Here is a 286604-nt window from a genome sequence, read left to right on the forward strand (position 1 = left end):
CTCACATCCTCAACCCCATCACATTAGGTGTGAACATGTTCAAAGTCGGAAGCCTGTAATTAAATAGTTGTCGTTTATTGTTGGTTAATAAATTGTTTTTGTAACTGTTTTGTTCTATTGCACCACTGTCACAAGTTTAGAGTAAGTGCCCGCTAACATTCTCTATATGCCTGTCCCAAGTCAACAGTCTGTTCTCCAGCAGTTGCCATTTGTTGTTCTATACACATGGAAAAAAAGTATTACAACACCAAATTGAAATTCAAATTAAAATTAAAACTCTATTTTTTTGTGATATAATTTGTTGAAATAGAACTAGTTAAATATTATTTAAACATCACCTGAGTTTAATCAATAAGTAATTTTTATCCGCATTGTTTTCAACACTTTAAATAATTAAATTTATAAAGTTATGTGATTCACACCTTGTAATTGGTCATCCACAACTAATAACTGCAGCAAGATGGCAGATAATCAACATGAGAGAAGCAGGTATGTCGCAGTGACAATTGCACGTCTTGTTGGATCCCCATTCCACTATAAGTCGTTTTGAGAAAAATCAGGCAACAAATGATGTTAAAGACCCTCCGAGATCAAGTATAACATCTGCTAGGGAAAATCAAGCATAATGAAGGTTGGTCAGAAGGAAACCCATTGCAAGCAATACCATCCTTAAAAAAGAGTGATGAAATACAGGAGCCTTTAAACAAGAACTGTTCGAGATCGGCTCATCGTTACTGGTTATCGTGCAATAAAACCATTTTGGGGACCTTTGCCTACGAACAGACACACAGTTGCCCGTATCCAATATAGTGCAGAGCTCGCCAAAGTTGAAAATTAGCATCGTGGAGGAAGATCGGTTCATCTTCCTTGGCCCAATCATAGCCCGAATTTGAACCATATCGAGCATACTTGGGACACTGATGGGCGTAAAATGCACCAAAGGACACACCAGTTCAAACTCGTCATTAAATAAATAATATCCTTCGTCAGGAATGGTTGCTGCTACCTTAGCAACAAATTAGTGGACTTATGGCAGGAATCAGAAGACGTTAATATGCGGTTATCCGGTTTGAATGGAGGCTGCGCACAAAGTTCTAATTCTTTGGCGTATAACGATCAACCATGATGTGAACAATTATCTAAAGATTAATTTTGAAATGTCTAACATTGTAAAGTTCGACTAGGCCATAATAAATGATAGGTTTGTTTGCCCAAACCCTACCTACCCAGAAAAAAGCTGCCTACTCAAATTCTTTTATTGTCCTGATTTGAAGAAGTTTTTTATTAATCAAATAGGCATGGAGACTAATAAACAAATGATAAACATATCTGATACTTTAATTTCTTTTTTTGAAAAAAAGAAAAGAAAATGCCTACCTACCTACCCACTGTTTCAACCTTTGAGTAGGGTTTGGGCAAACCAAAATATTTTTAAGTGTGGCCCTACAGTAAAAGTTGTTAAATGCATTTTTTTGGTACAAAACACACTTCATTTTGTTATCTATAAAAGAGACTAAGAAGGCATTTGATTCAGCGATGTAGTATATTCAATATACAAATTATTCATAAAAATGTTGATTTTATAAAAACAATTGTCACCATTATACATAATTAAGTTTAAACATGCAACTATATGTTTGAAGTACTCTTGCTATTATAACTATGAGTTTTGTAATCGATTAAATATATACTATTTAATAAAGTTCACTTCAATTCTTTAATGCATGCAAGTACTACCTAGCTTTAGGCTCAATATACAGTTAAGATATATTCTTTTTTATTTCTTTAATAATACCGGTATATTTGTATATAGATATAGGAAGATGTGGTATGAGTGCCAATGCGACAACTATCCATCCAAATAAAAGTTTATAAAAGGAAATCATTATAGTTCAATATACGGCCTTCAACACAGAGCTTTGGCTTACACCGAACAAGCTGTAAAGGGCCCCAAAATTACTATTGTAAAACCATTCAAATGGGAAAACCAACGGTCTAATCTATATTAAAAAATAACGAGAAACGAGAAACACGTATAAATTACATAAACAAACGACAACAACTGTACATCAGATTCCTGACTTAGGATAGGTGCAAATATTTGCAGCGGGATTAAACGTTTTAATGGTATCAAACCTTCTCCCTTCTCCTGAAACAATAGTATAACATCACAAGAGAGAAAACAAACGCTAAAATATCAATTGGAAGGCTTAACTCAATCAAAAAACGTAAATTAACAAACCATGAACGAATAAATTTGATCTTCGACACCCGAATGCAAACACGCAGTAAACAAAATTATTAGGGACAAACATTCAAGCCCAAATAAAGCCATGGCAAGACACCACCGCGAAATATCCAACAACCCTTGGAAAATAATGTATATGATTATATTTGAGTATGAAAGCCTCTTTCAAAATTAAAATTCCTTAAATGACAGATAAGTTTGCAATTATTCTGTCAATGGTTGTATGTATATGAACAGAGCTTTCTTTATTTTAGATTTTGATATGTGAAACGCATCTACACACATGACATTGGCATATAGGTATTACTACTGCAAGTTGGCTGCTACCACGCAGCAAAAAAAGAAAACGATATTTCAAGTTTGCAGCAAATCTAATTTGCATAATTGTGTTTGCTACAATCATGCCAAAGGTACTTAAGGTGGCTAGGGCGTCTTAATTAAAACTGACAGAATTTTTTGATAACTTGTCAAGATAAAGCTTTTATCATGCTTTTTTCAAAACTGTATTAAAAAGTATGGGTCACCGGACTTTTTTTCACGCTACAGGTTGCGCAAAATTGTCAGATTTTGTATAGATTATGCAAGGAAAATCAAATTTTGTGTGATAAAAAGAAGACCTTCTACTAAAACTTGAAGATAAAATGTCAGAAGATTGCTCTTATAACATGCTTTCAGATAAGAAAAAGAAATACTGGGGTTACATAACTTGTTTTCTTGCTACATATCAAAATAGGTAATTTAATAACACTTTCTGGTATAAATATTACTTTATCTGAGTTCATGGAGTTATCTTCCCTTATTTGGCAATGTTGAAAAAAATCTAATCAAACACAAACAAGTTGTTTCTGGGAAATTACAGCTGCATTATGATAAAACACACAATTTTCCATATTTATATCAAAAGTATTTTACATAAATTGCATACATCTCTCAAATACTTGCACATTTCATCAAATATCTAGACCAACAAATTTTTCTGCTTCTTCAAAATCCAGGATGGAGGAATACACCCGCAGCCACCTTAGAGTAACACTCATCTCTTACTTATACAGGCGCGGATCCAGAGGGGGGGTTCCGGGGGTTGGAACCACCCCCTATTTTGGACGATCAATGCATTTGAATGGGGACATGTAATTGGACCCCCCCCCCCCCTTTTGTCCTGGGTTAGGAACCCCCTTTTTAAAATGGCTGTGTCCGCCCTTGTTATATAAATATCTCGTTTCAACCCATGGAAACAATTAAGCTACACTGAAACATGAGTAAACATGATATATAAATCACTTCCTGTTGCAAATCTGCTCAGTACGTCTCACCAAAATTTGAACTTATTTTTGAAGTTCAATAAATATTAAGTGCGGTTAAAATATAAGTACATACAATTGTAAAAAAGTGTTGCTAATATAGGTTGTTAAAGATGATAGAAACTACATAAACATATAAATTACCTATACGATTGTGCACACAGACAGAAAATCAAAGTTCAAAGTCTAATTCCTAAACGATATAAATAGAAATAGATCAATTTCAGGGACTTTCTCAAAATGTTAACGTTTACTTTAATATGTTTACTTTGTTTATGAAAAAATGCTAATCTTTCATAATGAAGAACACGAAACACGCGAAAGGAAAGTGTGATTTATTGTTAAAATACTAATAAGTTCTCAATCTAATACTTGATGGTCGGATAATTTAGTGCGGTGACTGAAGGTAGATATTTTATAATTTAATCTCCCCACCGAACACACACCTATATAATATATCATTGAAAAGAGGAAATCGTGTACTATAATAATATGCCTGTCGTCAGGACTTAGTATGGTCACATTTTTTTTAAATTGAGGTCAAAGGTCATATGTGAAAATCTGTGAAAATTTGGGAGGGTTTCATTTTTGACATTTTTTTCTATTTTTAAACTCTACATAAATACAAAAGATACTGTTTTGGCTTTATTAATGTTTGTTATTATACATAAACCTCAATCATTAAGATTTTTTTTATCAAAAAAATCCTAAAACGACGTTTTATAAACAAAACTTCAAAAATTAAGTTTTCAACCTATAAAATGTTTAGAGCACCTTTACCTTTTGAAAAGTTTCAATTTCAGGTAAAAATCAAGTGTCATGCAGGACAATACTTTAAAATTATTTTTTAAACTATCATATTGGGTGAGGTATTAAATCAAAGCAATAGAACACTACAGTCAAATATGACCTTAAATTGAATCGCGAATAATTCAGGTTTTATTAAAGACTATTCGTTGCTTTTGGGTTTTTTCACAATTATTACTGCTTCCATATATAGTATTATCTGTGGTTGTGTATTTTACGCTGGTTAATATCTATTACATTATAAGTTTTATACCTATATCCCCCCTTTTTTCCCTTGCAACGTACCACAAACTTCAAAAGTATTCCATATAAAAAAAGAAGATATGATATGATTGCAAATGAGGCAACCCTCCAAATGAGACATACATTACCAATACGTCCCGTACGGGCTTCAACAATGAGTAAAATTTATACTGCAAAGTCTTCAATTCACGAAATGAATATTGTAAAACAAACGAAAAATATCTCGACCTGATTAATGTACAAAATGAATAAGAAACAAAAAAATATAGTATATAGAAACATACGACAAACACTGCATTACCGTCTCGTGACTTGAAACAGACACAAACAGAATGTGGCGGTGTTTGACTTTTTTAAGGGCACGCCAACACTCCCAAAACCCGGTGGCTGGGACCGTGTGTATCAGTTCAACAAGTTCTATACCTAATCAACCGTTATCTCCATCATCTTCATTTTCACCAACCGTCACAAGACATGTTTTTAATATTTCTATACATTTCACTCATGGCCACAGGTATGCACATGAAAGGTTCTGCTCAAAGCAAACACGTTATTTTGAGTTTTTCTTTACAAGTACAGACAAGGTATTGCAGGAAGTCCGAAGACATTTGTTCCTAAAGATATACCAGCTTTAAACCATCCTTTTCAATTCATCCAAGATTTAACAGAGATCTAAAATGGGGTTAAGATGACATCCATATTCTTGTCTGCAAAGATGACGGGGAAACATTATGCAGGAGACGTACACACTATCTTGATTTCGCTCAATTTCATGGTTGGCAACACATTAGATATCGTCGCACTCTACTTTAAGAAGCATACAATCCATTGGCATTCAATACTTCAACAAGGTGTTTCGAACCAAACTCATGGTTCATTTGTAAAGCCAATCTTAAATGAAAAGGAGTTAAAAAAAAATGGCCACACAAACGGTTGACGCAACAATTGCTTAAGCAATTACGCAATTTCTGTGATGCCATTTTCTGAGAATAGTCTTGGCTATGCAGTGTCATTGAGTTACCATGAAATGAATTGCAATAAAGACGAAGGCATTGACTGAATTGAAGAGGAAAGAGACAATTCTTCAGAAGTTGGGCATACTTCTGTAGAGTTTGTAGAGATGTCTTTTCTATTGTATACTTGCAGCGGAATGACATACATGTCCGTTATTTGTGTCTATCACATTTGACATTAAAATTTTGAGTTCAGTTTTCAATTGACTAGCAGCTGATATGGCATCTCAAATAGTTATTTTGCTACAAAATATTGTAACATTTGCCTTGAACTTGTTGAAGTTGTTTGACAACTGAATTTCTATAGAAATCAATGAGTTTAGACTGCATTTTACAAGTAGAATATTTTAAATTAGAATCAAATGGAAGAAAAGATATACTTCTAAGTAGTATATTTATCTAGTAACGGTGTCATGAGGAATGACCATTACATCGTTGTCAATAGCCAAAATAAAATTAGTAAAAACAGTATCGTGATATGAGATATCTGCTTTTTTTTTCTCGTTTTTAGCAAATAATTTGTAATGCAACCAAAATGACAGAGTGCTTGAAGTTTAAAAGATGGACGGGAAACTATTTCAACTTTAACTTTATCTGACACGGTTAAAACATTCTTAATACGTTCATCTGATTCAAACTTGAGTAGTTTTTGATCTTTCTAAAATGTTTTGTTGCAACAAAATATACAAGCGCTCCAGTTGAACGACTGCATTCTAGAACGCGGTATACCCGAAACTGAGGGTCAACAGTCCGATAATTGTATGTCGTCATTAAATATCAGATTAGAAGCTTCCTCGCTCTAAAAGGGGGAACAAATATGTTTACTTGTGTAACTTTTGTAGCATGAACAATGATAAACAGCCTCACGGACTTCTGTAAATTAACAGCTTTCGCATGAAACATATTGATGTTCACCTCATCTAATCTTTTATTCAATGCAGATACAAAAATCGACTTTCCTATACTGGTAAATCGTCTAAATTCAGTCTATTTTTTTCTTTTCTTTGCATATAAAAGCACTGCATAAAATTTAACAACTTTTGTCTTTTCTTTGGACTTAATGGAGCAAGTTGCAACGGACTTGACATATCACTGAATATTTACCGAAACAGTCCGTCAATTATTTTGATTTTACAATTAGACTTTTCTGACAAAGTATATTTAGTGTTTTATAACCAAAAAACATAGAATATAAACACATACAAACAAAGAATGTAGTAATATCAGTGCAAATATGTGTATATAATAGCGAAAAGGTAGATAATATCATATAGGTGGCACGGTAGTATTTGCTTTCCAGAATTTAGGTTGCTCTTTTGTGTACCCTACTTAGGTAAATGTATCTAAACAGTGTGATTGGACAAAAAATACAGTATCAACTGAACATACTTTCCCAAACTGAGTGATGAATCAGGTGTAGAAAAATATGAAATAATTTTATATACAGATGAAAATGAATTTTTGAGAATTTTTTTAAATTTTGCATTCACTGCACCATAAAAGACCTAAAAGTACTAGTGGCCTTAGGATTTTAAAAATAGCAAAAAAAGTAAACGGTCATGGTACATATCCAAATTCATTTCTGAATGGTAAAATGAAAATACTTCAGTTAACTGTGAATGTAGAATTTTTTGCAGTGTTAGAAAGTGGTGCAAATTCTAAAAAGGCTATCATTATCCCTTATGGCCAGGAAATACTACCGTGCCACCTATATCAGTTGAGAGCAAATTATTGACTAATACACAAAATGTGACGGAAGGCAAGTGATTAAGTTCCGTGATGAAATTGAAGTTTTTTATTCCATTATTTTTCCATTGATTTCTTAAGTTTGTTTTCATATTTTGGTTCCGAAATTTTTATCACTGATTAGTTTTATGGAATACTATATGCTAAAAATATTATGGGATAATTTTTATTACTACTTTGAAGAAGAAACTAAGGTTTGAGTCTGAATTTGCAATTAAAATTACCTCAATTTTTAACAGTCTAAACTTCGCAAATTTTATAGATTATAAGAAAATGAAATACTAAATAGAATATTTCGATATATGAAAATAGCTTCAGGAAAAACTATTTCAGTTAAATGTAAGCAAACATATACAATTTTTCATTTTGAAAAAGGGGGGTTGAAACTCTCCAATATACTACTAGTCATTAAAACGACTTTTTAGAAAAATGTGACCGTACGAAATTCTGACGACAGGGCAAAAACTAAAGAAGACATATTTGTCTTTAAGTTAAGACCATTTTTAGCCGTGTGTTATTTGGGGAGATTAAACTCGCGATCTAGACGACTTTTTACACTTCTGTCACCGCACTAATTGTCTGTCAATCGTATTTATCGTTAATGGAGGATTATTGCAAAGAGACAACAACCCGACCAAATAAAAAAAACAACAGCAGAAGGTCACCAACAGGTCTTCAATGTAGCGAGAAATTCCCGCACCCGGAGGCCGTCCTTCAGCTGGCCCCTAAACAAATATATACTCGTTCAGTGATAATGAACGCCATACTAATTACCAAATTGTAAACAAGAAACTAAAATTAAAATAATACAAGACTAACAAAGGCCAGAGGCTCCTGACTTGGGACAGGCGCAAAAATGCGGCGGGGTTAAACATGTTTGTGAGATCTCAACCCTCCCCCTATACCTCTAACCAATGTAGAAAAGTAAACGCATAACAATACGCACATTAAAATTCAGTTCAAGAGAAGTCCGAGTCTGATGTCAGAAGATGTAACCAAAGAAAATAAACAAAATGACAATAATACATAAATAACAACAGACTACTAGCAGTTAACTGACATGCCAGCTCCAGACTTCAATTAAACTGACTGAAATATTATGATTTCATCATATGAACATCAGGCATACTCCTTCCCGTTAGGGGTTTAGTATCATACCATCATAACATATATGAGAAGAACATAACCCGTTTCATGCCAACAACTGTTTTTAGAATAAATGTGTTTAGTTCCGACGCAACCTTGTTATATGGCTACTTTAACCTCTCACTTAATTCACAAAACAGACTTAATAGGTATAAATGTCAAAATAGGGGAGTCAACGTTGTATAATGATCTTAATCACAATAAAAACAAACAAATATGTCAACAAAGAAAAGCAAAAAATGCATATAGACAAAGCAAATAAGCAAAATAAAACAAAAGACAAAAAATCACAAATTTACCATAGTATAATAATACAATGACGTATAAAAGGTAAAATAACAAAAATACCGAGCTCCGAGGATTCTAAACCGGAAGTCCCTAAGCAAATGGCAAAATCAAAAGCTCAAACACGTCAAACGAAGGCATAAGAACTGACATATTCCTGACTTGGTACATGCATTTTCTTATGTAGAAAATGTTGGATTGAACCTGGTTCTATAGCTAGTTATTTCTCTCACTTGTATGACAGTCGCATTAGATTTCATTATATTAATAACAATGTTCAAACAAAGCAAAGACATGATAGGTTATATCAAAACATTGTGCTATAATCTGAATCGCTATATAAACCCAAACAAATATGTCAACAAAGAAAAAAAAGGAATATAGACAAAGCAAATTAGCCATACGAAAGACAACAATACAAAAATTTACCATAGCACAATAACACAATGACGGGATGTTTAAAATACCGAGCTACAACAACGATAATAAACAACGTCAGTACCTATAATCAATACGTAAAGATCATCGTGTATATTTGTGAATTTGATTCGGAATATTTATTAGCAAGGTCTTGGTACCTTCCGATTAACTATTTTAGAAAAAGGGTGAGGCATTCCTTGATACACCCCATGTTCATCAACTATCTGCTCAGACACAAGTGACGGTTTACAAAGTTTGATTATCAGCTACAAGCTCTTGAATACAGAAGAAATAAAAAGTATATCCCATGTATGTATCTGAAGTTGGTATATTGCTACTAGTGGGTAAGTCCGTACATGTTGAATAAAATAAAAGCAAAGCAAATAAGATAAAGCAAAGGAATTATGAACATTGTTTCTTTTGGTATCTAGCATGTTAAGTATGAACTGGTAATGAGGTTAATATCTCGGTTTTACACAAAAAAAAGATAAAATAACAAAAAAGTAGAGTGTGAGTAAAGGACAATTAACATCTACTTTTATGTTTGATTGCGTCTCTAAACCGTTTATGATGTCGTATGTTACATTCATATAGATCAACTCAAGGAGATGAGGAAAGGCAAAACAAAACTAAATCTGTTGGCATAATACCAATCAGACCGAGGTACTACGATCAGGCGTCATTGTTTTGAAGTATGGACAGTTTAAGTTTGAATCCAGCTGAGTAAACGATATATATTGACAGTGCTAACATTGAAAACTACATATGAGCGAATGAAAAACACAAGCTATGAATAAGAAAAAAATATATGGGATAAACGTCAATGAAACAGCAAAATATACAGTGTCCTTGCAACATTTATTTTTGCATCTATACCATTTTTAGGACGACATACCAAGATGTCACAGTACATTGTAGTCATTATAAATGTCCTTAAATAATTCACGCACTTGCACTTGCACGCGCGTCTTGTGCAAATAATAAAATCCAAAATCCTGGTATTTATTTACAAAACCAGCTTCAACCCACCATTTTTTTTTCATAAAATGCCCTGTACCAAATCAGGAAAATTGCCATTGTTACATTATAGTTCGTTTCTGTATGTGTTACGTTTCGGTGTTGTGTCGTAGTTCTCTTATATTTTATACGTTCCCTCAGTTTTAGTTTGTAACCCGGAATTTTTTTTTCTCTATCGATTTATGAATTTTGAACAGCGGTATACTACTGTTGCCTTTATTCATGATGAGTTTATGGATCGCTTGGATTAGCAGAATGTCATTTTTGAAAATAACAACAGTATCGATGTATTTCGCACATAGATAAGAATTAAATACCAATAATACAAACAAAAAACACCTACTATTTGTAAACAAGCGAAATTGAGATTGTACGTCACATTAATGAAACTTATAGTCTGGTTTGTCGAGGTTAAGGACAATGTATTGTAAATATATTGACAAGGCATGAAGGCCATGTAAATTATGCCTAACCTATGTACATGTATCATGATACCCAATTCACAAATTTTAAAGTAAATGTATTTTAACACCCAGTCTGGTTTTTGACCGTTCTACAGGCAATCATTAAAATTGTCTTTGTCACTGTTGATCATGGTCAATGTCCTGCATGGTGTTCACTGTTCAGTATTAAATACAATAACTTTTGTTCATGTATTTTTTGCAGCTCAGTGTATCTTTAAATTTGTTCCTTTGTTTTCCTCTTATAGTAGATGTGTTTCCCTAAGTTTAGTTTGTAACGCGGATTTGTTTTCATCTAATCGATTTATTACCAAAGAACATCGGTAGCTGTATAAGGCAAAACTTGAGGAATTTTGGTTCTCAATGCTCTTCAACTTCGTACTTTATTTGGCATTTTCGAGGGTCACTGATGAGTCTTTTGTAGACGAAATGCGCGTCTGGTGTATATACAAAATTTAGTCCTGGTATCTATGATGAGTTTATATATACTACTGTACGTAGCCTTTATTTTGAACCTAATATCGAGTACTCTTTTAAAATTTTGTCCATTGCTCTCTATTCTTTATACTTTAGCCTCCAATTATTTCTTATTCTTTCTTATTTTTTATTTTGGATTTTTTTTTTAAATCTATAAACCCCATCTAGAGCCTTAATTATTGTCAACTATCTTGCCATCTAAACTTGTCTAGCCATCTGAAATAAGTGTGTCCTCTTAAACGTACATCTTGTGAAATTCTTTCATCATTTCAAAATCATATTCACTGCATAGATGAAACGAACAGGATTATAAAATAAGGACACTAGTACAGAAATGTCACACGTGATATATTATTATGGTGGCTTTAACATGTACACATGAACTGTTATTTTCATGTAATTTGTTTACATTTTTTCCACCAGTTTTCCAACTTGAAGCTCTTAATTCGCCATGTTTATGAAATGCCGGGGATTTTTTTAAGAACTTATATAACGATAATAATCTTATGCATTGCATATCTAAACAGCTGAAAAATATGAATGACAATAAACGTAAATGCTGAGAAAAACGCAGGAGAACACAAATATTGAAACAAAGTTGAAGTGCACAGTTATTCTATACATTGTTTTGTCGTGTATGATATTTGACCGACGCGAACTGTTCACTTAAAAAATAGGTGAACCATCAAATAAAACCAAGGTCTTAGATGTTGGAGGCTAACATAATAAAAAGACATGTAATTTAAATTGAAGTCTGAATTGTATGTCTCTCTCCTAGATTGATCTCGTTTGACTATTGTTGTGGTTAGGTTTCTGTCTCATGGGCAATGTATCTCGTTTCATCCAAAAGCCAATCCATTAGAAGAGCTCGGTTAAATGCAAACAAATAAAACAAGAGTTTCAAAGTACAGTAAACTCTTTAGCTATTATCATACAAATTTACAGGAAAGGCTAAGAAAGGCAACTCTTATATTTTTAAACAGAAAATACGCCAAGTGATTTGAATTATCATATATATGAAGAGGATCTTTTTCTTAAGTAAGGACCCCAAAATAAAACAAAAGAGGAACCCGTAGTGAAACCAACAGCAACAATAATCTTTGCCGTTTGCCATATAAATTCTATTTAACACCTGTCTAGGAATATTTGAAATAGTACATAACAATTTAATAAAAACATGAAACAATTTATAACAGTTAAATGCTTTCAAAAATATCACAGATGAGAGACATGTAAATTCGAATCAAGGCAAAGTCAAATGCTTAATATATATAAGATAAAAATGCAATAATTCTAAATTTGAATATAAAATTCATCTGGTAGTCTGATCCTACATTTTTTAACAAACTGAATGCATGAATTCAGTTTTAAAAAATAAATGTAAAAATTATTAAACTTTTTCGACATAGCACTTAAAAGTACATATGAAGGTTAAAATCTTTAAACGGTTGTTTCTGTCTTTAGTCTGTTCGTATCCAAAAAATATTGGACTGATTTCCAGTCAGCCTCATAGGCAACACGGTTGAGGATATCACTTTACTTTTGTCTTCAAATTTCTCTTCTTTTGTAAGAAAGGACAATCACTTTTAAAGAAAACGGGGGGAAAACAACTAATTTGGAATTGTCAGTCCATCTTTATCAAATTTTGGAGTCGGCGTCCTGCGCTTACTAGATCCAGGACGTGTTATGTGACAATAACATGACCTGAACCGGAAAATTTTGACACAATGGGGTCCAGAAATACTAAATTCTGTCACAATCAAGTGACCTTCCTCGCCTATTGCGCATGTCTGTACAGGACCGGCTGCATCAGCAGGACAAATAGCTTGTTTCAGTAACGCTCCTCGTTCAGAATAAACATTGACGGTATGGTTAAGAGCGTCTGTAACAATAAGATCACCGGTTCTGTCGATGCATATTCCAGATGGAACCATTGATAACCCTTCTCCCGTAGGTTGGGGTGTAAATCTATACAAGAGTCTGCCGTCATATGTAAAATATTTAATTAAACATTCAATCGTATCACACACTATAACTTCAGACTTATTGTTCACACATATTTGGCAGCCTGCTTTAGTCTTTTCGAATCCCCCGAGTGGAAAATTGTGCAAAAGTTTTCCTCCTCTTCTATAGATTTCTATCGTTCTAGCACATGTACACACGACTATATTGAAACTTTTATCACAAGAAATACTAAACGGTTCGTGTGAAGTCGCAAATTGGTATTTAAAATTCCCTTTCGAAGAAAAAACCTGTATCCGTCTGTTGTTTTTATCGGCCACTGCAATGTCGCAGTTCGGTAATTCAGTTACTCCGGTTGGTTCGTTGAACTGTCCCTCTTTAAAACCGCGCTTACCGAAAGTCCGCATTAATACGCCAAACTGGTTTAAAACTTGAACTCTGTGATTCTTTGTGTCTGCTATCAAAATAGCGGAGTCAATGGTTGCTGCTAAGCCTCTTGGGTAGTGAAAATCTCCTTCGGCTCTGCCTCGTAACCCAATGTTGAACAATAATTTATTTGGCCTGCAAATAAAAGGAACCAATTAGAAAACAAAATTAAGTTAAAATGGACACTTCTGTTTCCTCCATTTACTTGAACGTTTGACGTCGAATTGATTGTTGGCTATATATTCATAGAATTGAGTCTCGTAGTCGTTAAACATTTTTTAGGTATTATATATATTGTTTTTTGGCATTTTAAATCAAATTTTCATGTGCTTTATTTCAAATTCAATTGATATAAAAAACGGGTTTCTACATTTCACATTTTCCCAATTCAGTGTATGTAAATTAGAATAAGACCATGTTAAATAAGTATGAACCTTTTCTAAAACTTAACATGCTCGGAACTCACATTTTAACTTGGTTCTTCACATTGTAACTTATAAATATCGAGATGTGCAGAAAATACCAGTTTTTAAACTAGTAATATAAGGGACCTGGGTCAAAACTCTATATCCTATATTACTCGTATACATAATGGTTGCTAATTTTGTAATTTTGAGATTATAAGAAGAATGTTTTAATTTAAATAATCATGAACTATGATTGCTTATACCTATGTTATTTAACTATATATATGTGGATACTTGTCTCATTGGCATTCATACTACATCTCCATATTTGTATAATAAAAAATTACGCGAAGGATTTTAAGTTTACTTTTTAATGCCATCCTTATTTTTCTCTATTTTCTTCACTCTTAAGCTGTCGGTACTTTTCCTAGTTTCAGCTAATCCTTTAGCTAATACCCATGCTTCCCATTCCCGACGATCTCGCAAATCTTTCATGGATTCTTGTCGACAGTCATGCGCTAAAAAAGATTGTAATAAAACATTTTATAAACAAACATGAACAAAACAGTCACAAGCACAAATACAACATGTAATACTCCTGTACCGATACAATATAATAGATGATTATTAACAAAATAAGTATTGAAAGGTCATGTTAGGCAGCAACAATTTGATTTTCGGGGGGGGGGGGGGGGGGGGGGGGGAAGGGGGCTATGGTTTTTTTTGGAAAAAAAAGTTTGTTTCCAGGTTTTGGTGAAAAAAAATAATTTGTTTTGGTTTGTCGCTAAAAAATAGATTGTTCTTCGCCGAAGGCGAAAAACAAAGTTTGCACAAAAAAAACCCATACCCCCCCCCCCCCCCCCCCCCCCGAAAATCAAATGGTTGCTGCCTTAATGCATTGAAATACTATATGAAATAGATAAGTAAAAAAAAAATAATAACGTAATGTTACTGAATTACACAAATATTTAGTAACATATTAAAATATTTACTTCGTCAATGTTTCTTTCTTAATCTTTTTATAGATATATATTAAGAGGCAAAATGCCTGTAAAACTTTAAATGCATAAGGCATTTTTTTAGAAACGAATCTAACATCATTATCTTATCTATCCTTAAGCAAATGTGCACACTGAATTATATAATCCGCGTAGCCTTAAAATTGAATTCTTAATTTCGTTTTTAAGGAGTAAATCATGAAAAAAACACGTTTCTGACGTTACGGTCACATAAAAAAAAAGTAATGATGTATATGAGCTGATAGACAAAACATAACAAGACGCGTTCAATCCAAAATCAAATTATTTGTATTTTTATTTGGTATCAGATCGAACAACAATTCGACTTTACTGTGCCAGGGGAACATGAAGAAGCATGTGGTTATTTTTCTGGCATTCTAACCCAAAAGAACCATGCATTCGATAACTGTTGAAAGGTCCAAAAGTAATTCATTGAGGGAAAAATGTTTGCCCCTTCTCAACGTATCCCTTTTCCAGTGGCAATCTAAACAAGTTATGTGCATTCTTCCTATTGGTCAACTTTTTTTTGCAGACGTTTGTCATTTCACAATCAGATTGCGGATTAAATCGTTTTAAAATCGGCTTTCAATATTTTAGGCCATAACCTGTTTTCTAGCTGTTCTTCCTTTCCTTTTTTTTTTTAGATCCGAACCTGGCATCTTATTGGATTCATTCATCTTAATTTTGATTTTACTACTGTCCCCTGGATACCCGAAACATTCGCCCTTGGACATTAAGCAAACAGTGGTCAATCAAAAAAGTTCCTGATGTAGTTTTCTGAATAAGTCAAACCAAATTCCTGTCCTCCATTCATTGTATATGTCAAGTCATTGTAAGATTTGTCACCGGATATGAATATCAACAAACTCTATCTACCTTTGCATTAACAACACCACGAGTTGCACTAGTTAAATAGAACCCGAACATATAATTCAAGTGTAACCACTGCTTGCTGAAAGTTGTTTTGCTGGACCAATGCTTTCGTGTATAGTATTTATGGGGTGTATTTGGTTTTTTTTTTGTCCTCTTAGAATTTGTTTTCTCTGTTTTGGTGGTGGGACTTTTCTCTCGACCTTTATTGGGATTAATTATAACAAATATCTAGCTAAACTATAACACCACCTTCGCCTACGTAAGACGGTATACTTGAGTTAAGCGGCTAAAAAGAGTTGCTTTCATCTGGCAAATATTGTTATCTTGCTTTCCGTTTATTTAAACATCCATTTACCTCAAACATAATGTTTACTACAATATAAACTTCTCTGTAATATCTAGATTAAGCTTAAGACAATTATGATTGTAGCAACTAAGATATGTAAATCATATAAATTAATAATCTAGCAAATTCAATCACCATTAAGAATCATACTTTCCCATACGGTTTCTGCTGAAAGAAAACATAATGATTTGACCTATACTATGACCTTAAATTAATATTGATATTTTTTTGAAACTATGGCTTTAATATTAGTGAAAGACTGTGTATTTTGAGTGTTTCAATATCTGAGATCTTATGTATTTTCTCCGAATTGCTTTTTTTCCTTGAATACTTTCAAATGACATGCTAATACATATTTTGAAATAAAAAAAAGTCGGACATGATATGAGGCAAATTAGTCAGGAAAAAAAGTGGTTGGAAAGATTTTAAACACAATGTTAGTTTGTTTAGGACTGTGTGGATACTGTTGCTGGTCACAGTGACTGTCAGACCAGTTTCAAATTCTTATCAAATTGATCCATGGTTAAATACTGCGTGACACATGTACATTCGTATATAACCTTAAAATCTACTGGTCCTGTTCATACAAGGAACTTACCCTTTGGCCTTCGGTTAAATATATACGGTGATCGGTCGTGATACAGCTCCTTTAACGATGGCACACTAGAACGGATATCCGGGGAAGTGTATCCATGGCCGTATAGTCTGTAACGGGACAGATAGTCCACCATGATGGCCTTCTGGAAACAGATATTACAATTTAAATATAATAATGCCGCTTTAAAAATATTCTTAAATGATTCCATTTTATTCCCACCCCTCTGAACTTTATACGATATCACCATATCGTAAATGTAGTTTGCACATTTATGTAGGCCTTCCTTTAGCCAATGTTATTAAAAGAGATGTGGACACAGACACATGTCTCTGGTGTGTGTAATATGTTAATGTGACAGAAATCTGTGTTTATAAAACTCTATCATGACAATTCTGCATATATCATATATGGAGACAATTGTTTATAAAAAGGGGAAAGATAATAAAAGAAAGTTTTTAGAATCTCAATTTATCCATTTTTCTTCTTGTGTGGTTGATGTTGATCAGACGATTTACCAGCAGCGGGAGGAGTTATTGTTTTACATAATGAAGTTCTTCTAAAATTTCTAAAAGTGTATATAAATGTCAAAACACCCCAACACAACTATAAAGAGTGTCTGGATAAGGGTTGTAAGGATAATGAACAAAACTATTAAAGAAAACAAAATAAGCGATTGCTAAAATATAAAGAATAGATAAAAATGGTATAAATAATCAAAGAATTATACTATAATAAAGGACCCTCGCACATCCATGACACGGTTAATTTCTAATGTTTCTATAAAATTCTAATGTTTCTATAAAATTCTAATGTTTCTATAAAATTCTAATGTTTGTATAAAATCAAACACCGTTCCTATATCATGGTATAAATTCATAGATATGAAACTTATAATCAATATCATTATCTTTGTATGATTTCACACAAATAGGGATTTAACATGGATATATAGTGTCTGAAAATTTCCATTAACAAATCATTATTCTTATATGATGGTGTTTCCATGTACTTAAATGTTCGCCAATTGCGTTGTTCATTTCTATGACGAAGTTTACACAGGACAACTTTGTAAAGCATCTATAGAAAGAGCACTTTTACAATTTCAAAGGAATATTGAATGTTTAACAAAAATCAATTAATCTCCAATATTGATGATTGATTAGTTTGTTTTTTAAATGTCAAAGATAAACAAATAGAAAATGTCGTTTAGAAAATCTGATCACTAGCTCGTGTAATCGACATGCTCAATTATGTATGGCATAAAAAGGGGGAGGGATACAACTCACGAACTGAAATATAATTCATATTTAAATATTTTTCAATATAAAACTCAGACATTTAAAATTAAATGACTTAAATTTTATTCAATGGCATGTATAAAGAAAGATACAACAAAATCACCTAAGGAATTTAACTTTTAGACAGGTTTAATTGATTTTCAGTGCAAAGATAAGATACAAATCGTAATTATTAAAAAGTATGATATCTGAATTATATATTTAATAACTGTCAAAAATATAAATAAAATCCTTATGAATCTTAAATAAACAAAGATCCTATAAAACTAATAAAACAAAATATTCCAATTGTTAAAATTTGATCCTTGGTAGATCTCAATCTAGACGTGAAGTAATTTGGCACGGATCGGGATCAAAAAGTCCTAATGAAATCGACATAAATATAAGTAAATAATTAAAATTTCATACCTGACTATATTTGAAAGGAAATGTGTGATATTTTACATGTCTCCAGATAAACGTTAACGGCCTTGTCGGATATCGGGTAGCTTCGCTAGCAACGGAAGTCCCGAAACAAGCTCTAACACGCAGGACACCCGATATAGAAATGTATATGTTTACGTTTTAAATGAAAACCACTGGAGGTAGACTAAACTTGTCATTCAAAGTTCGATAACAAAACGTCGATATGATCTATATCAAGGCTATTATAATATATGTCTATATCATTATTTAATGGGTATTAAGTATTAATTATCTGTTATTTATTTCGCTTCACATGTCAAAAATTGTACGCGGGGTCAGTGGCTCGCGAAGGACAGAATGTGGATTTTTTAAATAATAATTGAAAAATTAATAGGAATTCAAAAATGAAAAATAAACAAATCCGATCAGATTTATTGTCATAACATATGTGTATTGATATACCAAGAGTACAGAATAATAAAAAAAAATCTATATAATACAATAGTACTAAAATATGTAATTAAATATGTAAGTACAACTTAAAAAAAAATGGGACGTCACTGAATACTATTTAAGAACGAAAACAAATGATAAAAATAGTATCAACTTAATCTGTTAAATAAATTTGTAATATTTTAAATGTCAAAGATTAATAAAACAACACAACAGTAAGTCTACTAAAACCCAGTGACGGATTACAGTGAGGCTTCTTATGTAACAGTAAATTTGGTCCGGTAGTAAAATCTGTCCGCCAGACTTTTTTTCCTAGGAAATCAAGTCCATGATCATTATTTTACTAGGAATGTATGTCCCAGGACAATTTTTCCTAGGAAAATAAGTCTATAGGTAGTAAAATATGTCTGGCACATATTTTCCTAGGAGAAATTGTCCTAACACATTATACTAGTAATTTTCATTATATTATAACAATTATTGAAAATTAAAACAGAATCATATTTTTTGTTAGAATTTGTGAGTTTCATTATTTTTTCCCATTAAAAATAAAGGAAAGTGATGTTGTAACCTAGGAATGTTAATGACATGGACATGATTCCCTAGGAAAATTAGTCTGGGAACATACATTCTATTAGAATTATTTCCATTGTTTAAACTTAAATGATTTAATTCATTAATATTTTTTCCAATAAAGAGAACAAGGACGTTTTTACCTAGGAATATTAATGACATGGACTAGAATTCCTAGGAAAATTAGTCTGGGGCCATAAATTACTAGCATCGGACAAAAAATACTAGTAAATTTTGTAACCATGGACTTTTTCTACTAGTTATATGTGTCCGCCCAGACATATTTTACCAGGACAAATTTATCTCTTACATATACAGACCTCACTTTGATAAATCGTTTGGTTTTGCTCTTATATCTTTCTTAAAAAGAAAGTGTAAAGCCTCGTGTTTAAAATTAAGAAAAGTTGTAACTGTCTCTAGTGGAGAAATATCGTATTGTATCCACTCTATTCAAATTCAAATTCAAATATTTTATTGGACAAAGCACATATGATACAATGCGTATTCCAAGATATAAACACATTAAACATGATAATTTATGCAAATACAACATAAAGAAAACATTTGAAGTACCAATTATATATATAATATCACAGTATTACATAGTATATATAGCGACAGAATTTAGCCACACCGAACTAGTTGATGAAGTTCCAATTTATGATTATTTCTTATTTTTCAAGATCCTTCAAGACACAAAGTTGAAACAGTGCATTAACACATTAGACAAAAACTGAAGTCTGCGACGATAGAGATAGGTTGAAACTCCCAATTAATCATAAAATTTTGACAACCTTGAAACCTGATAATTGTCCCAAGTAAAGGACATAATTATGATAAATGTACACTATACTTATAGCGTACACTTATAAGATATGTCTTATCTACGTAAGTACCATTATTACAGAATGTTACTTATATGGATAGCGGTTCTTCTAATCATCGGCCATGTTGGATCTTCACCATTCGGTCCCGTCTATCCAATTACTGCTGCTGTTTTTAGGAATAGATACTCTGATGCCGAATGGAATGAAACGCTTGGTCGATTTAAGAATGTAGGAGGTGATACCGTTATTTTCCGAGCACCTGCTTTGGAAGTTCGGACAAAAGCTAGCCTTGACAACGACCCGGATTATGCTTCTTGTGGATCTTCGTTTGGAGAGTCAAGTTGTTACGACACTGCTACTCAAGATTTGACTGGAAATGGATTAAACGTCACTGCCATTATAACCTACAGTAACGACGAAAACTACGGAGCGTCCATTCTCAGTTGTCCTGGGTATGACAAACGTCTGAACAGTGCAACCAACAAAATATACAACAGAATAGTTCTACCTTTACTTCCAGTGAGGTACGAATATACATGTAGTTCTTTAAGAATAAAAGCCTTATTTTAGCATTTCTAATTTGCAACAGAAAATATTAAAAACAAATACAAATGTATATCACCATCAAGATTTGCGTATGTCCTTTTTATACCAAAAAAATAAAATAACAGATCTTTATGATTATGTCATCTTTTTTTGTTAAAGATAAAAGCAACATGTAGTTTACTGCTGTTCTAAAGTCACAAATCGATTGAAGAAAACAAATCTGGCTTACAAACTAAAAACCGATGGAAACACATCAATGTATGACCACTGAATACTCATTAAATTTCAAATCAATGCTCCATGACATAAGTGTTCTTTGTCTTTATTTCACAGTGGCAACTGTTCTTTCCCAAAAGGCAGTAAAGTTGTGGTATTGCTGTCAGTGTTCTCAGGAGGGGATCCGCATGAAGTAATACTCAAAAGTGCTGCCAGTCGGAACATCTCGGTTTTATTAGGACTTCCTGCCATACCGGTAAAGACGTCAATTTCAGCACTTAATCTCATGCCAGCATACATAGCTTGGATAGAACGTGTTTTGAATGACCATAAAATAAGATATGCTCCGTCTATGAACAAAACAATTGTTGGTTATTATTCCCGTGATGAAATTCTTCTCAGTGAAATCGAATTACCTTTGATTCAGTTTTATAAGTTAATAGCTAGTACCGTTCATGGCTTTGGGAAGAAGATTCTCGTCTCGGCGAACATTGATCTTAGTCGCCTTACTCTAAACAAGACTGTTGAAGACCATGTACAAGGATTTTCTAAATTGTCTGACCGAAAATCTGCAAATATTGACTTCATTGCTGTACACGAAGGTCGAGGTTATGGTCGAGGTGGATTATATTGGCCGACGCAAGTAGATCAACCAATAAACGCTTCGGATACAAAACTTATGCAAATCTTACAACGACGTCATCCAATGGTAAAACCAAATGTGACATTCGGCGAAGTATTCACTGGAAGCATACAAGAGGTAAGACTATTACATTTTAAAAATAAGGTCTCCATAAAATTATCAATATATGTTTTACATACCATTATCAATATATGTTTTGCATACCATTATCAATATATGTTCTGCATACCATTATCGATATATGTTCTGCATACATACCATTATCGATATATGGTCTCCATAAAATTATCAATATATGTTTTACATACCATTATCAATATATGTTCTGCATACCATCATCAATATATGTTCCGCATACCATTATCAATATATGTTCCGCATACCATTTTCAATATATGCTCCGCATACCATTATCAATATGTTCTGCATACCATTATCAATATATGTTCTGCATACCATTGTGAGTATATGTATGTTCTGCATACCATTATCAATATATGTTCTGCGTACCATTATCAATATAGTTTATGTTCTGCATACCGGCATTATCAATATATTTTCGGCATAACATTATCAATATATGTTCTTCATAAAATTATCAAAATAGGGTATTCATTCAATTGATTTCAGAAAAAGGTGACGGTTTGGTTCAATTTAAACGTTTGAACCCGCTGCAATTGTTTGCACCTGTCCAAAGTCAAAAATCTGATGTTCAGTAGTTGTCGTTTGCTGATGTGGTTCATAAGTGTTTCTCGTTTCTCGTTTTTTAAAAAGATTATACCGTTGGTTTTTCTGTTTGAATGGTTTTACACTAGTAATTTTGGGGGGTCTTTATAGCTTGCTGTTCAGTGTGAGCCAAGGCTCCGTGTTCAAACCGGTACTTTGACCTATAATAGATTACTTTTATATAATGGAGAGTTGTCACAATGGCACTCATACCACATCTTCTTATATCCATATATCAAATAATTAATTATGGTCTTCATTATAAAACATTATAACTACTATCGTATTTGGGGGCATAAAAAATTTAATAAATAACACTCATAATGCTCAGTTTGGTTGTCATCGTGCAACACAGTTAATAACACCATATAGGAAAAACATAGAACTCATTTTGTCATAAGACACTGTCAAACATCCATACATACTATCCACACTCATCTGTGTCCACACTTGTAAAACATTATAAAAATACTTATTTTGAAGTAAGATTGTAAAGATGTGATTTATGTGAACGGACATTTGAAAATGCGGTACAACAAAATATGAGAACTTGAGGTGAAACGTAATTATTTGCATTTACAATATACAATTTACATTTCCCGGTACAGCTATTCCAAGATCTGAACAACTACAGAGTTCTTAACAAGAATACATCTGATTTGTGGCTGTTACTGGAAGCAGAGGAAGATTTGATTGACGATGTTTGTCTCCCAGTGGATACCAAAGCGTCTGGTAATTCTGATATCATCGACAGAACCAGTAAATCTAGAATTGATCGTTCCCTGTCTGCTACCGGTGCAGCAGTGCAGAAGGTTATGGCGTTTGCTTACGATCCAGAGTTTACGTGTACAACAAAGAGCCAAACGATCCCATTAGTTGAGGAGATATCAACAGATTCTGGTCGACCAATAATAAGCAAATGCTCTTTCCATTCGTCTGCTAATAGATCCGTAGTGGTGATTGGGTACAATCTTGATGGTGAAACACAAGGGTTTCAGGTAATATCTGTTCTTCATGTAGCTATACATACATGAATGTCATTAAACGATAAGGTAAAACTAGTTTTCCATCGATCTAAAGGGTGTTTTCATGCAAAAATTGCAACGCTCGCAGTTGAATACGCGCCCTCTGATATGAACTTACCAGACTGTGTTTTTTTTATTGATAATTCTCTTAGAATTTCTTTACAAAGGAATTCAAAACTCACATTTAACCATTACTTTCATAAAAATAACGATCTATAGAAAATATATGGTCAAATATTTTGGTAGAAATAAAAAATATATAGTACGATAATTTAATGGTACAATCATAAGTAAGTCAACAAAAATACACAAGGGCAAAATTCAAGGAAAATCCATAACGGACCAAACCCGGCTTTATTCCAAATTAGTCCATACAATGCATACAGCCGAAAAAGTTAACCATAAAATTGAGAATGGAAATAGGGAATGTGCCAAAGAGACAACAACCCGACCATAGAGCAGACAACAGCAGAAGGGTACAAACAGGTCTTCTATGCAACGAAATTCCCGCACCCGGAGGCGTCCTTCAGCTGGCCCCTAAACAAATATATACTAGACATTGACCATTGATCTGTTCGTTTCTGTAGGTTTTATATGATTCTATCAAAATAATGTTTCCAGTATATTCATGGGCTTCCCTTCTGTTTGATCTTGAGTGAATATGATAGGGTAATACTTAGATAATGTAAAGCAGTATTATTTGCTTTAAATCAAATATGTCAAGTATTAAAATTTGACCGGGAAATAACACCGGTATAAGCGTAATTTTATCTTTGTTCTCTGAGCTCTTTCCTTGTCTTCGGGTCTTTTGAACAAAGTTCTAGCCATGGCTCTGACATTCATTACTAGTAATAAGTCTGCAGATTTAAAAAAATCATAATTTTTTGTTTTCGTTTTATATTTTAGGTCGATTGGCCAGATCGGGACGGCAAACAACACCATGACCATGTAAATGGATATTATTTTGAATTAGACTATGGTGAGCAGCATGGACTGATTCCGTCTCTGGAGTATACACAACTATATGACCCGTATGACGTGATAACATTGGCTGTCCACGGATACGTTAATGTTAAAGCAATTGGAAGTTACCATGGTTGCAGTTTTGTTTTTGACTATCGACAAAACAGTCAGAGTGACAATGACACTTCAGAAATACTTTGAAAATAAAATTACTTGTTTAAGACTTAGGTATATAAAGCGTATTAGGTTATAAGCCACTAACTGAGCCTCCTGGCAGAATGTCCTTTCCATTTCGAACACACAAAAGTTCATCTCAGGATTTTGTTGGGTTCCTGTCAATATATTTGTTTTGTGTTTCGTGCATGTTTTTGTATGATCGTCCTTTTTTTTACATTTGTAAAATGTTACATTTGATATTATTAACTGGAGAGAAAAAACAACCGACGATACGGCGAATAATAAAAATTAAGATAGTTAGCCAGGAAATTGTTTTTATGATATACTTGATGAATCTTGTTGTGGGTAAATTAAAGGCGGATTCTCGTGACCATGTAGACATGATATATAACCACCCTCCATTAGCTGGAATACCTATATTTACCTCTCATCCAAGGGATAAGTGATCGTTTTATTGCATGCGATACACAAATTATAGTAAAACGACTATATACTATCACTTGAATTACTCGTTTTAAGAGCAAAATGGATAGAACCGTATGAGAATTGCGAAACTTGGAGCAAAAGAGGTAGGGCCAATTTCCCCTGATTTTTTTCACAAAAGGGCCAATTTCAAAAAGTGCTGAAAGAATAAAATTGACCATTAAAACAAAAAATGGAAACGCTTTTTAATCAATATCTCGCTTTTTCATATATCATAATACGTGTGATAAATTATAGAATTATAGTTAATTTACCCCCCCCCCCCTCGATAAAGGATGACAGTGCGGAATATAGTTTTTTTAGATGGGAAAACAGGGAATCCCCCTCAAAACGAAATTGGTTTGGTGTGTCCTTCAAACCCCAAAAACAACTTTTTAATGAAAAAAGTGGCACATCGCTTATTTGTACCTTCAATAAAAATAGCTCCTTAAAAAATCATTTTCAAACATCGCCGTGGCTCCATCAGCAGAGCATAGAACTGACACGAAAGATTTTTTTGAAGTTGGCTTTTGCATTTTTTGTGTTGAATATTAAATTTTAACGTCAAATCATATTTTTTTCGGCTGTTTGTTTAATTTATAGTCATTATGGATCAATTTTCACTATTATATCATTTCATTTAATAAAAAAAAAAAATATGTCGCTCATTGTGTGCATTCCTATAACTAACAATACTCTTAGACTTACTTTCTATTCCTGTGTTTACATTTATTATATATATGTAAAGAACAGTTGCCGTCAAACTGAAGTAGATGCCTGTACATAACCAATAACACGAGAATTGATTATATAGCAATGAAGCCCAAATGTTGCGTGTGTAATATACACATAACTAAAAAAAAGGTCATTTTAGAAAGTTTAAAAACAACACAAACGTTTTTTCGAAACAAGAACATTTTTTAACATGGTATTATATGTAAGAAATGCAGACACCAATTTTGTCGCCAAATCGCCAACTGTGTAGATACTAGTACAGACATTTTTACCACCGTCTCTGCGCCGGTACCCAAGTCATCATATAACAAAACAACACCACAATATCAGGGCCGTAGCGTAATGGAGGCAAATGAGGCAAATGCCTCACTTTTGAAACGACGACCAAACTTTTAAAGTGTCATTTTTTTTTAATTATATATTTTACATTATCAATATGCGAGTTTCGCGTTTCAAATTATCTACCAGCACACTACTACATTCAATATGTCCAATATGCAGCAGCAATTGCAGCTTTTACCATAGCAATGACGGTAAAAAAAAATAAGTGTTCCGAATACAAACCAAAATAAAAATTGAAACAAATCTTAATGTCGTTACACAACTGGTTGAAGATGGGTTCTTTAAAGAGAAAAAAATATGAAAAAGGTAACTCATGAGTAAGCTGGCTTATTACTTTCCTTGGTTTATTTATATATATAGCTATAGTTATTAATCTTTACACTAAAATAATTCATTGGCCAAAAATATAATAATTATTCATAAATAATTTAAACAAAATCATGAAGCGCCTTTTCTATGGAAGTCTTTAATGTATAAGGAAATTCTTGATTTTTATTTATCTTTAATAAAAGTATGAAATATATTTTTGGTATTGTTTGAAAATAATTTTTTTTTGAGTTTCTTTTTCTGTTAATGATCAAGATTCAAGATTCAAGATACTTTATTTCTTATAAAACCAAGTTAATGGTACAAAGAAAGATATTTTTACATATATAATAACATACAGATTTTGCGCGTGACAAGTTTGCACAAAAACGAGCAACAAGAATGAGAGATTGGTGATCAACCTGGAGAGCATACTTCTATATTATAATTGATAATTCTAATTAATTTACACAAATTTTTCAATACACGAATATTTTTTGAAATAAATAAAGTGCCGAATTTCAAAACATTTACTCGGCTTACATAGTAAGGTTTACGAAAAGCTCTTCTACTTTCTGTTAGAGCTGTACAGTTTAAAATATAGTGAAATTCATCACCTATCTCATGAGAGTTACAAAGTCCACAGTACCTTTCCTGTCTAATAATTCTACGCCCTTTACCGGTTTTTTTATACAAATCAACCATTCGAAAGTAAATCCACCATCTAAGTTAAGTTTATATATATATATTTATATAGAATATTTGTCATTTTACTATCGGAACTGTTTACAATATTAGACCAAAAAGATACCATACGGTGTTCCACATATACTGACATAGGATATGCGCCTAGCTCTCCATATACCATAAAGCTTGGGGTTGATTTTTTCAAGTTTAACAAAAGTTTACAAAACTTCAAATGCACTCTTTCTTTTTCATCAGTATTACTAAATCCCCAAATTTCACAACCATATAGCAATATAGGCCTTACAATTTTATCAAAAAGATCGTACTGACATTTAACTGTCAGGTTATGTAAGCGGCCTTTTTTTTTAGGAACTTCATACATAGCTTTGGTGGCTTTACTAATGAGTTGATTTTTATCACTTTTAAAACTACCCGTTTTGGAAAAAATAATGCCTAAATATGAAATATCCTTGACAATTTCTAAATCATTACCAGCAATTGTAAAATTTAATTTGTTTGTCAATCTACCATTAACAAAAATAACAATTTTGTTTTGGTTGGATTAACTTTCAGTTTCCATATATCACAGTATTCATCAAATGTATTTAGCTGCTGTTGAAGATCTTGTGCAGTTTGAGAAAATAAAACAGTATCGTCTGCATAAAGTAATACATAAAGTTTCAAGTAAATAATAATTTGTTCTTCTATTTCATTTGTCACCGTGTTTAGACCTATTACATCATTTCTATGACAAAAATCTTCCAAGTCATTCAGATACAAAGAAAAAAGAAAAGGAGATAAATTTTCTCCTTGTCTAACACCTATATTATCATATTATGATCAGCATTGTCTGGTTGTATGCAAGCGTGTTCCATTGATTCTAGTGCGGTAGGTCGTGGGTTTTAACCCCGGTAGGTCAAACCAATGACTTTAAAATTGATAGAATAATTTGTCCAGGTATAGGTCTTCCAACAGAATAATGTGTCCAGGTATGTCTTCCAGTGGAATGTTTACAGATAACTTGTGATCACTTGTGACATTAGAACGTCAAAAATCCGGTTAAGTAATAATGTTGGTCTATTTTTCTATGTACCTATTCTTATGGTTAATGATTATGTATAATACATATATTATTATCGATGCTCGTCTTTTAGAAGCTTATAACTTGCTGTTGGACATACATATATATATATATACATACATAAGAACGTGTGTTGAAGCTTTTCGATAGTACAGGTCACAGGAGAATCGGAAAGTTTTAGTTGACCAACAGAGATTAAAAAAGAAGATGTAATATGATTGTCAATGAGACAGCTATCCACAAAAGACCAAAATGACATAAACATTAACAACTATAGGTCACCGTACGGCCTTCAACAATGAGCAAACTTTAATATTGAAACTTGATTTGTTACTTACTAGGCTAGTTAATGCAAAAAACCGCATTTCTGTTACATTTTTTATTTTTTTATTATAGATTGTAATGCTGGAAAAAGCTTCTCCCGTTTCAGGCACCCGAACCACCCTAAAAAAAAAGCCCAAAAATTACATTTAGAGCAAATGGGTAAAACAAATACCAAGTCTAGACCGATCTGCACTGAAATTTTCAGATCAATCGGACAACTGGTTGTTGGGTTGCTTTTCCCTAATTGGTAATGTTAAGGAAATTTTGCCGTTTTTATGCCCCGTTTATGGGCATTATGTTTTCTGGTCTGTGCGTCCGTTCGGACGTCCAATTAACTTGAAACTTAGAACACATGTTCCCTGTGATATGTTCTTTATGATCTTAATGCCAAATTAGAGATTTCCCCCCATTCTCACGGTCCATAAAACATATAAAATGATAGTGCCGATGGGGCATCCGTGTACAATTGACACATTCGTGTTGTTTATGTTATAGATAGAGATAAACTGTTAACAACAATAATGTTCAGCAAAGTCAGATCTACAAATAAGTCAAATGACCAAACTGGGCAGTTGACCCCTTCATGAGTAATTGTCCTTTGTAGTCAATTTTACCATTTTTTGTCCTGTTGAATTATTTGTAGATCTTACTTTACTGAACATTATTGCTGTTTACGGTTTATCTCTATCTATAATAACATACAAGATAATAATCAAAAATGGCAACAACAAAAATACCAATTCAGGGGCAGCAACCCAACAATGGGTTGTCTTATTTGTCTGAATTTTAAGGCTTGACCTGATGAACATGTTAACCCCTTTGTCAGATTTGCTCTAAATGTTTTGGTTTCAGAGATATATGCCAAAATCTACATTTTACCCCTTTTTCATTTTTAGTCATAGCAGCCATCTTGGTTGGCAGGCCAGGTCATCAGACGTATTTTTTTTTAACAAGATGCCCCAACAAGGACCTTTGGTTAACTTTTGCTTAGTAATTGTAGAGAACATGTTAGTTCACAAGGTGAAAATCCGAATGGAAATGTGTCATCATATCCCAGAGTCAATATTTCGACTCCAAGCACTAGTTTTAGCTGTTTTTCTTTCTTATCATGCTTAATGCAGTATACTTAGCGTACTAATCAGTATATACAAATTTAAGAGTCTAGTTCCACTTTGCTGTGCTTGAAACACTGACAGGACCACAAAGGCTGTTTTCAAATAGTTTAAAAGAGGCTTGGATATAAAACGATGTATGACAATAAAGAGTGTCATAGGGACCCATTTTGTATTTTGTTAGTAACTGGTAAAATAAAACACATATTTAAATACAGACTTGATTGGACTGTTGGAAATTAACCATTAAATGTTAGATACATACACCCTGCACACATTAATACTGCATTCTAAGACTGATAAAAACCACATGAGAATAATCTACAAACTTGACAGCAAAGATACAGAAGAAACATTAGACCAACAAATTTATAAAAATTAAGACTTGAAAGCAAATTTTCTCAGAATGAAAGAAACATTAATTAAGTGTAAGTGTGTTGATCACTGCAATTATAACTAAGTTAATGCTGTTAAAATTGATGAAAAGCTGCAACCCTATCTAGTCACTGAGAAGTGCTACAATGTTTATATATAAGCAGCACATAATCAGTAACAAGAAAGGCTGTTAACTTGTTAATTTTTGACAGCAGTACTTTTAGAAGTTAAAATGTTTACTCCAGATTTTTGAAGAAAATAAGAACTACACAAAAGGAAAAAGAAAACTGCACTTCCATTAGACCAGTACATCAAGCCCTTATAAAGAAATTAACATTCTCTCCCCAACTACTTTACATACAACTCTCAATATAACCCTCATCTACTCAATTTTTTCCTTTTTCTCCCTATAGAACATATATCCATACATACCACTCGCATTATTTACCCTCATCCTCCCTCCATTTCTTTCTTATCCATATCAACCTTAACCACCTATATTGGCCTACTCTGTGTGTTAAATATCCCAATGAAAGTGTTAGTTAATGAAAAGATTTTAATCATGAAGTACCAGGCATGGAAGAATGAAAAATTTCAATACTGAAAAGAAGATCTAAACTTTTCATGTTTTTTTTAATATTGAGCTAATTTTGAGTTGTAGTTTTTATTTCAATATCAAATGGTTATCATTATTTTCAAAATTAAGGTAACAGCCAAAGTTACAATAAGCCAAAATGTGTGATGTAAATTTCATTTAAAGAAATTATCCTTGGATAACCATTTTGCAGCCAAAATATATATTTAATTGAAAGGTGTAAAAAATATTTAAAAATGAAAAAAAATAGTCTAATTGAAAGCAAAAATTGCCAAAAGTGATAAAAATGCCAAATGGTACAAAAGTACCTGTCTGCTAATGTACTAGCCAGCTGACCTGAGGGTTATCTGGACTTTAAGGTGCTAGTTCACCGAAACAAATGGCCGCAGTGACCACCCGTCTCTTCCTTTCGGAGTACCAATTTTAGAGTCTCTGATTTGACAAAAGCATGACTTATACAGCCAATATGAAAAACCTGACCCATTTTACAAATTAAAAAAAACCATCCCCAATTAAAATTTCAATAAAAAGTTAAAAACACCCCCAATTAAAATTTGAATAAAAGATAAAAACATTCCCAATTAAAATTTAGATAAAAAATTAAAAACATTCCCAATTAAAATTTGAATAAAAGATAAAAACATCCCCAATTAAAATTTAGATAAAAAATTAAAAACATCCCCAATTAAAATTTGAATAAAAGATAAAAACATCCCCAATTAAAATATGGATAAAAATTAAAACATCCCCAATTAAAATTTAAATAAAAGATAAAAACATCCCCAATTAAAATATGGATAAAAATTAAAACATCCCCAATTAAAATTTAAATAAAAGATAAAAACATCCCCAATTAAAATATGGATAAAACCCAATAAAAATTTGAATAAAAGATAAAATAAATCCCCAATAAAAATTGGATTAAAAGATAAAAACATCTCCAATTAAAATATGGATAAAAAGATAAAAACTTCCCCAAATTAAATTTTGGATAAAAATTAAAAACATCCCCAGTTAAAATATGGATAAAAAGATAAAAACTTCCCCCAATTAAAATTTGGATAAAAACATATTGACATAGCCACGGGGCTCTGCCAAACTTGTACCAGTAAAGGCGATACATGGTACACAGTCTGACCAAGTCGCCCTTGGTCACGGTCCAACTGAGTGATCGATCTCACTCAGTTTATGCATGGTACAAAGAAAAGGTTAAGACCACGACTCGGTCGCAGTCTGACCAAGTCACCCTTGGTCTGACGGTCAGGGTCCAACTGAGTGATCTATCTCCCTCTGTTCATACCAGTACTAGCAGATACTTGATATGTATGGTGGGGACGTTACTATACCTAAATGGGAGGTATAGTATCTGTGAACCCTAAACATAGATGGCGACTTAACTTCCCATACATGTAATCAAGTATCCAATGCTATTACTGATAAGTTATATTATGTTTATAAAATAACCAATGAAAAACTGTAACCACAATAATAAGATAAAAAACATTTGCATCAAAGTTTCCTGTGGTAAGAAGTGAAATATTTCTTTTATACAAGTTCAAATGTACTAAGTAGTCCAGTTATAGTTGGTTTCCTTGAAGGCTTTCAAAATGCTCAAAGAAGATGTCGACTTTTGAATAAATACAATGTGACAGTAACTCAACAATAGAGTAAAAAAAAAAAAAAAAAGCTATGAAAATCTCAAAGTACAGTCTTTCCCAATAAACGATAATTACTAAAGGTATCTTTTTATTTTTGCCTTGCAAGTCTTTGCATGAAAAATGTCACATTTATGTCATACAAATGCTAGTCAGATTACCTCCACATAGCTTTGAAATAACAATCAAATGTTGATTATTGTCTTAAGACAATGTACCTTCATTTTAAAGTTATATATTGTGCACAAAACAACAGGTCATGATATTCTTGATCCGAGGTTACACAAGGGTCAAATGACAGACAATGTTATTACTATATACTAATAGTACAAATTAGTAGGTACATCTTTCATGCTGTAGGTGTTAACAAAACATGATACAATTTCAAATGCAGAAACCATTATGGCCTGATCTATGTAAAAAAAAAAGCGAAAAAAACCCACTTCGAAATGATTACCATTGAATTAAAAGTGAACCTCAAAATCAACAGGAATCACCATACCCCTAAACAAAATTCAGCAGATGGAGAGTTGTCTCATTGGCACTCATAACACATCTTCTCATAGTCTTATTGGCACTCATACCACATCTTCTCATATCTATGGAATGACTTTACCATAAAGGGATAAATATAACTTGAAATATTATTACAAGTAAATACCAGCTTTCAGTCATGTGTGGTCTGACCCAGCCAGGGATTTAAGGAAGCTGGCTTGTCATGTTTTGGACTTTTTGTCAGATTTTCGGAATCCTCTGGTTTTATCCATTTAAATGCCTTGAAAAAATTTGTCCGGTGACCCCCATTTTTCTTTTTGAAATTCTTTAACATGTATAATGATAAGCCATCTGTAAAGTTCTTATAAAATTTTAATTACTTTTAACAGTTTTGTAGAACTTTAACTTGTCAATGATAAAGCTATAAAAAGTCAAGAGAGAATATTTTCCCGCCAAAATTTCAATGGCTCATATCTCGAAAACAAGCACGGTGACCTATATATTTTTTTTGCTTTTTGGATTCCTTTATTAATTCCTTATCAATATAAACTAGTGTTTTGAAAAGTTAATTACTTTGAAACTGAGAAGCGAGCTCCCTTAAACTCAAAACTCTTCCTCTCAAAATAACTGAAACACTTAGATTATTTCTAAAAAGCGGAACAAAATATTATTTTAATAATATTTTAAAGAAACATAAAAAAGTTCCAACTAAATATGTTATTTATTAAAATGAGTAATGATTCATGTAGCAATCACCTAATATAATACTGTTACTTAAGACATATGAATATGGCAATATTGAAAAAAAATACATCCTGCTTTAAAAAAAACCTCATACATTGTAGGGAAGAATCATAGGTGTTTAATTGTTACAGAAATTTCAACTTTACAATCGTTATAAACTAGCAAGCAGGGAAATTAGTTCATTTTATTCCACTTGATAATAGTAAATAGTAAAACAAATAATATATGACATTTTTTGTGACTACTAAACATACAAGTAAAACAATACTAGCATTCTATAAAATATACCATTCCTTCTAATGCAAATATGAAATACTATTTGACATTGGTTTTAAACTATTGCAAAAGAATTCACTTACAAAAATCAAGAGGAGCAATGTTCAATTTCATAGACAGGGTGTTAAATATTTTAAATCTAAAAAAATTTGAAGTCACAGGATTTACCATTAAATTTTAAAACAAGTTAAATCTTCTTTTCTACAAAAAACAAGAGTTGTCTCCTATTTGTTTTAGCCTTATGAAAAACTGTTACCAAACTGAAAGATCCTACAAATATGGGAGATAACTCATTAAACTTAAGGTGAAGTCATAATTGGGAGGAAGGGGTGTTTAATATTAGATAATATTGAGAATGGAAGCACTTTTGTAGATGATAACGACGTAAATATAGTTTGAAATCCCAATGTCAGACCAAACCACTTAATGCATTATCTAGACCTGTTTACAAGCCAATTTTTTTACAGAACTACAATACTGTCATCTTACTTTATTTACATCTTATATAGCATATCTAACAACAAATATATAACAAATATATATAAAACTAATACATTCCAATTTATTGCAGGCCTTCCATACAGTTAACAAAACTAGCTCATATGAAGAGATACAAAAGTGTATTCCCTCCCCTTTACCCTAAAACTCGGCCTGCTAGTTTCCATTCCTCACAACTTATGCTCAGTTTGTTAAATTCAAAAACAAGTTAAATCTTCTATTTGCATTAGCCTTATCATGAACTATCAAAATATCAAAAGTACCTACAAATATGGGAGATAACTCATTAAACTCAAGGAGTAGTTATCTATACTACATGTAAATTGGATGAGAGTTGTCTCATTGTCACCAATTTCACATCTTCTTATATCTATATACCTATAAAAGGATAGTAGAGCGTAAGGACAGGAGTAAAACAACCCCCCCCCCCCCCCCCCCCCCCCCCCAAACTGAAAGGGCATAAAAATAGATTTAAACCAATGGTAGCTGATTGTTCTCAAACGTCACATCAAAGTCTTACATTAAACACCTAGCAATCAAAGTCTTACATTAAACACCTAGTACATGTATTAACTAAGACCATATAGGGGGAACTGTAGGCCTATGAAATTCGAATGTAATCAACATATCTGGTTTAAAAGAATAAATCTTTACAACTGGCTCTCACCCTCTTTCTTTCTATCTCTCTCTTTTATTTGTATTATACATGTACTACATATTTGTTTGTCAATTAGTGTTTCCAAGTTCCTCAGATCAACAGAATCCATTCTTCCTCTGCTTCAGATGATTTTTAAATTAACAAGCACGCTTTGTCTACAAATAGAAAATAACATTTCATTCAAAACATAAACTAAAATTCACAAAATAATATAAAAATGTTGATGTCAGAAGATATTTACATTTTATCCATATATGGGGTAACCAGGAGATAGAGGCTATAGAAATTCTTCATATAAAGCAGTTCAGAATTGTATTAAATCTTATTGCATCTTAAGTATGAAATGCCGCCATTGTACTTATATTTTACTTCAGATTTGTTTAAAATAAACATGTCAATTTTTTCAGGCACCATTGGATTGAAATTTTTCATTCAACCAAAGATTTGATGGATATGGACAATATGCCTTCAAGCTAGTTTAATCCTGCCACACTCTGTATGTGCCTGTAATTCAGTGGTTAATGTTTGTTGCTGTGTTTTGTTCATTATTTTGGACATGAATAAGGCAGTTTGTTTTCGATTTTTTTTTAATTTTTTTGTACAATTTTCATTTTTTAGCCCATTTATAGCTGACTATGTGGTATGGGTTTTACTCATTTTTGAAGGCAGAATTGTGACCTATAGCTGTTAATTTATATGTCATTTGGTTTCTTGTGGAGAGTTTTCAAAATTGCAATCATACCACATCTTCATATTTTTATATCTGTAATAAGGTATTGTATTATTATAGAAGTAATAAAATTGAATGTTCATTATCTTTAATATTACCTTGAAACAAGGATTTAATGTAACCGTCAACATACATACCTTAAGTTGGTATTATTTTACATCCAGGTCCTACTTTCCATCAATTTTCCTTCAGTAAATCATTTACGTATTTTTAAAATATCCAGGATAACTGAAGAAAAAAAATTGAATCCATAACTGTAATAGTTTTAAACACTTAATGAAGGCCGTATGTTGACCAATAGTTGTTAACTTATATATCTTTTAGTCTCTGGTGGAGTTAGTTGTCTCATTGGCAATTATACCAATCTTATTTCGATATCTATACATGTATATGGAATTTAGTCAATAAATTAACATCTAATCATAGCAGTTAAATAAGATACAATATTGCTAAAGTGACATATAGGTCCAATGGGCCAGGTGTAAATATCAAATTGCTATGTATATGTTCCAGACCATATGAGTATTTGGACTGTACGCGTACAGTCCGGACCGTATACATATACTCATACGGTCCGACCATACACGTTCGGTCGGACGGTATGCGTATACGCATACGGTCGAGTACGAGCTGACCATACATGTTATTTGATCATATGGGTTAAATTGAAACAATCTTTATTTTTAGTTTTACAAATTGTTATTGATAATTTATTACAATTAGATAGATAAAATGAACAAACGAACAATTGAAATTTGGTATTTGTTTAATTGTACACCTGAATCCTATTTTGGTACTCTCGCCCAAGGTGACACAATTCAAGAAACGTAATATTTTTAGCATTTTCATGTATGCAGTTTACATGGTTTATGCATGTTCTTTTGTATTTGTATTTTTTGGTAAAGTTGCTAAATATTCTAAAACAATCAATTGAACTCCCACTTTATGTTTACTTTCGATATCTTTAATTTCAGTGATCATAATACAATTTTAATGTATTACTGATTGACATGCTTAATACCAGAGATTAACATTTTTAATGAGAGTGAATTAAAAAAAGGTAAAATATAAAGTTTTTATTTCAATTACAATTGAACTTTTTTTATATTAATTTGATATTTAAGTTATGTTGATCTGCTATATGCATTTGTATCTAATAAACTTTGCTAACTTTTGAATATTAGTCAGACTGTACGCGTACGGTCCGACCGTATGAGTATTTTGAAAAAGTATGCATACAGTCCAGACCCATACGGTCTGGAACATATATACATGTAATTGTTTAGATGTATGTTATGATTCACATGTCACTATAATAAATTATAACTTATAACTTACTAATACATAACATTTTATCTAATAAATATACATGCATATTATCATGGCATAATAATAATATACTTCTTAATTTACTAGGCTAATTCTTGTGAATTTTTATAGTTTTTTATTTTTAGTTTATGCATGATTTTTTTTTTCCACCTATGAATTCTTATTTGTAATACATATTTTGGTCATAACTGTTAATTGTGACCTGTGGAGCAGGAACAGTGTACCCTTCCTATTCTTTCAGGAGCACCATTGTTAAAATTCTACATTTTGTTGGGTTGATATTATATAAAGGGGTCATCAATAATTGTCAACCATTTTCCAAAGTGTACAAAACAGGGTATACATATACACTTTTTCAGACCCCCTACCCTCCCTTAAAAAGTATACATCAACCATTTTCAGATTTCAAGACAAGATTCAATCATTCTTAAAAAAAAATTAAGATCAAGTCTATTATAGTTAAGTTTAATATAGAAACTTGCATTGAAAATAACTGAAACATATCAGACTGTTTTATTTGATAAATAAAAAAATGCATACTTTAAAGATGTTGAAATTTTTTTTACCACCCTCCCTGGTTAGGGTTAGATTGCTCCCTTAGAAAGGAGTAGGTCCGGTAAGGACCAATTTTGGCCTCAAATTTCAGGTTCATCTGAAGAAAGATTTTGACCACTTTTTAAACACTTAAGGTGGTACCCAACACTTTCACTAAAATTAATTTGGCTCGTTTAATTTTCATAAAATTTTGTCAAAGTATTTACTTTGACACTTTAACAAAAATATAAAAATTTATAAAATTTTGAACCAACGGTCTTGTCAGAAAAATTGCACTGGTTATATAGCAATTTGACCATCACCACTTTTGATCATTGAGAAGCTTAATATTCCTTTTACAACACAACGTAATTAAAACATTTAGCTGACTTTACAGAGTTATCTCCCTGTAGTGTTAGGTACCACCTTAAGTGTCTATTTCATTTGATTCAAATAGTAAATGTGAAAGATTTTAATTGATTTAGTCATTAAAAACGATCCGATTTGAAAAATCTACCAAATATGCCGAAAAAATGTCACTTTTCAAATGGTTTTTGTCAAAAATGAAAGTGGCCGCATCCGTGTTCATCCTCAACCTTTATATATGTTATGTATTATCATAAAATACAACTTGCATTTCAATATTAAGGATGAACACGAATGGGGCCACTTCCGTTTAACACGAAAACCGTCTAAAATTTAACTAAAATGCTAGAATTATGAAAATTTCAGTAACTTAGCATGACTTAATGGTGATAGTACCCGATATATGTGCTTTGTATTGTCAAAAACAGCCAATATTTATGTGACTGTCCAATGAATAACTATAAGTTTACATTTTAACCATTTTGTAAAACTGCTATATTTTGGGGCCAAAAGGGGTCTTACTGGACCTACTCCTTTATCCCTTTTCTACCCTTAAACAGAATATCAATGAACTGTTTTGGTGCTCCATGTTAATTATCTTGTGGAATTATGTAATACTATATCCAAATGTGAATTTATACATCAAAATCATAACTTCTCAAATGAAATGATTTAAGACATCTGCTACATGTACCTTATGCATAATTTACCTTGTCTTTTGAATGTCAAAGCTTCATGCAGACCCAGTTGTGATGTTCCTCATATGGGAGATTAATCAGTATATAATCATTCTTCCCTTTTACAAGGATAGGTTGTTGACATATTTCTCAATCCCAAACCTGGAGAACCAGAGAATCTTTACTCAAGCTTTGTTTCCTTTAAATCAATTGAAGACCAAGGCTGACGAGTCATACGACCAAAAATTTCATATCAAGAGTTTTCTTCTCCTAGACATCCTTTCAAGGTTGATGACCATCATTCAGCCAGCTATTTAACCCATAACTGGGGCAAGGTTGATGAGTGCTAGTGATGTCCGCATGTCGATCGGCCTACACACTTCATCTCTAGGGTCCTTGCTACTCCGAGATCCTCTACAGTCAAGCCTAGGACACTAGATCCTAGTTACCGTGTGCTGTCACGGGGAGGCACTGTAGAAGCCTTGTTAGTGTAGAGGCTATGTACTAGAAGGAAAGACTTACGCACTCAGCTTTCTTTTCACCTATGAATATAAGCTATCCAGCGGCAGTGTCAGAGTCTTCGACTCCCAACCACACTAGACGCATACACAAACCTGTGGTAACACCACCAGCACACAAAAAAAGGGGTTATTATTTCAAATTTAGAAAAAAAGAAGGTTATTTATTTAAATTTGGAAAAAGAAATGATTATTAAATATTTATTCAAATTTAAAAAAAGAAATGGTTATTTATTCAAATTTAATTTAAAAAAACGAAGGTTTATTTATTTATAATTTTAAAAAAGGAAGGATTATTTATTTAAATTTTGAAATAGGAAGGTTTATTTATTTATAATTTAAAAAGGAAAAATTATTTGAGTTTTAAAAAAGGAAGAATTATTTATTTAAATTTAGAAGAAAGAATGGTTATTTATCTGAAAACTAGAAAAGGAATTATTTATTTAAAATCCAGAAAAGAAAGTGTTATTTCTTTAAATTCAGAAAAGGGAAGTGTTCATTATTTTGAAATTTATAATGCATTTCATCCAAAAGTACAGGGTTATTTGTACTTCACAATCTTTAAAGCAACTATACAGTATCAGAACAGTGTGAAATTACAACACCAACACATTACTTACTTCCCCTCCTTACCTAGCAACTTCTTCATCTCTATTACACTAGGCCGTGGGGTAGCCCTCCCTGACCTCCAAGACCTTATATACACTGGACTCTCATGGGTTAACCCTCCCTGACCCCACGCCCTTAAAACAAGTCCCTGGATTCCCATGGGGTAACCCTCCCTGGCCCCAAAACCCTTAAAAACAAGTCCCTGGACTCCCATTGGGTAACCCTACCCGACCCCCAATCCCTTAAAACAAGTACCTGGATTCCCATGGGGTAACCCTTCCCGACCCCCATCCATTAAAAACAAGTCCCTGGACTCACATGGTGGTAACCCTCTCTGACCCCCAATCCCTTAAAAACAAGTCCCTGGACTCCCATGGGGTAACCCTCCCAGACCCCATCCCTTTAAAAAAAACAGGATCCTGGACTCCCATGGGGTAATCCTCCCTGACCCCCAATCCCATAAAAACAAGTCCCTGGACTCCCATGGGGTAACCCTCACCAACCACCATCCCTTAAAAACAAGATCCTGGACTCCCATGCGGTAATCCTCCCCAACCCCCAATCCCATAAAAACAAGTCCCTGGACTCCCATGGGGTAACCCTCCCCAACCACCATCCCTAAAAACAAGATCCTGGACTCCCATGCAGTAATACTCCCCAACCCCCAATCCCATAAAAACAAGTCCCTGAACCCCCATGGGATAACCCTTCCGGAACCCCATGCCTTAAAAATAAGTCTTGGACTTGTTTTGGGTTAGCTATTCCCTACTCCCTTCCTTGCCCTTAAATACAAGTGCCTGGAGACTTACTCTCCCTTTCATCAGATCATAGTCTCCTCCAAGACCTCTGAGCTCTTAAAATTCCAGTTCCTGGACGTTGCCTCATTCCACCCAACCTGCTCCGAAGCTCAGTCCCAGGTCAACTATACATAGAGCTGTTGCTATGTGGGGCGAGGGGATAATTAAAGAAAGCCAAGAAGAAAACATTAGCAAGCCAGTATAAACTACCTTTTATTCTATACATACAGTGTTATATATATAATGGTTGTGGGTGTCATGCTAAGTGAATGTGCTTTGGTATTGTGATTGGGTATGGTGATGGGATATAGTGATGGGGTATGGTGATTGGGTATGGTGATGGGGTATAGTGATGGGGTATGGTAATTGGGTATCGTGATGGGATATAGTGATGGGGTATGGTGATTGGGTTCCATGTCTAGTTTATAGGTAATGTTCTACTGACTTGCTAGTGTTCAATTCTTAAACATTTTAAAAAAAAGTAAGTAACTTATTCATGTTGTAATCATACCCTATAATAATGCAGTATTGTTAAATTCAAGTTGTTGGAAGTCCAAATCTCAATGAAACACTGAAAATTAAAATTTTCATACTTATTTAGTTATTGTGAGCTAAATTATGATATCGAAATTTAGGAAATGGAATGCTTATATATTTATACAAATTAGGAAATAATGAACAGTTATTTATTTTAATTCAGAAAAAGAGAATTACTTAGATATGTCTTTAAAAAAGCATTTTTACTCTTTATGGACAATTACAGGGATATATTTTAATGCTTCTTGAATAAATTTTAGTGATTTGTTTGAAATTTAATAAAAAGAATTATTAAAAATTACCAAATTTTGTTTGAAATCTAACAAATTTTGTTTTTGTTGTTAAAATTTAATAAATTTTTGGTGATTTTTTTTAAAATTTAATAAATTTTGATGTTTTTATTCAAAATATGTAAATGGAAAGTTCCCGTGAAAATAATGTATCCATTACTTCTATCATGAAATAATTCAATTCCGCCTTCCCATGAAAATAATGTATCCTTTACTTCATCACAATATATATTTCAATTCCGCCTTCCCATGAAAATAATGTATCCATTACTTCATCACGATATATTTCAATTCTGCCTTCCCATGAAAATAATGTATCCATTACCTCCATCACGACATAATTCAATTCCGCCTTCCCATGAAAATAATGTATCCATTACTTCCATCACGACATAATTCAATTCGGCCTTCCCATGAAAATAATGTATCCATTACTTCATCACGACATAATTCAAATCCGCCTTCCCATGAAAATAATGTATCCATTACTTCATCACGATATATTTCAATTCCGCCTTCCCATGAAAATAATGTATCCATTACTTCCATCACGACATAATTCAATTCCGCCTTCCCATGAAAATAATGTATCCATTAGTTCCATCACGACATAACTCAATTCCGCCTTCCTATGAAAATAATGTATCCATTACTTCCATCACGACATAATTCAATTCCGCCTTCCCATGAAAATAATGTATCCATTACTTCATCATGACATAATTAAAATCCGCCTTCCCATGAAAATAATGTATCCATTACTTCATCACGATATATTTCAATTCCGCCTTCCCATGAAAATAATGTATCCATTACTTCATCACGATATATTTCAATTCCGCCTTCCCATGAAAATAATGTATCCATTACTTCATCACGATATATTTCAATTCCGCCTTCCCATAAAAATAATGTATCCTTTACTTCATCACAATATATATTTCAATTCCACCTTCCCATGAAAATAATGTATCCATAACTTCATCAAGATATATTTCAATTCTGCCTTCCCATGAAAATAATGTATCCATTACCTCCATCACGACATAATTCAATTCCGCCTTCCCATGAAAATAATGTATCCATTACCTCCATCACGACATAATTCAATTCGGCCTTCCCATGAAAATAATGTATCCATTACCTCCATCACGACATAATTCAATTCCGCCTTCCCATGAAAATAATGTATCCATTACTTCCATCACGACATAATTCAATTCGGCCTTCCCATGAAAATAATGTATCCATTACTTCATCACGACATAATTCAAATCCGCCTTCCCATGAAAATAATGTATCCATTACTTCATCACGATATATTTCAATTCTGCCTTCCCATGAAAATAATGTATCCATTACCTCCATCACGACATAATTCAATTCCGCCTTCCCATGAAAATAATGTATCCATTACTTCCATCACGACATAATTCAATTCGGCCTTCCCATGAAAATAATGTATCCATTACTTCATCACGACATAATTCAAATCCGCCTTCCCATGAAAATAATGTATCCATTACTTCATCAAGATATATTTCAATTCCACCTTTCCATGAAAATAATGTATCCTTTACTTCATCACAATATATATTTCAATTCCGCCTTCCCATGAAAATAATGTATCCATTACTTCATCACAATATTTTTCAATTCCGCCTTCCCATGAAAATAATGTTTCCATTACTTCATCACGATATATTTTAATTCCGCCTTCCCATGAAAATAATGTATCCATTACTTCATCACGATATAATTCAATTCCGCCTTCCCATGAAAATAATGTATCCATTACTTCATCACGATTTCATCAAGATCCCGAAGATCACGGGTTCTGTGTTTCTCAACCACTATCCAGTCTATCAGAAACATTCTGAAATTAAACTGAAGAAAGGATTAAAATACCTGAAAAAAATTTATTAATTATTATACATAGATATTACAGTGTATTTTTTTTTTTTTTTTTTTTTTTTTTTTTTTTATATAAAAGTAGAATGTTTGTCACCACCAAATTATCAGAGACCATCTTTCCAACACATTACTTCAAATTAAAATTAAATATATTGCAGGTTACTTTTGAAATTAATTAACATACATGAAATAATAAAAACGAATTTTATGTTATTTTTTATCACAAATCTGTAATGTTTTGTGTTTGAATGTGAGTGCCAATAAAATATCTCAATAAAATGTTACTTTAAACTTTCAGGGGAAAAACTACTGACCGAAATATTAAAAAAATATAGACTTTTGCATTAAATACCAAGTAATGTGAGGAAACCAATCGTATGCAGGAAAAGCTCAGTTGGTGACATATAAGTACTGAAACTGGTACTTACAAGAGATCTACAACTATAACCTTCACTGGACAATTGTGAGTTCTGAAATAAAACAAGTATGGACGTCATGCAGTCAGATAAAGCAGAGGTATCTACTGCGCCAACTGTAGGGAAAAAATATTTTTTGCAAGTGTATATGTCATTATGTTTTACTTTACTGTACTGTCAACTCCAAGATTTTTTTTTTGTTGGTGATTGTCATATTTCTTTGCTTCTGTGATTTTTTGTGTGAGAATTTTAGTGTGTGAATTCGTTGTGTGTGATTTCATTGTGTGTGAATTTTTAGTGTGTGAATTTTTTGTGTGTGAATTTTTATTAGTGTGTGAATTTTTAAGTCAGTTGTATTGTATGTTTACTCAATTTTGGCTCCTCCGTCGTAATTATTGCAATGTTAACCAATTATGTCAATAAAAAAACCCAAATAAAACAAATACCACTGGTTTTCAATTTGTTCAGGTTGTCATAATGGAGTGGACCATTTGACTTAACCAGGTTTTATAGATTCCCCCTTTTTGAATTTACCATGAAGTCTATGTAAATAGATATGACACTATATGGAATGATTTTTAAGGTCATATTCAAAGAGGAGACCCTCAAGGTTGATCAAGGATGTCAAGGTCAGAGTCATGCCCTTCAGAACGATGTTCATAATACAGCATCTATACTAAAATAAAAACCTTTAAATAACTGGTATGAAGAAAAAGTTATGAAAATTAAAAAAATAAAATTATGAAAGCTAAAGACAAAACAAAAATTGAATAAATTCATTAATATTGACTTTGAAATCTACTGGAACAGTTATACATTTAATCTGTCTCTAAATTTGACATTAACCAATTTGTCCTTAAATAGTATTTTTTTCCTAGCTCAGAAATACCAATCTGTTCTGAAAATTACTAGAATTATAAAATTCCTAAATAACTTCCCTCCACAGAACAGTACACAATACCCTTAAGATATCTGTCTCTCTGCTCTCTATTATTATCTCGTTCATTCATTCATTCATTCACACATCTTCCACTCTGGCAACCTATTTAGGAAGTATCATGTTAGTTATCCCACCCAGGTTAGTTCTTGATACTTTGTGAATAAAATGGTTTAATATTGATGTACTAAGACATGGAGGGTTGATTAAACAAGAAGTTTCATTTACCAGGTTTCCAGGTGTATGGTGCATTCAGAGCTAATTAAGAAAGGTGTTATTCTATTTTACATTTTACAAAATAGTTTAGAAAAAATCCAAATTAAAATAAGTCATGTTTATCAAAAAGAAAAAGATATTGTACGATGGCAACGAAAACTTGGAGAACATAAACATCTGATCGTGGGAATTTGATGTCCAAAATATGGCCCAAAAAAAGGTCATTAAAAGGGTAAAAACTCCAAAAAAAATGTTGACAGACAAGGTTGATGATCGGTACCAAAAGTCTTCTGTGTTTTTTTCTAAATCTGATCCATATCAAATTTGAAGGTGTGTGTTACTGATAAAGTTAGGTGTGTTGAGTTCAATGATGATGTCATGTGATAATTACAAGTTTTACCTTGGGCGAAATCCCGAATTCTCACCAAAATCACTAGTGATTCTGAATGTTTTTGCTGTACATTATTAATACTCTATTTCTATGACTACTGTACATATGAAGGTCTCTGATATCCTAATGATGATAACATGCTACAGCAACATTATACATCTACCTTTGGTAACATACAATGTCTGACTTAACTAAAAATTGTATAAAACAATCATGCTTTTATTTACACATATATACATATATATACAAAGAAAGTAAGGGTAGAGTACTTGGGTAAAAGGGGACTCAGGGAGTAAGACTAAGGGCAGGTTTACTTCTATCTTTTTATAGTTTTCATTTTTGCCAGAGAATTCCTAACCTGTTATGACCTATTAAAAGACCAAACCGTCAATGAAGTGTTCAAGATACAATCATCACTAAAATATCAACCAACCGATCAATCAATACCATCAGTCATTCATTACTTGTCAAGTAATCTGGGGGCAACTGGTCATAAGGGAAAAAAATTACAAAAATACAAATGTGAACCTACTCTTCTCAACGACACACAATACTAAGCTGAAACATCCGACACCTCAAACTGTACCCTCTAAAGGTCCTCCAAAAACCATTCAGACAATGACTCTTCATGAAATGCCTCCTGAACCAAACTCTCCTCATAGCTGCTCTGCCCTCCTCATCCCAAATCACAACTCTATCCTGCTCATCAGTAAAGACCTCGTCATCCTCTAGAGACAGCTCCTCCACATCACTTACACCTTCTTCTAAATCCAAAGGACCACAGCAAGGTAAAACCCTGGAGATTACATACTGCATCTGCAGATTTCGACCCTCACTTTCCAAGTTTGCGCCAAACATCTGCAGAGTCTCATCATCACTCTCCAACCTTTGTTTTACCTCACTATAATCCTCGGATAGGGCTTCCACCTCCTCTGAAACGTCAATAACCCTCCTTTCCAGATCATCCCACCACTCATCAGCCTGCTGCTGCTCCTGATCCCAGGTTGAGAAAAGGTCAGCATCATCTGTGTCGAAAACCAACTCATGTTCCTCTTCCTCCTCAAACACCGCTGTATCGTTTTCAACAGTGTCATCCAAAGTAGAAATGACTTCTACTTCAAATGGCATTGCTGAAAACAATGCAACACGGGGTGCTTCCACCAAACACTGCTCCGGGTCAGCAGCCCTTGGTAGCTCAGGAGACTCTACCACAGGGGAAGGAACATCAAGACACAAACCTTGAACCTGGGGTGACCTCTCTGGCTCAACACATGGTCTAACCGAAGAACCATACGGACACAGACCTACTAAGTCTACAAACTTTCTCACTATACGTAGTATACCAATCATTTTCTTGCTTTTCTTGTCGTTTTGTCTGAAAATACAGAAAAGTAAAATGATCTTAGTGATGTTTGTTAATTTTATAGACAACAATAAGTTCCCAGAGCCCAGCCTGATAAAACTGCAGTAGACAAACCCTGAACAGTTTGCAAGTTGGACAAAAATTCTTGAAAAATTTGTAAGGGTTCCGCGGAACACAGTGTCTCGCCTACTTTTGGTGTAAATAGCTGGCTAAAAAAAAATGAGGAAAAAAATCAATACAAATATTCCTCTTGATACTATCTTTTGATTGTAAGAAGCTTCTGTCCAAGTTTGGTAAAAATCTAGGATAGTTAATGAATCTAATAAATGTTTTGAAAACTTTAACTGCAGTCTGTATGTAATGTTAACTGGAAGAAAATCCAAGTTCATTTAAAAGTAAAATACAGAAAAAATGGAGTTATCTTTTTACAAAATTTACTTCTGGATACTATGATTATAAATAAGCTTCTGTCCAAGTTTGGTACAAACCCAGGATAGTTTAAGAAAGTTATTAAAATTTAAAAAACTTTAACCACAGAGTGAATATTTGTAGACGCCGCCGCCGACGGAAAGTAGGATTGCTTAGTCTAGCTTTTTCGACTATAGTCGAAGGCTCGACAAAAAGGGGTTGTGGTTGTGAGAGAACGGCGGGGAGCGGGGTAAGACTTGTAGTTTCAAAGGAGGTTTGATAAAAATGAAACATATCCCTATAATTACCAATAATGAAGGTAATAATCAAAATGTTCTTTCATTCCCCAAAACTGGGGAAGATTAGTTATTGATTGTGTGTTGAATTCACGTAAGGTCCAGGGAAAATGTTAGAGTTCAATATGCAAAAATAGAATTTTATGGGTGGGGGGGTATGTTTTCTATTCCTCTAAAAAGACATTATTATCCTCGGATGAATATTATTAATACTAACAGTAAATACTGGCATCCCTTAGGAGTCAATTTGACTTTTTTGTAGATCTTTCTTTGAAAAACATTCTTGCTGTTTACAGTGTTGTTTATTTATCAAATAATATTAAAGAAATCGATAATTTAGAACTTACATTTAAGACCAACTGTTAAAACTATTTTCTAACTGAACAGAATAAAGATGCACGAAACTAATGTATTTTTTCTTCTGCTACTGAATGCGTTTTATGTACTTATTCAATATTTAAGCTGCTATATTTAACTTGTATTTTATTTTGTATGTATTTGTCTGTTTTCTATTTGTATTAATATTTTTTTAAGGCCTCATGGAAGATTAACATGTAATTGTTAAATGTGTTACCTTCGTTAAATAAAGAATTTTATTATTATCATTATTATTATTACAGTATATTTCTATTTTTAATAATATTCAAGATAACCAAAAACTGCAAAATTTCTTTAAAATTACCAATTTGGGGTCAGTAACCCAACAACGAAGTGTCTGATTAAGCAGGGAGCATTGAACTGCTGCAAGTTTTGGTTATCTGACATTGATTTTTTACATATATCCATATTGGTCAATCAAATTTTCCCAAATAAAGTTAAGAGGGGGTGGGGGAGAGGGTCAGTAATCCATCATTGAACTTTTGATCTCGTCCCTTAGGGACTACCAATTGATTTTTAGGGGGGGTAGGGGGCTAGGATGAAAAATTGTGTCCTGCCTTTTTTTTTTACCTAAATTGTCTTCCTGGCTTTTTTTTGCAAGTGTCTCTCTCATCCTCCCTTTTTTTTTTACTCAAAACTCCTGTCCTGCCTATTTTTTTCAAATTTCATCCTAGCCCCCCCATAAAAATCAAATGGTAGCTCCCTTATATCTTGCCACTAATTTATGTTGTTGTATAGTTTGGAGTAGTTGCAGCTTTGAGGGTTTAAATTGAGGAAATTTAAATTACAAAAGAGAGCTGCTAAATTAATACCAGAAACAGACCCTTTTGCTCCTTCAAAAGGCCCTTATTCAAACACTAGATGACAATTGAGCAGAGCATAAAATATCACAAGTTTTTGATGACATTAAAATGAATCAAAAATAATGCCCCATTCATGTCTTATTACTTACAAATTCATTATGTTTCAGACAGAAGATCATATCCCTTGGCGAGTTGTTATTCAAGGAAACCTCAAACTTCCTAAACCAAAAATAGAATTGTTCTAAAATAAAATATCTTTTGTATATTCTGGACCATTCTTGTGGAACATATTGCCAATAGTCGGTATAGAACTATTACAAATGTTAATTCTTTCAAATACAAAATAACAGATCATTTATTGAAATCAACCTGTTGAAATATATTGAGAGCTTATTGTCATGTTTATTTTTTCATCACATTTTATCAAGCTTTATTGAACTTTTTATCATACTTGACTTTTATACCATAAATGTATGAAATATGCATATGTTTGCATTTTGTTTGAATTTTTATATCAGTTATATAGCTAACTGTGTATTGTTCTTGCGGTTGTTGCAGTAATTGGAAAAGTGTTAAAAAATTTGTAAAAGAATATCAAATATTGTAGAAAATTTTACAATCAAAATATAAATCCGACTCTATCAATTTTATACAAGTTTCCCCCATAAAAATGCAAAAAGGGTAAAAATCATCATTTAAAGGCAATAAAAGATGAGAAAGAATGAAACACATACATTTTACTGTGTAAAGAAAAAACAAAATATATATACACCCATTTCATCAAAATCAATCCAGTACATTAATCTTTGAAATGACTCCTTTGAATTAAATTTAAGCAAAAACTCGAAAAAGTTTAGTATCTTTATATTAAACTGAAGCATTTGGTTTTTGATTAAATATTCAAAGCAGTTGATAGTATAATTTGATCTAGAAAATATACAAGGGAGACAATTCTAATATCATTTCAATTAGATAGAGTTATCTTATTGTATTTCTACATGAACACTGGCTAAGTGGATTTCATGCAGAGCTCCAGTTAAAAATTTAACAATTAAGACTTTTTACTCATCATTTTTAATGTAATTGAGTGAAATATTTCTTCCTTTTGCATTATCTGTTAAAGTTCACCCTTCTAGTATATTCCTGAATGTATTTTATTTTCTCGTGGTTTTCAAATTGAGATATATTTACTGTTTGGGTAAAGTTGATTCATTGTTATGTGTATGATGGGACAGTATTATAGCTCTGTGAATGTGTTAAAACAATTTAACATCATTCATGGAAAGTTATTTTAATCACCCAATTTTAGTGACATAAACCAAATTATTGTCCATGTAAACATCATAACAGTCCCTATAAAATATATGATCACAATAATGGATGGTTATTTAATGACCAGTGCCATTGCACACAGAGATATTCCTTTCTTCATGAATGAATCAATAATATGGGTGTAAATTTCTATAATCCTCAGAATAAGTAACAGTTTTGAGACAATTTATATAACTATCTCTTTGGCTCAAGAGGTGATTTTCTATTCTGCTTAAATTAAAAGAAAATTTTATGAACTGTTGCAGATTTCTTATTGTTACAAATGATTTAAAAAAGATTCATATTTATTTGGACTTGACAGTTCTGCCATTTGTAATTTCTTGACCCATATTGTTACATTTTAACGTTAATGAAAGTGACCAAGAATGTCTAAGTAGTAAATGGCGCCTAGTAAATTACTATTGCTTTTTGATTGCTCACTTTTAATGACAAAAGTATCTTTCTTATAATTACAAATATAACAATAAATAAATAAATTAAGCAAAAATAATTCATTATTTAGGGTAAATAACGCACTTGACAGCGGCTAATATGGTTTAAAAGGCTGAGTTTTTATAAATTATTGGGTTCTCCTTCGAATGAATAGACCACTCTCGAGTTCATCCGTCACCAGAAAAAACTCGTTAATTATACGCGCCTTTATCACTGTCATTTATGCGTTTAGGGGCGTCATCACTTCTGTTCCAATGTTGAGCGAGTGGTTGGAAAACTATGATTCTATATTGTACGAATTATTCGGCAAATTAAATTCTCAAAATTAACAATCAACCTTGCTGTCATTAGGGAATTGTCATTAAGTACCTACAGAACAACCATTATTTCTAGTTTATCCTGCACAATGACGTTCACTAAGACGCTTGATGAAGGTAAATAGTGCAGGGATACAGGTGACCCCCTCTATCTGGTAAATGACGTCATAAAGGCGTGTATAATTGACGAGTTTTTTCTGGTGACGGATGAACTCGAAAGTGATCTATTGGGTTTTCAAACACTGAGGAAAATTGAACCATAGAGCAGAAAACAACATTCAGCCATTACCTTAGTACCTTCTCATATTTTATTTCAAATTCCATCTCAAAAAATTTATTTTATCCACAAAAAAGTGGTTCTTTAACAATCTACGCAAATTTAGGCAGTTTTGAATTTTATTAAATATTTAAAAAAAAAAAAAAAGCCGTCAGCAAATCTATCTTCAGGCAATGTCATATCCAGAAATCAACGCCACTTGTCTCGTTTGAATATTATACTAATGAAATCGGATACGGGTCACGGAAATTATATTGAAACTATATATAAATGATATGGATTTTTGAAAAAATTTCTATTTTAACTTTAATTTAAGTGATAGACAGGTTGCCAGGGCAGAAAATAAATATATTCAACAATCAAATCAAACACCATATTAACGATACATAATGACTGTCGTTGCAAAAATCAAGGTTCCTGAGCTATTTTGAAAATTGAAGCGAACTATGGTTGAAAATTGGCTAACAAGGTCATTAGAAAAACAAGTTGCTGGGGTGAAACTTGAAACTTGGATGTCCAAAGAATAAGCCAGTCCAAACCTTGTATGTGTAGTCGTTTAACTCTAGGTTCCCACTTAAAGTTGAAATGCCAATATTTTAAGAAGAATATACTCACGAGAACACGAAAAATACACTTAATTCGCGTTCATTGTTTTGATTTTGACCGCCTGACAACTTTGCGGAAATATGAGAGTGATTATAAACAAGGACTCTGTGACGGGCAACTTATAATATCCGTGTTTTAAAGATTTTAATGATATCAAGCCAGTCTAGTTCAAACTATAATCACGTGATACAATTCTCATTTACATATTACGAATATTAATGAGCAAAAGCACTACTAATTTCTGGCTATGTATCAGAAAATTCTATCTGAGTTAATATATACCAAATATTGACATTAAAAATGTTTTTTTTCAATAACTTCCACGAAAAGATAAATACTTTTTTAAAAAGAGCAATTCTAGATATTTTGTTAAAGTCATGTGTGTAGAATCTCTTTTCTTTAGAAGTGGTATTAAAATCCGGAATGCTATGTAAAAGGTGAATTAAAAAACATAATTTAACTCAACATGTTTGTTAAAGTGATGATAAATACATGTAATTCAAAAGAAACAACATTGATACATGCAAAGCCATAATTTGTACTGATTAAAGAGGGTATTTGAATTCAATTTTACATTAAATCAGAAATTTCAAGTTATTTTACAATGTACATGATGCATGTTGTTTCAAATATTTTTATTTTGTTTACAATTAAAGAACCTATATGTCAGCATTCTCACATACTCAAATTTGATTCTTTCTTTTCATTTTAACTGCTTTAAACCCATTTATCATTTTAAGTTTTCAAGGTTAAAACAAAGATGAGCTAGAGTCTGCTGGTGTTTCATGAACATACATTTTATATTTTTTTTGCAAAAATTTACTGGTATAAAAGATCATCAAGTAAACTTTAATTGATTTTGCCATGTTTAATATCAGTTTTTAATTTGTTGTCACAGCAAAGTTACCAATCACTGTTGATACTGACATTTACAGAATTGTTCTATTTTAGTCATGGCAACCATGTTGGTTAGCAGGCAGGGTGTCAAGACACAATATTCATGAAATTCTGTAGTTCAGATTCAAAAGAGTTACATGTACAATGACAAACAGCAGCAGTAGTATTAAGTAAATTTATGCAAAAATTCTTAGTTCCAATTAAGGGACATAACCCCAAGAAAAAAGTTGAATCAAAGTTGCCTGAAATTCTGTTAGTAGTTTTAGAGAAGTTGTGATGACAGGAAGAGGATTGACGAGTCAAAAACATTAAATTCAAAGTTAAGTTTGTTTTGTTGTTGTTTTTTTTTTTTGGGGGGGGGGGGGGGGGGGTTATATTAGATGGCATATAATGGAAATTTAGCTAACAGTTTACTTAAACCTAGCCATAGGATAAAAGAATCACCAGATTCACTGTCAATATCAAACAAAAAATACAATACATAAATTAAAAATCTGATGTGTCTATATCAGATTTTACTCAACTTAGCAAGTAATACCATTGCCCCTTAATTCAATATTAAGTTCTGAATATACACAAAATATTCGCCACTGGGCTTCTAGTGGGTTAGACCTAGCAGTGGCTGATCCATGAATTTTCATAAAGGGGGGGCACCAACTACTTAAGAGGGTTGCTTCATTTTATATTCAACCAAATTTTTCCCAGCAAATGTTTGGCAGGGGCGGGATCCCTGGCCTTTACCTATAATCCACCTCTGCTGTTGACTTGAAATATCAGATGAGTTTTTCTAGCATACTATTATTGTGTGGATCTGAATAATGATCAATAATGAATATTCTTGAATAATTCTTATATTTGTCAACAGGTCAAAATAAACATGTTTATTTAAATTTTATGGAAATTAAATGAGCCAAATCCATTTTAGTCAAGTTGGGTACCCTGCATAAAGAAAAACTCAAGCGCACCCAAATCATCTTTCATGCCAGTTTATTTTATTTGACTGATCTCCACATACATTGAAATTAGCTGTGAATCAAGGGCTTTATAGAAGTAAGATTTAAATGCCACCTTTGGTAACTTAAGCACGTTTAATTCGTATCAACAATTAAATATAAGATCCTTGTAATAGAGTCGGCCATTTCATATTTTCTGTCATTTGGATGTTTACGTTTATTGGATCATTTATCACTCAAGTATGTATTAATGTCTAGGGGTGATTACTTATTGCATATACAGAGATTGACATCGACAGCAGTATAAAATTCACAGGAAAAGTTGAAATACATAATTATACTCTTTAATCTCAGGCATTTGCATTGTACTCCAGATTATGATATTTTTACCCACTCATAACTTGTACTAAATTTAAATGATGGGTCTTTTTATGAACTGTTTAACTATTTCATTGTCAATTCAATGTTTGTATTTGCCATAAATTCTATCTTTTTAACTTCAAACTTAAAACACGTCTCACTTACTCAGTGTTTCTCGAATTAAGGGAAAGAGTTAAATTTGACATGCGTGACAAAATCATTTCATTAACCAATCAAATTGCGGCTCTAAGCAACGTAAAAATGCCCCGGGTATTTCTTTACGGTTGAGTATCCCCGAAACTTAAGGAGTTAAAAAAAAAAAGAACTAATAAGTGATCTTTTTTTATAAAATTCCAGATTTTAAAAATGCACACGGTGAAAAATTGTACATTTAATGTGGTGAGGACACCACAGGAAACACGAGAACAAGCCGAAACAAGGAGCGGAAACAAGAATCAATTTATAAACACGAAACAAAAATAGCGAAAACACCAAAAACATATATACATTTTTTGTACATTTGTTGTGAAATTGCCTGCACCCGCGATTTTGCTGCTACGTATATATGAGGGGGAGGACAGGGGGTACCCTTCTCCCATCCCTCTTCTCCTTTCCCCTACCCCTCTTATTCTTTCTCCTACCCATCTTCTACTTATTTTATTTTTTAATTTACCGGAAAAAAGAGAGATATTTTATTTTTTCTCCTTTCCGGGTCCCAGCCTTCATCTCCATTCTCCTACCCACTTTCTCCCTGTCTCCCTTACCCCAGTCCCCCCTCGTATATATTCTCTCATCTGCATTGATTTCAGTAAACGTAATTTCGAATTCTGAAAAAAATATTTAATTATATAACGAAACCGTCACTGTTAGCGATGGCTTGGACGTAACATGACGTTACTTAAAATTACGTATTATCAAAATCTGCCATATATATAGATTTGGAGAAACTGACAAAATCAAAACTGCCATAGATTTATGATTTGTTTGACGGTATCTCAGTAGCATGGGTTCGAATCCCAGCGAGGCGGAAGAACCAAAAATTTCTTTTTACAGATCTAACATTGTTGGGTTGATGTTTAGACGAGTTGTATATTACATATCCCGAGCCACCTGTACTGGCTTTCCGTAGGCCAAAAAGCCTTAAAGACCTGCTTGTGAGATCTGATTTATCCTCTCAAGTAGGCTCTTCATCTGTGGGCTCTTGCAAGGGTTGCGGAAACAAACGATGTCTGACTTTCAAACAAAAACTCACGGTATACCCAGACTTATAACAGTCACTCCACTGGTACAGAATACACCATATTTTGCAATGTTAATTGCAAGACTTCAAATGTTGTGTATCTCTTACAGTGTAAATGTGGTAAACAGTATGTTGGCGAGTCAGAACAGCCGTTTCAAAAACGAATGTACAGCCATCGTAACGACTACCAATGCAAGCCAGACCTCCCTCTCAGTCGACATTTGAGATCCCCTGGCCACACTAAGGCAGATTGCTATCTACTGAACAGTACAATCATTGACCACAACAGTGCTTGGTATAGGAAGGAAAGACTCACTCGGGAAAGATTTGCTTGAACAAGAAAATTAAATATTTTGGCACCGAATGGGATAAATGAAAAGAGGTAGTTTGAATTCGTGCAGTGATTTACAATTGGGGTATATTTTTAAAGCGTTGGATACATTGTAAAAACCGCAATTTTTATACGTGTGCATAAAAAACAAATTTCGTTGTAGAAGGGTCTAAATACAACACATACAAAAAATTTACAAAAGACCAAATCAGTAAAAAAGTATATTTTAACAAAACGCTTTTGACTAAGGGGACGACATTTGATATTCGGGGGGGGGGGGGGGGGGGGGGGGGGAGGAGGATTTTGAAAAATAACCCAGCCTTGATAATCACAAAAATAAATGGTTTGTTTTGTGTCAGTTTGTTTTGTGTCAGTTGAAAATAAATTACCTGACTTGGAATGTATTGAAAATAAATAACTCAGCAGGTCTAATCGAAGTATGAGATGGCACCAGATTCTTCATAAATTCATCTTTTTCCCCAAAAAAAATCGGGAAACACTTCCCAAATATTCTAATAATAAAAGTAAAAATATTATTTAAATATACTTGAAATGTCTGAAAATTGGTTTCATTTAACTTGAGGAATATTGTCTCAGGAACACTTACCTCACTTTTATTTCAATTGAACTTGATATCAAAGAATACAAAACTGGCTCTTTTTTGTAGATAAAACTAGATAGCTGACATGGTTTGAATTAACGTATAAGACCACCAATTTCCCGGTATCAAATCATTTGAAAAAAAACATCAATGTATCGCCCGATATGACCTTTTACATTGAAGGGTTAAACTTGCATTAAGTGGTGTTCAGACACTTTTTAAAACAGAAAATAAAGGAATATGGAGTAAACATGCACAGAACCTAATCGCACACAAAGTCAATACATAGAAATATACAAATGATCAATGGTCAAAGTTTTTATTCCTGTTCATCATCTTGATAGTTGCTGGAGGATTTTCAACAATAAAAGAATCATTAATACCGTAAAACAAGGTCAACTCCTTAGTGTCGACTTAAGCAATACTAGTACTTAAAGTATAATACTGTACTGTCACTATTTTAAAATCTAGTCATAAATAAAATCACCAAAGTCTAAGCACAATACAAGACAAGAACAGACAGACAGATCCGGTTTTAATGATTATGAGAATTATGATTTTGCTTTATTCTACATATCGGTCTATTAATGTTGTCCCTAATATCTAAAAGTCTTAAATTACAACGAATCTATGTTTTTGCTTTGAGACCAGAATATTGTAAAAAAAAAATAGCTAAACGAATTGCGTATCAACATAAGAAAGAGTCCGGAAAACGCTCAGAATGCACGATTTTGCGTTATTTTTCTTAGAGCTTCTGGGGGCATTGAGCGGCCCCAGACCCCTCGCCAAAAATATTTCGCCTCACTATTAAAAGAGGCTAGTTACGGCCCTGCACATAACAAATCAATTACACTATACAAATCGTGACTGTAGGTAAAACATCAAGAAACTGTTGCATCTGTATCCCAACGGAGGGCTGAAATGACAGAAAGTTCCATACAACATGTATTTGTATCACAAGGTGTTCTGTGACCAAATGATGTAAGATGTTGTCTGGTTAAAATATATCTTATCTTATAGACAATAAAACCTTTAAAGGACAAATACAGACATTCGTGTATTCAGAATGAGAGAAACAACATCCTATTTGAATTTGTCAGATATTATTTGGCTTCTTGTCAAACCAAGTGGCATGGTACCTAATACACATAAGGGGTGTTAACAATTAAAACAAAATCAATAGACTCGGACTTGTTTTTTGTAGGAATACCTGTTCAAGGTATGAAAATAAATGATGTGACGTGCACTAAAATTAGCATATATCGGGCTATTTAAAACATTATTTACCTATCTTATCGAATGAAAAGAACTCTGGGGAAAATGACCCTAGCCCTTTGATTGATTTGTCTTTACGTACCGTTCAGTGGCAATTATTTCATGCATATTCAGAACTATCAGTGACCAACAGACAAATGCATTACATACTTGTTTCATTTGGATAGAGTGAAAAATTGAACAAAATTAACCAAGGCATTCAAGAAAATTCTCAGTAAATTTTAGATTTGATCAGACATCACCGCATTTACCATGTGTCTGTCATACTTTTTGCCCATAGTGCATCCGACACTAGTAATATAAGAAACTGCATTATTTCGATTTAAATGTAAAAATTTCGTCATTCATTAACTCTGGTTTTCCTTTTTATAGCTTGTGTGGTTACTCAATTTGTAACTTTGCATATCCTGGACTTTCTAGGCAGACATGCTGATGACAGTATAATTCATACACATCAAAATCTGTATTTGTTTAATTATGATGATCAATCAATGCTTTTTTTCTTCCCCATGCAGCTATAGTAAATTGTTGTTTCTTATTCTTTTGTACCACATTTTCAGATGTATACACTTCATTCTAAAGGTTCACACATAACATGTTTATCACATGTATGATCATGAGCTATAAAAACTGTTTGAAATGGTTTGTGGCAAGGTACGTGTATGTAGAAATCAATTCCTGGGCCTATATATCTTTATTCTCATAAAGCCAATGCATTACATCGGTACAGAGATAACAAATACAACAATAAATATTTACAATATGTACAAAACAAGCGAGAGAGGTTACAAAAGTTACAAGCCAGGAGTACAAACACTAGTATTTATATTTTTTTTTATAAAAGAACAAAGCTTCTTCAGAACTGGTTTTCTTGTACTTGACATAATTTCAGAGAATTTAACTGTATTTTACCGTTTTGTAAAATATGCAGTTAAAAACTCTTTTCGTTTTTAATGGAAAAAATTGCATTCAAATTCTAAAATGATATTCGTCACCTATTTGTCGATTGTTACATAGACTGCAAAAGCGGTTTTCTCTGATCACGTTTTGCCATCTTCCTGTTTCAATCGGCAGCTTAGTATTAGTCGTTCTAAATCGACAAAAAACAATAGCGTCTTTGAAGTCCAAAATATTAAAATATTCTTCGAATTCCAAGTTTTTCTTAAAATTTTTGTAGTTTATACCTTTTGATGAATTTTGAATGAGGGAATTCCAGTTCTGAATATATTGAAGTAGCAATCTCTGCTTTATAACAGTTTTTAACCATTTTTTATTAACAAAATTTTGTGACTCCCATATGTATGAGAAACCACAATCTTGAAATATTTTTTGTATAAACAGGATCCATTTTATCTGGTTATTATGGTGATCGTTCATATGACGAGAAAGTTGATATAATATGAAGGAAAACTTTGCTTGTTTACCGGATATCAAATTTGCCCAGAATAGTACTGTTCGAACTTTAATATCTATTTCGATCGGATGACGACCTAGTAATCTTTTCACACTGGGCATGGAATACACTATTAACATCCGTGCATTGGATAAAGGATTTCTGACAAAGTTGCCGTGAAAATCCAGATAACAAAACGTTTCTCAAAGTATTTAACTGCAAAGCTTGCCTTGGTTGTTAAAAAGCTGCAGTACACAAAAACATAAAATGCTTCGCTGAGCGCAGCCTGATACGACCGCAGAGGTCGAACCGTTAACAGTTTGGGTCCATTTGGATACAATATTCCTGCATGATACTGTCTGAATTTTGTTTGTGATAATTTTTTTAATTTTTTTTTTTACATAAGACAGGTTTCTTTACACAAAATAAATGTGATCAAAGATCTTACAAATCTATTGCCCATTACTGTGGAATTGAAGATTTCTTCTTGAATCTTTTCTAAAATTTGGGAACCACCCAACTTTTGGAACCCCCCTTTGGAGCAATTACACCAAGACTCAATCCCATTCTTTCCTTTGTAGTATGGAACCTTGTTGTACAATTTCAGAGAGATCCATACACTTAAACACAAGTTATTATTGTTTGGAAACTAGAAAAATATAAAAAAAGATGTGGTATGATTGCCAATGAGACAACTCTCCACAAGAGACCAAAATCACACAGAAATTAACAACTATAGGTCACCATACTGCTTCCACAATGAGCAAAGCCTATACCACATGTTTTTGTTCCTTTTTTATCCCCTAATTCCTACATGTTTGGGACAACTACCCCCAAACGCAATCCCACACTTCCCTCTGTGATATGGAATATTGCGGTATAAGTTCAGAGAGATCAATACACTTACTCACAAGTTATTGCATGGAAACTACATTATTTTTGGTTTTGACCCCTTTTAGGCCCTTTATTCATAAACTTTTGACCCCTTAACCCCTAAAATGGATCCTATCCTTCTAATTTTGGTACAACTTCAGGGCAATTAAAATACTTATACACAAGTTATTATCCTGGAACTAGAAAAATGCTTGTTTTGGGCCCCTTTTGGGCCCCTTATTTCCTAAACAGTTGGGACCATCATCCCCAAAATCAATCCCAACCTTCCTTTTGTGGTATTGAACCATCTTAAAAAATTTCAGAGATCCATTCACTTAAACTAAGTTATTGTCTGGAAACCAATGTGTCTTCAGATGACAACACAGACGAAGCAGACAAAACACAGATGACAACATCATACCATTATAATATTCCAATTTTTTTTTAGGGTTGTATGATAAAACAAAAATACTTAAAACAGACAAACATTTTGGTTACTTGTGGAGAGTTGTCTCATTGGCAATCATACCACATCTTCTTTTTATATAAACAGTATGGTATGAACATGCATAAATTTCATTTAACGTTTTTTAAAAGGTCAGTTTTATGTCTATTACTTTACCCTCTTTAACATTGTAAAAGGTTTATGATGTAATACATGTATTTTAGGTATGGTTTATAAATATGAATATATCATGAATTTGAAATATTCCCAAGTTTTATATTGAGCAAGTGTTTTTGTAAAAAAGGCCTTGTAGCAAAAGTTTTTTTTTTTATTGAACTACTGTGGATTCATTTATTTTTGTGGGTATCAGCTTTCGTGGATATTTGATTTCGTGGTTTTCCAAAGTTTGCATACAAGCCAATACAAATTTTGTACTTCGTTGAACATTTAAATTCGTGGTTGACCTGTAACCATGAAATTCACGAAAATTGGTATCCCACTAATATTAATGAATCGACAGTATTTATTTCAACACTTTGAAAGATGTTCAATGATACAATTTAAACTCACAAAATTTTGTTTGTTTTGTTTACATATATTATTTCAAATTTCCTGAAAAGTTAACATTAAGTCCCAAATAGTATGCGTATTTTGCCTTCAAGCAAGATAGTCACATTATTTTTTTTTTCTCCATTGACCAAAAATTGAAACTGAGTGACTTGTGCAACTTTTCATCTGTTAGGCTTATGTAACTGAAAACCTTCCATCCTTTACGGGTAGATGTTACATAGATAAATAAAGTCGTATAGGATAAACAAAATCAGTATGTTAAATTTGATGTATGCCTTTTTGTGCTTCTTCATTTCATTTGTTGTTTTTATAGTGATTATATTTGATAATAACACAATATTGACTGCTGCACCCCTATTTTTGACATTTTTACTCTTTGAGTATGTTTGTTTTGTTTATGCATCATTGACAATGTAATGGAATTTGATGCGACTGTCAAACAAGTGAGAGGTTTAGCTAGCTATAAAACCCTTCTACATTAGAAAATGCCTGTACCAAGGCAGGAATATGACATTTGTTATCCATTCGTTTGATGTGTTTGGACTTTAGATTTTTCCTTTTGATTTTGGACTTTCCTTTTTGAATTTTCCTCGGAGTTGAGTATTTTTGTGTTTTTACTTTTTAAACCCATTTTCTTTTTGAACTCAGGGCAGTTTTGTCTGAGGCACTTGGAAACTAAAAACAAACACAGGATAAAAGACAAGACAGTTTTATTCACCAAAAGAGAAAAAGTTTCTACAGTAATACAGTGGAATGATAACTATGTGTGACCTTTATAGTTTAACCTTGACATGTCCATCAATCTACTGTCAAGGTCAGAGACAGTGAAACCTTTATCTAACCTTGACATTGTCAGATGTTAAATTTGTTCATCCATTCCTACATAAAAATGTTTAAATTTAAAAATTTGGTATATAGGTTAAAAATAGATTTTGAACATTTGAAAATTCTGCTAAACAGTTTCTAAATAAATGTAAGACCTTTTGCATTCTTTTTTCCTATCAAACAATATACTGAATAAACTTTGACATACATACTGACAGAAATTGATGGACAAACCTTTTTCTGCCAAATAAAATATCATGAAAATACTGTTTCCATAGTTTTTATGTAAATAAACAAACAATTTCTATAAATAAACAAAACACTGGTCCCATACAACCATGGAATTAAAACAATAATTCCCATAATTCTCAACTCAGTATACTATAAAAGAGTTGTCTCCCTTCCCCAACCCTGAGAATAACTCAAATTTATCCATGTATGGCCATTTTTAAATATTTTGTCACAATAGCTATTTCTTGTATCTGCAAAAGGAGTTTACAGAGTAAACTTTGAGTGTGATGCTGATTATTAGCAATACATTTGAAAAAGAAAGGCTGCTTATCTTCATGAACAATTTAGCTACATGTCTTCAATTATGTATTTGAAACTTTTAAAACTTTCCAGACAAGTTTTTAAAATGGTTGTAAATGTGAACTTGAACCTCATACACTCCATATATTATAACCTTAACTTGAGGCTCAAGATGTGTCGTAACCTTGGACTGCATTCAAGCTAGAAATAGCCAAAGGAACAAAATATTTTACGAATGGCCTAAGGAAATTTTATGGGTATGACGCTACAAATAAAAAGATTTTACATTTGTATACTACTGTTCACAACACAAAATCATCTTCTTTTTACATAATGTTACAACAAATTTTTGTTATATTTTTGAGAATAATTTGTATTTACAAGTGAAATTTATGAAACAAAATCAACATTTTTTCCCATACTTTTATCAGATTTTTAGTATTCTTAACCAGCTCAAAGAAAATAGAAAATAATCATTTCAGTATCATACCTCGTCTTGACTCGAGGAAATATGAATTTGGTGAATGGTAAAATCTTGCCTTAAAACTTAACAACATTTACAACCTCTTCCTGACACTAATGTATTTAAATTTAAAGTTTCCAGGAAACAGTGAATGGAATCACTCCTCAAATTGTTATTTGAGTCACATTTGCGTGTTTTTATAAATATTTGAATGGGCAAGCTTAACATAATCAATCTATTCTTTGATCACTTTTTAAAATCCTTAGATGTATAACTTTTTAATCATAAGATTAGAAATGGTTTGCAAATCTTTTTCTCTTTTGTCTTAAATGTACAGAAACTGAATGACTAAATAAAGAAAACTTAACTCTATCACAGAACAAAATCACCGCTATAGTACTCAAACTTTAAACTCCAACTTAACAAGCCAATATCTATTTATCTCAATTCTTTATTGATTACATTTCAAAACTCCAAAGAGAAAACTTTCAGCGTTCATCAATATCAGCTGTTCTCGTTCTTACAAAAGTTTTTATTTATCATAAATATACCATATTTGCCATATTAATTGTACATGGTGCTAATTTAGCAAATTATAACTATAAAAATGTCAGTAATCTAAGTGTTCATAATCTAATAAATTTTCCTCTTTATCTATTTGCTGAGCTTAACCAATCAGAAATGGTAATATATTTTGCCAAATTATGTATTCATTTTGCTCAGCCAATATGAATTGATGTTACATTTTCTTTTGCTCAGCCAATCAAGAATGGTGGTATATATGTCTTATCTAAATGAAGGAGCAGTTTTCCAATGTTTTTGCAAAGATGAACAATGAATACAGCAAATGCAGTATAAATATTTCAATAAGAATATCTATAAAAGAAGTTAATAAATGCTAGTCCAGCTAACATTCCAAATGTGTTGCACTTGGCATATATCTTAACCAGAACATGTATATTTCATTTTAATTAGAATAGTGGCCTTCTTAACTGGTCAATAAGATTAGACTTTTGGTCAATCTTTTTATCTGGTCCCTGGGAAACCAGTTTTATACTAAATAACCAGGTCATATTTTGTGTTTAACTCAGATTCTAAAAAAAATCAAAAACAAATGACAGAATTAGAATATTAATAATCAGGACCATTAAGTATTTAATATTAACCCATGAAATAAAAAAAATTGTATCACTTTAATATCCTTCATCATAACACTCTAATGTGTAAATTATTTAATATTCAAGTTCAATCTCAGCATGAAAATATTCAGAAAAAATGTTTTGAAATAGACTAAATTCCTGTATATTTTTTTTCAGTTCTTTTTTGTATCTTATATTTCAACAACACAAATAAAACAATATAACGAGTTCGTTTAACACATAATAACATCATATTCACGTAGCTTTGAAATATATTTGTGACAGTATATTTTGAATATGATTTTTACAATATTTTAGATTAAAACAATCTATTCCTTCACAAAGTAATCAAATTAGAGGACATTCTGGTATACATTTCTCAAAAGTTTCTATAGACAAGTTTTCAACAATGAAATGTTTAATACTTAAATCATGTTACATTTTTTTTACAAATCAACACTTCAATGTGAACTTCTTTACACCAAAAATTAACACTTCTTCACAAAATTGACCTACACCAGATCTTCCAATGAACTTTAACCTTGCTACAATGTGTGAAAAACACATAAAATTTACAGTGAGTTTTATGATTTTATATGAATAACAATAAAGACATGGATTTCTGTTGATTGCACAAGAAATTCTACAGATTCTTCTAAAGTTATCTCCCTTTAATTTTTCTCTGGTACTTCCTGTAGTGTGTGCCACTGGGCAATAGGTCGCCTTGGGTTGGCAAGCATGTCACTCCAGTGACGTAACTCTGTCCCACTTGAGTTACAACCTAGGTTAACTCGTCCAATGGGCTCAGATGTTCCTATTCTGTCATAATCTACAACAGTGACTATCAAGGAAACTTTCTGCAAATGAATAAAAGATAGAATTATAATTTGCTGATTTATACTAAAAATAACTGCAATTTCCACACATACAATATTAATTTTTCATTATTACAAGTTCATTTTTTAAGTTCTCTTTATAATAAAATTGTAGTAAAAAAAGTGGTGAATATGTCAAAGCGACAACCACCCGACCATAGAGCAGATAACAGCCGAAGGCAACCAATGGGTCTTCAATGTAGCGAGAATTCCCGCACCCGTAGGTGTCCTTCAGCTGGCCCCTAAAAATATGCATAATAGTACAGTGATAATGGACGTCATACTAAACTCCGAATTATACACAATGCTACAGACAAAGATATTTTTTATTTTTTTTCATATTTAAAAAATTTAAGTATGTTGCTGAATTGAAATAATGAACAAAACAATAAGAAAGATTAATCTTCAATTTTGTCATAGATTATTTGTTAATTATAACTTGTAGAGGAATTTTTCATTTTTCATGGTGAGAATTAAAAACATAAAATCTGCTAGCCTATGTGAGAAGAGTTAAATGCTCTCGACTGCACATTAACAAACACATGACAATAACTTTTTAATGAGTCTATCAATAATCTATTTTGGAAGAAACTCTTTGAACATTTTTTCTTATTATATTTTGTTTAATGCATCTTTTCCTGAAAATATTTTAAACATTGACACTAGACATTAGGCAAACAAAGATGATTTTATTTCTACAAATCATGATATTTACAATCTCAATGTTCATGTCAGATATCAATACCTATCAGTCAATTTAATATAATTACTTGGATAGTCCAAGAAAGATAAATCTAGTCTAACAATTCCAATGAAAAAATTGACAGTACTACATATTTGTTATTATTTCTTGAATACACATTTTTCTTAGATTTCATGGGTAAAGAACCACAAAGGACAACACAAGGTTGACTTTATGCCATATATGGCCTTGAATTTCAACTTTATCATAAAATTCAAAATGGCCGTAATTTGGTTAAATGGATCTATTTCAAAAGCCTTACTTCTTTGTTCAATAAATCTCATCATAAGAGTATATTATGTATAGTGGATATATTGACAAAATTGCCTTTTTCAGACCTGAAAGCTTGAGGAAACCCTTGGCCACACCTGGGACGAAAATCTTCTGTTACCAAGAGTTGACAATGGGGAAATGAAATCCCTTAACACAAAAACGCCTGTTGTATTCTAAGTCAAATTGGACCCAGTATAACATGAAACAAACTACTGATCATTGAATAAAAATGCATGTACTTTATAATTAGGGTTGCATAATTATAGACACAACAAGTACTACATGTATTTCATGCATACCTACCATTCTTAATAACACACAAGGTGATTCAATTTATTTATTAAAATGCCTTTTGGAGGTGAATTTTCACAGTGAATGCTAGTGATTGTGTAGAACTAGGATAATCTCAATTCACCAGCAATTCCTCTGATTCACATGAATCACTCAACACCAGCAAGAGTGATTTTTTTTGTTATTAAATTACCTTGTGATCACTGATAATAAACATTCTTACAACACAAATTTAATATGTACAGTAAGAGACCATCTCAAAGTTGTGGCTTTTTTCTAATTAAATATATTTTTATTTGGTTTGTCACTTTTACCAACAAATATGAAGTTCTATGAGAAGAACATAATCTTAAACACTAAATGGCCAGTGTATATTGGTGGTATAAACAACAAATGAAATTATATTTTTTCCAAAAAATGCCACACTTTGAGATAGTCTACCATAAAAACAGTTCAGTGACAGATATTTGACATGTAAATAGTCCTTAGAATCAAAGGTACAATTCGATGAGAGAATTCAAAAGTAAATAAATTTAAAAGAAGACAAGAAAACAATACTTTAATTTAGTAAGATGCTACAAATGAAGTGAAGAAATTAAGTTTGAATAATTTTAGAGAAAAAAACAAAACTATTTAGAGGTATTTTTTCAGAAAATAGACATGCCAGTACATTAAATTTGGAAAGTTTGAGGCAAATTTTTTTATCATGCTATGCATGAAGGTAACGTTAGATTCTGAAAAATTGTAAAACTGTCCATAAATTCAATAAAAGTACTTTTCTTTCCATCCAATTCCAAATACAATATTTCTAGAGAAGCTCTGACAGTTCACATAAAAGAATTTTAATTTTTATTCAGCAATGAAATTTTAAATGAATTTTGGTAATGGCAATAGAGCCAATACTGATAAATAAACCAAGTAGTCCCAGATGGCAGATACTATGAAATGATTCTAAGGACCTGTTCCTGTGCATTGTCAAACTAAAAAGGTGTTCACTCAAAATGTAATTTATTGAAGTGCAAGTTAAAGATTGAACTAAAATAGTGTTAAACAATACTTCTGTGCATTTAAAAAAATATAATTTTCTGCATTTACACAATTTTCAAAAAGTTAAAAAAAAAATCTAAAATGAAAAATTTGTCAATAAGGGGAGATAAGTCATTTTCAGTATAAGAGTGAAAAACACACTAGAAGGGAGCGTGCACGTTTGTGGTTGTTCAATAAAATGGATCTAATCTGAAACAAACCTATAAACTAGTTTAGTGTGTGAAGACAGTCCACTCCTTAAGGGAGCCAATCAGATTGAAAAGGGAGGTAATTTGATTGAGAATCACTGACTGTTGTATAATATTTGACATTCCAACTACTAATAATGCTTTTTAAGCTTTAACAACAAAAACAGCAAACAGCTGAGATATGATATTGTTAGATGCCATTAAACAATTCTGCTATCTTCTTCCACAATAGAAAAATAATAATTTAAACTTGAAGAAAAAGCATTTGATGAAAAGAAAAGAAAAGAAAAAGCAAAATGAAAATATTATTCTATCAAATTAAGCAGTAAACATTTACAGAACAAAAAACAAAGATGTAATTGAAAAGTTAAAGTTATAAAGATACAACGTATAAGGAAACTTTAATAAATTATTGTCTAATAATTAAAAATAATTAAAAAAAGAAGTACATGTAATAAAAAAAGGCTTATAAATGTATTTATAATTCTTACACTAAAATTGTTTTCTTATTTTATTTAATAGCCTTTTTACAAATTTTAAAGTTGCTGATAATTTGCTGGGAAGATGAAAGAAGATGAGCAGACGTTAGTTACTATGACAACATAGAATATATTGTGTTTGTTGTCACAGGGAGCTATGTTCTACAGTGCAGCTTCACTACTACGACTGGTACCTGAACTTGTTCAAAAGGAACCTCAAATGAGAAAGACTCATTATAGTACGGATTCAACGTGAACTTCTTTATCGTGGTTTTCTTCTTTTTCATACGTTTCCCGCCTAGCATCAAACTAAGTTTAACATATGGATCTGACAAGAAAAACAAGACAAAAAATAACAATATAAATAGAAAAATAAACAAACATGCTTGTATAACACCAATATCTTGCCATTTTGTGCAATGGCAAGAAAACATTAAAACCTGGGAGGCAAATACGAAATAATTAGAAGATCAAAAGGTCACAAGGTGTGAATGTACCTGTATCTGTTCAAATGGAACCTCGAAAGTGAATGACTCATTGAAGTAGGGATTCAAGGTACATTTCTTTATAGTCGTTTTCTTTTTCTTTAGACGCTTGTTTCCCTGATACAAAGCAATTTTCACATACGGATCTGGTAAACAAAATGAAACAAGATTAGTTTACGTGGTACATCATGAGTCATGCCATTTCCACAAAATATAAAAAGATGACAACTACTGTGTTTTCAAAATTAATATTACATAAAAAAAAACCCTGTATTTCAGACTTAATTCATGCTAAATCCATCTATTTCAAAAAATATATTAAAAGGCATGCATATTGATATAAAAGAAATTTAAGATTCTTTAAAGTGTTGACTTTCATTTCTGTGTTATTCTTGTTAATTACTGAAGACTTAACTATGATATAACTATGGTTAAATTAAAAATATTAGTTGTATTGTGAATATTTTGTGAAAAGATCTTCATTTAAATTTTCAATCTCTTTTTTAAAAGTAATATTTTAACATATTGGTTAAAAATTTTGATGTTTTTCATTTGCTATTTTGAACATTTCCTGCCGTCACCAGGTAGAGGAATTGCATAGATATAAGGCATGTGACTTCTGCCAGCATCTTTCAGAAGAATACAAAATTTCCTTCCTAATTTTCTTCATTTTTTCTATTTTAATATTATTAACAGAATTTTATATTGTCAAAAAATGATAAATCCTTCATAAAAACCTGGCTTGAAACCTAAATATTAAGTTCTAAATCAACTGTATATTGTAACTGTCAATTTTAGAAAAGCAGCTTATTACTGCCTTAATCTTTCACAATTTCTGTAGCTGTATAAACATTACAACATGATCAAGTAACATTACAATCTGAAATCTGCAAAGTGATAAGAAAAATGTCCATACAATAACTTTTTCCAAAAACTACTAGTAATCATAATTAAACAAATTTTACATAAATATATTATTTTAATGTTCAAAGTCTGAAGCACAATTAAAGTAAATAACTTATTCAGAAATGAGTTATATTTGTATCATTTATCTTTAGAAAACCTTTTTTTCAATGAAAAGACAATAACAATATTTATAACATTTGTTAAATTTTTGAAAAGGAAAGTTACAAAACAAGATTCATATGAAATCCATATAGCAGAATACAGTTACTATGGTTACCTGATAAACCACCAACATCCATCTTTTTAAGGTTTTTGGCTTCAAGTATAACTACAGTTAGTTTCCCTGCTGTGGGTACATATCTGAGGGAAAAACATATGTCACCCAATTTATTTTCCTGCAAAAGAAATGATTACAATTTAGATCATAGATTGATAGAGTTAATGGTGTTTATGTATAAATTTTCAGCACTTTTAGTTATTTCCTGATTGGAATTGAACAAAACTGTGTTGATGTGCTAGTGATACAGCAGACGAACTACTTCATTTGGTCTCTGGTGGAGAGTTGTCTCCCTGGCTATTTTACTTTCTCCATACAAGCTAAGGCTCATGTCTTACAATTATGACAATTCATTTGAAAATTTATGAAACAATTTTTAAAGAACAATTTAAATTTAAAAATTTTAAATGTATATATCTGAAATACAAGTACATGGACCTTTAGTTAATTCCATTTTTTATAATGTTGATGTACATGTATATTCAACATAAAAAAACAACATTGATGAAAATGTTGCTATTTTCAGGACAGATATCAAACATCCATTATATAAAATAATAGCTATAGAGTATTGTTACTGTGTATAAGGGATAGCCAGGAGTGCTCCTAATCAGGAGTAATAACACAGTAGTGGTACCAACTGTAATCCCTAGAAGTAATGCAATATAACGATTAAGTCTAATTTAGCTGTAATTGAGATTGATTTTTGTCCTCTGTTTTATAACACTGACGTCATCAATATCCAATATTCAGATTAAATATTCAATGGATATATTTATAGCTCAGCTAGGTGTTTGGAAATCTATGGTGCTGTTTGGAAGTGACATATGAAAACTTAAGGTTAATTAGTTATCGTTAGAATTATCTATAAATAGAACAATAGCCGGTAGTTCATGACAAGTGTCACTCTGTGATGGATTATGTTATATTAAGAAAAGCTACCTGAAAAACAATAGTAGTTAAATGGGTGACCTCTTTTTTTTCTTGGAAATCCTATCAGAGGACATTGTCCTAGAAAAGTTTTATTTAACACTAAGGTGAATTAAAAATTGAGATAACTGGCTGAAAATCTACAAAGCTGTACTAATCTTTACCCAGCTCAAGTTTTTCTGATACTGTTTCACATTTCACAGCGATATAATACTGTTACTTTTATTATTCATCCCTTATTTTATTAATTTTGTATTTACATTGTATCAAAGATCAAATTTATTCGTTAAGTGTATGTTCACTAGTCTTAATATGTCTTTTGATAAATTGAAGCCATCTCAATTGATATTTTATAGTGCATCTTTCTATGTTGTGATGTTACACTATTGTTTCAGATAAGGGTGAAGGTTTGGTACCATTAAAACATAACCACTGCAATTGTTTGCACTTGTCCTAATTAAGTCAGGAATCTGATGTTCAGTAGTTGTCGTTTGGTTCATAAGTGCTTCTCATTTCTTGTTTTCTGTATAGATTAGAAGGTTGGTTTTCCTGTTTGAATGGTTTCACATCAGTAATTATTAGGGCTCTATAACTTGCTGTTCAGTGTGAGCCAAGACTCTGTGTTGAAGACCGTACTTTGACTTATAATGGATTACTTTTATAAATTGTGACTTGAATGGACAGTTGTCTCATTGGCACTCATACCACATTTTCTTATATCTATCTAGAATGGGAACCATAATTTTTTAGACTAAAAAGAGCTAGTTTTTTGTTAAATAAAAAAAAAAAAACCCACAAAAATCGATTTTTTTCATTTAAAACTTTGTATCTTTAAAATATGTTTCAAAAGTCAATAAAGTTCTTGAATCATGCATTACTAGATCATACCTGCCTACTTTTCAAAATGCCCATGGGGGTTTCGCGTGCAAGATGGGTGCCATAGTCCTAAAAACCTTCAAGGGGGGCTTCAAACACATTTTAATGTTGTTTTTTGGCTTCTTCATACTTTAATAAGCCTACAGTCATTGTAAAATTAATTGTTTTGTTTAAAATTGTGGACAAAATTGCTCTTTCAAAATTTCAAATTGGGAGCCTCCATGGAAATCCCCAGCGAATAGTGACAGTTGGCAGGTATGCTAGATTTTTTCTTACCTTTTCAGAATCATTATCTGGACTAGCTACATCTCTCCATTCCTCTATCACTTGACAAAGGTCAACAGAGTTCAGAGGGACTTGTACTTGTCCTATTTGATCGTGTTTAGAAAATCTGTCGAAATCATAAATAGCAAACACCAGCGTCTTAGATCCTGTCTCAGCATAAGGTACATTCTAAAAAAATACAATCATAAAATTGAGAATGAAAAATAATTTGAGAATTGAAATAAATTGGATAAAGAAAATTGGAAATGTGTCAAAGAGACACCAACCAACCTTATGAAAGAGCAGAAAAAAGCTAAAGGACACCAAAGTGACCAAACATATTTTGACCAAATTCCAGCTATTATAAATACACATTTATGATGATGCAACAACATAGACAACATCTTGTAAACACCCATTCTCTTCAGAGGAGAGAAATAATCAGATGTATTTTTCCTGCAAAATACTTATATAAATTCAGAAATTATTGCATGCATCTATTATTGCAATTTTGTCATTTTAGACTGAAATGCGATTTTTATTTAAAATTTATGATTTTGATAAAAATCCTGTTTCATTTATTTAAAACATTTCAAAATGCGAGTTTGAATTATTGTGTTTACAATTCTGTCGCATTTTTCGCAATAATAAAAACCTCGCATTAATTTCTGATTTTACAGTAGTTTTTGTTTCACTCATTGAAATATATTTTTTTTTGGTTTATAGGGAAATATGGTATTTCAATGTGATCAATATATATAATAACATAATTACACATTTACAGACTAATTTGGCGTTCCACTTGACGCCCATCAGATTGGTTCCTAATAAAACATGGTACATAGTAAAAGTGCAATTACTCATGTACTTTAGTTAAATGTTATTATGTAGAAATTGACATCATGGTGTTAAACACTTGTCAATCATTAGGCAACTTACATAAATTATATGTAAATTGATCTGTTTCATTCTTTTTTAGAATGCATTTATCGTGAAAAACAATTCCAGCTTTAGAAAATGAGTCTGTGTGTGTGTCTGTAATGATTTCGTTTCTAAATGTGAAAGCAATTGAACATCAACGTAGGTGTTTATTCATCAATATAATTTACAAAATAAAATAAATAAATAAAAAGATGTGTCACTGCAGACTCATCAGTGATACTCAAATCAAAAAATTATTAAAAAGGCCTATTAAAGCAAAAAGCTGAAGAGCATTGAGGACCCAAAACTCAGACTCCTACTCCCAGTGTGACATACTAGTGTTTATCTACTGTTTTACAAATTCTTCAAAAGTAATTTTACTACATTACACCAAGGGCTTGCAAGCATGCAGTTAACATTCCTGTTGTGTAATCTACATAGTCTTTTAACAGGCAAAAACAATTGTAAAACCTAAATCAATAATGTTGTAAATTAAGCTGAAATAGTGTTGGGAAAACTATAGACTTAAATAATTTGATAATATTCTAACATGTTCATGTGCTTAAAATATTTCTATAAAAACTTTTTTCATCTGACATTTGCACATTTGAAAATAAAACTTCCTGCATCAGTTTTAACTATAATGTAACCAGCTGATATTTCCCATTCTAAATGATAGAGAACTGTGACCTTCAAATGTGACCTTTATGTAACATATTTACATCAAGCTGGTGCCTTAAGTCTGATTTAATTGGCTATTTTTCTTACATTATTTGTATGATGTTACTATTATTTGTTCTAACATTAGATATTTGTGTTTTTAATTATACACATGGGAGAAGTTACCTCCCCCTTACTATCCTAAATCAACAGTTATCTCCCATTGGGAACAAACTTATTGTACTGGAATACAATTCCTTTTATTCATATAAATGGAAAATTAAAATTCAATGATCTATGCAAAAGCGTGAATATTAAATTTAAAATTCTGTTTGTTTAACAAAAATAGTCAGTAAATAATGAATTGCCTTGAATACATTAATATATAATTAAGGTGACAAGTCTATCATGTTCAGCATACACAAATCTCTTGTTTCTATTTAATCCAGTATGTGATTCTGTTACATGCTTTCAAATCTAATGAATTAATCTTGCATTTTGGATTAAAATATTAAGGATTAGAAATACTTGCATGCATCAATTTCTAATTTTCTATATTGTGTTTATATATATATACTGTTACTTGTATTTGTCTGTTGGCAAATATTTAAACTTTTTGACATGGAATTGTCAGTTTTTTCAACTAAGTAGTTTGAATATCACTTTGCCTTGGATATCTTTTTCATTTCTCCTTAAATAAGAAACACAGCAAGGAAATAGTATCTAATATTCTTTCTTTTTTCTAGATGAATTTTTTTCATTTATCAAGTAGAAATACTTTCAATACCTTGAATATAAACGTTTCATTGAAGACAGGATTAAGTGTTTTTCTGTGGACTTTCGTCTCAAATTTCTTCTTTTTGTCAGGAAGCAGGTAGACTTTAACATAAGGATCTGATGTCCCAGACATGTCCATTCCAGGCAGATCAGCCGCTTGTATCACACCAACACTCAACTGAAAATATTAAAATTATATTAAATATTGAAAAAAAATGATCTTATGTCCCAAAAAGTAATAGAAATATTCAATATACTGGTCAGTGTGACTAAATTGTCCTTGGTAGTTACATCAATTAGGAAATTCACATTAACACTGAACTTTTTAATGATCCATACCTGCCAACTTTTCAAAATGCCCATGATGGTTTTAAGTGAAAGATGGTTTTTGTAGTCCTACAAAATCTCCAAGGGGGCCTTCAAATATATTCTAATGTGTTTTTTTTGGCTTCTTCATGCTTTAACAAGCTCATAGCCATTGTTAAATTTTTTTCTTTAAAATAGTGGACAAAATTGCTCTAACAAAATTTCCATTTGGGAGCCTCCATGGGGGAAAGCCCCTGCAATTAGTGAGAGTTGGCGGGTATGATGATCAAAGGTCATACTTGAATTTAGGTGAACAAAGACTTTAGAGCTATCTAGCTTTTAAGGAATTCATATTCCTACATTCAGTCAGAATAATTTATCTGGAGTGGGCTGACACCAATTTTCCTCGTATGTTAAGTATGGTACATGTTCATATCATAATCAGTATTCTCCCCAAGATTTTTGGATATTACTATACATGGTATAAATGGTATAAAGCCCTGCAACAAATTAGAGATAGATCATGAACAAATTAGTCTTCATTGCATAAGCAAGAAAGTAATGATTTCCATCTAACAAAGTCTTCAATATTTAATGAAACATTTACTGTATCCTCTATTCCTAGAACAGAAACCATGGACTAGAGAGAACACTGTAGCAATGACATATTTGAGGTCAGAATAATGGTTATTAAATTTACTCATAAATATTGTCTCCTCAAGTGTCATTTAATGGCTGGACATATTGTTTTAACATGTGTCTTTTGTTGATGACCTTCTGTTGACCTCTAAGTGTTTTTTTATTTGTTATTCTATGTCATTGGGCTGCTGTCTAATTTCCATAAGATCCAGATCTCCTTTTGTTAAATTTGACAAAAGACCTGTATGCTAAACATCCATCTATCGATTCAGTAACGATTTTCTTTTTTTTTAGACTGATTACTTGTTCTGGTACCAGCTTGAGAGAATAACCATGATAACAGCATAAAACAAAACTGTCTCAAATGGAACATCGTCTATAACACCCCGCTGACCAAAACGAATTTCAAATGTATTTGTTTGGAAGTTTATTGAGTAAAATCTATGCAAAACAAACACTGAAACCATCCCACAACAGCGATGGGTACGATTCCCTTCCCAATAAATATGGAAAAACCATCAGCCTGACTTGATCCATTAATTTTGATCTAAACTAAATTATACAATCAATGATATAAATGAATGGCGTTGGTCCATTTTCTCATCTGTTTCATACTATTTATAGATATAAATGGTGGCAGGAAATCAATTTCTATTTGAAATTAAATTTCACATATGAGTCTGTATTCCTATATCAATGCTAATTTTAAAATCTAATTTACGTACAATGTTTACCGGATTAAAATAGGACATTTATCAATAGAGATGCATTATTGAGAATAAAATAATTAATAGACAAAATGGAAATCTCGGTCTAGAATATCTTGTAAAATCAATTCATGATCATGCAAGCATATAGATCTTCATTTTAATCAAACACTATCATGAGAACTTATAAATAACTCAATAACTGCTGCTAGAGGCAGGTGCTTAAGTTAATAAGAATAAGGGTCAAAGGTTTAATACAATGAAGATGAGATAAAGGTCATTCACTAAGAAGTATGATTAAAGTTTTACATAGTGGGTCTCATTGGGGTCTAAGCATGATGTGGGATTGGCCTCTTTTTTTTCAAGAGTGACATGTGAAAGTTGAATAATTTAAAGCATGAAAATGGGAAACGAAGTCTGGCGAGACACATGAAATTACATGAGCAATTATGGCAATGATAAAGGGATACAGGATTCCCACTAAACAATAAGCAGGATCCAGGATAAGACCCCCAACCCCCAAATGAGACCCCCTTAATTATAAAATCTGTAATGAAACCTTATGGTGGTGTCAATGTATTTGAGTTCCTCGTCACTCCTGACTTTTCCCTGACTGGATTGATCTATCTTTATCAAACCTTAATTATAATATCAATAACATACATTACACATCAATAACATAAACGAACGGTATTAGTCCATTTCCTCTTTTGGTTTCTCAATATTTAATGATTTCTAAAATAGCAGACACAATTTTAAGGAGATGAAACATAAATAAGAGCCAAATAGTCCATTTCCTCTTTGGTTTCAAAATATTTAAGATATGATGATTTCTAAAATAGAAGACGCAATTTCTAAGAAATGTAAGAGTTTGGTTAAATTGAAGTTCTAATTCAACTGAGATCAAAAATAGAAAAGAAGGATTGATAGTTCGTGTTTCTTTGACAAACATCATCAAAAGGATATATGACATGGCAATCAAATAACATTCTATATATATGCAGAGAATAAGCTCTTAAAATGAAGTTAATATCATAATATCACTCAGTTTTCTAAAAACCTTGAGTAATTTATAGATACAATTATGAAGTAGGTGTCCTCTTTATATACCAACGAAATATGATCAAGGTCAATCAGTTCAGTAGCCCCTAATAATATATGCAAAGGGAGATCCAAAGGGGAAGGGGTGTGTGTGTGTGTGTGTGTGGGGGGGGGGGGGGGGTGTGTTTGGGCAGGCCCCTCCCTTTTGTTGGCAGAATTTGATTGATTCTATAGGGAATAACTGAAGCATGAATAGAGCAGACCCCATTTATAAAAATTTCTGGATCCTCCACCAACATGAAAAAAGGGGAATAAAGATATTTGTTGGACGGACGGACATCTTGGGAGTTCATTAATATAAAAGTTTGAATTCAGAAAACTATTCATATCAACAATGCAATGAAACTTAATAATGAGATGCTTCAAATTATCTCCCATTGCACTTTTAACCATGTTAACAATAATAAAACATTGAAAAAAAAATCAAAATCAATTTTCCATTTGTTTCATGTCTGCTTGCTATAAAACCACAATTGATCATCACCTAACAAACTCCCTATCTCCATGTAAAGTCGATAACACATATATTTTCCCGTATTTTTCTCATTTCTCCCGTAATATATTAAACCTTAGTTTGTTTTTATAGCAGAAAATCAATGAGTCTTTGCTTGAAGAAGTCCATAAACCTATTGCCTGATATTTGTTTTCACTTATGATGTACCATGGGAAATCGTAACTACCAACCACGGTAAAATCAATTTTCTGTTTTGTATTAGTAGGTGGACAGTATTCAATCGTAAATCGTATAAACGATTGTAACCAATGTTAAATACACATCAGAGTATGTAGTTAGAGAAAACATTAAACTAATCAAATTTTGTTTACAAGGAACAAATCTGTAAATAAGTGGTTTATTTACTGTCCAGTAGGTTTTATTTAAGTAATTTTCAAAAGACATTAAAAGTAAATACTTTCTGAAACATTATGAACAAACTCAATAATTTATGGACCTTGTGGTCCAGGGGTGATCGAGATAGATTTAATGGTCACTTCAGCCTATCATTGTTGCTACATTTGGACCAGTTTAATACCAAAATGGCAAGTCAGAGTTAGTGTGGTCAAGCCGAGAAAAATCTTGGACAACCAGTGACTTAGTTCTTTCTTACCATAGAACATGAGCAGCTCAGAATGCACATGTTTTTAGAAATTGCAAATTTAATTTCCCAAACATAGTAAGACAGGGGATTTCTCAAATAATTATTTCCCCCCCCTCCCACCCTCCCCCTAAAAAACAAACAAAAAACACTAAAAAAATATGAGGGAGTTTCTTCATATAAATATTACCATATAAATATTACCACACATTCTGTTTTTGGCAGTCACTAACTAGTCAGAAGTTAGTTTATATTAAAATTAAATTATATGTAAAGACAATTTATTTGTGATTAATAGATAATGAATCTTATCTTAATATGATCACTCATGTTGGCACTTTTTAATTAATTCTTTACCATTTATACAAAACTTGTATACAAATTATCCCTTATAATTACTTGAGTACTTAACCATCAATATTTTTTATTATATGATTACTTTCTACCAGATATCTATCAAGTATTTATGTATTTAGAGCCCTTTTCTAATATCCAAACAAGAATATTCCTGAATTCATCATGGCCGTATGTATCAATCAATTCTAAATGGAATTTCCAATATTTACATCTCAATTGAATGCGCCAGCTAGTTTTAGTTTTCCCTCGCCTCTACTCAAACCAACAATTATAATTAAGATATTCTGTACAATGAATAGCTTAGTATTCTGGAAAATTAATCATGTACATGTTTTATGATCACAAACTGGGAATAGAAAATGTTTAACATCACTATTAATTCATATATCATGTTTTAGAACTGCGTAATTTGACTGAATAAGGATCTAATTATTCAAAACTTGTAATTTTTAAATGATTGACATTTTCAAATTTAAATTTTATGTAAGTACAGTATTCAAGAAATGCTAATGACACTTTCTACATTATAAAAAACAGTAGAACACATTGATAGTTTACCGTACCTGCCACCTATTAAAAATAATCATTGGGTTTTAGTTTGTGACATTATTTTAAAGGGTTGCAATTTTTCACAGCATCATACTTTACATGTGTTTTGAAATGCATGCTTTCATCAGAAAAATTACACTTTCTGAGGTTATACAGAAGCGGAATAAGAAGTAAAAATAGATTATGAATTCATTCAATTTTTACATGCTTGCAAAAAAAAAAAAACACCCCAAAAAAGTGTAAACCCAGCCCAACTGACCCATCAATGTCATCACTTTCATCTTCATCATTAACCCAAACAATTCTTAATATCTTAAAACTTGTTAACCCAAATAAACATAAAATTTAATTTCCAATCTTTATCATAACAAAAAAAGAACTCATTATTTGTTTTAACTAAGAGCTAAGTATCATGTGAGTATAGGCTTTACCGTATGGTTAATGGATTTGGGCATAATTAAAACCTGAATTATGTCTTAAAAATATTTTTATCAATTTTCATTGTCTGCTTGCTGTCTTATCTAAAGTTATCTCCTTTCATCTATAATAATTTGTTTGAACCCATTTTGTCATTCATAGGACATATTGATTGAACATATTTATATTTTTCTATTTGTGATGACTTTCCTTTACTACACGACATTGACGTAAAAACTCAATACACATACACTAAATATCTTCCAGTTGACAGGGCCTCAAATCATACAAAATTTATCTATTGATTTCAAAATTTACTGATGTTTTTCATACGAGTTTTCACCAGTCAATCAATAAAACAGCAAACTCCAACAAAAATTTCATCTTTTCAGTCGATTGTTAAATGTAAATGAATTCGTGTTTTTCAACAGGGATTAATTCGTCTAAAGTTATCATCCAACTTAATCCATGGCAAATACATCCCAATTTTTTCTTTTCAGTCACATCTATTCTAATTCTCAAACTATTGCATCACGGAATAATTAACCAGATTCAATTCATTTCTCCTAAACAAATTACTCCTATTCATTACCTTAGGAAAGAGAAATTTAGATTAAAGAATGCAATAACCTAGAATTTTAACTAAATTATGTTTGGTCCCATAGATAATTGATTAACCCACTTATCATCAGTAGCCATTTTTTCTCTCCCCTATCTTTCTAACTGGATTTAAAACCGAATAAATTGAATCAAATTTGGGAATCCAATTTAGGAAACTGTTTGTATCTTAATTGACAATGAGAACGCTTAAATTACCAGGATGTAAAAATAAAAGTACAAAATCTATATTATGCCACATGTGGCAATTTTCTTATAACATCTGCAAACTTTAAAAACAGCATACTACTGTTGATTCATTTATTTTTGTGGATGCCAATTTTCGTTGATTGAGGGAAACTTACATGTTCGTGGATATATTTTAAATTTCAGGGTTTCGCCAAAGTCTGCATACAAGCATATAAAAAATTTGGTTTTGATGAACATTTAGTTTCATGGTTTACCTAGCTGTTATTGGTATCCATTAATACAATTGAATTCACAGTATAAGTTATTTTAAATTATAGGTACATTAAGGTGATCAAAGTGCTGTTAAGTGTCATAATCTAAAGCTATCTTGACCATGTATTGTTGCTAGGTGTTTGTTTGTCTTTCCCCCCCCCCCCCCCCCCCCCCGCATAGCCCAGTGTTAGTTAATTGTTGGTGAGATTTTTATGAGTGTAGTTTTGCCACTTATTTTTTGTGTTTCCTGTTGTCCATTTTTTGTGGGTGTATTATACCATAAATATGAAATTGAGAAGTTGTGGTATGATTTTCAATGAGACATATCTTAACAACAGACCAAGACAGTAGAAACTATAGGTAACTGAATGGCCTTCAACAATGACCATAATCCATAGCCTTAAGCAAGTTACATCTGTAGTGATTTCATAATATCTGTGCACATTAAGAACTGCAATTTCATGACATGCTTATTAAAGAATATATAAAAAAAATCCTAATCATAAAAAGACAAAATACAAAGGAAAAATTGCAACCGAATCATATAATTCCTTAACCATAAAAACAGTGCTACAAAATAAATAGAAACTCAGACAAGCAATGACCATGGCGTATACATGATCTATTTATAATTTAGTGTTTCTTAGACAACTGTTTGTCTACCAGATGCTACTAAATTTCAAAAAGCCTTTTAGATTCTGATATTATTCCAGTAAAGCCATTACTATAACTAAATTTACAGCAATGTTTTTCTGTGTTGTCCATTAAGACAGAAAAATTGTTCACTCTATATTAGAACCTAATTTGATACAAAAGTACAAATCCATATTGACACCGAAAAGTGGAATGAAATTAAAGAAAACAACGAAATCAATGTTACCGTGGCAATTAAATTAGAACAATGTTCTTATGCAACTTAATTGATGAAACAAGCACTTAAAATAGTTTGTGACTGAAATATACTTTTTTGGCTATCCAGGTCAAAATTATGGTATGACTTTTGTGAACAACTTTTGTGAACAAACTTTGCAGGTATATAAGTCATCATCAGGAAAATAAGATTTTGGCCATTTCAACACTTATATTATTATAGGAATTATCTCCCCTTAAAATCACCTCTCCTTTCTGGTAGTCATTATCTAACTGGAATTGTAACAATTATCTCTCTTTAGCTCACCTCTCCTTTCTGGAAGTCATAATCTAACTTGAATTGTAACAGTTATCTACCCTTACACTTACCTCTCCTTTCTGGAAGTCATAATCTAACTGGAATAGTAACAATTATCTGCCCTTATACTTACCTCTCCTTTCTGGAAGTCTACTAAATGAAATTGTATCAATTATCTCCCTTTCACTCACCTCTCCTTTCTGGAAATCATAATCTAACTGGAATTGTAACTTTCCAAGTTTGACTTCAGATTTTGTACTTTCTGCATCCTCATTGTCCTCCATGTTTTGTGTAAGATCTGCTACGTCAGGTTGTACCTAGAAGACATTATATCATACATAAGCTTTTTGTTTTGAATCTTGTCATTATTTCTCGTCTAATGATTTTTGATTGTCCCTATGGAGGCTTCTCTGATGATTTTGAGGCCTCATTAGCTCAAAGATGATGCATGCAATATACATGTAAGTGCTTGTGGAGATTTTGTGTCATGGATTTATAGACAAAATCTGTTTGTTTTGAAATATATGTAAAAGTTATAAAGGAAAATAGTGTGCATAGATTTTTTCATACATGTATTTAGGACATAATGGAACAGAAGACATTTATTGTAGAAATATGCATAGTGACCCATAGTTGTCTGTGTCATTTTGGTATTTTGTGGATAGTTGTCTCATTGGCAATCATACCACATCTTCTTTTTTATATAGTATTTGGTGTAGTAAAATTAGTACTGCTAATGTAATTATTTCAATTTTTAATTTATTTATTTAAATGTTGTTTTCATTCCTTTTAGCAGTAAACATTTGTAAATTGATTGCCTCATTTTATCCTCCTTACCTTTTCCTTGTAAGAATTTCCTAGCAAAGCAACATTTCGTAAATCAACGGCCCCTTTCAGTCCTTTTTTCCCTTCCTTCTTTTTCTTTTTCCGACAGATACATCTTTTACATATACAATAACAACAACAACTAAGCACTAATAACACACCAGCTCCAATCAAAATCAATGCCCATATTGGTACTGAAAAGATAAAAATATAAAATAATAAAAAAAATAGATGATGAATGTAGGACTATTTAAGCACAGACTGACTATTTTTCTTTCCATTAATTTTTAATCTCCATCCAAGTCACAGTTTGTAGAAGTAAACCATTATTGGCTCAAAGAACAGCCTTCAACAAGCAGCCTTGGCCAACACCCAACAGCAAGGCATAACGGGCCCTAAAAATGACTATAGTGTAAAACCATTCAAACAAGAAACACTTATGACCCATATGAACAATCAGTAACAACTGAACAACAGGTTCCAACATATATTTTGCTATAACTTTCATTGAAGCTGGTAAATTTGGGAAGCACAACTTCAAATTTACTTTTGACCAGTACCTTACCCAAAAGTACATGATTGATTGATTTTTTCTGTTTGAAGCTTCTTAGCTATGTCATGGAGACATTTTTTTATTTGGCGGAGGAAGCAGGAGTACCCTAGGTTCCATATATGCAAGATCCACCAGTCTTTGCACTCACAACCTCAGTGTTTATTTTCTGATTGTCTGCTACTTAGTGGTCACTGTTGATGTACTGCTTCCCTTATTTCTATTTCTTTTTCACTATATCGTACTAGACTTAGTGGTTGTAGTAACTGGTTGCTGATTGTTTTTTTTTGTATATATATAAGGCTCTTGGTTTAAAAATAAAATCACATTTAGCTATGTCCAGACCTCAGTTTATGGCTTATGTGACTATGTAACTCAGACTGTAGGGTATGAATTTTGATTTAATGCCCTATGGTGACCTATGATTTGCCATTTCAGAATCTAATGCATTGTGGGTGAAAAGTAAACCAAAATAATTTTATTGGTTTAGGAACAATCAATATAAAGTAATATGTCATTGGCCAAAAAATCGATTGTTCATTCACCAAAATTTCAAGAATATATCATTTTACCCATAGGCCATTAGTTTCTGAAACAATGAATTGCTTTATTGGCAATTATACCACATCTAGATCTCCATACTTTATTCTCAGACCATTGTAATTTTACAAAAGAGGCAGCCTCTCTTATAGATGATGATTCAAATAAAATGTTAAAACACAATTAACAGAAAATATAACTGTTATATCTCTTAATAAACATACATTGTTGTTTCACCATAAACATTGCTTCATTCCTTAGGTAAACTGTGGATTACCCTGGCAGGGTACACCCAAAGAATAAGATTAATATATCATCTATATATAATCTTCTGTATAGACTAATACATCTAATCTATTTTTATAATTTAGCCAAAAGTTGTAAACACATTTAAATGTGCTCTAATATAACATAATCCAAAACATTAGGTCCTGATGTTGTGTAATAAAGACCTGAACACTTTTCTTTCAAAAGTGAATACCCTTCAGACCATTTAGAGGCACAGATAAAATGTTTAAATATTGACTTTAATAACAGATCAAATCAAATTCACTCAAGCATATCAATTGAGAACTGAGTGAGTTTTGTTCTAATGGGATATGTTTTGTATATATAAATCAACATCAAAAATAGTTATGTCCCCCTATTCAAACAAATTTTAAGTAAACAAAATAAAAAAAAACATGTTAGTTTAATAAAATTTACTACAAATGTAAAAATTATTTAAGGAAGCTGGCATGTTATGTTTTGGTATTTTGGATAGATTTTCGGAATCCTCTGGTCTTATCCATTTGAATGCATTAACAAATTTTGCCCGGCGACCCCCATTTTTCATTTTATAATTCTTTTTCAGGTATAATTATAAGCTGTCTGTTAAAGTCTTTTAAAATTTTAATTACTTTTTAATAGTTTTTGAGGACTTTAGCTTGTCAATGATAAAGCTTTGAAAAGTCAAGAGAGATCATTTCCCCCCCAAAACTTCAATGGCTATAATATATCGAAAACAAGCACGGTGACCTATATATTTGTTTTGCTCTTTGGATTCCTTTATTAATCCCCTATTAATATAAACTAGTGTTTTGAAAAATTACTTTGAAACTGAGAAGCAAACTCCCTTAAGGTGGTATGGGAGTCTAAAATAAAAATGATAGAATTTGTTCATACTTTGCCAAAATGTAGTATCTATTGATACATGTTGAAAAATATTATAAAAATGATAGGTCACCGTGCATTTTTTCAAGCTACGGGTCGTGACAAAATGACACATTTTGTATGGATTATACAGGAAAAAACACCATTTTGTGAATAGAAACTAAACGAAATGATAGAATTGTAAAATAAAGTAGGAAAATATAGCTTTCAAACAATGCTTTGATAATATCAAAAGAAAAGATAGGGTCACCGTGCGTTTTTCCCGGCTAAAATACAAAGTAGGAAAATTCCATGAACAATCCAACAGAAAATGCACTATTTTAGAGTTACCTCCCCTTAAAATGACAATTTCAAAATATTTAAAAACAACCAAAAATAATCTACACTTGTACATATATTTATATTTATAAGTTATATTCTTATAAATTGGATCTTTTAAATGTAAAAACACATGAAAAATCTGCATACTTGCATCAAATTTTGCTAATTTGATAGAAAATATGGACCTTAGATTCTCTGTTTTTTACAATCCAAGATGGCGAAAGACACCCATACCACCTTAATGGTTAAGTTCTCTGCTCTCCTTAAAAACAATTTTCATCATCGTTTATTATAATCGATGTATATATTTTTTTTCATTTTAAGAATATAAATTACTAAAAATATAAGTTTGACTTCAACTAAAAAAATTTAACAAAGTAATTTTACAAAGCTTAAAGACCTATAATACATGTACATTGTTGAACCCCTGTCTTTTTTTTTTACCCATTAGGGTGCACCGACTTAAAGTCACATGCACTTTGAAAATTTTAATTGGATCAAGATTATAATGCCGGACTACTAGTCAATATAGCAAATTGTGGTATACTGTTACCCTGGTAATATTCTACATCTGGGATAAAATAAGGGAATAGGAGAAAACAATCATTTTATTTTCAAAAGTTTTATAGAAATGTAATAAAATGAACAAGAATGTGTCCTCTGAGTACATGAATGCCCCACTCCCACTATCATTTTCTATGTTCATTGGACCCTGAAATTGGAGTAAAATCTCTAATTTGGCATTAAAATTAGAAAGATCATATCATAGGGAACATGTGTACCAAGTTTGAAGTCGATTGGACTTCAACTTCATCAAAAACTACCTTGACCAAAAACTTTAACCTGAAGCGGGACAGACGGACAAACGGACAGACAGACGGACGGATGCACAGACCAGAAAACATAACGCCCCTCTACTTGTAGGTGGGGCATAAAAAGATGTAGGACATAAACACATACACAAATGAGACAGCAACTTGACAATACCAAGAAAACGTTTAAATAATGAGACATGACCTGTGTAATTGTTGTTAAACACCACTTTCAGAACTATTGGATGATACTGTGGCTGTTGGGCTTTATTGGTGAAGGCAGTCATAGTGCCCAGCGATTTTATCCCTCCTTTAGAAGGAAAACTGAAAATCCTAGTAAGTTGATAAAGATTTGAGGCGACTCCGAGGACCTGCCTAGAGCAAGGTTCCAACTCACCGCCTGTGTCGACAGGCTAATGATACAATAGTTGGACTATTTATACCACACACCCACCTATTACCCCAGTAATAAATTAAACAAATAAACTGACCTTCCTGTCCTAGTATTGTAGACATTGAAGTAATAATTCCTTTAAATTATATAAAATAAGCAACTACTTTAAATCATTATCAATGAATTCACAATTTCCATCTTAAACTATACTTTAAATCATATCATTGAATTCAGATTTTCCATCTTAAAACTTCTTAAAATCATATCAATGAATTTACATTTCCATCTTAAAACTTCTTTAAACTATATAACTTTATAAACATCCTCCATCTTTAGTAAGTTGCTAAAGCAATTTAAAAACATAAATAAGGATGTAACAAACTGAACTTAAAACGAACCTAAGTTACCTGAAAAGGTGTTTTAGTTTTCATCAATTAGAGTTAAATGCCTACAAACAATCATTTTGTAAATGGAGTCGATGCAACATTTCATGCACCATGAACCAAAAATATTTTAAAACTAGTATCTCAATTGTTTGTAAAACAATTGAAAGGTCTTTCCTGTAAAAGTGATGTTTTCGTAATGTTCTTTGTACGACCTTTCGTTCGATATACGACAAGCATACCTTCTGTAACTTTTCGCTTTTTACACTTAATGACCTCATTCGCCTACATTTTTTAGATCGGAAGTATGATATATGTAACACAGGGTAGATGAGCTTTCATTTGATATGCGACATCGCCATGTTTTAAAAAGTTTGATTTTTGCACTTAATAACCTCATCCAACCCATTTTTGGAGGTTGGGAATTTGATATTTCAAATGTATACATCATGACCTTTCATTTGATATACAACAACCCTATCGTAAAAGAAAATTTATTTTTTGCACTCAATGACCCCATCCAACCAATTTTTGGGGGACGTCAATTTGAAATTTGAAATATACGCTTTATGTTCTTTCATTTGATATGCGACAACCTTACCATCTGAGAAATTTGAATGTTTGCACTAAATGACCCCACCCTTCCCCCTGGGATGAAAAGGGTGTTTAAAATTTTCATTTTTTAAGTAGGGTTCATTAAGACCTTCAATTTGATATATCAGATGACCCCATTTGACAAAGTGCAAATAATGATGCAATATCAACTATATAAATAGAAGTTATGAAACTTACAAAGTCAATGCAAAACATGAAAATTTCAAATTGATTTTTTTTGGTGTTTTTTTCCATGGAATGTTTTTGGTATTTGGTCAAACACATAACTATGTCAACCTCTTCAATTTCTAAAACATTTTTCGTGGTAAGCTCTTGATGATTCAGAAATACATGCATCCGCTCGCAAAACTTCAAACTGCATTATCTCTAAAACGACAATAGATATCTCAAATCTGTTAAATTATAAATGATCTACAGTTGAAGGACAACATTATAGAAAAAGAATGTGGACAATTTCAAAGTTCACCAAGGTCACAATTAATCATCAAATATATGATGCAATACAAAACTTGAGAACCGGAAGTCTTAGAGACATGGGACTATCACCATTCAACTCAGGACCACTTGACCTTTCAAATATCACAAGGTCAAGGTCATAGTATAATGTGAAGGTCAAGGTGAAATTTCATCATGACCTGACATTGACCTCAAATTGAAGGTCTTGAACTACTGATCATCTTTGCAGTTTATTGTAGGTTGATATCTGTTACCTTTAAAAAGATATACACACAATACTATACTTTTAAGAATCATCCCGTCGTAACTTTTGAACAGACAGTCGGACTCTTTTGAGCTCAGTGTATCAAATGTAGAGCTCGTCGAGAGGAACATTTTATACACTGTAAGTATGCAGCAAACTCTTATCGTTTTCTTAATATGCAAGCTTGAAATTGCAGCGTAATTTTTTTTTGCACTTGGTGACCTTTGACCTTGGGTGCAAATTAAAGGTCACATGAACTTAAGATTATTGGTGTAGGTCCCAAGTCTTTACGACTTCCGGTTCTAGAGATACAATTTTTCAAAAATTGTGTATATTTTTTCAAGGGAAATAACTCCTTATAAGGGTTAACAACAAAATGATTGTATATGTTTATTATCATTGCCATTTGGTCTTGTACATGTTGCCGTTTTCAAATCGATTCTATCTTGAATACTTTTTGAGAAAAATGTAAAAGAAAGAAATTGCTTCAAGGGGACGTAACTCTCATAGGGAATGATGAAATCCTTAGCAGCCTCATATGGTAACACATCATGATGAGATCTAACTTTTGTCCAAATAAAGTCATGCTATCTTTTAAAACATTTAAGGGGGGCCATGTTGAAAAAAATCAATAAAAGGGAGATAACTTCTAAAGGGGATGATGAAATCCTACAAAAGTTCATCTGGTAAAAGTTCATGATGAGGTCTATCAATGATCCATATTTGGTCTTGATAACTTCAACAGAAAGGGGATGAGGCCTTGTCAAACAAATGTTGGAAGAAAAAAAAGAAAAAGAAAAAAAAACATTAGAAAAACAATAAGGTCTTTCCTCACGTAGGGGAAAGACCTTAATTAACATATCAAAATAAATAAAATCTAGGCCAAAATGTTACATTTACCATAAAGTTTTTGTATAATTTGTGTACGGCAATAATATACTTAAAGGGCACTGAACTTTAAAGTCATAAAAAGATGACATTTTTTTCTATTTTTTAGAACATGATCTATGTTCAGGCAAATACTGCATTTATATTAAAGTTTTAAACGAAGAAATCTTGGCAATTTTCAACTGCTCCTGAATCACATTAAAACTTAATGATAGGGTATAATTAAATCTTGAACTTTTATTTACGGAATCCTTTGTTTTTTCACTTTTCTGTTATAGAGCTTTTAGTGTAATTGGGTGCTTTAATTTAGGTATCTAAATCTGCATATCTTTTACTGAACAGTCAACTTGAATTCAATTAAAATCTCATTAAAAGATAGAATTACAGGAACTTAAATTAGAACTGCAACTGATACTATAGAACCTGTTACATTTGCATGCTTACAAAATGTCATAGAACAATATTATAAGTATATATCTAATAAAATATCTCCAAAGCAAATTGTATGTATTAACAGATCAGCAACAGAATTGAACATCCACGGTATATTGTAAACTTTCATCAACAAACATGCAGGTATGATTTATACAAAGCTAGTCTCTTATAAACAATTATTATGTGTGTGTCCCTAAAAGATTTTGTTTTATTGTTATTTGATTTCAGTTTTGAAGGTTTTTTTTAAAATCAACATAATTATACAGTGGATAAACTTTATTTATGATTTGATAAGAAGTTCAAAATACAGTTTAGTTCTAGTTTTTTGTAAGTAAAGAAATTTTGTCAACTTTGGCTTTTACTTTCAAACGCAGCTTAAGTGACTTCTTTTATAAATTTACACACAATTTTTGTCATTAAGGAGGTTTAATAGAAGAAGTTTTTATGAATCTTGATAATAAAGTATATGTCTTGCACATGCAAATGAGTATTTTAGTGCTTTTGTATACATTGCAAAAATAAAAAAAAACATTAAACCAACAAAAACACTTCTTTTGCAGAAATCTAGCACACAGTTTGTCAATCATTAAGACTTTACATTTTTGCGCCTGTCCCAAGTCAGGAGCCTCTGGCCTTTGTTAGTCTTGTATTATTTAAATTTTAGTTTCTTGTGTACATTTTGGAAATTAGTATGGCGTTCATTATCACTGAACTAGTATATATTTGTTTAGGGGCCAGCTGAAGAACGCTTCCGGGTCCGAGATTTTCTCGCTACATTGAAGACCTGCTGGTGACCTTCTGCTGTTGTTTTTTTTTTTTTCTACGGTCGGGTTGTTGTCTCTTTGACACATTCCCCATTTCCATTCTCAATTTTATTTACAAATATATATCTTATATTTTATGCTGTATATTGTCTTCAAAAATGGTTTATTCATTTCATACATATTTATTATATTGAAATGTATTGGTTATAATATAACTTTATTCAAAAATGCTCATAGGAAAAATGAATTTTCATCTTTTTCTACAGCTGGTCTTAATATTTATTTCTTTGATTGGACCATTCTTTTATTACTATGGACATGAAGTATCGGCTGCTGGAATTGTTGAATCTATTCAGTCAGATGTTCATAAAATTCTTGCAAGGTCTGGAGGGATAAAGTCTGATGTTAAAAAAATTCTAGAAAGATCTAGACAGGAAAAACCAGTTAATGGTAAGAAATGATATAATTTAAATTAAATTAAAAAACAATGCTCAAGCTATCATCCCATGCAGCTAGTCTTCTTACTTAACTAGTAAATTCTTCATGAATACATTTAAAAAACCAAAGGCAAACAGTAATTTTTAAGTCTATTTTGTTGCTTTAACAGAAAATGTAACCCTTTATTTTATATTGCAGGTCAAAATAAACTCAATCAACTTGAACAACTACAGCCTTTTATTTCCAAGAATTAACTTTTTTGAGAGTGATATTATCCTTCAAATATTTTTGACACTGCATACAATTTATTACAAAGATTGGCAATCATACCACATCTCTTTCATTATATATTATTCGTATATGTTAGAATATCATCGCTTAACTTTCATATTATTATTTTAGAGAAAAATAAGCCAGCCTTCCTTGCCAACTTGTCTATAACCTTAAGCAACCTTAAATCTGACCAGATAGTCAAGTTCAACACAGTAGTAACAAATATTGGTAAACATTACAGTCGAGACACAGGAAAATTTACAGCCCCTCGAGATGGAACATACACATTTTCTTGGACTTGTTTGACTCCCCCCGGAAGCAGATTTGAAACACGTCTTGCCATAAATAACCAGTACATTTCGGGTAATAGAGCAAATGCTCAAAACATCAACCAATATGTCCAAGCCACAAAGAATGTTGTAGTACAAATGAAGACAGGAGATGTCGCTACTGTTAGAGTGCTTGGAGATACTGGTTTATCATTACATGGAGGTGGTCATTACTTTTCATCTTTCTCTGGTTTTATGATTTAATATTACTTATATATTTCATCAGGAAAATAAAATGAATAAAAATAATGTCTTGTCCTTTTTTTCACATTGAATTTAAAATATGTACAACACTTTCTATGTCTATAGTTGACCTATTGCTTAAGCTTGTAGTTTCTAAGAAACAGAATTAACCAAGAAAACTAAACTTTAACCAATGAACCATGTAAATGAGATCAATGTCTAATGAACCATGCCAGGCAGACATGTACTGCTTACAATCCTTCCATTACAACATATAAAGTTGACCTATTGGCGAGTATTGCTTCTAGTTTAGGAAAAACAGCCCAAAACACAAAAACTTAACACTGAGCAATGAACCATGAAATCAAGGTTGTGTGTCAAATTAAACGTGCAAGACTGACACATATATCATAAAATATTTCCATGCACCAAATATAGTTGACCTATTGCATATAGTATTAGAAAAAAAGACCAAAACTCAAAAACTTAACTTTGACCACTAAATCATGAAAAGGAGGTCAATGTCATATGCCACCTACCAGCTGGACATGTAGATCTTACAATCCTTCGTAATACACCAAATACAGTAGACCTAATGCATACAGAACAAAAAACCCAAATCAAAACCCAAAAAAACTTAAACTCATAATAACCACTAAACCATGTAAATGAGGTCAACGTCAGATGACACCTGCCAGTTGCACATGTACATGTGCACCTTACAATACTTCCATACACCAAATATACTAGACCTATTGCTTATAGTATCTGAGATATGGACTTGACCACCAAAACTTAACATTGTTCACTGATCCATGAAATGAGGTCAAGGTCAAGTGAAAACTCTGTTGGGCATGGGTCACCTTCCCTATGTGGAGCTTTCTGCGACAAAAGTGGCAGGCTCAACAAAACTTAGACATTGATATATAAAGAGGTCTTGCAAGGGAAAATAACTCTAACAAGTTACCAAAATATGACAAATGATAGATTTTAAAGGGTTTTCAAGCATTTTTGTTAGTTTTGTAATTTTTTAGGTTAAGTTTAAAGAACTGAACTAACTAAAATAGAACTCCCATTTGTTTTCAATTATCAAGTCAGTGTGAATCTTCAGATAACTATACACCCTTTTGGGGATTTGCATATCAAAACAAATTATTCATTGTAAAGTAACATGCCCTCATATAGTTTTTTATAGATAAAATATATGTAAAAAAATGAAACTTCCTCGTAAATTACATAGAGAAATCTGGTATGTAAACGTGTAATTGAGACGAGATGAAGCCAGCTGTTCCCACTTGGTCAATACTTTACTTATATACATACATAGATTTATTTGTTAGTTTTTTTCCAGCCAATTTCACAAATTAGATTTGTCTGTACTTTTTATTTTTGTATTATGCCTGAAAGGAATTTATGACATCTTTTCATATTGAAGGAAACATTAATGGGGTCTCTGATACAATATCTGATGATAATCAGGCTGATAATGTTATTATCAAAGGGGATATATTATATTAAAAGAAAATAACTTCAGGGAATATGTTTCACAGGGATTAAAAGTTTGTTACGAAATGAATGAGTACCATCAGAATTAAAGATACAGCTTAATTCAAACATTTCAATTGAAGCTTAATATGCATCAAATCTAAATATATCAATCATGTCAATAAAAGGATATGTTTGATTCAGGGTCTTAATTTTTTTTTCAGAGAGCTAACTAATTATTAACTTTGTAGTCATAAATATTCAATCATCTAAAAGCCCTAAATAGTCATTGGTCTGCAGTTGAATTAAACAGTTATATCAACACCAAATTTCTTAAATGTCAAAATTCCTCATTTTAAGAATACAAAAAGATATCAGGGAACTAAAATTTTATGAAAGCTTCCAAACATTCACAGTTCAAATTTTTATGTCAAGTACACAACACATTTATTGACAATAAAATTAAGAATGGAAACGAGGAATGTGTCAATTAAAGACAACAACCCAACCAAAGAGCTGAAAATACATATGCTGTGACAAACCAAGGGGTTTTATAAGGACAACCATTGGTCAAATTGTAGTGTACCGTGAAGGATCTGAATGTACAAAGATAAACTCATCTGTGATGGCAGTAGTTGGAACCTGTTAGATTCTAAATGTTTCTTAAATCAATATCTAAGAATTTAAGAAAGCTATCTTCCAATTTAACATTCAATTCTTATACTTACAAGAGTTAATCTCATCCATAATTTTATTCTTTAGATTATCTATGGCTGATGGTTTGGCTGTGGAACCAGCCACATCAGTTGCCACGGTACCAGATCCTCCACTACCATTGCCAGCAGACGGCGATGTGGATTCACCCACATCACGACGATACCGATAAATTGAATCCATCATAGGCATGTTGGAAACCTCTGAAAAATAAATTAAATAAAAATAATAAATCTGATTTTTTTTGTGCTGCAGAAACAATACTAGATACTGCTACAGATTTTTTACTAAATTATGTGGAATTTTGTGGGTATAAGTGAAATACCAATTTAAGCATTCAGAGAAATGAAGAATGCCTTATAATAAGCGTATAAAATAAAACTGAGAATGGAAATGAGAAATATGAGCATAAAAGACAACATACCAGACCAAAGAGCAAAAAACAGCCCGAACCGCACACAATGAGAAAAATCATGCACTTGAGTTGGGCTTCAGCTGGACCCTAAATAATCATATGTACCGTAGCTCAGTGAATATTTATACATCCTTTCACTAAACCACAAAATCAAGCATTATTAAAAGCAATAGTTTTCCTCAATCCAAGAATATTTGAACCAAAAAATGTAAATGAATCCACAATGTTAACTTAGAAATTATCATTTTAAATTTTGCCATAACATTATAATTTAAAACAAGAATGTGTCCAAAGTACATGGATGCCCCAATAGCTATATCATTTTCCATGTTCAATGGACCATGAAATTGGATAAAAAATGTAATTAGGCATTAAAATTAGAAAGATAATATCATAGGGAACATGTATACTAAGTTTCAAGTTGATTGGACTTCAACTTCATCAAAAACTACCTTGACCAAAAACTTTAACCTGAAACATGCACTTTCATTTTCTATGTTCAGTGGACCGTGAAATTGGGGTCAAAAGTTTAATTTGGCTTTACAATTAGAAAGATCATATCATAAGGAACATGTGTACTAAAGTTTCAAGTTGATTGGACTTCAACTTCATCAAAAACTACCTTGACCAAAAACTTTAACCTGAAGCGGGACAGACGGACGAACGAACAGACAGACGAAAGGACGCACAGACCAGAAAACATATTGCCCTCCTACTATCGTAGGTGGGGCATAAAAAATAAACATGGAAGCAAATTATAATTGAATAGTATAAAAGTCCTGACAGTAAAGAGACTCTTTAGTATATGCTATGTATATCAAACCAGGTTTTACAGTTTGCCAACCCCCTCTCTGCTTGAAAGGCAGAATTATCCAAGTCAGTAAACCAACTGTAGCTTCAAAACAATGTCCAAAATTATTATAAGTGTTAGTAGGTTAAGAGTAGCTGCATTTAAAAATAAATGATTCACACAGCTAAATGGAGTTTGCTGTCACATGTCACAGTCAATGATTGAATGCCTTTTCTCCATAGCCACATCAGAGCTTATAGTATGCTCCTCATGAACTAAACTACAAATTTGTATTTTACACCTCAACAGATGCCTCTTTGGACTGTTATCAGAGTTGTTAAAGACAGTGTTTGATCTGAACAGAGGTCTTTTCCTGAGTATGACAGACAGTATCCTTATCAACAAGCTGCTCACTGAATTTAAATTTTTGTTCACACCTGTTTTAGACCATATCACGAAAAACAGATAATATTTTCACACATGTCAAATCTATGTAATCAAAACATAGATCACTGAACTCGGATTGAAAGCATGTACGTCATTTGAAGTAAAGGAGTAGGTCCGGTAAGACCACTTTTTGGCCCCAATATATAACAGTTTTACAAAATTGTTAAAATGTAAACTTTTAGTTATTTTTTGTACAGTTGAATGCTTTTGCTACAATATGGGCGGTTTTTTACAATGCATGCACAATGCACATATATCGGGTTGTAGCATCATTAAGTCATACTAATTAGACCGTTGGTTTTCCCGTTTGAATGGTTTTACACTAGTTATTTTGGGGCCCTTTATAGCTTGTTGTTCGGTGTGAGCCAAGGCTCCGTGTTGAAGGCCGTACTTTAACCTATAATGGTTTAATTTTTGAATTGTTGTTTGGATGGAGAGTTGTCTCATTGGCACTCACACCACATCTTCCTATATCTATAAATTACTGAAATCCTCAAAATTCTATCATTTTAGTTAAATTTAAGACGGTTTCTGTGTAAAACGAAAGTGGCCGCATTTGTGTTCATCCTTAATATTGAAATGTAAGTTGTATTTTATGATAATATATAACATATATAAAGGTTGTGGATGAACACTGATGCGGCCACTTTCATTTTTGACAAAAACTATCTGAAAAGTGACGTTTTTTGGCATATTTGAAGGAATATATTTGAGCTTGAATCGGATCGTTTTAATGACTAAATCAGTTAAAATCTTTCACATAAACTAATTGAATCAAGTGAAATAGACACTTAAGTGTTTAAAAAGTGGTCAAAATCTTTCGTCAGATGAATCTGAAATTTGAGGCCAAAATGACTCCTTACCGGACCTACTTCTTTAGTGTTGACACCTTATTTTGGAGTCCAAAAAATTTATAAAAATACAACAAAAGTCACAGGTCTACATAAAGTCACTGTTGATATTAAACTATTTTTGAAAGTACATAAAAGCTTCATTTTTGCCTAAATAAGATGATGTAGAAAAAATACAAACCACTAAGTTTCAATCCTGAAAATTTCATATGATATTTATGATTAAAACAAATACTTAGAGCACACTCAAAGTTATATATACTACAGGAATATTTCACTAATTTTGTAAATAATTCAAGTTCACATTTTACCTTAGAACCATATACAATTACAACATTTCTTTGAAAATTTTTCCCTCCTGTTGTGTATAGGTATTTTTGGTAGTTTAATATTGCTAAATTCTCAAATCAAATTTTTTTTTCTTGAGTTTATAATTATTTTTTTTTTCAATTTCAACGCAGTACTTCTGGCCAGTTTATATCTAATAAATGCATCTAAACTAATAATAGAATCCTTTTCACACAATTTTCACACTGTTTTATCCTTATGATGTCATTGATTAAAATTTCACACATAGATTTAATATAAGTTCTGTCAACAGTTTAACAGCCTTGATCATTTTTAATAAATCATAAGGTCATCAAATCGGGAAAAAGTTACAAAGAATCCAGTCTTAGATCATAATTTTAAAATTATTAAAATATTTTTTTATAAACCTCTGAGTCCATCCCTGAATTTGCTAATGAACATATAGAGTCTCCCCCTAAAAAGTTTCACAGAATATAATCAATTATAACTGATGTACTTAATCTTATTCTTACATAAAAAACAAGAAAGTTTCATAGTATATAATCAATTCTAAGGTTAAGGTTATTAAATGATATAAAACCATGAAATCGAAAGTCAGCTTTTAAGGAGAATTAATCTTACAAACTTCTGCTCTAGAAAATCACAAAATCGATGAAAAGAAAACCTAAATAACTTCTAGTAGCTGTAGTATGTAATTACTTCAGTACCAAAATCAATATCAATTTTGGGCTGTTTTTCTCCATTCAAACCATCCATTTATTATAACACCATGGTCAATAAATTCTAATTAAATGAATGCAACATTTTTCAATCGTTAAACCCTAGATAAAAGAGATGCAAATTCTCAAATGATTTTTTTCAAATTATTATTTAAACATAATATCATTCAAAGACTACTTTTTATAATAGTGAGCTCATTAAGATTGGGTGAAAATCAATCGTTACTTAACAACTGAAATTGACGTCAGTCATACATTTCAGAAATCCATTACCCACAGGATATGACTATTTCTACAATTTCAGCGTCGTAATAATCGTCAAAGTAAAAGCAGAAATGATTTCTCCAACTTCCTGGCACTGTACTGAGATGATATAATATTCCTCATGTTGTTATTGTCAGTAGAGTTATAATTTCATCGAGGTATTCCGAGACCTTGGTCCAAAATTAGAATTAACACAGAGCTCGTAACAATTTGTTTTCATTAAGTTTTTCATAATGAAATTTGTTTACGAGATACCATCATTCTATTTAAATTAATTTAGTGATTTATGTAGTGTTGTTGTTGAAAAACTCAGTACTTTTTGATTAATTCTTTAAGGGATCAGAGAGAGTTCACACATTTTTTAGCTAACTCTGGATTCAACGCTTAGTTTTACCGAGAATGAAAGATGGCACCACCTCAACATCCCCCACCATCAATCGTACATGTGGAGCACTACTTCTAGAATCTGCATTTAATGCTGTACCATTTAAGGCCGCTCACTGAAAAGTCCACATTCACTTCAATCTGCTAATGGCAATGTCTGAGTTTACACAAAAAACTTTTTAATCCAGAGGTCTCTTATCCAGGAATGGGTAAATTTTAAGGAAGTTTGGGGGGTAACCCTACATCAAAAAGAAATCTAGAATTCACATAGCCTTTTATGATGGACAATCTCTCATTATTATCCCTCATTTTTACATTATGGTTCATTTTAAACAAATTGTTAAATAATTTTTGACAGAAAATTGGAAAATGTGTCAATGTGTCATAGATGCAGTAGGATTTTTCTTGCTGGGTTGAAAACAAGTGGTGGATTCAGAAATTTTCATAACTGGCTGGCTAAGAGGGGGCCCACTATTGTAATGCTTAAGTAATTCCCTATGTAACCAACAAAAAAGTTTTCACAAAGGAGGAGGGGGGGGGGTGATACCCCGCTCTCCTAAATCTGCCTCTGGAAAACCCATTGGTCAGGTAATTGTCTCTTTGACAGTCTTTCCATGATTCTATTCTTTTTTCTATTGTCAATATTTCCAAACTATCAGTTATCTAGAATCTTTATCTTTAATCTTTAAATGCAATAAAAAATTACCAAAGACACAAGACCAATTAATTACAAAGTATTGGTTAGGGGTTACTAGTACCGATAGCCGTATTAATATTTGTTTTATGTCTGACTTTCCATAGATATTACATTAACCATACAGACTGCAGAGTCCAATAACGTAAAGCCTCCAATGTATATTTATCTTGCTTTATTACTTATTATGTAACAACCAACAAGCCATATGTTATTTTAGCTTCAATCAATGACAAGTCATTTCTATGGTAATTTCTTCAAGCTCAGAGAAATCATCATTTTATGCAAATTGCTGCATTATCGTTCTTTTACAGGACTGAAAAACTCTTATTATATGACAATGTATTAAAAATAGCATAATATCTTTGGTGCATATATTTTACTATTATACTTTATTGGAAAGCACTTTAAGTCCACTTCCATTGGCAAATTGCTTATGATAAAACTAATACAGATTGTTTCCCATTTTCTTGAATTGTCTATATGCCATTAAACAATAAATAACAGACTGAACAGGGTTGAAAAAATACAACAACAAAAAAAGGAAAAAAAAAGAGGGTTATTTCCCCTTAAAATTGAAAACTATATATTTAGAGAATGAAGCTGAAGTTGACTGATCTAAATGTGTGAAATTTTCATCAATGCTGACATCAATAGGATAAAAAAAAGCGTGAAAGTTGTGTGAAAAGGATCCTATATATGGATTAGACTTGCATTTGTTGGTTATTGACCAGCTAGTACTGGTCAGATGAAAATAAAAAAATAACAAAAATCCTTCCCTGTGAGAATCAAGTAATTGCCAACTGTGCGAGCCAAGTTAGTCAGTCAAGGTCATTAAACACTTCCAACATTATCAAGCAATTTACATAGAAGTGTACATCAGGAAAAAGTTTAAAGAATTTGGTAATAAAACCCGAACAAAGACTAAATAATAAAGCAATTCATACTGCCTTGCAATGGCATTTTAAGGTATCAATTTGATGACTGTTTGACAGATTCCAAATCCATAAGCTTCACCAAAACAGAGGCAAAGTTACCAAAGGTCATATAATTAAGGTCAAAATGGAGCAGTGTCTCTATTACCAAAACCTTCTAATAAGGATTTATTTTCTATTTTCTTAATTTGAAAGTCAAAATGGAGAAATCAGTAATAAGAAAAACATATCAGATTATTAATTATGTTTTATGTTTAAGCAAATATAAAATTAACATGATTAAGAAAATTGTACTTTGTCATTTAACAAACATTACTTTAATAAACTGAAAAATACCTTTATGGTCACACAGTTATCTTTATTTTGTGAATAATTTTAGGTTTTTTTTCAAATTATCAAAATTATCTCCCTGTATTCAATCTAGATAAGCCATAAAAAAAAGAAACCTTGAAAAGAAACTCTTTTAAAAGCAGGGGGTGCTATATGTATGTTAAGTGTTGCTAGTTCGAGGTGCCATGACTGAATACCCCCTCCCTCACACAGTGGTGATTTTGTCCAAATGATATCTGAATAAAACTAGATATTCCTGGAATCTGAACTTTCTTAAATCTATAATGAAATTAAAATACAATGTTCCAAGAAGAGAAAATGATGAAAACTTTACTCGCTTCAGACATGAAGGTGGGAAAGGTGGGAGAGAGAGAGAGAATGGAAAAGATACCAAAGCTTTAACTAGTCGAAAATAAACTCAGACTTTAACTATAATAACATCACAAATAAAAGAGATGCAAAAGATCAACAACAAACACAAGAAAACTAAAGATTTAAGGTAGTACCTAACACTACAGGGAGATAACTCTGTAAAGTCAGCTAAATGTTTTAATTTTGTTATGTTGTAAAAGGAATAAATTAAGCTTCTCAATAATCAAAATTGGTGTTTTTCAAATTGCTATATAACCATTGTAATTTTTCAGATAAAACGGTTGGTTCAAAATGTTTTTATATTTTTATGTTTTTGTTAAAGTGTCAAAGTAAATACTTTGACAAACTTTTATAAAAATTAAACGAGTCAAATTAATTTTAGTGAAAGTGTTGGGTACCACCTTGACTTAAAGCAACAATTTTAACGCAACAAAAAAACAGGGGTGATCTCAGGTGTTCTGGAAGGGCAAGCAGATCCTACTCAACATCATAGAGTGGAGAAAACTCAAATCACTTATGGTCAATGTTTCTATCCATGTTTAATTAAGGAAAATTTTCATTAAGCTAAATCGTTGACTGCAGGCAACTTATATTTTCTTCAATATAAAAAAAATCTCTTAAATGGTATACTTCAAATAATCAATTCTTTGAAGCAGAAGAGGTTTGGCTATACATTTGGTCCCTTTTGGTTAAGAATGTCAGCTCTCTATTTTGATTTGAATTTTTAACATTTTGGCCTCAAACATCAATCAAAGGACATAAATTGTTGAAAATGTGCATCTTGTTCGTTAAAATTGGTACTGTTTTATATTATTCTAAGAAATTTCAAAACAAATAAAATTAACATGGTTCATTGTTTATTTATAGATATGATGGTATATACTTCAGGATAGTATAGTTTAATTAAAATTGGGGTCAGGTAAAAAAAAAAACTCATGGAATCAAACAATATAAATTTTATGCTAATTAATGATTTCTAAGAAGTGTTTGTTTTAGTTATTAAAACATACAATATCTAAATTCATAACAGAAATGATTTGTTTAAGATAGAGATAATTGCTGAGTATATTTGATTAAATATATGAAATTATCATCTCTGACAAACAAAAAATCGCAAGATCAAAACTGTCATACAGATTTCTCTCTTCCAGAATTGTCAAAACAACTTTCTTCCATAAACCGACCAAAAATCAATAGTGGAAAATGGCGGAGTTTATAATCATTTTAATTTTAACATCCATTTTTTGTGCTTACATACATTCTCTCTTACCTGCCTGTTGTGGTCACTAATTTACAAATCTAATAAGTTTGATTAAAATCACAAAAATTTAATAATAATCCATGTCACATTTTGGAAATAGAGAAAAATTATCCATTTTCACATTGAAGACAAAATTTCCATGATAACAACACCAAAGCTAGATAGTATTGATTGATGCTGTGAACGTAATCAATAGAAACATTGCATTGTGGGATGTATTATTGATGAAGCCTCTGTTCCCGGTCTACCATAAGGCGATTGATGACCGTAGTCTATAATCAATACAAATTATGTATTATGACGTCTCCAGGGATTATGGATTTTATAATATATGAAACACTGTCACTTAATTATGAATCTGTCACTAAATTCACAAATATTAACCAATCATAAATTCAATATGGATCTAATTAATTATTGGTGATTTAACAGTATAATAGGCAGGTGGTATCTGTATAGGTTAATTACTAATTGTATGATTTACCTGTAATTAGCAACAGGTGACATAAAGAATAATGTTTAAATTCTGACAACTCATTAAAATTCCTCCCCCAGCCCCCATCCCCCACCCCCCCCAAAAAAAAAAGAAAAGAAAAGAAAAGAAAAAAACAACAAAAAAGAAAAACCCAAAACAATCAAATAAATAAATTTGGTTACATACATTAAAACTTTATATGCTTATTTTTGTTAAATTCACACTTTTAGATTATAAACTTTCAGGACATCTCTCTCATAATGTGAAAATGATTAAATTGTTTGAGTGACACTTAATGAACATTAATTTCAATTGAACAAATACAATAAAAAGTGATGTAATCTATTTGTTTAAGATACTGTCCAATAATCAAATAAAATGTTCAATGAGTAGAGATTTAAATAAGAAGCATCAAGTTTCTATACAGTTTGTGGTCTAGTATTATAGCACATGTATTTCCAATATTATCACAGGGTACATGAATAAACTTGTATTACTTAACAAATGTCAATACATTTAGGAAGCAGCATTGATTTCATTTATTAAAAAGAATATATCTGCATTTTTGCCTGCCTAAAGTTGTGTGTTTAATATACATCAGTAAATCAATTTAATTTTTGTGAGGGATGGAAGATGAGCAACCAACCTTGAAACAATCGTAAAACAAGTAGGACTGTACATAAATGTAAATAAGACAAAATCTATGAGGGTAAACCCAAACCACCTTAAGGTGGTACCTAACACTACAGGGAGATAACTCTATACTATCAGCTTAAAGTTTTATTCACATTGTGTTGTTAATGGAATATTTCAGCTTCCCATTGATAAAAAATTGTATTTGTCAAACTGCTATGTAACCAGTGTAAATTTTCCGATAAAATGGTTGGTTCAAATTTTTTGAAGTTTTTATATTTTTGTCAAAGGGTTAAAGTAAATACTTTATCAAAATTTTATGAAAATTAAACGAGCCAATTTAAAAGTGTTGGGTACGTGACCTTAACAATACCAAAGGTTCCTGGTTTCGGGATGAAAATTTCAGGAACTCAATTTTCGGCTCTCCCTTGACACAATTTGCGAGTATGGTCTTGAGGAAACGATGATAGTCCATCGGAAGGGGACGATAAATGGCTGACCCGTGTTAAGAGAGAGTCATATCTCTTGCACGTTAAAGACACCCTTGTAGATTTTGAAAAAGAGTAGGCTTATGGCGCTACAAGGCAGCACTAGCACCCGCAAAGTGGAAAAGGATTAATATAAGTTGCAAAATTTGTTTCCCAATCCACTATAAATAAATATGTTTAAACTAACAATACCAAAATGAGAGATGCTGAAATTGAAAATGTCTGAGAATTTACACATCTTGGAAGTGTAATCAGCACATCAGGAGGGACAGATGAAGACATCCAATCTAGAAAAAGAAAAGGACAAGACTTTGCAATCCTTTTACCAGTCTGTAGGAGCAAAGCACTCAGAACAAACATCAAATTCAGGATCTTCAACTCCAATGTAAAGTCTATACTTCTCTATGGGTCAGAAACTTGGAGACCAACAGCTGCATCTACCAAAACATTACAAGTTATCATGAACAGGTGTCTTAGAAAACATCATTGGAATCAAGTGGCCAAAAACAATCAGCAACAAAGAACTATGGAAAAGGACTAGACAAGAATTAACTAATAGAAGAACATTAATTACGACATGTAAATATGAATATGGGACATGTATTTTCCACTAGGAATCTGATGTACAGTGGTTGTTGTTTGTTTATGTAATTTATATGTGTTTTTCTTTTCTCTTTTTTTATATAGATTAGACCATTGGTTTTCCCGTTTGAATGGTTTTACACGTCTAGTAATTTTGTGGCCCTTTATAGCTTAATTGTTGTTCGGTGTGAGCCAAGGCTCCGTGTTGAAGGCCATACATTGACCTATAATGATTTACTTTTATAAATTGTGATTTGGATGGAGAGTTGTCTGACATTGGCACTCATACCACATCTTCCTTTATCTATGTAGATGGCCCGAAATGGCTTAAATACACTTTACATAAAAAAACAACACAAATGTAACTAGACATTAGACTGGAATCTGCAGGGCCATTGTAAAAGAGAGTGACCAAAATCCACCTGGCGCAGGGATCTAACATCTGATGATCTACAGAAAATTAGTAAAACATAGGGAGAAGCAAAGAAAATTAATAGCCGAGGACAGGAAAAGATGAAAAGCTGTAATTGTGGTCGCCCTTAATGTCACCCATAGGACGAAGTGGATTAAGTCAAGTCAACGTCAAGAAGATGAGTTGAAAAGTGCAATATCAAAATGGACTTAAATAATATGTTCTAATGCAGTATGTTTATGCATAGAATATATATATATAACGTTTTTGTGCTTTCCAGAAACTTAGCAAAACAAGTCCACTTTCCCCTTCAAATCCATCTTAGATGGTCTGTATTGACAAATGATTGATCTGCTTATAACAACGATATGAGCATGAACCATCAAGTAGTTTTTGAGTAGATCCTTGAAAAGTTAATGATGTACGTCCATAACGACAACAACAATAGATGCCTCTAACAATTGACTCCAATTAATGTCAGAAGCTCACTTTACCATTTTTCTAAAACAAATGAAAGTTAATCTAGAAACACTGGTGTCATGTGCTCATGGCACACCAAAATAGTTATCATTATCTTAATTGTTCGCATATATATGTTTTTTAATCTTATTTACAGGCTTTGTTTAAATATAGAAGTGATGACTGCCCACGTGAGAATCATCCCCATTACTACCAAAATTGACCAATTTACAAGTTTATATTAATTATAGCTTCAGCATATACATTTATTGTCATCTGACAAATATATATCTATATTTATTACATGTACTAAAATAAGACAGGTGCCATCCTTGAAAAGTCCTATAGTTGGAATTAGCAGCTATTTTAAAGATTATTAATATATGTATTTAGATTTTTCTCTATCTAATATGTTTGTTTTGCAGAAGTACATAACAGTTTGAAGTACTTAATGACTTTTTCAAAATTTCGACTCTCAACATGATGTGTGGAATTTTCTTCTTTATCATCTTAACTGTTTTTCTCAGGAATTAATTCACATTTATAAGCAAAATACAATAGAATTGATGGAAAAACATGAGTAGTCCATTTTTTTTTTATGTATATTGGACTGTGAAATTGGGGTCTAATTAGGCATTATAATTATAAGAACATTTAATAGGGAACATGAGTACTAAGTTTCAAGTTGATTGTGGACTTCAACTTCATCAAAATCAACCTTGACCATAAACTTAAACCTGAAGAGGGACAAACAAACGAACAAAAGGACAAATGAACAGACACATCAACAGAAACAAGGTTATGTCCCTGAGTGGGGCATAAAATATTAGATATTATTTGTTTCATAGACAATTCCCTGTAATCAGTACTTACTGAGGGTGGTAATGAAGTAGCAACCATGAAAATTGATATCAACTCTTTCGTTAAATATTAACCATGCATTAACATTTTTCGGTAAGTAGAAGCTGAAAAGTACAATCTGACATCCTATATGAGTGACAATCAGATTCAAGGTAAATAGGATACCAACAGTAGTGAAGAAGGCTTTTGATGCCGAAGTAAAAGGCTATTCCTACATAACTATATAAAACAGTGGCTTTGCCATATCAGCATTTCTAATTCATTCCATTTGACCCTCTGTGTTGCAACAATATTTGGCATGCATTATATTAAATCATTCTTGCCCTGAATATGGGACAGATATATTCCACTAGGCAGTAACACATGCCATTTCAGGTTGCTTTCCCATGTATTTTGCAACACACCTGTTTTTCATTGGTTTTGCTAAACTCAATCTTTTGTTTTTGGACTTACTTGTTGGTACAGTAGTTCTTTCTTCCATTGACATTGATTGTTTGTTGGTGTATTTGATTGCCCCTTCTTTTTTGTTTACCTAAAGGTTCCCAGATATTATTTCTTTGTCTCTGAGACACAATTTTGGAATTTTTACAGTATAAATAAAGTTTGATAACATTCTAATTAAAGAAGACTCAAAGGGGTAGTACATTACTTAAAATAAATATAGTGCATGTGAAATGTCCATTCAATGATATAATATCTTGACTTTGAAGTAAAAGTGGCACAGTTTCAGATGCAAAATAACTCTTCTGGGAAATTGCATTCACACATTGTCTATTATTATCTACAGAAGTTCAACCTATATATAGTGACTTGGTAAAATAAAACATCAGCTTTTTCTGATATATAATTAAAAAACTTAAATTAAATTTGGCATTAGGAAAGCAACAAATAATCTGTCATTCAGAGTGTGGTGTTTTTGTTGCTTTACTTTTTGCATGCTGACTCAGCAAGATTTACCATTATAAAAAATAACTATAGGCTCTTAAGAGCCTGTGTCCCTCACCTTGGCATATATATGTGAATTAAACAAAGGAAGCAGACAGTTCATGACAAAATTGTGTTTAGGTGATTGTGATGTATTTGTACATCTTCCTTTACTGAACATTCTTGCTGCTCACAATTATCTCTATCTATAATGAACTTGTCCGTGTAGTTTCAGTGGAAAATGTTAGTAAAAACTTATAAATTTTATGAAAATTGTTAAAATTGATTATAAAGGACAATAACTTCTTAGGGGGTCAATTGACCATTTTGGTCATTTTGACTTATTTTTGTGTCTTAAATTGCTGTACATTATTGCTGTTTACAGTTTATCTCTATCTATAATAATATTCAAGATAATAATCCAAAACAGCAAAATTTCCTTAAAATTACCAATTTAGGGGCAGCAACCTAACAATGAGTTGTCTGATTCATCTAAAAATTTCAGGGCAGATAGATATTGACCAGTTAAACAATTTAACCCCTTGTAAGATTTGCTCTAAATGCTTTGGTTTTTGAGTTATAAGCTAAAAACTGCATTTTACCCCTATGTTCTATTTTTAGCCGTAGCGGCCATCTTGGTTGGTTTGCCCGTTCACAAAACACAATTTTTAAACTAGATAGCCTAATAATGATTCTGGCTATGTTTGGTAAAATTTGACCCTGTAGTTTCAGAGGAGAAGATTTTTGTAAAAGTTAAGTAAGTTTTACGAACTATAGAGGCTCTAAAGAGCCTGTGTCGCTCACCTTTGTATATTTAAATTAAACAAAGGAAGCAGACACTTCATGACAAAATTGTGCTTAGGTGATTGTGATGTGTTTGAACATCTTACTTTAGTGAACATTCTTGCTGCTTACAATTATCTCTATCTATAATAATATTCAAGATAATAATCCAAAACAGCAAAATTTCCTTAAAATTACCAATTTAGGGGCAGCAACCTAACAATGAGTTGTCTGATTCATCTAAAAATTTCAGGGCAGATAGATATTGACCAGTTAAACAATTTAACCCCTTGTAAGATTTGCTCTAAATGCTTTGGTTTTTGAGTTATAAGCTAAAAACTGCATTTTACCCCTATGTTCTATTTTTAGCCGTAGCGGCCATCTTGGTTGGTTTGCCCGTTCACAAAACACAATTTTTAAACTAGATAGCCTAATAATGATTCTGGCTATGTTTGGTAAAATTTGACCCTGTAGTTTCAGAGGAGAAGATTTTTGTAAAAGTTAAGTAAGTTTTACGAACTATAGAGGCTCTAAAGAGCCTGTGTCGCTCACCTTTGTATATTTAAATTAAACAAAGGAAGCAGACACTTCATGACAAAATTGTGCTTAGGTGATTGTGATGTGTTTGAACATCTTACTTTAGTGAACATTCTTGCTGCTTACAATTATCTCTATCTATAATGAACTTGTCTGTGTAGTTTCAGTGGAAAATGTTAGTAAAAATTTACAAATTTTATGAAAACTGTTAAAAATTGATTATAAAGGACAATAACTTCTTAGGGGGTCAATTGACCATTTTGGTCGTTTTGACTTATTTTTGAGTCTTAAATTGCTGTACATTATTGCTGTTTACAGTTTATCTCTACCTATAATAAAACTCAAGATAATAACCAAAAACAGTAAAATTTCCTTAAAATTACCAATTTAGGGGCAGCAACCCAACAATGGGTTGTCTGATTCATCTGAAAATTTCAAGGCAAATAGATCTTGACCTGATAAACAATTCTACCCCCATGTCAGATTTTTTAGTTATAAGCCAAAAACTGCATTTTACCCCTATGTTCTAATTTTAGCCATGGCGGCCATCTTGGATGGTTGGCTGGGTCAAAAAACACAAACTTTTAACTAGATATATCAATGATGATTGTGGCCAAGTTTGGATTAATTTGGCCTAGTAGTTTCAGTGGAGAAGATTTTTGTAAAAGTTAATGACGACAGACCACAGATGCCGGACGCCGGACACCAAGTGATGAGAAAAGCTCACTTGGCTTTTTAGGCCAGGAGCTAAAAAGGAGAATAAAAAAATAAAAAACAATATCAACACATTCGCCCACTGACATCTGATCCACCTACATAGAAAGAATAATAATTACTTGTACAATAATCAGAATAATATAATACTTGTTGTTTACGTGAAAAGATAGACCTGTAATTGCTTACTACCACATCATTTTAACTCTGATGGAGAATTGTCTCACTAGCAATCATATAACTATATCTCATCATTTATATAGTATTAGGTTAAAATATCAAAAATGTATTCAAGCCAGGTGATCATAAACATTTGGAGCACAATTATCATGCTCAAACTTTAAGAAATCAACCAATCAAAACACTGGATTATGTGTTTCAAGCACAGTCATTTTGTACTCCAAAGTACTGAGTAAAGTTTAATAAACGTGCCCAGATCCTATAAATTTTGAAAATATAGAAAACAGTGTTTATAACTACAGGCAAAACAATTTCTTTTTTTCCCATTTTAATGAGGATATATCTATTGATCAGGTATTGATAAGAATTTAGCAATATTATATATGTTGGAAAATAAAATATTCAGGCATGGAGAAAAAAAATCAAAAAATCTTTCATTTCACAGCTTTAAATAAGAGATATGTTCATACCATTATGCAACATTACCTTGTAGGCATGGTTTTGATCATTACTAATGTTTTAGGATAATTGAAACATCATAATGACTTCTGTCACGAGAGCATCAAATGTAAGCAGTTAGTAAACTCATTATTCTTGACAATGAAGAACCCTGGGGAAAGAATTTCTAACAAGAACAGTCAGATTTATCAAGTTTTTAATGTCAGAAGCCAGATGACAATTTTCTGGCAGAAAAAAAGGTTTCCCTGTCCTGCAGAGTTCGTAGTCTGGAATTTCAAAAATAACAACAATATTTTTCTCAAGTTATATCTAAAAAGAAAAAAAATATATTTATGGATACTAATTTTGTGTTTCATAGGACCAAGTCTGTAGAAAATTACGTCTATGGTCCAAATATGTTACTAGAGATCTGTATTTGTTTTTGTCAAGGGAATCAGTCTTCACGATAAACTTTTAAATGTGCAGGCCTGGAGCTCAGCTTTTAGAAAACATGATGTGGGCTTGTAGTGATGACAAGCCCGGGCGCTGGGCCTGGGCTGGCACTGACTAGAGACTACTCTTAGCTATTGATTTTTGTTGCATTTTAGAGTGTTTTGTACCAGAGGTTTATCATAGATTAATTTTCCTACTTAGGAATTATCACAGACTGCAGTGTACTAGTTTGGGCACATAATAAACATCTCCTTTTCAGTGAAATATTTATAGGTCAAAATCCATCAAATGTTTGATTTTTCACAGAATCTGTCCACAGGAAAAATCATTATCAAATCAAAAACATTTATTTCACGGCTTCTTAGCAACCATGACGCAAGTTGCACCGATGTCCCATAATAGTTTACAATTACTGCTGGTCCATATATAAATACAGATAGAATGAGAACAAAGAAAGAGATAAAAGCAATTAAAATAACATCAAAAGATCCATTCATACAAATTAATATTGATTAATAATTGAATATAATTACATTTTATAAACAAACTCTTAATGACAGACGGCCAAGGTTAATAAACAGCTGCATTGGCAAAAGTATCAGCTATTTGTCAAATGTGACAATGAACAAACAGATAAAAGATTATTGACCAATCGTATCTCTTCAATCAAAATTGTTTATTGTCAAACTCAATAAAAAACTTCTACAAAACAACTGGCAATTCAACAACAAAATAATTAGATGAAATATTTTGCGTTTCATTTTTTCAAGATAATTATGCAATACATTCTAAACAATGTTCAAATCCCTTAAGTCAAGGTCATCATAGACAGACTTGGCTTTTTTTTTAGGCTTTATGGTTTGAATTCACCCATTTCCAGGTGTACATTAAGACATACTTTAAAAGGACAGCAACCATTAAACAGAAGCTAAAAAAAATATTTATAACTGAGTGGCTTCCAATACTATTGGAAATAACATTATTGACCTATTATTGTGAATGTTTCTGAAAGATTGCAAGACCTTGACATTCTTCCATACCCACAACAAGACTTTAACTATGACTATAGTTTTCTTGAATTGTTTTTCAGTGGTTGTCGTTTGTTTATGTGTTACATATTTGTTTTCGTTCATTTTTTTTACTTAAATAAGGCCGTTAGTTTTCTCGTTTGAATTGTTTTACATTGTCTTATCGGGGCCTTTTATAGCTGACTATGCGGTATGGGCTTTGCTCATTGTTGAAGGCCGTACAGTGACCTATAGTTGCTAATGTTTGTGTCATTTTGGTCTTTTGTGGATAGTTGTCTCATTGGCAATCATACCACATCTTCTTTTTTATAGGTTTTGTTTATTGTTGAAGGTCATCATTGTCAACTACTACATCATTTGGTCTCAGTGGAGAGTTGTCAATCATACCACATCTTCTTACTTAATATTCATTTGCACAGTTTATACAAGCTTTGGTATGGAAATTATATTCTTTCATTAGAATTCCCAGAGTATCAAGATGTCCGTCACATGAACACAAAGTGGATTAAAATGTTCTGTTATTGTCAGAATCAATGTAACTTACAAAGAAAACAGATCAGACTCGTATTTCACAGAAGTCAATATTCGGAAAACAATACACGTTTATTGGAAAACAAAAACATAATGTTTCTTTGTTGTCTAGATATCTGACATTTCTTTATGACAAACAAACATGGACAGATTCATATTCAACTGAAGTTTTAATATTACAATTCAAAACCATTTTCAGGATGTTGTTATGTCATCAAAATAATTCAGTTTCAAACGAAGGGGATCATACCAAATACACGAATCAAAATCAAGATAGACTGTTAAATTGTAAGCATTCCAAGTAAAAGAAAGGAACAAATTAACAGAAATTTTCAAAATCTTCATTTGTTTTTATTGCCATAAATGAACTACATAAAAGAAGAAGAATTTATCTAGGAATCTCTCAGTCACAAGCACAATAACTAAACAGAAAACAAGAGTATGAATTAAGTGTAAAAATAAATGGGGAAATGTGTACATGGGACACAGATGATGCTGTCGCTTACATATAACTCAAGAACTGTAAAAGTGACACTACCATAATTCCTACCTGACCTTTGTTTTGTAGTAATATGTTTGTATATAAGTTTCATAACATTTGTTGAGGATAACTTAAGTAAAAGAACAGAAATGAAAAATTCAGCAATTTTGCAATTTGCAAAGGAGTATAACTCTAGAAAAGTTGAAGTGACACAACCAAAATTCAAACTTGCCTGAGTTTTTTATTAACTGTTTGTGTATAAGTTCATGACATAATTTAGAGAATGGAAAACACTTTCAGGACATAGGGATTGACATGCAGACGGACTTGCTGCCCCCTCAGCTACAGCAGGAGCATGAAAATCAAATCTTTTTACTGTAAATTTGTAAATTTTGTGTAGTGATTTTTTGACAAGTGGAAAAAAAAATGTGAAATCAATTGTTGCAATTTTGGGTTAATGGCGCATATAAATAATACTTTCAGAACTTAAAACATTAAAGTAAGAATTTTTAATTTTGCAAAAGTTAAATAATCTAAATATTTTGCTATTAAAAGAAAAAAAGAATAAAATTATAAAATTATAATAACATTTTTGTACTACAAAGCTAGCTTTAAAAGGTGGGCAACATTTGGTCAATTGTACTTAAACTTAAGAACAATATTCCCATAAAATACCAGTAAATTGTAAATTTCCCCATGGAACGGCATCTGATATGAAACAGTCAACAAGATACGTTTTTTTTGTTTATCTATTCCCAGAGTGATGGTAACGTTAGTTAAGTTAACACACAATCAATACCAACAATTCATGTCTATTGTTTCCAACAAGTCCGATATCCATATTTTCTATTGGTAAAAAGCTACCAAAGTCAATACACTTTATTGATCTGATATCTGCTTCAAAGAATTAAAGACCATTATGTCACCATTGCACTATTTACCAGTTTTATTCACATGCAGAGATAACTAGTTCTTGCTGGCAATAAAATAAATAGTTTCTTTCAAATGGACTTGTTGTCCAGTGGTTGTTATTTGTTGATGTGGTTAATAATTGTATTTCATTTCTATAAGTTTTTAATATAGATCAGACTTAAGTGTTTTTTGGTGTGAGCCAAGGCTCCCTGTTGAAGGCTGTACTTTGACCTATAATTGTTTACTCTTTACACATTGTGACCTGGATGGAGAATTGTCTTATTTGCACTATAATACCATATCTCCTTATTTTTTTGATTTTTGTTTTGACAATATTAGTACAATCTTTTGAGTGAATCCATCATTTAACACAAGTAACTTAATAACAAAGAGGATTAGTTGATTGTTGGCGCTGCCACATTCAGTACATTCAGTACATTTGGCTATACCACGGCTGCCAGTTTCATTGATGGGGGAAGCTAGTGTAAATTGTGATCATTGCACATTTTGCAGGAAAACTTGTAATCCTAGACATGATATACCATAGTTTGGTGTTTCAGGCCACTCTCTCTGGCTCCCCCTGCCAATAAAAACTGACTGCCACAAAAAAAAAAAATAGTGTTGAAAGTGGGGTGTAACAACAATCAATCAATCATTTCTAGACATAAAATTAGTAAGATCATAGTCAAACACACCTTATAGTTGGGTTGAGGGTAGACATATAGGATAATGCTGGATTCAAACTTAGAAAGGAATGCCATACCTTCTTTTTAACTCAGATATGTTCATATATCATGTAATAATTTGCCTGCTTTAAGATAAGACTCCATTTTGTGAGTGATGATACACAAATAGACCCTCAAATGTGCACATATAGTCATTTTAGGCAAGAAAATTGTATTCATGCACAAAAACTACTGAGACTGCACTATTTGGGAAAAAAGTTGTCTTTTTGGTAATATTTTTAAGCCACTTTATCAAATTGGGATTCCTCTCCAGGGGAAAAAGCCTTTATTCTCAACTAATTTTTAAGGCAAACAATATCACTGGTAGTACAATATGATACATGTATCAGACTGCTGAATTTTATGTATTCCCTATCCTTCAAGTTTGTTGGATGGACAAAACTTGTCTCTAGATTTTAAGGCAAAAACTGAAATTCTATCAAATTGTGTGGCAGAATATCTTGGAAAATCTATTTTTTATGAGACTCATCCTGTCCCTCATTTAAAATTATTAAAAAAAAACAACATGAAATTGATTTGGTATCAAAAGTAATCAATTCAACTGGCATTGAAAATAATAAATATCCTGATATTGGAAAAACATTCAATGCTCTATCTTTTACCAACCATCTTAAGCGAATAACAACGAATATTAAAATCAATATCTATACACATGTACATACCCGAGCTATGATAAATCCATATTCTTTCTTGCACCTATAACACCTAATTAAAGTCGACAGGAATCAGGGGCACCTGAAAAATTGACCATATAAGCTTGTATTAACATACATTCCTTATTGCATACAATCAAAAATCAATGTCAATTCAACCAATCAGCCGGCATCTTTGACAAATTGAAATAACGACAATATTGGGAATAATAGCAGAATCTCTTACTTACATTTTAAAAACCAAAGAGCTCTCATTGTTATACACAGTTTTTAAGTATAAAACTGCCGCAATCGTATCTTATTTTATAATTTCTAAAACCTTACATAATTCTACATTTCCAAAGGTCTCAGGTATCATTTTCTGAAATCTTGCCATTTGCCATTCGAAATGACTTCAATGTAGTTATTTTGTTGAAATGTTTCATTTTAATGTCAGTTTTATACAATATAAAGGTCAGGTTGTCTTATTTAATCATTGTATAACAAAATCAGGACAATGAACTGGAAATAGCTAGAATTGAGTTTTAATAGTTCTACAGATATTTAACGGGGACATTAGAATATAGAATAGGTCTTTGATCATTTGTGACGAGTGGTTTATATGACAAGGACCAATGAAGAAATCAATACACTACACTATCTCAGGTTTCTCTTAATCAGATTCTCAATATAGCTAATATGTATAGCTCTATTCGAAGAAAATACCTAGAAAAAAAACAATGACTTTTTTTCTTAAAATCAAAGGTATAACCATATGCATGTTATTTCATAGAGCACATTTTTCCAAACATAAATATCAACGGAATTGACATCTGTTTAAGCATTTTTAAGAATACTCCTGTTAATGAGGCCAAAATAAATTATAAAATTTTGGATGTCAAAAAATTGTTGACACAGAGACACAGAAAGATGCTTCAAGTGATTTTGTATGCATATTTTTTTACCATGATTGTACTTTATGGTTGACAACAAATGACAGTATTTATATAAGAACAGATAACCCACTTTTCTGTAGTTTGGTTATAATCTGAAACTGGCCTGTCTGTCATTGGCTTGTAATGATGTCCTGATAAGATTCAAGTTCTATAGCATAGCAAATCCTAAATATGTATTTAATGTGGTGATAAACTTTTTTGCTGTTTTATCAGTAAAATGAGTCGACATTATTCAGGACTGCCAGTAACACGTTTCTTTTAGTCTGGTATCATGCAGAACAGCATGTGTCGGAATCTATTTGGAATCTATTGCATGTGTTATATCAATTATTTCCAACTTTGGGAAATGCATTATTTTGTCATGTTTCTTCCCTTTATCTAATTCAGTTGGTATTTTCATATCACTTTCATTAAGGGAACACTGTAAACATCGTACTTTTAACTATGCTGTAATCAATTTGACAACTTTCGAAGGAAAAATTTATTCAATAAACTCACTTTTACAAGATGGGTATAAATGTTAGAAATGAAATTTCACCATACAAATTGAAAGTGAGTTGATATGGCTCAAAACCAATAAAGTGAAAATTTGTAAGAATTAAATTCTCCATCGATCTGTCAGTTAAGTTAAAATTTCATTAAAATCACTTTCAAAAGAGAAGGAAATTTTCAATTAAGGAACTTGCGTTATAGAGGCAATAACATTATTATCAAATTTAAATGCCATATACAACCTCATAAACATATCAAGGAATTGTACAATGATCACTGACGAAAAATTCAAAATAACAACATTTTCATAAATGACATCTTTTGAAAAGAAAGTGTTTAACACACATTAATCTTAACATAAAATAAAGATTATGCTGAAGGGTGTGAGAGGTTTTCATGCCTGGTTTTGAGATTCATCCATTCTAGAAGAGGGACTTATTTCAGAGGTTTTTATGCTTGTATTTGCAATTCATCCATTCTAGTATGATGATCTAGAGGTTTTCATGCTTGCTTTCGAGATTCATACATTCTTAGTAAGTTGACCTATAGATGTTTTTCTCCTTATTTTTGAACCTTTTTTTTTTAATTCTTACAATTAAAGAATGAGGGTTGAAAAAAGATATCTTCATATTTTTCACCAAAAAAAACCCCAACATCACAGGATATAACAACCTTTTTTAATATACTGTTTATTATTTACTAAAATATTAAAGTATTGTCAGATCGAATTCAGCCTACAGATTTTGTTCTACACATATTGTTCAGTAAAGGGTTTTATTGTTTGCAAAGGGTTTGTCCTAAGACATTTTTTATTGTACATATTGTCGGTCTGAGTACAAATGGAGTATAGCCCCTAGTTTTTGGTAGGGTTCTAAATGTTGCTCATTCTTGGGTTTCTATGTTTTCTTTCAATGTTTTTTGTGTTTTTTTTTGCAATAGCATGGTAATTTTTTTTTTTATCTGGAATGATAATGAGTTTTTTAAATGTTCAGGTATCTGTTAAAAGTACTTTGCCTCTTTTTGCCAGCTTTGAGCATAAACTTTTTTGTGTGAAAATACATATATGAACATTTGTCTATTAATAATTTATTTTAGTTCAATTAATTTTGTCCACACCACTTAAATAACAATGTAATAATTTAAAATTACCAGATTTTTCTTTCTTCTCAATTTAAAACTGTACAAGTGTTACAACTGGTTTTCAACAATTCCTTGTTATTAATCCATTATGTCTAACTACAAAAGAAAACAATCTATGCTTTTAAATATACTGTATCAAAATAACACATTGTTCATTGTTGTTTGTTTATCCTTAAGGCAGTAAAAATGTGTTTGTTAATATGTTTTTCTTAAACATTAAATTATTGAACATTACGGGTGGTTTGTAATTCAGATGACAAGATAATAAGTATAATCAAAAGAAGATGTGGTGTAAATCAGAGGAAGACAGCTACCCAACAACATGACAAATTCATAAAGAAATTGACCAAAATTCTTTGACATTTTCACTGGTCTTCTCCTGCCCTCATGTTGAAGAGAAAAAATCATGTTTATGAAAAATTTCAGATGCCATTGATGGTCAAGATCTGCACTTTACCAAATTGTCACATCAAATCATTTAGTATTAGACCTAATCTATATAAGTCCAGAGGGTATTACTTAATTACCGCTGATGCAAAATATGAGATAAGTGTGATATTAGTAAAGTACAGATGTCTTTTGGTCTTAAGATGTTCTTATATAAAATGCCAAGGCTCTCTGGACTCCATTATATCTTGTATTCTTCCTATAATACATTCCTTTTTAATTTTGTATAAACATTTTCTGAATATGAAACAAAATCAAATAACTTTTTGCATTTCAGCGTTAGTTGTCCTGGATTTATTTAGATAAGTTGTGACAAGAACAGGTGACTTGTCTATTGGGTCTTTAGATGTTCATATTATATAAAATGCCAAAGCTCTCCAGACTCCATAACATCTAGTAATCTTCCTAATATTCTTTTTAATTTTGTATAAGCATTTTCTGTATATAAAAAAAATCAAAAAAACTTTTTGAATTCAGCAGTATCCTGGATTTTTTCAGATTAGGTGTGCAATGGAAAGTAAAGTATAGATGTCTTTTAGTCTTTGGATATTTGTATATAAAATGTCAAGGCTCTTTACGACTCCATTATATCTATTAATCTTCCTACATATTCCTTTATATATACTTTAATTATCTCCATCACCAGTATCATATTGATTATAAATATAAACTCCTCAAGCCTTTCTTGTCTGCGATGGCAGATATCTTAAAATGCAACTTTTCAAATGTTAATTATCTTGTTGAAGTTATAATTTCTGACAAATAATTGATCATTATCTGTGACAGACTGGGGTGACAGATCTTGCTCCTAGCCAATTTTGATTATAAAATCAAATTCTATAACAAACATGTCTTAAATGGAAAAATTTCAAAAACTTGACAAATTGGCACAAAGTTTATAATAGACATGTTGTTGATGAGAAAAATTCCCATAAATATGTCCAAAATTTAGGGACCAGATAATCTGAAATACTTCAAATCTTATTCACCTTATGTAGAGAAATATTTAAATGAAACTAGAGGCTCTAAAGAGCCTGTGTCGCTCACCTTGGTCTATGTGCATATTAAACAAAGGACACAAATGGATTCATGACAAAATTGTATTTTGGTGATGGTGATGTGTTTGAAGTTCTTACTTTACTGAACCATTTTGCTTCTTACAATTATATCTATCATGAACTTTGCCCATTAGTAACAGAGAACTATATTTGGTAAAAATTTACATAAATTTACCAAATTAACGAAAAATGGTTAAAAATTGACTATAAAGGGCAATAACTCCTAAACTGGTCAACTGACCATTTTGGTCATGCTGACTTATTTGTAAATCTTACTTTGCTGAACATTATTGCTGTTTACAGTTTATCTCTAACTATAATAATATTCAAGATAATAACCAAAAACAGCAAAATTTCTTCAAAATTACCAATTCAGGGGCAGCAACCCAACAACCTATTGACCGATTCATCTGAATATTTCAGGGCAGATAGATCTTGACCTGATAAACATTTTTACCCCCATGTCAGATTTGCTCTAAATGCTTTGGTTTTTGAGTTATAAGTTAAAAACTGCATTTTACCCCTATGTTCTATTTTTAGCCGTGGCGGCCATCTTGGTTGGTTGACCGGGTCACGCCACACATTTTTTAAACTAGATACCCCAATGATGATTGTGGCCAAGTTTGGTTTGATTTGGCCCAGTAGTTTCAGAGGAGAAGATTTTTGTAAAAGTTAACGACGACGACGACGACGGACGACGACGGACGACGGACGCCAAGTGATGAGAAAAGCTCACTTGGCCCTTCGGGCCAGGTGAGCTAAAAAGGGTGTAAAAAATGAAAAAAAATCAGTGTAACGTTAATTGATTGATTAATGGGTGTTTTAAGCACTTTCAGTAATATTGCATAGAAGCCTACTACGCAATATTGCTGAAAGTGCTTAAAACACCCATTAAGTAGTGGCAGTAATTTTTGATTGGTGAAGGAAGCTGGAGTGTCGGAGAGAAAATCAGTATTACAATGACAATTCCTGTCTCCTCTATGGGATAGTAAGCTTATTATCAACATTGCATCCAATGAGACAAAACATTACAAATGGACTGTAATTACAAATATATCAAAGGAAAAAGATATTATTGATGTTCTTCTCCTTCCAGCAGAATTGGTATTTGGTCAAATCTTTGTCTGATAAATGATCTTTTTGTCTGTAACGTCTGTCTACTACTTGATGTAAATAGATAATATGTAAGAAGATGCAGTATGAGTGCAAATGAGACAATTCTCTATCAAAGTTATGGAAATCTCCATCGAATGCATTTATAAGACACACAATTAACAGTATATCTATCACAGTTGTGGAAAATGCACAAGAATTGGAATTATATAAGAACTCATAAATCATGCATAATCGCCATTTTTGTCAGTTTCTGAAGCTCTGCATTCATAAGTACACGCATCACTAAATGAATCGTAGATACTAGATATTTCAAATCATTTTCATTCCTGAAGAATTTCTAAGTAGAAACAATACCATTGATTTGTTCAATCATAATAGTAGAAATTAATCCTTTTAATTTGACAGCTATCCAATTAACTGTCAGATTTTGAACTATAAACATAACCAAAAATAGCAGTACATATATTCTTAAGATTACAGGGCATAGAACTTTGTCCTTTGTTGGAGTTTGTCCATTGACTCTTCATTCTAGGAGATAATAATAGGTAGTATGTATAATATAGAGTATATGCACAGTTAATTGGCTGTCTCATTGATCAGACATTCAACCGTCAATGCAAGTTCAAAACACCACAACATCATTATATGAACACCTGCCTTTGTAAGATTTGAATAATAAAATAACTGAAATACATTTACAATGGGGAAAATATCCTAATATCTCATTTAGATTTTACTCTAGTGCAGGCTTTTGAGAGTTCAAATATATATCATACAGAAAACTATTTAAGTGGTGTGGTTCACTGTCCACTTTAAAATGAAATTATTTTTATTACCCAGGTAAATAGGTGAATTCTTTTGCAATATAAACACCGTCTCCAGATTTGGGATTTTCTCTCTGAATTCATGACCAATTGGTGGCCTTGTGCTGTTTCTGCTCTTTGGTTGGGTTATTATCTCTCTGACAAATCCTAGCTATTTCAATTCTCTATTATAATATGTTATCTTTTATATGATATGAATAGTCTGACTATTCTTGAGCAGCTTAACCTTAGTTTTTGGTTGGGTTCTTATTGCTCAGTATTCAGTTTTCTGAGTAAGATTTTGTAAATATTTTGTATGTCTTTTTTCGTTGACTCAATATAAATGCTTTTTTTATTTGTTTCTTAGTATTTTATACTTTCTCATTTAAAATTGAAATCTTCAGATTAGTTCTTAAGTCCTGTTTGGGTTCAAGGATCATTAAAGGTTTTGTATAACTAAACTTTATTTACAAAGGGAGATAATCATAATGTTTTATTAAATTTGCTTTATTACTGTAAGGAGATTTTCACTCCATAGCAGGAGATCTGTTAATTCTCATTGTGAGAAGACACAGGTATTCAGAGGGAGAATTCATAATTTCTGAACTAGAGGCTCCCATTTATATTATGATGGGTGACTCCTACATCTTATATTGTCTTGTCTGCACCCCCTTTTCATTTTTCATTTCAATTTGAATGTATTGTAAGATATAAAATGATTTTTTCTTGAATTATGTATCTCCACCAAATTACTTTTATATCAAAATATTAATTTAATACTATCACGACTATTGAGATATATTTATAAGAGCTACAACTGATCTTCTGAGTAAGTTTCATAATTTCTGAATTAGAGGCTACCATTTATATCATGAGGGTGCCTCCTACAGATGATATTGTCTTTTGTGCACGCCCTCTCCCAAATTTCTGTTCTTTTCTCTTTTCAAAGTATCCTAAGATAGATGATTATTGCCAAATTAGCTTTTCTCAAATTAGATGTGAAAATAGTAAGTTAATATACTAAATAGGAGCAAAAGTATTTACCTGTCCACATAGAAAACTATCCTTTACAGATGTACATTTCACATAGTAAATTACCCAATTTCTTATTTTTGTTTATAATCCTCTAAGTATAACTAATTATTTTCTAGACAACAAAAGCTACAGATGATAAAATAAACAAGATACGTGGAAAATATTTAGATTTTACCTGAGTTGAAAAACACACACCATGTTTAAAGATTTAAATTCAGTGACCATTAAGTATTTGTTCATCCATAAAGAATTTCCGTCTTTTGTATAAACTTCGTGATAGGCTTTCTATACCCCAGGTGAAAATAACACCTAGAGCTATGACGTGGATCTTTAAATTTCTTCTACGTCATATATCCCTTTATAAGTATTTTTGTTGGTGATAATAAATTCCTGTGTGAAGATCTATTCAAGTTTACTATTTAAACAATTTAAAGATAATTTTGTATTTATAAATACTATACTACATGGATACCTCCTTTGTGTAGTTCTTGTCCTTTTTTCCTTTCTTTTGTGCTTTAATAAAATGACCTTTTCTTCCTATCATGTAAGCTACTAGCTGAAATAGAAATTGAATAATGACAATTAACTTTTGACAGTCACAGTTTTTAACTGTTATGCACCCATAAAAAGACATCCACTTGGATGAACTAGCTCCTAGATGTTGTAATTGTACAAAAGAAATCCTAAAAGAAAATATACAAGTGATATTTGAAAGATGTCTCAATTAATTGTAGAAACTTTTAAGACAGAGAAAAATAGAAAAAATATGTTGACTTTTATCTATTCAACTCAAAATTTTGTCAGTTCTAAAATATAAACTTTGTTGAAGATGTCTTGTTGTGTCTTATAGAAAAATGAGAAGAAATAAAACAAAAAAATTGTTAATACAGGGGTTAAGAGTCGATACCAAAAATTGTTATTCTTAGAATCGGATCTCTTTGAATTTTAAAATTATTGCAAAATAAAAATCTTCATTATTTCTCTTTAATTTCATCTCAAATGATGCCAACCCAACTTCATTAATTATACGTACAAGATTTTCAGTTCAAAAATATATGAAAAAGACGAAAAACAAACAATATATAACTAAACACTGCTTATCTTAGTTAATCTCGAACTTGAGGCATATATAACAATTCATTTGTATTTTTGTTGCCAAAATAACCATTAAAGAAAATATTTAACAATCTTTATTGTTGAAATGTCTATTATTTTCCTTTAAATTTCACATACAATAGAATCTAAATAAAACAAATCATATAAGTAATCCTAAGTAAAGACCTATATCTTCACTTGAAAATAAAATAAAGTGTAAGACAATCATATATCTCCATTATGTTTTAAATTACCTATCAATACATATATACTGTATGAAAAAGACCCATATTTTCACCTGTTTTAGTTTTTGTTTGTGAGTTGTTTTTGTCCAGCACCCATCTTTTGGATAGGCCAATTGCACTTATTTTTACAGTTTGTACTGATGTTGTGCTGCTATAACATTGTGTTCAAGGTTAAGTAAAGGTTAACAGGTTTGACCCCGCCACATTCTTTATGTATCTGTCCCAAGTCAGGATCCTGTACTGTCCAATGGTAATTGTCTTTAGTTGATGTCTTTGATATTTGTTAATAGGTATAGTTATCAAACACATCAAGGGAATGGAAAACAACTGTCAAGTCTGTCATATTCCTGGCTTTGTACAGACATTTCCTTATGTAGACAAATTTCAACTGAGTCAGAATGTTCAACAATATGTGGAAAGAAACAGATACCAGTCACTTTAAAAGAATATTTACAAGAATTGTAGTTTGATGTAAGGATATACATCTGTTATAATGTCAAGTAATGTTGTCATTTTAGTGGTATTACTAACCATTCCATATAAGCCAGAGATTTGGCTAGCCATAAATTCAGGTTCAACCCACCATTTTTTCTTAAAATGTCCTGTACCATTAGTCAGGAATCAAATAGTCTGTTTCTATGTATTTTGGCGTTTGTTTTTGTTGCAGTTCATTGTTTCTGTAAAATATTCCGTTGTTTTCCTCTTATAGCATGTATAGTAGATGCATCTCCCTCGGTTATGGTTTGTGACCTGATTTTTTTTCGCTTGATCAATTCATGACTATTAAACAGCAATATACTATTGTTGCCTTTAGTAATTGCTGACATCGTTTTTGTCCATCCATTAAGTTTGTTTTATAATTTATTATGAGTCTCTCATGAGGGTGTTTTATTTTTCCTTTGAAAATTCCTGTTTTTGTAGCATTGTACAAAGAATATGGCAATTATCACCTCATATGTATCTACACTTCAATTATTAAAACCTATATGGCAAAAAAAAGCTTCCATAATTAAGTACAAAGCAAATTATTGACTGTGTTTATTATCAAACTGGGAAATTAATGCACAAATTTATACAGAAATAATAGGTGTCAAAAGAGATATGTTCCTATAGATCAGTTATAAATATATCTATAGTTAGAGGTAACCAATGTTTCACAACTCAAAAATATAATTCATATAAAAACACATTTTATATACAAAAAAATTGTAAAAAAAATTAAATTTAAACTGTTCAACTCATAAATGTGTACAGTTTTCAATGTTTTTTTATGAACTATTTTAATTACATGTCATTACTGAGAAATCTTAGTTAATTGTAAATCATTCAGATGTCGATCAGTATAGTATCAGGCTTGTTGTACATGTTGAACTTGCACAGAATAATATTCATTTCATCTGTTGTAGGAGGCCACATGTTGACCCAAATAGGTTGCTTGTTGGTCTTCAGTTTGTTGCTTTCGATTGCTGTTTCATTAACATATATTCCTCACATAACCTTTTATATTCATTTTAAAAAAATTATAAATGTCACAATTTATTTACAGACAAAGCTTAATTCAAAATTTTATTTCCAATCAATGCAAAGAACTAGGCTGTTGGTGCATATGCTTGTACAAAATTACAAATTTGTATTTACATAGACTTTTTCAACAAGGAATACGAACCTTAGCTTCATTAATTTTAAAGATCAAGTTGACATTTAACTGTTAAAGAAAAGTTTCTTTACGCCATGCAGCCACTTAGTCAATAAGTAAAAGCTGTATATTGATTTGATGTCTGTGTCATAAGAACGTTTTATGAAGCTTTATATTTCTTAGAACTTCCTGCAATGTACAACATATAATCAATATCTATGTCTTAATACTCAGCTTCTACCAACTATAAATTTATGATGTAAAAACAATAAAACTATTCATTTCCTTATTATGTCCCCAGCTAATTCGCTTTATCTTTTATGCCTTATTTTGCAATTTTTGAGACAATAACTTTCTGATTTCAAATAATCATGGATAAAAATTGTAATTATAATGCCAAAGATTTATCAATTATTTTTTGGCAATCAAAGGGAGATAATTCATGTTTTTGATAATTATTTTTCCACATAATTCTATTGCTAATTTGTGCTTTAGTTGTCCAACAGAAAAATAGCAGAAATTTCAGAATTTAAGCAGCACTACACCTAGTGTCTTTGATTAAAACATTTTTTTTTAATAAAATTATTTCTATTTTGGAATTATAATTGCAGTGAACTCCCCAAGTCATGCCAGTGAATGTCAAATTTATCACTGTCTATATCATACTGGTCAGTTGTTTCTTTTTTCTTTTTAAAACTGTGTATGACATCTTTGTGAGATGATTTAACCCTTTCCTACATTGAATTTTTTTTTTTGCATACTTGATTCGCATAGGATTTTTTTGATAAAATGCTGAACTTATGATTTGAAGTATTAAAGCATTGTGAAAAACAACTATTTCATCAAATAAATTTAAGTCAGATATTCCTATGATATTCCTTTTCATATTGGATACAAACTTTATTAAGTCAACTGCAGACACTTTGTAGTCGAAGTGTTTCAACTGAGGTACTACACAGGCGTCAAAAGGCGTCATTATGGAGTAAAGGGGGTGGCGTCAAAAGGCGTCATTATGGAGGAAAGGGTTAAAGCCGACTCAAGAGTCTAGTTAGAACTGACATTTGTTTAATAAAAATACAAGCTTTAAAAATATTGAGCTTAGTTTTTCAATCATCAAAAATACCACTATTAACATGTCAACAATACATTAATAACTTCACAAATAATCAGTTTTCACAATATTTTGTAAAAGATCAGTAAATTAACATATAAAATTGAGAGAAGTAAGATGTGGTACGAATGCCAATGACATATAACCCCCAAGAGACCAAATAAAGTAGATGTAAGCAACAACACTTTTCAGCTTGCTAATAGTTTTCTTTCATCTTTCATTCACTATATGTACATACAGGAAACCTAATGAGATCTAAAATCAAAGAAAATTTGCATTTGGGGGTGTGAAAAAAGCGTGGAAATTCCATTTATAAACTGTAAACAATAGAAAGATGTTACATCTTGCCTTGAGAACTGATACCCACGAGATTAAGCTAGCAATTATGAAATAACAAACATTCAATGATAATTTCTAAATCCCTTAAAAGCTACAAAAATACTTCTTTTACAAAAATAATTGACTTATATTTAGGTCTAACTTTGCTTTATGTGTTTTTAATGTTAAACATTTGTTTCAAATAAAGTACTATATATACTATACAATTTTACCATGAAAAAAAAACTACAAATCTACATTATAAAGAAAATAAATGTTTTCCATTTTTAAATGTTTTTTCTAAAATCACACAAAGTTCTTCTTCACGGATATGTGACAACCTGTCAGCATTGTCTGCAAGGGAGATAACTCTTTGCTCATTTTGCTCTTCAGCGTAATATGATTGCAGTAAAAGTCTATCTAATGGAACTACCTCTACTGCTCGCAACTGATTAAAAATGAAATCTTTAATATTGTTCAGGAAACTGAAATATGTGTTTGGAAAAGCTGTTATCCACTGATTAACTATATCCGCTGTACCATGGAAATTACATAGATGAATCTTTTGTTTCTTTTTACATCACAGTTTTACTATATTCAGCACATCTGTATAAGCCTTTTTACTACAAAGATCATCCTCTGTACCATGAACGTTTATCATGATGGGCTTCTGCACTTTAAATTTATATGTTTGTGATAAGCCCAACATGCGCTGAAATATAAGTTCCTGCTCCACCCAAGTAAGTCTGTGTTGTCGCCGGTCAAGTCCTATTTCACCAAGAGCACATACATTTTTTTTTCTAAACAGTCTCTTCAGTACAGAAAATTTTTCCTTTGTTATGAATGTAGCTTTTGTAGGGTGTATTCCAATAGCTATCTTCCATGGCAGATTGTCAGGAATTATAGTAGGATAAAAGTCTGGATCACATAAACACACAATTCCATGAGGAATAAACTCCTCTTGCTTCTCTCTTAGTTTAAGTTTGTAACCATGTTCAGACCATAATTCCCATTTATCTGATTCCCATTCAGTCTTGCTTGTTTTTAGATATGAATCCCAATCTATCCATCTTTCTTTTTCCAATACATGTGGGTTTATTCCAAAATTGTTATCAAATCTAGCAATTGAATGTGATTTTGAATCTGCTGTGGTATTTTTATGCCATTTTGTATGGTCATATGATTTTATACTCTCAACTGTGTTGATTTCACTACCATTCTGTTTTACATGGTTGTGTTGGTTAGCTTTCTGTTGTTCAATGCTCTTCCAGAGATAACAGATGTGCAAGTCCGGAGGCAGGTCAATATGATAGTGACAATCAAACGCTTCCATTTTATAGTAATTGCTATTTTTAGATCATTGATAAAGAGTAAGTTATTTAGAAGCTTACTTGGAGAAACTCATGTCATGTATAGTTTCATTTATCAGCTATAAGCGTATAATGGTAGAGCCTCTTTATTTTTGTTATTTACTTTTTTAAATAAATTTGTTTCACTCATTTAACATGGTTGAGATTTATAGTACATACAGACTAGTAGAGTGCTGGTATACATCATGTACATGTAATTTCCAGGTCACAAAACTCCATATATCAAAGGCCTTATAAATAATCCAACGCAGTACACATACATGTCATAATGCAGAGTACAGGGTTACTAAGAATTCCAATGATTATTTTGAAAAATTCTATCCACATCACATGCATTTCCAGTATATACTGTATACATACTAAATATATATATTTTAAAACACAAATGTCAACCTTTAAGAATGTCCCCAACAAACATGAACAAAGTTGTAATAAGACATTTATTTTACAGTAGACTATTGTACAAATTTGAAACCTCTAGCTACAATAATAATAAAATTCTCCACTTATTCATGTAACATTCCTCATTCATAAATCATTGTAAATAATCATACATTGCAAAAACATTTGCAAAACTTCACCAATACAATATATGTATAAAGAAAATTTTACATGCGATGGTGCAAGAGTCTAAGTTTAAATATAGAAATATGATTCTTAAGTTAAATAACTAATTTCTAAATATAGATTTATGCTTACCTTTCATTACCTGTGTTTTGTAATCATCTTCGGGGTTATTAATAATAATTTCTTTTGTAGCACCTGCAAAATAATCAGTAAATATTATATATATATATATAACATAAGTGTTGAAAAGTAAAATAACAAAAATAGTAAACTCTGAGGAAAATTTTAACAAATTTAAATGGCAACATCAAAAACTCAAAACATCAAATAAATGGATAACAACTGCCATATTGCTGACTTCAAACAGCAGTTCAACTCATGATTATCATATGGCAATGAAAAACTACCATAAAATTTTCTAACAATCTTATTAAACGATTAAGGGAACATACATGTATAAGATATATGACTTTTTCCTTGAACATGCTTAACATTAACATTGCATGAACTTATAATACAGCTACATGTACTTAACTGGCTGCCGGAGACTGGCTGCAGTACAAACTTTTTCACTTTTTTTTTTTTTAACTGTTTTCTTGTGATTTTTTGTGTATGTAAAAAATGGAAAAAAAATATCAATTTGTCATATCAGAGGCTTTATTGATTGTTCATAGCTTATAACATTGTATAAAGTTTAGTTTTGTTCAATTTTACTTATGGTTACTTTCATTCATGTCTTTTGGCTTTTGTGGCTTTTGTGGATAATTGTCAATCACAACTCATCCATGACATTTATAATCTTAAATTTTAATATACAGGTAGCTATAATGTATGTCTATGTATTGTCATAATCTTACAACCACAGTTGAAATCATTAAATCAAAGCGCTGTAAGCACTGTAGGCAGTTAACCAAAAACCAAGGCAAACATAATTATGAAAACTCTGGCAATGTTGCTTTAACCTTTTTTTTTAAAGATTTCAAAGAACAAACATTAAACATTCATATATAATTGTACATTTATGTTCATTTAATGAATTAATCATTAAGGCAAATAATTCATATTTTATCAAGGTTTTCAATAGCAACACACATGACCACGAATGGTCATGAGTCAGTAGTGGTACAAATTTGCAATGATTGAAGTTCTAGTTGATAGCAATTGTTCATATTAGTTGACTGTTAGTAGTTCAAGTTGACTTTAGTACAACTTGTAAAAGTATGAATGGACTTGCTTCCCTGGAAAGAAAACTGAGTTTGTGTTCTACAGTACAAAAGTTATGAGACACAAAGCAGACAAATGTTTACTACTACAGGGATCAATGGTGAGGTCTGACTGACCTGTCCATAGTAAATGTAAATGACTCCTACCTTCACCCCAAGTCCACAATGTCTAAGTTTGGAATAAAATGACAGGTGTTAGGGTCTAGCAAAGTGATATGCATATGTGTCGCGGCTGTCGCCTACGAGATTGACCTTGTATGTCATTCAATCTTTTTTGAAATGACAAACAGGAATGAATATGGTTTAGGCGTTGGTATCTTAATCTTTTACAAGTTCTCAAAACACACACAAGAGGATGTGGGGTGACCCTAGGGACTATCCCTATTTTTCATTTGATTTTTCCGACGTAGTCGGTATAGTTTCGGTTTGTGCACTTTGAACTTAAGGACGCTTCACTATGGCAACGGACTACGCATGCTCGAAATTCCTTTTTGTGATTGGACAAAATGCTGTCATAGTGGGTGATTTGGTTGTGTTTGAAAAAACGTCTCGAAAATAATATCGTGATGGAAAGCAAGTGAAAAACTATAATATTTGAACTAGATCTTACAAAGATTTATATCTTTATTAAAATAATTGTTTCTCCAATAGCTCTTTGCATCCATGACAGCTGTTTATTCGGGACAATTGTATAAATATATATTTTTAATGTAAACTTTGTTGTACGAACGTACATGACTTTTAGAACGCACCTACGCATGTGCAATTTCCGCGGGGTTTTGGTAAATATAAACAGAAAGATACTACTTATACTACCAATAGTTTCTCGCTTTGTTAACCATGAATTAAGTTTAATGTAAACAGTAGAAAATGTATATTTGTTTCTTTTTATTTGCACTAGATTTTTTGACAAATAAATATTTTAGGTGTCATCACAATATTCTTATATATTATTGCCTTTCTAATATAACCAGACTTAGTAAAGAATTTCTTGTAGTTACATTCAGATGGAGATTTTATTATAGAGGTCCTGCATCATTAAGTCATTGTGCTTCTGAAGGTTATTGAAATGATAGTTTTAAACATATACTCAAATTTAAATACGTTGGATATCTTTTTTAAAGATAATTCTTGTTTATATTGTCCCATACATAAATATATATATATGGTTTATGGGTGGGGATCTGGACCGTTATCAAGTTTTCAAACAGGAGGGGGTGGGGACCCCAGTGACTTCCCCTATATTTCATTTGATTTGTTATATTGTCCAATACATGAATATATATGGTTGAGGGGTGGGGATCTCATCTGTTTCTAAGTTATCAAACAGGAGTGGGTAGGTCGACCACAGGGACTTCCCCTATATTTCATTTGATTTGTTATATAGTCTTATACATGAGTATATATGGTTAAGGGGTGATGATCTCAAATTTTTCCAAGTTCTCAAACAGGAGGGTGTACAGTGACCATAGGGACCCCCTTATAACTCATTTGAATTATAATATTGTCCCATACATAAATATATATTGTTTAAGATTGTGGATCTCGACCGTTATAAATTCTCAAACAGAAAGGGGAGAGTGGCCCCACGAACGCCACCTTTATTTCATATGATTTGTTATATTGTCCTATACATGAAGATATATGGTTTAGGGGTGGGGATCTTCACCGTTACCAAGTTATGGTCATTTTGGTCTTTTGTGGATAGTTGTCTCATTGGCAATTGCATCATACCACATCTTTTTTTTATATAAGAAACTTCCTGCTATTTCAACTGACCTATAAAATTGAGAAGAAAAAATACCCCTTGACATTGCAGTAATATCTTTAACTTGAAAAGCATCTAACATGCATTTCCAACATTTATCACTGATAAAAAAAAATACTGTTACCAGGAACATATATATTGTTAGATAAACTGTTCCCAGCTGTCACATTGTATTGGATTTTGACATTGTGTACAAAATATTTTCTGCTTTTTCTTTCTTTTACATATATCTTTTGGTTTTCAATTCTAGTTTTTATATTTATTTACCATACATAGATGTATTTTGTCACCTGTCTGGATTTAAAAAAAAAAAGATAGCCAAACCGGGGATTACCATTATCCGCTTCTGTATTCGGATCCGATATTGTATTTTTATCGCGGCAGCCATTTTATTTTCAATGTTGTTTTTTTGACAGATTGAGTGAGGTACGATTTTACTAGGATTTAAACATTATTTGTCAGCGATTTTCTGAATAAATTTAGCGGTTGAACAAATTGAACATCGCTGTCATGGAAAGTAATGATGAAAATAAGTTTAAGATCGTTTATTTGAAAACTTTGGTAAAAATGTTTGGAAAGTTATTATTTATTTTCCTTCAAGGTCCTTCGGGCATGTCGGGCGTGGCTAGTAACAAAGTAGAAAGTCCGGCTGCAAAAGTGGAAGGTCGCAGACTTCGGACCACCGCTAATTTGAACCCCTGCATCCAAATTGAAAAGATACGAAATTTTGTTTTCTATAAATTCAAAATTGCCGCCAACAGCGTGATCAGTCGAACTTTTTTTAATAGACTACTGACGTAGTTGACTACGTATTGATGACAAACAATATTCCTACGACTTTTGCAATTTGGGAAATCTAAACTACTTGTCTTTAGAGATATTCGTCGATTAAATATAAAATTTCATACATTTGTTCTTTGACATCTTAGCCAAAAGCTCAGGGGATAATAAACTACATGAGGATTCCTAATGTGCTCTACTTCCTATGTGCAACTTCAAAACTTTTGGGAAAATCGACAATCATTTAAGGATTTTCTAGTCATATTTTTTGTAATCCAGAATGAAAAGTATGAAAAAACTGTCCAATAAGTTATAAATAACATAGTAGCCAGCTAGATGATAACAATGGCACATATTTCAGCATTTATTGGGTAGCACACAAATCCAGGGTTCTCGCATAAGGCAGCTTAACTGCCTAAAAAATAGCTATCACTGATAACAATGGATTATAATAAGAATGAATGCATAGCTTACCCCAACTTGTAATTAAAAATATCTAAAAACAGGAAGGATACGATGATCCGGAAAATAAAGTAATCCCCACTCTTTACATTGCTCAGTACTGTCAAGCTGCAGACTAAAATGAAAATTGTAAATTCAATAATACTGCAGACATGAGTAACAAAAATTAAGATTAAGTACATTAAACACATACATATATTGCATACCTGCCAACTTTTCAAAATGCCCATGAGGGTTTTGCATGCAAGATGACTGATATAGTTCTGTAAAACCTTCAAGGAGCCTGCAAATATATTTTGTTTTTTGGCCTCTTCATACTTTCATAATCCGAAAGTCACTCTGAAATTAATTGTTTTGTTTAAATTCAATGTGGACAAAATTGCTCTTTCAAAATTTCAATTTGGGAGCCTCCATGGGGGAAATCCCCTGCAAATAGTGACAGTTGGCAGGTATGATATTGAAAACTAGTTCTTGAAAAGTATTTGGCTATAACAGTAAAGATGGTGTAGTGACCATGAAGATGAAAAGTGATCACATTTCCTATTTCCAAAATATTTTCTGAATTTTATATGTTACTTGAAAACTCACTGCCAAGCCGTGAACAAGATATGAAGTCATGGTGACAGCAATATTTGTTGGTAGAATGGACATGATGGACACACCAATGGTTAGAACCCCCCCCCCCCCCCCCCCTTTTTTTTTTAAATGGCCCATGAAAGCATTAATCTTGGAAGTGAATTTACAAACAAAATCAACATTACATAAATTAGGCCATTTAAGTTTCCTCGTTTTTTAAATTGTTTTACATTGTCTTTTGATTTCGAGCCTTTGATAGCTGACTATACAATATGGACTTTGCTCATTGTTGAAGGCTGTACAGTGACCTATAGTTGTTAATTTCTGTGTCATTTTGGTCTCTTGTTGAGAGTTGTCTCATTGGCAATCATACCACATCTTCTTTTTTTATAAATATATCCTATAACACTGAGAAAATAAGAAAGAAAAAATTAGAAACATGAGAAAGAATAGCACTTTTGATAATTGAATGTAAATTTTATGAAATCCCTAACACAAGAAACATTAAAGGGTTAGCTGTGACAGGCATGACAGGACAAACTTTTATATTTTTATATTTTGGGGGGAAAAAATATAACAAGCACATGCAGTTTTGCTCTATAGAGAATTTCATTCTTAAACCACCGACAGATTATTAATATTATTAAAAAAAATCTAGTTTATCATGTTTATAGTTATTTCTTGATCTATATTATTTAATTTACAGGGCTGCCAAGTCTCAAGCATTTAGTGTGAGATTCACGCATGTTCATGCTTTTTTGGCAGCATTTTCTTTTGATCTATTGTATTTTCTCTTTGATCTTTTAAATTTTGGCCAAATCTCACGCATTTGGTTCATGAAAAGTTGGCAGAACTGTATCATGTATATTGTGAATATTTTTAAGGTTCATCATAACCTTTTGGGTAATATATGGCCGTATTTAAACTACAAATTTTACTCTGAGTACAGACAAACTTGTCCACCTGTGAAAGTTTTAAGGCATGGCTGGACCTAGATAATAAAATTTGAAATGCATTTTATGATTCAGAAAATTATAAACTTTTCTGGATTTTGAAATTCATTTTTTTTTATTCCTGCATCAATGTGCATAAGGTGCAAAAATAAACTAAGTTGAGAAAATGTTTGAGAAGTTCCCCTCGTATAATCAATGTTGTGAGTAGTATTGATTTGAATGGACAAAAGATGGACAATAGACACCTGTAAACAATAGGTGATTTAAACTGTGTAAATGAGTGGACCGTATCAAATGAAACTATGTGTGTTTGTTTATTTTTGCTATAGATAGATCTTCTGCAGACTGGAAAAAAATGCACATCAAAATCCAGGCAGGTAAGTTATCAATTTTCTGAAACATAGACTTCATATAACTTTTATATATTTAGGTCCTGCCATGCCTTAAAACTTTCCTGGATGCATCAGTTTGTCTGTACTAACGGACTAATAGTAAATGTTTGGGTGTAAAAACGGCCATATTTTTCAATTCCTTCAGATGAACCTTAAGCTATTTGAAATTTAACACAAAAATTTCCACGATCAAAGCACCATTGATTATTGGTTTAAAGGAGGTTCTTTCACTTGTTTTTTTATCTGTCAAAACAAAAAAAGAATTGCATGACCTGAAGGGTTTAGACAAAACAAATAAGGTTTATAAGGGGAAATAATAAAAAAAAAAATGTGCATGGCATGTCAAGACAACTGTTGAGTTCTTTTTAGCAGGTTGATCAGAATTATCCGCAGCAATACACCTAATCGCTATTTATTCCATTCCCGATAAGTTCTAAAATTACACAACTTTTTCATCCAGTTGAAGCTATCTGGGACCCTGTTTTATCAATTCGCCATGCAAAATACTTTTTAATGATACCTGTTTAAACTACCGTAAATACTTCAAACAAAATATTTTTTTACTTCAATTTTAATTTTGAAAAAAGTGGATCATATTATATCAAAGTTTCTCGATGATCACTTTCTAAAGTTTTTCCTCCCTCAGCTCACTGCTGATGACCTCCATATTCGGCCCGCGTGACCTAAACAGGAAGTTGTATAAATGACTGTTTTTCCAGGAATGGACTAAATAGCGATAAGGTGTATCCTGACAATGTATGTCATATCAGACCCCCCCCCCAAAAAAAAAAATAAATAAAAATCTCTCAGTCCAGACATTGAAAAAACCCATTAGAAAGTGTTATTGGAAATATTTATATAGTGAACTATCACAATTAACGAGTACTTATGACAATGCACATTATCGGTGTTTTCTATACCTTAAAAGGCATTTTTAACTGATACAGATGAGAAAACTGTAAATCGAGCGCACCTTTCCGACTTCTGTTGCTTTATCTTGGCAAGATTGAAGATATTGATTACGTATTACATTACTTTTTGGACATTCTGACTGTGCTTTGAAATAACAACTATGCTCTATGTCTCACAAAGAACCCGAAGAATATACATTTAACTATCGCGGCATTTTTCATTTGATTTCTGTATTCTGATTTTTTTGATTTTCCACAGCAACCAAAGGGAAGTAACTGAATCTTTCTTCTTTATTTGACAAAACGATTTTTAAAATAAAATTTATTATTTTTAGCGTATAGGTCTGCTTTAGAATATTAAATTCATTTAATGCTACTTAATTTTTAAACTGGTTATAATTTTGATGCCGGAAATATTTCATTCTGTAGATTTACCGGTCTCCGAAATCGCAGTTTCGTTTTGCAAAATTTCAGATTTCGAAATCATAGCAGAAGCTATTTTTACCTCTGACAATGTTTTGATACTTTTAGCTAATTCTGTTTAAAATGGAATTCCTCAAGGATTTGGCAAAGTCTCTGAGAAGTGCTAGAACTGTTGAACTTCCCGATGGTAACGAAACATTTTGTCTTGATAAATTAATTTGTCTTTTTCATACATAAGTTTCACAACAAATGACAAAAACATTATGTGAGGAAGTAATTAAATGTCATGAATATAGAATAGACATGCTTAGTTTGTAATATCTGTTGTTATTTTTAAGAAAGAAATACACAATGTATTACCCTTAAAAGAATAATAAGAGCAGATTGGCTCTTACATTTTTGGAAAATGACGCAGTCATTGTTCCATAACTGCCGACCTGATTTCTCTGCCTACCGCGCTTGGTTTCGTATTTACTAATTTCAATACAAACTGGAATGTGCTTGTGTTATCATTATGCATGAGCATTGTGTAGTAATCAGCCAGGAACCAGTTTACAAACTAACTGGTTTCTGTTTGTATTCCACTACAGTCGAACAAAGTGTTGTAGTTTGACAGGAACCAGTCCAGAATTTTGTAAACTACAAAACGTAATCGGTTATTATCATTCCCTTTTGGTGTTTCATACCGACTTATATGGTTTGAATAAGCTTAAGACCCTTCAAACTTTAATGTGATAGGTATATTTAAGACTGTTTTACAAAAGGATGAAACTGTTTTGCTTTAAAAGTCCATACATGTGATGGACTGTGAAACTCAGATCAGGAGATTTGGAAATTTTGGTCAGGAGATTAGGACTCAGATCAGGAGGTTTTTTTATCGACATAAATTTTGTCGTAAATGTAACCATATGAAGTAGAAATTGTGTTTTTTCTACAAATTGTAATATGTTTAAAGAGCCCTTATTGCCTTTCTATTTGAATAAAATAAAATATTAAGAAGAATCTGTTTCCTGTTTAGTTTTGTTTTGTTTTTGATAAATGATTGTTCACTGCTTGCAAATAAATCATTATATTTACATGTATCTATCTTATCTGTATAGATTTTTATTCATGTCTCCATCTCCTTATCATTGGTAAATGTATAGACAAATAAGAGAGAAATAGCTACATGTTTGTTTGCAACATCATAAATTAATTAAAAAAATAACAAACACTAACAGTAGTACTGCATGGGTTTTTTAAAAGCATTATGAAAGTCTTATTTGTAGAAAACCTAAAAAGACTTTAACATTGTAAAATGTTTTGCTATTCCTAGCTTACACAATAAAATCTTATAAATTCTAACATCTACAATTCTCAAACCCAAGGTTTTATAATCCCAATTAAACTAACTAGAAATTTATTAGTCTTAATGTACATATTGTATGTTCCAATCACATAATTGATAAACAGATTTACAATATAAACTTCAATTTAATCCTTGAAAGGAGGTCTAGATTGCTAAAATAATTTATAAATTTAAATATTTTTATTTGTCCCAAAACATTTAAGTTCATTTAATCAACATCCGTTTATGATTATTAGATTAAAATATTAATCATTAATAGTCTTTTTACAATTTACATTTTTAAAAGCAAAATAACTGAAAACAGGATAAAACAAAGGGAAGTAACAAAAATATATTTCAATATTCCCAATACACATCGTTTTTATAACACAACAACACAACGGCAGTTAGCCAGAGGTAAACATTGTTGATTACCAATATGTTTGACACCCCAGCTGTCAAGTGAAGCCAATTAATTATACATCTTCTTTGATGTACAGGTAAAATTTAACACAGGTGTCAATTACACCCGTACAGTTAGTTAGAAATGATCAAATATGGCGGCTGAAAATTTTCATTCATGAAATATTTCATACACGGGAGTTTTTTCTCCTGAACGGGAGGACGGGAGGAGACCCCTGAAAACGGGAGTTTTGTACTCCCGTCGGGAGGTTCACATGTATGAAAGTCGTACTATAGTGATATATGTTATGTACGGATTTCCACTCTCACCGGTTAATTTCTTCTTTTACACGTGCTTTTGAAACTTCCTGTTTAAATGTCGCAAGTTTTAAAATTGTTTTTTGAGTGAATTAAACTTATTTTAACAATCACGAAGCGTTCCGGAATCATTTCAAGCAGTTTCTTCTTCCTTTTGATGATGGAAAATAGGTTTTCTCAAGAAAATACTGCAAACGATCGCAGAAGAATTGAAACGTACAAGTCAAGTCGGCACCTGGTTAAATTGGCATCTAGTCAAATCGGCACCTATTTGACGTCAATTCGGCTTCCAATAATATTTATTATAATATTTTCTATTCAATTAATTAATAACTGTTACCAAGTACATAGTGAATATTAGGTAAACAACGAAACCAAAGTGAATATGTTGTTGTGTATAAAAGTAAACAACGAAGCTATTGTTTTAACCATTAGACAATTATTAAAATTAAATGGAAAACTATGAGTCCCTTTCAATAAATCAAACTTTCATGCCAAATAATTAGCAAATTTTAGGTGGTTTTTTTCAGTAATGTTTAAACAGCATTAAACAAACAATCCTGTAAAAGACTCAACTGGTTAAATAATGCATAAAAATATCCAATATCTCATGTATTAGTCCAAATAATAATGACGTCTGACAAGGCTATTTTATTTTTTTCTGGGACGCCTTCCTAAGACGTTCGTAGGAAGGCTTCCTAAGAAGGCGTCCCAGAAAAAAATAAACATAGCCTTGTGGTCATAGGAAGGTGTCCCAGAAAAAAATTTAAAAAGCCTTGCCAGACGTAATAATTATTTGGACTACTCATATGTATCATTAAAAATACACCAAAAAATTCATGTAGTTGAGAAAAATAAATACATACAAAATGTACATGAACATCCAAAAAAAGTGAAAGTTAGTATTAACTCTTTTTGCTTTAAAAATTTACAACTGCATTTAAGTATTGAATGCTTTTTTTTTGTAAATTCATTGAGGTGTAAAAGCGTTGACCGAAGTACTTTTTGTATGAAGCGCGTAAGCGTAAGCGCTTCATTCTAAAAATGTCGGTCAAAACACGGTCAACGCTTTTGCAACCCTATGAGGTTAATACAAAAAGAAACATTCAATACTTATAATTACTTTTTTTAGCTAGGATCATGAAAACATGAATTTTATTACTTTTTTATTCAATTCATCTGTGCACTTTATTGTGGGACCACGTGTTATCATGAATGAAAAGTTTTATTGAGTGATGCAATTGCTTGAGGAATAACATGTGATGTGCAGTTAGCCAATCAGAATAAAGTATTATAATGAAACATATATCAAATGTAATTATAACAAAATACATTATGTTGTAAGAGTTATCTCCCCAAACACTGTTTTTCTTGTGGCCACCTCTCCTTCGTAACCGTAAAAGATTTTATTTTACCAAATTGCTCGTTACATATTTAGGATAAGAATATTCGTTTGAACCATAGCTCTATGGGGACTCCATATGAGAGTTATTCCCCCTTTTTCATTTGATTCAAGCGATATGCATTTTCAACTGGTAAACCATAACTGATAGAGACCTAAGGTCTTCATGAGGTCATTGGTACTAAAAATGAAAATGAGGTCAATGTCAAAGGTCAAGGTCATATTATAAATTTTGATTTTGGCTTATTTTCACTTCTTTTCAAATACTGTATGACATTTTGACAAATAATTTTTCATAAATTATTAGTTGCGACATGTCCTTACTTGTATATTTTGGTTGAAAGGCTGCGCATACAATAAAAGGGAGTTTTTGTCCATCTTACATTTAAAATTACGCTTCAAGTGGTAGTACTCATTAACCAAACATATTAAAGACCTAGCTAGGATATTTTGATTCAAGGTCCATGGTTTGTGACCTTGAAATTGAGGTCAAGGTCATAGGTTAATAGGACGTCATAAAGCCATAGGAACTAACATTTTAAACTGATTTTTCATATTTCAATATAAAAATAGATCTTTTCTAGTGGAAAGACTTCAATTGTTCTCTGAACAATTTGTTTTTAATTTACTTCATATTTTTTGGGAGAAGGGGGTTCAGACTATGTGGTATCAGGTCTGTTTGCTCCAATACACTTTCGCACCTCGCACGTTCACACCCAAGGTTCGTTCGCACTCTACTCATTCGCGCCCAATTTTAATTCAAATTCAAGTTGAATAATTGGAAAATCATGATTGTTGTTTTAAATTGCTTTGGTGTAAATACTGAATGTATTAATAGCTTGGTATGAGTAAAACATTGAAGATTTTAAAGGAAAAACACAAAAGATAATTGTTTTTAAGCCCTTTGATCTGAAACAACGAAACAATAAAATATAGGAACCAAAATATAGCAATCCACTATTATAACCAAAACATGATAAAATTTATTCAACACACAGAAAAAAAAATAGTCAGAATCTCACTTCATTATGAAAGAGGTCAATGAAACAAAGTATAGCAATACACTAACCAAAACATGATTAAGAGTTATTCAACGCTAAATAAAACGTTGACAAAATACCACTTTATTTAGAAAGGATTATTATTATCTTTAACAATACGCTATCCAAAACATGATTAAGATTTATTCAACACAAAAAAAAAATGCTGTCTCACTTTATTTTGAGACAATGACAACAATTTTACTTATAAGAAAACACTTGCTTACAGAGTTATTAAATACAAAACCAATTAAGATTAGTTGCGAACATGTAGGGTGTGAAAGTGAAAGGGGGCGAACATGAGTTGGCGCAAACGTGAATGGGCGCGAATGGACCCGGATTCAGCCTATGTACCAGTGATAAATATAGAAGCCTTTCCAAGGGATTTATTTGTACAATTCAGGTAGTCTTGACCTATTCATTTGTCTTAAAAAAAAAACGAGCCAGTTGGCACCTTCACTTCACACACACACATATACGAATATCAATTATAATATGCTTACGAGACATGTTGGGCATTGTTGCATTGTTAAACAAATTACGGTATGTGAAAATCAAGACTTGCATAAAAACTATCCCAATATTAGAGACAGTGGCGTCATTTTTCTTCAGAGCTTTCAGCTCTTTGATTTAAATTAGTATTGTTTCCACAGCCATAGCCATGGCACAGGCACAGACTATTTCTCGATTTATGTTTTTTTCACTGTAAAACATTTTCAATTATGCACACCTTAGATATAAGTCACTCCTCTATAATGTTCTGTAAGTTATATATACATGTAAGTAATAATTTCCTGAACAACTGATTGGTGGGTGACCAGGTGGATATAAACAATTTAAGGCAACCATACAGCCTTCAACAATGAGAAAATAACCTTACCATAAGGCATATGGTCTGCTTTGAAAGACCCCGGCAGAAAAATACAAACAATTCACATTGAGAAAACTAATTATATGGTCTACAATAGTCTTTAGTCTTTAGTAAGTGTCCCAAATGACACTGTAAACACTTGTGTACGTTTCCTCTTTTGTAGTTTCTTCACATATGTAATGTTCACTCATGTACTTAATTGAAATGGTGGCTGGTGCTTAAAAATTTTTGACTTAATTTTGATTTAGATTTATAGTGTTTTTTGCTATATAGTGTTTTTGAATCTACCAGACTCTGTTAAATAATTTTCCAGATGGCAAAATATCTCATTACGATTGTCTCTATTAATGTCTTCTTCATCGATTCCTAGTAAGGTGTCTAAATCCATGTGTATATTTCCTGTAATAAAGTAAATAGATGTTCTCATCCTCTCTTTAGCCTCCTCATACATTGTCATAGTTAGAACAATGTAAAAGGTAGTGTTCTACAGTTTCTGGCTCTTCACAGGAACAGTTTTTGTCTGATGATGGTATGATTTTGGATTTATAATCATTTAGATCACCATAACCTGTTCTCAAACTAGTAATAATTGAAAACAACCATTTGGATGGTAAATCTTTTGATATTTTTTGACAATCTTTTTGATGATAGTTATAATAATTTCTGCCACGTTGACTTGATTCCCATTGGTTCTGCCATTTTCTTAAAACACTTTCTCTTGCTGCACGTTTAATATCCTGCCTGGTTACTTCTGATGGTTCTTCTATTTTTTCAGCTCCTTTTTTGGCCAGTGAATCAGCAATGTCATTCCCTTGGATATCAGCATGACCAGGTGTCCATTCAAATTCCAATTGAGGTCTGACTATCTGAAAAAAGTGTAATTGAGTCTGTGTTTTGTCTGTTTTCTGATATTAAGAAGTGGTCAACAACAAGTTTAATGGCAATCAGTTCTCCGAGTAGTATTGATCCTTTCTTGGATACAGCTTTACTAATTTCAATTTGTGTTTGATGGTCTAATTATTCATGTTATTTATTTAACAAACAGTTTACTAAGAAAATGAATATGACAGACATGAAGAAATGACAATCACTAAACTACTGGCTCCAGCCTCAGACTTTGGACAGGCACTTAAAGACTATGATATTGAAATATATTATATTTTACTGCTTTTTAGCTCACCTGGCCCGAAGGGCCAAGTGAGCTTTTCTCATCACTTTGCGTCTGTCGTCGTCCGTCGTCCTGCGTCCGGCGTTAACTTTTACAAAAATCTTCTCCTCTGAAACTACTGGGCCAAATTTAACCAAACTTGGCCACAATCATCGTTAGGGTATGTAGTTTAAAAATTGTGTCCGGTGACCACGCCAACCAACCAAGATGGCCGCCATGGCTATAAATAGAACATAGGGGTAAAATGCAGTTTTTGGCTTATAACTCAAAAACCAAAGCATTTAGGGCAAATCTGACATGGGGTAATATTGTTAATCAGGTTAATATCTATCTGCTCTGAAATTTTCAGATGAATCTGACATTCCATTGTTAGGTTGCTGCCCCTGAATTGGTAATTTTAAGGAAATTTTGTTGTTTTTGGTTATTATCTTGAATATTATTTTAGATAGAGATAAACTGTAAAAAGCAATAATGTTCAACAAAGTAAGATCTACAAATAAGTCAACATGACCAAAATGATCAGTTGACCACTTTAGGAGTTATTGCCTTTTATAGTCAATTTTTAACCATTTTTCGTAAATCTTAGTAATCTTTTAGAAAAATCTTCTCCTCTGAAACTGCTGTGCCAAATTATTTGAAACTTGGCCACAATCATCATTGGCGTATCTAGTTTAAAAATTGTGTCCGGTGACCCGCCAACTAACCAAGATGACTGCCATGGCTATAAATAGAACATAGGGGTAAAATGCAGTTTTTGGCTTATAACTCAAAAACCAAAGCATTTAGAGCAAATCTGACATTGGGTAAAATTGTTAATTAGGTGAAGATCTATCTGCCCTGAAATTTTCAGATGAATTGGACAACCTGTTTTTGGGTTGCGGCCCCTGAATTGGTAATTTTAAGGAAATTTTGCTGTTTTTGGTTATTATTAGCTCACCTGGCCCGAAGGGCCAAGTGAGCTTTTCCCATCACTTTGCGTCCGTCGTCGTTGTTAACTTTTACAAAAATCTTCTCCTCTGAAACTACTGCGCCAAATTGAACCAAACTTGGCCACAATCATCATTTGGGTATCTAGTTTAAAAAATGTGTGGCGTGACCCGGTCAACCAACCAAGATGGCCGCCACGGCTAAAAATAGAACATAGGGGTAAAATGCAGTTTTTGGCTTATAACTCAAAAACCAAAGGATTTAGAGGAAATCTGACATGGGGTAAAAATGTTTAATAGGTCAAGATCTATCTGCCTTGAAATTTTCAGATGAATCGGTCAACCTGTTGTTGGGTTGCTGCCCCTGAATTGGTAATTTTGTGGAAATTTTGCAGTTTTTGGTTATTATCTTGAATATTATTATAGATAGAGACTGATTATTAGAGATAAACTGCAAACAGCAATAATGTTCAGCAAAGTTAGATTTACAAATAAGTCATCATGGTCGAAATGGTCATTTGACCTGTTAAGGAGTTATTGTCCTTTATAGTCAATTTTTAACCATTTTTTTTAAATTAAAGTAATCTTTTACAAAAATCTTCTCCTCTGAAACTACTGGGCCAAATTCAATCAAACTTGGCCACAATTGTTATTGGGGTATCTAGTTCAAAAAATGTGTCCGGTGACCCGGTCCACCAAACAAAATGGCCGCCATGGCCAAAAATAGAACATAGGGGTAAAATAACGTTTTTGGCTTATAACTCAAAAATCAAAGCATTTAGAGCTAATTTGACATGGGGTACAATTGTTTATCAGATCAAGATCTATCTGCCCTGAAATTTCCATACGAATTAGACAACCCTTTGTTGGGTTGCTGCCCCTGAATTGGTAATTTAAAGGAAATTTTGCTGTTTTTGGTTATTATCTTGAATATTATTATAGATAGAGATAAACTGTAAACAGCAATAATGTTTAGCAAAGTAGGATTTTCAAATAAGTCAACATGACCGAAATGGTCAGTTGACCCCTTTAGGAGTTATTGCCCTTAATAGTCAATTTTTAACCATTTTTCGTAAATCTTAGTTATCTTTTACAAAAATCTTCTCCTATGAAACTACTAGGCCAAATTAATCCAGACTTGGCAACAATCATCTTTGGGGTATCTAGTTTTGAATATGTGTCCGGTGACCGGACTATCAAATCAAGATGGCCGCCACAGCTAAAAATAGAACATAGGGGAAAAATGCAGTTTTTGGCTTATAACTCAAAAACCAAAGCATTTAGAGCAAATCTGACATGGGGGTAAAATTGTTTATCAGATGAAGATCTATCTGCTCTATAATTTTCAGATAAATCTGACAACCCATTGTTGGGTTGCTGCCCCTTTTAAGGTAATTTTAAGGAAATTTTGCTGTTTTTGGTTATTATCTTGAATATTATTATAGAAAGAGATAAACTGTAAACAGCAATTATGTTCAGCAAAGTAAGATTTACAATTAAGTCAACATGACCGAAATGGTCAATTGACCCCCTAAGGAGTTATTGTCCTTAATATAGTCAATTTTTAACAATTTTCATAAAATTTGTAAATTTTTATTAACATTTTCCACTGAAACTACTGGGCCAAGTTCATTATAGATAGAGATAAATGTTAGCAGCAAGACTGTTTAGTAAAGTAAGATTTACAAACACATCACCATCACCAAAACACAATTTTGTCATGAATCCATCTGCTTCCTTTGTTTAATATTCACATAGACCAAGGTGAGCGACACAGGCTCTTTAGAGCCTCTAGTTTATGAACCAAATTTCTTGGTCATATATAATATTATTTTGTTCATGTTTCTTTCTTTTTCCAGACAAATCCTCTGCATATTACATGCTGATGTCTATGATCATTGGGAACCAGTACAGGTTTGAATTTAATATATTTTCACTGCTTCAGTATGCCAACTAATTACCTCCTAAAAACTTGTTTATATACATGTCTGACATTCATGTGGGCAGCAATTTTAAGAAGATTGCAAAAAAATGTATTTACATTGATATTTCAAGTATTTAGTTTCATGGTTTTGCTAAAGTCTGCATACAAGTCTAATAGAAAATTTGCATTCCCTTGAACACTTAAAATCATGGTTTGCGAAATCTTTGAAAGTCTGTATCTGATACAATATATTAATGTCTTTATGAACATATGATGAACAAATGAATAGTGATTTTCAATATATCTTTGAATAAAAAGTATTAACAATCCATTGCACCTGATTAAATTGACTATCAACAAACTGTAATGAGAGCCACCATTTGTAAAATACTTTATATAACCTTACAGTTTACATAGGAAGCTGCAGGAAAGAATTAATCAGACTGGGGGTAATCATGATGGAAATGTGACATAATGCTGGCCAAAAATGTGTTAGGGTTATAAATATAACTCACTTTTTGAAACTTTTAATATGATTTAAACATAATTTTAAATTATTAAAAAAAAAAAAAAATCACATTTTAGTCTAGACAAATGAGAAAATCGCAAAAATAAATGCACACAATAATTTCTGAATTTACCATGTTTACAGTATTAATGTTAATTTGCTCAAAGATTTTTTTTTATAGGTCTGTTTCAGATTTACTGTCAGGACCAAAATTTGATGTGAATTATGCCCATGGTAGACCAAACAGAAATCTCTTACATATTGCTGCTAAGTAAGTAATCAGAAAAATAAATTGATTCGAAAATAAAAAGAGAATTACAGAAGGGGAGGTAACTCAAATTGCAATTTTTTAAAAATATTTTATTTTCAGAATTAAATCTGTGGGATATGCATCAATGAGATATCTGAGAACAAATATATATCACGGGTCCAATGTAAATGTCAAAGTTTTGACACCTTCCCCCAATTTTTTTTATAACTTCCCCAGTTGTCAAATAAAAATGTTGTTTTTGTTGATATCTGGGGAAGTTTCATCAGCATTGTTCATTTTGAATTTTATATCTAAGAAGATTGTTGTTATTTGATTACCCATATTAAGTAATTAATTATATTGAAACTTTAAACTATTATTTGCAAACCATATGTTTTATACAAATGAATTAGTTCGTTTTATCTTTTAGTTGTGGCAGTTATGAGTGCCTTAATATTTTATTGAAGAAAGGAGCCAATGTAAACTTTCAGGATGCGTCAGGCTGTACTCCACTACACCTAGCTGCTAGAAATGGGTTAGTATTGTATACACAAATGCTTTGATGTTCTTATATCCTCACTTTTTTCTTAGACAGAGCAAAAAAAAGAGAATATTACAGAAAAGGGAAGTAACTCTTAATTTACTGTAAATTCAGAAAATATTGCAATGTTTTTATTATTGCAAAAAATGGGACATGGTTATAATCGCAATAATTTAATCTCCCATTTTGAAAATTTATACATAGATTAATGGGGATTTTTCTCAATATCGCAAAAGTTTAAATCGCATTTTCCTTTAAAATGACAAAATCACAAAAATATATGCACACAATAATTTCTGAATTTACAGTAATTGTATCCAAAAACCCAAAACTACCAAAATATGTAAAAGTATGGATACTTTATATCTATTCAAATCAGGAGGATTCAGTAATACTTGTTGGATACTAAATTTCATTGTACATTTTGTACAACTACTATAACAAGTGAACCACAAATTATAATGTTCAATTAATGACACCTGTTCTATAAGGTTGTATGCAAACTAGGAAAACTACAAAATTAATAATATCCATAAAAAGTTCAACTGAGTCCATGAAAATGGCACCCAAGAAAACAAAACATCAGTAGACAATATGGCATTAATGGTCTTGTGGTATATCTGGATGTCCTGCGTTCTATCCTTGACCAGGTAATACCAGAGACTTAAAAATTAATGTTTTCTGCTTCTCCTCTGAAGATTCAGCATTTAGCATTTTAGGTTCAGTATTAAGGTATATGATTAAAGACTACTTTGATCAGAGTCAAATAATCCTTTAAATTTATTACAGAGCAGGGATCATATTCAAACAAGAGAGTTAATTGGTACACGCACCAAATTTTGGGGCCAAAAATATGGAGGTTTTTGGTGTAAAAAAAAATGCAAAATATTATATAAACAATCTGTATGTTGAGTTGACTTTTTATCCTTAATTGCCAGAACTGGTCCAATCCAATTATTTATGATAATGCTATATAATATAACTTAATTGTGCAGTTGATGAATATACTTTAAGTGCAGTTGATGATATGGAATATAATCTAATTCATTTCAATCAAAACTTGATTTTGAAACTCGTGACTATTAAAGAAGGTTGCATCTACCAACAAAATATTTGTATTCCTAATCTCAGATATGGACTTAAAGGCAGCCTTTCACCTCATTTACTCATCAATGAATTTGATGTCAAGATGACATATTTTTAGGACCCTTGATTCTGACTATTACAGACGCATCTACTGACAAAATATTATTTCTCCACAAGTTATTTCTCAGATAGGACTCATATATGAAATGTAGGTCAAGATAACCTTATTTTTATCAGGACTCCTTGGTTTTTCAAGACGCATCTATGAACAAATCTCATGAACTATGACTTATACTTCCACAGATAGATGGAGAGCTGTAGTGTAGTAATTAGTGCATCGGACTACTAACACAAAGGTTCATGGTTCATTCCCCGTTCAGGGGAGAACATTTCAGGGATTGAACTTTCAGCTCTCCCTTCAAGACACTATTTGCAAGTGTGGTCTTGAGAAACGATGATAGTCCGTCAGAATAGTACGATAAATGGCTGACCCGTGGTAAGAGGGAGCCATATCTCTTGCACGTTAAAAACACCCTTGTAGATTTCAAAACAGAGAAGGATAATACCACTACAAGGCTGCTCTCACACCTGCAAAGTGGAAAGGGATTAATATAAGTTGCAATAACTTGTTTTCCAATCCACTATAAATAAATATGTTTAAACTAGATAGGTGGGACTTTAATTTGTGATGGACAGATGAAACACCATATCCCTTCCCCAACTTCGTTTGACAAAAGATATAAAAATCTTAAAGCAAACAAATATCAAATTATTCCTGTAAGTAAAGGTTGATAAATCCTAGACATTTATAATGTTTTCATTTCTATTCGGTTTTGGTGAAATTTAAAAGTATCAACAAACAGGCATCAAAATAGGAATGTAGCTTTGTAATATATTTAACTAGGAATTCTGCTCAAACCAATGTGAATGGTCAACTTGAACTTACTACTTTTTATGAAAAATATTGATCATTGTTGAACACCTAATGGTGGCTTGAAGTTGTAGGACAACAATGAAAACGTTCCATATTTGGGTTTTATCATGTATTGATATTAATATTGTCTCATGTACATTTACTGCATATCCCCTTCATATTTTCATTGGGTTTATGACAGACTGAAAAACTGCTTCATACTACAACTAAAAATCAGAAAGCTCCAGATAGTATAGCATATATGCAAATTATTCACTTCGTAACAATTGACAAATCCTTGACTAAAATTTTTATTTCAATCTGTTTGGTTGCAGTAAAATTGCAAAGTATTAACAAACACCAAGTGGTTATTTCAGAGTTTTGAAAATCACTTTCAGGTACTGAAAAATGTTACCTGTAAAAACTCCAGAGATTGTTTACGTTGAAAGTAAAGATATCTTTATTTTGATTATTTTTCTAAATGATGAAAACTGTATATATAATAATCAAAATAGAATATAAAATAACGCAAACTATAAATCATGTCCCATGTTCCAACGACGAGTTATTGTAAGAACATGGTACCTTGTTTTCATTTCTAAAAATAACCTGTGCATAATAAAACAATGAACATTCATTTTTAAAATATTTGGCATCTTCTTCTTATACAAAAATTAATTTAAAAAAATGTTCAATTACCTAATTTAAAAATCTTTAATTTTCATATACCGCAGAAAATAATAATGTAGATCTGCAGAAACGCATGTAACAATCTCAAACCCATATCATATAATGGACCGGCTTAGTGCCGGCCCATAATAACTTTAATCTGTTTCTGTTCTGATATATATGTAAAAGTTTCCATTTAACATGAAACTCCCTTACAATATTATCCTGAACATGCATGAAATATTTGCCACTGGACATTCTTAGCAACTAACAAACAATTAATCAATTATCATATTGAAAAAAGGCAAATAAACATTTTTTGTTTGATTTTTCAGCCAAAGAAAGTGTATTAATAAGTTGTTGGAACATAAAGCAGATGTGAACATCAGAAATAATGAAGGCTTGACCACTGTAAGTGTTTTTAAACTTAAGTGCTTCTTTACACTCTGATTAATTCTGGTGGTTAGAATAATTGACTATTCACAGTAAAAAAACGAAAGTTAAATTGCAATTTTAACATTAAGTCCGCCTTTTTATAAAAATCTTGAAAATCTAAAAAAGACCAACAGACCATAAAGGCAAATGGACAGTCTTTGTATGGTACTTCAGCTTGAGCAGATGAGGTACATTCAGGAGAAAAAAACAAATGAACGCAGGCCCCAACTTCCAACAATATAATCTTTAATACAATATTTGAGAATAACATAGGACAGTGGGAAATGTAAGCTAAAATTCTTAAGGTGGTACCTAACACTACAGGGAGATAACTCTGTAAAGTCAGCTAAATGTTTTAATTACGTTGTGTTGTAAAAGGAATATTTAGCTTCTCAATGATCAAAATTGGTGTTTGTCAAATTGCTATATAACCAGTGTAATTTTTCTGGCAAAACGGTTGGTTCAAAAAAATTTAAATTTTTATATTTTTGTTAAAGTGTCAAAGTAAATACTTTGACAAAATTTTATGAAAATTAAACGAGCCAAATTAATTTTAGTGAAAGTTTTGGGTACCACCTTAAGCTACTAGCCTACTAGTGTCAGATTGAATCGCCAACAATCACCAGCTTTATCTTTTAAAATTTAAAGCATCTTCTCATAGGTATCATGGGCATCTTTTACACATTGTTAGGTAAAAGGTTAACAGAATTTTATTGTTTTAAGAGTTAGCAAACATCCAAATTTTTAAGTAATATCAAAATCTAAATAAATGGGAAATAGTCAAAAAGATACACACTACTTATTATACAGTACACAAAGAAATAAGAAGATGTGGTATAATTGGTAATTAGACAATTTTCTGCCAGAGACCATATGACATAAGTAAGCAACTGTAGGTCACTGTACAACTTTCAGCAATTAGCAAAACTCATAATACATAGCAAGGTATAAAAGGCCCTGGAATGGCAAACAAGAAAACTTACCAACTAATTTGTGTACAATACAATAAACATTAACAAATTTGAAAAACAGCATTAAATGACAACCACTGAATTACAGTCTCCTGACTTTGGTGAAAACTTAAGTCAAACCTGCTATTAAGCAAAAACCTGTCTTCTTGTTGCTATGCATTTTGATAGTTATCAAAGGTACCAGGATTATAATTTAGTAGGCCAGACGCGTGTTTCGTCTACATAAGACTCATCAGTGACGCTCATATCAAAATATTTATAAAGCCAAACCTTAATTCAAAGGTCACCTCTAATATAAGTTCATTTTCATGTTGTACAGAGGTTGGCCTTTATATCCAGGTTTGAAATTACACAGCAAACAAACCTCATTAAAAACAACAGGTAAACAATCGTAATAATTAATAATATAACAAAGATACCAAAATATGGAATACAAAAATTTGACAATCTATGTTTAACTGTATTTATAAATACATATATTTGAAATATTTTTACCAGGCATGTGCTGGAAAGTAAACACCAGTATGTTGATGGTTTTATGTAACTGAAGAAGGAACATTTCTGCTCCCTGTGTAGCACCTGTTATGTAGTCATGAATTGTTACATAATTTGTTAACATGATAGACATTTGTTTTTTATCCTGTAGATTCATTGGTTGGCAGTGAATGGAAGAACAGAATTGTTACACGATTTGTTTATGTATACACAAGATGTGGATGTTGAGGCAAGTATTTTCTACAAATAAATACCTTCCTGAAATTTGTGATCTTGTCGGCATGCTATAGCATGTGACAAGGTTTCAGATTCATGATTAATCATTACAATATGTTTACCAAATATATATACTTTATTCTAACATAAACTTGCCATGTAATATATTTTTGCTGCCAAAAAATCTGTTATCAGACTCCATGTCACGATGTTTAATATGTTATGCAATTTCAGATTTATTTTTCTTCAACTCCCTGTTTACCAAATACTTAAAGCCAGAGTATCATCAGTAAGCAATGCTTGCAGTTCTGCTAAGTTTGTTCTTAATTTCTTGTCTAATGTTATTAGCTATCTGTACAATTTTTTAGGAAATTAACCCTTTCAACATTACACAAAAAAATAGAAAAAATGGCTGCTGCTGCTGCATTTTTTTGTGTTCATTCATTAGAACAGTATATTCCTTTTCAGACTGCTGTATCTTTTTTATTATAAGAGATACAGACATAGTTATTGCATGAAAAATGCTCAGGATACCTGCATTTTCAGGTAATTAACAGGTAAAAGGTGTAATTTATCACATTTGTGTTGAATTTTCAATAAAAACTACTTTTAGTCTTCCTTTATTTTGCTGTTTTATCTGCCATATAATATAGAAGACACCAGTTGCTTGAACCCGTAGCGTGTTGCACTATACACAACATATTATATAATCGTGGCACAAATAATTGACTCCGTCCTGAAAATTTTCAGTAAACCTCTGTTTCCCCCAATTTTCTACGTCTCGTAATGATTGATCAAATCATATTTCCCACACGAATTAAATGTAATAAACACATTGAGATAACAAGAAACCTTTTAACTAATCCTCGTTGTCAGTTTCGCCATAGAAATGCAGAAATATTTCCATATTAACAGCTTCTTTTCAGATTTCTGCCATTTGCATTTGATAAAATATTTGTTTTTATTTTCCTTCTTCTGCATGATTTTACTATGAAAATTGTCGGGATTTCAAGCGCAAATGAGACCTCGTATATCCTCGATTCATAAGAGGAAAAATTAGAGAGGACTCGAATGAAAACCGATGAAAGTCCTGATGAAAAATCCATTGTCATCAATAGCAGTGGCGGACGACGTTCGTCATCCCGGCATATGCCGTGTATAGCGTTGAAAGCGTTAAAACTAATTTTGTATTGCCTCTCAATTTTTTTCTGCAGATGAAAAGTATTGGTTTCTTTTAAAAACACATGTATTAATTTCTCTTTACAGGATGCTCAAGGACAAACAGCTTTACATGTGGCCTGTCAGAATGGTCACAAATCTGTAAGTAGCTGTAAACACTGTGTTCATTTATTGTTGAAAATCTAAAGAACAAGGTTTACTTATGGCACAAAATGGCCTAAAATATCAACTTTATTATAGAACACCAAAAAGGACACAATTTGGTTTTTAAATAAAATTATGATTTTTTTTTAACAAAGTTGACCTTAAAAAATACAAATAATGTTTATTTAAGGGGTCATAGTTTATAAATTCTAAAGACAGGTGCCAAAAAAATGTATTTTTGTCTTAATAGTATTATCACAACTATTTCTATGTGAAATTTGTAAGTTTTTGGCCCGATTTAAAAAGCATAATAAATTTAGGGCCAATTCAAACCCTTCATGATCCTTCTCCTTTTATTAGAAGTGTTTTGAATGGTTCACATTTTGTGTCCAGCCACTTAATTATACCTTGCAATTTTATATCCATCCCTTCAGTGGATTACATTCCATCCATGTTCAAGACAATTTATATCTTAGAATCTGATAGGATGTGAGATAGAATTCGAAAGTTTAATCTACAAAATGCTGCATCACTTCTTTTTCAGTTGTTAATATGTGGATAATTGATAAGTCTTTATACAAACAAGGAGTGGGTGCTATATTGCATTTATTGTGTTTTCTAGTCCTGTTGTTCGTTATGATTTCAAATGTAAAATATTCAAACGAGATAACTAATGGCCTAATTTATGTTTGTAATTTTTTTACTTTGTTAGTTGTAATGCTAAAAGATAATATTTGTTGACAGACTGTTGTATGTTTACTGGACCATGGAGCAGAAATCAACAGACCAAATCATTATGGATGGATGCCTTTACATTTTGCCTGCAGGTAAAACTGTTTACTAGTTTGTTGTATTTGCAGACACTTGTATTTGTATTAATTACCACTACTTCATTTTTCGTTAAAAGAAAATGTTCATAACAAATAACTTTCATCATAAAAATTGTACATGTTTTAGAAAAAATAAACACTATCCACTATCTTTGTCCTTTATTTGAGAGAAAAAAAGAAGATAATGAATTGTGAATTGATTGTTATTCATTGAATACTTTTTTTTTTTTTTTAATTCTGTAGGTGTAGATGAACCAGGAATTTAAAAGTTTAACAAAGTACATATTTTGAAATGGTTTGTATGTAGACTTTAGTAAAACACAACATCAAGTATCAAGGAAAATACAAACAATAGAAAAATACCAAAAAATATAAATGAATCCACAGTAATTTGAATACTTTATTTTACAGTCATGGTCAGCATGATACAGCTACAATATTATTACAAAGAGGAGCAGTATTTTTACCAGATAAAAGTAATAAAACACCACTGGATTTTTGCATAGAGGTATGTATTATGAGGGATGAACAGATGTCTACCAGACTAAAACAAAAAAACACTTCCTCATCCATGCATTATTTTTTCCAATTGATGGTCGAGTCTCACGCATATAATATAAATATTTGGTAATTTGTAGTTGGTATATGGAATAGTTGTAAGATGAACATTTCTGACTGACAAGTTTTATCTGACCTTGACCTCAATTACACAGGTACATTTCTTACCAGAATTTTATAAAACTTGTACTATAGGTTTATATCAGTAATATCTTGCACAAGTTTCATAATGGTTGACTATCAAAAGAGTTATGCCCCTTGGATATATAAATTGGAACACAGGGGACATTGGAATTCTGTTTTTTTAATTTTATGTGAGTTATGGGAACCAAAACTAGCAGACGGAGTTCGATTGTGGGCTGTGTCGCTTACCGATATAGAGTTATGCCCCTTTTAAACTTTTTAATTGAAAAGCTTGAGTGGGGGCATTTGTGTTCTCAAACACATTCTTCGTTTATTTGATTTTCTAACACTGACACCTTGTGAAAACAACTCAACTGAGTCTGTTTTACAAAAAGATTTGTTATTTGTAGGTTTGTGTGTATACAGACGACCATGAGCTAATTTTCTTTTGTATAAGAACAATAACACCTTATGAACAAAACTCCTTCAAGACCATTTAACAGAAAACTCTCATATTTGGTAGGAGTGTTTGGCACCATGTTTTGTTGGCCATATTGTACTGCCATGGGGATTGTCTATTTTTATGGATGTTGTTGGAGTTTGACTTTTTTGGAGTACTGTAACAATAACACCTTGTAATGGCAACTCCTCTATTATATGACAGAAAACTCTCAAACTTGGAAAAAACTCTCAAACATTGAAGACCTGTTGGTGACCTTCTGCTGTTGTCTGCTCTATGGTCGGGTTGTTGTCTCTTTGGCACATTCCCCATTTACATTCTCAATTTTATTGGTACTACCGTATAGGCGGTTATTTTCTCCAAAATATAAATTCCGCCAATTTAAAAGTTCACATGCAAAAGTATAGATAAAAGTTTTTAATCCACCAAATAATAACCTCCAAAATATTTTGTATGCCTTATTCAATCAAAATTGCCAAATTTTACACCAGCAAAAAATCCCAGCTGAACGGTATTATTTGCCATCATGTGTATAGTTGACCATATTACACTGTCATTTTGATTTAAACATTTTACGATAGTCATGGGACTTTGCCAATTATTTTACTTGTGAACGCACTTCCTCTGAGACCATTTGAAAGAAAGCTCTTGTACTCAGTAGGATTATTTGCTATCATGTGAACCGGTAGTTGAAATATTGTACCTTCATTTTGAACTGACTACTTAAGTTCTACAGGAGTTAGAGACTTTGAATATTTTTTTTGGAGTATTGTAACTGTGAACACAACTCCTGAGAGACCATTTGACATTCAGCTCTCATACTTGGAAGGATTGTTAAATGCTGTTCCGTGTTGTTTATCATTACATGATACTGTCGTTTTGATTTGATCATTTTCATTGGAGTTTTTGGACTTATATTTTGTGTGTAATGTAGAATACTGAGTCCATTAAGATACATAATTTAATTTCTCATTGATACAGCATGGGAGACATTCACAGAGGGCAATCTCATTTTAATTCCTGTTATCCCTTTTATGATATGTATTGTTATACTAAGATAATGACAGGAAATGAACAAATTTTATTAATGAATATAAGTGTAATATACAAATATTTACACCTTGTGTTAGTTAATGTAAACTACATTTGATAATTTCCGCATGTATATAAATGTTTTTTTTTGTTAAACGGAACCCATGTTGTTTAACCAATAATTTTGAAATCATTTTTTTGGGGAAATTATAAGAAAATGTTAAAAACACTTTCTGAAGTGTGAACATTTTTATTTCTCAAACTACTTGTTTCTGTGATTTAAAAACTTGTGTTGGATTTGGTAAAAAAAATACTCATTTTTTTTTCAATTCTGAAACACTTTGAAAGGGGGATGATTATTAATTACACATATACCGGTACTAGTAGTGTCCCTGTCTGTCTCATATGGTCAGCTAAGTAGAACTGTTGTCTTGCTAAGCTGGTCTGACCTATCATCTGATAAGCTATGCCAAGAAATGTCATAGCAGATATTCTAGTACCAATTGTATGGTATTTTAAACTTGATCGTTCTAGTTCATGTAAAGCATATGTACAAGATGTAAGATCATGTAAATGAAAGTAACACAGGAAATGAAGGAAATGTGCAAATTGTATTGAAGGAAACTCTTCAGGACTTTCTGCTACCTCCATTTGTAGTTCTGGTGGAATGATTGTTGACTCAATAGTAAATTTAATGCACTGAACAACCAGCATTTTAAGTACTGTGTAAAGTTTCCAATGCTTTGTTAGTTTCATCACATATTCCTGATTCTGATTCCAATATATTTTTGCTTCACGAACCGGGTTATATACTACAGAACTATCTATTTTTTCATCTGTGCACTTCCACAAAGAATAATCTATTAGAAATAAAGCTGTTATATAGTTTTTCTGAACATAAAAATATGATGCTAATTTCATCCATCCAGATACTGCATCTGAGTGTACACCTATCAACAGATGACTGAGGTCATGTTTGTACTTATAGTATTGGACTTTGTTATTTAATTTGTATTTTTGTTGTTGTGTCTCTTGAATATCCTGGGATGCACTTGCAAAAAATGAAGTAAATAAACCTACAGATAAATCAGTTCTGGAATAATGTAGCATATTACATAGTAGAACTTTATATTCCTTTCCAAAAAAAGGACCTTTATGTGTGTCTATGAATTCCATGATATGTTCATTTATCAATGAATGATTAGTTAGTCTGGGATAATCAGACAAAGTTTCTGATAATGCTAACCAATGAAATCCTTGTCGTTGCTGGTATAAAGTATCCAACATGCTGATCAATTTATGTTTGCTGAAAGAATTGAATCGTAAATAAAATAAATTATTGTCTGGAATAAAATAATGTAATAAAGTTGAATAGTGTATACAATATATAAGTCTTTGTAAACATGCCTTGAAACATGAGATGATGGTGTTCGGTCTCCAGGTGGAGGTATGTGATTCCTCCATAATCCAAAACATCAGTGTTTTTAAGAAATATGAGCACAGTAAACCTTTCAAATCTTCCTGCTTTTCTACTATTTCTTTGAGTACAATCTTCAACAAAGCATAGCATAATAATTGGGTATGGTTGAAAGAAAATATGAGGAATTTTTCTGCAATTGAAAATGATATACGCCACTCTATTTCCTCATTCACTGACCCTTTACACCCAACTGGAACAAATAAAACACCGCAGGAGGTTATTTTGGAAATAATATCTGGTAACGGCCATGTTCTACGTGATCTAGTTATCCAAGGTTGTGCCGGAGATATCCATTGATTACATTGAAGAACCATTGCAAAATCAAAATAATCTTCATGGTCAGATAAACATGGCCCATGTATTTTTAAATGTGCTTGAAGAAATGTCATCTTATATAATTTATTGGAAAGAAAATATTTACCAAAACTATCAATCTGCACTATGTTTTGTATTGGTTTACTGTATATATTTGGATCATTGAAGATGAGACGTAGCTTTGTGAAACATGGAGATACATCCTCTGTATCCATAACAACAGGATCAGACATATTAATTCGAGGAACAATATCTCTAGCCGATTCATAAACTTTTATATATGGAAAAATAATCATTAAATCCAAGTCACTGCCTTTTGTTTTAAGTCCTTCACCTTTGCTTCCACTACAGATTTGTTTAAATTTTGAGTCATGTCCTATGTCACCAATTGTGAAAGTTAGCCGCCTTAGTCTCACAACCTGTTCAGATCCAATCTTCTGACACAAGAATTTGTAAAGATGTAATGATTCACCTTTATCTGTTGCCATTGTCACACTTTATGGAATGTACATATGTATGTTTCTATAAGAAAATAAATATACATTAGAAGAGAGAGTTGATACACTTTTGTAATGATAGTACATGTTCCTGTCTTTAATGGCAGTTGAAATTGAACACAACAATGGTACATTTCCACCAGATGGTTGTGACAAAAATTTAACACAGTTTACTGTTTATAAAAATAATGAAATGTTTTCTTTTTGAGTGAGATAAAGGGGAAACAATGAAGTATTATAAACAATTGAAGAACATGAATATTGACAGATTTATCATCTTTTTACTTTGGTATCCATAAAAGTAGAATAAAGAATAATTATATGCAAAAGTATCAACGTATACTGCATTTAATATATTTTGAAGGGTTCTAACTTCCAGCAAACCTTGGATGTGATTTCATTTTCTCAGTGTACATATATTTTCTATGTCATAAGCATATGTACCTGCCAACTGTCACTAAAAGAAGCATATATATAAACAATATTGAAATAGATTTGATTGTCCCTTTAAAGTTTTATGTAGGACTGAGAGCCACCTTGACCATAAAACCCCTATGGACATTTTTAAATGTTGGCAGTTATGCACAAGATTTATAAGCACAATTTTTTAAGGTTCTTAATACAAAACTGAATATCCATTTACTCTGAAATATGAAAATCTTCATTACATTCATAGTTTTCATCTGGTGAAAAGTTTATATTGTATTTACACAGCTAGACAAAAAGTAAATGAAACAGCACTTAATAAATTTTATGCGTCCGAAGCCCTTTTAAAATGTTTAACTGGATTACCTTTCATCAGGAATGCTCAATGCTTATAATTTGAAACCCAAGACTGTATAAGTTCTAAAACAGATGATATACTTTATGACTAAAAAAAGCCTTAAATACTAGCAAAATCCTTTGCTATTCTTAATCTAACTTTGTATTTAGATTTTTGATTTTTATGCCCCACCTACGATAGTAGAGGGTCATTATGTTTTCTGGTCTATGCGTCCGTTCGTCCGTCTGTTCGTTCGTTCGTCCGTCTGTCCCGCTTCAGGTTAAAGTTTTTGGTCAAGGTAGTTTTTGATAAAGCTGAAGTCCAATCAACTTGAAACTTACTACACTTGTTGTTTAGATATGATCTTTCTGATTTTAAGACCAAATTTGACTTTTTACCCCAATTTCAAGGTCCACTGAACATAGAAAATGAAAGTGGAAGTTTCAGGTTAAAGTTTTTGGTCAAGATAGTTTTTGATGAAGCTGAAGTCCAATCAAATTGAAACTAAATAGAACACATGTTGCTTATGACCTGATCTTTCTTATTTTAATGCCAAATTAGATTATTTACCCAATTTCACGGTCCATTGCACATGGAAAATGATAGTGCGAGTGGGGCATCCGTGTACTTTGGACACATTCTCGTTTGGCCCTGTTAACAAATCAGGTCCACATTGAGGTCAAAAGGGTCCAAATTTAAACTTTGTTTGATTTCATAAAAAAAAAAATTCTTGGGATTCTTTGATATGCTGAATCAATCCATGTACAATGTATTTAGATTTTGGATATTGGACTATAATAGGTAAATTTTTTATTTTAAGTTCATTAGACCACATTCATTCTAGCCAAATCCATCTAGGTCAACTTTACCTCATGAATCTAATCTTATCAACGGAAAATTTGATAAAAAAAATGGTTTCGTTATGAGTCATGTTAGCAGGAAATAATCACCATTGCTTTATTTTGAATTTTGGAAAATATGGTATCCCTTTCAGTTTCATGTTATTATATTTTTCAAGAACATCTTCCTGTTGTGACTATTGTATCCATATAATTTCATAAGCATTTATTTCCTTGTTACAGAAATTTTGTCAATTGTTACATATTTCATACAGATTTGACAAATTTACTGAAATAATGAAATTACTTTTATATGGTCCCTTAAACATTTTTTTTAAGGTCAAAACAATCTCAGACTCAAGTATCTTTCATTAAGTTTAAAATTCACACCACCTAATTGAATCGAATAAAGTAGACACTTAAGTGCATAAAAAGTGTACAAAATCTGTCTTCATATGAACCAGAAATTTGAGGTCAAAATGGACCCTTACTTTAAAAGAGGGACGAAAGATACCAAAGAGACAGTCAAACTCATAAATATAAAACAAACTGACAACGCCATGGCTAAAAATGAAAAAGACAAACAGAAAAACAATAGCACACATGACACAACATAGAAAACTAAAGAATAAACAACACGAACCCCACCAAAAACTAGGGGTGATCTCAGGTGCTCCGGAAGGATAAGCAGAACCTGCTCCACATGTGGCACCCGTCGTGTTGCTTATGTGATTACAAATCCGGTAAATAGTATAATTTGGTAGGTCACATTCATGAAAGGGAAGGGGATTGTAGTTACGACGTAAGGAACATATCCGATATCATTTGTGAAACGGTAATTCCATAACGGTCAACCAACTCGTGATGGCGTCCGTAAAATTTACGAAGGGATGATTTCAACTTCACCATTTGGAACTCTTAGTTTATTACCTTCCTTGTGAGCAGTAACTCTCTATCAATAAAATCATGATAGGAAATGCAAGCACGGGAATATCGTATCAATTGGGAGATATATACCCTGTATGCAGGTGCTGCGGGAATGTTGCTACTTAGAAATGGAAAGTTCACAATTGGAAAGCTGAAACATCTCTTTGGTCGTAAAGTTTTGTTTTCAACCAACCCTCATTGTCAACTTCTAGATGTAAGTCAAGATATGAAGCCGTCTTAACTGTATCTGTAGTATCCTTTATCTCTAGTTCGATGGGATAGATGCGTACCACATAGTCACCAAATTTTGAATTGTTTAGTGAAAGAACATCATCTAAATAGCGGAAAGTAGAGTTAAAGGATATTGCTAACTTCTTATCTTTCTTCCTAAGAAGTTCCTGCATGAAGTCAGCCTCATAATAATAAAGAAACAAGTCGGCAAGTAGAGGGGCACAGTTTGTTCCCATTGGAATGCCAACAGTGTGTTGATAAACACGTCCTCCAAACGTTACAAATATGTTGTCAATCAAGAAATCAAGCATCTTGATAATATCAGTTTCAGAGAATTTTTTGTTTGAATCAGAGTGATTCTTTACAAAGTAGGATTTATCCCTCCCTAAGACAAGATACCTACTCTTTTACATATATATACAAACCCTTTCTATTTGATCTATTTCAGGGAGGATACTGTGAAACCTGTGACAATTTACTGACACATTTTCCAAAATTATTTGAACAATTGATTCAGATGGTCAGGAAAGAAGATCTCAAAGAATCTATGGTAATTGAAATTATAAAATCTGTACATATAAAAATAAGAAGATGTCAATGGATGTGGTATGATTGCCAATGAAACACTTTCCAAAAGAGACCAAATTATACACTCTGAAATCATCTTTTGTATTTGGGACACTTTTACCTATTGTGTTTGTTTTGTTCACACATTGTTGTCAATGTTATGGAATTTGATGCAACTGTCATACAAGTGAGAGGTTTATGTAGCTTTAAAAACCAGGTTTAATCCACTATTTTCTACACTGGAAAATGTCTGTACCAAGTCAGGAATATGACAGTTGTTATCCATTTGTTTGATGTTCTTGAGCTATTGATTTTGCCATTTGATTAAAGACTTTCCATTTTGAATTTTCCTCTGAGTTCAATATTGTTGTGATTTGATTTTTTGCTATGCACACATCACAGCTAGGCTATGCAAATCCACACACAGTAAAAATATCACATTCGGCAATAATACACAATCTGTATCATTATACAGATCAGACACCCAGAAATTAAGATAAAAACTTTCTTTTTTATATTTTAAGTATTTGAAGGTGCTGAAATTTCTGTGCAAAAAGAATAATGAAATGGCAGATAGAATATTGGTAGCTTTAGCTGAGGAACTATCAAATATTGGACATAATCTTCTGAGGTAAGTTTGACTTATTTTTACATTGTATAAAAAAGACAAAGGTAATATAAGGTGCAATAAAATACTGTTATTGTAAGGAAAGCAGACAACACCATGGTCAATATAAAAAATAAAAATATACAAATAACAGTCAACAAAAATGCTATCAGAATGCTTAATGACATAATGTGTAGCAAAAACTGAGAATGAAATTAAGGTGCAAACTATCATAAAATTCAATCGTTTGCTTTGATATTCCTATTAACGGGTACTGTTATGCATATTACAATTTTGAAGCCATCAGCAACATTGTGGAGCAGGATCTGCTTACCTTTCTAGAGCACCTGAGATGAATCCATTTTTTTTTGGGGGGGGGGTGTTCATGTTGCTCACTCTCTTTAGTTTCTAGGTTGTGTTTTGTATACTATTGTCAATCGTATGGTTTACAGCAATAAAAAGGTATTGCATGTATTATAATACGAAATTTCCTTGGAAGCTAAGATTTTCAAGCATTTGTTTTACTTTGACCCCTTTGAAAATATGAAAGGGTATTTGTTGATGTAGATTCAGGATAATTTATAACCAAAATTTTGATCAGATAAATGAGTGGCATTAAATATAATTTGTTTGAAAAGTTAAGTATTCCTGTTTCCTTGAAAATACATAAAACTATGACCTTCTGCTGTTGTCTGTTCTATGATGGGGTTGTGGTCTCTTTGACACATTCCCCATTTCCATTCTCAGTTTTATTAATTTGATGTTTGCTATGCTGTTATTTTGTGAATTAACATACCTATCAGTCTGTCTTCTTACTTTACATTAACTATACACTGAGCACAACCAATTACAGTTATTATTTGATAGGTTTTGCTGAAAGGAAATGAGATTTTATAAATGTCAATGAAATTTAATGTCATACAATGATGTACATTAACAAATATATTTTTTGTCTGTAAAGTAAAGTGAAATATTTTTTAAATAATTCAAGGGAAGGAAAACTCTTAAACTGTGACATCCTGCAGGACAGAAAGAAATGTACAATACCGGTTTGTTCTAAAATATTTCCTGCTTTTTTTCATATAGTTTTATGTGTATGTAAATACCAAAACCATAAATAAACTCGTCATAGATACCAGGATTAAAGTTTTATTCACCAAACATGTTTTATATATCTACAAAAGACTCATCAGTGACACTCTCATAAAAAAAAGTTAAAAATAAAGTATGAGGTTGAAGATTGAGAATCCCCCCATAAAAGATGGACATGTTTATCTGCCAGAAAACCATGCAAAACTGTTCGAATGTCACTTTTGCCAAATGAGTTCATATCTGGCACTCTTTTAAAAGCATGAATTTATATGTAAATAAGATTGTATTTGTAGTTAAAAAGCTTAAGCAGAGATAAGTAGACGTAACCAACTTAACACAATGAAGCAAGAATACACAACGTTAACATGTCATACAATGTCGAACTTAAATAAATTATAAAAAAAATAATCTAAAAAAATGTTTTTGCAAAGATAAATACCTGAACTGTCATTCACCAGAGATGTCTTGATTTGCATGTGTTACTTATGCTCTTATTTATACTTTAAGTATTTAAAGGTAATTATTCTTGGAAAATTGAACCATTTGCATTTCACTTTGTTTATGAAAGAAATTTGTTCTGAAATAGCTTACAGTTCTATTATTAGTATTCAAAAAGTAATAAAGTTAGGAAATTTCATCATTAGTCATTAGTTACTTTGTTTTGGAAAGACATGTAAATTCCAAATTTGTTCTAAAAAAGCTTACAGTTATACTATAAGCATTCAAAAGGTAATAATTCTAGGACACTTATATAAGCATTAGTCAGTTTATACTTTGTTTTGGAAAGACATGTAAATTAAAAGTTTATTCTCAAATATTTCCTGTTTTACATTAAAAAAAAAAAATGCACAATAATAGATTTAAACTGATTAATGATAAAAAAAAAAAAACACAACAAAATGTAAGCCTAAGGGTTCTCTGAAAAATCAACTGAAATAGACCTTACCTTATAAGAGGTGGGTATTCGTGTTTTGTGCATTTATTGCAGTTAAACTTTTCCTTAATGGTAATTATATAAGGAATTTTTGCTGAAATAACAGGCTATGGACTTTGATAAATTGTTGAAAATCACAGTTATAAACACTTTTTTTTCTAAACATCTTTAGATATAAAGGCTGATTTTTGGTATGTCAGTTAACTGTGGTAATTTACAGATCAAGTTGAAGTTTAGTTCCGCTCTGCTGATTTTTGCCAAAATTAAGGGTTAAAGACTTTGAAAATTGTTGAAAATCACAGTTGTACAGAGTCGTTTTCTATACCCCTTAGATTTGAGCAGATTTTTGATATGTGAGACATACTACCATCATGTTTATGTCCACATGTGTTGTTGAAATTGCTGATGTTAAAGCTTGTTGAGAGGGGGCCATTCGTGTTATTATTCCACAATCTAGTTATATCTTAAATTTCTTTAATGAATATTGACTTCAGGACAAATAAACATAATTTTAAAGGTATTATTGTAAGATATAAATTAACCTGTTGATCAGACACCTGACCTCATTTGTGATTTATTGGTCAACATTAAAGTATAGAACCAATAATTTTGTCCTGGTTAGAAAAAAAGAGGGAGGAAAGATACCAGAGAGACAGTCAAACTCAAAATCTGGTATACAAATTTTTTAGGAAAATAGTTACAATGATAGCTGTAACTTTGTCGATAAGAAAACTATTTTAGTAATATTGATATCAAATGAAAGCTTAAGGAAATTGTAATCACTGTAGAACACAAGTTGATTCATTTAAGCTTCTTTTGAATAATAAAAACAAATATGAAACTATAATGGGGCACATTCGATCTACTGTTCAGATCAGAAGTTTTTTGTACAACCAAATATCTGGGAACAAGTGCACTGTGAGTATGTTGAATCTTTCAGCACAAGTCAGGATACGGCATAGTTCTAGATCTGACGGTGTATTTGAACAAGAGACAAATATGCCATAAAGGCTTCAAACTGCAGATTTAACACAGAAAGCAATTGTGCTATGAATAAATGGTAAATGAAACAAAGGTAACACTTTTAATGCCCCTTCTGTAGTGCATGGGGCATTTTAAGTGTTACCTTTGTTCATTCTGACTGTCACATTTGTCTGTCCTTACTAACTAACTAATCATCTTCATGCCAGCAAGGTCTCTCCACTGTTGTCTGTCCTTTGCAATCTTCTCCATTTCACCCCAGGATTTTGCCATGCTTTAATATTCACTATCAATTGTCCTTCTTCATGTTTCTTTTGGTCTTCCTCTGTTTCTTTTACCTCATTGGAGATCTTCAGATGGTCTCCATTTCAGAGCTTTTTTGGTGATGTTATCCTGTTTTTTTTTAGGTTTGTCCTAGCCATCTGAATCTCTTGTTTATTTTTGGTAGTCATTAGATCTTTTTGTCCAGTTCTTTTGTACAGCTCTTTTTTTTTTTATATCTTTGCTGGCCAATATATCTTACATATTTTCCTCATACATTTGGTGTGGAATCCAGAGAGTCTGTGTCTGTCTTTTGGTTATTCTCCTGCATTATGCAATATACAATAAGGTAGAAAAAACATTACTCTGGTAGGTATTTATTTTTGTTATATATGCATATGACCACAATGGGGGCATCTGTGGCCTCTAGACACATTCTCTGTTTATTTTCTTAAGCAATATTCCAGTAGCTAGGTGTCCATACATTTAATCCATTTGTTTATTAATTTCTACAACATTTATTCTGCTTACAGTTTATCCAGTAATGTTGAAGTCCATGTTTCTGTACTGTTGACCTGTGTCAGAGTTCTGTGTAAACTTTACACATCAGTGTACCAGTCTATGACATCAACCATACAGTCAGCTGTAGCCAATGGTGTCACTCCAGTCTCACCAAAAACTATAAGGATATTCAAGGTTATAAAATTATTTATATCATAGAATTATTTGTGACAGTCTATAATAAAGAGAAATTTTATAATGTTGATTTAGAAAATTTTGCAATGTTTTTTATTATTGTGAAAATTGGGATCAGATTATCATAGTTTTTGCAAAAATAATGAGTGATATTTTTTTATTGCAGTATTTGTACATGTTGTATGCTGCATACTTTCAGAAATTGTAAAAACTAGTCGCACATTTTTGTTGGTTCTTTAGCAAAATTTAGGAATATACAGTGTATGTTTATGAAAGGTCATGAAGAATAAAACAGTGAAAGTCCATCAAATTATAGCTCTGAGTGTTCCCTGATGAAGGTAAATCCAGAAAAGTGATACAAACACATGACATTTCTAATGATTGACCTTCACACAGAATTATTTAAACAAAACCATTGAAATCCAGTAGTGTATAAATATTTGGTGAGCTATTTATTGAAAATAACCAACAATGAACTGCCAATTTAAGTTGAGATCAGTATTTTCTTAAATCATCATTTCTATGTCACAAATAACATTTGGGAATTCATTCATATGTATAATTTAGTGTGTTTAAATCTGAAATGTCAAGGTTGATTTTTTTCAATAATAAAATGTTTCAGCCAGCAGAAAGTCTATGGCAGCTTCTGGAAGACTGGCTTAATTTATTACAAGTAGAATTTGATCAGAAAAGTCCCAGACAATCTATGGCAAATCTTGCTGAAAAAGATGATGATTCTCATCCAGCTGAAAAGCCAAAGACAACAAATACCACTATCTCCTCAAATGCATCTCCACAACAACAAAAGGCAGCTAATCAGTTCTCAGATGTGAACTGTAGTAAAGATAAACTTCAAGTTTCAGAGGGAATTTTAAAACATATGAGTTTAGAGGACCAGGATGTTATTGGTGCTACATTACCAAGGATCTGTGGTGTTGTTCAGGCTTTTTATATCACATGTTCTTGTCACACCCAATCAGAGTAAGACATTTTACTTCACATTTACTTGTCACACCCAATCAGAGTAAGACATTTTATATCACATTTACTTGTCACACCCAATCAGAGTAAGACATTCTATTTCAGATGTTCTTATCCAATTGAAGTAAGGCATTTTATATCACATGTTATTGTCATACTCAATCAGAATAAAGCATTTTATATCACATGTTCTTGTGACGGTCTTGTCATACCCAATCAGAATAAGACATTTTATGTCACATGTTCTTGTCATACCCAATCAGAGTAAGACATTTTATTTCAGATGTTCATATCCAATTGAAGTAAAGCATTTTATATCACATGATCTTATATAACCCAATCAGAGTAAAACATTTTATTTCAGATGTTCTTATCCAATCGAAGTAAGGCTTTTATATTACATGTTCTTGTCATACCCAATCAGAGTAAGACATTTTATATTACATGTTTTTGTCATATACAGTCTGATAAAAAAAAATTCAATTCATGACATTTACATTTAAGATATTAAGTTGAAATATCAATATTGGTTAAAGTTCTATTTGATTTAATCTCATTTAGACATTCTGTTGACAGCTAGAGTGTGCTTATAATTTTAATTTATGCTTTGATTTTATGACATTTGGTTCAGATAGAAAAGGGAGGTTTTATCCACGAGTAAAACTGAATTTACCTTCCCATATTGTTTTCAAGTCCATGGCAGGCCTTTTTTACCATGTGCAGTTACCATTTATATTAGTTTGTACATCTATTACTTTGGAACTAAAAAGTTGAATATGAGGGGTTTGTTGTTGTCTATTTTTTTTATGTATATAGATATACATGTATTAGTAACTATTCAAGATGAAAAATATATAAACATAATGACATGTAATATAATTACAATCCAAAAAATAACACAAACATATAAACAATAAAATAATAATATAAAAGGTAGCCTTGAAACTAAGTTAAACTTTCACTCTATTCAAACCTTTTTAAATTAGTTAAAATAAAATTTTGTTTGCCAGACATGTCTTTCCTATACAGAAGGCTATTCAGTGATGCTTAAATCTAAACGAGTTAAAATAGTGAGATACTGCAATTTCTGCATTGTTGGCAAGAAGAAAACACATGATTTTATTGAGGACATTTTGTTATACATGTATAGCAGAAATTTTGTTCAATTTTTTTTTTATGCATGACATTTTGTGTAGACGCTTGTCTGGCTTTTTAAATTATAATTCTGGTATCTTTGATAACTATTTGTAGATTGTTTACTTCAAAATTATATGAGTCATTTAATAATGTTTAGTTTTATTTCATTTTAGGATAACATCACCACGATTCATAGAGTTTGTTTGTAAACATAATAAGGTGCTCAAAGCTTTAGTTCAGAGGTAAACATATAGTTTGTTTTACATTAAGATACTTTTAACATAATGAGAATACTTCTTGCATACATGTACCTTAAGATGGTTGATCACAGTAAAATTAAGGAAAGATCAGGATATTTGTTCATTATTCATTAAAAGATAATATATATGGAAGTGTTTAACGACCTTGACTGGCTTTTCAGCCCTCGCACGGTCGGCTAAAAGATAATCATCAGATGCCCCCCTTTTATACTGGAAAATGTTTATATTTAATAAAATATTGTTGGATTATTTTTTATATGACCGCAAAATTTGAAAAAATTTCGTCATATATTGCTAACACGTTGGCGTCGTCGTCTGCGTCCTCATTGTCGTTGTCATCGTCGTCCGAATACTTTTAGTTTTCGCACTCTAACTTAAGTAAAAGTAAATAGAAATCTATGAAATTTTGACACAAGCTTTATTACCACAAAAGGAAGGTTGGGATTGATTTTGGGAGTTTTGGTTCTAACAGTTTAGGAATTAGGGGCCAAAAGGTGGTCCAAATAAGCATTTTTCTTGGTTTTCGCACCATAACTTTAGTATAAGTAAATAGAATTCTATGAAATTTAAACACAGGGTTTATGACCATAAAAGGAAGGTAGGTATTGATTTTGGGAGTTTTGGTCCTAACAGTTTAGGAATGAGGGGCCCAAAGGGTCCAAAATTAAACTTTGTTTGATTTCATCAAAAACTTTAATAATTGGGGTTCTTTGATATGCCGAATCTAACTGTGTATGTAGATTCTTAATTTTTGGTCCCGTTTTCAAATTGGTCTACATTAAGGTCCAAAGGTTCCAAAATAAACCTCGTTTGATTTTGACAAAGATTGAATTCTTGGGGTTCTTTGATAAGCTGAATCTAAAAATGAACTGAGATTTTTGATTATTGGTCCTGTTTTCAAATTGGTCTGCATTAAAGTCCAAAGGGTCCAAAATTAAACTTAGTTTGATTTTAACAAAAATTGAATTCTTGTGGTTCTTTGATATGCTGAATCCAAACATGTACTTAGATTTTTGATTATGGGCCCAGTTTTCAAGTTTGTCCAAAATCAGGATCTAAAATTATTATATTGCCAATTACAAGAAATATCTAATTGCACAATATTGTGAAATAGCAAAAAAAAAATTAATTAGAGTTGTCTTTCTTTGTTCAGAATAGTAAGCAAGAAATATCTAATTGCAAAATATTGTGCAATTGCAAGACATTTTGTAATTGGAGTTATCTTTCTTTGTCCAGAATCAATTTAAATCTTTGTCATACAATGTTATATACAATATACAATGTATATTCACTTTTTACTACCAACTGATAAATTAAACAATCTTTACCATTCAGTGATAACAAGCAGTTTTTTTACATTTTAATATTTTATGATGTATTTAAATGAGTAGTTATTGTTGCAAACTCCATTAGAAATTTTAATTGAGATCAGTTTTGGAATAAGGGAAAGGGGGATGTGAAAAAAAAAATTCGGTTCAATTTTTCTCATTTGAAATTTCATAAATAAAAAGAAAATTTCTTCAAACATTTATTTGAGAGGATTAATATTCAACAGCATTGTGAATTGCTCTAAGAGAAAACAAAAAAAATAAGTTCATTAGACCACATTCATTCTGTGTCAGAAACCTATGCTGTGTCAATTATTTAATCACAATCCAAATTTAGAGCTGGATTCAGCTTGAATGTTGTGTCCATACTTGCCCCAACCGTTCAGGGTTCAACCTCTGCAGTCGTATAAAGCTGCACCCTGCAGAGCATCTGGTTTATAATTAATGAAATATAGTAAAATGCCAGATACATGTGTAGCAAGGTCATATTTTAGTTAAGAGTAGAACTTCATTGTGTTGAAATACTTGCAAAACTTTTTCCTCCTTTACAATCCTGGTTTGTAGGAATTGAATTTCAAATTAGTAAAATAGTTTTGTACAAGCCTATTTATCTATATTTTCAGAAATACCACTGTGATATTTGATCATTTTCACTTCTTATTAGAATGTCCAGAATTGATGTCTCAGTTTATACATATCATTAAATTGCAGGTATGAATGAGTATATATATATGAGAACTGTAATTTTCAGATATAATGGCATGCAGGTATTGTTGCGATTTTGTCATTTTATGCTTAAATGCAATTTATGTTTTTGAGATATAAAGAAAAATATAGTTTAATTCATATATTAAAAATTCAAAATGCGAGTTAAAATTATTGCGATGATCACCCTGTTGCATTTTTTGCAATAAAAAATACATTTCAATAATATTTTGAATTTACAGTATTACAGATAACTAATGACATAAAGGTGACTCCATAGACATATTGCCGCATTAATGTTGTATGGTAGTAAAAAAGAACTAGCTGCCATCTTGAATTGCATGATTTATATTTAGAAAATAGAAAATAAAAAAGAAGAAGGGGTATGATTGCCAATAAGACAATTCTTCACAAGAGACCAAATGCCACAGAAATAATCAGCAACAGGTCACCTTATGGCCATCAACAATGAGCAAAGAACATACCCCATAGTCAGGTTTAAAAGTCCCTGAAATCACAAATGTAAAACAATTCAAAAGAGAAAACCAATGTCCTAATTATTGTATACATTTTTTTACAAAAGAACAAATATATCACACAGCAACAAACAACAAACTTTATTTTAGCAAAGACAACACTATGATTTTTTGTAAACTTCCAAATTATCTCATCTTTAGACTGTATTTGATGCAAAAAGAAGAATTAATTTATTATATTCACATTTTAGGATACAAGTAATGATATCAATTTTAGTGTTAGTTTTCCCATGAGGTGTTGCAATGCTATACAGTGGATTCATTTATTTGCATGGGATACCAATTTTCATGGATTGATGAAAACTTGCATATCCGTGGATATGTAAATTCGTTGTTTTGGCAAGTTCTGCATACATTCCTTTAGGGAATCTGTATTTCGTTGAACATTTAAATTCGTGGTTCCCCTGTCCCCATGAAATTCTCGAAATTGGTATCCAACAAATATTAATGAATGCACAGTATTTGGAAGCATATGCTGTAATGAAGTAGTTCATTTGAAAATGAGATATAATTTCAGAATGCCTCCCAATAGTTTTTTCTGCCAATCAATGTTACTGATTATTGTGCAACATAAATAAAATAAATACTAGCCAGGTGACTTTAAATTTCAATTATAGAAAAAAAACTAAACATAAATTTGTGATTAAAATGTTATTAATGCAATTATTTTAACAATTTCCCTCAGCCTTTTGTGAAAAGAAGAGAATGGTTTTACCAGAATATATCCGATGATGAAAATCCAAGTGAAGTATTACATATCCCAGCAACTGATGAGGACATTCTCATTATAAATAGAGGTAGTGTTTTGCTAAATTATATAAAAAAAAGGGAAATAATCTTATTTTTGGTTATATTTACTTCCCCCCTCCCCCATATTTCTTAATTAAAAGTTAAATAATAAAGCAAAGACTGATTAATATAAAGACAAGCATAATTTAATTGATTGATCAAGATGACTGCAGTAGCATAGCATATTAAAGTATTGTTATTACAAAATGTATGATAAATCTAAGTACATATATTTTTTTCTTCAACTACACAAACCGTAACTAGTTTTAAAAACAAATATTTGTTTAGGGGCCAGCTGAAGGACGCCTCCGGGTGCGGGAATTTCTCGCTACATTGAAGACCTGTTGGTGACCTTCTGCTGTTGTGTTTTTTTTTATTTTGGTCGGGTTGTTGTCTCTTTGACACATTCCCCATTTCCATTCTCAATTTTATTTGGTTTTATTTTATGTTTCTTTTAAATTGTTAAATTAAGGGTGTTTATACTGAAAAGTTGGGATGCTGGAATTATGTAACAAAACATAATGATATCATGGTTACAAAACTAATTACATTTTTCATGAACAGAAAGAATATTTGACAGTAGCTGTGACAGGGTGCTTAAAGAAAATCCTGATAAATTGAAGAAAGGACTGGCGTTAAAGTTTGCTGGTGAAGAGGGCATGGTATTTATATCATTTGGATTATTTGTAATCATTTGGATTATTTGTAATCATTTGGATTATTTGTAATCATTTGGATTATTTGTAATCCATCTTTTGTACTTCTCTTTAAAATATTTTGTAGATATTAAATTTTTTTATTAATAGTTACATCAGATAAGTAATATTGATTATTTTAACTTTAATTATATATCTTGATATTAAATACTAAATCTTTAAATGTCATGAATATATCAATATTTTCCAAAAATAGGTCTTATGTGTCTTTATTCTTTTACATTAATAAGAAAATGAATGAATAACAAATCTAGAATATTTCAAAATTTCTTACTCTGGTTATTGTCTAAATGTCAAAGGAGTGTGTATGATACATATCATTTCCATTACCAGAAATACTCTTTTTATTATTCTCTTATTTCTCATGTCATTTACATTGATGGGATCCCTGCATCTTTGAACTGATAAAGTAATTGTGACTGCTTGACATTTTTCGAACAACCATTTTTATGCCCCACCTACAATAGTAGAGGGGCATTATGTTTTTTGGTCTGTGCGTCCGTCTGTTTGTTTGTTCCTTTGTTCGTTCGTTCCTCCATCCGTCTTTCTCGCTTCAGGTTAAAGTTTTTGGTTGAGGTAGTTTTTGATGAAGCTGAAGTCCAATCAACTTGAAACTAAGTTCACATGTTGCTTATGACATGATCTTCCTAATTTTAAAGACACATTTGACTTTTGACCCCAATTTCATGGTCCATTGAACATGGAAAATGATAGTTCCAGTGGGGCATCCGTGTACTTTGGACACATTCTTGTTATTCTTATATATATATATATTATTCAACCCTGTTATCATTTAAAACAGTTATTGAAAAAGTCATTAGGAAGTTTTCCCTATAAAAATATTGATCCCTGAGATCAACATACTGACGTAGATTTTATGCCAAACAAACGCACAAATAAAATAACCATTGAAAATTATTTTTCTTAAATAATTGTAGGGGCAGGGAGTAGTGAGAGAATGGTTTGATGTTTTATCCAAAGAAATCCTAAATCCAGATTATGCATTGTTTACACAATCAGCGGATGGTATGTAAAATTTGTTAGTTGTGAAAGTTTTACAGTAAAAGGTTGAAAAAAGATAGAAAATAATACTTTATATGTATAAATATCTAAAGTAAGCTTCTGATTTACCTTCAACAGAAACACCTAAAAGGAATAGTTTGAAAACTATAAGTATCTTAATACTTTGATGACCAAATGAACCCCCCAAAAATATGTGGATAGATTATTTATGAGCAAAAAATGAGGAGATGTGCTGTCATAGAGACAATGTTTTTTTTTACAGATATATTTAAAGGTCAGATATATAAATATAATGTAAGAAAAAACAAGAACAAGCATTTCAAAGATGGAACCATTTTTGACACCAAAAACTAGTCCCAAAATTTGGATCTTGACATGGAAAAACATTTCCCAGGTTTATTGAGAACAACAAATTATGGGACTGGACTAGTGTACACCTGAAAAGGAACACTGGTGGAACCAAATGATACTCTTTGAATATTAATTGTTGGCTCCAATAACTGACAATATACAGTGTATATTATGTATATAGATATAGGAAGATGTGGTGTGAGTGCCAATGAGACAACTCTCCATCCAAATAACAATTTAAAAATTAAACCATTATAGGTTAAAGTACGGCCTTCAACACGGAGCATTGGCTCACACCAAACAACAAGCTATAAAGGGCCCCAAAATTACTAGTGTAAAACCATTCAAACGGTAAAACCAACGGTCTAATCTATGTATGTCTTCATTCAAAATGTTATGTAAGAAAAAATGTTCTTTTTAGCACCACATTATATTCTCATCCTATTATTACAGGAAATGTCATGTCTTTTAAAGGAGTACATCCTTACCCTTTTATGGGAATATATCTTTTTAGGTAGTACATTCCAGCCAAACAGTAACTCAGCTATTAATCCAGACCATCTTAACTACTTTAGATTTGCAGGACAAATCTTAGGACTTTGTCTCTATCACAAGCAGTTAATCAATGTTTACTTTACCAGATCATTTTATAAACATATCCTTGGTAAGTTTGATTTACTATAAGTTAAAACTCATCAAAAGATACCAGGCTTAATATTTGAAAGCCAGAAAATCATACATAAGACTCATTAGTGAAGCTTGGATTAAAATAGCTGGAAGACCAAATCAAGTGCAAAGTTCATGTGCGTTAAAAAACAAAATTCTAAAAAGATGTTCAATATACAGTTTGGTAAAAAAGACTTTTAATTGTTTAATGTCAATGAAGCGGTTTAAAAATATGTTTTTAAAGGAGAAAGGTGAAAGATCCCAGAGGGTATTCAAACTCATAAGTCAAAAACAAATTGTCACTAAGTCATCACAAAGAACAAAAATAGACATAAGGACAACCACAGTACACAAGACACAACATAGAAAACTAAATATTGAGCAAAACAAACCCATGATATGTGATCCCACTGGCAGGTGCTCCAGAAAAGTAAGCAGGTTTTGCTGCATAAATGTTCCCCATACTCCTTTAAAAGAAGATTATACTTGAAATGGTGCAATCCCAAGTTTACATACCATACTGTTATATATTTTTGTTTTTTCTTATTTGATAAATGAATAGATTGAAACACCCGGATGTCTAGCTATTTTAGACAGTATCTTAATATTTACATGTAATTTAATTTTGGATGTAACGGGTCCTCTGATTGGCTGACTTTGTTTTGTTTATCAGCTCATAGACATCATTTTGTCATATGACTGTGACTCATCAATGTTTTTTCCTGGTTTGCTCTTGTTTAAAATGGAATTAAGAATTAAATTATAAGAAATGACAGCCATAATATTTATTCTGTCTATTCTGTGTGCACCACATTTTTTATGTTATTTCTGCATAAAAGAAAAAATATTATGGTAATTCCTTAAATAAACCAGAATAAAACATCTATTCAACATATTTACAATATGACTGTCAATTTGTAGGTATCCCAGTGAATTATACAGATGTGGCATCTATTGATCCTGACTACGCTAAAAATCTACAAGTATGTGTAATGAAGAAAAAATCTACTTACCTTTTAACAAAACAAGATTGTGCAACCATTTACAGAAGAAACATTTAATCTCTTGAAAAAAATTGCTGCTGTTTACTGCTTAAGTTATGCCATTAAATAGCATAGTCTAGTGATCATTTTTCAGTATAGAAATTTCATTTCTTCTCTTGCAAAGTTCAATAAAGTTAACAAATGCATTGATGAGTTCTCAGTATTTTAACTTTAACTAAAAACTGCATTAATAGATTATTTTTTTTAATTTTTGTTGGGTAGATTTTGAAAAAGCATAAATTTGTATATCATGCACACAGTTTTGTTGAAATGCCATTGATATTTTAGCACTGCATTTGTTGAATTTTCCTTGACAAAAAGATAACTTTATATTACAGTGGATACTTGACCATGACATTGACAACTTGGGATTGGACCTAACATTTTCTGTTGAGACTGATGTGTTTGGTGTGATGCAGGAAGTAGAATTAAAACCGGGAGGGAGTCATGTAACTGTGACAGAAGAAAATAAGGTATGGTTGAGCTTGTAAGAGCTATGGAATTATATAAATGCATGGAGTTATTCACTGCAAAGGTTGCATATTTCTGTATATAATTTCATTTACAATGCTTGTGACTGCATCTTTGGAAAAATAATTATTTTAAACACCCGATTTGCTATGAAACTAATGATGAAGATATCACCTAGTAAGTTTACACTTGTAACTTGCAATATTCTAGTCTTGAATATTTCTCATATTTGAAAAAAACAACACTTACAGACAAAAGCACAAACAAGCAGATAGAAGGATTTATGCAGAACATGATTGATGCAATTTCTATTTGTTTGGTACAATTTGTGTCAGAAATTCAAATGATAAATACGTTCTCAAATTAACATCAGCTAGACAGAATTATTATATTTGATTTCAGACAGAGTATGCTCAGTTAGTAACAGAATTAAGAATGACAAGAGCCATACAGCCACAGATAAACAGCTTTCTATCTGGTTTCCATCAGTACATTCCACAATCCCTCATACAAATGTTTGATGAATATGAATTGGTTAGTATCATTTATTACAGAAATATCTAGAGACAGACAAATTTTCAATTTTTAGGTTATAATTTATTTATTATGACTTACAATTTGATTTAGAGAAGAAAAACACTAAGGTTGTACATAACACTACAGGGCGATAACTCTGTAAAAATAGCTAAACATTTTAGACACATTCTATATTTAAGGAAATATTAAGCTTCTCATTTATCTTAGTTAGTGTTTTACAAACTGCTACATATCGAATGAAAATTTTCCGACATAGTGTGTGGTTCAAGTTTTTATTAATTTTTATATTATTGTCAAATAGTCAAAGTAAATATTTTGTATGAAATTCTATAAGCAAGCCTAGTTAATTTTAGTCAAGGTGTTTTGTACCACCTTAAGGAGTTAAATATTAGTTACAATGAATTATTTACCTTATATTACCTTTCAAAGGAAGATTATTAGTCCAAACTATTAATAAATTTAACACATTTCAGGAAACAAATCACTGTGAAAGAGATAGTCTTATATTTTGTATATCAATGAAGAGATGTTCTTTATAATTTTTAATATTACTTTTAAAACAAAGTTATATAAATGAGTTTGGTTTCAAATGCAACGATATTCTAATTAAAAAAAACATGAGTTACTGTATGTATGTTCTATTTTAGGAGTTAATGTTGTCAGGTATTCCAGAGATAGACATCAGTGACTGGGAGAATCATACAGAATATAATGGTTATGATAGACAATGATGATTTACTGTATTTATGTTCTATTTTAGGAGTTAATGTTGTCAGGTATTCCAGAGATAGATATCAGTGACTGGGAGAATCATACAGAATATAATGGTTATGATAGACAGTCATCTGTTATCCAGGTTAGTGTGAAATAATTAAATAAGTGCTCCTTGAAAAGAAAGCTTAATTTTTTTTGTATATTACAAGTTATTCACTTAAAACTGTAAGTAAATAGGAATAAATTATTGCACCCATATCAAATTTTAAAAAAATATCGTAGTAAGATTAATAGTTTAAATTTTGAATATCAAAAATTTAATCAAGTTTTCCAAGGAAATTCAGTTGATAAACATTTTGTACTTACAACCTTGTCTTATAAAGATGATGTGGTCAGTTTAATGGTACAATGTACTTACACTGTCACTGATATTAAAAAAGAAATTGTCCTGATAAACATACAAGACATTTTGTTGACAATTGATGTGATGCTATTGATTTTAAGTATTATTTTTATGCATATATCCTTATAGAAAAATGAATGTGTATAATTTTATTTTTTTCAATAAATATATATACTTTTAGTGGTTTTGGGAAATTGTTGAAGATTTCAGTCAAGAGAACAGAGTTTTGCTGCTTCAGTTCACTACTGGCAGGTAATGTAGACATAGAACTGCTTACACTTCATTCCAACTTTAGTGGATAATTGTACGTCTTACTGGCAATCATACCACATCTCCTTTTTTTTTTTATCATAAATGATTAAAAAAATAAAAAATTAATACACAATCATGAACAAAATAATTATTTGGTCACAGTTCAATATTTGTTTGATATCTAAATAAGTGAACTAGACATTCTATAAGTGATTAGGGATACCAATAGTATCTATATGATTAATAGTTTTTGACTAATGAAATGAATATCAATATATTAACCCAAAACTCATACAGAAATTTTTAAATCTTCAATATTTGATATATTTAGTTTTCAACAGGTACAAAGTCTAGGTTCTTTTTTATGACAGTTAATGGAGAGTACAAGGGAATCTCAACTTGTTAAAACAAATGTAAATACATATATGTGTTATGCAATTTGTATTTTTATCATCACAAACAATTTTTTACATGCTTTAACACAATAAAGATGAATATTAATTTTATTTTCAATACAGTTCTCGAGTACCGTTTGGAGGTTTTGCAAAGTTTGTTGGTGGAGGAGGGCCACAACATTTTACCATAGCTATAGTTCCATATAAAGAACATACCTTACCTACAGCTAGTACTTGGTAAGAATATTCACTCCTCTTTTGTGTAGACTTCTTCTTATTTATTTGTACAGGCCTAGGGTATCTTTAGTCAATATTATAGGGTTATTGCATGAATATTGGGGAATATTGTCCCGAGTAGAATTTCATATCGCACGAGCTTGCGAGTGCAATGTATGTTCTACGAGGGACAATTTTCCTCAATATTCATGCAATAACTCTTTTATTGTATGGCAATATATTATTTGAAAGTAAAAATTGGTTTTAACTAAGATTTTGTCTTTGATGACATCATCAATTTTGAAGATTTATTGCACTTATGCAATATTAGAATTTATTGCACGATAACTTTTGGTTACTTTCTGTGGGATATATTATATTGCTATGCAATAATATTAATCTGTGTACATATGGAGAAGGAATATAGAGGATATTTAAGATTGATTAAAAAAGTTGTGGTACCATTATAACATGTAATAATATTAATAGAAAAATCAGCTTAGAGTAAATGAACATGTTGACTGACTGAACGTTTTTTTATGTGAAGTGATAGCCAACAATCATAAACACAATCTACATATATTAGAACATGCTTTTTGTTTGCATTGCATTCATGCATTATAGCATCACATCTAACTAAGATAGCACAATGACTCATTGTAAAAGAATTTAGTGGCGTTGAATGGTATCCTTCTGATAAATTCCTTTCACATACATTTATCTGATACATTTGAACTTTTATGATATAAGAACTACATATCATAAGAATATTTTTTTTTATTGTTTTTACAGTATCAACATGCTGAAGATGCCAGAATATAAATCAAAGTCAGAGTTACACAACAGACTGATGGTAGCTTTACAGTGTGGTAACCAAGGTTATGCTTTTGCATGAACAGGAAGTGCAATGAATTCTGGGATTGGCAATGATGACCAGAAATTTGATTGGTTAAGACTTAGAACATGTAGAATGAATTATTAAAGAATATAATGATCAATCAAGGAGAATATAGAAACTCAATGAAATAATCAATCCATTTAACAAAGAGTGGAAAATGTCTTCTCAGTAGCCTTTACATATCTCTTCTCTACCGTAGAATATATGTTAAAACAGACACTGTCACAGTGTAGACTTTAACAATAAACAAACAGGATCATCTGATGTGCTGTGGCAAATGTATTGTAACTTCATATATATTTTTTTAAATATGATAACAAAAACTCCATTCAAAATTTAAAGTTAATATCTCTTTCCTCTGAAAGGCATGTAACTTGAAATAAAATATAATATAGAGATATAAGGTCCTAACCTCATTGGTACAAGCCATGCATTTTACTGTGTCATACTATATACGATAAGAATTTTTTAATTTTTATACGACCGCAAATTTTGAAAAAAATTTCGTCGTATATTGCTATCACGTTGGCGTCGTCGTCATCGTTGTCGTCGTCGTCGTCGTCCGAATACTTTTAGTTTTCGCACTCTAACTTTAGTAAAAGTGAATAGAAATCTATGAAATTTTAACACAAGGTTTATGACCATAAAAGGAAGGCTGGTATTGATTTTGGGAGTTTTGGTCCCAACATTTTAGGAATTAGGGGCCAAAAAGGGCCCAAATAAGCATTTTCTTGGTTTTCGCACTATAACTTTAGTTTAAGTTAATAGAAATCTATGAAATTTTGACACAAGGTTTATAACCACAAAATAAAGGTTGGGATTGATTTGGGAGTTTTATTTTCAACAGTTTAGGAATTAGGGGCCAAAAAAGGGCCCAAATAAGCATTATTCTTGGTTTTCGCACAATAACTTTAGTTAAAGTAAATAGAAATCAATAAAATTTAAACACAATGTTTATGACCACAAAAGGAAGGTTGGTATTGATTTTGGGAGTTTCGGTCCCAACAGTTTAGGAATTAGGGGCCAAAAAGGGACCCAAATAAGCATTTTTCTTGGTTTTCGCACCATAGCGTTAGTATAAGTAAATAGAAATCTATGAAATTTAAACACAAGGTTTATGACTATAAAAGGAAGGTTGCTATTGATTTTGGAAGTTTCGGTCCCAACAGTTAAGGAAAAAGGGGCCCAAAGGGTCCAAAATTAAACTTTGTTTGATTTCATCAAAATTGAATAATTGGGGTTCTTTAATATGCCGAATCTAACTGTGTATGTAGATTCTTAATTTTTGGTCCCGTTTTCAAATTGGTCTACATTAAGGTCCAAAGGGTCCAAAATTAAACTTAGTTTGATTTTAACAAAAATTGAAACCTTGGGGTTCTTTGATATGCTGAATCTAAAAATGTACTTAGATTTTTGATTATTGGCCCAGTTTTCAAGTTGGCCCAAATCGGGGTTCAAAATTAAACATTGTTTGATTTCATCAAAAATTGAATAATTGGGGTTCTTTGATATGCCAAATCTAACTGTGTATGTAGATTCTTAATTTTTGGTCCAGTTTTAAAATTGGTCTAAATTAAAGTGCAAAGGGTCCAAAATTAAACTAAGTTTGATTTTAACAAAAATTAAATTCTTGGGCCTCTTTGATATGCTGAATCTAAACATGTACTTAGATTTTTGATTATGGGCCCAGTTTTCAAGTTGGTCCAAATCAGGATCTAAAATTATTATATTAAGTATTGTGCAATAGCAAGTCTTGTCAATTGCACAGTATTGTGCAATGGCAAGAACTATCTAATTTCACAATATTGTGAAATAGCAAATTTTTTTTTAATTAAAAGTTATCTTTCTTTGTCCAGTATAGTAAGCAAGAAATATCTGCAAGATTTTTTTTTAATTGGAGTTATCTTTCTTTGTCCAGAATCAACTTAAATCTTTGTTATATACAATATACAATGTATATTCACTTTTTACTACCAACTGATAAATTTAAATAATCTTTACCATTCAGTGATAACAAGCAGTTTTTTTACATCATGTATTTAAATGAGTAGTAATTGTTGCAAACTCCATTAGAATATTTTAATTGAAATTAGTTTTGGAATAAGGGAAAGGGGGATGTGAATAAAAAATTGGGTTAAATTTTTCTCATTTGAAATTTCATAAATAAAAAGAAAATTTCTTCAAACATTTTTTTGAGAGGATTAATATTCAACAGCATAGTGAATTGCTCTAAGAGAAAACAAAAATTTTAAGTTCATTTAAATACATTCATTCTGTGTCAGAAACCTATGCTGTGTCAACTATTTAATCACAATCCAAATTTAGAGCGGAATCCAGCTTGAATGTTGTGTCCATACTTGCCCCAACCGTTCAGGGTTCAACCTCTGCGGTCGTATAAAGCTACGTCCTGCGGAGCATCTGGTTTAAAACTTAATAAAATTATTGTTTGTTTGTGATACGTAGCAATTCATTTTGACCAAATGTTGTTAATAACCATTTTACACATTTAAAACTATTCAAAACAAGGCCCAAACAAAAAAGCATGCCTCATATTGCCCAAAGAACTCTGATGTTTCGGAAAAGTAGCCTTCCATCTGAATAGCCTATAGTAATTGATTGTTTTGTTTTGAAAACATCTTGAATTTTGATTTTTTTTTTAGACTGCTTAGATAATTACTTGATATTAGGCTTTTTCATATTATACAGAAAGGTCTTAATTGCTTGAGTTAGAAGGACTGATGACCAAACGGTTTAACACATTTTCTGTTTGCAATTGAGAAACAATTTTATTTTACAATAAATATTCTCTCACATTGAGTCATTAACCTATTCAAGAAGATGTATTGAAAACTAAAACCTTGCACAATACAGGTTCAATAGAACACTTCTACTTTACAACATTTTGATTTTTTGCAAAAATACGATTCTGATCCTACTGACAATATTACGATTCTGACCCTACTGACAATATTACGATTCTGATCCTACTGACAATATTACGATTCTGATCCTACTGACAATATTAAGATTCTGATCCTACTGACAATATTACGATTCTGATCCTACTGACAATATTAAGATTCTGATCCTACTGACAATATTACGATTCTGACCCTACTGACAATATTACGATTCTAATCCTACTGATGCTATAACGATTCTGATCCTGACAATATTACGATTCTGATCCTACTGACACTATTACGATTCTGATCCTACTGACAATATAACGATTCTGATCCTACTGACAATATTACGATTCTGATCCTACTGACAATATTAAGATTCTGACCCTACTGACAATATTACGATTCTGACCCTACTGACAATATTAATTGTGTAGTGGGAAGTAAGTACATTCTCAGGATAATTTGTTTTTATTTTAGGTGGTTTAGCAAGAATCATTTGAAACATTAAATTGCTGATGCAACCTAGTACACATGTTCATTGTATGGTCAATTGCAAATATTATATGAGAAATTACAATTTTGATACTGATTTTACAATACACTGAATTTAAACATAGAATAGTGCTAGACATGTACGGTGGTTCATAGAAATATTTTATAACTTTATTCTATTTCCATGTTACAGAAGTTTACTTGATTTTCCTTTTTAGCTCACCTGGGCCGAAGGACCAAGTGAGCTTTTCTCATCACTCTGCGTCCGGCGGCATCGTCCAGCGTTGTTAGCTTTTACAAATCTCTTCTTCTCAGAAACTACTGGTCCAAATTAAAACAAACTTGGCCACAATCATCATTGGGGTATCTAGTTCAAAAAATGTGTGGCGTGACCCAGCCAACCAACCAAGATGGCCCAACCAAGATGGCCGCCATGGCTAAAAAAAGAACATAGGGGTAAAAAATAGATTTTGGCTTATAACTCGGAAACTAAAGCATTTAGAGCAAATCTGACATTGGGTAAAATTGTTAATCAAGTGACAATCTATCTGCCATGAAATGTTCAAATGAATCGGACAACCGGTTGTTGGGTTGCTGCCCCTGAATTGGTAATTTTAAGGAAACTTTGCTGTTTTTGGTTATTACCTTGAATATTACTATAGATAGAGATAAAAGATAGTATCAAGAATTAGTAAAGAAGGCGAGACATTTCAGTGTGTGCACTCTTGTTATTTTTAGTATTCAAGATAATAACATCTATCCAAATGTATTTATTTACCAAAAATATAATAAAATATTATTTAATTATTAGTAGACCATTTGTTATAGAACTAATATTTTATTGTTATGTTTTAATTTTTGAATTGATTTTTATTCAAACTGTACATTTTGATATTTATTTGATTTTCCATTTTATTAGTATTTTTAATGCAATAGATTGCTGTGATATTTTTGTAATCATTTTAAAAATATTGTGAGATGTTGTGTTTTGTGTACTGTTGGTGTTTGTCCTCTTTTCTTTGTCTTTTTCAGCCAGAGTGTTGTCAGTATATTTTCGACTTGTGAGTTTGAGTGTACTTTTGATATCTTACTTCACTTGTTTATTGTCTAAATATTTTGATCAAAGTTTTGAATTACCAGTCAATATTTAGGGAAGGTTGAAAAGCTGAAGAATGAGATACCTATACATTATATTAGTAAGGAGCAGTGATAGCTGTGGAGATAGCATACACATTTTGTTGAATTCTTTTTTTTAAATACATATCCCAGAAACTATTCGCAAAAAATCAACTATATTTGATGCATGAAATTATCAAAAAGTGTATTTCATCTGACCTTGAACTAATTTTCTTTGTTCATTTGGTGAACATTATTTCTTTTTATTTGTTCAATTTGTTAGATACTATAAGCAATATGGTCACTAATTTGTAACATGATTAGAAACATTGATTATAGATTTTAGGATGTATTGCTGGCTGGAGCCTGCCAAACTATGTCAAATAAAGGCAACAGTAGTATACCGCATGTTTGCGCCCATTTTTTTAATCAAATTTCCTGTGAATTAATACATGTAGATATATTTGTATATATATATATATACAAGAAATTATATTTTTCTGAATAAAATTTGAGGAATTATTATTTTATTAATTTGATAATTTATTTTCAAATGTTAATTATGTATGATAACTGCTCCTTTTATTCATCATAACAGACATCCTTAGATGAATTTTGTAGTTGGACTATTGATAATCTTAGGACACTCTTACTCTAATTGGTGTTTCTGTTGTGTGTTAAGAAATCATGATTGATATTTTAACTTTGGAAAAATATGTATAATGATACTCTTAAAACATTGCAGCAATATACTTTCCAAACATGATTTATAGAATAACTAATCGAAGAATTCAAATAGAGAAAAAATAGTCAACCAGTGACCGAACAACATATTAATTATAAGTGTTGTTCTGTTACGAGTTGAATATTTTTCGATGTTTAAATTCATTGATAAGTTATTCTTTCAATACATTGGCAATAGGTTTATTTTTTCTGAAATTGAAGTAGAAAATGTAAAGAGCTATATCTTTTTTTAAGAAGTGACAATTTATTTCGATCTGATGTCATGACAACGCCTATTGTTGTATCACGTCAGAGCAGTGAATTGCGTGTATTTAACGTCTGAATTTATACGTTTTCATTTCATTGGAAAATCAATGTAATTCATTGCAACCAAAGTAATAATAAAATTTATCCAACAAAAAAAAAAGTTGTTAGAATCTCTCTCTTTATTTTGCAACAATGATTTTTTTTATAGCAACACACTAACCAAAACATGATTAAGAATTTTTCTACACACAAAAGAAACGTTGCCAGAATTTCAATTTATTTTGAAAGCAAACAAAAAAATTAATACCCAAAACATGATTAAGATTTATTCAACACAACAAAATGTTGTCAGAATCTCATTTAAAATTTGATTTAGAAGCAATGAAAAAAAATATAAAAAACTATTATGATCGAGTACTCAAGTATTAAATTTCCTATCTTTTGACATCCATAGCTCAAATACATCAAACAAATGGATATCTAACAACTGTAATTTTCTTGATAACCATGTATAGAATGTGTCGATTTTAGCTTGGTTTTATTACTAGCTATTCCTCTCATTATATGACAGTTGCACAGACAATGATAGAGTTCCATGATGTTATGAATCATAATACTAGTAGAAGACAAAATGAATTAACAATTACATACGCAAAGCATTTGTTGTATACATGATTATGCAAACAAAATTACGTTTCTATTGAGATGAGGTGAATTTGGAGAAAATTAATTGTTTTTACTCTGTCTACATAATATAAACTAGTTTACTTTCTTTACGATATAGGTTATGTTCATTTTTTAAATACTGTACTGTGAACTACAGATAACAATTCACCTCATGACACTTACCGAAGAGGAATTTTGGATAATCATATATCTGTTCTATGTTCCTTTATTATTCCAAACAAAGATGAAGAACTGGTTTTTCCATCACTGTTTAAGTATTGGATACCTAATTTACAGAAGAGTCCTTACAAACAAGGCTATTTATTCCTGGGTTTTCAAAGTGCTCCACGAAACCTCATTCTGGAAAATTAAGACGGGCTTCAAAGTTATTGTGAAACGGTCTATTCTAGAGGTGAAGTGAATTAGATTTGGATACTTTAATATTCCAACGATCTTTAAAGGGGTACTAGCTACGAGATATATAAAAAATGTCAAGTAAGATATTTTATGTTAAATCAATAATGAAAGTGAAAAAGTGAAATAATAATTCGCTTTTAGCAGTCAAAATAGTTAAACTTTCTAAAATTAAGTGAAGAAACATTGATTTTTTCTATTTTACTTGCAAGTGAATCAGTCGACCTCATTAAATCCGTATTCATATGAACTTCAGTTTAACCCTAGCTAGAGATTGACAACGCATGCATTGTACGTGTACTGCTTATTTCTTAAAGAAAAAGAATGTCAACAATGAAAGTGAAACTACGTTAAACCATTTGATTACTTATTCGATCCATATAAAATCATTCTTATACGATTTTAACAAAAAAACAATGAGAAACATATGTTTAATCTATAAAATAAAATCAAACAGACCTATACAAATCTCAATGACGTGTTGGTTTAATCTATTCATATCTTTATTATGTTAACATTGATTATATGGTCATTTGAGGTCGAATCGATAGTTAATTAGATGGCGTCTGGACTAAAATTCACACGAAACGAACCTACATATTCTCTACCCCATGCTCTGTAAAGTGTTTCTTTTGGACTTGTGGTAGTTTGGATAAATGTTTTACATTGTTATAAATCAAATATAAGAATTTGAGTCAAATCTGTGACGGTCACCATGAATTTGACAGCTAGTGCCCCTTTAAGAGTACATACAATCATAGACTCTTTTATCTGGCAATAGAATTAGAACATATGTCTTTTCTTCACTTTAAAACAGTGTTCCCCAAACTGCAAAAATTGGTATTGCTTTGTATCATAAAAAAAATGACTAACGTAGATATAAGTATCTTGTCTTTAAGGAAGGAATAAATCCTACGTTGTAAAGAATCACACCGATTTAAACAAAAAAATCTCAGAAACTGACTTGATCAAGATGCTTGATTTCTTGATTGACAACATAAAAATAGTAGCATACGTTATAAATTTACTACTCTGGCATATCAAAAGGCATATTTTAATTTGTTAAAAGTGAACAAAAGGGTAAAACAAGCTACACAGAGGAACAAGTGATCAGTATGCTGGAGTTTCTTATCGACAACATATTTGTTGAATTTGGAAGTAGACGTCTTCAACAAATTGTCGGTATTCTTATGGGAACAAACTGTGCGCCTTACCTTGTCGACATCTTCTTATTTTCATATGAATCGAAGTTCATCAGACACTTGAAAAAAACAAAAAGATGAAAGAATTCAGATTATTTAATTTCACTTTTAGATAAATTGAAGATGTTCTTTTCATTAACAAACCAAACTTTTCTGATTGGGTTCCATTAATATATCCCCCAGAACTAGAAATTAAAGAAATAACAGACACGGCTTCCTCAGTTTAATTTTAAGACTTATACCTTGAATTTGACATACATAGTCATCATCTCAGTACCAGAATCTATAACACACGAGACGGTTTTAATTTTGAAAAAATCAATTTCCCCCACATAACTTCACCTGCATATCTGATATACATTTCCCAACTTTTGGGATATTCAAGAGCTTGCAGCTCCTACTCAGACTTTATTAAACGTCACCAGTGTCTGTGCAGAAAGTTGGTGAACCAGGTATATGTAAGAGAACGTCTCGTGCTTTTTCCTAAAATTTTCATTAGAAGGTTCCAAACGTTGATTATAAATATGCCGTATCAACTTCACAAATAATACATGATTGTCTTGATGTTTCGATTTTGCGTACTGACGTTGTTTATCAACTTAACAACGTGTTATATTGTTCTTTCATTCATCTTTGTCCTATTATAAATATTGCTATGATTACAGTTTGGTCTGTTTTCTGTGATATTTATTTGACGTTGCTCGGTACTTTTACATCCCATCAATGTGTTTGTATTATCTTTCGTTTTTGCTGGTGTGTTTTGTATTTGCTACTTTTAGTGTTCTTTGGTTCATATGACGTGACTCTGTACTTTTAAAGATCTTGCGAATGTAGTATAGTTCTATTATATGTCATTATGATATTAATCTATGATAGATTGTAAATACATTGAACGCCTAAATTATTTTACTCCCGTATAGGTATTTAACATATGTGGATTCTTTAAAACTCTAAAGAACTTCTGGAAAATAAATCTCGGTCTGTTTCTGAAATAAGTTCTAAAATACTTTTGATTTTTTAAATCTGTATTCCGCCATTTCCCATGTTAAATTACATTTGTTTGGAATAAACATTGAACGGCAAAATTATCTTATATTTCTTCCAATGTGACGTTTATATTTTATGACTTTAAACACGCGAAGGAATGCATGTGGTTTTTAAGTTCGGTAGATGTTGCTTTGAGCTTCTTTGTTAAATATTTGTTGGTTTTGAGTTTGTTACACAGTGAGGACTGTTGTACCCATATTTAGACTATTTACCTATTATGTCTGTTCAGTTCACGCATCGTTGTAGATATAATGGAAATTGATGCGACTGTCATAAAAGTGAGAGGTTTAGCGCTATAAAACCAGGTTCAACCCACCATTTTCTACATTTGTAGATGCCTCGTACCAAAATAGGAATATGACAGTTGTTGTCCATTCGTTTAACGTGCTTTATCATTGGATTTTGCCATTTGATTAGGGACTTTCAATGTTGAGATTTCCTTGGAGTTCAGTTTTTTGTGATTACCTTTTTTTATTGTCCTTTTTTTTTGTTCACCTCAGTGTTTCAATGATTTCTCTACCGAAATGCACCATATTGTATGAATATTTTAACTCTGTACGGTATTCCTTTCATCTAGTGGTGTCATTGTAGTGTGTACCATAAAAGTGCGAGTTTGAGCTAGCCGCAAAATCAGGTCAGACCCACTATTTCTTCGTAAAATGTCCTGTTCCAAGTCAGAATAATTGCCATTGTTACATTATAGTTTCTAAATGGGTTGCATTTTAGTGTTGTGCCGTTGTTCTATTCTATGTTTCCTTCAGTTTAGTTTGTAACCCGGATTAATTCTCTTCTCAATCGATTGATGAATTTCGAAAAGCGGTATACTACTGTTGCTTTTATCTACCGTCCCGGAGCACCTACGATCAATCCCAGTATTTTGTTGGGTTCGTGTTGATTAGTTTTTAGTTTTTCAATGTTGTGTTTTGTGTACTATCATTTGTCTGTTTGTCTTTTTCGTTATTAGTCATGCCGTTGTCAGTTTTTTTTTTCTATTTATGAGTTTGACTCTCTAGATGGTATCTTTCGCCCCTCTTTTCTACATTGAGTCTGTGGAGAAAAGTTGTCTTGTTTGCAAACAAACCACAACTTTATATATGTGGTGATAAAATGGACATTGGTAAACAATGACGTTCTAATACGTTCTGGGAATATATACTTATTAAAGTACTGGTTAACTGTTTCCTCAATGAACCAAATATATGATGACTTACGAAAAAGTCATACAGATTTCCATCTCCTGGTAGAGTACTGGAAGAAACTTGCAATTGCTTTTTCTACTTGAGTGTCAAACATTGCAGTCACATTTAAGACCACATCATTAGTATTGAAAATTTATCAATTTCATTGGATATTTAGGAACGGAGTGCACATTTGAAAGATATATCAATGAAAGCTCGCAATTGAAACAGACGTGATTACTTATAAAATAGACACCCTTTTCAGTTACGAGACACTGGAAAGTTTTAGTGACTATGGCTCTATACTTAAGAATAAACATAAGAATAAGAATAAGAATTTTATTTGTTTAAAATCAAAACATATAGATAACAAAACGATAGAGAGAAAACCACACATACATGTAGCATCGAAAAATAGACTACTAGTATTAGACAACATGCTTATTCTATAAAGTTATCATTTCAATATATCTTGATTATATATTACTTTGAAATATAAGTCAAAAATCTTACACAGTTTATTTATTGACATTACAGTTGTTTCTCTCATTATACATTTCTCTTATATTGTTAACAATGATAATAAGTATATCACATACTTCAAAAGAAAATTAAAAATTGAATTTGTTTTCCTTACCATTGAATTAAACAGAGGATAATATTAGAACTTTTATGCAACATATTGATTCTATGTTTATTCAGTTCTGTACATCTTATAATACAATATCGAATGCATCGTATCAACTATGGCGTTTGTACTTACTTCAGATTGAAAAATTAAAAAAAGAAACTTCTTTGATTTCAAAGAATCGAATATGTCTGAATCCGATGTTTCTTTCATTTTCTCTTGTTTTCACCGAAAATAATGTGGATTGTAACAGTTTGAAATGATTAAGCCTGTCCCTCGTACAATCAAGTATACATTGATTACATTCACGTTGATTTGCATTTCACATTTTTTTAGTTGGTATTTCAGATGAAGATAAAATTGAGAATGGAAATGGGGAATGTGTCAAAGAGACAACAACCCGACCAAATACAAAAACAACAGCAGAAGGTCACCAACAGGTCTTCAATGTAGCAAGAAATTCCCGCACACGGAGGCGTCCTTCAGCTGGCCCCTAAACAAATATATACTAGTTCAGTGATAATGAACGCCATACTAATTTCCAAATTGTACACAAGAAACTAAAATTAAAATAATACAAGACTACATACTACAAGGTGTACATGAAATTAGATCAAAAATGTAATAATGAATTTACTCGTAAAATTAGTCGTATTGTTGAATAAAAGTTAGGCCACACCAAATTAATTAATAGTTCTTTGAGATTTTACCCCAAAAAAATGGGGCGAGCGAGCGAAATTTAAATTTATATATTTTTAAATTCTTCGCCTCAAATTTTGAAGAAATATGGAGCGAGCGATATTTTTTTTCTCTCAATTTTTATATCTTTTACCTAAAAGAAGCAACTGAATTTTTAACTCACTTAATTGAAAGGGGACATAATTTGATATAATTAAATTATCTCCCTTTTTATATGTATTTCAACTTTCTGCATTCTTTTTCATTTTGTTTTGTTGTTTGTATAATTAACACTGCACAAATATACACTTTTGAACATATTTTTTTATGCATGAACTTTATATGGCTATCTGCTTTTAATATGCACTGCTTTCATCTGTAGTATATGCACCTTCTGGTCCTTAGACACCCTCTGTAGTATGCTAGCTAGCTTCTTGTAACATAACTGCATGGTGTGTGTTTTGTGTTTATGCATATGGATCACTAACCAGTCAATCCAAGCACAGTGGAAACTGGGGGTTCTAGCTAGTGCTACTTTACAATTAAATATCAGAAAATAAATTACACCAAAACATACCAACATGGAAATACCTACATAACCTACATTTATAAGCCTATGTTATAACTAAGATTTCAACCAGATGCATCATGGAGTCAATTTTTGAGGCCCAATCAATGATATCAGAGTAAAGTCTTTGTGGCCCAGTGAGCTGTTTCCCAGACATGTATGCCTTGTTGTTATTTTTGTCTGAATGTTTCACCACAGAAACAATCAGCACGTTTTCCATCTTTGCAACTTTTTTGATCAGAATCAGAAATATGCTTGACAAAAGACAAACACTGCATATTTTCAAACGCTTAATTGATAAAGTTTTTTTTTAATACCGGAATCGAGATCGTCGAAAATGCAGATTTATTTTCGACGTGCGTGAATTTTATTTTTATTTTTATTTTTTGGTTTTGGCAGGTGAGGTGCGGGAAATTTATTTTTATTTTTTATTTTAATTTCGGCAATTTAGGTGCGGGTTTTCCAAAGAACTACTAATGAATTTGGTGTGGCCTTACTGTTAAAAAAAATATGTATACTGATTATGTTTCTTGAAGATCTGGTCATGAGCTGATAGACATTGTCATAAGTTCTTATTAATTGTATGTTTTTGTTATTATTTATAGTAATCAATATACTGTACAATTGATCTGTCAAATTAATTACCACTACGATATTTAAATGGAACAAAACTATTAAATGATTTCAGTTATCATTTATATAAAATCTATTGAAATTGAAAAAAAATTCCGGTTAGCCGGTTAGCGTTTTAGGTATTCAGTCCTTAAGATGGTTAACCGGTTAACTGTTGGCAACACTAGTATATTTAAAAAAAATGTATTTGACAAACAGGTCGAACAACTGATGTTTTCAAGTAAATGATGTTTTAAATATCCAATCCAAGTTGTTATCAGAACATTTATATCACTATTTGAGTCAAATGAAAATAATTGAGCATTCATCTTATCAGCCACACCATAATATTTAATTTTCAAATCAGATAGAGATTGCTGACTCAAATTTGTTTTCATATTTAAACAATTTAGTACTTGTGGTGGACAATAAATAAAATATAACTGAAATCTACCTTTTTTTTTATACATTCATTATTTTATACATATAAAGAGAGATAAATTGTGAGAACAGTATAAATAAAAAATATTATAGTAAAAAGGATTTCGTTCTCAAGTGAAAACATACATGATATGCATTATGTAAACATAAGACAGAGATTAAAATATGATAACAAAAGCAAAATCCCAATATAACTGCTTGCTGTATTCAGAACTTTTAATATGAAAAAAAAAAAAAATAACAAAAATACCAAACCAAAAAAATCATATGGGAAATTTCTTTTCAAATGACAAATTGAAAAAAAGATCAAATACATCTAATGAATGGATAACAACTGTAATATTCCCAACTTGTACAGACATTTGCTTGTATAGAAAATGGTAAAAAACTTGGTTTTATAGCAAGCTGTATATCATCTTACTTGAATTACAGTAGCACAAAATTTCGTTATATTGACAACACTGTTTGATCAAACTGAACATGGTTATAATCTATATTTATAAAAAGAAAGGAATATGTCAACGAAGAAGACACAAATGCATATACACAAAGCACATATGTAAAAAAGATAAAAAATACAAAAAATGACCACTCCACAACATCACATTTACAAGAGGCATAACAACCGAGCCACAACAAAAGGAAATTACACAAAAAAATAAACAAGGTTATTGGTACCTTCCAGTGGACCTGTTTTTTTTAGAAAAATTAGACGTTCTATGACATAACCCTTGTTCATCAATTTTCTGCTCAGACACTTGTTACTGGGTAGAAGTTGCAAAACTTGAATACTGGATTAGTTGTGAAATGTCAATCTAATATGCATGTGAAATTGGTATATTGCTATACTAAGGTGGGGGCAATAAAGAATATCTAAATTAAAATCGTTTCGTTAGCCATAGATTACGGTACTGAGAATGACATTTTATGTCAAATTTTATATTTATGTCTAAAACGAGACAGAGGAAGCCGTATTTGATATTTATTTAATTTCTAGTTCTTAAGAATAATTATATTAATAAAACCTTACCGAAAAAGGGGTAATTTTGTAAAGAACACCGTTAATATATCTGAATGTGAAATTATTGAAGTGACTTCTTTGTCATTTTTTTTGTCTTTCTTGATCTTCTTGTTGTTTGGAAAGCTAAATATGCGTTTAAATTTTGACAGTTATACAATAACTATTTATGATCAATTGGTATCTGAGCAAAGTAATTCAAGTACTAAAAACAAGCTTCTTTTATTATAAGACTCTATCCTTCAAAAAATTGACTGCATAATGAATGGTCTGAAGGAGCAGTAGTTCCGGTAAGGGCCGATTTTGGCATCAAATTTCAGGTCCATCTGACGAATATTTTTGGACACTTTTTAAACACTTAAAAGTCTATTTCAGTTGATTAAATTAGTTTGTGTTAAAGATTTTTACTGATTGAGTTATAAAAAACGCGCTGATTCAAGCTTAAATATAAAAGAATATATCAAATATATATTTCAAATAAACTTCACTTTTTAGATGAGTTTTGTCAAAAATGAAAGTTGCCGCATCTATGTTCATCATCAACCTTTATATATGTTATGTATTATCATCAAATGCAACTTTCATTTCAATATTACGAATGAACACAAATGCGGCCACTTTCATTAAGAGGGAAACCGTCTTAAATTTAACTAAAATGTTAACATTGTGCAGATTCAGTAATTGAGCATGACTTATTGATGTGCATTATATTGTAAAAACAGTCCATGTTTTTGTAGCAGAGGAGGCGTTCTTCTTTCTAATAAATAAAAGTTTACATTTTAACAATTTTGTAAAACTGCTTCTCAGCCAAAATGGGGTCTTAATGGACCGATTCCTTTGAAAACAAAACAATAAAATAATACTTACACAAAAACAGTTTTAATCTAATACCCTAATTCTTTTTCAAATACATATGTATACGGTAAAGTGCTGATGGTATACAATAACTTATAAATAAACTCATCATAGATATAAATAATTATGCAATCAAAATTAGTTAAATATACACAAATACCCATAACAATGTTAAATACATATAAATCAAACTGTTACAAGTTAAGCATATATCAAATGTATGTCTTCATCTGATAGGTTTAAATATATAAATAACAAAATGTGGTATGATTGTCAATCAGACAACTCTCTATCGGACCAATTTCATTTTACAGTGAGTATACATTTTTCAATGTCTTTTTGTTCAGAAATAACAACATTGTCAATATGTAATTATTGTAAAAAAATACCAACATGAAATAGAGTTAATATCCGTAATCTCCACACAATACACAGTTCAACCTTGTAATCAATTATTATCTTTACAATCTCCGAATCATAAAATTGGCAGCCAATTCGAAAAGGAGATACCCAATTAGCTCTATATTTATTGTTGTCTGGCCTGTTGTACAGTAATACCTCAACAAATCTCAGTTATTATATCTCACGTAAATGTCTACCTTGTTGTCCAATAACACCTTTACTGGCTCTTTTTGTTTAAAAAAACCAAACCGCATTCACTAGAGTTGCTCCATTATTTGCACATTTGTTGATTGCTGCCCTGTTGTCCAGTTAAAGTTTGATTATCGCTTTACAATTATTCTGAAATGCCATATATAAAGCATTTGCTCTATTCATTCATATTCATTAATGTCTGCATTGTTGTCAAGTAATATGTTAGCTATCTCTTTATAGTTATTCTAACAAGCAACATACAGAGGAGATTCTCCATTATCTTTACACTATATATATATTCTTGATTCCAAAAGCAATACAGATTATAGGTATCAAGTACAATAAATATTAAGTGTTAGATGCTTCTAATATTATATGGATATATTTTATTTTACACTAATTGTAAAAAAAAAAAAAAAGTGGACTACATTTTTTGCATTCTATTTTCCCATGATAAATAGTTCATATTGTAAACAGGGGCATGTCAGAAATAAAACGTTTATTGTTTTTAAAAAAGTACAATAAATATTACATTAAATACAGTAAGCAATAGATATTACAATAAGGTAATTCATTAATATGCAATAATTAATGTATGTCTTGTTCTCTCATAACACCTTAACTTTCTGTATTCGATTGTTCTGACAAGCAATATATGAAGAAACCCTCGAGATCATCACAATCATTTACGTCTGCCTTGTTGTAGAGTAATAGTTTGACTACCTGTATATGATTATTCTGACAAACCATATACAAATAAACTCATCCTAGATACTAGGATTGCAATTTTGTATTTGGGTCAGACGCGCGTTTCGTCTACATAAGACTCATCAATTATGCTCGAATGAAAAAGCTAAAAAACAACACTCCTTACTATCACACGTATAAATGTCTGCCTGGTTTGTTGTCAAGTTATATCTAAGCTATATATATGTGATAGTTCTGACAAGCAATGTAAAAAAGAAATGCACCCTGTCAACTTTACACGCATTGAGGATGCCCTAAGGTAAAATGAAAAAAAACCAAAGCACTTAAAATCGATGCCTTAATTTGCAAACGCATTAGCTAAGGAACTAAATAATCTTCACATATTGTTAGGTAAAGGAACTCATTTTACAGATACATTATTTTTAAAAATGGTGGGAAAAAGCTGACGCGGTCTTTTACGTTATATTTGCATTGGTTTCATTTTGGTCTTAAATCGAATGGAAAAAAATCTAGAATCTGCATTTTTTTTTATAAATGACCTTTTTAGAGCTACATTTTTTGTACTTAATTAGTGCTTAATTGAAAAAAGAATTGGGTAAAATAGTTTACCCTGGAATGACGGTACAATACATCCGAACATCTGTAACAAATTCCTCAATGTCATCCGATGTCTACTTTGTTGTCCGTCGTGTAAGATTTCGACTACCTCTTAATCATTATTCTGCCCTTACTTGCTCCATTGCCATTACTTCCTTCTATTAATGGCTGCCGCGTGTTCTAATAACAATTTCACTAGGTCTATATGATTATTTTTAATAGCAACATTCAAAGGAGATACTCCATTATTTGCACATCTATCGATGTCTGCATTGTTGTAAAGTAATATTTTGACTATCTCTTTATGATTATTCTGGCATGCCATATACAAAGCAGTTGCTCCATTACCATCAATCGTATTAATGTCCGCCTTGTTTGCCAATAACACTTTTACTAGCTCTTTATGATTATTATCACAAGCCACATTCAAAGGAGATGCCCCATTAGGTGCACATTTATTGATGTCTGCCTTATTGTCCAGTAACAGTTTCACTATCTCTTTATGATTATTCTGACATGCCATATACAAAGCAGTGGCCACATTACCAACACACTTATTTATGTCTGCCTTGTTTTCCAACAACACCTTTACTAACTCTATATGATTAGATACACAAGCCACATCCAAAGGAGATGCCCCATTTAGTGCACATTTATTGATGTCTGCCTTATTGTCCAGTAACAGTTTGACTAACTCTATATGATTATTCTGGCATGCCATATACAAAGCAGTTCCTCCAGTACCATCACACTTATCAATGTCTGCTTTGTTTTTCAATAACATATTTACTACCTCTATATGATTAGACACACAAGCCACACTCAAAGGAGATGCTCCCTTGATTGCATACATATTGATGTCTGCCTTGTTGTCAAGTAATAGTTTCACTATCTCTTTTTGATTATTCTGACATGCCATATACAAAGCAGTTGGCCCATTACCAACACACTTATTAATGTCTGCCTTGTTTTCCAATAACACCTTTACTAGATCAACATCATCATTCTGACAAGCCACATATAACGGAGATACACCCTTTTTTGTACATTTATTGATGTCTGCATGGTTTTCCAGTAAAACCTTCACTAACTCTATATCTTTAATCTGACAAGCAATATACAACGGGCCCCCGAGATCATCACACGCATTAATGTTTGCCTTATTGTCGAGTAATATATTTACTATCTCTTTATGATTATTCTGGCACGCCATATACAAAGGAGTTGCTCCATTCTCTTCACACTTATCAATGTCTGCCTTGTTTTCCAATAACATCTTTACCAGCTCTACATAATCATTCGCACAAGCCACATTCAAAGGAGATGCTCCATTATTTGCACATTTATTGATGTCTGCCCTGTTCTGGAGCAATATTTTTACCATCTCTTTGTGATTTTTCTGACAAGCCATATACAGAGCAGTTGCTCCAGTACCATCACACTTATCAATATCTGCCTTGTTGTCCAGTAATATCTTTACTGTCTCTATATGATTTTTATAACAAGCAACAGTCAAAGGAGATGCCTTAGTAGCTTCACACGCATTAATGCCTGCCTTATTGTCGAGTAAAAGTTTAACTAACTCTTTATGATTTTCCAGACAAGCAATATGCAAAGGAGTATCTACAACATCATCATAAGTGTTAATGTCTGCCTTGTTGTTTAGTAACACCTTTACTAGCTCTATATGATTACAAAAACAAGCAACATGCAAAGCAGAAATTCCTTTTTTTATACGTTTATTGATGTTTGCCTTGTTATCTAGTAACAGTTTTACCAATTCTATATGATTTTGTTGACATGCAATATACAAAGGAAATCCCCCGGTATCATCACACTTATTTATATCTTCCTTTTTGTTTAATAATACCTTTACAATCTCTATATGATTCAAGAAACAAGCATCATTCAAGGGAGATGGAGATGCTCCATTATCTCTGCACTGATAAATATCTGCATTGTTGTTCAGTAATTGTTTAAATTTCTCTTCATGAATATTCTCACATGCAACTGTTTCACCGATCTTATCTTCAAACACATCCTAAAATAAAATCCACATGATTTGATTAATTCTATCATAATTAGGATTATGCTACAATATATCGAAAATATAGTTTCAAATCGGAAAGAAAACATGATAAGTTCCTGTGCATGTTTAATGAAATTCAAAGACATATCTAATTCGGTATGACAGTTCTTGTCCATTCGTTTTTGATGCGTTTTGTTTTTTGTTTTTTTGATTTTGCCATGTGATTATGGACTTTCCAAATTGATTTTCCTCTGAGTTCAGTATTTTTGTGATTTTACTTTTCACATAGGTGAAAAGGGAATGGGATTATAGTTACGACATAAGGACGATATCATCTGTGAAACAGATATTTCATAACTGTCAACCAATTTGTGATGGCGTTCGTCAAATTTACGAAAGGATGATTTCAACTTCACAATTTAGAACACTTGATTAACAAGCTTCCTTGTAAGTAGCAAGCCTCTATTAACAGTCAGGGGCGTTACTTAAACAAGTTAATTTTTTTAATTACTTATATAAGTATTTTTTTATTTTAAAAATAATAAAATGACTGAATAGAGTTATTTTAATTTTCAACATTCAACATAGACTTAATGTAGTTTTCATGATTTTAAACACCATTTTATATCATAAAATAAAGAATTCATCAGATTTGAGAGGAGTATAGAGATAAAGGGTTACTTTGAAAATAATGACAAAAATATTACTTGATTAAGTTATTTTAAAAAAATTTGAAAAAAATAGCAATAACACTTATCTAAGGCACATATGTAATTGAATTAGGTTACAAATTATAAATAACTTCAGGTCTTAATTAATTCACAAGTATCTATCTATTTATATCAGTCTACCTTCAAGATTTTAGAGAAAAATGATAATGCAATAGTCCCAAGAGACCAATCTTTGACCCAGAAGCGTCGGTATGAAAGATAAGTGCGTCGGAAAGTTAATTAGTGTTTCTGAAGAATTAGTTTTTATATATCAAGGGAAAAATAACCAGATAACTGTGAAAATTATTTAAAGCTAGTAAAATCTGTATTCTTAAACACCTATAAAAATAATATTTAGAAAAATAACTTGTATAAGTTATATTTAAATTAGCCTCGTTTTCAACATTACTTGTATAGGTAATTTAAATTGTTACTTGTTTAAGTAATGCCCCTGACTGATTAAGGAAATCATCATAGGAAATACAAGCCTGGGAATATTGTTTCAATTGGGAGATATATACTCTGTTTGCAGGCGCCGCTGATAAATTTAAAGGGTATTGACAATTCACTTTGAAACTCAACATAGACCCCCAAAACAATTACTAAAGAGGAAATCCTTTGATAATAATAGGTTTGTTCTATATTCCTTTATAGTGGAAGCTATTAGCAGGCAAAATCGAGGGAATTGTGCAAATGATGAAACAAGCATGAAAATTACCACAAAGCATCATTATTATATACTTTTTAAGAAACTACTGCTGGCCATTAAAACAATTATTTATTTCAAGATGGCCACCGCCGTTTTCTAAAATGGCTGTTTTTTTCAGTATGAAAATACTGATTTTTTTCTGGAAAACTTTTCGTTTACTTTCTTTAAGTGATAAACAGCTGTCAGGTTTGGTAGCTACCTTCCTTACATGTAAATAATTCGCTAGACATGAGTATTTTACATATACAGGGTTTGCGCGTGCGCGAAAATGTAACAAAATTCATTAAAAAAGTTAAACAATTTAACTATTTACTATAAAATAAGTGATTTGGGATTTTCAATGATATTATGACTTTGTTTGATAACATTTGCATGCGCAAACTATTTATAGGTATTATGAGTGATTGGTATGCACTACCAGGGCAAACTGGTATACATCGTAGTTCATCTCATTACTCTCAAAGGCAAAGCTCTGGTAGAGCTATTCAAGTAAGTGTAAAATCTATGATGCCACTGTTTAAAAAAAAGCCCATTCACTTGCAATGATCAGGTATTCGATGAATAAGACGGAAAATGCAGTTAATACGAGAGAAACATCAATAGTAACGGCAGATCAGCCACTTTTGGTATTGAATATTCAGTGGGAATTGCCTTATTTGTACTTAGAAGATAATTTTATCGTCATGTAAGGTAAATTGCACATTGAAATGACTTATTATAAATTCTGGGTGATATATTACGTGATAGTAGATGGACATATGTCCTCACCAAAATCAATATTGCAACACCTAGAACGGCATATTCTTTGTATGTATGTTCAAATGTCCCTAAGACTAGACACGCGCATCATATAACTCAATGTGTTTTAGCTTGAATGGTATATATCGGCTTAAAAAAGCTAAACACAGAAATTATAATCATGTCATGAATCTGTGACATTCAATGGTTTGATAGGCTGGTGTAGGAAAATATAGTCATCTCGACACCAGTTTAATTCCTGGCGTTCAATTATAAAATAAAAACTTCATGTCAATTTGGTAGTATGCTCATTTCATGCGTCAGATTTTGTACATACAGTCCATATAAAGCATAATACCGTATTCAAAATGTCTTGATCGTCTAACACATTCTCGATCGCTACCGACCTTCTCCGATATATCGATTCCCTTCTCTTACATCACCCACAGGTGGCAATTGATTTTGAAAATGATAATTTCACTGTTATTGAGACCAGAAAATATTTTTGTTATAGCACAATTGATCAGGTAAAAAAACCCAAAATAATGCAATTGTAAAGGGCGATGTGTTGTCATAGGTTTAACCGGAGACCCTATTTAGACGTATTGATGGTAGCTGGACCAGAAGTCAGTAGACTATCAGATAAATTGCAAGATCTAGTGGTTTGAGACATTCTATAACAGATGAACGCATTAATGAACACAAAAGGACTTCTTTAAAAAGAGCAAAGCCAAATTATACGAAGATCGTTTGAAGCAAATGCAAAACGAAGGAGAACCTGTTTCTTATTACCAAATCAAAAAGAACAACTTCCTATTATGTCGGTTAAAATAAAACTGTAAACGTTTTGTCAAAAAACAAAGCTAGAGAACCTTGCAAGTGATTGCGACATCTTTTCTATACTTTTATTTCTTGTCGCATATGACAAATTGATTTGGAATATTTCTTAATCCATAAAGACAAACTGCTCCTCCGTTTTTGTCTTAGGATGTCATTTTAAAGAGTGGTATTAAACTGTTGCAAATGGATAAACTTGAAACAATTTGCAATTTGCAGATCCAAATTCTGACGCATTTATCGTTGATGGGGCAGCAATGGTTAATTCCAGGCCACCTTGTTGGCCAACAATATTGGATGATTTTGCAAATGTGTCATACTGCCTTAAATGAAATCTTGCATCGATAAGTATTCAAGAATCGACATTGTGTTATATGTTTACTAAATGAATAATTTAAAGGCTAGATGTGAGAGGACAAAAATTGGTTATGGAGGAGTTTTCTCTATGAAGATGACAACGAAACGAAAATTTTTCAGGTGTCTTGCCGACAGAAATGCTTTAAGAGACTAATAAGGATACTTTCCAGCTAACCGTTGTAAGTATGGAGAAGCAGATATACAAATGTTTGTCCAAGTTCGCCATGATTACGAAAATTGTTGTAAGACGGTAGTTTTAGGTAGCACAGACACAGATGTAGCAGTATTAAAATTTGCAGCACTCCAAAAAATTGGTGCAACAAACTGTGGATAGATTTTTAGCAGGAATGAAGACTTTTGATGGCTTCCTGTACGTGATATATCAAATGCGTTTGGTCCTCGTGTACCTACTCTTCCTTTCGTTCATTCATTCAGTGGATGTGACACTTTGTCAGATTTTCGTGGTAAAGGGATTAGGTCAGTTTGGATGATATGAAAAAGTATTTCAACATGTAAGGGACGCATTTTTTTTCTTTGCTGAATTATAAAGACACATACATGGACATAATGGAAGCAGTTGTTTGCATCATGTATGACAGAACAACATCACCATTTGCTGTTAACGATGCACGATGTAAATTTTTACACAGGAAGCAGCGGCATTGTGATTTAGTTCCGCCTAAAAGAGTCTTTTTCCGGAGCACATCCAAAGAGCAGCGTATCAAGGAGGACAAGTTTGGGTTCAGTCTGATTTATGTACCAATTCATGAAAGAAAAAAATCGATGACAGTTGGAAACAAAAAAAGATTTATTTGGCTGCCGTTAAAGTTACATCCTCCTGTCGAGAACTTTTGAAATGAGGAGGCGAAAAATCCAGCTGTGTTGGTGACTGTAAATGCTACCGTTCTGTCCTTCCTTATACAGGTTTTTTTTTATTGGCTACTGTCAGATAGTTATAAGATAACCAACCTGTCTTTCTAACAAAACTTGACATTTAATCTTAACAAAGAATGTGATACCACTTGTTAACTTGATGGACATTATAAAAAAAAAAAACATTTTTCAAAAATTTTCCGCCATTTTGGAACCGGGAGTCATTCTTTTTTGTCATTTATGTGTTGTTTTTTGGTACTTTAGGAACTGTAATTTACGCTTAATAAAAACTTACATTGGATTATACATATAACACAGCTTTCAAGGATTTACGAAATGCAACCAACTGGATATGACGCAATTTGCAAAATGGTCGGTGGCCATCTTGAAAAAAATGGAAATTTCTGATGGCCAGCACCGAATTTCTTTTAATTATCATTTAGTCCACCCTTGTACCAAATTTCATGCTTGTATTACAATTTGCACAATTTGTCCATAATATCTCCCACTATTATTATTTCAACAGGAGATGAAGCACTGGATCTTCAATCACTGCATTTATACATAAACTACACACGTGTCTCAACAAACAACGGTATTTTGCTTAGTCTACCAAGAGCTCCACGAACCTTTTTACTAATTTATTAACTTAAGTTTTACCAGCAACCGAAGCCGGGCTTAAGAGTTATTGTGAAACTGTGTATTTTATAGGTGGCGTGAGTTAATCGTTGATACTAAAACATTTCAAGGATTTTAGAGTAGGTACAATCTAAGACTCTTTCATCTTGCAGTAGTATTAAACTATGACTTTGTTATGGTTCTCAAACGTTTTTCATCAGAGCGTCACTTGTTATGCCGGCGTCACACATTGGCATATAGACCGGCGTGCACATGACGTTCAGAGAAAATTGACAAAGTCGGAGTACGTTAGTTGCAATCATTAAACGCGCGTTGCATCAGTTTGAAGTACGTCTAAACGCAAAGTTATACGCTTGGTGAACGCTATAATTCTATGAAATGTGTGTGCAGCATAAACATTCTCACTCATCTCAAGCGTTTATTCAGCTTTTACCTGTATGCTACACTCACGTAATACATACGCTACAAGCACGTTGTGCACGCTACAGATAAGTTTGAGACACATTTAGGGCACATTGTAGACGATTCATGATCGTTTGGCTTTGACTAAAACGCATGCGGGTGTGTTTGTAACAAACATTCCATTATTACTCTTCTCAGACACACCGAAAGCACGGATTGTCGTCCAAGGTTCGACCGGGACGCGTCTTAAATACGTCCAAGAGACTTTTTTTAAACTTCGTAGCGTGAATTCCATCTACGTTAGACAAACGCCAGGCATACGCCAATATACGTTACTAGTTTAACTTTGGTACAAATTTCATGTGGTTACTCTTTGTCTTCATTGTAAACAATATAGTGTGCACTCAATAATGCTTTCAAGCAACCGTTACGAGTAACCGATGGTACGAATGGTTTATAGTTATGAGTAATTTCACCCTAAAACGTCATAGATAAAAAAAAAAAAAGCCAAATTGCAATACAAAGGAGTAGGTCCGGTGAGGGCTGATTTTTGCATCAAATTTCAGGTTCATCTGACGGAAGATTCTAGACACTTTTTAAACACTTAAGTGTCTACTTCAATTAATTTGATTAGTTTTTGTGAAAGATTTTAACTGATTTAGTTAAAACACTCCGATTCAAGCTTGAATATGAAAAATCTAGCAAATATGCCAAAAGAAACGTCACTTTACTGATGGTTTTGGTCAAAACTGAAAGTGGCCGCATTCGTGTTCATCCTCAACCTTTTTATATGTTATTTATTATCATCAAATACAACATACATTTCAATACTATGAATGAACACGAATATGGCCACTTTCATTTCAGACGGAAACCATCTACAATTTAACTAAAACGCTAAAATTGTAAAGATTTCAGTAATTTAGCATGACTTAATGATGCAAGTACCCGATATATGTACAGTGTGTTGTAAAAGACAGCCTATATTTATGTAGCAGAAGCATTCTACTTTCCCATAAATAGCTATAAGATAACAATTTCATAGTTTTGTGAAACTGCTATAATTTGGGGCCAAAAAGGGGTCTTACTGAACCTACTTCCTTTAAACCTTAATGAGTTTTGTTCTTAATAACTTTTTCTCAATATACAATATTTAAGTTTTGAATATTTTGGTAGTTTTTTAGTTAATTGAACAAAATAAATTGACCTCATTAAGATTTCAAGCCAAATATATATAAAATTTGTTTGACTAAAATAAATGATAAAAAATGTGTCAGAACGACACGTAGTTTCGGCACAAATTAGCAGAGCAGGACGAAACTTACACGTGATCTGTAAATTATCATGGTTCACTCACATATCAAATATTAGCCCAAAATCTAAAGGCGTTTAGAAAAGCAAGCCAATACAACTTTTTGTTACGATTTATTTCATCAAGTGTTATTTAAAAATATTTTGTGAATAAACTTTCTCTACATTAAAATTTAGCCTACAAATTGGCCTCTATAAGCAGTACCTCAACTTAAGCAATAGACAAAAAGACAGTACAGATGAAGGTAAACAACATGTATTGCTACATGAAGATTACAACATATGGTATGCGTGTCATGATTTTTGCATGCGAACCAACCGTGCCTGATACATAGCATATCTGCAAATCTCTGATAAACGCTTAGGCACGCTTCTCCTTCATCCAATACTCGCTTAAAGCTCGTTGTGCACACGATACAGATATGATTGACAGGTTAGATGCATCCCACATTACTAGCGTATTGGCAGCGTACATAATGTTTACTACGCCCGGCGAACGTTGAAGCTATACGTCAGCAAACAGAGACACAGCATATTTAATGACAACTGTCACATGCCTAACTTGATAAAGGACATTTGAAGAAAAATGGGGGTTAAAACATTGTTTTAAACCAGAGTTCAAATGCAACGTTTCATGAAATCATCATTTCGAAAATTTTATGGACGCTACTACAGCTTGGTGGACAGTTATGGAAAATGAGATTCGCTAGATGACGACATATAAGTGCCAATTGACGTAACAAAATACCTTTATCTCTACATTGAGTGACACCTATCGAATAAGGCTTATCAACTGGTAAGTAATTGCATGGGTCACAAGACCTGTGTCACCATGGGACAGAATCAGTTACCATTTGAATTTAACCCAAATATTTTTAGGGGGGTTGTGTTACGCAATCTGTAATTTTATATGCTGTGCTTTGAATACTGTTGCTTGTTTTTGTTTTAAGTCCCGGCTTTGTCACTTCTTTTTCAAATGATGGGTTTGAATGTCCCTTTCAGTTTTTTCGTCTCTCTTAATGTAATATAAGATTACAAATTGTGGTTAAATGTATCCATATTAAAATTTGCTTAAATATATAAAATGAAGAATAACTGTTTAGGTAGTCAAAGATTAATTTTACAGGGCGATGGATCATGTAATGATACTGTACACTACAAAATATAATATACAACCAGTCAATAGGGGTACAACATCGCCGTATAATAACCATAAAACTAAGTTCAAACCTATAATTGCGTTGTATAAAAACCGCAATTTTTATACGTGTGCATGTAAAAAAATAATTGTATATATATACAACTTGTCTTAACGCCAACCCAACAATGTTAGATATGTAAATTTGCTTTCGCAAAGGAGTAGGTTCAGTAAGACCCCTTTTTGGTCCAAAAATATAGCACTTTTACAAAATTGTGATAATGCAATCATGAAGCTATTTATTGGAAAGTAGATAAATTCTGCAACATAAATATGGCCTGTTTTTGACTAGAGAATGCACATATATCGGGTACTAGCATCATAAAGTCATGCTAAATTACTGAAATCTTCAGAAAATTAGCATTTTAGTTAAATTTTAGACGGCTTCTGTCTAAAATGAAAGTGTTCGCATTCGTGTTCATTCATAATATTGAAATGCAAGTTGTATTTGACGATAATACACAATATATATAAAGATTGAGGATGAACACGGATGCGCCCACTTTCATTTTTGACAAAAACCATATGAAAAGTGACGATTTTTGGCAAATTTGATAGATTTTTCATATTAAAGCTTGAATCGGAGTGTTTTAAATGACTTAATCAGTTAAAATCTGTCACGAAAACTAAATAAATCAATTGAAATAAACACTCAAGTGTTTAAAAAGTGTCAAAAATATTTCGTCAGATGAACTTGAAAATTGAGGCCAAAATCGGCCCTTACCAGACCTACCCCTTTTTTGTTCTTCCCTTGCCGGGATTCGAACCCTGAGATTCCGTGACACAAAATCGCCTGTACTGTATCCGACAACTTGACCACCTAGGCTTCAACGTGAGCAAAATGACTTACTTTCGCAGATATCTATCTTATTGCGTTTTATTTACTTCACCGAACTGTAAGACGACTTATTGTCTTTAAAGTAATATGATAACAAATAGACATTCAATATCATACCATGAATCAAAGAAACTTTAATAAACCATGAACAAAATATGATTAAAGTACATGAGACGATCAACAGTCCACAAAACAAAGCACAGCATGAAAACCATCACAATCGATAGAGAAAAAACAAATCGGGTACAAACTAAAACTGAGGGAAACGTATCAAAAATAAGAGAACTACGACACAACAGAGACACAACACCGAAATGTAAAACACGCAGAAACGAATAACAATGTAGCAAAAAATGTCAAAACAGTGAATGGTCTTCTGAGGAAAGGAAATAAATTTAAAAAAAATGAACTCCGAGGAAAATTTAAATCGGAAATTCCCTAACAAAATAGCAAAATCAAATAATAAAATACATCAAACGAATTGACAACAACTCTCATATATTTCTGGAGGATATTCAACCTTTTCATTCATTTAATAACACAACTGTTAATAATGTTTTACATACTCAATGCCCTGCATAAGAATTTCAAAAGCTTATTTTGAAAACACTCAAAGCATCTTTCATTAGAATAATAAAAGAGATTAAACATTTACAAACATTAAATATGTCTAAAACCTTTTTAAACAAAATAAAAATAAACAGTTACATATCTAGTTCGTTCCCATCCCCTTTCAGACAACCAAGAGTTTTAAATGATGGTTTATTATTTCAATGTTGACTACGATTTAGGTCATGTTTGCATTTGAACATGATTACATAAGGTAAATAAGTTTGACTTCGAAAAAAACAATATTTTCCCCCAATAAGCTCGTATAAATCTTTTAGAACTTTAAATACACCTTCTTTTGTATGAAAAATCACTCTCCTTCCTGATATTGACAATTAGGGATGACAAAATGATCGCTATTTGCAGATTGTAGTTTTTTTTTGGCAACTGCAAACACTTCAATAGAAAGCTGTTCTATGAACAATAGTTAATTTTTGGTCTTTAAAATCGTAAAACAAATATTCCTTGACCTTTAAATGTACATTTATCTATTTTTTTGGCATATCAATATCGATCCCCCAAGAAATATTTTGCTTTCGAAACAATCATTCTTTTATTGCTTAGGATTTGTTATGAATTTTTAGGCAACATTGCGCAAAAAACCTCGTATTTTTGTTTGATTTTGAAATAATTTATCTTGTGATATAAAGTTCATATGATCCTTTGGAAAATTAAATGGTACATACACTAGAAAATGGCTTTTTGTTTAATAACCGCCAATAAATAGAAGGTTTATTAATGACCTTAAACCTTGTTTTAACAGAAAATGCACCGTACGATTATTTCAGTACCGGGCAACGCAGAAAGTACAGATACTAAACTTTCGAATGATATGTGTAAGGAACCTTGGGTAGGCTTTAATATAATTATATCATTTGGGTAAGTTTCCGTAAAGGTTGCAGCAATAACCAATTTAAACGTGTATGGATGGTCAGCCATTATGGACCAATTGTGCCTGCCTGTAACACAAAAATATCTGCCCAGCCACAGGACAACTGCCAAAAACGTATATTCTTACTCTTATGAAGTTAAGTGCACCAGTACTAAAATGATTAGTGAACAGAAGGATCCATTTCTAGTCAGGAAACAAGTCTTTGCTCATTTTGGAAATTGTTGGTTGATTTACCATTTACTGGAGATTTCGATTTCACTAACAATAATGCATAATCAACAGGACTAAAAATTGGTTAGCGCATAAATATGATAATATGGTAAAATGCAGGAATGATATATTCTTCTAATATTGTTTACATAACTGAGTCACCCTTGACTAAGCCCTGTGATGAAGCATGGATAAATTAGGGTAAGAAAAAAAATCTATATTTAAGATTATGATGGCACATCCAAATGGCGACTGGAACATCCAAATACCAATAATTGGCACATCCATGTAACTAATTATGTCAGGCTGAAAATAACAATTTATCCTTAATTAGTGGAATCCTAACAAATGGTCCCTTGTTAATTATCCATGGTTAAAAAGGTCGATGTGATGTGGAATAACTGCAGGATTACATTATTAACACACTGGGGTAGCTGGACAAGGTAGGAACTGACAGACGGTTTTTATCCTTTTTTTCCCATTTAAACTCTTTGGGTTCATGTGATGAGTAAAAAATGGTGTTTAAATTAAAATATATATTTTTACCTCTACTGTGTTGTTATTTCTTTAGAAAAATTATTATTGTAGTATTTTTGGAAATTTGTATTTACCCGCCTCGGCATCAATTCGACATATTATGAAAGCGGCGTTCCTTATATAGTAAATTTATATGTCACGTGACCTGTTTTAGCAAAAAATAACAATGCAAACCCAAATTGTGGGACAAGTTGAGCCGGGCAATTGCCTGAATTTTCATGAATTTGGAGTTAATTAAGAGTTGACAGCTTGCCCGAGTGTGGCGCTTTAGTTGCTATGACTTTAAGGAAAGTGGGACTATAGGTTAGAACGTCGTTAATTATGTAAATTTTAATCGGGCAAGCAAAACATGGTTTGGGGTAAAGCGCTTTGACACAAAAATGGCGAAATCACATTGCAAACAGCTTATTGCAAAAATAACCCAAAGGCGACACATTCATATCATTTAGATACATAATTATACAATTGAAAGTCATGATTCCACGTTAAAGGATCTTGCAAAAATACTAGAATCTAAAGGAAATACAAAGCAGACGAACTCCTAGAAGTCTAGACGGTCATGTGAATTTGTTAACATGGTGATCGATTTCGATCAGCTGAGAATCAGTAAAAATTCTATTTACTTTTTATTTAAAACATGTTCCCGTCCAGCGGATTGTTTCCCTCCCTGCGGTATGGCCAGCAGTCTCCTTGTCAATGCAGATAATATTTGACATCTGTTAGCAATGTATCTACAATGGCAAATCTGTAGGTTTCTCTCTTAAAGATAGCTACCACAATGATACCTTGGGGCACCTTACTTTTTACAAGACCTGATGCCTGGCGCATAACTTATGTTGCTTGGTTTATAAGTTATGCGCCAGGCATCAGGTCTTGTAAAAAGTAGAAACACAATAATACTGAACTCGGAAGAAAATTCAAAAAGAAATATCCAAAATCAAAATGCAAAATCAAAAGTCCAAACACATCAAACGAATATGGAACGACTGTCATATTCCTGACTTGGTACAGGTATTTTCTAATGTAGACAATGGTGGATTGAACCTGGTTTTATAGCTAGCTAAACATCTCACTTGTATGACAGTTGCATTAAATTCCATTACATTGTCAACGATGCGTGAACAAAACAAACATACTCAAAGAGTAAAAATGTCAAAAATAGGGGTACAGCAGTCAACATTTTGTTATCATCTTAATTACTATAAAAACATCAAATGTAACGAAGAAGCACAAAAAAAGCATACATCAAATTTAACATCCTCATGTTGCTTATTCTACGATTTAATTTATCGATGTAAAGTCTACCCGTAAAGGATGGAAGGTTTTCAGTATTGGTGTAAATGCAATTGGGTACCAAATTTACAAAATAATTCATTAACACATATCTTGGCCACTGTAGCTGCTTCTTGGTCTGGAATTTCGTAAGCGTTTGTCCCTTTAGAAAAACAATTTGTCAGAACCAGACAATATCTGTTACCTAACCGTGTCTTTGGTAAGGGTCCCAAAATGTCAATTGCAATTCTTTTCATTGGGGCACCACCATTATAATTCCCCAGTGGAGCTCTAAAACTTTGTTTCAACACGGGTTTTCTTGATGCACAACTATCACACTTCCTAATATAATCTTGTATGCAGACTTTCATTCGAGCCAGTAAAAGTGCTGTTTAATCTTCTCCCGGGTTTTCTCTACAACTAGGTGTCCAGCAGAGGGCATATATTTTAAAACTGTTACAGTATCTTTGTAAGACTCAGGTACTACAAGTCTCCAGTGAGTTTGTTCCAAATTATCAATCCAATATTCATATAAAACTCCATTGCATATTTCAAATCTGTCCCAAATGTTCCATAAGGTTTTTAAGTCTGTTGACTCCTCAGATAGTGAGTTCGATTCTGGTTTGGTCTCTTTGTCTTCAAATTTTATGAATAACTGAACAATAATGCTGTCTTGTAACTGATGTTGTCTTAAAGAATTTACATCCCCACCCTAAAAGCACAAGATGGTTCCTTGTTGGACTGGTATCTGCTGGACAATGTGTTACTTTTCTAATTATAACTGATAATTGTTCTTTTTCTTCAGAGTCTTTGTCAAAACTGTTGTGGGCATTGTAAACATTCTCTTGTCATGAACATGAGGTACAAGGATTTCTGAAAAGTGAAAATTTTTGAACAGATCTTCTATAGTAGGAACATAGTCCTAGGAAACTGCGCATCTGTGTCTGGTTCTTAGGCCTGGGCCATTTTTGAACAGCTTCTGTTTTCTCTGGATCTGTCTGAGTACCATTTTCAGAAACATTGTGACCTAAAAGTTTGACCTTTTTCTAAAAAAGATATACATTTTGAGGATTTCAGCTTCAATCTCGGTCCAATAATCGTTGGAACACATGTTCAGGTCTATCGATTGATTCTTGTACTGTAGAGGCCAGGACACTAATATCATCTAGATATAATTAACATTCCTCCCACTGTAATCCTCGTTATATACTATCCATTAATTTGTAAAAAACTGTTGGAGGCATTTGCCTACCCATAGGGCATTACAATAAATTGGTATAATCCTTGGCTAGTTGCAAAGGCTGTCTTTTCTCTAACAGATGATTCTTTCATCTACAGCTACCAAAATCCACTATTTAAAATTCATACTCCGTAGAGCATTCCGTGGCTGTGGAAAGAGCATCCGGGAAGTCATCTATTCTTAGAGTTGGGTAGGCTATTTTTTTCGTCTTTGGTCTGTTTACGCCACGAAAATCTACACAAAATCGAGTTCCGCCTTGGCCTTCTTCCTTGGCAATTAAAACAACAGGTGAATACCAGCTACTGGTGGAGGATTATATTACTCTTCACTTCAGCATTCTTTAGATCTCATCTTTTTCAAACTGGCTCTTGGGAAATGAAGTATTCTTGGTGGCTGTCTAATTGGAACTGCATTTCCAGTATTTGTTTCATGTTTGAATACATTTGTCCATCCTATGTCATATGAAAATTTTGAGAATATATTTTTGTATCTTTTAAGCAAAATCTGTACTTTCTTTTTCATTCAAATGCATGCAACTTCTTTCCCAAATTTCCGTTAAATATTCTGGTAAATTAGATTCTCCTGGATTTTCATCTGCAGAAACCTCTGTACAATGCACTAGATTTATATATGGTATGGGGGTAGCTGTAGGGGTGTTATAACTGTTTGTTCAAACTTTGCCATTCTGGCATTTAGCTGGTCAAAATTGTAGTCCTGATCATCGTCTGTAGAAATTTGTTTTACAGCTGTTTTCCTCTTCTTTGTAACTGGTGATTTTCATAAAATAGCCTCATATCTTTCTATCACTTAGACTGCATCACATGTAGTTGCACATTCTTTGTCAATACATCTATATTTTATTTCTAGTGACCCGACCCTGATTTTTACAGTTGGTTAAGGGCAAGAACTTCATGGGCATGGGGGTCAAGGTCGGTATAAACTTTAAGAGAAAGTTGTCCCAATTCATCTCCTAGCATAGCAATGGATTCACATGGCAAACGTTTTCTAGATTCAAACCCTGATAGCCATCTACTCTGTTGTTTGGTTCGACAAAATATCTGCTGCAATTTTGATACAAGTATATCATAATTTTTCTCTCTGCAATAGTCAGGCTAATGTAAAAAGTACGGGCTAGACCACGTAAACTAGCTTCCAAAGTTAAACATTTGTCTTTCTCAAACAATCCGCCTAACTCAACAAAGTCTTCAAAATCACAATCACTACTTCCACGATACGAATCTAATTTGATATAAAAACTCCAATTATTTCCATTAGACCTGTTTTCCATTTAAATTCTGTGGGTTCATGTGCTGAGTATTCGCCATATTATGAATGCTGTGCTCCTTATATGACAAATATGTCACGTGACATGTATAAGCCATCCGTATCAATGAAAACCAAAATGGTTGGAAAAGTTGAGCCGGGCAATTGCCTGAACTTTCCTGAATTTGGAGTTACTTAAGAATTAACAGCTCGCCAGGGTGTGGTGCTTTAGTTGCTATGACTTTAAGGAAAGCGGGACTATAAGTAAGAACGTCGTAATACAAATAACGGTACCAATTTTCTTGCACCAGATGCGCATTTTGACAGTCTCTTCAGTGATGCTCGTGGCCAAAATAATTGAAATTCACAGCTTATATAAAATATGATGAGCTATAATCCAAAAGGTCCAAAAAGTATAGCCAAATCCGTGAAAGGAATCAGAGCTTTGCATGAGGGAGATACATTCCTTAATTTATAATTATTTCTATCATTTTGTAACAGAAAATTTTAATAACACAAACAATCTGTATATTCATGCCAGTACCGAAGTACTGGCTACTGGGCTGGTGATACCCTCGAGGACTTATAGTCCACCAGCAGAGGCATTGGTAGTAAAAAAATTAACGGCTCGTTAATTATGTAAATTTTAATCGGGTAAGCAAAACATGGTTGGGACAAAGCGCTTTGATACAAAAATGGCGTAATAACATTGTAAACAGAATTAGTGCAAAAATAACTCAAGGGCGACACATTCATATCATTTAGATACATATTTATAATAGGAAAATGTTTATTGAATTTCATGTTTCCACGTTTACTGATCTGGCAAAAATACTAAAATCTCAAGAAAATACATAGCAGACGAATTCCTAGAAGTCTAGACGGTCATATGACGTTGTTTACATGGTGATCGATTTCGATCAGCTGAGAATCAGAAATAAAAATCTATTTACTTCTTATTTAAAACATGTAATGATAATTTCACAAAAATAAAGCATTAGTTAAACGTGGAATGTCTACGGCTTTTGTTTTTATAGGATTTTAAGCTCTGTGAAATATGAAAAAAACCCAACGAACATAACTTACTTTGAACTTCTAAAAAAGTTAACAAATTATGAAATATTTCCATTGAAAGTATGTCTTGGCTTGCATCCAAATAAAAATCATCAAAGATTACAAAATGTCAAAAGGGGGGGGGGGGTACACCCTGCACATGTACAATATTATACAGCCGTGTGTTATATGGGTACATTAAAGTCGTTATCTAAGCGTCATTTGGAAACATCCAATCGCCAACTAGAGATTTTAGGGGGTTAGTGTTGCTTAGTCTTTTTTTCCATGTTGTGTTTGGTGTATTCTGGTTTGTCCTTTTTCTTTAGCCATGACATTGTCAGTTTTATTTTCTATTGATAAGTTTGAATAATTTTCTGGCATCTTTCGCTCAATTTTGTCTACCAATGTATGTTAAGTCACCTTTTTTATAACTAGTGGGATGAATTTGACCATAAAATAAAATTGAGAAAGCATGTTTTGCTAATGTATACGTGTTGACCAGATACTATTTAATATCATTTCTGATGTTTTTATTGTCCTTGTGTGTAGGAGTTCATAATTTCTGGTGTGAAAGTTCTGTTTAAACGGTTCATATATAAGTGTTTGCACTTAAACAGAATAAAGAACATTCTATAAATCGTGAAAAATGGAGCAACGGACAAACAGGCAAATAAAAGTAATGAAGACACAACAAAAAAAAACCAAAAAACTAAAGACTATAAGAAATATGAATCCACCAAAAACTGGGGGTGATATAAGGTTCTCCAGAAAGGTAATCATAGTGTGTTCTAAATGTGGCACCCATCGTGATACCCTTATTAGTACTCCGTTAATGGCCTTATTTGGTTGGTTAAATTCGTGAAAAAGGAATGGAATTGTCGTTTTACGTTTTACATAAGGCACATTTTTTACTTAGCAAATTATTGGTAAACATTTCTGACAACCTTGTGTAACCTTCACCAAGATTTGATTGAATACATCCCTTTGTGTGATATATATTGGCATATATTTTTAGTATGTTTTCAAAGCTATATAAAGATAGTTACTAGACTTATGATTGAAGACCGTATGATGACTTTTAATTGCTTAATTCTGTGTTATTTGGTTTACTGTGAATGATTGTCCGATTAATAATTATTATTTTACTATAACTTTTGAAAACGAAAAATTGGCGTAATAAATTTTAATTTAAGACCTTGTCTAATTGTGGAAAGTTCTTTTAAATATAAAATATAATGATTGTACATGCACATTATACTTTATTGTAGTAACGTTAACCAGAAAATGTTTATATTTATAATTTTCACAAACATTAACCCATTTCTCTGACGTCAGTCTATTGTTCTAGCAATGGATTATTTTTCAAGAATCCACTGACCACTATGTTAATTTGAGATAAATTATATCATAACTTTTAACTTACGATCTTTTATCCTCTCATAAACGAATGACTAATGAAAGGTTCGAACGCGTATTTTCGACCGTAAAATCTGTAGTCAATAAATGATACCACTAGACCACGAGTGCTGAGATAAACTATTTTGTAAATATCACTCTTATAGCGTATATCTGTCAGTGCATGTCAAAAAACTGTATTTCTGTCTTGTTGTTATTTAATAAAATATATAAACACTATAAAATCATTGAATTGTAAATATTACTTATTAGTACAATTCCTTGATCAAATAAACATCTATGTACACATTACACTTATCACTTTTAAGGTACAAGGCCCTTCCCTTTTCATCATAGCAAATGCTTACTTTTGTTTTTATGATTATAATGCTATCATTCTATGATCACTTAGTTTTTCTTTGAATGATTATAAATGGTCAAAATATGAATCAACATTTAACTGACTCTTATGTGAATAAAGTGTGATTAGCTACGATTGTAAAATGACCTCTTTGACGGTGAAACCGGAAACAAAATCGTCAACTTCATAGTAAGAATGAAAAATTGATACCTCTAAGATAAAAACAATATTTTGGTAGGGAAAAACATTACAAAAAATCATCCCGGGTACTAGGCTTGAACTTGGCACTGTTAATATCACAGTTTTTTCTTTCGGCAGCAACGACTAGACGATCACGACTATCAACAGCTTACATCATACTTTTCAAAATTGACATAATTATATATTGTACATTTGAAGCAAAAGCAATTCTGCTTGGGTTTCAGAATGCGTACAACAAATAATAATAGTTCATTAACTGATTGACGATGGCTGCCAAATGAAATAACGTTAATAAAATCAAAACAAAATGAAAGGGAATTAGTTTAAACAAAATATATACATTTGTTTTTAATTAAGACAAATCGTTGTATCTATTTGATCCTCAACTGGTGTCTAGTGAAGTGGTGTTATTGTGAATTTCAGACTTCACTTAGTTTTTTAGTCATTTTGTATATATGTTGTAAATTAAATAGAATGGGAGATATAACTGCCATTCATTTGCTCATTAAGTTGCTAAATACTAAATATGTAAATATTAAAGGTTTCTTAATGTTGTTAATTATTTTTTTTAACTTTCCAAAAAAGATTTAAAAAAATCCATATCTTTATTATACATGTTATATGTCTTTTTACCATTATAAAAACTTAAATATTAATTGTTTGTAATGATTCAACATTGAATGTAATAATTATTTACAATTACAAAATCTGGTAATAAAAAGGGAAGATAACAACACATTTAAGTTAGATTGAACTTACATTAAGTTAAATATAAATGTGAACCGTGTGGATCTAGTCAGTTTCAGGTATTAGACAATAAAAAAGACAAAATACGAAATTATTTTCATGAAAATCAGTTGATTCATTTTCAGATCATAAAACAGATAGTCGTCTACTAGAAATGGGTTAATGTAGATTCATGGTATACCGCCATCTTGGATTGTACAATCACAGTACAAAATTGGTCTAGTTATTTGCCTAAATCTTCAAATTTGGAGAGATATTTGCAATTCAATGGTTAGACTATTTTTTGATTTGATGACAACTTGTTTATCAATCGTATTATACAAAATATTTGAACAAAAACCATTTATTTGGGATTGAAAATCATTTTTTTCAAATGGCCCATTTAAGGGGAGATAACTCTATTAGTACAAAATTTATACTTGGCTAATAGGGAAAATTTTTATTTTTACTTGTAGCGAGAAAACAAGTTCGGTGACACTATGTTTTCTTTTTATTTTCTTAAACATTTTATGAAACCTTTCTTCTCACAATTTATTTCATAGAATTTATTTTTATGCATACTAATGTGTTTTTTTCATGAACAAACTAACTAAATTTGGGCAAATTTCAAAGACTCATAGCTTGAAAAATAGCACGGTGACCCATACTTTTTATTAAATTATTGAAAAGAGCATAGTAAAATCTTCATTTTGGCAATTTATAAAAAAAATCTGTCTAAAAAAATGTATACTAGTGATCTACCTTAAGCTAGATAATTGACAAGAAGTAGTGGATTCGAAAACGATAATCTAACTGCGACTAAAGTCGCTCGTTGATTATCGTTTACGAATCCACTACTTCTTATCAATTATCTCCTACGTCATCATGAAGTGTAAATTTGCGTTTATTTTCAAGTGCACCTAAATTAAAGAAGCTGAATATGTGGTTATTGCACGTTAAACACTGACAAAACGTAACCCATCAGATGGATACTAATAAAAATACTGCACATAGTATACGGGTTCATAAAATGTATATATCCCGACAACAAATTAAAACAGTCAAAGGAAAACATGACTTTGTGCAATGCGAATATATAGTTAGAGAAAGATTGTAAATCCATGAATGTGTATAGGTATATAACAATAATATTCAGTTTGCTTTTAACTTACTGATAATAAAATCAAAATTCAAAACAAAATAAAACAATATTCAATGATCTAATTACAGTGTTGACTTGGTTACCTGTATGTGCTATCTCGTTTAAAATGATTTTTCTACAGGTATAACCAAACTTTAAAACCAAATCTTTATATCTATGGAAGAATTAAGTAAAGTTATTTGTGATAACGAAAAAGGGAAAGTTAACAATATACGTTTTTTTAGTACACGGAAACATTGATAGACAATGCTTAATTATCTATCAGATATGTAGTGAAGAGTAAAAACAGAAGCAACAAGAGTAGAGGTCCTTCTAATATACATTTTAATGCCTCTACAAGACTTGTATTGCTCAATTGAATAGCACGGACATTATTAATTGTTTTTACTGATCTGCATTTTTCTTATTCATTTATATCACTTTTCAATAGGGACCTTAAAGTAATCAACCTATCACATCTGTTAGTCAGGAGTAAGGTTAATGTTATTGAGACATCTGTAATTTGAGTTTTAGGCGAAGTTCATGATGTAGGTAAATCCAGAGATAGCGTCGGAATCATGGCATTATTAACCGTATTATTTTTAATTTTTAATATCACTGGGTCGATACCTCTGCTGGTGGACTATTAGTCTTCGAGGGCATCATCATCTAAGTAGCCAGTACTGACATGATTTAACAAACTTTTCTAGTTGTCGTTTATAAATTTTCAAATAATTTAGAAACTAAGGTTTCAACTGCCTCAAGCAAAATTGGCTTAAGATATATTTCGCCATTTATTTTAGGTATATTTCTCATATAGCTCTTCAACAGTTTCGGTACTCATTCCTACTCGAATTTCAAATGTTCCTGGTGAAGGTAAATTCAGAAAAGCGATTTTAGCACATGGAATAATTTTACCTCACTGGGTCGATACCTCTCCTGGTGGACTATCAGTCCCCGAGGGTATCATCAACTCAGAAGTCAGTATTTGGTACTTACAAAATTTAACAAACTTTTCTCAAATCGTCCGTTTATAATTTTTTAAATAATAAAGAAACTAAGGTTTCAACTCCCTCAAGCAAAGTTGCATTTAGATGAATTTGGCTATTTATTTTAGGTAATTTTTCATATAGCTCTTCAACGGTTTCGGTACTTGTACATCCTCGGATTTTAAATGTTTGGCTTTGAGCGTACCTGATAAAGGTAAATCTAGAAAAGCGCTTCGAACGGATTGAATTATTAAACTTATTGTTTTCATTTTTTTTCTTAATATTTAAGGTTTCCGAAATGAACATATTCTTAGATTGACAGTTTTTCTTAATTATTCAATATTTTAATAAATTGAGCTTACAATGTTTCTAAAACATCTTTGGAATGAGTAAAATAAAATCATAAATTGTTTTGAAGTAAATCATCTATAAATGGAGATTTTTGTTTATCTAAAAGCTGAAATGTGACATTGTTGCACTGTAACCGTTATGTCCGTGATTTTCTATTAGTGACTTTTTGTTTTAATGGCCATGTGCATAGCCTATCCCAATATGATTACATTAAAAGTATTGATTAAATTGTTTTTCTGTTGGCCTTTTCCTTTTTAGCCATGGCTATGTTAGTTTGTTTTCGATTTGTGAGTTTAAACGAGGGACGAAAGATACCAAAGGGACAGTCAAACTCATAAATCTGAAACAAACTGGCAACGCCATGGCTAAAGATGAAAAAGACAAACAGAAAAACAATAGTACACATGACAAAACATAGAAAACTAAAGAATAAACAACACGAACCCCACCAAAAACTAGGGTTCTACGGAAGGGTAAGCAGATCCTGCTCCACATGTGGCACCCGTCGTGTTGCTTATGTGATTACAAATCCGGTAAATAGTCTAATTCAGTAGGTCACATTCATAAAAGAGAAGGGATTGTAGTTACGACGTAAGGAACATATCCGATATCATTTGTGAAACGGTTTTTCCATAACGGTTAACCAACTCGGGATGGCGTCCGTAAAATTTACGAAAGGATGATTTCAACTTCACCATTTGAAAATTTTGGTTTAATAGCTTCCTTGCGAGCAGTAACCCTTTATCAAGAAAATCATGATAGGAAATGCAAGCACGGGAATATCGCATCAATTGGGAGATATATCCCCCCTATGCAGGTGCTGCTGGAATGTTGCTACTTAGAAATGGAAAGTTCACAATTGGAAAGCTGAAATCATCTCTTTTGTCGCAAAGTTTTGTTTTCAACCGAGTCTCATTGTCAATATCTAGATGTAAGTTAAGATATAAAGCCGACTTAACTGTATCTGTAGTATCCATTATTTCCAGTTCGATGGAATAGATGCGTTGTACATAGTCACCAAATTTTGAATTGTTTAGTGAAAGAACATCATCTATATAGCTGAAAGTAGAGTTGAAGGATATTGCTTACTTCTTATCCTTCTTCCTAAGAAGTTCCTGCATAAAGTCAGCCTTATAATAACAAAGAAACAAGTCGGCGAGTAGAGGGCACAGTTTGTTCCCATTCGAATGCCGACAGTCTGTTGAAATACACGCCCTCCGAACGTAACAAATATGTTGTCAATCAAGAAATCAAGCATCTTCATAATATCAGTTTCAGAGAATTTTTTGTTTGAATCAGAGTGGTTCTTTACAAAGTAGGATTTATCCCTCCCTAAGACAAGATACTTTTATCTACGTTGGCCATTCTTTTTTATGAAGCAAAGTAATACCAACTCTTTCAGTTCGTCTTTTAGTTTGGAATGTGGAATACTTGTGTAAAGAGTAGAAAAGTCAAATGATTTAATACTGCTACAAGATGAAAGAGAGCTAGATTGTATGTACTCTAAAAGGTCTTTGTAATTTTTAAGTATCCACATCTGATTCACGCCACCTCTAGAATAAGCAGTTTCACGATAACTTTGAACATGTTGAAGCCCGTTTTTTATTGCTGATAAAATGGATTTTAATAATTTAGAAAGATGTGTCGTGGAGCACTTGGAAGACACAGCAATATACCGTTGTTTGTAAGGACACCTATGTAGTTTAGGTATCCAATACAGTGATGGAAGATCTAGTTCTTCGTCTTTGGTTGAAATTCCAAAGGAACAAAAAACGGACCTAAGATTAACCAGGATTTCCTCTTTGGTATGTGTCGTGAGGGTATATGTTGAGTTTCCAAGTGAATTGTCAATACCTAATTCGTTTATCAAACAGTTAATGTAATGACTTCTACACACAACAACGATGTTATTTGGGGCTTTGCCTGCGGGGACAACAACATATTTATCATGGAGGTCAGATAGGTGTTTAGAAACATTTGTTTTTTTTAAGATTGAGATGGACCCATTCAGTTTCTTAATTCTGATTTGTATCAACGACCTTTAAATGTCCCTCTGGTATCCTTCGCCTATCTAACATCACGGTTACCTTTGATATATGTGTTCCTTCAGGATTCCGATTTTTTATCACCGCTACTTGTGACTGTCTCAAAATTGCAATGTCTAATGACGTTTCTAATTTACCAACATGTTCTTGTGTTTTGTGTTCCGGTTCCTCTAGTTTATAAACAGTTTCTCGTGGCTCATTTACTGATTTTTCTGATTCGTGGACCATGTCTTGTATATTGGTCCTTTGTACTTGGTCTTCTAATTGATGGACATTTGCTAGTGTCTTATTTATTGATACGTCTGATTGATGGATAGTTTGTCGAATTTGGTTTACTGGTTCTTCTGATTTATAAAACACATCTGATTTACTAGTAGGTCCTTTTGTCTTTATCAAGGATTTTTCAGCATCACTTTCCAACTGAAAATTATCCAAATAAAACTAATATTATGTTATTTAGTAGCAAAAATTGAAAAAAATAACTTGATTTTTGATTTTTGCGGAGTTCAGGTAGATACAGTTACTAGACATAAATATTTAGGCATTTTTTTTAGCAGTGACTGTAAGTGGACCCAGCATGTTGATTTTTAAATAGAAAAAATATCAAAACAATTCAATGTTCTGAGACGTTTGAAATTTCGACTGAAAAGGGAATATTTAGAAAAAAGTATATTTAACTTTTATAAGGCCTGTTCCAGAATATTCTTCGCAAGTTTGGGATAATTGCGGACAGTTGAATTCTGAAAGATTAGAAAAATTATAACTGGAAGCAGCACGTGTTGTTAGTGGTCTAACAAACTATGCTAACTCTCAATTACTTTATTCAGAGACGGGATGGGGAAAATTAAAGATTGGACGTGAAGTTAAGAAATTAACTTTATTTTACAAAATTATGAATGAGGACGCCCCAGAATACTTATTATATTTAATACCCCATGCAGTTGCAGAAACAAACAATTACAATCTACGAAGCAATCTAATAAATATATACCAAACGTCTAGCAGACTGTCTCTTTATCAGGAATCATTTATTCTATCTAGTATCAAACTGTAGAATTCACTGGATTTAAGTTTTAGAAATGAACTTCTTTTAAATATGTTTAAATTTAAAATTAAACAGAAATATTATAAAAAAACAATCACCCCCAACATATGTCAATATTGGCGATAGATATTTAAATGTTTTACACGCAAGATTAAGAAACACATGCAGTGCCCTTAACATGGATTTGTATCACACAAATATTAAACCTAATGCACTGTGTCATTAATGTGGTTATTTATACGAAAATGCTCAACATTATTTCCGCGCGTGTAAAAATTAAACAGTTCAAAGGAAAATATCTTATTTTTTTAACTTAGAAAACAAAAACATACCTAATAACTTTGAATATTTAATGTACGGCAATGCTATGTTTAATATGAACATAAACACGCCTTATTTTTACAAAATTGCAGAATTATATTAAAGAGACCAATCGCTGTTCATAGTTTATAGACATTATAGTTAAATATATATCAATAATAATGTGAATACTTTGTGTTGACTTCGAATGTAATTGTTCATTTTTTCCAAACACATGGATCATCAATTTGAGTTGAGTATAAAATCCTATCAGTTGACAACAACAACATAATTTGATTGTTTAAAATACCATCATAACGTACCTTTTTAGAGAATATTTATTCCAAGATTAAAGCAACCTATAAGTTAGGTCTATCATACAAATTTACGGTCAACTCGACTTTAAGAATCGATGAGCCATGTCATGTAAATTCTTGTTGGTTTCATGTCTTCATAATAATAATGTTTATGATTTTATTATTATTTATTTTATTTATGTTCGGTTATTTATTATTTGTATGTTATGGAAAAGACGATCTTAGTTGCAAAACTTGTTGTAGCGGCCAGATTGTATCTGTAGTGGTGCGTGTAGAGGAATCCTGTTTAGGCTTTTATACATGGCGAAGAAGAGCGCGGTTGTGATGGGCGGTGTTCTTGAAGAGCGGTCTAAATGCCTCTACAGAACCTGCATGCACAGCTTTGTCTGGTAGTTGGGTCCAGTGAATAGTTGTTTCCACAAAAATGAATGTTTGTACTGTGGTTTGTTGCTATTTGGTACTTTAAGTCCTGTGGTGTTATTGATAACTTGACGTTCGATGATATTGTCAGTTTCACAGTTTGAATAAGTTTTGGCTTTTATTGTTCGTTTAGGTCCAGACCCTCAACCACCTTGTAAATCAGGATAAGACAGAGGCTGTGTCTTTTTTCCTCTAGTGTCTTCATTTCAAGCTGGCGTCTCATGGTACTAATGGACCCTGTTTCTCGACTCCTGTAGTTTTTCTTGATGAATCGTAAGCCTCTGTTTTGGATACGTTCTAGTTTGTCAATATCCCCTCTCATATATGGGTTCCAGATTGTTGAGACATACTCCATTGTTGATCTTACTAGAAATATATATGCTACTTTCCTACATTCCTCTGGAACGTTTCTCAAGTTCCCCTTAAGAAAGCCCAATGTGGCGTTGGCTTTCTTGCTGATGTTATTTATGTGGAAGCTCCATTTCAGATCGTTTGCGATTTGGAGTCCTAAGTACGGGATCACTTGTACTTCTTATAGGATGTGTTTACTTAGCGTGTAGAATTTGTTTGCTCTTTGTTTATGGATAGAACTTTTTGACGTTGAAACGCATTCCCCATTTGTCGTCCCAGATTTCTAGTTTTTCCAAATCTGTTTGTAGCTTTTGTTGGACTTGTCTTTTTTTAATCGTTCCCTTTACTTTAATACACCCCTTTCATGAAAGGGAAGGGGATTGTAGTAACGACGTAAGGAACATATCCGATATCAATTTGGAAACGGTTATTCAATAACGATCAACCAACTCGTGATGGCGTCCGTAAAATTTACGAAGGGTTTATTTCAAAATTGTACCTTCAAGGTTCATTACCACAAAAGAAAGACTGGGATTTTGCTTGATGGTTACTGGTCCTAGAAGGATTTAAAAAAAAAACAACTCTCAGTTGTACAGTAATGCGCATACAATTTGTAAAATCTTCGACCACATTTACCTTGTGTCAGAAACCTATATATAACGTTATAAAGATCACAAAACAAATTCGGATATTTTCAAGCTTTAATATTGTGTCCAAATTTGCCCTCACTGTTGAGGTTGGTGAAAATCTTTGACTATTATGACAATAAGGAATACCAGAGTCAAACAATATGATATGTTTCTTTTATTAATAACAGATAAATTATCTTGCATGTTTAAAGTTAGAAATTTTGAGTTTAATTGATGTAAAACTGATAAAACTTAACCTTGATAATTTGGCAATTATTTACCGTACATTTTCATGATATTACTTTTTTGAAGGAGAACAAGTGTATGTTACTACCGTAAATGTTATGATAGATGCACATTTGTATTGTATTATAGTCAGGGATGGGGTCGATTACTTTAAAATGTAATCGATTAAATTACAATTACTTTGCTTATAAAATGTAATCAATTACATTATGATACACCCTATTTCATATGTAATCGATTACATTAGATTACTTTTCTATAAAAGAATCATGATTACTTAAGATTACTTATGATTACATTGTATATTGCAATATAAAAGTGTTTGTTTTTACTTTTTATCCTCACAAAGAGGCTAAGTTTGATGATTTTTTTAAAAGCCTTAATTTATTCATCTTATTTAAAAGAAATTATAGACAAGTACAGTGTAAGATGTGCAATTTGATAAAATAGACAAGTGTCTTATCTTTGTAAATGACAAAATTACACATTCTTTTTCTACAAATTTACTGCCTGATTTACAAAAAACTTGAACAAATAAGTAAAAATAAATTAAGTATATAGTTTTATTTTCTGTTGGGACATAATTGACACATCCATTAATGTTTTTACAGGTGTCAATCACTACTTTCAATATTTTGAACGAACAGTAGGTAAGCTTGGGTATTAAAATTTTATTGTCTTTTGAAATAACAATATCAATAAAGTTAAAAGTAGCTGATTGTTATCATTATTTGAAAGTTTTTAATATTTCATCTAATCAATAATTAATAGGATTATTTGTCAGGTGAAACCACAAAACATCTCTTGTAACTTAGGAAAGTATATTCATTTCTCTTTAAATCAAGAAACAGCTTATTGCAATAAAAGATATTTTGTATTGATGAAACTTCTGGCGTCACCTATTGTTTACTATGCATATTGTTTGTAATATCAAGCCATATGTAAACACTGTACATGAACTTGTTTATACTGATGAGTTGTAAGGCTCAAAGTTGATAAAGAATAAGAATTAGTAAGCACATATTATACATGAATATTTGGAAAACAAAATTATTCAATTTGTCAAAAATTGAAATCTGGTTTTAACTTCCATTTTGAATTAAGTGGGCTCATATATTTATGTCGACCATCAAAGTCAAATTGGAACTAAATGTTTTAACATATGAATTTTGAAAGTTATGTAAAAATATTTGGTACATTTGGTTTCATCAAGGAAAAAATGCTTTAAGGCATATTATTGTATCATAAGAGCTCAATCTCCCGAACAAATATTGTAGAGGCAATTTCCCTTAGGAAACTGTTAACAAAATAAAACACTTGGTGTGAAAAATTTGATGTATAGATAATACAGTTTGACACATAGTCATTAAACAAGGTCCCATCATTGTGAATACTAGTTTTATGATTTTTCATTCAAGCTTAACATCTTCTTATTTTCACATTGTCTATCAAACACTATTTTTATATATATACAAGATTTGTAATCAGCAACTTATCATATGAATGTAATCTTAAATTAATCTTAAAGTAATCATGATTACACCTGTTTTTTGTAATGTAATCAATTACATTACGATCACTTGTAATCAGAATTGACATGATTACTGATTACATACGATTACACTGAAAAAAGTAATCGATTACAGCTGATTACGATTACTGATTACGAATAACCCATGTCTGACACAAATGTAAATGAAGAAAGTGCAAATATAATAGACCCAAATGAAAAGGAAGAAACGACCAGTACGACTACATGTAGTTCGGAATCAGAACATGGAGATGGTGCCAGAGCAAGAACATTATCAGAAAAAGGACAACAATATGAATTTGATAAACTTGCCCATAGTTACGGTGGCTTAAATCGTCTTTCTGAAAACATTATTGATTTAATAGCAGACAAAGCACCATATGATACCACAAAGGGAAGAATATGGATTGACAAATATGAGATGTTCATTGATCAACACCAAAACATTTTGCCTTAGATAAGTCATGAAGAAGACAAAGAATCATATACATGTATGATGGTTTTCCAAAAAAGAGATGAATCTTTACGCGAGATCAAGAGATCAATAGCAAATTATTTCAACGCTATTCGCGAAGAAAACAAACAAACACTGAGGTTAAAAAGTGTAATTAGTAAACGATCATCACTTTCAAGATCAAGTTATCATAGCAAAAGTTAAAAGAAGAACAAAAACGAGTTGAATTAGAGACAAAATTGGAAGCACTTAAAACAAAGAAGGACATTAATATAGCAAAGCTAAAATTAAAATTAGAAGAAGAAGAATTACAACTTGACACCGATATAGCTATAGCAGACGCAAAAACAAAAAAACATAAAAGTATGGAAAACTTGAAGTTGAATCAAATAGTACATGTAGTACTCACGTTTTCAAAGTACAATCTAAAACTAAGAAATCTGACATTGCACCAAAAAACAGCTGTGAATTATAACGTAATGGCAAAACCGTTTGTACCAAACAGTACACATTTGCAGGAACCTAAAAATGAACATAATATGACTGTGATATTCAACATTAAACATGATGAAAATACGAACAATATTCAGTCTAATACAGGGAAAAATAGCAATATAGTGGAAAATAGTATGTCTGCAATGGTGAAATACTTACGAAAACATACACCTGATATTAAGAAATTTGGAGGAAACCCTTTAGAATACAGAAAGTTGTATAGACAATTTCAAGATAAAAAAGTTGCAAATACAGATAACGAGGAGGAGAAAATGATTATTTGGAACAATTTACATATGGCGAAGCGAGCAAAGTAGTAAGTGGATTCAGCCATTCAAAAGTCGAACATGCATATAGTGCAGCAATCACACAATTAGAAGAAAGATACGGAGATACAGAAGTTATTGCAAATGTATTCATTAAAAGAGCACTAGAGTGGCCTACCATACAAGCTGGAGATTCAAAGTCACTTGATGATTTCTCTTTATTTTTGATTGAATGTGAAACTGCAGCTGTAAGCATGGAAGCTATGCGTATTCTGGACTACTCCGAGAACAGTAAACGACTTATGATTAAATTACCATTTCACTTTCTTCATGATCGATGGAGAAATGTAGTTATGCGAACAAAGGAAAAGAAAGAGTCCGTAACAATTACACACTTTGTGCAGTTTGTAAAACAGGAAGAAAAAAAGGCCAATGACCCAACTTATGGTAATATAGCGGTTTTTGCAAAACAGAATAATACAAGAGACCAGAAGACTAATACTGTGACTGATAAGAAATCAAAACAGACTTAAAGGATGAGCTTTGCCACAGATGTTAAAGACTAACATGAGAAGCATGTAAATGAACTGAAATGTAACTACTGTGGAAACTTTCATAGACTAGAAGATTGCAAAAGCATACTATCTTTGAGTATTCGAAACCGTTATGAACATTTAAAGAGCAAAGGTCATTGTTTTTGGTTGTCTCAAAATAGGACACAGGACAGTTAACTGTAAAATGCGATCCACATGCCTTATTTGTACCAAAAGACATCCAGCTTTACTTCACGACAAAGACAAAGTACCAAGAGAAATTACACCATTGAAACAGAGTGAAAGTTCGACAGAGGTGGAAAACAAGACTAGCGCATGCACACGCTATTTATCAGATAATAACAGCCACGTAGGGTTTGAAGACATGTCATGTACAATGGCTATAATACAAGTAAAGGTAAAACTGAAGAATAAAGCACCCTGTATAGAGATATACGCATTCATTGATTCAGAAAGTAGCGGCGTGTCATTCTGTACGGAAAATCTGTTGCACAAGCTAGGTGGAAATGGTTTAAGAATGCAAATTACACTTAATACCATGGGTGAACCGTATAAGATGACAACTTATGCAGTTTCTGGATTACAAGTATTGGACCTATGATTAAATGATGCTGTGGAATTCCCAAGATTCTATACAAAGAATGAGATGTCAGTTTCAGTGGATTACATTCCAAAACAAGACGAAATCTCGAAATGGAGACACTTGTCTGGAATTAAATGTCCTAACCTTGATGCTAGTATTGGACTTATGATAGTCAATAATGTCCCAGATGCCTACACACCATTTGAGGTAGCAACAGAACCAAGTGGATCCCCACATGCCACACGCACGAGATAAGGATGGATTATATGGAACATGATACGAGAATGTACAGGAACAAATAAAGTCGTTAATCGAGTAGAGATGTCTGCGATTCATGAAGAAGAGCATTGAAGGCTTAACGAGTTAGTTGAAAAATCTATGAATTTAGATTTTTCTGAGTGCATTATAAATGAAAAGGGAGAAAACTCAGTAGACGACAATTTTTTCTTAGATTTTGTGAATAAGAATATTCATTTTGAGAAGGGACAGTACTACATTCCGCTACCTTTCCGTGACAGTAATGTGAAACTGCCGAATAATGCTTCCCAGGGCCAGCAGCGATTGAGATGTCTTAAGAACAAGTTTATTAGTTTGGTGGGGTTCGTGTTGTTTATTCTTTATTTTTCTATGTTGTGTCATGTGTCATTGTTTTTCTGTTTGTCTTTTTCATTTTTAGCCATGGCTTTGTCAGTTTGTTTTAGATTTATGAGTTTGACTGTCCCTTTGGTATCTTTCGTCCCTCTTTTATTAAGAATCCTAAATTCAAACAGGACTATACTGATTTTATGGACAAACTGTTAGAAAGAGGTTACATGGAACACGTCCCAAAGGAACAGTTCAACAGAAACGTTGGACGAGTATGGTATATCTCGCTTCATGGTGTTTACCAGAGTCAAAACCAGACAAAATTAGAATTGTGTTTGACTGTTCAGCTACATATATGGTTTTGTCTCTTAATAAACAACTCTTACAGGGACCAAATCGCACTCATAACCTTCTAGGTGTTCTCCTAAGATTCCGTGAAGAGAAAAGTGCAATATTAGGAGATATAAAGTAATATAAGAGGAGTTGAAATGCAGCATAGACAAAACATTATTTTGGACAGACAGTATGTCAGTATTACGCTATATCAGCAATCAGAAAATACGTTTCCACACTTTCGTTGCAAACCGCTCAGAAGTCATTCATGAAGCTACAATTGTCGATCAGTGGAAGTATATCAATATAAAGCTTAAACCTGCCGATTATGCATCTAGTGGTATGTACTTTTCAAAGTTTGAATCAAACCCATACTGGTTCAGTGGACCAGAGTATCTTTGGAAACCAGAAATAGAATGGCTAGAAGGGCACATATACAAGACTATTATTGATGAAGATAAAGAAGCGAAACGAGTCGTTAACACTACAATATTGTCAAGCTAACATCACGGGTTCGATAGAATGTTCTCTCTATTCTCGGAGATGAAGAAACTGAAGAAAATAACTGGTTGGCTATTCATTGCGTTGGACAACTTTAGGAAACTAGTTAAGGAAAGAAAACATATGAGAAACAGACGTCAGTCAGAAGGTGAGAACTTAGTGGATAATCAGAATGAACGAACAGTTAAAAAATCATTGAACGGAGTAACGAAAGATGTTCAGATCACGTTACCGACAACTGAAACTCTTAATAGATAAAAAATGACTGACTTTTTCTGGAAGAGATGGACTCATGAGTATTTGCCTTTATTACAAAGTCGGCAAAAGTGGAACTCTGAAAAGCGAAACTAGAAATAGAAGACATTGTATTGATACAGGATAATACAACGAGGAATCTTTGGAACTTAGGAAGAATTATTGAAGTACTAAAGGACAAGTCGGACAATGTTCGTATAGTGAGGCTAAAAACATACTCAACAACATTATTACGACCAATCGCAAAGTTGTGTTTGGTATTAGAAGCTGACATTTAGAGTCATAGTTTGGACTAGTCATGTTAGAGCAGTAACTTGTGTTTGAAAATACATTGTTGTATAAATGGACAAAATATATAAGTTTAGTTAATAGATTGTCACATAAAATTGAAAATTTGTTTGGCTTCCATATTGTTTTTGATAGTTGAGTTCTTTAAAACCACAATTAAGGGGCTGGAATGTAGCGGCCAAATTTGATAACAAAAACATATTGTTGCCTACTGTTGTATTGTTTGGTAATGAGTGATATTCTATTTTGAGATAAGTTGCTTTCCCTTTACTTTAATAAACCCCTTTAGGGAATTTGCACGAAACGTGCTTGGTGAAAATTTTTGATTATGATGAAATTAGGAATACCAGAGTCAACCAATATGTCATGTTTCCTTGATTTATTACAGATAAATTATCTTTTGTGTTAAAAGTTAGAAATTTTGAGTTCTATTGATGTAAAACTGATAAAACTTGACCTTGATAATTTGGCAATTACTTACCGTAAATGTTCATGATATTACTTTTTTGAAAGAGAACAAGTGTATGTTACTACCGTAAATGTTATGATAGATGCACTTTTGTATTGTATTATAGTTCACAAAATGTTAGTTTTGATAGTAGAATTTAGTGTGTTTTATCTTTTGTTTTGTAGTTAATCTTTTCGTACCTGAATAAAGAGAATTGAACGAAGGAATTAGTTTTTTATTTGGTATAGGCATCATACCTGTGTTTAATCCCATTGTCAATGTTTTGGGACAATAAACTATGTTTGAAGTAGCTGAAAAATATGTAAAGAAATTTCACGATCATATAGATACAATGTAATCTGTGTAATCTGACACACTAACCGTCCAGAAACAAGGATAAGATTAAGCATGGTGTTGGAATACTCAGGTTTTGTCTGCTAGGATAAGCATATTTTTGGGGACCATAAAAATGTATTGGTTAAAGCAGATTGTTGGAATATTTATGTGTCGGATTAGGAAGGTTACACTGTGCATTTTTTTCTATTCAAAGAAGAACATTTGTCAGTATTTTGCATTTGAGTAGTATACAGTAAAGTTGTTTGCAAAATGTTGCATGATAATTTATTCCATTTAAGGTGGAAGACCTTGGTTCAGGGAGATAACTCTTTAAATCAGTTATGTGTTTGTAAAAGTCACGTTTCATCAATGTATATTAAGCATTTACCTGAAAAAGATTATAAATAATCTATGTAAATTAGAAGCTTAAAATATATTTATGAAAATGGTTGACACAAACGTACTGATGATTTTAAGAGTTATTTCCCTTCACCTAGGTCTACTTCCTTAAATACAAGAAATAAACTGTCAAATTCACCAAACAATATTTCATTCATCGTTTAACTTTAAGAGGACAGTTAGTACGAATGGAATTGATCTATTCTAATATATTGTTTTGTTTTATTTATGTCACCTCATATATTCTAAATGTGTCATCGTTAAAAACAAATAACAATCTGTATTGTATTGGTTGAACCAAGTGCAAAATTTCATTTTTAAAAGACTGAAGGGTAAAAGAAAATTCAACATAACAAAACTGAACCTCCACTTTGTCGTCATTAATATCATGAATAAAGTATTTAGATAAAAAAATGATTGACTGATTCATTGGCCTTGGATAGAAACTTTTGTTAATCTGCCTCTGTACTTTAATATTTCGGGAAAACATTTTTAACCTTTACTTGAAAAAAATAATTAAGAAATAATTAAAAAAAACAACATTGTCTAATATTCAAGAAAACAAGGATCTTAATCAAGGCAGTAAAGTACCATGATTGCTATAAAAAAGACCGTCTTTTACTTTAGGGGTCTCAACCCATACAAAAATATACTAAACTATCCCTAACCCCAAATCTTACCCTGACCTATACCTAAATCTAACACTAACCCTAACCCTAAAACCTAACCCAAATCTAGAAAATCTCTCAACCTAACTATAACCATGTATCAACCCCTAACTAAAGTAAAGGGACCCTCATAGTAAAAGAAGCCCCATCCCCTTCCAAAAGGTACCCAAGCGGTCTTTAAAACAAATCAACAAACAAATTAGACTTATTTTTGGGAAAAAACAAATCGTGTTTCAAAATGAGTTACCGTGGTTTGATAGTTGAAAAATTGACAAGTCAGATAACTCTTTAAATAAACCCCGTGCAAATCAAAATGATCATCTATTATGGTCAAATCACATAATGGCGCTATAAAGTAACAATCATAAACGCTTTCTATAAAAAGGTACCAAAGAAGTTGTGTCCACAATTATAATAATAAGTTGCATTGCTCACGTACATATGTTTAGATGAAATTTTTTTAAAATATGGTCTTATACACACGATGAAAAATAATCCGACCAATTCTGAAGTTTTTGTCTCGGAGCATTGATACGTTTAAGTGGATAATTCAAAGCACAAAAGGAAGAACCATAACCCTATACAAATTATGCACCACGTGCGTAAGACATTACTTTCTGAAACTAACCTCATATGCATTCCTCATTCCACGCGAGTATATTTCTGTACACCTTTTAAAGTCTTCGCTTGATATTGTATCCTCGTGTTGAATACCTGTATTTAAAATAATGTTCTTACGATATTGTCTAATTATTGTAATACTAACTTAAACCTTTGTATTATTTTAACAAGTTCATGTAGTGTAAGACTACTATCATTTAACAACAGATTTGACATTGAAAACTGTAAGTGTCTGTTTTGTCATTTTAAATTTACATAAGTATTTCTTTAAAACTAGAAGATGAAAATACCTTTACATAAGAACAACTGGATTTTAAAAGCTAGCTGTCCGTTGTTATTCTGCAGTTTACAAGTTGTTATGCCATGTAATATTTTATTTATTTAAGTATCTATCTGCCCTGAGTATCCCAGTGTTTATTTGTACCGTACTCATGTCAAGTATTGTTGCCCTTGTAGCCATATTCTAAAATATTGTCATTTGAGCAGGAGGTTTGGATAGCCATAAAACCAGGTTCAACCAACCATTGTTTTCAAGAATGTCCTATACAGAGTAAGGAGTTTGGCATTTGTTATCAAATAGTTCGTTTCTATATATATATAATTCCATTTGCTTTTGTTGCGGTGAGTGTTTCTGTTGTTCCGTCGTTTTCTCCTCTTATTGTTGATATGTTCCAAATGTACTTAGTTTGTATCCCGTATTTGTTTCTTTTAATCGATTAATGCCTATTCAACAGTTAATGTTGTTGTCTTTTTTTGATAGATTTTTTAAAGACAGTGTTTTTGGTCTTACATCGAACCCTTCATAATTAATTGTTTCATATCTTCTTTCAATTATAAGATGGTTCCGACGAGCGGCAAATCATGCCGATAAAGGGACGGTGATATTACTTAGCAAACAGATGTTCGAAACTTAGCTTAAAACCTGTAGAGATGATTTTGTTCAGATTAAAATGACAAGTTATACATCTAACTGTGTAAATTTTCCAGACCATATGAGCATTTGACCTGTACGAGTACGGTCCGGACCGTATGCATACTTTTTCCAAAAGACGCATAGGGTCGGACTTTACGCGTATGGTCTGTCTGATTATAAGAATTTGGTCAGGTTTTTAGAACAAATGCATATTACAGATCAACATAACTAATATCTAGAATTAATATAAAAAGTCAAATTGTTATTGGAATATGTTTTAACTGTTTTAAAGTTAATCCCCTGTATATCACGACAGAATACGGAAGAGACAGGACATACATTATAAAAATGTGTTCAAAATACAATGAGAAAATACATATAATAAAAAAGGTGTCGAATGCAAAGATTAGAATAAAGTTGCTTTATTTATTAGAGAACAGCATCGTGGGAGAGGGTAGGGTTGATGAAATTATTGGTAAGAATACGAGGAACTAAGAAGTGAATTTATTAATAATATTGAACTCTTGTAAGGTAATGGATGATAAAGAACTTTTGACATGCAAAATTTGAAACTGCCCATTGGAAAACAGAAGGAATTGCATTGCTTGATGTCGCCAAAATGCAAGCAAGCTTGTCTTTTGCAAGCAAGCGATGCAAATACAAAGGAACGATGCACGAACAAAACATGTCAATGTAAGAAATCTGATGTTGCTTCTGGCAGGAATTGTCAACCGGGGTGAATGTGCCAAAATAGGATTTAATTAGACAATAAAAATGACCATATTATTGATGTATTATTAAAACTTTTACTTTCCTAGATACATAGATTTGTTTAGTGAATTAAGCTGTACCTTACTACAAACTTATTACAATTAGTGTTTCACATTTTTTGACTTGTTGGCACATGGGTACTGCATTATTGTTATTTACTGTCTTCTTATGTTGTGTTATGTCTCGTATCACTATTTTTAATATACATGATTTCATTTGGTGTGATGATAAATTCTCACTTTTGTTCTTCTACCACGAACCAGTTATTTATTTATTTTGTAAAAAAATATATTTTCTGACTTCATATACTCCTTTGTGCACAACTATTCTAATTGCATGCGAAGTTATATATTGAACGGCAATTTGTCCAAGGTAATGGGTGTCTTTCTAAATTTTTTTTTACATCTCATGCCCCAATTTTTATATTTATTTTGTATTTACATTGTTTCATAGATCTAATTGATTAGTTCATAATATGTTAACTTTTTTTGTTAATATGTCTTTTGATTGAGTAATGCCATTTCAATTGTATTTTATAGTGTGTTTTCCTATAACTTGATGTTACACTATAACTTCAGGTTGACCAATGGTTTTTCTGCTTGAATATTGTTTTTCACTAGTCACTTTTAGGCCCCTTATTGGCTGGCTGTGTGTTATGGACAATGCTCCCTGTTGAAGGCATTACTTTGAATTATAATAAATCACTTTTACAATTTGTGACTTTCATAGAGAGTGGTCTCATGAGCACTCAAACACCATCTTCTTATATCCAATTAAGGTGCTCAAGACGTCGTGATATGTTTGACTTTTTTTTTTTTTTACAATATTTCTTTTCTTTCCATTTTCATCAACTTACAAATACATAGTTTATAATATATCTTCATAATATACAACATGGTAATTACCAAGAGTTGCAGATGATACTGTGTCTTTGGAGTTTTTATGCCTACAGAAAGCTAAAAGATGTATTTGATCAACAAAGAAAGTTTGCCTCTTTGTCATCTTTGAGTTTATCCCATTTTTGAAAAATCGTGTTTGATGTCTTGTTCCGTAGAAATACAAAGGGGGCGACTGTTCTGCAGATGCGGGTTAAAGCAATAATATGTAATTTCGTTATTTTACGGTCACTTCCTATATAACAGTTTTAATTTTGTTCTCTTTATATCGCATTTTATCATGTCATTTTACAAAGATACTGAACTCTAAGGAAAAATGAAAAAGGAAAGGTCCCTTATCAAATGGCAATATCAAAAGCTCTAATACATCAAACGAACAGATAACAATTGTCATATCCCTGACTTGGGACTAGCATTTTCTTGGTGAATTAAACCTTGTTTTGTAGCTTGCTAATCCTCTTGTATGCCAGTCGCGTTAAATACCATTATCTTGAAAACGTTGGATGAACAAACAAAAAGAAAAAAATGTAAAAAAGTAGGGGTACAGTAATCAACATTGTGTGATCTTACTCATAATGAAAACAAACAACTATGCAACAAAGAATCACAAAGAGGCATACAGAAAAAACATATTAGCAAAAATTAAATACAAGAATACAATAATGTACCAAAGAACTATAACACAATGACGAGATATATGAGTACATAGACACGCCGTATGTATCAACGAAACATATAAAATCATATATACACAACATATTAGCAAAAAAGACAGACAAGAGTACAAATTATTATATACTATATATAACACAATAACACAGTGACGGGATGTGCATGTATAAGTACAGAGTCACGTCATATGTATCAAAGATTGCAATAGAGTACCAGACACTGCTATTGATAGAAAATCGTGTTTTTTGTTAATATATTAGTGTTCTTTGTCTTCTTGAACTCATTGTTTAACAACTTTGATGCACATTGAACCCTTATGAATTTATATTGTTTATATTAATATTAGCAGTGATTAGGTTCGAGCAAAAGCGCTGAAACATACATTAAATGGAGTGAGTAAACAATATAATTTTCTTCAGAAAGAATGATATTGAAACAATTGTATTTAAGGTCGAGCTTTTTTTTAAGGAAAAATTGAAGGAAATTCAAATATCATACTTTACACATTTTTTTACAGCTGAACATAATAAGCGCTGCTATACGAAGAACAGTATTAACACTATTTTACCTCTCTTCTTGCTTTCCTCTAAAATAAACGACTGAAGTGGAGATTTTACATCTACAAAAACAAATTGATTAGATATAAATTTATGATATAGTTACTATAGAATGATCAGATCAAAGACAATAGACGAGCCAAAAAGGCAAAATAGTACTCATTAAACTAATGGCTACGATGTAGAACATGCAGTCATGTCTCTCTATGTTGTGATGTTACACTATTGTTTCAGATTAGGGTGAAGATGTTGGTACTATTTAAACATTTAACCCCGCTGCAATAGACCACTTTCGAGTTCATCCGTCACCGGCAAAAACTCGTCAATTATTCACGCCTTTATGACGTCATTTACCAGATAGAGGGGCTCGCCTGTATCCCTGCACTCTTTACGTTCATCAAGCGTCTTAGTGATCGTCTTTGTGCAGGATAAACTAGAAATAATGGTTGCTCTGTAGGTACTTACTGACATTTCCCTAATGACAGCAGTGTTGATTGTCAATTTTGAGAATTCAATTTGCCCAATAATTCGTACAATATAGAATTATAGTTTTCCAACCACTCGCTCAACATTGGAAGGAAGTGACGACGCCCCTAAACGCACAAATGACGATGATAAAGGCGCGTATAATTGACGAGTTTTTTCCGGTGACGGATGAACTCGAAAGTGGTCTATTGATTGCACCTGTACTAAGATAGAAATCTGATGTTCAATAGTTAAGATTTGTTGATGTGGTTTATGAGTGTTTCTTGTTTCTCGTTATTTCATATAGATAAGACAGTTGTTTTTCACGTTTGAATGGTTTTATACAAGAATTATTTTTGGACCCTTTATACCGTGCTGATTAGTGTCAGTCAAGGCTCCGTGTTGAAGAGTTGTCTCATAGGCACTCATACAACATCGTCCTATATCTATAAACTGCATTGTTTTGAGGAATAAGTGTTATGTTTTTACTGGCAAAAGACTTAACTAACAAAACTGCTATAGTAGCTTGATCTATAAATATTTATGATAATGTTTCTTTCCGGTAATAATTGTATCTTTTGAACAACACTTTGCACTTAGTAAGCACAGAAAAAAAACAATACTTCTTTAAGGGAGATATTTAATATTCTTAAACATTTTGTTTTGTTTTTCTACTGGTTCCAGTATATGATCTTCATTTTTCATCTAATATAGACATCACCTGCCACCTTTTTCCTTAAAACTACAGTTGCAAAGTGAGAAAATTGAATTCTTAGAAAAACTCCACGGAGAGGTAGTAAATAGTGTCAGTGTAAGTTCCAACTCGTCAAATTTCTAGACATTTAAATGTTAAAACATGCCGCACAAATCTATCTTCTGATCTTTGAAAAATATAGGAGGGCATAGCAGCTTTCCATTTCGGAATATAAAAGGTTAATGTTAGCTATTGTTTGTGTGTTTCTCTGTTCTATATTTTCTCCAATTTATTTCTAATGTAGTCATGTTTGGAATTTTGTCATTCTAATGTTGTATTAAACATTGCAATTAAAGCGAGAGGTTTTGCATGCCACAAAAATAGGTTTAAGCCACCATTTTGTCTTTTGGCCTATACAAAGTCAGGAAAATGGCCATTATTATATTAAAGTGCGTTTCGGTGTGCGTTACATTTTAATGTTTTGTTGTTGTTGTGTCGTAGTTGATGCGTTTCCAACAGTTTTAGTTTGTAAACCGGATTTATTTTTTTTCTCAATCGATTAAAGAATTTCGTGGTATACTACTTTATTTAATGAACTTTTATTGTAAATATGGCACTGTTTAAGCCGTAAAATGAATTCCTATAGAAAAATGTATTGTACTTCTTTATAAAAGTGCAAGCTATACATGATATAAGAGAACATTTAATCTTTTATCATTTTGTATATGAAGTACCGATTCGGGAGCTTTCTAATCTGCAGAAACATTTTGTAATTGAGAAATGTACGATTGCTTCATTGCTTCGCTATAAAAATTAAAGTCTTTTGTTTCAAAAGATATTCAATAAACCCACCAAGTTACTTATGTCTTATAAAAGAGAGACAGAAGACACGAAAGGAAAGTAAAAGTCATAAGTTATGTAAGTCGAAGATGTTTAAAAAATGCCTCGATAAAAGATGAAACGTTCTCATCATAACAAATCAACAGTCTCCAAAACCACAAAACAGAAAACAGACTTATCTATACAATAAATTGTGTCTAATAGAAAACATAAAACTGACGTTTGTCTTTACGAAATAGCACCATGAATAACATTATGAAAATCTGTTGAGGTCGATTTGATCTTCATTTGTAATACCATGTTGAAATGATGGTAAATGGAAAGACGGATGACAAATACGGTATTATTACAAATGGGCTTCATAGCAAAGACAATAACAATCAAAACCAAGGAGTAAACAAAGACTCACAAAACCAAAGGACATTTACATCAACAGTTATAAATAGTAATTAAGAAACAACACCAACTCCACTAAAATCCGGGAGTGAAATCAGGTGCACCGGAATGGTAAGCATTTCCTGCACCGTATAAGGCACCCGTCGTGTTATTTTTTTGATCAGTCCTATATTGATGGAAGATTATTATGACTGAGAAAGAATATCAGATATGATTTCTGTCACACTCTTTGGCATAATGTCCAATCAGCTCATGATGGCGACCGTAAAATTTCTTGATTGATTCATAGCCATGTCTTAGCAACTTTCGAGAAAGCAGTATTCCTCGTTCAACAAAATCAACGTACGTTGAGCTAGTTCTAGAGTAACGTATCAACTGAGACACATACACTCCATATGCTGGTGCCTCTGGGTTAAAAAGGAAAGTTGACTATAAGAACATTAAAATTATCGCGTTTGTCATAAATTTTGGTATTTAACTTAACATCAGTAGTCATTTCGAGAAAAAGGTCTAGATATGACGGAGATTTATCTGTGTCGGCATTATCTTTAACTATTAGTTCACTTGGATATATTAAATGTAAGTGATCACTGAATCTATTATTATTGAAATACAGTACATCATTAATGTACCGAAAGGTGAAATTAAAAGACTGGGCTAATTTCTTTTCTCCTTTCTGTTTCTGCTTCATATTAATATAAAATCAAATCGGCAAGTAGTGGAGCGCAATTGGTACCCATTGGGATTCCAATAGTCTGTTGGAAGACCAAACCTCCAAATTCAAGAAATATGTTTTCAGTTAAAAAGTCCAGCATGGCAGTTATATCCTCTTCGAATGATTAAAGATGTTAAAGAAAAAATCTATAATGTAACAGTATATACGAAAACACTTTTTTTCTGTGAAGTGTACATTAACATTTTGTATTATTCTCACCTTCAACGGTCTTCCAAACTTCATACTTCCCTTCGAAAATTAGGCCTTCATGTGAACTTGAATTGTAGTGTTGTTCTTAAAAGAGACATTTGCACATATACTATTAATTTACATAGTAGTTATACAGCTATTAAAAAAGATCGCAGTGGTCGAAATAACTAAATAACTTCTTTTAATATATAGTCATCTTTGAAAAGTACAAAAAAAGCAAAACAATTCAAATAAGATTGAATCGTCTCTTTGTCATTTTTTTTTCTCCAAAATAACATTATGTGTCGTCTTGATGGCTTTTCGATATGCATTGTTCTTGTACCTGTGTCTTGTATTTAGTTTTTCCATTTAAAAAAGTTCAAAACATCACTGCAATTATTTTTGTTTTACCTTTTTTAGTTATAGATATGATTCTAATGTTATAAATATATGGATTTATTACTGCAAAGTTGCCGCTTCTCCATATATGCTCACATGACGATCATATAGGATTTTCAACTTCGTCATATGTAACCATACACACTAAATATTGTTTTAAGTAAATAATTTATAATTAAATATGTCTTCTTGTGTTGAAAATAAAGATTTTAAAATATTCAATTGTAACAGATTTTGACCGTATGTTTCACACTTATGCGGCCATGAATAATGCACATTTGACTTGCTTGATGTAAGCTAATCAACCAATACATGTAATGCTCTGCAAAAATATTTTTTATATATATAATTAAGCATATGATAAACACGTTTTGAAGCACTGTGAATGCTTAGTATAAAACACGGGAGACTCAAATGTTTCATCTCATCAATATAAAAATAAGGAGATTTGGTAAGATTGCCAATGAGAAAACTATCCACCGAGGATCATTGAAGAGAGTGTAAGCAATTACAGGCAGTCGTTCGGCTTTCACAAATGAGACACACTCATTCCGTGCAGTAAGCTATAAAAGGCCCTAAAATATAATCCGATTATAAATACATCCTTTTTAAGAAGAAAATAGTTATATTCCTCCGTTTTAAATTAGTTTTAAACAAACCAAATTCTCTTAAAAACAAATACATGAAAGTTATTACAAACTTTTCGATAATTTAGATGGGACGAGAAAGAAACTAATTGGAGATTCTGTTGTTCTTGACCCGAACGAATCTTACTGAAACTTGTATACTAATGACAAAGTTAATCCGTATACATGTGTATTGTGCCAATTTGATTTGCAACTGCAACTTACAGTTTTGCACTTAAAATAAGGTGAATGGATTTTTATTTGCCGAAAATTCATTAGGAAATACACTAGGAAATAAGTTTTAAATTGTTTCAAATGACTTTAATGGACACATATTTATATGAAAACGTTTTTACAACCCATTGTTATTCCAATAATTAGGTAATTATAAACAATGAAAGTAACCTGGTGTATTGAAAACTGTTGTATTAATGACGATGACGGTTAGCAGGCTATCAGAACTCGGACAATTTTATAAGTGAGATGATTTTCCAATGATGTTAGAATATACTAGTGTGACACGAAGTTTATTACCCTGTTGTGTTGACCACCAGGAGCGTAACAGCGCATTTGATTTAATTATTTGAATCAATATCAATGAACATTTTATGTCTATATGAAATACTATTCACGTAAATATATAAAAGAACATCGTCAACTAGCATATATACAGAGTCAAAGCGGTTCACGAATGTATTTTTTTCCGGAAAATAATTTCTGTAGTAATCTGTATAATCTGTATACACAATATTGTAACATGTTAATCTAACCATTTATTATTATTATTAATTTACTGAACAATCTCCCTGTTTGTTCAGTAAAACTAACGCTTCAGGGATGCCCTGTCAAATGCAGAAGACATGGTATTAATTATAACAGCAATAGTGCAATAAATCAGATTTTAGATAAAAAAAATAAAATAAAAAAAAAAGAACATCGTTTCAAGGTCAAACGCTGATACATATATTTTAGTGTTTCTCTCGGTATTAGTTTTACCTAAGTTTGTTTTCTCTCAATCAATTTATGACTTTTGAGCAGCGTTATACTACTGTTGCCTTTATTTATCAAGATCTAGATTATTAAACATTTAATTAAAATGTAACAATGTTATTTTAATATGATTTCTAACGCTAAGGAATTTCAATATTGTATATTCGATAGCTGATCATCGCTGATCTTAGAACTCGGCCAAAGCCCTAGTGATTTTTAAGCATATATCCAATTCTTTTATGCTTGCTATACGCAACTATTGGTGCTATATTGAATAATTGTACACAGTCTTCGTCGAACTGTAAAATATGCCAATGTTTCATTAAACGTTTCTTTATTTTACGAATATATGGATTATATTTAGTTATTAAAACTAACGGAATACTTTGCTTCTTTTGAAAGGAGTAGGTCCGGTAAGGACCGATTTAAGCCTAAAATTTCAGGTTCATCTGACGAAAGATTTTGACCATTTGTTAAACACTTAAGTGTCTATTTCATTTGAATCAATTTGTGTATGTGAAAGGTTTTAACTGATTTTAAAAGTCATCAAACACGGTCTGATTCAAGCTCAAATATGAAAAATCTACCAAATATCCCGAAAATTGTCACTTTTCAGATGTTTTTTTTGTCAAAAATGAAGGTGGCCGCATCCGTGTTCATCCTTAACCTTTATATATGTTATGTCTTATCATAAAATACAACTTACATTTCAATATTAAGGATGAACAGTTTCGTTTCACCCGAAAACCGTCTTAAATTTAACTAAAATGATGGAATTGTTAAGATTTCAGTAATTTAGCATGACTTAATTGTGATAGTATCAGATATATGTGCATTGTATTGTCAAAAACAGCCCATTTTTTATGTAGCAGTAGCATTCTACTGTCTAATAAATAACTAAAAAATTACATTAAACAATTTTGTAAAACTGCTTTATTACTGAAAAATTATTACACTAGGGTTTTCGATATCACAAACTAGTCAAAACATTTACTCATCGGTATAAAGACATCATTCGTAAATATAGCTCAACATGCAGACTTCTTATACGTTCAGGTATTTCACATCCAATTTTTTTATGGAAATATTCTTTATAAAGCACAAAGGTGTCAGTATTCACCTCAGAAACTTACAAAACCTGTGAATAGACTTATTAAGAAGGGATATAATTACGATACTGTTGACAGGTCATTAAAGATTGCATATTTTGGTGTTAATATTGAGTCACTTATAAGGTCTTTGCGTCGGAACTAAACACATTTATTCTAAAAACAGTTGTTGGCATGACACGGGTTATGTTCTTCTCATATATGTTATGATGGTATGATACTAAACCCCTAACGGGAAGGATTGTGCCTGATGTTCATATGATGAAATCATAATCTTTCAGTCAGTTTAATTGAAGTCTGGAGCTGACATGTCAGTTAACTGCTAGTAGTCTGTTGTTATTTATGTATTATTGTCATTTTGGTTACATCTTCTGACATCAGACTCGGACTTCTCTTGAACTGAATTTTAATGCGCGTATTGTTATGCGTTTACTTTTCTACATTTATTAGAGGTTTAGGATGAGGGTTGAGATCTCACAAACATGTTTAACCCCGCCTTATTTTTGCGCCTGTCCCAAGTCAGGAGCCTCTGGCCTTTGTTAGTCTTGTATTATTTTAAATTAAGTTTCTTGTGTACAATTTGGAAATTAGTATGGCGTTCATTATCACTGAACTAGTATATATATTTGTTTAGGGGCCAGCTGAAGGACGCCTCAGGGTGCGGGAATTTCTCGCTACATTGAAGACCTGTTGGTGACCTTCTGCTGTTGTTTTTTTATTTGGTCGGGTTGTTGTCTCTTTGACACATTTTCCATTTCAATTCTCAATTTTATATTTTGGGGCCAAATAGATGTCTTACCGGACCTACTCCTTTGTTCTGTTGTAATGAATCAGTACGGTCAATTGAGAAAGCATCAGTAATACTATCATTTATTTCAACGTTATCATAACCCCTATCCAATAATTTCACTTTGAAACTAGTTAGATTGTTTATTAATTTAATATGGTCACTTGTATTTCTAATTTGCCGTATTGCTTCACCTTTAATAAATCTTCTGAATACATACTGTGAGTGACTGCTATTTTTGTGCAGAAACAGATAAAAATTTGTTTCTTTAAAATGTATTTCGAGTTCAAGAATGCCATATGTTGTAAGTTTTTGACCATTAATTACATAAACATCAAATAACGACACTTTCTCGTTTTTGATTTAATAGGTGAACTTTAATGAGGGGTTATAATCATTTGCTAGACGAAAAAAATCTATAATTTCATCTGATGTTCCATCATATATTATGAACCCATCGTCTCTATATCTGCCATGATAGAATATTTTGTCTTGATATTGAAATGCAGATATAATTTTATTCATTAGTTCAAACATAAGTATGTCACAGATTAACGGTTAAGGAACTGCACCACTTACCGTACCTATTATTTGTTTGTCAATTTTCCCATCAAATTCAAATACATTGTTTTCGAAAATGATTCGCAACAAATAAAATCATACATTGACTGGCGGAGCATTGACTTATGAAGTTTGATTTATCAAAACTCATAGGCTCGTTCAACCGCACCCAATAACGCTTCTTGATATCATACGAAACCAATAGGCTGTTTGCCATAGGTTTAAATTTCTCAATTATATTAATGAACGTTTTAGTATTTATTATATATGTAAACTGATTTTGAACTATTGGTATAAGAAAATAGTCAACGTAAAGACCTATAAGTTCAGATACAGAACCACACTGTGATATAATTGGTCTGCCAGGTGGAATTATATTTAATTCATTTAATCCATCATGTTGTATTTGTTTAAACGTCTCTGTTTCAAGACGGTGAACTTTTGGAGAATATAAATACACCCTAATCGTGCATCTCTTCATTTAAAAAAAAATTTGAATGATATTTTGTCGATTATGCCTTGGTCGTATAATGGTTTAATATAATCCATGACCTGGATTTTCTGGTTTGCCATGTTAAATAAATCTATTTTTTGCAGTATGATGAGTATTTAGTTGTCTTGTAACTTCTGTTATGAAGTCTAGTCTGTATAAAATAACACAATTTGAATTTGTATAGATGATTATAACCCCTTATCAAAGTTCCCATATGAAATTAAAAACGATAAATTGTCGTTCTTGGATGTTGATGTAATTAATGGTCGAAGATTTACAACATATGGCATTCTTGATGTTGAAATACATTTTAAAGAAACAAATTATGTCTGCTTTTGCACAGATATAACTGCCACTCACAGCATGTATTCAGAGGATTTATTAAAGGTGAAGCAATACGGCAAATTAGAAATATAAGTCACCATAACAAATTAATAAACAATCTAACTAATTTCAAAATGAAATTATGAGATAGGGGTTATGAGAACGTTGAAATAGATGATAGTATTACTGATGCTTCATCAATTGACCGTACTGATTTATTACAACAAAACAAATCTAAAGAGAATCCAAGTGTTCCGTTAGTTTTAATAACTAAATATAATCCATAAATACGTAAAATAAAGAAACGTTTAATAAAACACTTGCATTTTTTACAGTTCGACTGTATACAAATATTCAATACAGAACCAATAGTTGCGAACAGCAAACATAAAAGTATTGGAGATATCCTTAGTAGATCAAAGTTAAAGACTTTATCATAAAATTGACAGCTAGACCCCCCCAGATGATGGCAGATATGTCATTATAACTAGATATATTGAAGAAGAATTGAAATATAAATATATTCATATTTGATTATATTCAAATAATGCATCTTAAAATTACCAACCCAAGCGTAACTACCGAAACACTAAAGTAGTGTCAGGTCATATCATGCAATATGGGTTGCGTGGTTGCATGGGTGTTTTATTATAACAAGTATGTATTTCAGTTGATTTAATTAGTTCATGTAAAAGATTTTAACTGATTTAATAATTTTAAACACTTTGATTCAAGCTTAAATATGAAAAAGCTTTCAAATATGCCAAAAATTGTCACTTTTCAGATGGTTTTAGTCAAAAGACAATAACAATCAAAACCAAGGAGTAAACAAAGACTCACAAAATCAAAGGACATTTACATCTACAGTTATAAATAATAAATATGAAACAACACGAACTCCACTAAAAACCGGGAGTTAAATCATGTGCTCCGGAAGGGTAAGCATTTCCTGCACCGTATACGACAACCGTCATGATATTTCTTTGTTCAGTTCGGTAATGTTGGAAGGTTATTATGACTGGTGATGAAAATGTCTTTTGGTTATATGTGTCTTTGTTTACCCCTTGGTTTTGATTGTTATTATCTTCTGTATTCTTTCCAACATGTTACACAGGAAAAAATTAATACATTATCACAAAACTAAAAGCCCATGATATATTCGCCAAAAATTAAACACTTTCAGTTCTCAAGTCTCATAGTAAGATATTGATAGAGTTCAACATATTTCCGTTCATCGCTGCATACGGTTTTTCATATCAAAAACAATTCATGCTTAAATCTTTTGGATAAAACAACGTAAAAGTTGCCTATAGTTACTCTTAAAATACGTACTATACTACTCCTTTTATCAATACCTGAAATCAGATCATCTTCCATTTTCTTAATCGAAAAAGGATTAGCAGTATCTTCAATCAATTCCCAAAGCTTATCTGCTTCAATTATGTCTTCTGCAATATTTAAAAATTGCTTAACACGTTTGCGTCGCTCTGGTATTGTGTTGATTTCACGTAATTTCTTCTTGTAGCCTGCAACGTCTTCTAGTGAGAGATTCTTAATACTTTTGTAATTTCCTTGATTTCCATCATAAATAGCTTTCAATAGTGACATTGGATCATATTCTTCCTCTAAAAGTTTTCTGTTGGCCTTGATGATTCTCATTTTGAGTTTATCGTGATCTTTTTTAATATGAAAGAGAATAGAAAAAGAGGCCATCATCAAACATCAGAATAGTTCTTATTAAGTTTGAAAATAAAAATATGACAAAGGAAAATGTAGCGCAAAACACTTTAAGTGCTAAGAAACATGAAAATGTAATAAATGTTCCTAATTACATTTCAAAGTGAATTGATTAATAGTTTAGGAGCAATAGTGTCAAATCTCATCACTAAAAATGTTCTCCATACAAAAAAGGTAAAGTTTTATTGAAGTCTGTGGCTGGCATGTCAGTTAACTGCTAGTAGTCTATTTATGTATTATTGTCATTTTGTTTATTTTCTTTGGTTACATCTTCTGACATCAGACTCGGACTTCTCTTGAACTGAATTTTAATGTGCATATTGTTATGCGTTTACTTTTCTTCATTTGTTAGAGGTATAGGGGGATGGTTGAGATCTCACAAACATGTTTAACCCCGCCGCATTTTTGCGCCTGTCCCAAGTCAGGAGCCTCTCGCCTTTGTTAGTCTTGTATTATTTTAATTTTAGTTTCTTTGACACATTCCCCATTTCCATTTTCAATTTTAAAACATGGATGATAAAACAAGGACTCCGAAATTAGCAAGTCCAAGCCTGTTAACAGGATAAGGTTCTGTACATAATAAGATGTTCAATAAGTGCCAATGAGACAACTCTTCATTCAGGTAAAAATTTGTTAAAGTAAACCTTTATAAATCAAAGTATGGTGTGCAACACGGAGCCTAGCCTCACACCAAACAGCAAGCCATAAAGGGCCTCTAACATGACTAGTATAAAATCATTAAAAATTTTAAAAAATGTGTCCCTAGTACATGGATGCTTCATTCGCACTATCATTTTCTATGTTCAATGGACCGTGAAAATGATGGGAAATCTCTAATTTGGCATTAAATTATAAAGATTTTTTTTATTTTTTTTATTTTTTTTTAAATTCCTTTATTTCCATCAGTTGCTTGTTACATTGTCCAAGCACCTTGTGAAGAATACATATACATTTCAATTCTATTATATATTAATAAATAAAACATCAATCTAATAAATGTTTCTTAACATTAACTAAAAAATTATCTTCTTTTAACTTCTTTGAATAATACATTCGTTTTGTAAATTCTCTAATGAATAGACAAAAAACATCAAGTCTTTTCATTTTCTGATCAGATCCATAGTAGGATTTATAAATTGAAAACCCAATAATAGTTATAAGAAAGTTAAAGCCAAAGTAATTTTTATCAGATATTTTATAGCCAAAAACAATATGTGACATCTTTTTCTATATTTACTTTTTGCAATAAATTATGAATTTTTCTCCAAAAATCGTGCAAAAAAGAACATGACATAAAGTAATGTTGATAATCTTCTTCAGTAAAGCATTTATTACATAAATCATTGTTTGTTACCTTCCATCTAAATAATAACTTTTTGGTTGGTAAAATGCTTTGTAAAAGTTTCCATCGATACATCTTTAATTTATTTTCTTCTTAATAGTAAAAAATAAAGTTGTACAATGGTTTCAAATGAAATTCTGTCTGTAATGGTAATACATTTAACCATACATTTATACCAATAGGTTTGACAATTTTTTTCTTTACTTATCTGATATATAATAACTTATTTGTCAAAAAAGAAATGTCAATATATTTACCATTTATTGACAAACATTGTCTTTTTACATTGACTATACTTCTTGTTGAATTCTCTGATCTAAGACATTGTAGCCAATCTTTTGGAATTGCTTTTTTTAGGGATGTTAACTCAGCTAACCAGTTGGATTTATTTTCATTTTTTTGCAAAATTACATCTTGTGAAATTTCGTCATCTTCATTTAAAATATCATTTATATAAATTAAATTACCTTTTAACCAATTTTTGAAAAAAAGACATTTGTTATTAAATTTAATGTATTTATTCCCCCAAATAATTTGTTTTCTGATTTCGTAAAAGGTTTTTGGTGTATCTGTCTGTCCTCACCCTAATTTCATCCAGCTTTTTAACACATTTTTATAAAATATTGGAATATTAGGTAGATATTGATCAACTTTATTATAATCCATATTCAAATAAACTGCTAGGCAATTTTTTCCTGAGCATTGTAAATAATCTAAAGGTATAAGTTGCCATCTGGCCATATCTGTATGTAAGATTCTACCTATCCATGATGCTTTTAGTGATTCAAAGTGACTGTCAATGTCAATCATATTTAAACCCCCGATTTCATAACTACCTATCATCGTATTTCTTTTAACTTTATCTGGTTTGTCATTCCAGATAAATTTGAAACATTTTCTTTCTATTTCTTTTTTATATTTTTCTGGACATACGCATGAGCTAGCTAAAAAGGTAAATAGTTGAATAATTAATGATTTAATTATTAAGATTTTACCTAAAATAGTCAGATTTCTCTTTTTCCAAAGAATAAATAGTTTATTTATTTTATCTATTTTAGTTTCAAAATTTAATTTCTCACATTCTTCATTATTATGTCCAAAATAAATCCCTAAAGCTTTTACAGGTTTATCTGTCCAGTTAATATTTGCTATTTTGTCTTTACTATTTTTGAGTTTTCCTATCCATATCCCTTCTGTTTTATTTTTATTTATAACTAATCCGGAATAAGATCCGAAGATTTGAATTTCATTCAATGCTAGTTCGATATCATTTTTATCATTAAAAAATAAAGTTGTGTCATCAGCTAATTGGCTTAAATTATAAAGATCATATCATAGGGCACATGTGTACTTAGTTTCGAGTTGATTGGACTTCAACTTCATCAAAAACTACCTCGACCAAAAGCTTTAACCTGGGACGAATGGACATACGGACGAGCAGACGAACGAACGAACAGACGAACGAACGAATGGACGGACGGACGCAAAGACCATAACACATAATGCCCATAAATAGAGGATTAAAAACCACTTATGACTTATGAACCATATCAACAAACGACTGAACATCAGATTCCTGACTTAGGACACGTGCAAAAAATGCAGCGGGTTCAAACGTTTGAATATGTCCCAATACCACCCTTATCTGAAACAATTGTGTGACATCACAACATAAAAAGACACACTATAAACTATCAATTGAAATGGTTTTTTCAATCATAAGACATATTAATACAATCAAGTGAATATAATCTGATCCATGACTAAATATAAAATCAATAAAATAAGAGGTTAAATGTTCAACAATTTCAGAAAAACCACCATAACCTTGAACAAAATGCCGCAAAAAAGAATAATGTACAATGAACACTGATCAATTGAAATAATTTAGTTGTAAGGTGTACTGTCTAAATGAATAACGGAAATATTTTTCCAAAAATATATAATTTTGGTGTTAAAAGAACGAGAACAGAAGTGAACATTTATAGTAATAATAAACACTTATTAAAGGTGGTATATATTAAAGATAGTGAGACGAGATATAACAGTAAATAAGTAAAAATTAAGTAACACACTAACAATACGCATCGTATCAACAGGTCAAATTAACAAGAAAGTACGATTTGAGAGGACTCTCAAAGCTAGTTCAAATCCAAAGACACTTAAAATAATTATAGAATAGCTAATCGAAGAATTCAAATAAAGAAAAAATATTCAACGAGTGACCGAACAACGCATTAATTCACGTATGCGCGTACTGCGCGTAGCGCATGAGTTATTTATCAGTGCTGTTCCGTCACGAGTTGAATATTTTTCGATATTTTTATTCTTTTTATAGTAAGTTATTCTTTTTATTACATTCATTTGGCAAATGGCTTCTTTTAAAAAAATTAAAGTAAAACATGAAAGGAACTATATCTTTTTCTACGCATTTACAATTTGTTTTGATCCGCCGTTATCGACGTCTTGACAACACCTATTGTTGTATGACGCCAGAGAGTGAAATAACCACGTTTATTTCACATGTGAAATAATCGGTTTTTATTTAAGTTGGAATTAAATGTTATTCATTTTAACCAATGTAATAATAATAAAAAAAAACATCAGATACTTAAATCAACTAAAAAGCATCCAAGGGAAAAAGTAAAAACACAAAAATACTAAACTCCGAGGAAAATTCAAAAGGCAAAATCAAAAGTCCAAACACATCAAACGAATGGATAACAACTGTCCTGACTTGGTACAGGCATTTTCTCATGTAGAAAATGGTGGATTGAACCTGGTTTTATAGCTAGTTATACCGCTCACTTTTATGACAGACGCATCAAATTCCATTATATTGTCAACGATGAATGAACAAAACAAACATACTCAAAGAGTAAAAATGTCAAAAATATGGGTACAGCAGTCAATAATGTTTTATCATCTTAATATCACTGTAAAAACAACAAATGAAACAAAGAGGCACAAAAGGGCATACATCAAATTTAACATACTAATTTTGTTTTTCTTAAACAACTCAAATTATGTATGTAAAGTATTCCCGTAAAGGATAGAGGATTGAGTATTTAACGTCATGGACAGCCAAAGAAGAAAATATGTGTGCAATGCCAAAATAAAAGTATTTACAGGCAGAAGTAGAGTTATGAAATAACCCCTACATAGAAAAAATGAACGTGGATGTGAACTGGGGCTATAAATTATGTATTCGGAATAACTGCAATTTCATGACGTAGGTGCAATGTCATTGATTATAATAATTTACACACTTCGCGATAATTTAACATATATGTTTCAGGGTAGATTTTTTGTGAGCATAACAAATATGAGGGAGTTTAGTGTTATTAAAATGGCCAGAAATTTAACAGAATGACCATTGAAAATACTGGCAATATTCAATAAATGGAATAACCATTGAAAATACCAGAAAAATTCTTTTAATAGAATGACCATTGAAAATACTGACCCTTGAAAATACCGGCAATATTCAATTAATGGAATAACCATTGAAAATACCGGCAAAATTCTTTTAATAGAATGACCATTGAAAATACTGACCCTTGAAAATACCGGCAATATTCACATAACAGAATGACCATTGAAAATACCGGAAACATTCACTTAACAGAATGACCATTGAAAATACCGGCATTATTTATTAAAAATCAAAACCTTTATTTAAGAAATAATTCATGGAAGCCATATATTGTTGGAAATTTACACATGGCCTGGGCGTTAGCGAGGGATAACATTAACAAATATCACGGCCCAGTCCAAGTGTAAATAGTAAAATCACAGAAATACTGAACTTAGAGGAAAATCAATTCGGAAAGTCCATAATCACATGGCAAAATCAAATAACAAAACTCATCAAGAACATTTATTGCAAATAAAATACTTTTTGGCTGGAATTTCGATAATATTGATTTTATATATGCAATGTGTGTAAGAAGGCATTTCTTTTTTTTAAGTATATCAACATGTGATCAAGGACTGCATCATGTTCAATACATGACCATCTATTTACATTATCTGATTGGTCAGTTCTTGAGATCGGTAATCAATATCAAATTTCTACATGTGCTTGGACATGCGATCCTTAACCTTTGTTTTGGGAGAGAGAAAGGATCGTTTATGAATTTTATCTGAAAACCCTCCCATTTCCCTCCCTTATCATATATTTATTTTTCTTTAAACATGAATTAATAACAATATTCATGTAGTGTTTATATAATTTGTATATACATATGTTGGTGAGTTAATTTTTCAACTCACTTTTTTTTTGGTCATTTTTATGATGTTTATTTTGTCACGGTGTGGCACTTTTCCAACCCCACCTTTGCTTATTAAAGTCAATGTCATTTATGCAGTACTATTATAATTGTTAAGATGTTAGTTGATTTTAAATTAATTTCCGAATAAATGACATTTTACTCAACTTGTGTTTTATTAACAGAAAACATAGCTCATACTCTTTAATTTAGGTCATGTTTACAAGGCTTTCTCGTTTTTATCTGTGTCTAGGAACATTAGCTGACAAAAAAACGAATGGACAAGAACTGTTATATTCCTGACTTGGTACAGGCATTTTCAAATGTAGAAAATGGTGGATTCAACCTGGTTTTATAGCGTTTACCCTCTCACTTTGATGACAGTCTCATCACATTCCGTTATCATGGTTATATTTACAATGATGCGTTAACTGAACAGACAATGAATAAAATAGTCAAAATATGGTTACAGCAGTCATCATCTTGTAACAATTTTAAAAGGAACAATTTCACAGAACACAAAAACATCTTTCTACAAACACATTCATTGAATTGTGTGTCTGACGTCAGAAATTTTTATACGTCACATATATTTGTCGTTCAATGTACATACAAACAGTTTTAAAATTTACATAGGCAATGTAAGCATACAAGCTTAAACAATCAAAAGTATGTAAGAATAAATTTTAGAAATAGACCGAGATTTTAAATAGTCCAAAAGTTTAGAAGAATCCACAAATAGTTTATTCCACTATGCGATTGAACGATTTTGACGTTTGTTGTTCGCCGTACAATCTATGGCTTCCATTATTTATTTCGATTCTAATAGGACAAATACGGTCATTAAAATATGGAAGGGAGAGTTCGTTTGGTGTGTGTGTGGTTGATCTTTTTTACTCCCAGCTAGATAAAGCTCAAATATCTTGATAAATCCGTAGCCTGCATGTGTTATTTCGTGAATAACCGCTACAAAAAATACAACCTGTTTGATTCTTCTAATTATCAAACCCAACATTTGCCATTTTTAATTTACATGATTTTTTCGTAAGCTTCCGTCAAATGCAAAGTTGACATTTCGTAACTAAGGAGCAGCCATGTTGACTTGTTGAAATTATTGAATATGCAAATAATGCAACAGAATAGAAAATAAAACAAAACCTACCTCAAAAATCAGTTTTAATACAATATCATACGAATTTCAATGTTTCACGTAACTGAAACTTTCAAATTTAGCGGTTTCATGTGTATAACGATATGTTTTGAAATCAGACTTAAATGCGCCAAAAAAAAAATATAGACTTTCGCGGAATTTTATTTTATTTTAATTTTGTTGAATATCTGAGCTCTTGTGCGTTACTGCTTTCTTTAATGCATCCGAATAAGAATAACAGTTATTTTGCCTTTTTTTAATTGCACTTTTTAAATCAATAAAATCGGCAATGGGTCTGCAAATAGGTTCCAATACATGTAGATTTACATGGGAAGTATATTGTAACAGCCATCATTATGTATATCTCTAAGTCTGCGCTATAGTTATTTTGAGACTTTTATCACAGTGTTGTTTACAAAGTGAAAGAAGCAAGTCATATCAGAATTGCATATTTAACTTTAATAAAATGTTGTTGTTTTTTTGTGATATTCAAGGCGATCAATTTTTGGAAACAGTTTAGAATAGAAATATGCAATAATTACATGGACGATTTCATACTTAGGAGTGCAATAGTATTGCATTCCTCTAAAATGTATGAACAGGTAAAGATCAGAGCTTGGTTAATAGATAAAATCTTCCGTTGTTCACTGAAATTGAAATTAAGTCCAAAATGTGAGTATTGTTGGTACAAAATTTTGATTACGATTTATTCTACGCTCATGAATATGTTTTTTTTACGTACTGTTTTAGAAACTTTATCAAAAATGTTAACAAAATCGTGTTTGTGATATATTACCAATTCCTATGATATTATCATTAAGACTGAGAAGATAGACTGTCTGTAATTTTTTAATCCAATTAAATTCAATTAATTTCGTTGGTCGTACAAACTTTGAGTAAGATTCCCCAAGCTGCTTATTAACTACTTCTTAAGGTTGAAGTTTTAAATATTTAACGAATGATTATGTTCATTAAATAGTAGATAAATGATTATTCTTAATTTATGCATCCCGGTTATGTTTCATGCGAGGTAATAAATAATACAGCTAGTTTCTAAATTGATATCAGTTTCAAAATTTAAGGAATATGTGCGACGATTAAACGTGGACCCTACCGTATTGTCGGTGGATAGACGAAGACATGTTAGTAATTTTTTGGCACTTATAGATAGAAGGGTAACTCAAAATGTTAGCGATTGTAGTATCTTTAGATAAACGATTTCGAAGATTGAGACTCAGAGATACCATATTCAAAACATCGACATACTCAATTGTCTGAAAATAAACTGCGAGCAAAACATCGGACTAGTACTTATACTATTATACAATACTGCCTTTTTATGAAATAAATATGTATTTGTAATGAATTTTGAAAAAAACTGATATTCAATGAGGCTAACGGCCGAAGTGATTATCAGTTTTTCAAAAGTCAGTCAAACCACATATTTACCGAAAAAAAAGCAAGTACTAAGTGTTTTATTCCATATTCCGAGAGAAATGTATCAAATGGCAATTTTAACCAAAAAACAATTGTACATCAAACTTATTTTTTACCAATATCAGGCACGTAAAACACGATACGTTTTGCTCTGTGAATATTCTTTTTATGCAGGAGAATATGCTTATTTATTCAAAGTCCTACTCATATAGAAAAACCTACCTACGTGTTATCAATTAATATGGAAAACAAATTATATATCATGAATACCAGCTTGACTTTTTTAACAGTTTTATCATGTATAGAATGTTTCTTGCCAGTTGTGTATATCATGTTTGCATCAGAGTTTCACCTTTAGCTATAAATAAATACAGGGATATGTGGTATGAGTGCCTATGATACAACTTTCCAACCAAGTCACAATTAAAAAAGTAAATCAATATAGGTCAATGTACAGTCTTCAACACGGAGCCCTGGCTCAAACCGAACAGCAATCTATAACTGGCCCCAAAAAGTACTATTGTAAAACAATTCAAACGGGAAAACTAATCTATATAAAAAAAAAACGAAAAACGAGAAACACTTAAGAAGCACATAAGCAAACGAAAACTACTGAAAATAAGATTTCTGACTTAGAACAGATGCACACAATTGCAGTGGGATTAGACATTTTAATGGTACCAAACCTTCTCCCTCATCTGAAACAATAGTTTTATATCACAATATTGAAAGACACACTATATAATATCAATTGGAATGGCTTTACTCATTAAAAAACGTCGTAACACAATTGAACACACAATGAACGAATAAATTGCATCTACTTGTATGATACAATTTTAATACAAAGTTAATAATAAAGGGATGCATATTTAAAGTTAAAGTTATATACCGCTGTGAAATGTTACAGAATTTCAGAAAAAAAACATCAAATTTGAAAGAAATGAGTCATAGTGTACACAGGTTAATGAAAATAAATTTGTTGTTAGGCATATACTTCTTTATCTGTCTGTATAATCGTCCGTTTAAAAATACCAAGAAATTTCTTGTATATCAATAGAAATAATCTAAACATCTAAAAATCTAAAAATTATTACATGTGATTATCACCAATAAAACTTGAAATTTGGTGCTCGAAAAAACTTCGTAATCTTCATGTACAGGTGCCGAAACAATATACAAGGAGAAAGGAAATGAATTTGATGTTCCCGTACGGAGAAGTGAAAATGTGTAGTAATTCCAAACAATCAAAGCTGGTATATAAACCAGATACATGTTTACATTAGATAACAAAAAAGCATTACAAATAGTATCAACAGGTCAAATTATTGAGAAAGTACGATTTGGGAGTACTTGCAGTTGCTGACAGCTAAAAGCCAAAATAATGAATAATAAAACAAAAGCATGCATCAGAGAATAAAATCAACTGAAAAACATCCCAGTGAGTTAGTATTTAACGTGTACTTGTTTGAAGTTGATTGGACTTCAACTTCATTTGAAACTACCTCGACCAAAAACTTTAATCTGAAGCGGGACGAACGGACGAACGCATAGACGGACGGACGCACAGACCAGATAACATAATGCCCATGAATGGGGCATACGCATCAAATTACAACATTGGTAATATAACCTTTACTAATAAGTTTGATGAAAGGTTCGATGAGTTTACACGGATTACATAGTGATTTCAGCGTTTTAAAACACAATATTACCGCAAATTTAGGATGTGAAATACCGTTTTTAATAAGTTTTCTACAAGTACAGCAAAATTTACTAATCAAATATTTGTATCTTTGAAAGAATTACACCGAATTGAAAAAAATCTTCAAGATAAAAGATAAAAAAAAAATTATACTGACAGTAATAAATACCTGAACATAATTGTGTCGTTTGATCTTCTGAGTGTATGCTGACTGAAAGGTTGTATCTTTTGTCTGGGGACATATGCTTCTTGACGTTTTCGTCATTCAAAAGATTCTTGATAAAGCTGGTCAAATTACCATTCATTATTCCTTTTTCAAAAACTAATTTAACATCTCCTCCGTCAGATGATTGTAAATGAAAAATTACTGACGACCTTTCTGTGTCTTTAATTTCCATTTGAAGACCAGAAATTGTTTTGTTTATTTTTTCAGAGTTTGCTCCTTCGAACATACCATTTTCAATTCCGGGATCAGTTTTTATTGTAATGCTCGCCTGAGTCAATGTATCTACAATTATAGTTTTAGCACTTAACCTCATTTGTAATTTCACGGTGAACACTAATAAAAAAAAACGTATATCCTTATGATCATAAGATTATAAACATTTTAATGAAATGTCTTTTATTCTATTGAAAAAAAAATCTTAATACGATTTTCTCAGTAATGTTTCAGCATAAATATAAAATAAAACCGTATACTAGTTAATGCACATCCCAAATGCCTTTAAAAACTTTTAGCAAACTTAAAGTCAACACATTAATATATACCCATCATTGCTATGTACAGCCTGGACATGGACACGTAACTACTATATATATCTAGTGTATGCCAGATTTCCAGCCTCAAACTTCGTACTATTCCACTTGGATGATTAAATTGCAGTAACTGTAGGTGGCACGGTAGTATTTGCATTCCAGAATTTAGGTTGCTCTTTTGTGTACCCTACTTAGGTAAATGTATCTCAACAGTGTGATTGGACAAAAAATACAGTATCAACTGAACATACTTTCCCAAACTGAGGGATGAATCAGGTGTAGAAAAATATAAAATAATTCTACATACAGATGAAAATGATTTTTTGAGAATTTTTTTAAATTTTGTATTCACTGCAACATAAAAGACCTAAAAGGACTAATGGCCTTAGGTTTAAAAAAAACATTTTTTAAATGGCTATACAAATACATGAATACTTAATTCTCATGTATTATAATAAATAAATAAATAAATAATAAATAAATTGTCGATTGGTATCATCATTTTCCGCGAAATAAATTCGCACAGCGTTAAATATATAACACGGTATTTTCTCTGCAATTTGGTCAGATTCTTCCCATCTTCTGCAATGACTTAGCAAATGCGTTTTTTTTTATAATTATACAGTTTTTCCTAATTATTATTTTTTATAAAAACAAAAATGAAGTTGAAACCGTTGTATCGTTACTTTTCTGACCAGTATATAATTAAACAAATAATAACGAGTCTAAATTGAAAACTACGTTCAAACCTATAACTGCGTTGGATAAAAACCGCAATTTTTATACGTGTGCATGTCAAACAAATTTCGTTGTAGAAGGGTCTAAAAACAGCACAAACAACATTTTCCGAAAGACCAAAAGAGTGAAAAAAGTATATTTAAACAAAACGCATTTGACTAACAGGTCGAACAACTGATGTTCTTTAACCCTGCTGACTGCCATTGGCGATTGCCAAATAAAATTGATCACAGGTTGTAACAAAATGGATCTTATAATAAATATTTATACGTCACAAAAAAAAAATTGTTAACTTGTGGACAGGATGTTGTGCCACAAACATTCGGTGTCAATATTTCTTTAGTACACCATATCCGGATTTCGACAATAAATGTCTCTTCAGTGATGTTAGGGATCGAAACGGTATTTGGAAGGCCATATAAAAAGCACCCTCATTTTTAGAGAAAGAACCCTCATTTTTAGATTAACTCTTGAATTTTAAGAGTCAATATATAGGATGAACGGATCATATAAACCGGAGGGAAAATATGATACATGCCCAAACAAAAAATATAAACGAGTCTAAATTGAAAACTACGTTCAAACCTATAACTGCGTTGGATAAAAACCGCAATTTTTATACGTGTGCATGTCAAACAAATTTCGTTGTAGAAGGGTCTAAAAACAGCACAAATAACATTTTCCAAAAGACCAAAAGAGTGAAAAAAGTATATTTAAACAAAACGCATTTGACTAACAGGTCGAACAACTGATGTTCTTTAACCCTGCTGACTGCCATTGGCCATTGCCAAATAAAATTGATCACAGGTTGTAACAAAATGGATCTTATAATAAATTTAATACGTCACAGAAAAAGAAAAAAAAATTGTTAACTTGTGGACAGGATGTTGTGCCACAAACATTCGGTGTCAATATTTCTTTAGTACACCATATCCGGATTTCGACAATAAATGTCTCTTCAGTGATGTTAGGGATCGAAACGGTATTTGGAAGGCCATATAAAAAGCACCCTCATTTTTAGAGAAAGAACCCTCATTTTTAGATTAACTCTTGAATTTTAAGAGTCAATATATAGGATGAACGGATCATATAAACCGGAGGGAAAATATGATACATGCCCAAACAAAAAATATAAACAGTTGGACATATCTCCTTAACATGCGAAAAATATATTTGCCACTGGACGTTAAGCAACCAACAATCAATCAATTATAAACAAAAATATTTAATTTTGTGTTTACGTTTTGCTTTAAATAAAAGGGATTTTTTTCAATACCAGAAACAAACAATTCGAATGATTTTTACAATCGTTCAAGTGTATGAATCGCAACATATTAAATATTTACTGTCGACATTTACTATAGTGCGTTCATTGTTGCTCAGTTATTCCTACAAAGAATTTTGAGAATGATTTAATTATTCACGACACAATGCACGAGCTCATCATACTCACTTTTAACTTACGATTATTATGGCATATCTGTTTCAACGATATGTTCCATATTGCAAAGTCATGGTGCCATCCTTGGATGGTACCTCATTAATGAGTCTTTTCATTGATTTGTTTTTGCAGTGAGCAATGTGAACTACAACACATGCATACGGGAAAGCAGTTTCTGTTAACCATACTGGAACACTTAATTTCAACCCCTAGTTTTCGCGAGATTTGCATTGCTACTTTTTCCACAGTTTTCTATATAGTGATTTGCAGACTTGTCTTAATCCTTTTGTTGTTACAAAATTTTTGCCACAATGTTGCAGAATTTGATTTTCATTGTCTTAGGGGAAAATACCGAACTCCGAGGAATCCTCAAAACAGAAAGTCCGAAATTAAATAGCAAAATGAAAAGCTCTAACACATCAAACGAATTATCATAATCCTTGTATAAAATTGTAGATAAAACCCGGTAGTGTAGCTATGTAAACCTATCAATTGTATGACAAGCGCATAAAATTCCTTTAAAATGACAACAATATGTTAAAATAAACAGACATTCTAGTGTCTTTTAGTTATTAGGATGTACAAGTTTCCCGCCATGCACACTGTGTGTGTTGGTTAGATGTATTTCTATTAGTATGCATCTGATGAGTTCAGCCTTTCTCGACTATTTTTTATAGTTTGCCCTTAAAAGACGGACGAAAGATACCAGAGGGAAAGTCAAACTCATAAATCGAAAATAAACTGACAACGCCATGGCTAAAACTGATACAACAATTGTACTGATACACCACTGTCCTAGGTTGGGGCGGGTTTAAGCGCCTGCTAACATGTATATCCCCGCCATATTCTGTATGTATGTGTTTGGAGCTTGTAATTCTGTGTTGTTTGTTGCTATGTTACGCATTTATTGTTTGATTCATTATTTTGTGTACACAAATTAGGCCTTGGTTATCTCGTTTAAGTAGTTTCACATTTGCCATTTCGGGCTTTTTATAGCCGACTATGCGGTTTTGGCTTTAGTCATTGATATAGGCCGTAGGATGACTTATAGCTGTGAATTTCTATAGTTGTGAATTTCTGTGTCATTTGGTCTCTAGTGCCTAGTTGTCTCACTTGTAATCATAAAAAAGGGGTCAAGCAGTCAACATTGTGTTATAATCCTAATCACTAAAAAAACAAACAAATATGTCAACAAAGAAAAAAAAGCATGTAGACAATGAAAGCATACAAGCAAACACGACAGAATACAAACCAGATGTATAGCCCCTTCTTGAAAAGTTCAAAAATCTAAAAATTCAACAGCAGGACACCAATGCTAGTTTGAAATAAAATTACAGGTCAAAATTAAAATCGTCTATTTCATCATATATTCTGGAACTTAGATGACCGTTTATGTCAAAGTCGAGGTATAAGTATAAGGAATTTTGATTAAATTTACGCATTATGGACCTTTTTTTATATATATATATAAGTGAACGATTTAGTTAAACTTACTTGTGTTTGTAGAATACATTATTTCTGTACCAATTTCTATATGAGTCTCTGTTCTTTTTATTTCTATAGATAAAAAAAATCAATTTTATCTTAAAACCAATGGTTACAGTTTTCAAAACTAAAACTATTATTCACTCCTGAAAAAAAGAAGAAAAATCACAAAAAATCTGAACTCCGAGTAATTTTAAAATGGAAAGTCCCTAATTTAATTGCAATACCAAAAAAACTCAAACACATCAATGCCTTTCAACATTAAAATGGTAGCATACGCTATAAATTTATTACTTTGGGATTTCATTAAGCATATTTCGTTAATAGTGACAAACAAAAAGGTAAATCATGCTACACAGAAGAACAAGTAGTCAGTATGCTGGAGTTTCTTATCGACAACATATTTCTTGAGTTTGGAGGTAGACTTTTCCAACAAATTGTCGGCATTCCTATGGGAACAAACTGTGCGCCTCTTCTTGCCGACCTCTTCTTATTTTCATATGAATCGGAGTTCCTCCAGACACTTGTCAAAAACAAGAGGATCAAAGAAGCCAGATTATTTAATTTCACTTTCAGATATATTGATGATGTTCTTTCCTTAAACAATCCGAACTTTTCTGATTGGGTTCCATTAATATATCCTCCAGAGCTCGAGATTAAAGAAACAACAGACACGGCTTCCTCCGCCTCATTTTTAGACTTATATCTCGAATTTGACTTACACAATCATCTCAGTACCAGAATCTATGACAAACGAGACGATTTTAATTTCGGAATTATAAATTTCCCCCACCTTAGTAGCAATATACCAACTTCACCTGCATATGGGATATATATTTCCCAACTTATTCGATATTCAAGAGCTTGCAGCTTCTACTCAGACTTTGTAAAACGTCATCAGTGTCTGAGTAGAAAGTTGCTGAACCAGGGGTATGTCAAAGAACGTCTCGTCCTTTTTCTAAAAAAGTTCATCGGAAGGTACCAAGACCTTGTTGATAAATATTCCGTATCAACTTCTCAAATAATACCCGATGGTCTTAATGTATAGATTCTGCGTTCTGATGTGATGTATCAACTTAACAACATGTTTTATTGTTCTTTTATTTGTTTTTGTTCTATTATTAAGATTACTTTTACTGTTGAATGGTTTTATGTGATATCCGTTTGACGTGGCTCGGTACTTATACATCTCGTCAATGTGTTTGTATTGGCTTTCAATTTTTGGTGTTTTGTTTTGTATATGTGACTCTTTGTATTTTTTTGTGCTTATAACGTGACTCTGTACTTTTAAAGATCCAGTCAGTATGATATTTGTCTATAATATGTCATTATGCTATATTTCTATTATGAATTACTATATACGTTGAACCACAAACGTCAAAATCAATCAATGGCGTAGTGGAATTAACAATTTTTGGATTCTCATAAATTCTATGTATAACTTTTGGACTAGTTTGAATCTCGGTCTATTTCTGTAATTTATTCTTACATACCTGTATGCGTACATTGCCTATGTAAATTTTAAAATTGTTTGTATGCACATTGAACGACAAATTTATGTGACGTATATAATTTTTCTGACGTCAGACACTCAAATCAATCCATGTGTTCGTAGATTCTAGATGTTTTTGTGTATTGTTAAATTGTTCCCTTTAAAAAGTTTTGGATTCTCAAAAATTCTATGTATAACTTTTGGACTAGTTTGAATCTCGGTCTATTTCTGTAATTTTTCTTACATACTTTTGATTTTTTGACCCTGTATGCGTACATTGCCTATGTACATTTTAAAATTGTTTGTATGCACATTGAACGACAAATTTATTTGACGTATATAATTTTTTCTGACGTCAGACACTCAGATCAATCCATGTGTTCGTAGATAGTAGATGTTTTTGTGTCCTGTTCAATTGTTATACGATGATGACTGATGTACCCATATTTTGACTATTTTAACGCATCATGTAAATGTAGCGGAATTTGATGAGACTGTTATTAAAGTGAGAGGGTTAGCGCTATAGAACCAGTTTTAATCCACCATTTTCTACATTTTGGGGCCCTTTATAGCTTGTTGTTCGGTGTGAGCCAAGGCTCCGTGTTGAAGGCCGTACTTTAATCTATAATGGTTTACTTTTTAAATTGTTACTTTGATGGAGAGTTGTCTCATTGGCACTCACACCACATCTTCCTATATCTATTTACAGTTTTGACGTATTTATTGACAATTGTTAAAGTTCTTTGTTTTAACATGTTTTTTAATTTCAATTTTTTTCTATTTATTACGGTTCAAAAAATGATTAAACAAAAACCCCCCTGTTCTATAATTATCCATGTCAGCCATGCTTGTCAAATGGCGGGATGATCTAACACATTTTTTAACTAGATATCATTATGATGATTGTGGCCAAGTTTGATAAAATTGTTAAAAAATTGTCAAAATTTGACAATGAAAAGCAGTAACCCTTAAGGGATCCTTTGACAATTTTGGTCATGTTGACTTTAATGTTGATCTTATATTGAAGAAATGTTTTATTGCTTACAAGTTACAGTTTATTTCTATCTAGTATCATATTCAAGATAATACCAAAAATCTGCAAAAATACCTAAAAATGATCAATTCTGAGGTGGCAACCCATCAGCTGATCATCTGATGCTTCTACAAATTGATATATTTTTAAAACTTGATACCCTAAGTAAGATTAAGGCCAAATTGGGTTCAATATTGCCTATAACATGTAGTAAGGGGGGTACCCAACACTATACCCCAAAAAATTCCTGTCGTTTAATTTTTCTTATTTTTTGTTCATTGATAAACCAGGCCAACTTGAACATCTTGTAAACATTTTAAAAGATTTGAACCATAGGTTTAAAAAATTTGGCAATTCAAATATGGCATCTTTTAAATACTAGTATCGGCCAAATTGGAAGTTTCTGAAATATGGGTATAGGGTTGAATTTGTTAAAAAAAAATAATTTAGTCCTAAATTGACAATAGCATAGCTAATAATGATAGCTGAGGAGAATATTAGTTCATTTGTACCCCCTTCTTGTAAGTTTTTTATTCCGGTTAAAAAAAATTGCCAGAACTTTAATAGGGGGTATCAGAATCAGCCCTGAAAAGTGAATGCTGTGCTTCTAGTAATTGAAGAAGATTTTTTTTTTTTTTTAAAATCTGTCGTTTATTTTTTTCATAAACCTGAGCATTTGTAGTGCTATACTTGTCGGTTGTTCTTGCAAATATTTTTTTTTAATTTAACCGTAAGAATTTTTGGAATTTAAGTTTAAATTAGGCCCCGCCCCAAATTGGTTCATTAAATAAGAGCAAAATATATTCAAAGTACATAATGGCCATAATCTTGTTTGTCTTTTGAACTAGGCCTTATCTATTTGGCATGTGGATGTATCATCACAGGGTTAAGTGTCTTGCATCATGATGACCTTCGAGTGACCTTCAAATATGACCTCAAGGTCAACTTTATGGGTGTTTTTCCGTGAAAAACACAACCATGTAGGCTATAACTTCTTTGCCTTTTGACCTAGGCCTTACATCTTTGGCATGTTGATGTATCACCATGAGGTGGTGTGCCTTCTTAAAATTTTGACCTTCATATGACCTTGAACTTTGACCTCAAGGACGATAATTGTGTTTTTTTTGGTAAGAAACACTTGTACAGGCCATGACTTTCATGGCGTTATGTATTCATATTTATTTTTAAAAAATCATATAAAAAAAGCTTTTATCGACCATTCAACAATATAGACACATTTTATGACATTTCAAGCCATTCAATGCACACGGAATATATAATGGAGATGTAGTCACATACAATTGTTTGAAAAGGGAATCGTTTCTATTGAAGCGCAGTGTACATACTAAAATACTCAACAGACAGCGAGTAGAATACTTTCTAGGAATCAAACAATAGGATGAGTTATGCCAAATAACTATATACCATTAAAGGGACAGAAGGACAAGGGTAACCCCCCCCCCCCCCCCCCCCAAAACCGACAATCAGTTGCAGGGGGAACAAAAGGATGTAATTGATTTTTGATTTGAGATACAAGCTGTTGAAATTAAAAGCATGACACACCAAAAATACACATATAGGCAAAAGCTTTAAAGTTGGCAGATGCTTTACATGATCAAGATTTCGGTCGTTTGGCCAGATTCAAAAATATCCGATTCAAAACATAACGTCAAAACCATTGGTGCAAAGAATTACGGTTTATGAGAGATGAAATAGAGCTGACTGTGCAAAATCCTTATACTATTAAATCAAGTTTGTTAAACATAGACCTTTTTTTGTATTTCTGCAGAGGTTTATAAATATGACAATTAGATACAACTGATTTTTAGTTAAAAGCACGGCAGTAACAAGTTTCACATTATTTTTGGGTCCCTAATTATGATAGAGAATGATTACTCTATTCGATAATAATCTTGAATTGAGACTTGAAAATAAACGTTTTCACTTGTCTCTTGCAATAACACCACACTTTCTTTTTTATATTTATTTCAAAATTGCATTTGATAAAAATAAATCGGAAAGATACACAAACATATGACAATGGAACAACAAAAGAAAATAACAAATTTTGCTATCCCTTCGAAATTGAAATTTGATAAAGCGAAAATAACATGTTCTATTTATATCATACATGTGTAGTTTCAGTTTCAACTATGATTCTAAATATAGACTACTTTCCCTAAAATTGCGGACGGAATAGAAGACACCCGTTAATTTTCTATACATGTCAAGATAAAGGTTGGAAAAAGATAGATATACAATGTAGTTTTTTTTTATTCAGATGAATTAAGAAAACAAAAATATGTGTAGAGTTTTTAGACTGAATGAGATGGTTTTTTTTCTCTACTTTTTGCCTTGTTCTGTGACATGTTAATGATGCACTGATGGTTGAGTATCCCTCTGGGTATCTTCGAACTTTTTACATGAATACTATAAATCATTTAATAAAATATTCAATTGCACTTTAAATAATACAATGTATGACAGCAATTATAAAATCGTGAACTATTCGTAATCTTTTTTTTACAATACTACATGTATTACTACGGTCATAGTGTATTTTATTTAAAAATACTAGTTTCGTTTAACAAAAAAAAAGTATGAGAAGTCAATTCAGTTTTGATTTAATCAATTTGATAAGAAGATCTACGAACATAAGCATTGTGTAATTGTCCAGGGATTCTTATTTATTTGGTTAAAATTTTATAGTCGTAGGGAGCTACCATTTAAGAGGAGGTAGGAGGGGTCCTGATTCCGAAATCCCGGTTTAAAAACACGAAATCCCGAGGTCCCGAATTTAGATAAATCTAAATCCCGATATTCGAAAATAGAATTTCGGATCTCGAAAGGGTCAATCCCTAAACCTTGACATTAGAAACACTCGATCCCGGAGTCCAGCTAAAGGTCTTATCCACCCTCATTTGAGGAGGGGGAGGGGGGCTTGGGTGAAATTTGAAAAAGGCAAGAAGGCTTTGGAACAAACAAAGGCAGGATCAGTAATTTAGCATAACAGGATGACAATTAATGAAAATAATTTCAGTAAACTAATGAAAATTACAGGTCCGTAAAGAATGAAAAATAAAAAATGCAGCACAATATAATGATCAGTTCACCGTCAACTATATAAAAAAATGCAGGACAAAGTTTTATAAATACTAGCCCTCCCCCCTTAAAATCAAATGGTAGCATCCTTAGACTGCATATCCGTAGCCAGGGGGTTCTTGAAAACAAATAAGCACTCTTAAAGTCAATGTTCTGTAAAAATTGTACTGTTAAAGTCGAGTTTGTGAGTCCAACGAACCCCCCTTTGGAAATTCCTGGCTACGGGCCTGGACTGTTTGCACTTTATTTCATTTTATTTAAGACCTACATGTAGGCATTGCCAAGTGAAAAACGAAAACAGTTATGGTCCCTTCTCTTTCTGTTTCCCTCCTTTTCTAACGTCCTTGTTTTCTTTTGGTAAATTTATTTCACTTTGAAATTTCCCTATAATGTCTCATTGAAGGTTCATTTATTGAAAATGATTAACTTTAAATGATTTTTAAGGATTAAATGAATAACAAAGGATGTACAGCTGGTCTTAGCAATAATGTTAACCTTCTCATCAGGATCTTTTAAAAGCTTGCATATTGCACATAATTTTAAAACGCAGCAATGAATCAGACTATGAGTATGAGTTATCTTTTCTTAGGTGTTCTGTTCCCCCTTAAAGAGGAGCAGATGTTTGAAAAAACTAACATAAAAAAATTACGTAAAAAAATGTGAAAAGTGTACTTTAAAGAGCAATTTCTCTTATAGGGGTCGATAGACAAATTTGGGTAGGTTAAATTTATTTGGAGATCACATCTTATTGTACATTGTCCTTTGCTGTTCACGGTCTATCTCTATCTATTAAAATATTCAAGATAATAACTAAAAACTGCAAAATGTCATTGTTACTTCAATTTTAGAGGCAGTAACCCAACAACAGATTCGTCTGAAAATTTCAGGACAGATACACGTTGAGCTAATGAACAGGTTTACCACATTTCCTATTTGATCTAAATGCGTTAGTTTCAGAGCTATTAGGCAAAAACAGCATTTTACCCCAATATCATATTTTTAGCCATGTCGGCCAAGTCATCGGATGCATTTTATTAACTGAATGCCTTATGTATAGTTTATACTAAGTTTGATATCATTTTGCCTAGTAATTTCAGAGGAGAAGATTTTTGTTATAGTTATCGGAGGACGACTACAAGACGACGGTGGCCAAATGATGAGATAAGGTCAATTGGGCTTTTTGGGCCAGGTGTGTTAAACATGTACCATAGCACTTTGATGAAGAGTTGTCTCATTTGCACTCAGAACTCAACTTTAATGGAGAAGATCCTATTGAAAGGGTAGAATAATATCTTTAATATATCAAATATATAATTCTTAGTATAAATATCATAATCAGTAACAGTGTAGCATATATACTGGTTACCTTGTACTGGCATCTCGTCTGATGTCAATAACCCTGCCAGGATTTTTTTTATGACTGGGCTGTCTTCACTATTTTCCAAACAGTATGCTAAGCATTTAATTGATCCTTTTTTAATGTATTCAATGTCTGAAATCTTTTCGTAAAAACACTTTCCACGCTCTCCAGATCCAGCTTCCCAAATATTTTCATGGTCATCAATATTAAATACGTTATTTTCCAAAAAGGTGTCAATGTAGTTTGAATCAAATTGTGATTCTAAATCATTCTCCAATGTTTGAAGACGACTTTTAAATTTTTCAACATCTGAATAAAAACAATATGTTTAATTTTTTTTTTTATAAAATAATAGTCAACAGTTATTAGATATATAAGAACATGATTATATATTCAAATTTCTCGAAAGGCATAGTTTCAGCTGTACTTTCGGAGTTTAAACATTAATTTTTTGCGAAAAAAATATGAATATAATACAATCCTAGACGAGAAAATATTTATAAGTCAAAATTGAAAAAAAACGTTCAAACCTATGCTGTCGTTGGATAACATACTGCAATTTTTATCCTTGTGCATGTAACATATTTTTTTTCATAAGTGGTCTACATACAGCACAAACAACATTTCCCAAAAGACCAAAAAAGGTAAAAAGGTATATTTCAACAAAAGCATTTGATATGCAGGTCGATCAACAGATGTTCTTAAACACTGATAACTGTAATCGGTGCTTGCCAAATAAACGGATCACACGATGTCACAAAATTAATCTTTATTTATTTATCGATTTAATATCAAACAGAAAACATTGTTTTCTATTATGTTTTATAATTGTGAAATAAGTATTGCATAAGAATTGAAAACAAAAAAGACAGAGTTTAGAAACAAAAAAACAACTCAACTTTTCTGTTTTTATCTACAACTAGTTTGACAATATATCATTGGAACTTTTATGCTTATATACTTTTTTTAGTTGATAGATAATATTTTAATCCTGTTTTTGTCTCTCAGATTCTGTTCAAATATTCAATTAAAACTTCCTTTAATATACTGTTCACATATCTTATTTACATGAGAATCATCATCACTTATAAAAACCAGCTAAATTGATTACTTTAAACACTGTAAATACATCTTTTGTGGTTTTTGTAATTAATCTTACAGCAAACCACTAAACAAATTCAAATGAACATTGATGGAGAAAACTGGTATATGCCAAATTTGTATGTCGACAACATCGCGCAATCCCCCCCAAAAAAACCAAACTTGTTTGGTACGTTAGAGCTTAAGAATATCAGCTGTATGTAAAACATCTTATGAAATATGACATAAACATCTTTATTGACATGTAAGAAATATTTTACTTTATTTGTTTCAAATTTATGGTTAGCGAAGGACATTTTTTCTCACCGCAATTATTTTCCTCTCCAAATCTATTTCGTTCAGCAATGTCCTGTTGTTCATCAGTTAAGGAAAGGTTTACCTCCTTCAATATGTCTTTCAGTTTTGAGAGCATGATTTGTCCATCAATCCTTCTAACAATATTCCGAAGAGTTAAATCAACCATTTCGCGTCTAGACTTCCGCATCATAATCTCTGCTCTATCCTCATCGACCAATCCACATCTGTATAGGTTGACAATTATGTCATGAGGATCGAAGTTTTCTTTCAAATATGTCCATTTACAAATAATAGAATGTCGACAGAAATTTCTTGTTTCCATGATTTTTTTAAGGGTGTTGTCACCTATTTGAATTTATATGAATATTAAAGCATTGCATTATATCGTTTAATCTTACATATGCTGATCTAATATTAAAATATCTTCTTTCAGGGTGGACAAATAAAACTTAATAACATGTTGTATTATAACATGAATATGCATTTACCTCTATATATTATTATCTTGATGCCTGAATTTTTTAATCGATTATATGTACCTTATGTTTGGTGGATATATTTCTTTAAATAATGTATACATCATTGTGGTGGAAATAAATTGTTGGCTTTCAAAAAGTGAGAAAAAAAAATGTGGTTCTGACGGAAATGAATCTATAATGGACTTCATTTAGATAAAAATAATATTATGTTTTTTTCGTAGATTCGATTTATGAGTTTGTCAATTTTTATGATATGATATAAGTATAATCCTCAAAGTTTACATTTCACAAAAAAAAGTGTACGGCTTTGATTGAAGACAAGACAATCATTTTGTTTGTATATTATTCCGTTTAGATTTTTCAAATTAAAGCAGCATTAACCGATGTGAACCAGAACACGCAGTTCATATATATATGTTAATGATAAGACAAAGACAAAATGATTTTATACATACATATGAGTAATGTGACTGTTTGAAAAAGATAATTGCTGCAGATGTAAAAAAAAAGTAAAACGAACATCCAACATTTCTGTAGCATTGACTTAAACGGTGATCTTATATTTATAGTATTGCACTATTGTTAATTTAAATATTGACTGTACTATGTCAACCATTATATTTTTTCTATGATCATTTCTTTATTTGTTTCTTTTAACCACTTGTACTTTCCTGCTGTGTGATATCTTTGTATTATTATGAATATATACTGCTTGTTTGATAGGAAAGATTTTATTACAGAACCAAGAGGCACTTGAAAGCCTGATTAAACCTTCAAAGGTATGTTTAAACTGCTGATCATTTTAGCTTTTGCAGTGTTACCTTAGTCTACATTTGTACTTCCATTTTTTGAAACAATTGTCCAGAGTAGTAAATTAGTTAACAATCATCATATAATGATATAAGGGCAATAAATCATAAAATAATTCACTCGATGGTTAAAATACTATAAGTATGTTTGTAAAGTTTGTTTAGCATAATCATGTTTGCTGTTTACTGCTCCTATCTTGGTATGAGCGTTTTACATGTAAAACGAATAAAATTTATCAAAATGCGCCAAACATCTTCATAAAAGGAATATTTAAACTTATTTGGCTATTGTTTAAAAGACATTTTTTTATAAAGATAACAAGGGGACAGTTAGTCATGACAACAGCGGAGATGATCCAAAGACCATGTTAGATAATAATATATGTCAAAAATTTACCAGTAAAGTTTGAAGAGCCATTTGATAAAGCACTATCCATTAGCTCTGATATCCGATTTAATACTTTGTTATCATCTCGTCTAAAGCAATCAAGCAAACAATGCATCGATCCTTTCTTTATATAATTTGGTAACTGAATTTTTGTTAAAAAGGAATTCGCCATTTTTTCTCTGACATTTTCCATGTTTCGTAGCTCTTCGTGTTCTATAAGTGAAAATATGAGCCACTCCAAAAAGCTGTCAATATGATCTTTTGGATACAATTCGTTTTCAATCAGTTCTGTGTTTGCTGGTAACAGTTGGTTTGCAATCACTGCTGTGAAAGGAAAATCATCAAATATACTGGATGACAAAAAAGATTAAAACAAGTAGATTTATATCAATAGAATATAAATCATCGACATACAAATCTGAAAATATATTTACAAAATACTACAAGATTTAATTAAAAAATATTATCTTCACCTATATTACAATCGGTCATTATATTTCCATTAAACGTGGTAAAATGATCAATCGATCGATAAATAGATAGATAGATAAATAGATAGTTATGATAGATAGATAGATAGATAGATAGATAGATAGATAGATAGATAGATAGATAGATAGATAGATAGATAGATAGATAGATAGATAGATAGATAGATAGATAGATAGATAGATAGATAGATAGATAGATAGATAGATAGATAGATAGATAGATAGATAGATAGATAGATAGATAGATAGATAGATAGATAGATAGATAGATAGATAGATAGATAGATAGATAGATAGATAGATAGATAGATAGATAGATAGATAGATAGATAGATAGATAGATAGATAGATAGATAGATAGATAGATAGATAGATAGATAGATAGATAGATAGATAGATAGATAGATAGATAGATGAATATATGGGAAGTTCTCTTTTGGTTTCAATTTTCCTACGCCTTACATACCCGTTATGCATAAACACATTTGTAATATATTTTACAACTTAAAATCATAGAATAGAAAGTTTTGAAGTCTTGAAACGGAAATATTTCACAGCCTTTTCGAGGAAGACTTTCGATTACTGACATTGTTTCATTTCCGTTGATTAATTACCAGAACGCAGACGATCCAACAATACGGATGGTAAAAATGTCTGATTTATTCTTACTAGCTACTTTATATTTACTAGATAAAATATATTGTTAAAGTAAAAATATTGAAAACTTGTACGACAACTCATATATTACATCTAACAATGTCGACAAACATCCATAGACGTTTAATATGCAAACAGACAAGTTCTACCATGTTCAGATAAAGAAATTCTGTATTTTTTCACGGTTAGTTTCTTCAAAATAATCCAAGTAAAAAATTTCTGAACTGTCTGTTTCTGCATTGGCCCTGTTATAGATTCTCGATTAGCTGTATTAGCCCTCAGCTCTTCGTGTCTCGGTTACAATACAGAAACCGCCAGTGAATAACACTATATAAGAAGACAAATAACTGGCAGTTTGTATTTGTAGATAATATTCAACATAATCAGGATCTTAACCAAATAAAATAATAAACGTTCAATATAGTTGTTCGATATAAATGATTTAAATGAGCATATATAAATAGATATAATCTTACTATCGACTGGAAATAAATTATTATTTGGTGTCAGCAATCTGAAGTTACAGTTAAAATGAAAAACTTTCTTTACAAATATGTCATAGTCAGCAGATGTTTCGATTTTTTTTATTGCAACGGTCAGTATTGAGTCCATTTGATATCTTCGTGAGTTGTGTTTAATACTATCCCACAAATCTTTTCCTCCTATTTGTTTCGAAACATCTTCAATGTTAACGGATGCTAGGATCTTTTTCAACAACTTCCAATTAAACAATGCCTTTGACTGGGAAGATTCACTTGCTTGCAATGCCTCTTCAAGCTTTGTCCTACCTACAAATACAAAGCAGTCGTATGAATATAATTTCAAAAAAGTTAGTTGCCGGAAATACCTTGCAAAGTGGCTGCAATGTACAGCACGTGTTCTGTGAAATAGAATCGGATCAGCATGTAGAGTTTTTCAAACAAAAATAAAAACAATTAACAAGTCAGTTGAACCAATCCTTTTTTTTTTGCGTTATAAGCTGGTAGAGAAATCAGCATGATTCTATAAGTATGTTGATGTTGTCTTAAAAACCAATTTATACAGAGTAATAAAAGAAAACTACATTGTTACTGAAAGAGAATTTTTTTTTTCATATTGAAATATGATTAAATAACCTATAAAATGAAAAGGTTGTAAGTTGACTTGAACAAAAGGCTGTCAAAGTAATGTCAAATTAGGTCTTTACTACATTAATTAGTAAAATGGTTAAGGCAATCAAGAGACGTGACTCTCGAATGAAAAACGTGCAATTTGTCAATGTCAGCATAACATAAACAGCATGATTTTTGTCTGCACTAGATACGAATTTCGACAATCAGTTTCTCTTCAGTAATGCTCGAGGTCAAAATATTTAGTAACTTTACTTAGCGATTATCTTTAATGTGGCATCATTAACATTATATCTAAAGTTAAACAAAATTTCGTTGAAAGATTCTCAATTAAGCACATAAATCAATCAATAAAGAAAATTTTCGGAAGAAGTGAAAAACATGAATTACATTTTTGCCAATATTAATCCAGGTGTAAATTTGATACACAGATATATAGCGTGTAAGACTTTTAAAAGTAGCAGTAAGTTTCAATTGTAGAAAAAATGTACCTTTTAACATGATTAATAATGTACATTGTAGTATAACTTAAAACAGGTTTTGTTGTTCAGCTTGGTGATATTGAATCAAATTACACTATGTTGTTTAATGATGCGATTCAAGTTTACTGTTGAATAATGATACCAAACGTTCATTTTCACTTTAGAGCGATTCATTACTCTTGTATATACGATGCATTTTCTCAGAAGGATTTTGATTAATTTTCATCATATATTGTCGTAATTTAGCCAACTCTCTAACAGAATTTATGAAGTCAGAAGGATTGATTATATATGCATACTTTGTGAGTGAGAGTCTTAGGTAACATATCAATACATTCCGTAAAGATGGCATTTATTGCCTATATTGTCAATTCTATTTTCTATGACATTTTTGTCAGACCTAGAACTATATGTAGGATGAAATATATCCTTTCCTATGACACGCTTGGACAGCTAAGGCAGCAACCATTTGATTTTCTGGAGGGGATTATTTTTGGAGACAAACCTTTTTTTTAAACTTTAGCCAAGGTAATTTAGTGATATTGTCCAGGCAAGGTAACTTGTAATTTTTCCCAGGGCCAATCAAAAAAACAAATATGTTTGCTCACACATATTAAAAATTAAATTATAGCTTTTTTTACAATAAAACATTTAAAGCATCACTGAAGAGACATGTATTGTCGAAATGCGCATCTGGTGCAAGAAAATTGGTACCGTTAATTTTATTAATATAGTTTTGTTCAAAAAAAAAATCTGTTGTTATATAAAGTTATGTGCCATTTCAAGTAAAAGAAATTTCTTAGCACTAAGTAAATTATAACTCAATAAGGAATTGTTAACTTTTTGGAGGGAAAATCATGTATTTCACATTTACCAGAAACAAACGTTTCTTATCACCTCCTCCCTCTCCCTCTAAATAAACAGCACATACTTATGGCTTGCTTGCTTTGTTTGTATTTATGTTTGCTTTGACATTGTAATTTAGATTGAGCACACATTTATACCTAAAAAGCAATCAAGCCAACCAAACCGTTAAACTACAAGCATTATGAAAATAGCTCTGATAAATGCATCTTAGAACCAAAGAGCTGTCACAACACGATCTTTATTTCATGATTGATTGAGTGATAACGTTTTAGTCTCGCACAAACCATTGCTTTACATTTGACGCCTGGATGGCTGGATAATTAATTTGTGTACTGCCATTTTATATACATCTTATACAGGAAAGAAAGTTCGAGCAACAATCGAGTCACCTTGATATATGTGTTAATTTCTCATAAATCGTTTACTATGTTCTCGATATTTTACTTACGAACGGTTCAGATCTATGACAAAAAAAACCCACATAAAGTACAGAAAGTACAGAAAAATATCAACGAACAGTACACAATGTCCGAAATCAACCATAAGGTGTTTATACCCGTGTATATACAAGTGAGAATCTACGACCAGCTTGCATTGTAAATGTCATCAGTGTAAGAGTCATTTTTTCCCGTCATCCTTTATTCTACAATGGACATACTCGCATATAACAGTGAAATAGAACAAACTGGATTCGCACTTTTCATTTTATCTATGGCGTTGTCAGTTTATTTTAGATTTATGAGTTTGACTGTCCTTCTGGTATCTCTCGTCCCTCTTTTATATACACTGATGATGTAAAACTGAATGCAAATTTTTGGACAACTTTTCGAGCAGTTAGGGAACGACCATTTGACTTAAAAAAAGGGGGGGATGGATTTTTCCTTGAAATATATTCTGACCCCCAATTTGATAAAAGAAAAAAATAATACTCTGGTCATACAGATGAAAATAATTATTCTGAATCCAGAGTTTCCCCATTCATTATAGTGTTCTATGAGGTCCTTCAAATTCATATTGAAATTTTTTTTTTTCGTAACCATGCATTTCCAGCTAATTGGTCATTATACATTACAAATAATTGCTTTTAAATATTGAAAAAAGATATGATTGCTAGGATCGATAAAAACTGAATAAAAACGTTCACGCGAAAATAATTCTGACTCAGAAATACCCCCCCCCCCCAATTGTTTTCAACTTAAGTGGTTGCTCCTTTATGAAAGCAATGTTGATGATTCGCAGAGTAGTTTAAAGATACTATAGGTGTCTCGATTACGAATCAGAAAACGTAGGCTGCAGCAGCGTGCTTACAGACGAAGAAACAGAATTGAGGTACTAAGGATCACTACATTTCTATTTTTTCCTTTTTGGTTCGAATGGTATTTCTTCTTTAAGGATTATTTAGAAAAAAAGAGGGGTAATGTTTTTTTTTTTTTTTTATTTCTAAGCATATTTTTTAATGGATCTGAGATACAAGACAATCAATACATTTTACCTCACACGTTTTAGAAATGCATTTATGAGTGAACCGTTGTTTGAGTAAAGACCAGTGGCAACTATTTCCGTGTACGTCCAGTCGATTGGGGAAGACTTTTTTAAATGAATTATATGTTCGGCTATGATGATACTTTGTGTCTTAATAAGGGGTTAATAAAGCTACATAAAGGTTTTTTTATAATGAATTAATATATCAAGTTTAGACAAAAATTTCTGTAAAGAACTGTATCAATATAATTGTTATAAATATCAATTTATTCAAAAATCGTTTCTTCATTAAATATACATGGTAAAACTAATGTTCTAAATGTCCAGTTTTGTGTACACTTAACCTACACCAGGCCTATATTGACTATCGACTGCATGTAGACAAAAAATGATTTACACTGCATGTAAACATTGATATTTATCAATGGGAACGCAATTGTGTTTTGTTGACGTGTGAGTTACACTAACACAACCCCGAGTTTAGGTCAATGTGAACACGGCCATATCCACACACTTTATTTACTTAATTGATCCCTGACATTTCTTTTAAGTGTACTGTTGTATCTCACGAATCATGCTATTGAAGAAAATATCAGTCGTGGGGAATTTACAAAAAAACTGTCAAAAATTCAAATGTATGGGAAGCAGTTCGTTTCATATTTTCCATGATTGTATTTTGTTATTCATGTTATTACAATGTCAAAGAGATATTTTTATATTGTAATGTCATGTTTTCTATCTTTCAGTTTTTTACAACGTGGTAAAACACAATTGAATGATTTCACTTTTTTTTATAGGATAAAACATAAACTATATATCTTATATCTGCAATATTTAAAAAAAAAGTCAGAAGGACTTTTCCTTTTAACACAGCCTCTTGGAATCAATGCTCAAGGTGTCTTTTGCATATTAATTCAAAAGATGTTTGATTATTCAAATGAATTCAGAGAATAAAATATGACAAAGATTTAAAGAAAATTTATGAATAAATGATGCACATATCTAGTAGTACTGAAATTAGTCCCTAGATGTACCTTTATAATTCGAATCGAGTAGTGGTATTAACCATTTAAGGATTCTTAGAAATCCTACTTCAACAGAACTTCTGGACAATTTTAAATCTCGTTCTATTTCTATAATTAGTTTTAACATACTTATTGTGTTTAACCCTGTATGCCAAAATTTCCCATGTGAAATTATAAACTTGTTTTGTGTAACATTGAACGACAAAAATTCTTTCTTTTTGACGTATATTTTTTTCTGACATCAGACACTAGAAGCAACACATGTGTTTTTAATTTGATAGATGCTTTTTTGTAAAATTGTATGTTTTAAGATTGTAACACAATGATTACTGCTAAAACCATATTTTGACAACTGTATTTATTATGTCTGTTTTGTTCACACATCGTTGTAAATATAACGGAATTTGATGACACTGTTGAAAAACGTGAGAGGTTTAGCGAAATAAAACCACATTTGAAATTGATTTTACCAAGTCAGGAGCATGACAGTTGTTGTCCATACGTTTGATGGGTTTTGTCATTTGATTTTGCCATTTGATTAGGGATTTTCCGATTGAATATTTCTGTGAGTTAAGTATTTTGTGATTTTACTTTTTCATCCCTATCATCCTAAAAATACAGGATCACATAAGTACTGTTCCTTTTTTGAAATTGGATGAGAAAATTACTCAGTAAATGCTTTTCAGGGCTTGTTAAAAAATGTATCGATCGTCTTGGAAAAAGTATTTTGTGTTGCTGGTCATTTTGTTTTGTTTTTTAAAAGTAACTTCATATCTATGATATATTTTGATGAATTGTGTATAAGTAAGAAATATCTTGAAAATCTCAATTAAAGGTCAGTAAATCTTAAAAGGGGTCATTTAATATTTATATATAATTAAGACATATTAAAGCTTTTGTGTACTAGGGTACTGCTGAATACATTTGCATTAAACAATTCAGTCCATCTTTTACTGTTTGCGAGATAAAAGACAAAACACTTGCAAAAAAGGGACGAAAGATACCTAAGGGACAGTCACACTCATAAATCTGAAACAAACTGACAACGCCATGGCTAAAAATGAAAAAGACAAGCAAACATCAGCGCACATGACACAACATAGACAACTAAAGAATAAATAACACGAACTCCACCAAAAACAATAGGGGTGATCTCTAGCAACTTGTGCGTTGGATAAAAACTGAGATTTTTATACGTGTGCATGTGAAACAAATTTCGTTGTAGAGAGGTCTTTATTCAGCACAAACAATTTTTGCCAATGGACCAAACAAGTGAAAAAGTATATTTTAACAATCGCATTTGACTAACAACTGATGTTCTTAAACCTTGCTGACTGCCATTAACGATTATCAAATAGATTGATCACAAGATTGAATAAGGAATATTTATCCTAATTTTATACCTAACAGAAATCTATAAACTTGCGGCAAAGATGGTCAACCACAAACATGAGTTGCTTTGTTTTAGTTTACACCATATTCGGATTTCGATAATAAATGTCTCTTCAGTGATGTTAGGGATCGCAACAGTATTTGGAAGGCCATATAATACACCTCAATTAAAGATAGACTCCTGAATTTTAAAGAGTAGAAATAGGATGAACGGATTAATAAACCTAGTGAAAATATAATTCAAGCCCAAACGAAATAAATATAAACAAGTCTGAATTGATAACAACTTTTACACCTAAGATTACCTTGTTAAACAAATGTCCTTGTATTTCATATGCCAATGGGCAAGTACAAATGCTAAATAATATTCTTTTAAGTTTTCCATAAGGAAATCATTATCTTAATTTAATACCAAACAGAAATCAATAATTTTGCGGCAAAGATGGTCAACCACTAACATGAGGTGCTAATGTTTTTTACAACATATTCGAATTTCGACAATTAATGTCTCTTAAGTGATGTTCGTGATCGAAAAAGTATTTGGAAGCCCATATACTATACTAGACCTCAATTTAGGATAGACTCTTGAATCTTGAGAAGTCGAAATAGGATGAACGGATTAATAAACCGCAAGGAAAATATAAAGCAACCCCAAACGAAATAAATATAAACAAGTCGAAATTGAAAACAACGTTCAAATCTATGATTGCGCTGGATTAAAACCGCAATATTTATATGTGTACATGTAAAGCAAATTTCCTTGTATTTCATATGTCAATGAGCAAGTGAAAATGCTGAATAATATTAATTTTAGTTTTCCATAAAACTAATTAAAAATTTAACACCCAGTTTTATTATCATCTGTAAAGTGACCATTAATTTGACAACACCATCACGCCGCAGGTAACAAACAATATATCGTGCACAAGAAATGTATAATTTTTCAATATAGGAGTAGATTATATGGAGATCTCTTATTTCCTGTTTAATTTAATTTGACAATGACATTTCTCAATAAACTTGATCATGCAAATTCATTTTAGGTCTGAGACTATGAATCATCTTCATGAAATTTCATAAAAAGTTTCATTTTTGTTAAGAAGTTGAAATGATAAAAATATGTAGAGAAAACCTTCACAAAGTTTTCGGAATAAAAAGATCGAAGTTATCCTTAAACTTCTCCATGAAATTAATATATATTATTATTTTCGACAAAGGAAAACAATATGCTTCTGTTCCTGTCATAAACAAAAGAATATGATAACGGGTTAATGTCTCCTTAGAGTCCAATTGGTCAAATTGAAGAAAAATATCGTGTACTGCTCATTATTTCTGTTACGTAACATTCTTCATAAAGAATTATGTTTATAATTGGTAAAACTAAGAATATGGTAAAAAATATTCTCCATCAAAATGACAAAACTATTTAAAGGAGTAATCTATTATCTAAAGTAAATTAATTGTTTTGTTAATCGTGTGTCATGTTATGTTTTTGCTTAAAAAAGGAACATTAATTTGTAACAGTTTTTGAAATAAAAGTTTGAAACTCGCATGATGGTAAAAAAAAGACCACATTATGACATTTAAAAAAACCCCCAAATTCTGATTTTGAAGATGAGAAAATCAATCTTTAATTTTTTACTGTTACCTTGAACATTTACTGTCACTTGTTTTCGTACGTTTCCTGCAACTATATCATACTGACCATCATCACTCAATTTAGCCTGTTGAATTGTCATACAGTGATGCATTCCGTCACTCTTGATTAAGACATTCTCATTCTCGTTTATTCTCACATCGCCTTTAAACCATTTCACAGAAACCTCTTCCAAATTAACTGAACATTTCAACTGTAGCTTGTCCCCTTCTATGCATCTGATTGGGTTCAATTCCGATGTAAACATTGCTAAAAATAAATATTTGAAAAAATATATCGATAAAAACCCATATTAAATATTAATAGGTAAATGAAGATTTAGACATACATGATAACATATCATATTCTAATATTAACACAAATAATATTTATACAATGAATATTTTTTCAGGTATGTTATGGATCGAAACGGTATTTGGAAGGACATATGCGTTACGTCAATTTAGGATAGACTCTTGAATTTTAAAGAGTCGAAATAGTATGAACAGTTTATTTCAACCGTAGGTAAAATATAATATAAGCCTGAAATAAATAAATATAAACAAGTCTAAATTGAAAACAACGTTCAAACATATGATTGCGTTAAATTGAAACCGCAATTTTTATACGTGTGCATGTAAAACACATTTCGTTGTAGAGGGGTCTAACAGCACAAACAATATTTTTCAATAGACCAAACAAGTGAAAAAGTAAATTTTAACAAAACACATTTGACTTACAACTAATGTTCTTAAATAAAGGCAACATTAGTATACAGATGTTAAAACTCAAAAATCGATAGAAAAAACCCAAATCCGGGTCACAATCCAAAACCGAGGGAAACGCAATAAATATAAGAGAGTGACGACACAACATTAAAATGTAACAAACACAGAAACGAACTAAGCATTAGACAAAATCCGATGAGAATAAATAATATAACATCGAAACTAAAAACATGAATTTGGGATATGAAAGTACCCTGACACGTCTGGTAATAATGTGAATTCACACTCAAATATAAGAGGAAACAAACGACACAAAAGGAACACAACGTTAAAATGTAACACGCACAGAAACGAACTATATTATAACAATGACCATTTCCTGACTTGGTACAGGACATTTGTTAAAGAAAAAATGGTGGGTTGAATCTGGTTTTGTGGCATGCCAAACCTCCCCTTTTATGGCCATGCTAAATATAACATTAAAATGACAAAAAACACATTACAGGACTACAATACAAACAAAAATAAGAACACAATTTACAAAGAAACACACGAATAATAGCTAACAAAAGGCACCAGGTTTAAACTTGATACGCCAGAAGTGCGTTTTGTCCACACACGACTTACTAGTGACGCCCAGATACAAAAGTTTGAAAGCCAAAACAAGTACAAAGTTGAACAGCATCGAGGATTAAAAGTTGAAAAAAGTTGTGCCAAAAACGGCAGGGTTTTCTGTTAGGTACAAGAACATCCCTTTTATTTAGAATAATTTATACTTTTGCAAACAATAAATTTTATAAAATGACTATATAAAAGATATACATGATAAAACGGAAGTATGAACTAATTACTGAAAACAACCGGATACATTACATAACCCGACAAATCCAACACAATCCAACACAAAAAATACCCGAATAGTCAAGGTCTCAACGCAAAGTGACGTCTCAATTGAAATTGTGAAAAAGGACCAAAAAAAAAAATGACGTCACATTTGAATTTGTAAAACAGCACACCAAATATAAAAAATTACGTCACATTTGAATGAATAAAACTATCTGTCAAAAATAAGATAGAACTAGGATTTATTTAATATTACATCTGTACTAAATACTGATGTTATATTTAATAATAATGAACATTGCAATACTGTAGTAGCAATAAGACAATTACCTATATTCTATGTCCGGTTAATTCAGAATCAAACTGCAATCGTAATACATCGTACAAATTACGTTGAACCAAATTGAATCCAATAAATGAAGGCGGTGTGATTATTTTCTTAACATAACACATGAATAGAACTGAAAAGACGTCAAGACATTTGACAAAAGTACCGTTACACGTCTATAGCAATGCGAATTCACACTCAGCAAAACAGTAACAATTGGAAACAAGTCACGTTTGGTAATTAAAAAATAAGACGTCATAATGACAAACAACAATCTAACAGGTGATAAAATGTCCTTAGCTAGTTTGGTTAAAGAAACATCGGATTGATCAACCAATTCGTGATTGTGTCCGTAAAATTTACGGTGTGTCAATTTAAATCTGTCCTCTTCATAACTTTGGTGGAGCAGTTTCTGTGTAAGGAGCACACTCCTGTATATGAAGTCCGTATAGTATGAACAAGCACGAGAATAACGTATGAATTGAGATATGCAAACACTTTACGAAAGGGCAGAGGGTATGTTACTGCTGAGAAATGGGAAATTGATAATTGGGAAGTTGAAATCGTCCCGTATATCATAGATTTTCGTGTTAAGTCGTCCATCTGCGTCAATATTGAGGAAAAGATCAAGGTATGAAACAGTCCTTCTAGTGTCAGTAGTATCCTTGATTTCAAGTTCACTGGGATATATGAGATGTAAGTATTTGCTATATTATGGGTTATTCAATGATATAACATCATCAATATATCGGAAAGTAAAATTAAAGAAGTTCGCAAGGTGCTTTTTTTTTTGTCTTCTAGAAGTTTTCGAATAAATTCTGCTAAATACGAGTACAAAAACAAATCGGCCAGTAGGGGTGCACATTTAGTACCCATTGGAATACCGACTGTCTGTTGAAAAATAAATCCTCCAAACTCAACAAATATATTGTCGATCAAAAAGTCCAGCATTTTGATAATATCATCTTCAGTATATTTTCTGTTAGATTAAGTGTGATTCTTCACAAAATATGAATTATTGTAACCCAAAACAAGAAATCTGTATCTACGATTCCCATTTTTGTTTAGAAAAAGCTCTGTTTAATTAGATGGTGAAGTCGATCTTTCAACTGAGCATGGGGAATAGGAGTATTAAGCGTAGTAAAATCAAAAGTCTTTATGTTGATGCAAAATTGCAAAGATTGTGATCAAAGATTAAGCAGTAAATCTTTCGAATTTGAGGATCCACATCTGGTTAACACCACTGGTAGAATAAATCTCATTACAATATTTTTGAAACCCAACTTTAACTGTAGAAAGAATAGTAGTCAGTTCTTAAGAAAGACGTTCAGTCGAACATTTTGAAGACCCAGCTATGTATCGTTCTTTATATAGAGTTTTGTGTAATTTAGGAATCCAGTATAATGATGGTAAATTTTCTTCGCTTTCTCTGATGTTGCTACCAAAAGAAAGAAGGACAGATTTATGATTCGGTAAAAGTTCGTCCATGGCAAATGATGTTAAAGAATATGTAGGGTTACCAGTAGTTTTATTTATTCCGAGCTCTGTTTTTAGATATTGCAAATAATGGTTTTTACATATGAAGACAATATCATTTGAGGCTTCATCTGCTGGAACAACGACATATTTGTCATACAAAGAGGATAAAGCATCCACAACATCCGGATTCTTGAAAGGGTTAGTAACTCTTGTAATCATATTGCATCGTAGTTTTCCAATGCGCTTCCAAATGCATGATCGAATAGCTTTGATCCATTCAGACACAGTGTCCAGTTCTGGTTCGTCTGGTTCGTACTTTGCCTATTGTCTTGCATAGTCCTCAACTGCATCCCTCAGTAACTTGAAGTTCTTTTTCCAGTTGATGGGCTGGGGGATTCTATATTTTGGTCCCTTGGTTAACAACTTCCTTAGTTATTCATTGGTAACGATGCCAAAGTCACATGAAATAACATGACAAGCTGGACTATAATTGTATTGTGACGATGAACATGAGCAATCCGGAGTCTTGGATTTCACATCTCTGAGGTTAAAGGCCTCTAAAACTCTCTTGTGGTTAAAAATCTTGGATGCAATAGAATTGATGTGAGTATAAGAAATAGCAGGTGTAGTTTTCTTTTTTTTTTTTTTTTTTTTTTTTTTTTTTTTTTAAAGTAATCGGGTATCGTTTTTTGTACAGATTTTTTATGGAAAAAAAAATATTGCTAATATTAATAGCATCTAAACTTTTATTAGCGAATTCTACCTTAAAAAAATAACGTTTTTCCTCATTCATGACATTATTGGATTTAGTCGATACGGGTTTGAATAGGCTATGGCTAGCTATGTCCATGATTATTGCAACTAACCTATATAAAACAGACCGAGAATAAGTAACGAAAGTATTTTGGGCCTCTTGAAATAGTAAATAAAGTTTTGACAATGGAATGGAGTATTATTTAGTTCTGCTATGATGATTTCTTAAAGGTTTTTGAACGGACGTTAATAGCCAATCAATTGTCACGGTTTGTACAGCAGGTGGTATATATTTTCTGTGACCATGACTTCTATTTCGTCGAGCAAAAGTATCAAATAATTTTAATGTATTGACAGTACTACACCTGGGACTAGACAAAATACCTACACCATCAATTTTGTCATTGCATCCATGGGAAATGACTGTTCCCAATTATCTTATCTAAAAGTCTTTTCTTTGTAAACATTATGGTGTTCTCAATATGGGGTCATTTGTTGACTGATATATTTTTCCTATTATCCGGACTTTCATTGAAACAATAGAATGGTCAGGCTGATTGAAATGTTTATAGAGAAATTTGTTTTTGTTAGGATCATTTACATTAGAACGATGATCATTCATTCTGAAATTGAGTCTTTGTCGAGTTTGCCCGACGTATTCAATACCATACCCAAAATTGGAAGCGGTGCAATTCTAATCCCCATGACTGTTTGTATTGTAATTTTTGGTGGTTAAATTACTTTGAAAGTGGGTATCACTTATTAGTATATTACAGGTTTTACAATTGTTACGGTTATATTTGGAAATAGAGCAATATTGGTGGTTGTCATTGAAATCTAAAAGACCTGAAAGTTAAAACCTGATGACGGCCACGGGCTATTGTCAAATAGATTGATCACAAGATGTAACAAAGAGATCTTTATATTAATTCAATACCAAACAGAAAACAATAAACTTGCGGCAAAGATGGTAAACCACAAACAAGAGATGCTTATTGTTTTTTACACCATATTCTGTTTTGATATAGTGTAAGGGATCGAAACAGTACTATTATTTTGAAGGCCACATAAAATACCTCAATTTAGGATAGACTCTTGAATTTTAAAGAGTCGAAATAGAATGAACGGATTAATAAAACGGATAATATAAACAAGTCTAAATTGAAAACAACGTTCAAACCTATTATTACGCTGGATTAAAATACTTGTACATGTAAAACAAATTTCCTTGTATTTCATATGCAAATCGGCAAGTGAAAATGCTGAATAATATTAATTTATGTTTCCTATAAAACTAAATAAAAACTAAGCATCCCGTTTTATTATTATTGTAAAGCAATCATTAGTTTGACAACATCATCAAGCCGCAGGTAACAAACAATATATCGTGCGCAAGAAATGTATAATTTGTCAATATAGCTGTAGATTATATTGAGATCTCTTATCTGTTATTTATTTTGATTTGACAAGGATATTTCTCTATGACATTTCATCAGATGTTTCGGAATGTATCTCCCTCGTGCAAAGCTCTGATTTCTTTCACGGATTTGGCTATACTTTTTGGAACTTTTGGATTATAGCTCTTCATCTTTTATATAAGCTTTGGATTTCAAATATTTTGGCCACGAGCATCACTGAAGAGACATGTATTGTCGAAATGCGCATCTGGTGCAAGAAAATTAGTACCGTTAATTTTATTTACTACCATTGGGTCGATGCCTCTGCTGGTGGACTATTAGTCCCCGAGGGTATCACCAGCCCAGTAGCCAGTACTTCGGTACTGGCATGAAAATACGGATTTTTTGTGTTATTAAAATTTGCTGTTACAAAATGATAGAAATTATTATAAATTAAGGAATGTATCTCCCTCGTGCAAAGCTCTGATTTCTTTCACGGATTTGGCTATACTTTTTGGACCTTTTGGATTATAGCTCTTCATCTTTTATATAAGCTTTGGATTTCAAATATTTTGGCAACGAGCATCACTGAAGAGACATATATTGTCGAAATGCGCATCTGGTGCAAGAAAATTAGTACCGTTAATTTTATTTACTACCACTGGGTCGATGCCTCTGCTGGTGGACTATTAGTCCCCGAGGGTATCACCAGCCCAGTAGCCAGTACTTCGGTACTGGCATGAAAATACGGATTTTTTGTGTTATTAAAATTTGCTGTTACAAAATGATAGAAATTATTATAAATTAAGGAATGTATCTCCCTCGTGCAAAGCTCTGATTTCTTTCACGGATTTGGCTATACTTTTTGGACCTTTTGGATTATAGCTCTTCATCTTTTATATAAGCTTTGGATTTCAAATATTTTCGCCACGAGCATCACTGAAGAGACATGTATTGTCGGATTGCGCATCTGGTGCAAGAAAATTAGTACCGTTAATTTTATTTACTACCACTGGGTCGATGCCTCTGCTGGTGGACTATTAGTCCCCGAGGGTATCACCAGCCCAGTAGCCAGTATTTCGGTACTGGCATGAAAATACGGATTTTTTGTGTTATTAAAATTTGCTGTTACAAAATGATAGAAATTATTATAAATTAAGGAATGTATCTCCCTCGTGCAAAGCTCTGATTTCTTTCACGGATTTGGCTATACTTTTTGGACCTTTTGGATTATAGCTCTTCATCTTTTATATAAGCTTTGGATTTCAAATATTTTGGCCACGAGCATCACTGAAGAGACATGTATTGTCGAAATGCGCATCTGGTGCAAGAAAATTAGTTCCGTTAATTTTATTTACTACCACTGGGTCGATGCCTCTGCTGGTGGACTATTAGTCCCCGAGGGTATCACCAGCCCAGTAGCCAGTACTTCGGTACTGGCATGAAAATACGGATTTTTTGTGTTATTAAAATTTGCTGTTACAAAATGATAGAAATTATTATAAATTAAGGAATGTATCTCCCTCGTGCAAAGCTCTGATTTCTTTCACGGATTTGGCTATACTTTTTGGACCTTTTGGATTATAGCTCTTCATCTTTTATATAAGCTTTGGATTTCAAATATTTTGGCCACGAGCATCACTGAAGAGACATGTATTGTCGAAATGCGCATCTGGTGCAAGAAAATTAGTTCCGTTAATTTTATTTACTACCACTGGGTCGATGCCTCTGCTGGTGGACTATTAGTCCCCGAGGGTATCACCAGCCCAGTAGCCAGTACTTCGGTACTGGCATGAAAATACGGATTTTTTGTGTTATTAAAATTTGCTGTTACAAAATGATAGAAATTATTATAAATTAAGGAATGTATCTCCCTCGTGCAAAGCTCTGATTTCTTTCACGGATTTGGCTATACTTTTTGGACCTTTTGGATTATAGCTCTTCATCTTTTATATAAGCTTTGGATTTCAAATATTTTGGCCACGAGCATCACTGAAGAGACATGTATTGTCGAAATGCGCATCTGGTGCAAGAAAATTAGTTCCGTTAATTTTATTTACTACCACTGGGTCAATGCCTCTGCTGGTGGACTATTAGTCCCCGAGGGTATCACCAGCCCAGTAGCCAGTACTTCGGTACTGGCATGAAAATACGGATTTTTTGTGTTATTAAAATTTGCTGTTACAAAATGATAGAAATTATTATAAATTAAGGAATGTATCTCCCTCGTGCAAAGCTCTGATTTCTTTCACGGATTTGGCTATACTTTTTGGACCTTTTGGATTATAGCTCTTCATCTTTTATATAAGCTTTGGATATCAAATATTTTGGCCACGAGCATCACTGAAGAGACATGTATTGTCGAAATGCGCATCTGGTGCAAGAAAATTAGTTCCGTTAATTTTATTTACTACCACTGGGTCGATGCCTCTGCTGGTGGACTATTAGTCCCCGAGGGTATCAACAGCCCAGTAGCCAGTACTTCGGTACTGGCATGAAAATACGGATTTTTTTGTGTTATTAAAATTTGCTGTTACAAAATGATAGAAATTATTATAAATTAAGGAATGTATCTCCCTCGTGAAAAGCTCTGATTTCTTTCACGGATTTGGCTATACTTTTTGCACCTTTTGGATTATAGCTCTTCATCTTTTATATAAGCTTTGGATTTCAAATATTTTGGCCACGAGCATCACTGAAGAGACATGTATTGTCGAAATGCGCATCTGGTGCAAGAAAATTAGTTCCGTTAATTTTATTTACTACCACTGGGTCGATGCCTCTGCTGGTGGACTATTAGTCCCCGAGGGTATCACCAGCCCAGTAGCCAGTACTTCGGTACTGGCATGAAAATACGGATTTTTTGTGTTATTAAAATTTGCTGTTACAAAATGATAGAAATTATTATAAATTAAGGAATGTATCTCCCTCGTGCAAAGCTCTGATTTCTTTCACGGATTTGGCTATACTTTTTGGACCTTTTGGATTATAGCTCTTCATCTTTTATATAAGCTTTGGATTTCAAATATTTTGGCCACGAGCATCACTGAAGAGACATGTATTGTCGAAATGCGCATCTGGTGCAAGAAAATTAGTTCCGTTAATTTTATTTACTACCACTGGGTCGATGCCTCTGCTGGTGGACTATTAGTCCCCGAGGGTATCACCAGCCCAGTAGCCAGTACTTCGGTACTGGCATGAAAATACGGATTTTTTGTGTTATTAAAATTTGCTGTTACAAAATGATAGAAATTATTATAAATTAAGGAATGTATCTCCCTCGTG

General features: G+C 31.7%; 7 protein-coding genes and 1 long non-coding RNA gene across 16 annotated transcripts in view; 3 read left to right on the forward strand and 5 right to left on the reverse strand.

Moving 5' to 3' along the window:
* Positions 1 to 3761, reverse strand: part of LOC134686741 (uncharacterized) — an 8062-nt gene extending 4301 nt beyond the window's left edge. The window contains exon 1 of the mRNA XM_063546458.1: positions 3694 to 3761. The gene's annotated coding sequence lies outside the window, so the exon portion shown is untranslated. The remainder of the gene's footprint in view (positions 1 to 3693) is intronic.
* Positions 3762 to 12220: 8459 nt separating this feature from the next.
* On the reverse strand, positions 12221 to 18648 carry LOC134686742 (tripartite motif-containing protein 2-like). Of its 2 annotated transcripts, XM_063546459.1 has the most exons (5): positions 18502 to 18648; positions 16796 to 16937; positions 16348 to 16362; positions 14327 to 14477; positions 12221 to 13687 (listed from the first exon to the last, which is right to left on the reverse strand). In XM_063546459.1, the coding sequence occupies exons 2-5, from the start codon at positions 16926 to 16928 to the stop codon at positions 12775 to 12777; spliced, it is 1212 nt and encodes a 403-aa protein (XP_063402529.1). In that variant the 5' UTR covers positions 16929 to 16937; positions 18502 to 18648; the 3' UTR covers positions 12221 to 12774. The 2 variants fall into 2 exon arrangements, with proteins under 2 accessions (XP_063402529.1, XP_063402530.1); XM_063546460.1 differs by lacking the exon at positions 16348 to 16362 and having other exon boundaries at positions 12224 to 13687; positions 18502 to 18644.
* A 1687-nt stretch (positions 18649 to 20335) lies between these two features.
* Positions 20336 to 24838, forward strand: LOC134685995 (uncharacterized). The gene is made up of 4 exons (XM_063545702.1): positions 20336 to 20875; positions 21231 to 21873; positions 23091 to 23480; positions 24414 to 24838. Exons 1-4 carry the CDS (start codon positions 20400 to 20402, stop codon positions 24669 to 24671), a joined length of 1767 nt encoding a protein of 588 aa, XP_063401772.1. The 5' UTR covers positions 20336 to 20399; the 3' UTR covers positions 24672 to 24838.
* A 10211-nt stretch (positions 24839 to 35049) lies between these two features.
* Positions 35050 to 39825, reverse strand: LOC134686743 (uncharacterized). The gene is made up of 3 exons (XR_010101655.1): positions 38662 to 39825; positions 35860 to 35950; positions 35050 to 35147 (listed from the first exon to the last, which is right to left on the reverse strand). It is a non-coding gene; the product is annotated as an uncharacterized LOC134686743 (long non-coding RNA).
* A 21271-nt stretch (positions 39826 to 61096) lies between these two features.
* On the reverse strand, positions 61097 to 126161 carry LOC134686744 (synaptotagmin-1-like). 7 transcript variants are annotated; one of them, XM_063546465.1, is made up of 12 exons: positions 126112 to 126161; positions 120110 to 120193; positions 115188 to 115274; positions 112621 to 112693; positions 92565 to 92753; positions 81587 to 81768; positions 80941 to 81066; positions 73363 to 73530; positions 71007 to 71183; positions 68925 to 69042; positions 67754 to 67887; positions 61097 to 64218 (listed from the first exon to the last, which is right to left on the reverse strand). In XM_063546465.1, exons 5-12 carry the CDS (start codon positions 92740 to 92742, stop codon positions 64033 to 64035), a joined length of 1269 nt encoding a protein of 422 aa, XP_063402535.1. In that variant the 5' UTR covers positions 92743 to 92753; positions 112621 to 112693; positions 115188 to 115274; positions 120110 to 120193; positions 126112 to 126161; the 3' UTR covers positions 61097 to 64032. The 7 variants fall into 7 exon arrangements, with proteins under 7 accessions (XP_063402535.1, XP_063402532.1, XP_063402531.1 ...); XM_063546462.1 differs by lacking the exons at positions 67754 to 67887; positions 120110 to 120193; positions 126112 to 126161 and adding exons at positions 67451 to 67584; positions 119813 to 119943; XM_063546461.1 differs by lacking the exons at positions 120110 to 120193; positions 126112 to 126161 and adding an exon at positions 119813 to 119941.
* LOC134685996 (complement C1q-like protein 3) lies at positions 88438 to 90385 on the forward strand. The gene is made up of 3 exons (XM_063545703.1): positions 88438 to 88505; positions 89395 to 89578; positions 89969 to 90385. The coding sequence occupies exons 1-3, from the start codon at positions 88500 to 88502 to the stop codon at positions 90370 to 90372; spliced, it is 594 nt and encodes a 197-aa protein (XP_063401773.1). The 5' UTR covers positions 88438 to 88499; the 3' UTR covers positions 90373 to 90385.
* A 7354-nt stretch (positions 126162 to 133515) lies between the features above and the next one.
* Positions 133516 to 177106, forward strand: LOC134686745 (E3 ubiquitin-protein ligase HACE1-like). Of its 2 annotated transcripts, XM_063546469.1 has the most exons (26): positions 133516 to 133654; positions 142781 to 142835; positions 143535 to 143624; positions 144034 to 144138; positions 147148 to 147223; positions 148865 to 148942; positions 150196 to 150249; positions 150997 to 151079; positions 151494 to 151590; positions 158756 to 158857; positions 159399 to 159505; positions 163283 to 163445; positions 164068 to 164426; positions 165737 to 165805; positions 167775 to 167862; positions 169078 to 169189; positions 169746 to 169843; positions 170836 to 170923; positions 171786 to 171935; positions 172859 to 172920; positions 173319 to 173453; positions 173854 to 173985; positions 174749 to 174844; positions 175287 to 175357; positions 175876 to 175989; positions 176761 to 177106. In XM_063546469.1, the coding sequence occupies exons 1-26, from the start codon at positions 133591 to 133593 to the stop codon at positions 176861 to 176863; spliced, it is 2751 nt and encodes a 916-aa protein (XP_063402539.1). In that variant the 5' UTR covers positions 133516 to 133590; the 3' UTR covers positions 176864 to 177106. The 2 variants fall into 2 exon arrangements, 1 of the variants encoding a protein (XP_063402539.1); XR_010101656.1 differs by lacking the exons at positions 175876 to 175989; positions 176761 to 177106 and having other exon boundaries at positions 174636 to 174844; positions 175287 to 175338.
* Positions 177107 to 193727: 16621 nt separating this feature from the next.
* On the reverse strand, positions 193728 to 220942 carry LOC134686611 (ankyrin-3-like). Its single transcript, XM_063546288.1, has 3 exons — positions 220739 to 220942; positions 218548 to 218925; positions 193728 to 195620 (listed from the first exon to the last, which is right to left on the reverse strand). Exons 1-3 carry the CDS (start codon positions 220940 to 220942, stop codon positions 193728 to 193730), a joined length of 2475 nt encoding a protein of 824 aa, XP_063402358.1.
* Positions 220943 to 286604: the final 65662 nt, after the last annotated feature.

Source organism: Mytilus trossulus, chromosome 10 (assembly GCF_036588685.1).
Source record: "Mytilus trossulus isolate FHL-02 chromosome 10, PNRI_Mtr1.1.1.hap1, whole genome shotgun sequence".
NCBI classification, from domain to species: domain Eukaryota; kingdom Metazoa; phylum Mollusca; class Bivalvia; order Mytilida; family Mytilidae; genus Mytilus; species Mytilus trossulus.

Coding starts and splice junctions, on each gene's coding strand:
- LOC134686744 (XM_063546465.1), bottom strand. CDS start 92,742: ATGCCTATGATGGATTCAATTTATCGGTATCGTCGTGATGTGGGTGAA. Junction 81,769..92,564: donor TATGGATGAGATTAACTCTT/GTAAGTATAAGA, acceptor TTATCTTTTCAG/TACCAATATGGGCATTGATT. Junction 71,184..73,362: donor ATGAAACGTTTATATTCAAG/GTATTGAAAGTA, acceptor GTATTTTTTTAG/AATGTACCTTATGCTGAGAC.
- LOC134686742 (XM_063546459.1), bottom strand. CDS start 16,928: ATGGTGGACTATCTGTCCCGTTACAGACTATACGGCCATGGATACACT. Junction 13,688..14,326: donor AATAAGGATGGCATTAAAAA/GTAAACTTAAAA, acceptor TTTTATTTGCAG/GCCAAATAAATTATTGTTCA.
- LOC134685996 (XM_063545703.1), top strand. Junction 89,579..89,968: donor ACAGGAAAAACCAGTTAATG/GTAAGAAATGAT, acceptor TTATTATTTTAG/AGAAAAATAAGCCAGCCTTC.
- LOC134685995 (XM_063545702.1), top strand. CDS start 20,400: ATGTCTTATCTACGTAAGTACCATTATTACAGAATGTTACTTATATGG. Junction 21,874..23,090: donor TCACTGGAAGCATACAAGAG/GTAAGACTATTA, acceptor TTCCCGGTACAG/CTATTCCAAGATCTGAACAA. Junction 23,481..24,413: donor GTGAAACACAAGGGTTTCAG/GTAATATCTGTT, acceptor TTTATATTTTAG/GTCGATTGGCCAGATCGGGA.
- LOC134686745 (XM_063546469.1), top strand. CDS start 133,591: ATGGAATTCCTCAAGGATTTGGCAAAGTCTCTGAGAAGTGCTAGAACT. Junction 151,591..158,755: donor CACTGGATTTTTGCATAGAG/GTATGTATTATG, acceptor GATCTATTTCAG/GGAGGATACTGTGAAACCTG. Junction 175,358..175,875: donor CTTCAGTTCACTACTGGCAG/GTAATGTAGACA, acceptor TTTTCAATACAG/TTCTCGAGTACCGTTTGGAG.
- LOC134686611 (XM_063546288.1), bottom strand. CDS start 220,942: ATGGAGTATGTCTCAACAATCTGGAACCCATATATGAGAGGGGATATT. Junction 218,926..220,738: donor GTCTTATCCTGATTTACAAG/GTGGTTGAGGGT, acceptor GATAATTTTCAG/TTGGAAAGTGATGCTGAAAA. Junction 195,621..218,547: donor AAGGAACACATATATCAAAG/GTAACCGTGATG, acceptor ATTTTATTTTAG/GATGTGTTTGAAGATAAGAT.